The sequence below is a fragment of the Halichoeres trimaculatus genome, unplaced genomic scaffold (assembly GCF_033239565.1).
Source record: "Halichoeres trimaculatus isolate MK-OKI-2021-1 unplaced genomic scaffold, fHalTri1.1 fHalTri1_scaffold_14, whole genome shotgun sequence".
In the NCBI taxonomy this organism is placed as follows: Eukaryota; Metazoa; Chordata; class Actinopteri; order Labriformes; family Labridae; genus Halichoeres; species Halichoeres trimaculatus.
This window is the reverse complement of record NW_027437192.1, coordinates 30,852,882-31,111,199: the sequence shown is the minus strand read 5'-3', so window position 1 is coordinate 31,111,199 and position 258,318 is coordinate 30,852,882. Positions and strand designations below refer to the sequence as shown.

The window sequence follows — 258,318 nt, the reverse complement described above, 5'->3', positions numbered from 1 at the left end:
GCTGGCCCCACATTGGAGGAGCTTCACCTGCTGTGAGCAGACAGGATCCAGGAGACAAAGACTGAACAGACTGCTGGGGAGGCTCAGTCCTGGACCCTGTGGAGGTGGAGACTGGCTGGGCTGGAGAGTGGTGGACGGGATGTCGTCATCTATTTTCTTGTGGACCTTTTTGCACTTTCTATACTCTTTCTTACTTTTGTTTTATTGATTGCTGCTGTGGCTCCTGAATTTCCCCTTGGGGATAAATCAAGTATTTTATATTCTGTTCTATTCCGTTCTATTCTATTCTATTCTATTCTATTCTATTTTACTGCTCTGAAAATCACGTTGGTGTTATGGACAACCTGTCTGTATGAACTCATGCTAACTTTAAAAGACATGGGGGAGCCTTATACAGTTAACAAACTGCCAGAGGAGCTCAGAGGAAAGACACCTGTGATGTAAAGTGCTGTCATAACTGTATCACCATGTCTTTCTAAAAATAGAACATGATAATTGTTCAATATGACCGAGCTTCTTTGAGCCTGTCAGTCAAAATATCAGACACACCAAGTGTAACACAACCTCTGGAGCCGGATGAAGCAGTTTACACTTTATGCCCTGTGAGGAGAATCTGGCTGGGTGTGAATCAGAAGCAAAGTTATGCTGATGTCTCTACGACTTACAAAAGCAGACAAGTCAATCAGACCGGAGCTCTCTGAAGGTATTATAAGAGAAGAACAGAAGAGCACTGCGACCTTTGGGGTATCTAATTAAGGACTAACCTGACTGGTGTGGTTACATTTCCATGCTGAAGATTCACAGACTAGATTACAGGAAAACGGTCTGTTAATAAACCCTTACCTCCATCTGTGTCACAGAGTGAGTTACAGCATGCTGAGGACAAAGTGTTTGTCTGGGTAAGGAGTGCAGAGAGTGATTCGTTTAAAGGTTGAAAGCCTGCAGAATGAACTTGTTCATCACTCAGCAGGATTTGATGTGGTCGGTTTGTTCGTGCAAAACCAAACAATAACAGACCATTATGAACATTCACGTATCAATCAGTTTAACATTGAGAAATCATAGATATGAAACTAAGTCTGGACCTCTTCTTTGGTTGGCCTCCTTTCTCTCTGGAAAACACGTTGCGTTGACAGCTCTTTCTATAACTGTGCAGCTCGTTGTATCTGCTCATCTTTCTGCTGCTTTGCACACTGCTCCACATGTGGCGTTGAGTAGTGCTGCGTGAGGTTACATTCCTTAAAAACAGCAGAAACAATCATTCTCTCATTTCTTCTGAGACTGTGCCTGACATCAACCTTTCTTTAGACGTTGAAAGAGACATCTTGCTTAACATTTTGAGGCAGATGTCAGGGTCAACCTCGGACCAGGCCATGAATGCAGTGTGCCTGATTTCACTACAAATTGAAAACAAGTGGCAGGCTGTATGAGAGGGTGTCAGAATGGGGGGACAAAATTGGACACAAGGTTATAATAGTTAACTAAAACGAAAAACGAAAAACTAAAATTTAAAATACATTGCAGTTAACTCAAACTGATAAAAACTAAAAAAGAAAACACAAAACAATAAGTAAACTAAAACTGTATCTTGTGTTCACAAAACTAACGGAAACTAAAATTATAGAGAAAATGTCCTTAGTTTTAGTTTCTGACAATATTAACAGCCTTTAGGATTTAAATTAATCTGACACATTTTCCCAACCAATTATACGACAGTTTTCGGCAGTTGTCAGTGCCGTACAGCACCATCATAGCGACATAAGGGGACCTGCTTGTTTACTGCACTGACTGGCTGTGCTCTGTGCTGCAACGAAACGTGGTGGAGTAATGAATTAGAGCATCTGTAATAGTTAAATTGCATGTGAGTCTGACTTTAATTGTATTTAAGTCTGTCTTTCTTGTTAGAGTCCAAGTTTCTAAATATTTAAGCACATATATTGTTTTATATAGTTTTAGTTTATATTAATTTTATTTAATTTGGGTTAACATTATTTTTATACAATTTATGTAGATATTTTTCATATCAAGTTTATATTATTTTTTTGTGTTTAAGGCAGCAGCCAACAGTTCAGTATCAGCACTGACTGAGCAGGGAGCACTATGTTGGACTTGAAAATAAACAGTATTAAAAAATATTTACTCTGATCTCTTTGAATCGCACCTGGCAAATAAGGTATGAAAAATCTAAAACTAAACTGAAACTAAACCAAAACTAAGCCTTGTTGCAAAAATCAAAACTAAATAAAAACTAGAATGCCTGCTCCAAAACTAATTAAAACTAAACTGTAATGGAAAAAGCTGATTTAGCATGCTAAGATAACAAAAACACAGGTCAGAAAGATGAGGAACGAAACCATCAGTGCTCAGCAGCTGAACTGAAACTAAGCAAGAGATCCTCCAGATAAAAAGGAAACACTAAGGATGGCAAGGTATGCCTAACGGAAAGAGCTTGGATTAAAAAAAAAAAACAAAAAACAAAAACCTAGAGTTTATAATTTAAAGAACTGCTCAAAAAGTCACTAGGAAACACAAGAAAACACAGGAACTCTGGAGCAACCTCCCACTATCTCTGAGGGTGAGACAATGAGTCACCCATTTAAGATCCTCGTGGCTGCTCAAAATCACACACTCGCTCTCTCTCTCTCTCTCTCTCTCACACACACACACACACACACACACACACACACACACACACACACACACACACACACACACACATCTGACCCTACTCTAAGATGATAGTCAAGTCAACCAAGCTCAGAGAGGGTTTGAAGGGCCAAGAGATTGAGCCCCCTGTCCTAAGTGGTACATGGGTACATGGCATGTTGAAGGGGTGGGCCTCAAAAACCAAGGTCTGCCCAAACAGGACTGAAGGGGGCTAGCCAATCAACTCATCAATCAGTCAATAATTCTTCACCAAATCATTGCAAACCTTATCTCAACATCAGGACAAGATAAGGAGTGTTAGACATCTGAGACGACTGGGATGGGGTTAGAGAGAGATAGAGGAAGGACAGACAGATAGACAGACAGAGTGTCCGTAGTTTGGCTTTGCAGTGATGATTATGGTAAAACTGTATAAAACTATAGCAGCTAGAGTTTGATGGGTCAGACAGAAGAATTTACAAGACAAACCCAGACTCCCAGAGAGTTCTGTGCCGAATGAATTTGAGAGGACATATAAAAACATAAGGGGGGGGGGGGTGAAGCCTTAAAGAGACAGCAGCTAGAAAGACAACGGTGAAAAAAAGAAAGGGTTTTTTTTTTTCTTAAACTCTGAATCATGTACAGTCACTTCAGAGCTACCAAAGGGATGGAATACATACAAAAAATCCCACTCTTTAAGTCAAGGATTATTACATTAGAAACAAAAATAAATAAATAAATAAATAAATAAATAAATAAATTTATTTATTTATTTGATTAATTTGATTAAATAAAGTTAGAATGCTGTAAATGTTACTAAAACATTGTGTAAACCATCAAAATAACATAAATATATATATGTTTTTGTTGGACTTGACGTCAAGTGTCAACTAATGACTTATTATCAACCATTAATTAGTACAGTTTGTAATTACAGAAGGAGTAAGTCAACATTATTTACTTGACAAAATCAGACAAGAGGTCCACAAGGGGCAGTGAATTACACACAAACTAAAAGTTCTGGCCATATTTGGATTAGGATTTGAGTAAGCATCATTAGGTGGAAACTTTTGTTTGTGTTTACACTCAGTAGGCAGACACAGTAAACTGTCATAAATTATTAACTAATGAAGAATAATAGCCTGAGCACTCGATTCTTGATCCAGATGTAAGAACCTCTGAGTGGAAGTGATAAATCCAGCAGGGACATGAAACATGAGGGACTGCTGTAGCTCTTCACTTCAGCTCTTAGTGATCTCTCAGAGGGGGAAAAAGACGTCTACAGAAAATGAGTTGCATGTGATAGTTGTTAAGAGAAACAAAAACAATTGGTGCCGTATCCCCATTATAGATGGATTATTTCACAGCTGGGGAGCAGCAGGACATTGGCAAATGATCGAGCAGGAGATGATTGCTCAGAGTTCCCACATGCTAGAGGAATTTTGAAAAATGACATGTATTAGATTACATTTGGAATATTAATTACTTCCTGTTATCTTAAATCAGACCTTTTTTAAGTCTGTGGTTCACAGGAGTTCCTCCATTGTTTTCCTGGGCCAAAGTGGCATCACACAGCTCAGAGTTTCATTGGTCTTCCCTGAGGGATGCTGTAGTCAGATAGATGTCTCATCAGGGTGGAGTCCGTGGACAGTGGTAGATGTTATGTTAGCCTGCATAGCAACAGTCTGCCCAACAGATGCCCACCCTGCATCAGTCAAACATCCACTTCAGCTTCACCACATTAACAAAACACTCTGCTATCAGCTGTGCTCAGAGACCAGCTGGAGACAGCTGAAACTTTAAAAACTTTATCGGTGCACCGTGAGCTCCATTTCTCCAAAGAACATGAAGAAACTCACAAAGCTCTGGATATTTCACTCAAGTCAGCCGCAACTTTCTTTTTTTAGGTTTTTGAAGTGAAAGAAAGAAAAAGTGTCACATATAGACTCCTCAACTGGATTAGGTGCCCATCAGACATGTCTGTGAGTGCAACCTGAAGGGAATGAAAAGAGAATCAGGGGTCAAATCACTACACTGCATGCTCTAATAGGAAACAATGTCCTAAGATAGATTGTATCACTGACACTTATACTGCATACAGTTTGTACACGGTGTCAGATCTCTAAACCATTTCCACTGGGTTACTGATTGCACACAAACAAGTCAAGACTTCAACAAGCAAACATTGTAACTTTGTACTGTATGTCAGTAGCCGGCTATGTGTAGTGCTATCTGCAGCTCAGTGCCAAGACGTATCTGTAGGCTAAAGGAACAACAAGCAAACTGTCAGTTCGTACAGTAGTTTAGTTGCCATCCATATGTAGCTCTGACAACCTGGTGCACTGAGACATGTCTGTAATGTGTAACGTTAGTGAATCCTGGTTCTGTCCTGCCAGTCATCTACCAATCAGAGCTAACGTAACCTCACTCTTCATTTTATTGATAGACTCTCAAGTTTGAACAGACCACTGCAGAATAACTGCTGACTGTGGGTTGGAATCAACATTAGCACAAACAGAGTAGCTCCTGTGTTAGCCTTTAGCTCGTGCTCTATCTCTCTCCTGTTTATCTTTCTTCCGCTCTTCTGTCCTTTTTCTGTCTGACAGTTAGGCTCCAGTGTCCACCATCACTACAAAATGAATCACAGAAATCGTTTTCAGCAGAGAAAAACACAGATCTCTCTTCTCTCTACTAAACTTCATCAGCTGGTGTGGTGTTGTTATAGAAACTTAGACATGATGTAAATCAACCCAGCTTGATCGACCCAATCAGGAAGCTAAGAAGTAGCATTTGGCAAAAGAAACCTACATTGACTGACTACCTACAGACTCCTCACATCCCATTTAAAGTGATCCTCCGGGATGGAACAAGTTGGGTCCTATCACAAGGTTTAGGGCAGAAATGACCCCTACAGCAGTGTTTTTGTGCAGCAGAAGCCCAGAGCGCTCGCACCAAACACCCCTTCCCTGCTCCTCTGCTGGTTTCCTCTGCACTCAGACGGGGCCATATTTTACTTGACCAAAAACAAAAAAATCTGATATCGGTCTGCATTCACAATTTATTTAGAGAATTTTCAGCGCGTTATTTTCACACAAAAACACCGCTAAATAAGGCTCTAGTTCTCATCTTGTCTCTTTGTCCTGGCAGACTACCTGCGTTTGTTTATATCTGGCATGCCGCGCGCGCGCAGGCTGATACACTAAGCAGCGTAGCCAGCTGTGGCTCTGCAGCGGAGGTAGCGCCGTTTTACACCACGATGAGAACTAGAGCCTAATTTAGCTGTGTTTTTGTGTGCAAGTAACGAGCTGAAAATTCTCTAAATAAAGCATGGATGCAGACCGATATCAGATTTTTTCGGTGGGAGTCCGTTTATTTGTGTTTTTGGTCAAGTAAAAAATGGCCCCGTCTGAGTGCAGAGGAAACCGGCAGAGGAGCAGGGAGGGGGTGTTTGGTGTGTGCACTCTGGGCTTCTGCTGCACAAAAACACTGCTGTAGGGGTAATTTCTGCCCTAAACCTTGTGATAGGACCCAACTTGTTCCATCCTGGAGTATCACTTTAAGGCACCTCAATCCACAAACCTCGTTCTCTCTGATTGGCCAGCTTTTTGAAGGCATGTGGGGATGGAGATAGGTGCAGACCCTGGTATTTAAAGCCTGACCCTCCAAAGTGTCGTGAACCAGTTAGGAGATCCTTTTAGCAAGTCTTGTGAACGGACCATTTTGATCAGTGTACAGGTGGGTTCAGGGATTTCTACAACACATTAGCATGACGAGGTTTGAAAATCTGCACATGCTCAGTCTGAGCATCCAGCTTTGTTACTCTACATACATGTTTGGTATATTGGAGAGCAGAACACCCCCTCTTTAAGAAAGGTCTAGGGTAGTTTAACTTGACAGAGCTGTGCAGATGTTCCTGACTCTGCTTGTGATCTTGACTTTGACACCGGCCGTCTCTGAAGGTCTGGACTTCTTAATAAGTGCTGGTCATGGCGCCTGATGAGATGTTACAGTGCCAAGAAGTGAATGTATAGTAAAGGGTGATGAAAAGTTTTAACCTGAAGCCTGAGGCACAGACAAAGACCTCACTCATTAAAGAGCAGGGGAATCTCCTCGGCAACAGCCCCGTGTTTTCATGACAGCCAAACAGCAGACGAGGACTGGGGGATCAGGAACGTTGAGCAGCGGCTCTCCATAAACATTTATTTGTTCTTCAGAGGAACTCATTAAACGTGGCAGACTCTTTATGCCGTCAGCGATCTAATTTATCCTGACATTCCTCAGCGCGTGTGGAGAGAGGGGAACACCGCTTTCCTCGTAAGCTGCACACATGGAGGACAGACCGGTGAAGTGGACAGCTGGGTGAGGTTTTGTTGAGATATTTTACTACTGAGGTGACTTTTCAAATGAGCCAGAGTTTTTTGTTACTTTGTGATTCCATCTGTTCAGGCTACAGTATGTTTAAATAAACTACAATAACTAATAAAAACGATGTTATAGTGCACACTGTTTGTAAATCTACACATTACATAACTTCAAAAACACCTTGTTCTTCTTACAAGTGTGTTTGCCCACGAGTATGTGTTTGACATCACTCTGTATCCAGGTGTGTCCTGATGTTTGAACGCTGATATTGGCACATACACACCCCTTCAAAAATTTTAAGACCAGTTAAATTAGTACTTTTTTTATTATTTGCAATTAATTTCATTCTTCCTCTGGGCTAAGCTCCTACAAGCTTGTGTGTTTGTTTACCTGCATGTCTGTTGTCATGTCATCTTGTTTAGCAACAGTGTGTAGAAAGATATCAAAGGAGGTGCCGTGGGTGATGTGTTTTATTTTATGGCTAACATTGCTAAATGCAGAGCAACATGTTCGCTATGAGGAAAAACATTCAGAAGACAAAGACAATATCTAACTTTAACAGACATCTATCCAGGATTCACCCAGAGAAGTGAGTACATGGTGATGCTGTTGTTGCTCTGGCTGTTGATAACATTGTCATAAGCTAGCATAAGCCTCGCTCAAACAGTTCCATGATGTGATTCCAGGTGTGATATGTTTCTAACTTCACAAACGTTCATCCTCACGCAGATCAGTTCAGTGACATGAATAAATTCTGACTGCAGGTGTGTTCTGCACATAGAGAATATTCTGGTAAGTTTGATGAAGTTTGGCCTAATAAACAGCGTTGCTAGGCACTGCCCAAGTGTTGCAGTGGCTCTCTCTTCTTTGTCCATTTCTTCTAATTTTTTTTGTCTCTTTTTCGTCATCTTTGTATTTGGAGTGGATCATTACTTTGTATGGTTCATTGTTGGTCATGGACACCAAACTTTTTGTGTCTTCAGTGATATTTTTACTACTTTTCTCCTGAGTATGTCTGGAGATCCTTCATGTAACCATGGCTGCATTGTTTACATGTGACATTAGCTGTTAGCAGCCTGTAGCATGTCAATGCTAACTAGTGTAGGGCTTGATGATTTCCCTTAAGGTGAGGAGGAGGAGGTGAGGACAACGTGCTGGTTCTCAGGTGTGTGTAAAACTCAGATCAACACACACGTGTGTTTACTGAATGTTTTCTCCAGATCAAAACTGTCCAACACAGTCAGTCCAAGTTCATGCAGACAATAATATCAAGTCAAACAGCAGCTTTCCTCATCCTTAACTCAGTCTATGCTTCATGCATCAAATTGTTTTAGTTACTTAAAGATAAGCTGCGTTTCCACCAAGCAGTCCGGGTCGGTTCAGTACGGTTTGGGACGTTTTGGTACAAGTAAGCCTGATCCCGTTTGCGTTTCCACAGCAAACTGTGCCCTCTCGTGGTGGGCGGCGTGTAAGCCGGATGCCGGAAGCTGCAGCTGTTAAACAACAGCGTGACGCCGTAGCAGCTTACCCCGCTATTAAATCAAATAAAGAAGAAAACGCGACACAGTAAACAAAGAGCAAGGATGGAAGACATGCAGCATTTCGTCCTCTCTGTGTTTTTCATGTAACTCTCTGTTAGAAAGTGCAATCAAGCTTGTTTCAGAGAAGTCTGTGTGCTGCCAGGAGAAATGCAGCCGCTGTCGGGGTCAGTGATGATTCTTTTGACCAATCAACCGTCTGCAGTGTGGTTCAGTCTGGCACCCAGACGAAAGGGTCCTCAAACTCAACTTTATGTGGACTCAACCCAATTCGAGATTGACTGATTTAAAGATGCTATTAGGAGCATCTGTTTTAATTGGACTGCCTCACCACCTTGTGGCCCAGAGCCTCACACACACTGTTGTTAATTACTTGAAGTGAGGTGTGTGTTTGTTTTGGAATTAAATGGAGATCAGATTGAAACAAATTTTCTTTGTTCAAGACAACATTTTACTGGATACAGCACGCCAAGGTAAGGTACTTATCAGTAGGGCTGTGTATTGATAAGGTTTTAATGATTCCAATGCCTTATCAATCCCTGCTTATCGATCCAATTCCTTATCAATTCTCTTATCAATTCTCACTACTGAAAAATAAGAACTATGTGATTACAGATATAGTAAAAAAGGTCCCTTTATTTTTTTTTCTTTTGTTTCAATGATAGTTATTATTATTATTATTATTATTATTATCATTATCATTATTAATATTATAATCATTTATTTATTTATTTATGTTAATTAGTTAAAGCTGTATCCTTTCAATCCTGTATTTTTAATACATACATAGCGAGTGCCCTGGTCGGGGCACCCCATTCTAAAATATCTGGACACACCCCTGCATGTCAGAGCAAATCTCTCTGCAGGTACGTTATGTTGCTTCGCTCATCAAAAGATAGATTTATGCTGAACAGAGGGTTCAACTCGTGGATTAGAGGGAGTTACAACAAAAAATGGGACTTTACTTTCCCCAGGTAAGAGTCAAACAACTCCCCAAGCATGCAACGCGTCTCTCTCTCTCTCTCTCCAGTTAAATTGATGTGGATCGCCCATCTGCGTCCCGTCTGCTTCTCCGCAGTCACAAACATGATGAGCGCAGACGTTTGTCACAAAATACTCACCGGGCGCGTGAAAATAATAAAAGCCATTCTAGAAAGTTGTGCTCTACAAAGCCAGCAGTGTGCCTGGACATATCGTTGGCTTCTAATCCCTCCAAGACCGACATGTCAGTCCGAGACCCATCGAGAACAGGAGACCCCGAGACCAAGACAAGACCGAGACCAAAGACTGTCGAGGCCGTGACAAGACCGAGACCATGAAAAAGTGGTCTCGAGACCAAGACTGGTTTCGAGAGCTACAAGCCTAATTCCCACATCGTCTTTTTTTGGTGAAATATAGCCACACCTTGGACTGTTTAGCGCGAGCCGGTGACATCTCTGCAACTGAGAGGTCTAGCAGCAACAACAAAACGCTCATGGAACGACGTCACCGTGCATTGCTCGTGGGGTGCGTTTGTTTGCTGTGTTATCACACCCCGGGAGGAATTGATAGGGGAACCGAAATGGAGTTTTACCAGCAATTCCAAGGAATTGGTTAACTACTGACCCGGTTCCAAATTAAAACCGGTTATCGTTGCGCAGCCCTACTTATCAGTGCAGTTACATAGCACTGAGTTTTGAAATGTGACATCAAGCAAATGTTGTAGCAGCCAGCTATATGTTAGCAACATCAGCAGCCCGGTGCTCCAACATATCTGCAGGCTAATGTGTATATACGCTAACGTATATTTAGCACAGCTGGCAGCCCCGTGTTCTAAGATTCTATTATATTCTAAGAAATTGTCTGCAGGGCTTGACATTCACTTTTTTGCTCACAAGCCACTGTTGCTAGTGGTTTCCCAGAGTTACTAGCCACTCAGCATTTTCACTTGCCTCAAGCATCTCAAACCGACATGACTCAGGCTCAACTCAGTATGAACTCAACTGAGACTCGACTCGGACTCTGACATTGAGATGTTGTTTTTAAGGCGTGTCGAATAATCAGGGATTTCAGAAAGGAGACGATGTGAAGAAAAGAAAAAGGAGTTTGAGGTGATGCTTCACCCTGAGAGCTGATGTTCAGTCTGAACAGCTGAATCTATGAGAAACAGTGAGGCCCACGGGCTTCCTGTTTCTAAGAACAGCCGGGCCACTTTCAGCCGCTGATAGTGGCACTGATAACATCAGTCAGTAAAAATCTGTTCCCCTGAAGCAGGAATATTTGCCCTGATCAGCTCTGTGCTGTAAACAACATATCTTTCAGAAGCTAATCTGTCAGGTTAACCAGAGCGTTGTTTTTTATCCTTTGTCATTTTTGATTTGTGCTGAATGTGGAGCATGACAACAAGAGCACAACATGATCTTTAAAGCAAAGTCACAGTGTGTGACATACACTCTGTGTACCATATTCAGAGTAATTACAGGGTGTGTGTGATACACTCAACCCCCTCTGTGCTTTCAGGCTATTGTGGGGTGATACTGACACAGATTTCCCTGACATTTGAGCTCATATGACACATAACATAGGCAGGAAATTGTCAGCACAGATAGAGAACGATTAACTCTGTTAACCTGAGGTATCATCTTTCCTGCTCGAGGGCTCATAATGTGTTTACAGAAGCTACTTCATATATGCTGCATTTGTTCACATTAAAATAAAGACATGATTCAGATTAACAACTTTTGATTTGGAAAAAAAAGCAGGGAAAAAAAGAATAATCGAATCTATACGATTAGTTGCATTGCACTATAAGTCGTATTTATTAGGAAATTTGTTTCACAAAACTTAAGACCAAGAACAGACATTTACAGCTCGGATAGCAGCTCCTAAACTTTGCACTGGAATGTTGGTCCTAAACAGAACCTTAAACACTGTAAATGTAAAAACTGTGGTCCGATCCTGGGATAATAAGCCAGGTCATTCAATGTGTTTCTTTAAAATTTTAAAAGCATGATGTTTATCAGAAGACCAGTCAAGAGTGTGTGGATCAGGCCAGTTCACATAACACACATTAAACACCGTCATTAAAACCAGGGTCTTGAAAGCCTTTTTGGCTTCTCCCCTTTGAGAGAAATGTACACTAAATGGACTCAGTCTCTGAAAGTAATCCATGAAGGTGAAAGATCATGTTTCATGTCTGCCTTTCAGCCTTAGTCTGTTAAACTCATATAAAGCCCACAAAAAAACTGTTTTGTCCATTGACTCTGGATTGATTGGCAAACTCTGTGGTCAGGACCCTTTCAAATCTTGTTTGTGTGGAGTTAATCTCATGGTCAAACAATCAATATTCTAACATCCAGAGAGTATCAGGATTTTAATTACTAACTGTGATGAATCACATTTTGTAGCATCTACAGATTTCCAGTTCCAAACTGGGCCAGTGATCTACCGTATAGGCGGGAATCAAGCGGCAACCTCCAGTTTAAGAATATGAGACAATGCTGAAGTGCTAAAATCTGCTGTTTCTCCAGTGTTCGCTTGAGGCTGGCTCCAGAAGTACCTGAAGTCTCATACACACCAAGCCAAAAAAAAAGCCATTTTTAAAGCAGCCTGGTTCAAAAAACGTCTCCTGTCTGAGTCGCTAATTTTACCACTGGCACCCACTGTAGGGGGGTAGACGTAGTCTTCCCAAGTCACTCGTCTGTTTCTGCAACAGAAAATGAAGCACATCTGCTATAGCGGCCATATTGGTAGTGGCAAGGGCTTCACCTACAGCCAGAGGGCGCCTGTCAGTCACATGACCCTGAGCTGTGCTTCTGATAGGTTGAGCTCGCTATCTTATTATATGACTGGTTGCCAGTTTTAGCTTCTATACCTTTTATCACATTCTACTATTTTAGTCCCTCGGTTTTCCAGTGTTTCCTCCTGGGGGCCGGGCACACCGGGAGCTGATTCTGGCCCACTGATTGGGGCGCTGTCCCATGGATGGCTCCAGCCCTGGTGGCTAGAGAGCTCTACACCTTGGACTGGAGCCTCCTGTCTGCCTGGGCTGGGGTGGTCCCTGAGGTGGCGCTACCCTCAGCCATGGGCCATAGCTCCTCCTGGTCTGCGCAGCCCCCAAAGGCAGCTTTTTCCTCACCTCAGATCTTGGTGCCCAGCCATGTCTCCTCAGTGACAGCCTGTGTATGTGTGAGGGTGTGTGTATGTTTGTGTGTGAGGGTATATTTGTGGGGGTGGGAGGTTTAAGGTTTTTATGGTGTTCCTTTGTTTCTTTTTTCTTGTTTCTCATTTCTGTTTGGCTTTGTTTTGTTTTTGTTTTGTTTTTATCCTCTGTGAGGCACTTTGTGTTGCTGAACTTGCATGAAAAGTGCCATATAATTGAAATAAAGTTGAAAGTTGAAAGTTAATATCCTCTGAGCAACTCAGACAGGAGACGTTTTTTGATCCAGGCTGTAAATAGGTTAATTTCTGCTTTGAAAACAGCTTGTTTTGGCTTGATGTGTATGTGACCTCCTCTAGTGTTGTTTTTGGCGACCTCTTTTAATTTTAGTTTTAGTCTAGTCTTTGTGTCAAACTATTATTTTAGTTTTTGTTAGTTTTAGTCACATTTATACTCCTTTTAGTCAAGTCAAGTTTCAGTTGACTAAAAGTCTGAGCATTTTACTCTTATTGTAGTCAGAATTATCCATGATTGTTTTTGTATAGTTTTAGTCAATGAAGATTGTACTTAAACTCATCTCTTTTGAGCAATGCAATTCTACTTAACCCACTTAATTTAGTACAAGTACTCAGTATGGAGTAGATGTAACCAAAATTTTCTCTAAGTCATTCATTTCACAAGTCAAACATGGATATCTTATAATTATATCTTAATCTTTGTATTTGGAGTGGATCATTACTTTGTATGGTTCATTGTTGGTCACTGACACCAAACTTTTTGTGGCTTCGGCGATGTTTTTTGCTACTTTTCTCCTGTGTTTGTCTGGAGATCCTACATGTAACCATGGCTGCATTGTTTACATACGAAATTAGCTGTTAGCAGCCTGTAGCATGCCAATGCTAACTAGTGTAGGGCTTGATGATTTCCCTCAAGGTGAGGAGGAGGAGGTGAGGTGCTGGTTCTCGGATATGAGCTGGGAGGTGACGACGTGGACCTGTCCTTCCATCCATCGTTGTTGGGAACGTGGGATCTCGCTCCGGGGGATGGACGAGCTAGCCGTGCTAGCCCAGCGGCATCGTGCTGTTCACGGATGTGGCTGACGGCGCTGACATCGGACGCCGGCGCCACATTGGAGGAGCTTCGCCTTCTGTGAGCAGACAGGATCCAGGAGACAGAGACTGAACAGACTGCTGGGGAGGCTCAGTCCTGGACCCTGTGGAGGTGGAGACTGGCTGGGCTGGAGAGTGGTGGACAAGTGGTGGACGGGATGTCGTCATCTAATTTCTTATGGACCTTTTTGCACTTTCTATACACTTTCTTACTTTTGTTTTCTTAAATGCTGCGGTGACTCCTGAATTTCCCCTCGGGGATAAATTAAGTATTTTCTATTTCTTTTTCTATTCTATTTCTATATTATTGTTACCTTATAGACTCAAGAATACATTCAACTCCAGACATGGAAGAAGCTCTGATTTGAATTTCAAACACATTTATTATACCTCTCAAACATGTAAGAAGTGCACACACTTAAAAAATTGACATTACATCAAAGTTTAACTTGAAGACAAAGTGCTTGAATGCTTGAGCTACAATAACATAATGAAACTCTTAAGATTTGTGGTGTTTTTTCCGGCGATTTTATGGTCACATTTCTCCCCATCTTTTACCACAAGACACTTGGTTTTCTTTCCCACTTCTTCGTAATGAAAGTGTGTCCAAATGTTGTTTCTTCTTTTTCTCCCAAAAACGAAACCCGCCTGGCTGGCCATCAATCCCTTTAGTTGTGTCAGACTTAGCTTTGTTTCTTCAGTTGTCGATGTACTTTACTATCTGTGGCTCCGTCTTCCACATAACGCCGCGCGAGTGGGGGGATAGAGGAAGTGACGTCGCCTGCGTCTGCGCAGTACGACCTGATGCAGCTGCTGAACTGCGACCCAGAAAATGGAAATAATACAAGATAAAAGTGATACTAAATAATCACATTACGTCCCATCTTGTTTTGGTTAACGAAAATGAAGACGTACATTAGCAGAGTTTTCATCTTGTAAACCACATTTAGTCCCGTTTTTATTTGTCAACAATATTACATATATATATATATATATATATATATATATATATATATATATATATATATATATATATATATATATATATACATATATATACATATATATATATTTAATTATAGTTTTAGTCACATGACCACCATTCACGTCCCGTCTTCTCCCGTTTCCGTCACATGATAAAGGTTCATTGACGTTGATGTTTAGTCATAATTTTCGTTGACTAAAGCAACACTAACTTCCTCTACTTTTGGAGCCAGCCTCAAGCGGACACTTGAGAAACAGCAGATTTTAGCACTTCAGCATTGTCTCATATTCTTAGACAGGAGCTTGCCACTTGCCGCTGACGTCTTTAAATTAATGAGGTTATCATGATGTGAAAATTGGGGGTTCCAAATACACATCAGAGGACACAAGACAAGATTAAAGTTATGAAATGGAGCAGAAAAGGTGGAAATTGGTGCATGAATATAGTTAAGGGTGCAGGATCAGAAATATTTGGGTCTAAAAATGTTGTTTGCAGGTGAGAACAGTCTGAATATGAAAAACAATCCTGATCAAATCCAGATCCTCATCCCGTCATAAAACCATCCTGACATATTTTCTCCATATCACCCTCTAATGTAGAACATGTTCCTTGGTCAAAAGCAGAGTTTGCTGATGTTTACACAGCAGGTAACACTGTAGAAAACTGAACACTGATCAGAGTTTCATAAAAACAATGTGGCTCTCTTTACAAAAAAAAAAAAAAGAAGAAGAAGAAGTTTGGACTCCTCTGATCTGCAGTTTCACACACAGCCATTGAATCTAGACCACAAACCATCTGTCACGTGTCTACATTTCTAACCTCATGTCCACCACTGCGCTACATTTAAACACACCTGTCTGCTCCCTGAACACAGCTTTGCTTTGAGCCATTGTTTCACTGTATGTCACAACATGGTGTCTGAATAAACCCAGAGAGACAGAAAGTTAAAAAAGATCTTTGTTTTCATTTTATTCTCAGTCACACAATCCTGGGAAAGAGACTGCAATGAGTTCTTTTATTTAATACATGTAATTACAAAGGAGGAAGACAAAGAAGAAGAAAATAGAGGTTGAATTAAAGATGCAGAGAGCTTAAAAAGGCCTGCTGCTAAATATTCACAGAGTGTTTAGTGTTCATGGTTTGACTGTGAACAGATCATCAGGCTGTAGCTCCATGTTTATGTGTCATTACTGCCATCTAGTGGTGTGTTGCAGAAATTTAGTGAAACAAATCGAGCCTCTTGGTTTCTCTTGTTCCCTTTTATTTTGAAAGGAGCATTGGTTTAAACAACCTTACACTGCAATACAGTACAATATTTTCCCTTTGGAAATGCATTGCCTGCATTCTCTCTTGCATTAGAGGGTGTCGGGATGGCTCTTCACACAGAGAATATTGCACAAGAAGTGACTTGGCAGCACTAATGGTCAGACTCTTGAGGTGAACTAATTACAGACGCTGTGTATGTGTGCGAAGGGTGTGACGATGGTCGGTTGGATGATTGCATTTTTGTGCAGCTATTGCCAACAGGTTACATCGTGGTTTGAGCGTGATACACCTCACAGAACTTGCATACCAAGGTACCTGGATACTGAATACTCACATAATTCCACCTGAGACGACACCGACACGGGCTTCTTTACATCAGAGCAAACAGTCAGTGAACAGTTTGTGAAGGAGGGAGCAGCTGCTGATACAAACTGAGGAGAAGTGCAGTGCAGGAGCCATCTCTCAGTTTGATGAGGAAAAAAGTATGATTCAGGTGTTTGTGATATTTGAATGGATGTAAATAAATAAAGAATACTGTAAAATATATCTGTATCATGCAGATGCATTCCCTGCCACCTATACAGAACACAAATCTGAACACCACAACAGATTATATCACTGCACTGTGTGTCAAAGTAAAAGGAAGTCCACCCAAACCAGAACTCACATGTGTGATTTCAGCATGACGTCAGATTAACATGTAGAGGGTCAACACATGATGGAGAGAGGAGGTGATTTTTGTTTTGTCCTTTGACCGACACAGGATATGTAGAATAGTTTGTCCTGCATGTGCAAAAGTGGTATTTTCTGACTCACGTTTCCTTCTTGCTCTCCTTTAAAGAGGGGGTATTCTGCTTTCTTATATTTAAACAAAGATCTAAAGTAACAATGCTGGATGTTCAAACTAACCATGTGCAGATGTTGTAGAAATCCCTGAATCTGTCTGTAAACTGATCAAAACACCCTGTTCTGAGAATATGACGAGGGGTGGGCCTCCAACACCAAGGTCTGTTCATAGCTCCGCCCCTGACAGGTCTTCAGAGGGCTGGCCAATCAGAAGAAGGGGGTTTGTAGACCATGTAGCCCTCAAGAGACAGCAGCTAGGGGAACCAGGGGTACAGAATAAAGATTTTTTTTTTTAAATAAAAGAAGAAGAAGAAGGCCCCAAAAAGCACAATACCCCCTCTTTATTGTATCTCATCATCTGCAGCATGAAACAAAACAAAAATAGAAGCCCTCAGTGTTGGCGCTGATGGGTTTGAGTCCTCTTGTGGTGAGACATCAGTGCTCATTTAGATTTGTTTCACAGGAGTTTAAAGTACGGAGGACCAAAGCTGCCAAAATTAAAAATAAATTAAAGTGAAAATAAAAACAAACAAAAAACTAAATTAGTTAATTAATAAATGTGGAAATAGAATTAAATATCAATAAATAAATAAATAAATAAATAAATAATTGAATAAATAAAAGCACTCAACTCTCCAACTTACACATTTATTTTTGTATTTATGTATTTATTTTAGTTGTTTTGTTTTTTTATTGTTATTTATTTTAAATTTTGGTAGTTTTGGCCCTCCATGCAAAGGAGCTTCACACAAGGGTCAATCTGCAGTGGAGGGACAGTTTGAGTGGAAGGATTATAATCTAGAGTCATTCACTGATATTTACAAATGAAATAGAGAGATTTTTTCATTCAGACCGGTACCACCAGGTAAAAAAATGATGCCTCACAGATTTAAGCAAATTATTGAGGCATCACATTTGTCTTTCAACAGCTTGAAATGAGATATTTTCCCAGACTTGTCAGGTGAATGTGGCTCATATTCAGACTAATGAATCAAGTTTGACGAGAAATCAAATGTAAACGTTTGCTGAAATTACAGTTTTTGCAGTGTGGTGTGCAGAGGACACTGGGAGGCAAAAAGAAACAGGATCATCAAATTAGACCAGAGACACTTGAGCACAAGAACCTTGTCACACCACAACTTGTGTTTGCCAAGCTGGCCCAACCAAAACCTCCACAAACCTGATGAGTAGGGATTGGAATCGAGAATATTATTATATTATCTTAGTGGAAAAAAACATGGCGGATAAGCAGGGGTGTCAAACTCATTTTGACTAAGGGCCACATAAGCATAATAGTTTCTCTCAAAGAGCCAGATGTAACTGTCAGACAGTATAAAAGGAAGTTAAATGTAAATGAAAGTAATGTAAAGTAAATGCAACTATGCCTCAAAAGTGCTTCCTTTTGAAAAGACTTGACGGCACGGGCGATTTCTTCAGCCACATAAAGCAAGCTTTCTCTGCCGCGTTGTTTTTGGTTGTGGCTTTCTTGAACACATCCTGCCGTGATTACAGTTTGTATTTTTAATCTTAAACCTTTTTTTTTTTTCTTAAAGGCTCACTTTGGCGTGCTTAGCTCCATGTTTGGTGTCAAAATGCCAAGGTAGATTGATAGATACCGGTTTTTCTCCTTGACACACAAACATTGGCCTTCCCATCTTTCCTGATCCAGCCTTCATCAACTTTCCTTTTCCCTGGACATTTTTGAGATTATTGTTTTATTTCTCAATTCCACTAGTTCAGAAAATGGCGCTGATGTGAAAACACTGTGATCTAGTGGCGAGATGCCGTCACTTAGTGGGTAACATAATCTGTAGGTATTATGGGAAATGTAGTTTATGGTCAATGCACCCTTTGACTTATCTATGACTGGACAATCAGACCTTTTAAGCTCTCATAGGCGATTTTTCGAGGAAAGACGGCAACAGCGCAACGTTTGTTGGATGGTGATGCTTCAACATTTATCAATGGGACATGGCAGCAAATATAAGGAGTCGCATGTTTTGGATGCTCTCCGCCAGGTCAGCCACGTCTGTGCCATCTCAGCACGGTGTGTAAGGTACAAATGTCCTGTGTTAACATAAACACAATGCATGCCAGACTTCATATATCATGTATTTGCATTGATAAAAACTGAAGTAAACGCTGTACGAATTGTTTGTCTGGTTATTTTAAGATGATAGTGACGGTGTACCTCTGCTGCTCCTTCTACTTTTTTTTAAAATCAAATAAAGGCATTGATAATGAAATGGTTAAAGACTTCAATCGATAAACAAAATCGATAATGGCATTAATAATAATAATAATATAATGATAATGGCAGTTGCTAGGCCCCGCCCTGTTGGCTATGGCTGCCTGTTGCAGCAGCTCTCTCTTCTTTGTCTGTTTCTTGTAATTTTTTTCTTCTCTTTTTCGTCATCTTTGTATTTGGAGTGGATCATCACTTTGTATGGCTCATTGTTGGTCATGGACACCAAACTTTTGTGGCTTCAGAGATATTTTTACTACTTTTCTCCTGTGTTTGTCTGGAGATCCTACATGTAACCATGGCTGCATTGTTTACATGTGAAATTAGCTGTTAGCAGCCTGTAGCATGTCAACGCTAACTGGTGCAAGGCCTGATGTCTTTCCACAAGGTGAGGAGAAGGAGGTGAGGACGACGTGCTGGTTCTCAGGTGTGAGCTAAGAAGTGACGACATGGACCTGTCCTTCCATCCATGGTTATTGGGAACGTAAGATCTGTCTCCAATAAGATGCCACATTGGAAGAACTTCGCCTGCTGTGAGCAGACAGGATCCAGGAGACAGAGACTGAACAGACTGCTGAAGAAGCTCAGTCCTGGACCCTGTGGAGGTGGAGACTGGCTGACTGGACAATGATGGACAAGCTGTCAGCATCTTTTTTCTTATGGACCTTTTTGCACTTTCTATACACTTTCTTACTTTTGTTTTCTTGATTGCTGCTGTGACTTAAATTTCGTTGTACTTGTTACAATGGCAATAAAGTTCTATTCTACTAATGTCGATGAAATCTTATAAATTCCCATCCCTACTGATGAGACAGTATCACCTGAGCATCACTTCTCTATTTCTCTTCAGGACTCTGATATGTATGACAGGCTTTCAGCGTCAGATGGAAAACAGCTGTAATATCCTGGAAAGAGCGTTGTCAGACGCTGTCAGAGTCCTGTAACTTCTTCCATTATTCCATTATTCACCGCCTATCTGCTTCAACATGACATCACTGGTACGAACTGTGCCTCTGCTCTTCAGCTTAAAGAAAAACTGCCCCATTCTAGAAATAACACATGTGAGTTCTCGGGATGTGGGTTAGATTTGACCTTGGACAGCATCTTTCACGCTCACAGTCTATCTCTAGACTTTAGCATTTTAACAAGGCTTTCAGAATCCTGTACTTCACACTGAATACATCAAACCAATGTTTCACAGTCTCTGATGTATCTGGCTTGCTGGTAGACCTCATGTTCACAGGGACACCATCAGAAAGATGATGATCACTGTTCCCACACTGCAAAAAGTGAAATCTCAGAAAGTGTTCATGATGTTTTGGTTAAATTGTTATCATTTGACACAATATGAGCCATATTCACCAGAAAAACGTCTCATTCAAAAAAAAAAAATAGGAGACAAAAATGATGCCAAGTCTACTTGATGAAATGTCACTTTTTGCAGGGTAAATCCACAATTCACTCTGCTCCTGTGTTCAGACTAATCCCACAGTGACAGCTTAGTGATTGTCGTGTCCAAACACAGGAAGACCCAGCAGGTTCAGAACCAATAAATAAACAAAAAAAGAACATTTTGACTTTATAAAACTTGAACCATGACTGTTTCACAGCATGCAAGCTTCAAGCAAAGAGTTTTTCCACGTGAGGAAGACGTCATTCCTGTCAGTCAGTGCAAAGGAGCAAAGCTGGAACCCTTGTGGCCCCTGGATTTGGAGTCAGGGCCAGCGTCTGGAGAGGTAGGGGACATGGGGACGTCAAAGGCCGGGTTGGGGATATGCAAAGCCTCTCTTTTACTCCTCTTCGAGCGAGTCTTGCTGCGACGTGTCGGAGAGATGTCACTGTGGGAGATGACGAGATGGCGCGCCCCGCAACTGGTGGAGACCTCGGGTGAAGGGTCAGGGTTCACGGCGGGGCCGATGTCTGGGCAGGGATGAGCTGTGGGAGGTTTCCCCTGAGGACACGAGGTGGAGATGAGGGGGGAGCGAGTGGCTGATTCCAGCAGACCTTTGGTTCCCTGTGTGCACTGAGGAGGTGAAGACAGAGAGGAGACAGAGAGACGTTTCAGCAGGAGGTGAAATCACTGCAGTCAGTCAGCGTCCAGCTGTGCAGGATGAGTCAGTGTCAGCAGGAATGCTAAGTGTCATGCCACAGATCTGCACGTGGAGTGCACATCTGACAGATGCTGTGATCTCAGACCATCTGCGCACTCTCTGGTTAGACAGGCTTTAGCACAAAACTGCTTCTGAGACCAGTCCAGCAGTTTGGCACTGAAGCTAATCTGCTAATAATCTTTAATCATCTTTCTCACAGCAAGGGTTTAAAGTTAGCTAGTCCAGTCGAAGAGCTCAAACCACAATCAACATTTCCAGTTCTTTGAGACGTAAGGGGTTTTTGGGTCCCAGTGTTTGTGTGAGACCTTAAAGGTAGGGTCTGCAGGAATTTTCATTACTTGTTAGTTAACACAAATTCAGACTGGGCTCCTCCTCCTGGATCAGTGCCAGCAGCAGCACACACCCACAGCCTCTGACCCTGACTACATGAACACATCCACTAGCCCTGCACCCACCTGTAGCATCGCGTTTCTATGTGAAAGAAACTCAAGAGCCATGCACCTGACTCGGCATGTTAGCACAAGCTAATCACAGGTATTTGACACATACCTGGTTAGCAGAAAGCTAACTCCTGTCACTCTTCTGCTCTCCAAGTGCCTGAAATCGACTGGAAGTCCCTAGCCATGCCTTTTCTCCGCTCGATACAACCAAAACATCAACATCCAGGCAGAGGAGGGAGTTGAGGCAGACACAGACACAGACACACATGTATAGTCGTCCAAAGCAGACGATTATGCAGGATTAGTGTTGTAAAAGTTGACATTTCATTTTTTAGGAAAATCCTGCAGACCCTAACTTCAAAGGAGACATCACCAAAAAAAAGTTAGTGGACCTGCATGTCGAGAAATAACAGAAGGACCAAAAGAAAAGCACAAAATAACTCTTTATCTTCATATTTTCTTCTGCTTCTCCCCTCTCTTGTTAAAATGTGGGAGTAGAGGAAGGTAGATCATATCGTCTTGTGAGGGCCGGGTGTTCAGGAGGTTTTTTATTTATTTAATTGTAGATACTCATGGCTCACACCCTCCACCCCAGGTTTAACCCTGGCAGAGACACACAGAAACAACATGGCTGCTGTTAATGAAGTGTTTGATCACCAAAAAAAAAAACAAGGTGTTGACAGATGTCAGTCAGATAGAAGTCTCAGACCTTGAACAAACTACAATCAGCTGTAAAGTTTGTCCGAAGGCTGTCACAATCAGCATGAGGCAGGAGTACCACCAAGTTATTTACATTTCTTTCACCGAATGAGGAATGTGTCTCATTACGTTCTGCACAAGTACAGTGTCCAAAAAAAAATTATAATATTAATTTTTGCAAACTTAAAAGATGAGGCCATGTCCACACGTAGCCAGGTATCTGGGAAACTGCTTGTAATGTATACATTCAGGCCTGTTATCTACACCAAAACAGTTTTACATCACGGAGCCGAGCTGAGGATTTTGGAAAACTCTGGTTTCAAGGTTTCATGTATACGCTGGGGAAAAGAGTTTTTGGTTCACAAACGTCACAGCTGAATGACGGAGGTTCATTCTGATTGACTGGCATGGGTTTCACATCTGAAAAACACAAACCAATGTGGATTTAGTGTGCTCCAAGCCGCACTTATTGGTGAATTTGCACAGTTACATGTGAATAAAAGTATATTTAAAAATGAATGATATGGGTTTGGGAAACAACCCAGCCACACATGCAAGGCCTAAAACATCACATATACATTAGTATTCACAGCCTTTGCCATGAAGCTCTAAACTGAGCTCAGGTTAGTTCGGTTTTCTCTGATCCTCCCTGAGATATTCCTACAGCTTAACCGGAGTCCTCCTGTGGTAAATTCAATTGATTGGATGCACACCTGTCTATATCAGGTCCCACAGGTGACAGAGCATGTTAGAGCACAAACCAAGCATGAAGTCAGAGGAACTGTCTTTAGACCTCAGAGACAGGATGGTCTCCAGGAACAAATCTGGGGAAGGATCCAGAAACATTTCTGCTGCTTTGAAGGTCCCAATAAGCCCAGTGGACTCCATCATCTGTAAATGGAAGAGGTTCAGAACTGTACTGATCCATACCAGACCGCTTGGTGGAAACAGGGCTTTAGTAAAAGGCTCACGGCAGCCCACCAAAAGGTTTGCCAAAAAGCCCCTGAAGGACTCTCAGACCAGGATAAAGAAAACTCTCTTCTCTGATGAGACAAATATTGAACTCTTTGGTGTCATGTTTGGAGGAAACCAGGCCCCACTCATCACCTGGAACATACCATCCACAGTGAAGCATGGTGGTGTCAGCATCATGCTGTGGGGATGTTTTTCAGCAGCAGGAACTGGGAGACCAGTCAGGATTGAGGGACAGAGACATCCTGGATGAAAACGTGCTCTAGAGCACTTTGGGCCTCAGATTTGGACAAGGGTTCATCTTTCAGCAGGACATCGACCCTTAAACCACAGCCAAAATACCAAAGGAGAGGCTTAGGGATGACTCTGTAGAGGGTCCTTGAGGGGTCCAGCCAGAGCCCAGACTTGAACCTGAATCAAACAGAGAGATCTGAAAATGACTGAGCAGCGGCACTCCTTTTCCAACCTGATGGAGCTGAGAGGAGCTGCAGAGAGTAATGGACCAAACTACCTAAAGAGAAGTGAACCAAGCTTTAGGCTTCATATTCAAAAAGACTTGAGGCTGTAAATACTTCTAAAGGCGCATTAACAAAGTACTGAGCAAAGGCTGTGAATACTTATGGACACGTGATGTGAAGCGCTGTGAATACTTTGTGGATCCTCTGTCTTCATCAATCCTTTGTGGATTGGTTTTATGTTCAACACATGTATGGAGATAAGCCGAGAGGACATGTAGACACAACAAGGGGTCAAGACTCTCTGTCCCTCTCTGAACATGCTTACCAAGCTCTAGCTGCATTTCTCCTGCTCTACCTGAAGCTAATCAGCCGGCGAAGGTCACAGCAAAGTCCAGACACTTCCCTTCCTGGTGATGGTGGCAGGACATAGACATAGACACACCAGACAGGACAGTACGTTTAGACTGGGTGAGATGTCTGGCAATTACAAACTAGGTTATTGGAAAGTGAAGTCTCACTCCCAACATATAACTTAATAGGACCCCTAATGTCTCATAAAGTTCGTTTTTATCATTTTAAGAGGAGGTATTCGGTTTCTTGTAATCTTAATACTGTCCTTCATATACCCTCATAATAGCTTAAGAAATCTCTTTTTTTCCTAGTTTTAGGAAACCTTTATTTCAGCCTTTGTCTGAAACACCTTGTTTTAGCTGCTGTCTCTTTAAGACAACCCCCCTTCCCTCTGATTGGCCAGCCTTCTGGAGGCTAAATAGCCATTGGCTGTATTTGAATTTGCCTACTACTTTGCTTATGAAAGTAGTATGTAGTAGGCACTGCCTACTACATACTACTTTCATAAGCAGTATGTAGTATGACTGTTCAGTTGGGTTAATTTTTGTAGTATGCTACGCTGGTCTTCAGTTCGAAGAAAACAGAAGTTGGTTACGGCTGACTTTTTTTCCCCAAAAAACTTTATTGAAAATGTAGAAAATAAACGAACCACGAGTAACTTATCTGCAAATATATTGCCAGAGAGAGCATTTTATATTGACTTTCAGTGGTGGAGATGATGAGGATTTAAAGATAAAAAAAAGAAATGGCTCTTATATTTATATTCCTCTGCTACTCTGGTTGTTGTTGCTCCGCCCTCTGCCATTTTCACTTCTGATATGGGACCAGGCGCGTTGCATTGTGGGTAACAGTATGCAAAGCAGACTGGTCCGATGCATACTGTGGATTTTTCCCAATGCAGTACGTCATCCGGGTGTTTTTCTCATACTACAACTCTGACATTTGTTCGCATACTGCATACTGCATACTGCATACTGCATACTGCATACTGCATACTTCATACTGCATACTGCATACTGCATACTTCATACTGCATACTGCATACTGCATTTTGGTCGAATCAGTAGGCACTGCTAGAATAGTATGCGAATTCGAAAACGGCCATCGTGACTGTGCCCTCAGAGTCCCTCATAGTTTTCTTCTTCGAAGACTACAGCTGCACAATGGTGACGCCTGTAACGGTAGTATTTTTGCATTTTACAATGGTAAAAGGCAGAGCCAACATTCTATTTTCAGTCTATAGTCATGAACCAATTTGAAAATCCTTATGTGATGACCTCATCATTTCAGCAAGTCTCATAAAGATCTTATGAAGATATTTTACTATTTTTAAAACGGAGCATTTTGATCAGTTTACAGACAGATTCAGGGATTTCTACAACATATGGATATGTTGAGGTTAAAAAATCTGCACCTTTAGTCTTAACATCCAGCATTGTTACTTTACATCAATGTTAAGAATACAGAAAAACAAAACACCCCCTCTTTAAACAGTTTTTATCCTGTGCTGACAACAATCAGACTCAGCAATGTCCTCTGTTTGGCTTCCTAATGGGGGGGACCTCCTCACAGTGTTATTTTACCTGCATCAAATGAAGGAGTGATGAGATAATGGCTTTAAGCCTCAGCTGGAGTCTGCTGGGGATGCTAGCAGTTTCCCGCTAAGGTGTGTAAAATGAGACTACCTGTGTGCACATTGTTGTGCAGAAGCACTGCACAGTATAATGGTTTGTCCACTGACGTGGAGGAGTTAACTACCAAAAAACATGTCTTTAAACTAAATATCATCACGTTTACAGATGGTAAACAGCTGTCAGGTTTATGAAATAGCAGTGAGTGGACAGACATTAGGTGGACAGACGTTTTTAGCGGAGAAATCTGGCAATGTACCCAGAGAGCAATTTAAACACACAACTATCACTTGATGCTCGTGGCTGCATTATCCCATTACACCTTCCAGACTGTGACAGACCAGAACATAAATGTGTGTCAATAAATCAGAAATCCTCCCAGACCAAAAAAGAGCACACAGACAGCTGAGTCTGAGACCAGATTCATAATAAAAGAACCAGAAAACTACGCCCAGAGTTAATTATTCACCCGCAGACGTCGCTGGTGTTTTAGTGTAAAGTGTGACCCTGTTAACTGGCGACTCTCGGCCATTAATCACTAATACAGTACATAGATACTGTTGGCTGAGAGTCACCAGTTAGCATGGTCGCTATTAACTCCAAAACACCGGTTGCTCAGTGACGGTTAAAACTTGATAGACGTTGCCTCTGTTGTATAGTATCGTTTCTAAAAACTGACCACAGAATGACCGTACATTTTTATGCTGATAACAGGTTGAATTAAGTGTTTGGAAAAGGCTAACTTGTCTGAATGAATGGAGCTAAACGCTGCTTCTGCAGTCAAGATGCGTGCACATCTTTATGATGACGTAACCTAAGGCTGTATTCAGACCAGAAAAGTCCTTTGGTCCACTTGTTTGGTCCGGACCAAAAGTGGACTTTATTTTTTTCGTTTGGTGCGGTTCGTATTCAGATTGTACTTTTTGCAAGTGGACTATATTCTGTAAACACATCCATGTGTGTGACGATCAGTGCTCTCATTGGACAGCACTGACAAAGGGCAGCACACAGAGTACAGACCTGGAAATAGAGGTAAACATGTGAGTTTGTGCTCTTATTAGAGCTGCAAAATCATTTTCAGTTTCAAGAGCAGCTCCTTCAAAGAAGGCTTAACAACACCGTTAACAATTTTGGAACAGCGAAGACGAATGCGCGCAGCAAGGAGATGCTATGCTCTGCGTGTCCTGACCCACAACATGCCAGCAACAGCGTGGCTAAACAGAAGACGGAGGATCAGGTATGAACTAAAGACGGTTAGGTTACGGTGGCTTTATAGGCCCAAAAGGCACATGTATCCTGTAGTTAGTTTGGATGGACCTTAGTTTGTATTCAAACCTGCACCGGAGAACCACGAACCGCACCAGAGTTCGTTTGGAAGCAGACCGAGACCACCTCAAAAAGTGGGTCTCGGTCCAGTTGTTTGGTCCACACCAGGGTTCGTTTGTGTCTATTCACACCTGCATGAAAAGTCTGCACCAGCGTGGGAAACGAACCCTGGTCCGTTTAAAGTGGACCAAACAGTCCAGGTCTGAATACGCCCTAAGTATCCCTCTATAGAGTTGTTGTCCTTGTTTAGTCCCCTCGGGGGGTCTTCAACAAAGAAATGTTGAAAACCTATCAAATTCAGCCTTGATCTTTGTTTATATTTTCTAAAGTGGAAAAAATATTTAAGTGTACATAGTTTCTGAAGGCTTGCCAACTGTTTTTTACCACCTCCACTTGGGGAACCGTTGGTCTGAGGGGCTCTGTTGGAAGTGGTGACTTCAGGAGATGAAACATGAAAAATGAGGTCACACCTACAGGGGATAAATTATATCACAAAAAAATAAACCTTTATTCACATTCAACTCAGATGGTGACAAAATTAAAAAAAAAAATCAGTATAAAACGATAAAAAAATATTTGAAATAAAATAAAGATATGACATGGAAACATGCTGGATGGCTCATGTATAATAAAAAAATAAACAATGATAAAAATGATAATTTGGCACTTTGAACTGTTAAATGTAAACAAACATGGGACAGCAGGATGGAAACAACACAAATGAAAACAAGGAGCTGAAAATCTTTTCTTCCTGCTCTACCAACTGAGTTCAGTCTCTGCACATTATCATTATTATTTTTTAAGTAGTCTTTGTTAACTTGAAGCAGCTGTTTCCAAAATATAAACAGCAGCTTCTCCTCTGCTTTGTGAGAGCAGAGAGGCTCAGATGGCAAACTTCTGTAAACTACAGCTCCTCCTCAGCCCCCCTGGGATCTCTTAATGTCCCTGATGGAAACAAAGAGCTGAACACCATCCTGTGAGGGGGAAACATCTTCATTCTTTACCTCCCTCTCTTTCTGCTTCCCCATAAAATCCCCTGAGTTCACGAACGGCAAAGAACTGAGGTATAGACTGATTCAGCAACACAGCCACACTGAGTCGTATGTGGTGGAAAGAAAACACGCTGAGTTTTGCATTTCAGGTAAACATTTCAATAAGAGAATAACTCAGAAAGAAATTTACTTCACTGCATGAACTGATATCTAACCAATGTTTCTGTCTTATTTCTGGGGTTGTAACGGTTTACAGAAGTCATGGTTCGCTACGAATTTGGTACAACAGGAAAAAGCAACAAAAAGTCCATCTTCCTGTGGATTGAGGTGGGAGGTAGAGGTACTTTATTGAACAGCCTGGGTCCTCAGTTACTGCATATGGGCTCAAAGCTGTTGAAGTGTCTTTCTTCCTATCTGCTCTCAGATCCAACAAACACTACAGAGAACTACAGCTGCATCCATCTCAGCCATCATTGTTAGACTTTTGTTTCCTCTTTGGATGAACCCAGACTCCCTCCGCAAAGGAGGACACAGCGCCTCCTAACGAAGTTGAGTGAGACGATCTGATTCTCTTTTCTGCATGTACACACATTCAAGACTAGATCCCCTGCTGTGGCCTAACGACTGAGATATGACCTTAGTAGCACCACTGCCTGAATGTAAACGTACTGACTGTCCTCGTCCCATCCACCTCTTACACGCCATCCCTGTTGTACTCCACAGGGAACCCAACACATTCCCACACAGCTGATCTGAATGGAGCCGGTGGGTCTTCTGGCTCCTGTCTGTCATCTGCCCTCGCTGTGCCAATCTCTTTTCTTTTGGTGTTTTGTTGTTCAACGTGGTTTGCAAACGGTTTAAAGTGATACTCCGGGATGGAACAAGTTGGGTCCTATCACTATCAGACTGGCAGACTGACTGAGCATGCGCCGTGAGAGGACGTAAGGGCTGAGAGCTCCTCGCGGCGTGAGAAACTTTGGCTTAAAAAGTGCAGTTTTAAGCCCCCCCCATAACCGATTTCTTTGCGTCGGATTATAAAAGATTGTCACGGGAAAATATAAAAAACGCTACGTAGGAGAAAAGTGACTCTACGTCAGCGAAAAGGCCTGCAACAATGAGGTAATGAAAGAGAATGGAAGACCCAGCAGCTGCAGCCGCCTGTCTCGATTACAGCGCCAGGTTTGATGCGCTCGAATCGAAGCTCAAGTAAACAGTTCTACCAGTAGGAAAACTAAAACCTGTAAAATGTTTGAGTGGACAAATAAGGTTAAAATATGAAAAAGTAAAAGAGAAAAAGAAATTTGATTTAAGTGGTGACATTTAAGATTACTTGGCAGGAGATTTTTTATACTTATTTTTAGGGCCCAAGCCCCCGAGAATCGGGGGGCGAAGCCCTCTTGTAACCGTTAGGATTCTTCTTCTTCTTCTTCTTCTTCTTCTTCTTCTTCTTCTTCTTCTTCTTCTTCTTCTTCTTCTTCTTTGTTTCTGCCAATATAATGCCATTCTGCGTGCCTTTGGCTTGAAAAAAAGGCAAAATGACCTAGCCACAAAATTCAAACTCGGCGGAAAATTTATGATTCCACTGTCTCTGCAAAAATCCATCCCCCCTCGCGCCCCCTAGGGGCTTAAAACTGCAGCCCCTTGGTCTGCTTTAAGCTACAGCCTTGAAATTTGGTGGGTATAACAAGCATGCCCACATGAACAAAAAAGTCTCTTATGACTATCGTCAATTCTGAACACGAACTTCGGTATTAGCACATAAACATGGGATTTTCACGATTTGTAGCCTACGCATTTGAACGAACTAGTCTTAGGGCTTTTGTCACACCAACTCCAAACTTGGCATGTGTATACTACACACATTGAACATTAATAATCATAATACAATTTACAGAATATTTTTCCGTTTGGCTAGGACACGGGCTCAAAGTTCGGCATTTTTCAACTTTGTCCAATCTTCACCAAAATCAAGACACATGTTCAGTGTTAAGCCCTGGACGCAGCCATATCATTATTCCCCCCTGAAAGCACAATGCCTCCTGATGGCAATGGACTGAAATTGCCAAAATTACGTTTATAGGCTATGTATTTCGATGAACTACTCCCAGGTTTTGACTAACATTAACTCCAAACTTGGCTTGTGGAAACTACACACATTGAAGATGAAAACTTACAATACAATTGTCATTATCTTGTATGGCGTGGCCACAAATGGCCGCCAAAGTTCACCATTTTGCTACTTCATGAAAATCTTAATAGCTCTCTTGTACAATGTTGGATCAGGCACAAAATGCACACACGTGTTACCTTTCCCATCCCCAACACATCTATATACTTATTTTCATCTAACACTACAGCGCCCCTTACTGTTAACAGGAGGTCATGTTTTTTCCTCTCTCATTTGTAGCCTCTTCATTTTTGCCCATTTCCTTTTTCATGTAACTTGCAAATGTCTGTCACGCCTTCATAAAGCATTACAAATCAGCTCATCACCTGAAGGTCAAGGGTCTGTCTATGCCACTAGCTTTACCTTGCTAATGTCAAAAGACAGCCGAAGCAGTACTAACTCAGTCATTTAAGGCCTTATTTCCTTCAAACTTCACAGACACCATGAAAGTCCATCCCCCAACTCTTCTATAACCTCAAATCTCTGCTACTGCAACAGCGCCACCCACTGGAAATGCATGTTAATATTATTACTTTCATTTTAACGTTTACTCCAAATTTTACACACATGAAGTCACTCCCACTCCTGACAGCTGTTGACATGAATTACAGTGATAATGCAGCTCCCCCTATGGTACACTAATCATATCAACTATGATTTCAATGTAACATTTATGCTTGAGGGGCAACAACCTCATCCATACACAGAGCTCTTGCTTGAGGCACATTTTGCTGCACTTAGGCTGCTTAGATATTGCCCCAAGACGGACCATTTCCCGCGGGGCGAGGGCCCGTCATTGCTGCATGCAGCTATATTTTATACTTATTTTTTCAGAGCTGGAAATGATTATGAGATGGAAGTTTTGTTTAAATTCCTTTTTTTTTTTTTATGTTCCCGTTTTTATGATTACCTTATTTATTCTAGTTCTCATCGTGTCTCCTCGTCCTGGCAGACTACCTGTGTTTGTTTATATCTGGCACGCCGCGCACGCGGACTTATACACCAGCTGTGGCTCTGCAGCGGAGGTAGTGCCATTTTACGCCACGATGAGAACTACAGCCTTATTTAGCTGTGTTTTTTTGTGAACGTAACGCGTTAAAAATTCTCTAAATAAAGCGTGAATGCAGACCAATATCAAATTTTTGGGTGGGAGTCCATTTATTTGTGTTTTTGGTCAAGTAAAATATGGCCCCGTCTGAGTGCAGAGGAAACCTGCAGAGGAGCAGGGAGGGGGTGTTTGGTGCGAGCGCTCTGGGCTTCTGCTGCACAAAAACACTGCTGTAGGGGTCATTTCTGCCCTAAACCTTGTGATAGGACCCAACTTGTTCCATCCCGGAGTATCACTTTAATGAGTTTGCAAACCACGTTGAACAACAAAACACCAAAAGAAAAGAGATAGGAGTATCACTTTGAGGTGCATTACCCCCACCTTGGTTGGAATGCTGATATTATAAAATTTATTTAAAAAAAAAAAGGATGATGTCTTTAAACAAGAAACTAAAACATTTTTCTCATCCCATTGGCAGATATGGTTTTTTTATTCCTTACTTATACTTCAGGTGTCATTTTTGTCTAAAATATTCTAAAATAAAATGTCTTTCTGGACTTAGCAGCTGAATGAGGCTCATATAGAGTCTTAGCAGACACTTTTCTCACTGAATTAGACATGAATGCTTGATGTTTAATTAAACTTGGAAAGTAAAGAGAAAATGCTGAGACTGAAGTTTTGAAGTTTAAGGGGAAAAAAGCCAAACTGCATTTTTTTAAGAATGAAATGAAATTCGGGCAAAAGAAATCTACATCTCAACAAACAGAACATCATACTTTTTCATGATTCATTGGGAGATAATTATGGCTTATAGCTCCCGAAGAAGTAGAAACAGTGTGCAAAGGTTATCAGAATATCTCCTGAGAGCATCAAAAGAGGATTTAAGATACAGAAATTTTAAACCTCAGAAACATTTGTTCAGAAAAACTCTTCATGCTCCTCCACAAATCACTCCCCCAGGAACTTTTTGAGGATGTTAGAACTTGTCCAGATGCACCTGATCCTGGCAGGTAACACCACAAGCTGGCTCACATTAAATAATTCTCCACTTCACAGTTTTCTCCTGGTACAAAGCCCTAAAACTCGTCCCTCCATCTGTTTTTAGACCTAGAACAGAAGCACAAGAACCTCCCTGACTGGACAGGATGGGATATTTGAGGGTCAATGTTCTCAGCAGACAGACTCTGTGTCTGTGTCTCAAATCAAACACTGCTGCTATACACTTCCTGGAAATGAGGATCTGATTTCACACCTGTTCACAGGTGTCTCTCCGTTATTCATTTACTGAGACCATCATCCATCGTTTGATCTGTGCCCGCCCTTCTACTTGAGTGCACCAGCTAAGAAACAGAAGCGCACTATGTTTTTCTGTGCTGTCAGTGTGAACACACCTCTGCTCTCAGAACAGGAAGTGTAAGTACAGAGGTATGCGATTAGAGACACAGCCTGTGAGTCAGGGCTGCAGCGGGCTCACAGCTTCAGTCAGGCAGAGGAACAGGGTGGAGGGGAGTTGGGGGGAGCAGCCATAAGGGAGGGAGACTCCTGCAAGCCAAAAGCCAGCTGGGAAGATCCTCCTACCACGTTTATCTCGCTTTTAGTGGGCGCAGCAGGCAGCTCGATGTCCACACTTGCCGTCTGGGCTGATTCATCGGAGGGAAGGAAACCTCGTCTGTCGATCAGGCTAAAAAACACAGAAACAGAGACGTCACCCAAAGTTCCTGCTCTACAGAGGGTTTTAAAGGAGGCCTCAGACTGACCTGGGTGGCATGGGTCCACATAGCACAGTACAGCAGTTGATGAAGATGTTTCTGTGGCTGTATGGGTTGGTGACATCTTCTCCACCTTTCCCCGACCACGAGCCTTTAATCTGAGACACAACATGAAAAACTGGCCTTACATTTCTCATGTGGGTGTTCTGGATCATACATCTAGGGATGGGTTCCATTCACATCCGAAACGATACGGTACCGAAACCAGGAATCTGTCAATCGGTACCAGTAGTTTTATAATAAAGTATATATTTGTTTAGAATTTAACATATTTATTTTTCAATATATAAACTTGCAATACTGTCTTCATGTCCAGTATGGATAACTCTTTTGCTTCCTCACTGTCACAAAGATGCATTCAGGTATCTAAACATGGTACCTTTTAATTGTACGTGAATCGGTACCTGGAACTTTTGACAGAAGTACCATAAAAGTACAGAATTTGGTACCTATTCCTACATACCTCTCTCCCTCCCTTCTTTCTTTCTCATAAGCTCCATTTCCACTCAGCCAGTTTAGTCCAGTTCAATTTGGTCTCGTTTCACCAAGTGGTTCTGTCTAGACTCATACCTTTTGGTACTGGTTGGCTTGGTTAAGCCGGGTCCTGTTTGCATTTCCACAGCCAACCGTGCCCCCTTGTGGTAGGCGGCGTATAAGCCTGATCAGTTATATTATAGCGTGACGCCATAGCAGCGCTTCACAGTGTATCCCGCTAATGAATAGGGGTGTAAATCACCAGTTTCATGACGATACGATACAATATCGATTCTTAAGACGATATGATATTTGCCGATATCACAAAGTCTGTCACGATACGATTTGAGTTCTTGTAGGCGGAGAAAATAGCCTTTGAATTTGGTACCGTCTCTCCCTGTTAGCGCCTATTTCCTCGTCACCATCAATTACAGTCTGTGTCTTACTGAGGGAGAGGAGACAACTTTCTACTGTATCTAATGTCCTTAGTGGTCACATAGAGCTCATACAACCCCACTTCAAAAAAACTGAACTATCCCTTTAACCAATCGATGTATCGATCTATATCAATGGATCATTACACCCCTACTAATGAATCCAATGTAGAAGAAAAAGGTGACACTGTAAACAAAGAGCAACGATGGAACACAACCAGCCAACCAAGGAGAAATACGGCAGCCGCTGTCACACAGGAAGTGACCATTCTTTAAACCAATCAATGGACTGCAGTGTTGTAGCTTCACCTTCCAGAGAGATCAGATCAGTTTAGTCTGGCACCCCTACAAAAGGGTATCAAAAAGTGGGACGGCTCATCTCAGTTAGTTGGGGATCTGTCGCAGGATTAGTGCCGTAAAATGTGTGCTGTACCGAGACAAACTGAACTGAACCGGTTGGTGGAAACAGGGATTGATCTGTACTCTGTGACTCTCTGTCTTTGAATTACTTGATGATTCTTCTCACTCCACTTCCTGACTCTTGGAAACAATGCAGTGGTACCTTTGTCTATCCTTCTTCTGCTTTGTGAGCATCAACAGTTCTTTGTAAAGTCCAGGGGGGATTCTGACCCTGCTAGTTTTTTGTGATATCATTTTATTTCTGTGTGCAAAGTCAAACAATGTAAGGACCCAAATGAAACTTGGATGGTAGGAAAAGCTGGGAACTCACTGACATGGTTAAATCCCAGACTCTGAGGTCCTTTAAGTGTGAAATTCACACTACCTTCCCTTCAGATGAGTCAGGTAGGTGGAAATTAAAACTTCTACGTAAATTTAGAGCAAATGACTCATTCAGAATATCGCTCACACGGCTCCTCTGTGAAGAAGAATCACAGTGCACACAGATTAGTACTTACATCTTCATTAGTGGTGAGATTGGAAGCAACAAGATATGTATGGAAGCCTGAGAGGCCCAAAATAGACCAGACTGAGAAGAAGCAGATCACCAGCTCGACCGCAGTGGAACATTGGGTTAAGGAAATGAACAGTTCATTAATTAATTAAAGGAGAAGAACAGTGCTTTGGAAATCTTTAACACACGTGTGATTAAAGGATATCTGCCAGGACTCTCCTGCAGAGCAAACACCAGACCTTTTCCTCCCTGAGCCCCTGGAAGAAACAAGGAAACATGACAAACCTGTAGATCATACTTGGCACAAGTATTTTAAAGGAAAAGACTGAACAACGAGAGCAAAGAGACTCACTCAGAGCGAGGTGTGTGGTCACGCAGCCGAAGATAAACGCCGTCAGGAAGGAGAGCGACACGATGAAGGTGTAAAAGAAACGGTAGTTACGTTTCCCCACACAGTTCCCCACCCAGGGGCAGTGATGGTCAAACCGCTCTGGAACAAACACATCTGTTAAAGCATCACTCTGTCTCAGTTTCATTAAAGAGGCTGAAACAGCTTCTATGGTAAAAATGATGACATCACTCTCCCTGTCCCCCTGAGTGCGCTCTATTCATAATTCATCCTGGAGAAATGTCAGGGTGTCGGCGTGTGGAGCAGCTCACCCACACAGTTGTCACACAGGCTGCAGTGGGAGGTGCGCGGAGGTCGGAACATCTTGCAGGTGAAGCAGTACTTGAGCTTCACCACCTGCTGGTTGATGAGGACCTCCTTGGTGCGCGGTGGAGGCCGATAGCTGCTGTTTCCAGGGTTGTCTGCAGAGGAGGACACGGGATGGAGAAAGAAAAGAAAATCTCAGAAGTTCTCAGAAACAGAGGTTCAAAATAACTAAAGGGTTGTTCAGTTACCCGCAGGAAAGCAAAATCGTCAAGCGTTGTTCAGTTCATAGAGTAGATGCTTGTGTTCGTAAAGAAATAACACATTAAACTGCCCAAAATTACTTTCCTTGGCTCTCTGTAAAGTGTTAACAAAGATGTTAAAAGGATTTTGAGCTTGACTGTCTCCTTTAAAAACACTACTATTATTTTGAACAATGACTCACATAGGGCTTGTTAGAGCCATGTAACCCAATGTAACAATGACCCACACTAAAATAATAATGTCATAAACTCTCTCCTAATGAAAATAATGGGACTCAGGAATTTATGACAATGTTCATATTCATTGTGAGAGGAATCCAAATTTTAGTGTAGGTATGTAAGTAAGGAATGTGTATCTATCTGTGTACATGTATGTATATATGGATATGTGTGTATATGTGTATATTTTTGTGTCAGTTTTAATTAATTAATTAATTAATTTATTCATTATTATACTTTTTAAAATATATTTTTTTTATCATTTTATTTATATATTTATTCATTTATATATATATATGTGTGTGTGTGTGTGTGTGTGTGTGTAAATACATGAAGATATATTCTAATATGTATATACCTCTACAACTGAGCCCTCTAGATCCCACTCTATACTATTATCCCACTCTTTTTTTTTCTATTATTTTTGTAATTGTACAACTGTTCGGTGTTCCTCATTTGAAGTGAATTATTTGTTAAGATATAATAGTACAACTGTATCAACGCTAAAAAGAGACATTATATATATATATATATATATATGGATTTATATTGAAAAAATAGTCACCACTTTTGTCCATTACAGCTTTAACATAAACATGCTCCATTTTTTAAAATCTAAATATTGAAGAATTTTTATTTATCAGAGCTCAAGCTTGCCAATGAATGATTTTAGCACATTCCAGATGTATACTTTGCAATCAAATAGAAAATGAAATAAAAACGTGCAAACTTTTTCACTTTTTTGTACACCTGAAACTTGTCTCTTTAAGATAATTTGTGCTGGTCTCAAGCCTGGCCAAAGGAGAGGCGTTAATATTATGACATAAAAAAAAAAAAAAAAAAAAAAGGAAATCAAGAAACAACCCATCAAACCAAGTCTCGTTGCAGATTAAGCTGGTTATGGAGTTTGTCTGTACTGTGTCACATACATGTTGTACATGCTACATGAAAAGTGGTCTGTGCTGTGAATAATTTATCCCACATCCCAGAGGTACGACGACGACAGACAGAGACACTTTATGTTGGTATTTTGTGTGTGTGTTAAGGGGAGAGGGAGAGACAAAGAGATCAGAGCTGAGCGTGTCATCTTTTAATGGCCCATCACTAGTGTACAGTCCCAACAACAGAACAAGCCCTAAAACTCTGAGTGCTGATAAAGTCAGGCCCCCTCTGTCTTCTGATTTAGGTTAGTGAATGTGCGTGTGAGGGCCTGTGAAAGTGATCATGGATTCATATCAGGGCTCAGCTGGCACGCAATGCACGTCGTGCTGGTTATGGTGGAGCTGTTTTCAAAGGAGAGGGAGCGTACTGAACACTAAGGGAGAATCCACAGCACCCACTGTCTTATAAGGTTTTAACTAGGGCTGCACGGATCACAATTTTCTGGCCGATCACTGATCTTTAAAAAGCCTGACCTGCAGATACCGATTTTTATTTTTTATTCTTGTAAACAACAGCATATACCTTCAATATTCCAATCTTATTTTATTGAACATCATTGAACGATACCTGTGAATCAATAAAATCTTAATGTTTTAACTTGCATATGTATGCAAGTCATCTGCAAAGCAATGCAATGAACATACTCACTTACACTTGTTTCAAAAATAAATGAAACACCAGTGTTAAAGTTGGATTCTACAAACTCTTACATCACTGAGGCCTAAACTTTGGTCATGTGTGGGAGTGAAGGTCCACATGAAGCCAACTTTAGACACTGAGGTCATTATGGTGAAGCATGGCAGATAAAAAGAAGAGATGCTGTTGGCAAGACTCAAACTGACAGTGAAGAGAACTGATGGACCGCTCTGGAGCAAAAACCAGGGACAGGTTGGAGGATAACAAATCTCCCTGTCCAAGCCTCAGAAGTCAGCCGACACTTTCTCTCCTGGAACCTGCTCTGATGGATGCCAACAGACGTTCATCACACTGAGGCAGGAAAATGGGACGTATCACAGATTCTATTTCAGGCTTTAAATGTGTCAAAGGTTTTCTCTTCATTACACTGAGCTGGCAAAACAATCACTGGCTCCTTGCAGTTAGCCATATGCTGCAAGTTTAGAGAGTTTGGTGCCAGTATGTCCTAATTCAGCACCACAGAGAGATCCATCAGCAATATCTGCCTCCAGACTTTCTCTCACACAGCCCTGACCACGGGAAATGGTCAAAGCGAGTAAACAGGTTCAAACATACAGCTGATACCACAGCTTCAAAGCTCAAAAACAGAAAAACCCAATTATATCAGGCTAGGAATGGGTACCTTTCACTTTTAAAACAACACGGCACCGATGCTCCGTACCTGGCAACCAGTATCAGTACTCAACAGTACCAAATTTCAGTACTTTTTGTGTTTATCTGGTGAAAACTAACAATTTTTTTAACAATAAATTATAAAAATAATTCAATATAACATATTTATTCTTCAGTATAAAACCTTGTGATGCTGTGTTCATGTCCAGCATGGAAAATCAGCTACTCTTCCACTCCCTCACAGTCAGAAGGATGCATTTAGGTACTTAATCATGGTACCTTTTGGTTTTTACGTGAATCAGTACACGGTACTTTTGACAGAATTCGGTCGATACCTATAAAAGTACCTAATTCCGTACCCATCCCTATGTAAGGTACATGACTTTGTGAGGGTAAATTCAGACTGTGTGCTGTTGATAAAAGTGTAACATCACTCAGACTATCAGGGCTGTCCCTTTATTTAGAGTTGTGACCAATAACCTGGAAAATATGTTACATCAAGGTTTCTTAAGGCTTTGTGTCAAAGGGGTGTCATCTAAAGGACTGGCAAACAAAACTGATGCTTAACGAGGGGCTATTCTGCTCATTTTAAACATGGATTAAAAGAAACAATGCTGGACATTGAAACTGACACCAAGGTCTACCCCTTTAACCCTGAGGTCACCAAGCTCTACTCATAGCTTTACCCCACAGGCCACCAAATCAGAGAAAAGGGGGTAAGTAGAGCAGGAAGCCTTAAAGAGACAGCAGTCAAAGCAAAGCATTTCCAAAGGAGGCTTAAAGTGATCCTCCGGGATGGAACAAGTTGGGTCCTATCACAAGGTTTAGGGCAGAAATTACCCCTACAGCAGTGTTTTTGTGCAGCAGAAGCCCAGAGCCCTCGCACCAATCACCCCCTCCCTGCTCCTCTGACGGTTTCCTCTGCACTCAGACGGGGCCATATTTTACTTGACCAAAAACACAAATAAACAGACTCCCACCAAAAAAATCTGATATGGGTCTGCATTCACGCTTTATTTAGAGAATTTTCAGCATGTTACTTTCAAACAAAAACACCACTAAATAAGGCTCTAGTTCTCATCGTGTCCTAAAATGGCGCTACCACCGCTGCAGAGCCACAGCTAGCTATGAGGCGCTCGCCGCTTAGTGTATCAGTCCGCGCGCGCGGCGTGACAGATATAAACAAACGCAGGTAGTCTGCCAGGACGAAGAGACACGATGAGAACTAGAGCCTTATTTAGCGGTGTTTTTGTGGGAAAGTAACGCACTGAAAATTGTCTAAATAAAGCATGAATGCAGACCCATATCAGATTTTTTCATTGGGAGTCTGTTTATTTGTGTTTTTGGTCAAGTAAAATATGGCCCCGTCTGAGTGCAGAGGAAACCTGCAGAGGAGCAGGGAGGGGGTGTTTGGTGCGTGCGCTCTGGGCTTCTGCTGCAGAAAATCACTGCTGTAGGGGTAATTTCTGCCCTAAACCTTGTGATAGGAGCCAACTTGTTCCATCCCGGAGTATTACTTTAAAAAGGGTCTTCTAAACCACAGTGCAAAAAATAGGGATTTCTTTGGAGCTGTAAATCATGTAAAGATACTACAGGGGAACCAATGGAGTAAAAATGACGTAAATTCTACCCTCCGTTCCTTTTCAAGAAAATTATCTGTGATCCTGTCGTACCAACCAGGTGTTTTTTCCAGGGATTCTACCAGTGTTCTCTCAATGGCCGGCAGAGCTAGACTGCTTTAACGGCCTTGGCCCATCGTGTTGTGGACTGCAGACTTGAGCCACTTTAAGATCCTCTCTACACCTGCAGGCTGTAAATGCAAGTGACAGGGGGAGGCTCCGCAGCTGTAGCTGTAGCTGCTTATTGGTGAAAAGAGAGAGAATCTTTAAACACAAGTATCATCGTTTTTAAGGAAGGTAAACTCACTGGAGATCAATAAAGCCTCTAGATTAAACCAGAACAACTGAGAAGATGCTCCGGTGGAGGGTTAAACTTCAAGATCGCTGACTGGCTCACTTCACTGTCAATCAAAAAGGGATTCGGTGTCAGAGAGATTATCCAATCATCAAACAGAAGCCCAGCGTCCAGGCCAGCCCACTGTCTCATAGACCCCCAGAGACGCTCAGCGTCCGATGGGCGGGACAAAGCCCAGCGTTTATCCAATGACCGTCCAGTTTCTACAATGGAACAACCCACTCTACGTTTCCCCGCTGAAGTCAGAAGACGCTCAGCGTCCGACTGTGTTAAAGCTCTGAGACGCTGCGGGGATGCATGAGGAGGTGGAGCCAGTTACCTGTGATAGGTAGCTGATTCTGAACAAAAGATGAAGGAATTCTAGTGCAGATTTTATCAATGAAATGTACACACTGCAGAACATATCACCACTTTATTAAGGGAAATTTTAGGGGAAGCTGAGCTTCCCTTGCAGTCTCAGAGCAATCACCACTGGGGGAACACAGTATACCCCTTCTGTTTATGTTAGAAAAGCTTCATCTTTAACAAGATCATCAGCAGCAAGATTACTAATATCATCAAATAATTTTAATCCTCATAACCACTAGTTGGGAAAAGTCACAGAATGTTAAAGAAACTGCATTTAGTTACCGCGGCGACAACAAAAACTGGGACTGCTTGAGCAAACGTCTCATCTTGAACTTACCAATTTGCTTTTCGATGTCTGCAGCCTCGTCAGGTGTGGCTCTGGGCAGGATGCCGGGGTCAGTGAAGCTGGTCTGGAGCAAAGTGATGACCACGAACACAAACAGACCTCCTCCAATGAAGGGGATGCAGCTTGTCAGGTGTTTGACCAGGAAGGGGCAGCTGTGAGAAGCAGACAGAGAAGAGACGAGTTATCACTGCGTGGATTATTTCAGAGCTCGGCTCAGTCTCATGTGACAGGGCTGTCCTTAAGGATCCACTTTGAAACCTGTTTTAATTAACATTCAGTTCTTGTAATCACTGCCTGAGCCCCTGGAGATGAAGCACACTGTTTACACTGGGACAGAGAGAAGGCGGTCACCATATCTCACATTTACTTTCACTTCAAATCAACTAATACCCAACCAGTGTTAGTCCAAATAAAGAGCTCAGACATTATGAACTCTGCCTTATAAACTACACTGGGCTCAGGTTCAGAAATCTCATTTAATTACCCACAGGGCCTGATTTAGAGTTTGGCATGAATCAAACACATTCATGAAAATGTCTGCTTATAAATCTACTTTCCTCTGCATAGCAGTGCAGGCTGCAGAGACAGTTTGGTCTATAGTTCAACTTCCCTTTACTGTGAAGTTAACCAGAAACTAACAAACTTTACAGTCACTGTGCTTTGTCTGCAGGAATCTTTAAAATGAACACAAACGGCAGGTTCCTCACAGAGACTTGAGGTTTAACTCTGCATTCCTAAAAAAGACATGTCTGTACACACATCTGAGTTACACAAGTGTCAGTTACACAAAAGCATGACGTCATAGCAGCACGACAGCGTACCCTGCTAGTAAATCCAACAAAAAAGAAAAACGTGACATGGTCAACAAAGAGCAAAGATGGAAGCCATCCAGCTTCTTCTTTGTGATTGGCATGTAGCTCCTTGTTGCAAAGAACAATCAAGCTTTGTTTCTGAGAAGACTGTGTGCCGCCAGGAGAAATACAGCAGCCGCTGTCACACAGGAAGTGACGACTCGACCAATCAATAGACAGCAGTGTTGTAGCTACCTACCTTCTGGGATCAGATCAGTTAAAGGCTGGTACACATTACAGGATTCCCCAAAACTTCACACATTTAGAGAGCACAAACTTGATGATAACAAAAGACAGATCGCACAAGATTTCTCTCTCCTGATCTTACGGTGTGTGGTCTGCACTCCGAGGACACTATCTGTAGTCTGTACCTGCCTTTAGTCTGGCACCCCTATGGAAGGGTCCCAAAGAGGGGGACGGCTCGTCTCAGTTATTTGGGGCTCTTTCCCAGGATCAAACAGTGCCACAAAATGTGTAACTTACCGAGACAAACTGAACTAGACCACTTGGTGGAAACGCGGCTTTAGACTTAACATGAGAAACATTTAGCTGACAAGTCCAGAAAAATGTCTTATTTCAAGATGTTATAGGGAAAGGTGACACCTGAATTTCTCGTGAAGAGATTTAAAATGCATATTCAGACATTTTCTTTATCACAGAAAATTAACAAGAACACTTTCATACCCTAGGACCTTACTTTACTCTGCATCAGGGCTGGGAAGATAGGATTTTTTTCTTCTGATTCAATTCTCTTAGAATTTTTGGGGTGCCAAATTGATTTAAATTGTGATACTTTTTACAATTCTCTCTTTTTTAACATCAGACCATGTGAAAAAGTTAAATGATAATGTCCATACTATATCAGGAGCCATATTTTTCTCAAAAAATGTACTTCACACACACGTTTTTAGGATTTATTCAGGGATGCGAGATAACGTTACCAGACAGCCAAAGAAAAACGTGTCGCCCTCTGCTGGAGAAAAGCAGGAACTTTTTCTAACTCACGTTAAAAAACAATAATTGAAATGCACAAATGAACAAAAATTTGCTATTTAAAAAAAAAACGTAAAACAAAAAAAATCCTGTTACTTAAGTGAATCCATATTTTCCCCCCACCTTTACTCTGTACCATCAATTTAGGCATTATCTTTCTTTAATATGAAACAAGACTTTTTTCTGGACCTGTCAGGTGAATGTGGCTAATACTTTGTCTTTTTTTCCCCTAAAAATCAGACAAAAACACAGATTATTCTCCTGGTGTCCTTTTGACTTAACATTTCACTGCAGCTCAGTCTCCACAAACTGGACATTTCTTGGATAGATCTGTCCAACAGGGTCATAAAAAGTCCTTGTGTGTGTTCAGACACGTCTTTTTTCGGGAATGCACAGTTAAACCTGCAGTCTCTGTGAGGAACCTTCTGTTTGTGTCCATTTGGACACCTCTGTAGTCAAAAGCACAGCACGTGGGTGACTTATGGGGTTTATTAAGGTTGAGATGTAGTACATTTGATATAAACTTTCATTGCAGTCAGCACAGCAGTGCAGAGAAAAGTTGGTTTATAAATGGACTTCTGTTTGGAGTGTTTTGTCTTTGCCAATCCTTAAAGTCCGGTCCTGAAGTTTCTTTCTCAAACCTTGGAGCTCAGATTTTTTCAGAGCACACTTTAAAAAGCTTTGCTCTGATCTTTACAAGGTGTTTTTCCAAACAGCTGTGGAAATGTAGCTCTGTGATAATATAGAATAAACTTTCTTTTTAAAATCTGCTTGTTACAGGAAGTGTTTCTCTGCAAAGAGTGACTGCTAAAGCCTTTACCTGCTTGTGTACATTTGATCCATGAGTGTACTCTGCATACTATAATGTAAGACACACCAACTGCCTGCTGGTTATGTTGTTTGTGTTTGATTTTCTACAAGAGGAGAAGTAGCTCATTATACTGTTAAACCGGGGTATCCTTGATTATGTAATCAATTGCAGTAAAGCTGGGGTGGAATACTGGATGTTTAATTCATGAGGATTATACTGCTCTGAACAGATTTTCCCCTTTCAGTGTGACTCACTCTTTTACCATACAATAACTCTTAGAGGCACCGTGTATGACTTCATCCTTCTCTACCTTTAAATGTCCATCAGTATTCTTCAGCTAATCAAACATCATGATGCATTTGTTGTTATTTGATCATTAAGTTTTTTTTTTTCCTGGCACACAGGAACCATGACACCAACATTATGAGGGCTGTGTATCAGGTATCATACCCTGTAAATGTGCAGTTTCTTTACGTAATTTTACATTTAAAGAGTAGAACAGAGAGGTTTGAGTCTGGACTTACTCGAACACAAAGAATAATCCACATGTGACAAGAATCAGGCCCAGGGTGAGGGGCAGGACCCCACTCTGCCGGGCCAACATGATCCGTCCATCGCAGTAGAAGCGGTTCTTTCCGGGAAACACTTCCCACTTTCTCCTCGGTCTCTTCGGCTCCTCTTGCGGTTTGTTCTCCTCTCCGTGGAGCTGGGCTGGAGGGGTCGGGGTTGGTGTCGGGAGCGCCTGTGGGTCGATTTGCTGGTACTCGCAGTTTTTCATGATTTATGATGAAGTTTGAGCGCTTTCTCCCAATTCTGAGGACCGGGGCATCCCCAGCATCACCGCAGCCCAGGACGGAGGCAGCCCAGCGGGGCGAACGACGACATTTCATGGGCTAATCCTTCGCTGCTGAATTTTAGGCGTAAACATCCCAAAGACCGCGGTCTTGGACTCCAGTTCCTCCCCATGCCTGTTCATGTGTTCCTCAGTGTGTCACCACGAAGACTTCACCGACCCACTGAGCATCGTTAGCTTCTTAGCTTAGCCACAGAGAGCAGCTAACTCAGACAGACCATCAATCGTTACCTGTTAGCCTGTTAGCTTCACCTTTCGGCACAGAACACCAGACCTCTCCGCAGATCTCCGGTGGATTTATGTGTAGAATTTAAATGAAGCACTTTAATTTAATCATTTCTGATTTATAATATTCTCCTTTGAAGAGTCCTGACATATTCGTGACCAGTGTACTCCCTCCTCTTCTTCATCTAGTAAATATCAGCAGCCTGATCACGAGAAAGAGCAATGCTGCCCTCCAAAGACCTGAACCACTGCTTTCCTAAAATCAGTGCAGGTACCTTTGAGTTTACACTTTAAGGTGCAACAAGGCCAACAGAAAACTGGAGTAGGATGAAAACTTAAAATATGACGGTTCTGTGGTGAAAAATATGTGACTAACAGGACTGAGTCCAGAAGGAATAAGTCCTCACAGGAACATGTTATCATTGTGTTTCATCACCTCCTCTTTTGTCAACACCCTTCAACCAAAGAAAACAGCTGCTGGATTTCTAAAAGTGAAACTTTGAAACTTTAAAAACTGAGCATTTGGGGCTGTGATGGACCAATACAGTGATTTATACTCACCGTCATGTCTGGATTGTGTTTGCGGATGTTGTGATTAACTGTGCTCACCAAAAGTAGTTTTATGAAGTGATTTTGAACCCATGCAGTGATTTCCACAACAGAGTCATGTGTGTTTCAAACGTAGTGCTGCCTTGGGGCCTGAAACACGACTGTCATTCATTATGGGTTATTTGCTTTTGTCCAGGGATTTCTTCACCTTTTCTGAATCTTTTAAGAATATAATGTAGATAAGATAAATTCTTGAGTTATTTGCTCACACAGTCTCTCACAGAGTGGGAAAAAAAGCTCAGCCTCAGTCTCTCTGAGGTGTCCTTACAGATACAAACAGGGTTATTGGGTTAACTTATGGTGCGTTCGAGGCAACCAGTAACTCGTATATTTCCCACCTGTAACTCGTGAAAATGCCCTGGAACGGCAGTCGAACTCGTAACTTACGACCTGTGAACTCGTACCAGATCGATGTACTCTGAGTTACGACTTGTGACGTCACATCTGTGCCAAAACAATATGGCAGCCTCTATGAATGCAGTGGTGCTGCGCGTGACACACGGTGAGAAATAGACTTTACAACAATGTAAAGTAAATTTGAACGTTGCAATCACAATTTAAACACACAATTATGTTCTATAATCTGTTTTGTGTCCGGGACGGTGGACAAACGTGTCGCTAACACGAAATAGCTAAGAGAGAGAGAGAGAGAGAGAGAGCGCTATCATCACTGGGCTACATGTGTAAACATCTAGTCTGATGTTCACACATTGGCAGCAACTCTGGTGTTCAGTGCATTAATCAACAAAACATACACTTTAAAATGATGACATATACCGTGAAATTTAAAGTAAATAACTCAAGCGTCATTTCCCCTCCTCTGTTTCACTTAAATAAAGAACTTGCAGGCTCCTTTGGTAATTGAAATGACCAAGCATAAATCTTAGAATTTCTGCCATGCTGGTTTGTTTACATCCCAGAATTCAAACTGAAGTCGTAAATTGCCTGGAACGCTTTCAGGTCGGACATAACAACTAAAAGTTACGGGTTGCCTGGAACGCACCATTATACAGAGATCATCAGACTACGTCATCTTAAAAATGTGCACGCATCTTGACAGCAGAAGCAGCGTTTAGCTCCATTTATTCAAACTAGTTAGTGGTTTTTAAACGCCAAATTCAACCTGGTAGCAGCGTCAAAATGGCTGTTCTGTGGTCAGTTTTTAGAAACAATACATGTCAATAAGTCAGAAACCCTCCCAGACCAAAAAAGCACACAGGCTGCTGAGTCCCAGACCCAGTTCATAAAATAGGAACAAGAAACTTAATTATCAATTAATAATTATTTATTGATCTGCAGATGTTGCTGAACCCATCTCTTTGTGTATGAAACAGTCTTTTTTTTTAGCGACGGAAGAAACGCCTCTGCTGAAGACAGTGTTGATGGGGGGGTCAAAGGTGCCTCCTTCTTCCTCATTCTCCCACTCAATACTAAAAAGAAAACATACATTTTTGTAAGTATTCCGTATTGATTGCAGATAATTGGGAAAATAAAATATTGTGAAAAAAAATTCTGATTCACATGTACAGTCAACACAACAACAGTGCTGCAATAAATTCTTCATTGACAGTGATAGCCAAATTTGATGTGCATGTGCACAAGTCACACTATAAATAAAACAAATACAGCATTCAAAGGTAACTGTACATCATCAGCAGTACTTACACACTGTTCCTGAGGTTGTTGGCTTCATCCTCATCAATAATCTGAGTGTCGTCCATACTCAGGGAGTGCATGCTGCATATAAAAGGTGATATCAATGTATGAGTAACTCAGCCATTATTTCTCATGAATAGACCAAAATAAATGATGCCTCTTTTACCTTATACCTTTTATCTGATATTATGGATTGATTTACCTTTCCTGTAAGACATCTACCACATCCTCCTGATCAGTAAGAGCACCAACCCCGGGCATGTTGAAGATACAAAAATAACTCTACAACAGTTTACACAAATTTTTGATACGAATTCAAATCTGTTGTAAGCCTATTCTTACACTCCATGTACAAGTACTATCATCAGTGGAGAACTTCACCTCATTTCATGATTTTTTTGTTCCTACGTCCCTAGCTGGACACTTGCTGAAGTGGTACAATTTTAGATTTCATACAGTATAATACAATTCCTAATATAACAGCAACACAAACTATAAATACAGTATCAGTGCAGTAATAACAATAAAAATAATACTGCTTAGAAATATTACTCGTTGGACACCGTTTTCCCGAAATAAAGTCTGAATTCACTTTCAGCCACATATTTTTACTCAGGAAATGTAGTGCTCATCAGCTTATCCAAAGGTAAAACACAGTTGTGGCTATGTTTAGCATTCTAAAAAAGAGAGATAGAGAGAGTTCATGTGCGTGTATGTCCTGGTGATTTCTTCAATAGCTTGTGTGTGTGTGTGTGTGTGTGTGTGTGTGTGTGTGTGTGTGTGTGTGTGTGTGTGTGTGTGTGTGTGTGTGTGTGTTTACCAGTCCTGCCGTTGAAAAAAATTTACACTTTTTTTCTACACTGCAAGCATTGACACACTTTCTATAATAAGTGGGACTGGCATGGTTTTTTTCGTACTTTGTGTGTAACACTTTGTTTTTCATCAATAAGCAGCTACTGGAGACCAACGGACAACAAATGGCCTCTGCTGACGACCACTGGGTCTTTTCATCCACTAACCTGTCAGTTACAAATTAGCAGGCACCTTGTCTCCCATTTGTAATAAGCTATTTGCATTTCTGTGGTAAAAATAAATAAATAAAAAAATAAATAATAATAATAATAATTATAATAATAATAATAATAACAATAATTACATCTTCAGAAGAGTCCATTTATTGCCGATTCTTACACTGCGTCACTGCAGCTAACGTTCAATTAGCAGAGCAGTTTTTACATTTCAGCACTTCTGCACGGTATATCTGATGTTACAATCAGTCAATACTCGATAACTTTTGAAGATTAAAGCATTTTCATTAAATTTTATGCTAAATTACAGTTCAACTGAGTTAAGGGAAACTTTATCAAGACTTTACATGACAAACAGCTTATGTGTGATATCCTAGACATACTTAGCCAATGTGTGCTAACTAAGGGCGCACAGGCCTTGACGTTAGGTGGCGCCAATGACAACGGGCTAGTGTATTCATAATGATAAGAATTATTTCTTATTAATTTTCGTAAAAATACAGGTGGAAATTTAGTTACCTTATGTACAGCGAAACGTCGAGAGATTCAATATCCAGCCGAGTGATCAGGAAACCCCGTAGAATGATTTCGACGGTATCAAACCATAGACTGTAAGAAAAATACACTCAGGCCTTTGATGTTAGGAGGCACTAATGACAACGGACTGGTGTAATCACGACTACTGTAATTATATCTTATTAATTCACGGAAAAATACTTAATATGGGGTAGATATTTTAGTTACCTTATTTTCAGCGCAACATCGAGAGATTTAATATCCAGCCGCTCCGTGGAGTGATTAGGAAACCCCGTTGAATGATTTCGACAGTATCAAACCGTAAGGACCTTGCAGCACAGACACACAAGTGTAAAACTTATTTTATGGGCTCCCTCTTCGTCCTTTACTCAGATCAATGCTGCTCTGACGAGGGGACACGCTGTTGTTTACCTTTCTCACCACAAGAGGGCGCTTCAACATCACTGTACGGTCTCACCTGCAGAGGCAGTAGGGATTATTCATGACAGATTATATTTCTCTTAAATTATAGAGAAATATGTGTAGGCCTACATGTCAGTAAGTGATAATTAACACTGATGTGAAGAAGAAGTCTTGTGTAGTTGGAAGAAAAGAAAAACACAGGAGCACAGAAAACCAGCAGTCTGAGTTAAACCCTTCCACATATCCTCTGTCATCGATCCTGACGGTGAGCTGGAACCAAACTCATACGAGAGGATGGAGAATGAAGGGATCAGACAGATTTGTCAGGCGCTTTGTGGATGTAATTACGACGGATTAAGATTCTCTTTACACACTGTATGTGTAAAACCTTTGGCAGAGTGAGTAAACTACTGGCTGATGTACATGTTTGTCATGGCTCTTTCAGATATCCCAGACAGATGTCTTCAGGCTTCAGCCAGCTTCAGGTGCTGCTTCCAATGATGTGTGAGGCACAGAACCCAGAGCTCAACCAAAGAGAGAAATAAGAGGAGTTTCTCCAACAAGAGAAATAAGAGGAGCATGGAGCTCACGCTTTCCTCTAGACACTAAGGGTAACTTTACACAAGTCATCTGTCAAGGGAAAGCTCCAGTCTTTTTTAGATTAATTCAATCAATGTAACAAATTGATAAAATATAAGAAATTCTTTTGAATCAATACAAAAGGAAAACAAAAGGTTAAAAACATTCTCAAAGCAGGGTACTTGTGTAGATAAATAATGGGGCGTGGTTTAGTAAAAGCACACTCAGGATGGGGTGGGTCAAGACAGAGCCCAGAGGAAATGCTACTTTCAGATTCATGCTAGTTTTTGGGGTATCAACCTGGCCTTTAACACAGACTGATTTTCAATAATCATAAAAATCAAAAATTACTGTCAACAAAAACAGAGACTTTGTCATGTTTTCATCAAACTTTACTTGGTGTGTATCATAGTCAAATTTCAGATGTGTGCACCGGAGTCTGTTATTTAAGGGCTCTATAGTTGTGTTTATTAAAAAAAATCACTTGTGTGTGTGAAAGAGGTTGTCTCAGATGAATTTGTAAATGATTTGAGTTTTACATGAGTATGTTAGCGGTTATTTCTGATTAATATCCCCTCATTTTTGCAAGTCTGTTTTGACCTGCATGCAACATTTCAAGCCCCAAATAATTCTTATCCTCCATTCTGAGCTACTTTAACCCACCATTTTCTGGAACAGCAATCAGAGAAAGTTGGAGCCAATTGATAAAGAGTATTGTTTGTCACTCATGAAATTAGTGCCTCAGAGACTGTGGGCTGTTAGGAAAGCCAGAGATGATGAAACAAAGTGATAGAGGTGTTTTATAGTGTTTTTTGTATTGTTTGTTTTTCATGATTCTATTTTTTTTCCTTTTCTTGATCTGAAACAAAATGTCACTGACCACCACATTTTTTTCTTTTTGCTTTATTTTAGAGTTTTTTAAAGCCAAATTGGTTTGCATTTTAAAAGACTTTAGTTTTGTTGCATGTCTGTGATGCTTTTTTTAATTTAAAAAAATTAAACAACTGAATGAACATCCTCCAAGACTGCTGATTCCATCATTTTTGCTAACGGTTGTGGTGACGTCTCACTGAACTCCATCTGGGCTGTGCATTGGCCACTTTAATAAAGCTGAAGCTCTGTACATTCTGCAGATACTAAACAACTCTTACAGCTGACGTCTTTAGACGAATGGACTTATCACGAGTTCATAAGGCACATTAGACAAGATAAGAGTTGTTAAATGGTGCATAAAAATAGCTCAGAATGCCAGATAAGAAAAAAAGGGGCTAAAAATATTGTTTGATACGGTGATCGATAGGTGTTAAATGATTTGTAAAAGCAACAACATTAAGCGATGATTGATATAGCTCTAATACTAATGTTATGTCATGACTGATTCATACAGCTAAATATAAGATCACACATTACTGGTTATTACAGAAATATAAGTACTATGATACTTAGTATGAAGTGAGACCTGTACGAAGATGCATTATTTATAGCTGAAGCTAAAAAAGAAAACAACCATTTATTTACTTATAAACAGCTTTTTCTGTGTCTGTTGGGATAACTGTGTTGTAGGGCTGAACAATTAATCAAATTTAAACTGACATCGTCATCGCAATCCATACGTTAACGTATTTCAATGGCTGAGCAAAAAAAATTGTTTATATTTATGTTTCTTCTTCGTTTGTGTTTTTTTACGGATGAAAGATCAATTAGATTTGTATAAATTTGATAAATCTTTTTCATTTTACAAAAAAGTGCACTTCACATGTTTACGTATTCAAGTGGTTGAGCTAGAGATTTGGTCTTATTTACATTTCTGCATTTTATTTTGTGTGAGATTCATAGACAAGATAATTCACAATTATTTTTTATATATATTTTATATATTATTTTTATGTTCATATCAGGCCTGTTGTTCTGTAGTGCTCTGTTCATTTCTCTGATTTTATTTAAGGTAATTAATGATAATTTTATTATGTGTCTACAAGGCTTGAAGTTAAATCAATCAGTCAATATTCTGCTGTGGTTTTAATAGTTGAATAAAAATATGTAACTCGGATCAGTTATTGCATCAGTTTATCTCATTCCATCTTAAAATGTGGGCCTGGCCTACAGGAAAGAATTTTTTATTTGTTGACAGGATCTTTTGTCGTGTTGGTCATACTAAAGAATGGGTTATTGTTGTGTTTAGTGAATAATCTAGAAGATAATTATGCCCCCCAAAAATTGTATGCTAAATCGCAATTAAGCAATTAGATTATATTTCCAGAATTGTTCAGCCCTACTGTGTTGTGGCTTTTGCAAATCGTCTGACACCTACTGGCCTGTGTAGTTTGAGGTCAAAGTGACCCGAATCTGAAAACAATCCTGATCAAATCCAGATCCTGATCCCGCCATAAAAACATTCTGACATATTTTCTCCATATTGCCCCCTAATGGAGAACATGTTGCTTGGTCAAAAGCAGAGTTTGCTGAGAGACAGGTGAGACAGGTGAGCTTTGCTTTCAGTCTGTGATTATGGAATGAGAGTTTATGGACTCATAAAAATAAAGTGTTTCACCTGCAAGAGAGCTCGGAGTATGATGCTACAGGAACGTCCATTTCATACCTTGATATTTGAGTTCACAATGTCTTAGAATCTGGGTTCATTTGAGGAGATCCACACGCCTTCATGTATCAAAACAAACTTCTGTGATGTAAAAAAGAGCCTTTGGATTTCTTTGTTTTTATGTCTCTAAAAATAAACCCTGATCTTGGAGAGACTTCCTGAACAAATAGATGAAAGAGCAAAACACCAAATAAAGACTCAAAAGAAGTCTTTAAACATTTACTGAAGGCCACTTCTGGCTCATGCTGGAAGTGTTTTGTTTTGATTAAGGAGGCTTTTTTGGTTTCACCATCAAGATACAACTGGAATACAGAAAAGGGTTGTTTCTGAGACTTTAGCCTCAGTGTTTTAGTCGCTTGATGTGAAAACAGGATATTCAGAGATAATGTGTCTGTTTTCCTGCAGTCGGTGATGTAAATATAAATGTTAATATCAGCTGACAGGGTGAGATGTCAGAGGATGCAGGGATTGAAAACATGGCTGTGCATTTGTTAAAGCTGCCCTGTGTGTAAATATCAGAGCCATCAGCAGAACTCACCGGGCGCCGCTTCAGGCTGATCAAATTCAATGTGTACGCCAAAACGCACAATTCAGCACTTTACAGGCTGCTGCCTCGACCAGATCTGAGGGAATAATAAATCCACAACAAACGTCTTACGAAGATTTAATGTACATTTATTCTTAACACGTGGAACATATAGTATAAAGATTTCATACTGAATAAATGATATTCATTAAGCCAAAAAAGGAAAAAAGAGGAATTTACATCAAGTTTTAGCTACATCATCTGAAATACAAATATGCAGAATCCGCATCACTGGGAAAAAAAAACAAAATAAACAAAATAAACAAAATTAAATCGGTTTCTTCATCAAGATCTAGTTTGTCATTTATGAAGGAGCTCAAATGGAACCGCAGACATGATTTTTGTTATACTCTCTACACCCAGACCGGAGACAAACTGAAACTTGAAGTTGTGTTTGTTGGGGGTGGCGTTGGACAGCAGCTAAACCCCCCCACCTCCCTCTCTCTGAGCGCGATACGAGCAGGGTGAGGCGCCTAAAGTAACGGAGAGGGATCAAGTAATCACATGGCGTACTTGATGCGGGGACACTTGTAATTGTCAAAGATTAAAAACGGTGAGGAGCAACAGAAGTAAGAGAGAGAAGTGTAATGTACATCATATTTACACTGCAGCTTGGACTGCATCTAGAGTTGAGGACCAGTCCTAAAGAGGTGACTTTTTAATATAAGGGTCAAGTCATACAATCAAGGGACAAAGAGAAGAGGTCGGGGTGTTGTAGGTTCACCATACTTTGGGGGGAAAGCCGTTTTCTCTCTCGACGTTAACTAAAACTGTTTTAAAAACTACAGTTTGCTGCCAAGCCAGCGTATCTCAGTGTGAAACAGTATTATTACAGTATGTTTACAGTTTTTAAGGTGTACAGTACAGAAAAAAGTCCTACAATCTACTGCACAGGCCTCCCATGACAGATGTCTGTTCACAGCCAATAATGTGGTTCCTGTGGGGCTGAGTATATAGCATCCAAAGTTACAGCAATTATACCACACCACAGTCTGTGAGTCTATGTAGCCTCCAAACATGAACCATAATGTCGTTTAGTCCGTGCCCTCGTCCCCCTGCCGAACCCTCCGGGGGAGAAAGCAAGCACATGTATCCCCCAAACTCACTGTAAACGAGACAGCAACTTTGGTTACAGTTTCTTCTTTTTTTTTTCTGGAGATTTTTCTTTTCATTAAAAAACAAGTCCTTTCCGCAGGGCAGCGCACTCTGTCCTATGCCTGGGTCCCGATCTGCTCTTCTTTGTCAGTATCTCTCTATTTCAGACGCGTTAATCCACAGCTACTTCATGATATTCCTTCCTTTAGTGAGAAGCAGGGGTAGAAAGACAGTGGAATCCGAGGTGATTTTGCATAAATTAAAAAAAAAAAAAAAAAGGACAGTCAGTTTTGCTCTTTCACTCACACCCACAGACGCACACATTCAGAAAGAAAAAGGAGGGAGGGGGCGTGACCGGGAGCGGGAAGAGGCAGAGCTGAAACCTCCCCACGGCTGTCATGACTGGCCGATCAGAAAGAGTACGTCACAGATCACTTGGGACACCAGGGAGTTCATAAGAGGGGACACCGAGATGTCCAGTAGCCGCGACTCGTACAAAGTGAACTCTGAGTGGTTTTCCTCCACCTTAGCCAGGGCGTGCAGGGCCCGGGCCGCCCGCCGCATCATGTCCACGCTGGTGGGCTCAAAGTGAGGCCCGCCCTGCATTTGAAGCAGGGAGCTCTGGCTCTGCTGGTACTGTGTGGCAGCAAGGCTGTCCTCCAGGAAGCCCAGCAGGTTACCCACGCTGCCTTTCTGCACTGCGATGGCCCGTGCTGCTAAGCTGTCACCCTGCGCCAAGTTAGCCAACAGGACAACAGCCATTTCCCGGCAAACGGCCACCTTCCGTTCACCGACCAGGCGCACCAACGAGCCGTACAGCTTCTCCAAGCGGCTGAACGGTGGCGTCGCAAGAATGAGGTCGACGTTGTTGTCCTGGATGCTGAGCTTGCTGAGGGTCTCAAGGACCAGTCTCTGAGGGGAAAGTGAGCCATGAGGCCCCAGCGTGGGGAAGGGGTCCAGGGCCTCGGCTGAGGGGCAGACGGCCCAGTGGAGCAGGCCGTCCAGAAGGGGCAGGCATATACTCTCAGGGTAAATAGAAAGGTCCAGCTGGCCTGAGATGTTGGCCAGAGTCACCAGGCAGTTCTCCCGTAACACCTCGAGGCAGTCCCACCACCACTCGTCTCTTTCACAGCTCACGCCTTCGTCCTCCTCTTCCTCCTTCTCGTAAGTGACGGGCGCCTGTTTGCGTTCAGGGTGCCTGTGATGGAGCAGCACCAGGCGGCCCAGCAGCAGCAGGAGGCCCGGGTGTTTGGACATCTCCAGGTCGTTTCCGGGGACGAAGGAGAGGCTGCGTACAATGTTTGACACGCAGATACAGCGCCGAGCCAGTGAGTCCTGCCAGTCCGACAGAGTGCTGAGCGGCGTCTCGTCCTTGCTGTGAGGCTCGTCCTCCAGGATCTTGATGTTGCGTCGGCTCTGGAGATCTGGGCTGATGCTGAACAGGTACTTGCCGTTCTCCTTCTGCTCTTCCACGCCTCCACGAACAACCTCCTCAGTTACAGACCCTGGACGAGCGGACAGCACGTCATCGATGGTGGCAGTGACCGGGGCCCCGATGGGGAGAGGCGGAGGAGGAGTCTTCTCCACTGGAGACTTCTGAGGTTCAGAGGACTGGGGCTGTGGCTGCTGAGGTTTCTCCTCCCCGTTGGACTTGGATTTCTCAGAGTTCTCTGCGGGGGTCTCAGTCACCTGGGCCTTCTTGCGGCCCTCAGACGTTGTTGGCATGTGTTTCCGCTGCTTCAGGACTTCCACCCGGCTCTCAAAGTGGGTCTGGATGTGTTCAGTGGTGTCACCGCCGCCGATGCTCCAGTGTATCAGGCCGCTGTCAAAGCTCTGCCGCTGCCCGAGCTTGGACGAGTGGTTCACCAGGAAAGGGTTCTTCTTCCTCACCACCTTGATGGGGAGTTTGTCAAACTTGCTGGCTTGCCTGGGCTTCTCAGAGAGGAGGCTGGGGTCCTGTGAGAACCCTGAGGTAGAGGTGCTGGGCTCCTTGATAGAAGACTCCCTTTCCTTCTCCTCTTCCTCATCCTCTGAAGACTTGGGTTTCTGAGAGCTCTCGTCTTCCTGCTTAACCTGGACCAGTGGGAGGGTGTCAGGGTTACTCTTTGATTCCTCTGCCTCCTCTTCTTCTTCGTCGTCTTCTTCCAGATCCATGCCATCGCCCTCAGGCATGGGGATGTCATCGTCAGAGTCCTCTGCTGCGTTGGGATCTATGAGCGTGCGTTGGCCGTGGTCTCCTACTTCGTACTCCTTTAGGATGCCAAAGATCTCAATAAGGCAGCGTCTGAAGTACTCCACCACCAGCTCCAGGAACCCCGGCAGCTGAGGAAACCAAAGAAGAATGTCACCAAACAACACAATAACACGTAAGATTAGTTTTTTATTTTGTTCCTGGATCCTCTGCAGATGTTGGCTCAGTGTATCTTACCTGACACAAGTTAAAGGTAGTGATGCTGCTGTCATCGTACAGTAAGATGTTAACGGTGTCCAAGGCCCAGGTGCTCTCAGCTAGTAACCCTGACTTTAACGACATCATCACTCTCCAAGCCTCAGGAGTGCCTGAGAGAAGAGATCACAGAGTTAGGATGAGTTCTCCAAAAAGACCTCTCACCTGGACCAGTAAAATCATGAATGCTCAAAGATAAAAAGCTTTGTACCAATGTCCTTCATGGTGAGTCGTCTGCGGGGCTTGAGGAGAGGTTGGGAGGCCTCCACAGAGCCTGGAGGGAAGGCCACGTCTCGCCTTATCATGGGCTGCTGCACAGGGGCCTGGCCGATGTGGGAGGCTGGTACAGGGGGTCCAGCTTTCTGCACCTTGATGCCTGGATGCATGTAAGGGGACTTACTGGGTGATGTTCTGCTCTCCATGGGCCGAGGCATGGGTGCTGGACTCGACACCTGAGGAATGTGGTTCTGGGAAGTCTGGTAGGTGGATGGAAGGGGTCTGGTCATGGGAGGTCCAGAACCCCCGGGGCCAAACGGCGGCTGCCGCTGGTTGACGTGGCCAGGCCACTGCCCCTCATGGTTCATACGTTGATCTGACGACATCATCTCCTCTGAGCGGTTCATGCCATGGTACCCGGGGCCCTGACCTGGTCCAGGAGGCCCCTGTCTGTTTGGGTAGTTAGGAAAGCCCATCTCATTGCGGCCCTGCCACATTGGTCCCTGGGGACCATCTGGACCTGAAGGCATGGAGCTTGCCATCATCTGAGGGGGCATTGACTGAGAGTTGGGGCCTGCAGACGATGGTCCTCGGTCCCGACCAAAGGGGAAGGGGAACTGGTTCTGTGGGCCTGGTGGTCTGCGATCCCCTCCAGGGTATGCGTTATACTGGTTGTACATCTCCTGCTGGCCCTGGGGCCCTGAGGCCTGGGGTCCCGGCGGTTGCTGACCACTGTATGGGACGTTGTACATTTCTCCCTCATGGCGCTTGGCTGGAGGACCGTACCCTCCTTCTACAGGACGCTTGTAGTTCTGTCAGAAGAAGACACCCAGCGTCAAAACAACTGATTAAAAATCACCCAGATCAAACACGTGCACCTATTCCCCAAGGTGTCAGCATGGCTCAGGAGGTTTATATCTCAATAATTCAAGAATGAGAAAACACCTTTGCACAGGAAAATGTTTCAAAAATAAAAAACACAGCTGCATGAAGAGAACTGCAAATGCTGAACAAAATGTTCTCACCGGCTGCTGCTGAGGATACATTCCTGGCTGTTGATTCGAGTACGGGCCACCAGGGGGAGCCCCTTGGCCAGGGAACTGATTAGTATAGGACTCATGCCTGAGAACAATAACAAACATTCACACAATTACATTAAATTCACTACATGTTCAGGAAAATCCACGATTTCTAAAACAATGACCCTGAAGAAAAGCCTTGTCCCACTCAAACAGCTCAGAGTGGTACTGACCGTTGCTGTGGTGGAGGGCGGCTCGGTGAGTACATCCCTGTGTCGGCTCCAGAAGGCATCATGTTGGGCTGAGGGGCTCCTGGTCCCATACCGCCATCAGGGCCCATCCCAGGTTCCTGTCTGTTAACACATAGAGAAACAAACGAGTTTGAACTGGTCTGACTTTGACTGGGTCTAAGAAAGGACTATCATCTTGCTTTTATGATCCTGGTACTTTTGACAGCAGTCTATCTACATCTCTGTGATAACGTTGTGTATCTCAAGCATTGTATACATTTGTCCCCTCAAACCTCATTATTACTGAGCAGTCTGCTTACCTTCTGTCATATACATAAGGGTACTGTTGCCTCTGGCCCATCTGCATGTTGCCCATTGGACCCGGGGGTCCTCTGTTGTACTGCTCTCCCATCCCGCTGTTGGGGCCCGGTTGCATGAACTGCTCTCCAGCTTCAAAACCAAACACATGACCATTAGACTCAGCTTGAAAAAACTATCAGATTGTTCAAAGAGCTGTTTCTTTTTTATCATTTACCTTTCCTCATACCACCAAAGGGGTCTTTATTGGACTCATAGGGAGCCATCCGACCCATCATCTCTGGACCGCCCATCCCAGGCTGGTAGCCCTGTGAGTTGGGGGTCATGGCATTTCTTCTGGAGAAAGCTGGGTCTCCACCGTCAGCGAAAGGATCTTGCAGATTGACACTACTCCTGTGGAAAAGAAAAGCCTGCTTAGCCTGCCCATCATGTCTTCATTTATTCATCTCCTTGATTTCACCTTTTACCATGGATGGAAATCACAAACCAAGCCAAGGTTTTAATGAAAATACAAAATTCCATCCTAAATGGGAGCAACTAGAAATGAGGGCTGAAACGGCTGTTTTATATTGAGGGGTGCCCGTGCTGATTGCTAATACTAGCATCTGAGCACAGAGTTTCATGATGGGGTCTTATCAGGCTCAACTGCTTCCAAAGCTGATGTACATACATAATCTGTTATCCTCAAAGAGTAAAGACAGGCAGACTTCTAAGGTTCCCATCCTTTATGCAAACTCCACATCACTTAATTTCTTTGGTTTAAGGTAGACAGCGGACTATCTGGATTAACTAGTGTTTCTCTGGAATGAAGACTCCATTTCCCATGAGCACTTGTACCACTCTCAAGGATTTGGCTCTTGTCAAGGCATTGCATATTGTTTGAAAAACGGAACAATCTAATTTCAAACTCAGTTTGTAGTTTAGTGTCCAGAAGGTGAGCAGACTATCTGTTTGGTGTTTCTCACAGCCCAGTGCAATGAGGAATTCTAAATTCCGTGAATCAATCTGATCTGACCAGGAAGAACTGGCATTTAGAAATCACTTGTTTTGGCGTTGATAATCTCATTTTAAATTTTGGATTACCATCAAGCACCGAGAAGTGACTTTTTTAAGATCACCAAAGCCTGTTTCTACCAATTCAACTTGTACCAAACTGTACTACTAGATCACTTGGTGGGAACAAGGCTTTAGAAACTGGGGTGGGAGTTTACAGTAATCCCTGTACTCAATTACTCAAAATACCTGAGGAACTGATACTCAAGTACTCGCAGATGAATTATTTTTAACCTTAAAACAAAAAAGGGCACAGACATCCTGGTACATTATCACAGAATTCACATCCATCTTTTCCTCTCTAGCTGTTGTTCTCCATGGTGGTGGCTTATAACCCAGCCTGACAAACACCATCAGCCCTTTAGAGCCTTCTCCCTCCACAAAACATAATGGGAGCACATCTTCAGTTACTATTTTGGTAATTAGAAGGCTAATCTCCTCTTTTAACGGGGCTGGCAAATTATCTGTTTTTCTGTCTCTGCTGTTTTCTCGTGCTCCATTCACATGAAGTTAAGCATCATTTCTATAGTATATTTTCTTGACTTACATGTCTCAGGTGTAGCAGACGGTTCAGTATTTGTTGTGCTTTTGCTGTAGCTGGCTTACAGCTTTTTTTTTTTTTTTTTTTTGGCTGTAATCTGGCTCGGTGTGTACTAAATGTTTGTTTCCTGTTAAATATTTTCTTACCTAGCATATTCAGTTAGAAAAAAAAACAGACAAAATGGGTCAGGTTTAACGCTGTACAAGTTCAAGTTTTAGCTACTTGCCCATCCCTACGCAGAAAGTCCTCACTGTCCCTTTAAGAATGTCAATCACTAAGCTGAACTCAAAAACTGCAGTTTCCATTGCCTGATCAAGTGGGAACCTCTGGTCTGAAATATTAACTTCTATGAAGATTTGGAAGCAGTCTTGATGAGTGAATCTTTGTTTCTCTATCTCCAACTCTTTAGAAAAGTCGAAAGTTGCACAACTTTGGTTTCTGGCTCTTATTACAAAGCTAAAAAAAACCACAATTCAGATTGTTTTGATGCTTTCTTGGTTTGGTACTCCTCTTTAACACTTGTTAGCCAGCTGGTTGTTTGTATGTTTACATTAAACTGCATTCACATGGATTCAGGCAGATGGTGGACAGACAACACCTCGGGAAGAGCAAAGAGAAAACAAAAACATCGTCTGACTGAATGGCATTACTGCAAAACAAAACACACACACACACACTCACAGGACCATATGCTGCAGTGGTGGTGTTGGTATTGTTTACAAGGAGAAGAATAAATTTTATATAAAAAATATTTGGTCTTTCATTTCATGTGATAATTTGTGCGTAGGACACAACTTTTAAAAAGCAGCTTCCTCTTTGTCTTTGAGACATATGGAGTGGATTTTAATTAAGGATATGTGGAGTTTGTCTGTTGCTGTGTTGGTTATCCTGATCTCTAGTCCCTCACCTGCTGTCAGCCAATAGATGATATTCAATTTCCAGAACACATGAACACAGCACCAACATGTCCCACTCTCACATAGCCAAAGCCACACTTTTTTATTTACGTTTCCTGCCTGAGGGATTAAGTTTCAGAGACAGGGATCTCTTTAACCCTGTTTCCACAAAGCGGTCCAGTATGGATCAGTACAGTTTGGTACGGATTGGAACAGTAGAACCTGATCTTGTTTGGTTTCCACAGCCAACTGAGCCCATCTTTATTACCGCTGTCACAGGAGGATATCGCATCAAACAACGGCCTGCAGTGTTTCTAGCTCTACCTGGGGTTGGATCGGTAAGTCTGGCACCCCAACAGATGGGTACCAAAAAGTGGGGCGGTACTTGGGGACCTGTCCTGGTTTTGGTCGAAGGAAACGCCACATACGCCAAATGTGTGCCGTGACAAAGTGAAGTGAACCAATGGTGGAAACTGTTTTTTTAATTACACTGCTACAACTCCTGAGAGAAACAGCATCATGAATTCAGACTCTACCTGACGCCAGGCATTGGAGGCATTTGCGTGTGCGGCGTGGAAGCTGGCGTTGGGGGCTTCAGGTCTCCTCCCTCTGCCATGGAACTACTGGTGGACTGAGGAGTCTGAGGTCCCTGCAGAGATCCAGAACCAGCTGCAAAACAAAGACACACATGGTGAGTATATCTCCTCAGGTTTGACTCCAGGAGTAAAAGTCGATGTTTGATTGTGAAGCGGGAGAGTTTTGTGGTGAGGCTGAGCACAGCTGGGTGCCGGGGGACTTTCAGGAACACACGCTGCTCTCGGCGATCCTAAATCCCATTAAGAAATTCCTGAGCAGCACACACAGGAACACATTTTCCCGTTTTGTGTCAAGCTGACTCGATTTTTGAGTGCACAGCCAGCAAAAAAAGAAAACGGTGAATCATCCGACTCGTCACAGCACGCCAATCCCCCACCCCTTCATCTCCCGACTGTCACCCTCCTCTTCACCCGCTGCTGGTCGTCTGGAGTCACCGGGAAACAATGATCTAAACACTGACTGTGACAGATTACAGCCTGACCTGCTGAGACAAGAGCCGGCGAGATGTGTGCACGAGTGATTGTTTGTGTTGTGTGTGTGAGTGTGTGTATGTGTGTGTGAGTGTGTGCGTGTGTGTTTGTTAGAGAGCAGCAGTCGTCCTTAACTTTGGTTCAGGGCTTCTCACTATTAGCACGCCAGTCTGATGACTCACAGGTTCCCATTCATTAAACTGGCACACACACACACTTACACACACAACAGCAGGGTCACTGGCAGGTCACAGTTATTCACATTTTCTCACATCACCCTCTCGCCTCTCTCTCTCTCTCTCACACACACACACACACACACACACACATTATCTGACTCCACCTCCCCCCCTCCTCCTCCTCCTCCCTCTGGGCAGGGATTTCCCTCCACTGAAGATGAAGGGAGGAAAGGGGAGGGGGGGGGATCTCGTGAGGATGGAAAAAAAAAAAGCATGGTAGAAACAGAGTCAGACTTTTACACACACACACACACACACACACACACACACACACACACACACACACACACACTGAAGCCTCTCCCCCCCATTCATCATTTCTGGCTCAGCACTAATCTCCAGGGAGTGTTGCCTTGCCTCTGTAGCCCTGGGCCAGGCACCAGGCTGCGAGGACACACCACTGACGGGGCATCACTATCGCCAAATCACCTCCGCCCCCCACCCCCCCTCACCCTTCCTTCGCACTAACTAGAGGGCTAATGCCAGCTGACAAGCACCCTGATGTCTCCTGTAACAACAGCCCGGCGCTGACTCACTGCCCCGTGTCTGACGGCCTGGGTCTCAGCCAGACTGGAGCAACACGTGGTCCTGCTCCTGGTGTGTCTGCTCCTGGCAGCTAAAGCCAGAGTCCCTCCAAAACAAACAGCTTCCAGGCGACGCGTCGTCCTGAGATCACCCCCCCCTCCGTCTCTGAACCTCTGACTGGCTGCCAGTTCACACACTGACTTTTACCCAACATTCAGAGTCCATTGGAAGATTTGGCATGCTGTCGTTCACACAGAAACCCACCGCGGGGAGTCTGTCGTCATGCTGCGTGCAAATGCCAAAGCGTTCCCTGGAGAGATGTGTTTGTGGATCCGTCCAGAGGAGGGTCCTGTGCACATCTGTGACTTATAGCTCCATCATTTACAGCTCCTCCAATATACGCCAAAATAACACTGATTTATGAAGGGACCACAGCGCCGCACAGGAGATAACAGTTTTAAGATTGTCTTTTAACTCAGCAATTAATAGGGTTCAATAAAATATGGTGGTTTATGAGACAGGTGGGGCAGAGAGTACGGTGGCTGAGAAGTGCAAACCAAAACCAAAATTATAACGTTTGAAATTCTTTAACAAGAGCTGAGACAAATTTACAAAGTCAAAGTTTTGATGGAAGGGGAGACGCTGAATGTGACCTGGACGTGATTTTACCTGAGGGGTCAGTTCGTGTTGAGGAAAGACATTGCGGCGTAAGATTTACAGAGTTTATAAGAGTTTAAAAAAAGTTTATGGTGAGTGTGTTATGCTTTGTCCGTTCTGTGGAACCCACGTAAGCCAAAAAAAAAAAAAAAAAAAAAACGCACAATTTTGCTGCAACAGATAATTTCTTTTTTCTACTTTTTTTTTTTTTTGCCTCAAAATCAAAAATACCAAATATTCAAAAACTTTTTTCCTTCTAACTCTTTAAATGATCACTTGATTACATGATGTCACTGTTTTTATTTTGGAAAAAAAAACACAAAAGCATAAATGAGTTAGTTTTTATGTCATAAATATTGGAGGGCGAGGATTTTCTTTTACATCAGGCTTAAACATACATAAGAGTTTTTTTTAATTAATTTGATGCATTGTTTTTTCTGCAGTATCATATTCTTAACTTACAACCCTTTCAGGTAAACAGACAAAAATGTTCTCTACAAAAAAAATGCTTTAAAAACATAACATAAACATTTTGCCTCTTTTTTTTCCTTGGATCTTTTGACCAACTGCAGTCTTATTCAAAAACACCGGACATTGAATTATTTTTGTTATAAACACCAGTTATTAGTGGAGTAGCACGACCAAAATTACAGCCAAAAATTCAGCCAAAATGACCTGAAAGGACAAAAATGTCCCCGAGTATCTCTAAGGGTTGGATGATGTGTGTTAAGCAGGACCAGGTATGATGGGTTGTTTCACAAAAGGTTTGCATTTTCAGGCTGTTTCAATGTATTTGTTTCCTTCAAGTGGTTTAAAGACTACAGAGAGCGTCCACACCAAAAGCAAAACTGAGGTTTTTGACTGAAGGAGGTCACACAAAATGGACAAAACATAATTCACACACATAAACTCTCATAAACTCCATAAATCAGCATCTAATAGATTCTCTTCCCATCAAAACTCTGACTTTGTAAATTTGTTTCAGGGCTTGAAAAAGTGTTTTTGTGATTAAATTTATTAATTTATTTTTGATGGCAAAAATGTTCAGTAAGGTGTAAATTTGTTTAAAGTTTGTAAGTGTTTTCTCAGTCAAGGTGAAGATGAAGTGCATAGAAAGCATCCAAAGCAGAAAGGTAAAAAGTACAGCTCTTATTTTTCCCTTGTTAGGCTCATTTGGAGCAGCTGTAAGGAGGATTGTGAAGTGTTACCCTGTGGGCAGAAGAAGCAGTACACCTGTTTCTATCAGACTTAATGTGGCTCGTGTGAAATCGTGTTTTGAACTAAAGATTTCTTTTTGAGTCACAGTTTATTGCCTAACGCACACCCCTGAGAAACGGCAGGTGAATATAAAGTTAGAGCTCACAGCCAAACTTTAAACAAAGACTCTCTGTGCTGTAAACCAGCTTCATGAATCCTTGATGCTGTTCCATAACCAGTTCAGCTCTCCTCTTTCTTGTTTTCACTGAGGGTGAACGGCAGGATGCTCACCTGGGCTGGGGGGCTGGATCTTGGGCTGGTTCTTTTTGGTGTCGGTGTTGAAGAAGTCTGGGGGCGGGTCCTCGCCACGCTCGATCTTGCATTCGAAGGCGTACAAACACTGGATGTACTGTTTCTTGAGCGAACTGGCTGCGCTGCTCGACGTGCCCACGTTCAGGTTGGTGGCCAGCTCCCTCCACTTCTTGTTCTTGTTCACCTGGTGGGCGACAGAGGGAGGAGGAGGCTCACTGAGCTGCACACAACAAACAGCCTGATAAGAACTGACACAGATTAAGTCAGGAGGAAGTCATGACTACCTGCGTGAGGCCACCGATCTCCTTCACAGACACGTAGAGTCTGAAGAGATCCAGAGGCTTACGTCCGACCGCGGGCAGGTTGTTCATGCCCATGGCCTTCTCCTCGGCAAAGGCCAGGAATCGATCAACCCACATCTTCCTCTCTGGCTCCGGGCCCAGCTCGTACAGACGAGTTATCTTCTCGTTGGTGATGGTGGAAGAACTTGACTTCTGGAGGACACAAAGGGAGAAAATCATGAAGTGAGAAAAAGCTTTGATGAGCAGCAAATCATCACGTGATGACCAATATGTGTAAAGAACATCTGGAATGAACTACATGTGTGACAGCTTTGAATTATAGATGCTCTGTGTCTCTGTTGCGTGACATGTTTTTACTGTGTCTGTGTTTGTAACTTGTCTAAAGATCCAAATAACTTTGATTCCACCATGAGGTCTCAGTGCATAAACAGATCCTTCAGCAACCAAATAAAAGGAGCTCAGACATTTGAAACCAACATGTCAGAACTCAACATTCTTGTTTTGAGGATTGTATATGCTCTGCTTTTTTTATGCACAAACAGTGAAAAAATATGCATCCATCCATTCCTTAAAATTAGCTTCCTTTTCAACAGCTTAAGGACAGTGAGCAGGATCCTCGCCACCTTCTGGCTCGGAGTCTCACACACACTGTCGTGAAGACGTGTCTCTTGTCGAGGTGTGTGTTTGTTTTGGAAAGGAATGAAGATCAGATCTTTTTTTAACTCTTCTTTTCTTTGTCCATAACAACTTTGTACCACATACAACACCACAAGGTAAGGTTTTTATCAACAGTTAGGTAGAGCTACGTTTTAAAACGTGACAACGTTTATGCAAATGTCAGTTTGTACAGTAGTTTAGTAGCCGGCTACATGTTTTTGTCCAAAAATGCTAAACTGCAGAGAAAAAAAACTGCATTTCACAAAAATGATGAGGGACTGAAAACGCTTTAGTAAGCATGCCAGGCCTGTAGTTGGCGCTATAACTGTCTCGTTCAGAAGCAGCTTTTGATAGATCTCCACTGTAGCAGAGTTGTAGGTTGTTGAGGCTGATTAATTGTTAAGAACTTACTCAAACATACCAACAACATGAAGTCCCTTGTTATGTTCAGCCAACAGTGGATGGGGAGGTAGAGATGCTCAGCTCAGGGCTGCAAGTTTGCACTATGTCTGTCCACAAACAACATCTAGAAACTGGATCACTACCTTCATGTCTGGAGAGCAACATCAGAGCCCTCTGAGCATCTCTGGAAAATGAGTCTGAAATACTTTTCTGATCAGTTCTCTTGTTACAAAAAATCAAAATTCAGTAGCTTGAGCCTCTTCCTAGAAGATGATACAGTTGAGGTCAAATCATCAGCCCCCTTATGACCTGACCTTTTTATTGAGCAAAAGCACAAACCACAAACGTTCACAGCTTGTAATCAATTAATCAATCCAGTTCAAACTGAGGGTTGTCCTCCACTTCACACACTGGATAAAAACCTCAGCTCAGGCTTTGAGCCGTCACTGGAGCTGGGAGCATCAACATCAGAAGCAAAAGGAATCACTTCATGCCTCGTTTCCACTAAGTGGTTCAGTTCAGTTTGTCTTGGTATGGCAAGCATTTAGTGTTGTTTCCTTTGAATAAAACCTGTACAGGTCCTCAAATTACCAACATGTACCGTCCCACTTTTTGGTTCCCTTCTATTGGGGAGCAAGACATACACTACAGTCCGTTGATTAGTCTAAAGAATCATCACTTCCTGTGCGACAGCGGCTGCTGTATTTCTGCTCTTGGCACACAGTCTTCTCTGAAACAAAACTTGAAGTTATTTGTAACAAAGAGCCACACGCCAATCACAAAGTAGACGAACTGCTGTGTTTACTGTGTTACATTTTTCTTCTTCGTTGAATTTATTGATGGGATAAACTGTGTCGTGCTGCTAAGCTGTAACTTTATTACGTAACTGATGCAGCTACCAGCTACCTGGCTTACACGCTGCCTACCAAGAAGGGCTCAGTCAGCTGTGGAAACACGAACAGGTGGGACACAACTGGTCCAACCTGTACCAAACCGTACTGATCCAAACCAGACCGCTTGGTGGAAACAAAATGGTGTATGGCTGGTTTTATACATAGTGTTTCAGCAGGTTTACTTCTGTCTCATGACTTGCTTGTGTACTTGTACCACATTATTCAGTGTGGTATCTGGATGCAACTTTGTTTTCCATGTTTTTGTGTTTTTTTCTTGCAAAGCAAGTTTCCCTCTGGGGACAATCAAGTTAAAGTTTGAAGCTCCAGGGTTTCTACCTTTTTGGATTCTGGCTTAGGAGTCCCATCCACTTTGTTGTTCATCTTAGCAGCTGGGTTCATCTTTTCCATCCCAAACTCTGAACTGGGAGCCATTCCTGGATGGACAGAGGGATGAGAAGTTAGGGATCTTCAGTCTACAGCCTCTTTTAAAGGATCTGTTGGCAGCTTTTACTCACCTGGTGTGTTGTTAACCATGTTGGCTCCCATCGGGTAGGGCCCCGGTCCTCCCTGGTTCATCATACCATGCATGCTGTTCATGCCAGGGCCGTATGGAGAGCCTGCCCCCATCATGCCCTGCGACATGTTAGGGTATGTAGGTGGTCTGTGGAGGAGAAGGTTTGTTTAGTAAAACTCCATCGTAACGACAAAACGACGTCTTTGTTTGAAGAGTAATTAATTATATTTCTGTCATAAATCTCTTTGTATATCGTCGTCTTCTTTCAGCTCATTCTGTAGGAAACCAATTTACGTCATGTGGCTCCAGCATGTCTGAGCCCACGAGTGCCTCTCAGTGGGCTGAGCTGGCATCCTCACCGGGGAGAGATGTGATTCACCGATGTCAGAGAGCATCTCCTGCTCTCTCCATCTCTCCTCTTTCCCTTCTCTCTCACAGATGAGTGTTTGGGCCCCTGCCATCTACTCTGCAGCACACCCAGGCACCAAAACACAACACACCGGCTTGCACGTGGGACGAACCAATCGTTTTTCATGGTCGCACAACCAGCAGAGGCACAAACAGACACATACACACACACGCGTTCAGCTAAATGATGAAAAAAAAAAAAGCTCTGGAGTCTTCATCAAACGTGGCGTTCTGACCCTGAACAGTTGAAGGCTCCCCCGTGTCTCATTATGACTCTTAAGAGTTGATTTGATCCAAACAGCAGAACAGGAAGCCTCTGATACAGCCTCAAATCAAAGATCAGAGCAACACTGATTGGAAAAGGGTCACATGAAAAAATCTGTTTCCACGGCTGTTCACCAGAGAGAGCGCTCGCCAAGGAGCTGCTGTTTGTCTCCTCCCATTGTGAGACCAACATGAACCCAACCAGCTCAGACAACAGATGTTTATTTAATCTACAACCGTCAAAAACATGCTCATTTAGAATAAATCCTTTCAGTTCAGGGGTTTCTGAGCTGTCTCTCTGCATTTCCTCCCTGCATCGAGCTGATTGGCTGAGAGAGACTTTGGGTTGTTGTGGTTGGAGAGTTCATGAAGGGTTATTGTCTCCATGGCTCCTCCGTCTCACAGTAAGTTTGTTTTCTTATGAATGAGTTTTTGTAATTTTCAAATATATCAATCATTCATTTCTTATTTTTGAGATTTTTGCTAATATGATGCATTAAAAATAAAACTGTTTTTCAAAGTTATTTCTGTTTATAAATAGGAATAGGTTTTGGCAAGATTTTATCTATAACTTTTTCGATGCTGCTTATCGATTCCTTGTTGATTCCTTTATCAGTTCCTCCTGTGAATTTTTTATGAACAAAAAGTAGCTTTACAGGTTTTCTGGGTCAATTGAGTTAAAAAGTGAATAAATATGTAACTGGTCACTGGATCTGGATATCACGGGACATAAATGAACAATAATAAGTAAAAGTACCACATCCCATGTTTCAATGTACTATTTTGTTATGATATTGACTGAAGTAGGCCATCTAGTGTCTCAAAGTGGCTATAGCATTATTCTAAGTTGTTTGGAACCTTGCTGTAGTTATGAAGCCAGCCATGAGCCTGCACATGACTTTTCTTTCAGGTGCTTGAGAGTATTTTGACATTTGGAGTTCTCAGGATTTTTTTTTTTTACAAAGACCAACTGTGAAATGTTTCTGTGATGAAAGTTGAAATTCTATAATGTAGCTGAAGTTATACTGACGTCTGCTAACTGCTAGCATATTAATGCAATTTCCCATATACATTAGCATCAAGCTAGCGCTATTTTGTTTATAAAGTTTTTGGTAAATAAGGAGATTTATACCAAGCTGAATGTGTTGAATAGGAAAGTCCTGTGAGAGAGTCAGTTATTCGCCAGTTCAGATCTTTAGTCAAAATATCCTGAATCAGTTTTCTCGGGAAACTGTTATCTAACTGCAAAGTTAAGACAGCTGAGGCAGAATAGGCAACATAAGGTCCGGGAACTCCAGCATAGTTAAAGAATCAATAAGGGAATTGTTCAGCATAAAGGCTAATGTAATCGATGGATCGAAACATTTCTTATTAATTAACAGGAAACGGTTTTTGATACCCATCTCTATTTATAAATGCATTATAAACACTCCCCTTGTTTTATTTATTTTTAATCTAATATATTCTGTCTCCTTCTTTTCACCCTCCAAAGAACAACCACTGCCCCCTACAATAAAGCAACCAGTTACGCATTCTCCAGGACAGCACATTTTTAGCAACATTTCATTGTTTTAAAAAGACAGTAATCATCAATAACCGGTTATGGTGGCTGCCTTCCTCCAAACTAAACCAGAAATAGGAAGGAATTTAACAGATTTATTCTTGATATGTCCGTCTCTCGATTTCTCTTTGGCAAAACAGGACGAGGAAGAAATGTGCCAAAATGTCCTCCATGCAAATCTGAGCTCTATCCTTTCATTTCGTGTTTCATTCCTCAGTTTTTGTCCAGCAGTCAGTCCCAGCCATTAACAGACAGATTTTAGAGCGTTAGATTGAGATCAGCTGTTATGGAGAACTGAGCTGCTGTGATGACATATCTGAGGACCCTCAGGCGGCCACGGGCTCCGTCACCCACCTGTTATGTATGGAGTTTGTTGGTCCGTGGTGCATGGAGGGGCCACCGTCCTTCCTGTTCATGCCTGGAGGGGGACACATGCCTGACCCCACCTGAGGGGGCATGGCACCCATGTTTGAGGCCATCCCAGGTCCGTATGGCCGCGCTCCCATCTGCCCCGGGCCTATCCTGCCAGGAGGGATGCTTCCATAAGGACCACCGCTGCCCTGGCCAGGCATTGGGTTCATGGTGCCGCCCATACCGGGACCGCTGGGGTAGTTGGCGTTGGGCATCCCTGTGTAGCCTGGCTGCCGTGGGTAACCTTAAAGGGCCACAGATAGAAAATATGAGTGGCACATCCTCATCAGGGGGAATTGGAACAGTGGTGGAAAATATCCCTTTGTAATAACATGAACAAGATTACATAAATAAAAAAAGAGAAATAAAACTAAATGTCTTGATCAAAGGATTCAGTCTGAGATCTGTCCATGTCTTGCACACCAGTGTTTATGAATCACTTATTTAGCCTGATAACTATCAATCATCTGACACACATCCTGCTCTGTCTTCCACTGTGTTTTAGTCTAAAACTGAAAAATGTGTGAAAGGACTTCTACTCATCTCTCCCTGACCAGACTTCAGTGGTCCGGCTCTAAATTTACCTCAGCGCTGCCTGTTCTGACAAGCAGCCGGATGAAGCGGGGCTTTATCTGGCCCTCGCTGCTCACTGCTATGACTCATTGCAGAACTTCTTCAAAGCCTACAGAAACCATCTGAGACTTCAAAGTGAAGTGATATAATTTCATAAATATATGAAGGGAGAGGAAACTTCAAAGCCCTTTTTAAATCTGGGTTATCTATGAAACTGTGATGCTCACAGGAGGACAACTGTACACTCATTCATAACATTTTTTTAGAATTTGAAGGAAAAGAAACCCAGCTGTATGATATGACTAAGCACAGTGCACCGCTCAAACTGCGCTCTTCTCTCTAACCACAGAGCCTTATAGCATCACCAACTACACCTGAGCCTCCATGACTCACCTTGTGGACCGTACTGGCCCCCCTGAGGACCGTAGTTTCCCATGGAGTTGTTCTGGGGATATGGTCCCATCCCAGCGTGGATCTGGCCTCCTGAAGACTGGCGTGGAGATAAGGCAGAGCCAGGTTGTCCAGGGGACCCATAAGGAGGCATCTGAGGGTTACGCATGTACACTGTAAGACAAAGAGGGGAGCGTTATTAGAGGTACAATTCAGACTTAGTGTATCATCAAGAAAAGGCTCACTCACAACAAACACTCAATAATTCTGTGCGATTGAATTTCCCCTCTGGGGACCAATAAATCTAAATCTGAAATCTTGTAAACTCAAATAACCAAACATCACATAAAGGTCAATAAACATTAAAGAGGGGGTATTCTGCTTTTACATACTGTCAACATGGGTATAAAGTAACAATGCTGGATGTTCAGATTAAATATTCAGATTTTTATGAAATCCCTGAGGCTGTCTGCAAACTTTGTTGGCAAAAGGGGGAAAAATTCCCTATGAATTTTAGGAAGATTCCCTCAACCTTTCCATTGGAATTTTATCTCAGACATATTGGAATTTTTTTTTTTTTTTTTTTTTGCTGCCGTCAGCTGAAAATTAGCCTCATGGCTAACTCTGGCATGTTAACATTGATTCAGTGCTGAAATGTTCATGACTTTGTACTGTCCCTCTAAATAAAATAAATAAATAAATAATAATAATAATAATAAAAAAATCCTTGGAAAATTTTCAGTCTTTCTCAACTTGAATTAAAGTACTAAATAAGACTTGTTTACGTGTGTCTGCTAATAACAAACCAAAATGTTTTTCACTAACATACATGTATGACCAGATAAATTAAGTTCATAAATTGTTGAAAACTCCTGTTATTACCCAAAAAAAACCCATGAAAAGTTTCCAACTTTTTAAGTTTCCAACTTTAAAAATTGCCAGACTTCCAAGACTACCAAGGTTTGCCTGTAGCTCCGCCCTTAACAGGCCTCCTGAGGGTTGGCCAATCAGAGGGAAGGGGGTCTGTGGAGCGGGGGGACCTTAAAGAGACAGCAGCTAAAACAGACAGAGGCTGAAATAAGAGTTTTCTCAAACACCCAGGTGTGAGAGAAATTGAGACCTTTTGAGCTATAAATCACGTAAAGCCAAAGCAGGGAGCAGAGGGACAGAGTAAAGACTAAAAATGGACAATACCCCCTCTTTAAGTAAAGAAATCTCAACAATGAAACAGTGAATAAGAACCTTACATTGATTTATTATTATTATTTTGGTTGAAGTTCAATCTATTGCTGCCAAAAAGAACAAACTGTCTCATAAACTTGTGCCACAAATGTTTCCAAAGTCACGATAAATGTTCAGACAGGCAGATTATTGAATTAATGTTCACATCATGTGTTTTTGGCAATCACTCTGTTTCTGCTTCTAGTTTCATTGTGTGAAGACCTGAGCTCTTCACTTTCTCACAGCATTAAACTGTTTCTGATGTCCATCTGTCTGTCAGCTGGCTCCCTCCTTCGACCTGACACTAGACACACACTTATTTGAAGCTTCAGCCCGGGGCAGTGTTTACACCAGCAAAGAATGCAAACCAATGCAAACACTTTCCTAAACCTCCTCAGGACTCCTCAAACCATCCAGACAACAGGTTGTTTTTCCTTAAAGCACCTTGTCTGACCAGAGGCCTGAGTCATGACTCACCCCTGTCCTGGCCCATGGCTGACTGGTTCATGGAAGAGTGCATGATGCTGTCCGACTGGACGCTGGGCGGCCGGGGAGGCATCTGGTTACCTGCAGGATGGCAAAACCACAGATCAGGATTTGAATATCTACATTTAGACTTCTCTCTTCCTAAAATTCAGACATAGGAACACTTGAATGATGATAAAGCTGATCAAATCTGAATAAACACCAGAGCAATACAGATGAAGACAGACTACGACAGTGTCCTGTTGGCTGCTTGTCTAAACGCTCTCCATAATGAGCGCTGTAGCTTCTGTTTCTCAGGCGTCCGGATGGTTGACGAGAATCATGTCAGGAGAAAAACGTTCCCATCTGGCTCGTCATTTCATAGATTATAAATGTGAGCTGTTATATTTCTGAGAGAGAGCTAAATAAAAAATCTACATCTCTTATGATCACTGATGTTTCACAGCATCCAGCTCTTCATGTATATTGAGATTATTCCTCCTTTGTTAGGTCTTTTTAGTCTGAAAATCTATATATTTAGCATTCTTTGTTGTATAATTTTAAACTGTATGTGTTCACACTGGATATAATCTACATTTGGTCTTCTGTTTGTGACTGTGTGAGTATCTCTGCTCCTTGTCCCTCGTCAGTGTGTCCAAAGCTGTTTTTCTATATTTTTTTATTTCTAGTAAGTGTGCATTAACCCAGCATGTCCTAGGGCTTAGGTCAGGGGTCTGCAACCTTTACTTTCATAAGAGCCATTTTTCCTTAGCTCACCTGGATAAAGTTATTCAGGAGCCACAAAATCTACTTTATCTTCACAATTAAGACAAAAAGTGTATAAATTTGAAACATATAAAAAATCTAGTGAATAATTAACTGAACGAGAAGATTATATGTTTACAAAATTGTACATGTTATGTATCAGTTTTTTATTTTCAATAAATTTGCAAATATTAAAAATTAAAAAAACCATGCGGTATCATAAAGTTCATAAATGGATAATGAGATATTTAAGTAAGTTTGTGATTTTTTTCAAAAAAATTAATACAAAAAATGGTTGAAAATGCAAAATATTTCAAATTTCAAAACTGTTTTAAAATTTCATAAATATGCAAAAAAAAGAAAATCTTTTCACAAACTTGCTCCATTTTAAATTATTTCAAAAATTTGGGGGAAAAATGCAGAAATAAAAAAAAATGAAATGTACAAATTTGAAAAATCTTTACAATATTTGAATTTTTATTCCTAAATTTGCAAAATGTTTACAAAATAATAATTTTTTAAAAATTGCAAAATTAAAAAAAAATAAATTATAATAATAAGAAAAATAATTTCTCAATTATAAAATTATTAATAAAAGATCTTTTTCATATATATATATATATTTTTTCAAATCTACAGGCAGCCACAGGAAAGGAGTCAGAGAGCCGCAAGCTGCAGACCCCTGGCTTAGGTCCACTAATGCTATGTCTTTGTCAAGGCAGCACTAATTTTAAAACCTTTTATACCTCAAAGCGCAAAAATGCCCTCAGCACCAACTGATTTTGCACTTTCAGAGGGGAAAAAAATTTGAGTAAGTGCTCGTGTCTTATTTCTTTAGGAAAACATGTCTATTAGACTTAATTTGAGGCACATTCACCAAAAGAGTCCGGAAATAATGTCTTACTTTGACGCCTGATTGATTATAAAGAGTTTAAAAATATCTGCTGGGCTAGGGAAAATTATTGGGTGTTTTTGTTTCTTGAATTACGGCATATTTTTTATTCCAAGCAAAACTTTTTTTCTCCTTATCACCAATTCAGGCACCATTCTTGTCTCCGTATATCTTAAAACAAGACATTTTTCAGGAACTGACAGGCTGCCCCAGTTTTTCAAAGTCAGTACTTGATCACATCCACTCTGGATGAGTAAATCTCAAAGCGATAAACTGCAGTCTCCTCTCTCCTCCATGCCACTGGAAGTGCTTTCTAAGCCACCATATTGAGTGGTGTCCCGAAGCGTTAATTGTTCTTGGAGGGGAGGAGACTGATCGGAGGAGGGATGAGTAAAGAAACACAAGGACAGGTTTTGCAGAAGTCTTTTCACTGACAGACACGCCCTGAAATGGGATATCAGTCTCTGATTGGACGCTGCAGCGGCTCAGACTTCTCTGAAACTTCACATCATTAATAGAGAAAAAACAGAGTGGAAAAAAGTCACTGAGTTTTGTTCTGAAACAGGTCACAAAGCTGTGATTAAAAAAGTGTTTGATGTGACTTTGAAGCACAAAATACTTAAAACAACCATCATTTAATCAATATAACAGACGACCAATGCCTAGTTTTTATAACTGTTTAGGTCAAATATATCACCTCTCATTCATTTTCCTGTTGAGTCTCTTTTTAATGAAGATAATTCAAGTCTGATAGAAAAGAGGTTTTGTAAAGAGTAACATGGTTTCTATTTTCCTGAAATCTAATAATAACTAATATTCAGAGTTCCTGAGACATCAAAAACCACTTTATTATTGTTGCACTGCTACTGTTTGTGTTTAATTAGAGTTATCACAGCGCACATGTGCAGACACACAAACAGCTGTTAGAGCTGACTGACAGATGATCCAGAGGTGATCAGCTGACGCCGTCATCACTGAAACATGTTGCTTCATGTGACGCTCCAAGGAAAGGACGTCTCACTGCTCTAAAAATGAATCTCCTTGTTTCCTCTCACTTCCTCCACCTCTGGTGGGAGGGACCAAGACACATGTAAACGACACAAGTGAGGATGAAACTTTGGAGCTCAGGAATTCACCTGCTGAAGGAGGGCAGACCTTCTGATATCAGCTGCTACACACTTTCTAATGTTTGTTTTCACACATTCATTTTGAAAAATAGCCTTGAATAAAAGCAAATGCTGAGCACACAAAGCCTCGACCGTTCCAAACAAAGGAAGCCAAAGTGCCCCTGGACAACTTGTGCAACCTTGTAACAGTAAGCGCCGTGAGAAGCCTCTTAACTTTTAATAATTACACTGAATTCAGAAAGCACGGTGAAAAGCCTGATTCTTAAAGCTGAAAATCACAATGTGAAGTAGAGCTGAGTTTTGTGGCTTATAGCAGGGGTGTCAAACATTCAGCCCGCGGGCCAAAACTGGCCCTGGGGGTCTATGAAAGTTAGCGTAATGAAAATAACAACAGCTTGCAAGGACAACTAAAGGGAGAGGAGATATGAATCATGAATTTCTGTTGTTTATGAGGAAACTGCAGTTTGTTTTTATTTAGAGTAGAGAGGTCTGTGATGGTGAAAACCAGCTACCTAGTTGCTAACGTTAGCATCAAAGTTGTACTATGAGGGGAGGTTTTTATAAAAACATGCTGAAGGCTGCAGAAGTGGTGTGTCCTGAGAAGTGACAAACTTTTGCCAACTTTAGTCTGACGAGGAAAAACTGTGGCTGAGTGGGTTTCATAAGGATTTCTCACATGTGGCTGGGGACAATGTAACTTTGTTGTGTTTAAAACATTCAGGTGTGGGGAGTCTATTTGTGTTCAGAATATCTAGAGTCAAAATGATTTTTAGATGTTGGTATGTTAATTTAATCCTTAAGTACAAAATAGGGCTGGGCAATATGGACTAGGAATAAAACCATATTGTTTTTTTTTTTACAAAAAAATGTGATTTACAATTTTTGAGGATTATTTTCCCACCATTTAAAGGTAGCTCCTGCTTTACTTCATTGTTGGCTCGTTTTGTTCTGCTCATCAGCGGATGGATTTATGCTGAACGGAGGGCTCAGTTGGTGGGACAGAGGGAGTTACAGAGAAAGACAGGACTCAGCTTTTCCCCAGGTAAAAGTCAAACAACTTCTCGAACATTTATGTCATGATTCATCCATTATCACCACAAGAGTGTTTTTCTACAGTAGAGTGGGGATGTTCTGAGAAAAACTGATGTATGCTTCTACACTATCTAAATCTAACAATGATCAGGGTGTTATTTTTGAGGAGCAGAAGGTTTTACGCATGTCAGTCACATCATCAATAATCTGCAGGTGAACCCAAAAGGGTCCCGGCTTCGCGAATGTTTCAAAGATCTTAAAGTGATACTCCTGGATGAAACAAGTTGGGTCCTTTCTCAAGGTTTAGGGCAGAAATTACCCCTACAGCAGTGTTTTTGTGCAGCAGAAGCCCAGAGTGCACGCATCAAACACCCAATACACGCTTAGTGTATCCGTCCGCGCACGCAGCGTGCCAGATATAAACAAACGCAGGTAATCTTCCAGGACGAAGAGACACGATGAGAACTAGAGCCTTATTTAGCGGTGTTTTTGTGTGAAAGTAACGCGCTGAAAATTCTCTAAATAAAGCGTGAATGCAGACCCATATCAGATTTTTTCGGTGGAAGTCTGTTTATTTGTGTTTTTGGTCAAGTAAAATATGTCCCCGTCTGAGTGCAGAGGAAACCGGCAGAGGAGCAGGGAGGGGGTGTTTGGTGCGTGCGCTCTGGGCTTCTGCTGCACAAAAACACTGCTGTAGGGGTAATTTCTGCACTAAACCTTGTGATAGGACCCAACTTGTTCCATCCCGCAGTATCACTTTAAACTCCTGAAAAGTGACAGAAAACAGAGTATTTAAGGACAGGAGTTTGAACGTTTATTGATCATATCAAATGTGGCTGTGTCTGTGGATTGGCTATAATTCACGGTTTCAGGAACAGACGAGTGACGTCGCGGAGGCTATATCCGTGTTTTATACTGTCTGTGAACATGCTCCTAAAACTGAAATGAGTTTGACACCCCTGACTTATAGGATCAGACATATCTGTCAAAATCTGCTAGATCTGCGACAAAATTAAAAAACTATAATATTAGAAAATAATTTGGTGGGTAAATATGAAAACCAAAGGATTATGTTTCTGAAGTCTGAATGTTGATTCCTTTACCTGGGACAGCAGCAGGGGACAGAGGGCCAGTGCGAGAGGGTGTGACGCTGGCAGGAGAACCCACAGGTGATGGTGAGGGTCCACGGATGCCTGGCAGGTGGGGCGACGTGTGCGGAGAGAAGGGCGACTGGGCAGGATTGCTCTGCTCGCCCTGACTGCTGGACACCCCTGAGGTACTGACGCCGGGGCTCAGAGCCCCCTCCGTACCTGTGGGCAGGTCATCGATGGAGCCCGACAGATCCTGGAAGGAGAAGGAAAAACATCCATCAGTAAAGTCTCCACAGAAAAATGAAATGAAGCTCATGCTTTCCATCAATCTTGATGTGAATTCAGTGTTTTAATGTGAAGCTTAATTAATACTTCTCTCATGAAAGTGAGGAGCTGTCTGCAGCTTTGTGATTAGGAAAAAAAAAAGATGCACAACAGCAGAAACATAATAAAAAAACAAGACAATGATTTAGTGTGCGCAGAGATGTAAATGAAGCCCAGTTTGGCTCCGACTCAAACATGAAGGAGAAAATGTGAGAAAGTAAACTGCCAGCCTGTTTTTCTCTCAGCCCTTAAACATAAAGAAAGCATTTTATTTCAGAGTCACGCTGAAGTCAAGGGAAGTCAAAGAGACGAGATGAAGTGACGCCTTACGGCCCTCGCTGCCATCACCGCGGTGTCTGTTGTTCCCTTACACAAGCACGCCAGCTCTGTTATGTTACCAACACACGCTCAGGTACAGTGAACTATTTTTACGTCCTTTAACGCTGGTAATGATCCATCTTGGCAGGGAGGGCTCTGTTAGTTCAGGCTCGCGCAGAGAAAGTGGAGGGAAAAACATTTGAAGTAAGTCATCTGGGGAAGCGGTGGAAATAATTGGTGCTGGGCACCGGCTCTGATGCCATGTGGTGTTGTTAGTGAGCCACGCTGGCTGTCACACAAAGACAGGCAGGCGGGCGAGGAGGTAGGGAGGCAGCCGGCGATTATTATGTTTGTGAGAAGGTGAATGTTTACACACTGGCCACTCACGTGCAGCCCATGTGCTCGCTCAGAAATGCAAGCTCATCTGCCAGTCACATCGGAGGAGGGAAAAAAATGAGAGGGAGGGAGAGGAGGGAGGGAGGGAAAAAAGCACTCGTTGGAAGGTGGCCAACTATTCCCATAGAAATCTCACACTCGCAGGCTGGCTGCAGCCCCGAAGCCGGCGGTTTTGCACTTGAAACAGCGCCCGATGCTATTTTTGGGACGTGACCTGATGGAGGAACCCCAGAGGGAGTGACAGGAGGAGAACGCTGATTCAGAACTCCCCCCCTCACCCCTACAATCCTCCCCCATCCTGTTCCCTCTGCCCTCCCTCAGCTCTTCCTGACGGCACAAACCCTGACTCTCTGACCCACGCAGGAAACGTGGCGTCCAAGAACAGCAGAAGGGAAACACACGGTGGATGTTTGATTGGTTAATTCACGTTGTTGTTAAAGCTAAAGGAGGCGGAGCCTCCACACAGAGATCAAACAGCACCACATTCCTGCTCCAACAACCATGGCGGGATCCTTTCTCCAGCATCGTCAGCTGACCCACATTGCCCCCCCTCTCCCCAACCAGCACCGTCCCACCTCCACTCAGACATCACAAGACTGGTCATCTGACCAGAGGGCTCTGTCTGCACGCCCCGGGCCAGACGCCAAGATGACCACCTCAGCAGCCGCCACACAGAAACTCTGCAGATCAATGCACAAAGTACAAAAAGACCTCCTACAACAGCCTCCACCCTGACCCCAGCCACAGGGCAGAGAGGTCAGAGGTCAATTCCTGGAGTTACACGGAGGGGGTGGGGGTTATGTCTCAGCACGGGGTCACTGTGGATGGCTTCACAGGACACACACTCTCAGGCTCATGACAGAAAGACAGAGGGGGGCACTGATAAGGCCGGATTAGTCATGGAATTTGGGGATGTTAACCGCTCGACAATGATGGAGTTAAAACCTGAGAATGGATCACTTCCACACATCTGTATTCTTGCACACATCCTCAAAACTAGTCAGAGGTTATTGGTGATCAGCTGACACTATTCGGCCTCTGGGGGACGTGAAAGTTTGTGGTTTTTGATAATATCTCAATGAGTTTATAAAGAATACCAGGGCCAGAATTTCGGCCCTGTTCACACGGCCAGGCAGCCACTCAGCCCTGCTACAGCTCCGGACTTTGACACTGAATCCAAATTGGTGTATGGTTAGCATTCTTATGCTAAAAGAGAGCTGCCATGTCCAGACAGCTCTACAAAGCTGTCCTAAAGCCCTGTTTCCATTACAGGGTATCTGCTGAAATCCTGAGGTTAAATTCAATACCTTTTCAAGACTTTTTAAAAAACCTTTCAAAAAGTCTTAAGACCTTATTGCGACTTTAAGCTGTTGTTAGCAACCGATCTTTGACAGTTGTAGTTTAAATTTTTACATAAGTTATGTAAACTGAGAGGGAACGAAGCTTGAAAGAATAAATGAAACTAAGGGAAGGTTAATTGACATTCCCATTCCCACAACCAGTAACAGCTGTTATTTAAGGCTAACTTGCATAGAAAAAAACAAGAATTTATTTCACCATTGTCAAAATTTAGGACATGTGCCTGAGATTGTGTTATTTGCTTTCCATCAGCGTTACAAACAGAGAGCGACTAAACTACTGTACAAACTGAGTTTGTTGTCACATTAGCCTACGGATATGTTGGGCTGCTAGTGCTACACATAGCCCGTGCCTTACAAAATTACAACTTTGCTTGTTGTCACGTCTCAAACAACAGCGCTACGTAACTGTATTGATACATACTTTATCTCATAGCGTTGTATCCAGTGAAAAGGTGTAAGAACAAAGAAAATTTGTTCCAAAACAACTGAGATCAGGAGAAGCTTTCTCTAAATCGTAAGAATCCAAGATCCCAGGTCATCAAAAGTCTGAGAAATATTCTGAGGAGGCTTGAGAAACTCTTATGATCTAGAGAGAAATATTTTGAGATGCTAACGCTTTTTTCTAGATCCTCACACTGGTCTGTGATGAGTGTGACGAGCAGAATGATCGTCCAATCACCAGGTGTGGTTAGTTCTAAAGGTACAGACCCTAAAAACATTTTAGAACCAGATGGACTATTTCCGATAAATAGAACTGTCTGTCTGGTCTGGTTAGTTTGTAACAGTTGCAAGGAAGAAAAAAAATATTCATGGATACGTTTGGAGTCAAAGCTTGAATACAAATAAAATTCAATACCTCATATCATCATGATTAAGACTTTTAAATACTTTGTAAGGGCCTTAATTGTCCCACAAGTGATTTATCAACTTTTAATACTTTAAGACCCCACGGACACCCTGCATTAAGTGGTCTGGTACAGATCAGTACAGTTTGGTACGGGTCGGCTCAGTAAAGCCTGATCCTGTTTCCTGCATTTCTACAGCAAACCGTGCCCTTCTTGGTACTTAGAGTGGAAGCTAGAGGCCGATAGCCACGTCAGTTAGGTAAGACTGTGACAGCATAGCAGCGCAACACAGTGTAACCCGCTAATAAATCAAAGTAAGAAGAAAAACGCGGCACATTAAACAAAAAGCAACGATAAAGACATCAGCAATTCATCTTCTCCAAACATCTCTGACTTTTTTTTCTAACCAAAAACCTGAAACAGGGTCAGCAGCTTTTGGCGTGATGGTGTAACTGGTGTAGACAGACAACATGTAGGATCCATACAGGGAATGGTGGACCACCGACACACATGTTCTGCCAGGGGCTACCCTCTGCTGGAAGTTAATGTTTTTTATTGATGCTGTCTGGTGGCCTTGGTGAGAGTGATGATGCTGAGTGTGTCTGTGTTCAGTTTAGAAAACACACACGTCACTGTGCGGAAGTTAGACATTTTTTTGGAAAATTACCGTGAGTGGGTTGAAGGTTGCTAAAATGACGTCACTTGTACGCACGGAGCTGTGCAAACGTTGTGGATGTGTCGACATTAACCAGGCTTTAAGCAGGGGCTCATGAAATGTGTGAGCTCATAGCATATAGCATGTATCTTTTCTTATTTGCATTTATTCAAAATACTGAATTTTTGGCTACAGTTTTGACAAAAAATTAAACATTGACAAAACAAACGAGGAAAATTTTCTTTTAAAAATTACATATTTCACAACTACAAATAATCTCTGCATTTTTCCTTTAATGTTAAAAATAAAAACACAAGCCAAATGAAATAATAATCAATATTTCACCTTGAATCCCATCAATAGAGAATATATTGGTGGGATGTTTGAATGTTTTAAGTTGGATATTTGTTTTTTGAAATATTCTGATCCAAATCGTATCTTTTACTGCTACGAGTGATTGTGTCCATGACAAAGACCAGTTACTCCTGGTTGACTTCTAAAAGTTGGATAAATAAAACACTGAGGTGGTCTTTGAACAACTCTTTGAAAGAAAAAGCTCCTATTGATATTGACATCGGATATTGGTCCAATATCAGCAAAAAAACAAGAATCGGGTTGTATCGGAATGCATCTAAAATCTCCGATATAAGCAGTCCATTCCAGACTCTGCTCCTGCTGTTTTTATTTGATTTATTTAGTTTTCTGGGTCTTCTAATTTATTCTTTATTTTATTCAATTAATAGTATATTCTTATGTTTAATGTTAAAATTTCTGTTACCCATTGGTTAATAACAAATGGGTCAATTCTTCCTCAAAATTACTGTTGCTGATTACTTTTCCTTGTTTGAATAATATCACTTAATCAAGCCATTTCTAACATGACAGACGTACTACAAAACGAGTGATAAAGTATGCAGGTTTAATGCTGATATCGTATCGGATTAATATCGGTATCGGCCAATACTCAATGCTGCAGTATCAGTATTGTATTGGAAGTGAAAATGTAAAATTGGGACATCCCTATCAAAATCCGGCTCCCATCAAAGAGCCTAAATCCCATCTACAGATTCTACAGTTCCCTTTAGCAGACGCTTTTGTCCAAAGTCACGTACAACACAAGCAAGAATTTAGACAGAGGGGAAAACCTTAGCTAGTGCAACAAAGAGCTACATGTTATGTGGCTGCAGGTGCTGCCGCTAAGTGAAACGATAAGTTTTTGCACTTAAAGAATCAGGCTCTGGTATCCTGGAGTCACTCATCTAGATATGATCAAAACCACAAACTTTCACGTCCCCCGGAGGCCAAATAGTGTCAGCTGATCACCAATAACCCCTGAATAGTTTTGAGAATGTGTGCAAGAATACAGATTCTGAGGTTTTAACTCCTCACTTCTACAGGAAAAATAATTTACAATGTAAATATAAAGAAAAATGAGTGTCACGCCCATGGACTTTAAAGAAAAATGAACGTAATTTTGCTCGGCTTGAAGTGAGGTTGCCACAAAACTGCTCCCCCTGGTGGCTGCCTGCAGAACAGGTCAAACAATCCAGCTCTCCAGTCATTCCAGATGGGCTGTGGTCAAACTTTAAAAAATCAATACACTTTGTAGAAATGTTTCTCACATCTGATTGTTGTGATGATTTGAAGATATCATTTGGCTGCCTTGTATTTAAGTCCTTTTTTTTTCTCTGAAGATTTTACGCAGCCATACGAGATCCCTGCGTTCTTCTGGCCAGTTCCTCTTGGACGTTCCAAGGTCCAGATACAAAAAGTGGGGGGACTGTTCTTTTTCTATTGCTGCTCCTTCATTATGGAACAGGTTGCCCCCAGACATCCGCTGCACCACAGACTTTGGTCTTTTTAAATCTAAACTCAAAACTCACTTTTTTAGAATGGCTTTTAACCCTGACTAAGGTTTTTAGGTATCGTGCTCTTATTAGTTTTTAACTTGTTTTATCTCTTCCAAATGGCTTTTATGCAACCTTATGCACACCTTCCCTTGCATTTTTATGCATCTTTCCTTTTTTCAATGTTCGTTACTACTTTATTGTTTTATGTCACTTTTATCTATAGTGTTCTTATTTATGCTTAGACACTACTGTAAAGCACTTTGGGGCCTTCTGGGTTCTGTAAAGGGCTCTATAAATGAATATTGATTGATTGATTAATATTGGTTGTTCAAGGTTAAAAACAAGGCTTTTTGTTGCATTTAGCGATGATTGACAGCTGACGTTCTTGTGTATGTTTTATCAGGGATAGTAAAATATGTTGGGAGGTAGAGCAAAGAATAGTTAAGAGTCAAACCCAGCACCTTTAGAGGAGATTGATTGTATTCAGATGTGCTTTCAAAAGTACCAATGCAGTCATTACAGCCTGATGTTTTCCAACTTAATGAGAAACTTTAACACAAAAATGTGCAAAAAAGAAATTTTAACACACACAAAAATAAATTAAATCTTCTCTAACACCTGAAAAAGGAGGATTTAGTATTTTTTGTCAGAGTGAGTGTTTTTATTTCCATCTGAAGCAGATATTTTTCTGATTGTGATGTCTGAGACAAAATGTTCTCACAGCCGATGATGGTGAATAATTACCACAGTCAGACTGAAGCTGAAATCTTCAGACACGCCATACATGAGCGTCTGTATGCAGCTTAGAGGGCAAACTCTGTAAATATCTGACAGCTCTGATCCTTCAGCCTGGGTAAGCAGAAACACTCCACACACACACACACACACACACACACACACACACACACACACACACACACACACACACACACACACACACACACACACACACGCTTCTACCTACTCCCACTCTGCAGTCATTGATTTTTCCCGACTCAATACTGCACAGCACCAGCCTGTTCTGCTGACTGCACAAGCCGGACAGCGAGAGGAGAGAGGAAGAGGAAGGGGGGAGGGGAGGAGGGGGGAGGCTGATGATACGGATGTTGCTGTGGCTCTGCTATTCAACACGCTCATCATTAGAGGCTGAATGATGAAGGGGACATGGATCAGGCATGAGGAGGAGCTGAGGGACACTTGGAGAGTGTGTGTGTGTGTGTGTGTGTGTGGGGAGCACAGTGTGTGTGTGTGTGTGTGTGTGTGAGTGTTGAGAAGAGGGGGTTGTTTATGAGCTGTATTAACAATTAAAACAGCTGATAAGAGGAGAGTAAGCGGCGACACGGAGCGGCTGTGCGAGCCGGGGGAAGCGGAGGACATGTGAGCTGTGTGGTGGAGGGAAGCAGAGAGCTGCAGCTCTTTCTCTGGAGCTCCAAGCTCCTCTCTATGGCAGCCATTTTGTGTTTTCACAGCACTGCCTAACATGGAACTTCAGAGCTGAGAGAAGGCTGCAGAGCACAGGCTGGCGCTTTTAGAGCGTCCAACCAGCTGAAAATGCAGATTTCAAGAAAGTCTGGGTGAAAAATTCAGCAGGAAATCCTTAAAAAACACTATTACTGCTCCTGAGTGTGGAAAAAGGAGGAGGGGAGTCTTTACTATTCCCATTATTCCATCCTCTCTCCTCTGAGTGTGCCTGTGCTGTCTCTGAGTCATCTGCTCTCGTCTAATGTATTCCATTTGCAGATTACTTCACTGAATCAATCAAGCCCGACCAGAGCCATTAGTCTGCCAAGCCAGCCGATTTCTTCTTCTTCTTCTTCTTCTTCTCTTCTTTTTTCTGCCTTATGAGAAACAGAAAGAAGGGAAACGAAGCAGCTTGAGATAATGAAACGTCTCTGGATGGTGTGACCCCAGCCGCTAGTGTAACCAGATCCTCTGGTAGTGGTGGAGGAAGAGGAGAGGAGAGGAGGGGTGCAGAGTTCATCCCTCAGTCACACACTCTCCCTGACCCAGTCTTCTGTCATCCTCATACCTCAGGGTTTCACCTACCGCTGCCTGGTTGGCAGGCTTCCTCCTTCTCAGGCCTCCAGATGCTGAACACAATATACAGGAGGGGAGGGGAGAAAAAAGCTCACTCACTCCAGACACACACACACGCTCACACACACAGAGCGCTCTGTGGTGAGGTGATAGCTGAGGAGGAGGAGGAGGAGGAGGAATGGCTGCATCTCAAGGGCTGCCATGGTTACTGAGATGCACGTGTTTGACACATTGGAGTCGACACAGCCTGCCTCTCTCCGGCGGCCTCCCTCCTGTGAGCCTGGCAGGGTCACGGTGCAGTCAGCTACTACAAAAGAAAGCAGCCTGTCATTGTTACAGGAAACGCAGACGCACCAAAGCGCTCTTCAACCCCCCCCTTTCTCTACGCGCTGCTTTAATTACAGCTCAAGAAGAAGAGCCCTCTGAGACGCATGGCAAGTGGACAAACATCCAAACTTCCCTGCCGTCTTCCCTCGTGTTTATGTTTATACGCCGTCGATCTCATCAGCGAGAACACTTCTGCGCTGCGCTTTTACCACTCGGCTCGTTCAGGGCGAAGTGGGCCTTTTGATTCCTCAAACAGGGGGTCATGGGAAAAGTCATCTCTCTGCTTTTAAAGCTGGAGATCAAGTGAAATTTTCTCGGCTCGCTTTTTTAAGAGGGGTCTCTTTCTTTCCTCTGAACGAGACTTCCTCTGAAGCTGGTGATCTGCAGACGACAATCAAAGCAGCTCAAACCCCGCCTGTCCAAACCACCTGCCGGCAGCTTCCTGGAAGTGTTGAAGCAGGAAAACGCACAGGTGACCTCTTGGAGCTCGTCTGGAGCCCACAGAAGGCTTGTAGGGAGGCAGCCACGGCCCCCAGCTCCAGGTTTGCAGGGCTGAGCTCAACCATAAGGGGGCACTCCCATCCCACTGTGAGGGAAGAAGTGGAGAAAGGAGGAGAAGCAAGGCAGGCCCCTGCCTCATACAGCAGCAGCAGCAGCAGCAGCAGCCATTACAGGCTTCAGCACAAACCCTCCCCAGTTTGAGCCACCGATGGGTGCAGCTGACACCTCTGACCCCGCGTACATGGCGGCGTCCTAACTGATGAGGAAATCTGAGTTAACATGTCAGCGCAGAGTTTTAATCCTCCAACAACAAACGTCATCGTGTTGGGTGAGCAGAGCGGGGAGCTCCCTCCTGGGGTTGGATATCTCACGCCACAGACACATCGTCTGCTACCTCAGGCTCTCCAGAGATCCCCATTAGACCGCCGCTTTATCAGCTGCGGCCACGTGGGGCGGATAACAACAAAAAAAGTACAACATGAGAGCCAGAGGAGAAAACAAGTGTGGATAAAAAATACACCCGACACTGATCGATCCGGCTCTGCTTCAGCATTCCTGAGTGAAAGGGAGCGCAGGCCGACAATGAATCTTAATCAATGAGGAGGGAGTTCTTCTTTAAACGCTCCACATTTGCCTAATTGAGCTTCTCTGTGGGGGGAGCACAGAAAAGGGGGTGTGAAGACACACAAACAGTGCTGCAGTCTGTGTGGAGCAGGATGAAGGAGGAGTAGGAGGAGAAGGAGGGGGTGGGGGGTGATTGCTGTGAATAATGGGGAGATGGTGTGTGCATGGGGGGCCTTTTGTAGAGATCACAATAGTAGCAGGGAGTCCCAGGGCAGCGCACAGATGCCCGAGTGAGGCAGGCAGCTGCCCAGCCCGAGGTGAGGGCTGCTGGGATACAGAGGGCGCGGGGGGCTGGAGGGGCCTCAGGGTGAGAGGGAGGGGTGCTCCAGACCCCTACAGCCAGTCTGCCTGTTCTCCAGAGCAGCAGCGCCCCTCCCCTCCTCTGTCACACACACACATTCAGAGTGTGTCTAGAGGGCGCTACCAAAGCAGCCAGCACAGAATGAAGCAGGGAGGGGGGGGGGGGTAATATGGAGGTTATTTCATAGAGTGAGGGTTAATTTCATTGTGAGGCCGGTTTCATCCATCCAGGCTCAGCAGCTCGTTCCAGTGAGAGCGACACAGAAGAGCACAGACAGTGCTGCAGTCAGCCACAGTCTTTGTGCTGCAAAACTAGCTCAGCCCAGCAGAAATGGAGGCAGAGGGGAGGGGCGGGAGAGTGTGAGAGTGTGTGAGCAAGCGGGGAGAGCGAGAAAGGGAGAGGGAGAGTGCTCTGTGTGAGAGAGTGTGTGTGTGTGTGTGTGTGTGTGTGTGTGTGTGTGTGAGCTAACGAGGAAAAAAACAGAGCTCTGGGTTTGAGCAGAGCTGAGGAAGAATTCACCGAAGCAAATGTTAAGACAACACTTCCTGTCAGCAGGTTGAAATTTCTCAAGAACATTTATTAAAAATCACACAGAAGAAGCAGAAAACGGGTGAGAGCGGGAGGGAGCGGGGGAGAGAAACAGACGAGCTGAGAGGAGGGAGGGGAGGGGAGGGTGAGCGCGCAGAGAGGCGCCCTGGAATCTGAATAAGACATGTCCACACAGGAAGCAAGGGCCCCAGAATAGCAACAGGAAACCGGCCCCGGACTCTGAATACTGTCAGCGTCAGAGCCTCGCAAAACAAGGCTGTGCTGCACAGCGTTATGAAAGCTGATTTACTGAGAGGGAGCAGAGAGAGGGAAGGGAAGGAGGGAGGGGGAGGAGGAGGAGGAGAGAATTTAGATAGAAAGAGGAAGAGGAGAGGGTGAAATATATTTTTAAAAAATAAAGAGAAGGAGAGAAACGCAGCAAAAAAAACAGTTTTATACTGAAAGAAGCATAGAGGAGGAAGGGAAGGAGGAGGAGGGGGGCTAGGCTGGAAAGAGGAGAAGGAAAAAAAGTGGGCCGGCCTTGTCAGGCTGATTGCTCCAGAGCTATGTCGCAAAAACAAGCTTAGCTGCAGGAGCAGAGCAGAGCGGAGCGGGGCTGGGCTGAGCAGGGGAACGGGGCTGGAGGAGGGGGGCTCAGAAGAGATCAGCACCAGGGCTGGAGGATCCCTCAGATCCAGATCAGGAGGCTTGGTACATAACATTAAAGGTCATTAGAGAGGAGGGGGTCTGTTGTTGTAATGTGGGTGGTCCCTTGAGCTGAATTCACACAGAGGGTGGGGTCTGATGAGGAGGGTTGTAGATTTAAAGGTGGGAAAAGTAGGACCAAGTGAAGAAGAGGAGAAGCTCCTCTGCAGTAAATCAGACGCCTCTTACCGTCCACTGCTCCATACTCACTGAATCTAAAGCAGAAGAAGTAAAGACACTGACTGTCCTCCTCTGTTAAAAAGTGAATACACATGGAGAAAGTCGACTCTCAGCCCTCCGCTCAAGATAACAGCTCTCCAGATGAAACCTCTTATTTGGAAAAGGAGAGGAAGGGGGGCTGGAGGCTTAAAAAAAACAAACTCAACTGAGTGTGTGACCAACATGTGACCTTCCTCTTGAGTCTGGAGCACATTCAGACACATCAGAAAAGAGGAGCATCACAACCAGTGGGCGGTTCTGAGTGGGATTAGCCCCACAGTGGAGAGAGGGGTGTACAAAAGACGTGGGAGTGGGGACAAGGAGATTTAAGAAGGTGGGTCAGAAAGAGGGGGGAGAGGAGGAGCGGTGGTGGTCTCTGAGCGGTTCTCAGGAGCTGACGTGTAGAGAAAGTGTCGCTTCAAGAGACTTTGGAAGTCAGGTGATGACAGATAAGTCTGCTTGTGACGTAAGGATCTGTTACACCGTTTAAAAACCTCTTCTTTCCTGAATAAAGTCACTTTGATTCAACAAGAAATCAAACTTATGTGTCTCTGTAGTTTACACTGATTGGTCATTTGGGCAGCAGGCGTCTGATGTCAACATGTTGAATAACACCATCTTGAATGTTACCAACAATGAGTGAAATCGTCATTCCCACTTTCTCTTTGTATAAGGAACAGTGACAACTTGTAAGAGATGCACACAAAGCTGATCCAAAGTCGTCCAATGAGTTTTATGACAAGACTCCAACTTTATCGTCATTGACAGGAAAAGAGAAGAACGTTTGCAATTCTGTATTTATCAGATGTTACGTCTCCTCTCCTCGTCTGCTTCTCCTCGTCATTGGTACAAAGGTCTAAACCAGGCATGGGCAAACTACGGCCCGGGGGCCACATGCGGCCCGTTAAACGTTTTAATCCGGCCCGCCAAACTTAAATGAATAAACCTTGTTAATGTTTTATTTTCCCTGCAATACTGATGTTTTCCCACTAGATGGCACACTGTAGATACATTGGCTTTGTTGAGGTTAAGCGTAGGCCTATTACTCCACATTTGCTCTTTACTCTCTGACCCATCAGCCCTTTTGTAAAGATGAACGGACCTAAGAAAAGGAAAGTGGACAAAACAAAACTCATTGAAACACATGGAAGTGCCAAAATGCGCGCGAATAAGATTGAGTGGATCGTCAGCGATCTGTTACCTAAACGCAAACTTTTGAAAACAGCCTCCAAAGTGGGATTTTTCTGAAACGCTGCCGACACCAATGCCTTGTTAACAGTAAGTCGGCGTTTTTAGTGGAAACAATGACGTCACACTCTGCTTCGGACAAGAGCATGAAACAAGTCAACAGTACCATTGTTATGATCGTCGCCAACTACAGTGTTGTGCTTGTGCTGCTCAATCTGTGACTGTCTTTCACAAAACGAGCATCTGTTGCTCCACTTCTGCTCTTAGCATTCACCAATACACCAGATGATCGGCTCAACTCTACTTCAATGGAGATCTACCAAAAGCTGCTTCTGGACAAGACAGTTATAGCACCACCTGCAGGCCTGGCATGCTTACCACAGCATTTACAGTCCCTAGGCGTTTCTGTGTAAACGCAGATTTTTTTCACTGGGTTTCAGCGTTTTCAGATGATACGTTGTTGTGTAAACGGGGCCTGACTTTGGGTTTATCAATGAGGGGACCCACCAGCTGTTTAGCATCACGCTTGTCTTGCTTGTCTAACTAGCAAGCAGCAACCTCTGGTACAAGAACATTAGACAGTTTCTCAAATGTCCTCTTGAGGCTGGCTCTGAAAGTACAGGAGGTCACATTCACACCAAGCCAAAAAAAAGCTGTTTTCACAGCAGAAAATAACCTATTTACAGCCTGTCTGAATCACTACTTTCACTTTCAGCACACACTGTACGGGATGAATGTTTTCTAACTCTGTGGTTAAGAAGATATTAAGATCACGAGCTTGCCCAATCAGAGGCACAGTTCACAAGACTGATGGCTTTTTAACTTCATTTCAGAAACAGACGGTGATGTCAGGGAGGCTACGCCCATTCATTTTACAGTCTTACTAGTGAAAGTGACCTAGCGTACAGAAATGCCCTTATCATTCAGTTTCAGTTTCAGTCAGTGTAGCCTCACTCCATCACCATGAATCCAAAACTTTACTTTATCACAGATTTTATCACAAAGAAAGGCAGCAGTTGGCGGTTTAATCAGGGTTTATCTACATCGAGTTGAAGCTTTTATAAAAGTAAAGTTTGCAAACAGCCTCAAAGCATACGGTGAAATTCAGGAAAATCTCCACACTGACTTTTTGCCATGGAACGTAAAAATCAGAGCTTGTATTTTCTTTATCACATGAACTTGCCTTAGATCTTAAAGCGACAGACCCTCCTTTCCTCTGAATATTTACATTTGTTCAAACAGGCTTCTGTAATACATATTAAGTATAAAGGCCAAATGTAAATCCTCCTGACATCTTTAGGTTGAGCTTCTGTCTTTTTGATGGACTTATGAAATATCCATCTCTCAGAAGTCCTGAACTCCTCCTCATGTACAGTGAGATGATAAACAGATGACGTGCTCCTTTCATACTATGTTTTAGTTGTTGGGTAATTATGTGACGATCTTCTAATCAGCCTGTTTGTTTTTCTAGAGGGATCTGACATTTAGTTATCAGGTCAGAGGAATATCTGAGCCCCACAAAGACGCCGGTTGTCCTCTTGTGTTGGCGTGCGTTGCTGTATTCACAGCATGTTGCTACGCTGTGACAGTGCAGAGACATTTCCATGAAGTCTACGTCAGCTACAGAGAATCGTCGGTGTGTGATAAATACTCAACAGTTAAACGGTGCATGTGTGTCCTGGAGCCAGGAACCAGCTCAACCTGCTCAGCTTGTTCCACTACGGCTGCCTGTGTTTTCCCTCCTCCTCCTCCTCTTCTATCCACAGCCCTGTTCCTCCAACTGACTGTTGCTTTCCTACCTGCGCCTTCCAGCAGGCGCTGAGCCTCCTGTACTCCTTTATTCCCTCCTCAACAGCGGCCTAACAGACGCTGGGCTTTCAGCACCTGGCTCAAACAGACCCATCTGTGCTCTGGATGAGGTGATGTCTGGCTGGCTCTGTGTGAAAGCTACTAAAGTAGCTAAATAGTGCTTACCTCTCTGCCGCTGCTGGATCTGGATTCAAACGCGTTCCAAGCCAGATTAAGACAAAAGAGTCTGAGCAAATCTCTGCAGGTTCTTACAGAAAAAACAACTTTTTCTCCATCAAATTAAACCAAAAGGGTTGTATTCTCACCTCCTGCCAGCTGTGTTTAATCTGTAAACGTACCTCTCAGACTAACATGGCTGAAGTGAGTTCACTTCAAACTACACTTCTCCACATCAATGGAGATTCAGGACTACAAACTTTCTGCTTGAATTAATCCCAGAAAAAACATAATCTTCTTTCATAAACCACAAATAAACAGAAAAGGGTCAAATTAAAGGAAAGAAAATCAGACAAGCTTGCTCGTAGAGTGGGAAAAAGGGCAGAAAGTTTCCAGAAATTTTCCATGGGAATTTTACTACACAGGATTTGCTTCCTTCAACTTAAATGATTATTTCTTACAATTCCCTTGAAGTTTTAAAAAATTTCAAGGTTTGGATAAGTTTTCAAAAACTGGATTTGGAGTCTAGGGCCTTTTGCACACATAGCTGGGTATTTTCAAAAAAAGAATGACCCCCTCATTCATTTTTAAAAACACTTTTGTCCCCATGTAACAGAGCAAATATGCTGACAAGTGCAGCTCCAAGCAAGCCAAACTCATGAGTGGCAGTGAAACCAATATCAGCCAATCAGAATGAGCCACCATCGTTCAGTTGTTACGTTTTAAGAAACCAAAAACTCTGTTTCACTTTGGCCAGAGTTTTCAGAAAACATTGTTTAATGTTTAGTGATGTAAAACTGCTATTTCATGTGGATGACAGGCCTAAACGTATAAGAATATATGTGGTTTCCAACACATGTGTGGGCATGGCCTAAATCAATGCGTCTTGACGAAGCCAGCGGCGCACAGTGAGGTTGAAATCTTTCAGAGCTGAGGTGAAGAAATCAAAGATTACTCAAAGAACATACACGCAACAAGATCCAGAGATATGGTTAAAGAAATGAGCCAAGAGGGCGGCCCACATTCAGTCTGTTTACATGCAGCTTCAGAAGTCAGACTATGAGCTTAGTCAGACTACGCCCAGCATTCAGCTGGAAGAGGAAGTAGATGATCATGATAAATAGGGTCGCTGTGCTTATTCAGTCTATAGTCCCTTTTCCACCAAGCAGTCTGGTTTAGATCAGTGCGGTTTGGTAATGGTTGGATTGGTTAAGCCTGATCCTGACTGCGTTTCCAACCATGTCCCCTTGTGGTAAGCGACGTGTAAGCTGGATGCCGATAGCAGCATCACTTGAATAATAGCATGACGCCATAGCAGTGTTCCTGTGTGTGAGGTTCCTAAAATGTACAACTACTAAAAAAGATCATCATGGGAGAAACTTTGTTGTTGAAAGTAAATTCTTTAGTCATGACCATAAATCAGGTGTGGTGGATAAAAGGAGCTTGTAGTTCCAAACTTTGATCCAGTTCTCTACTAACAAGGCCAATAGCATCTTCAAAAGTCTCATTTAAAGAGTTCTAGATGCTAAATGCAGAAGTTTCGCATTGCAGAATAAAAGCAAGTTATCGTGGACTTCACAAGGTTGAATTCACCTTTAACAAAAATGTGTTTTTGAAGCTGCTGAAGTCTTTAGTCTCTCTGAATTCACAAAGAAGCATGAGACAGACTGAAGCCTTATGTTTGACATTCCACACATTGTTGGTCTCCCATCAAATCTTTATGCTCTTTGTCAATCACATAAAAAAAATAAATATAAATATTTTCAGGTGCAATAGTTGCCTCTGGCGCGAATCTGCTAATAACACCTGTCGGAGTCCAGTCCGCTGGTTTGAAACTGCTGTGGTTTCACTCCCATCCATCACAGTCTTATCTCATGGTGTCATGTGTGCTCCACAGGGTGCAGAAGTAGGAAGAAGAAGAAAGTTCATCTCTACCTGAGCGAGATTACAGCCAATCAGAAAGCACCGACAGGGAATCCCCGAGAAGTTGGAGGGAAATAAATAAAAATAGCCCGAGCCTGGCCCGCTCGGCCAATGGTGGAGCCCGCGGAGAGAAGTATAAATAAATAAGAGAAATAAATAAAAGAGGAGGGAAACACATCCTGAGGGCATCCCCTACTGGCAAAGACAGCGCTGCCTCTCATCCCTCCCCCCCTCTTAGCGTCTCTCACTCCAACCAATCACTCACACTATTTGAAGTTATTTGCTTGCGCTCCCTCAATCCCACAATCCCCCCCCTCCCAAACCTTCCCTCCACCGCAGACTTTGCTCCCTCACTTTCATTCTCTCTCATTAATGATCTCATTTCTCACTCTCCTTCCCTGAGGCCCAGAATGAGGTTAGCTCCGCAGTCTGACCTATAAACAGTGCCATGGAAACTGCAACGTGTTACAGAGAGACACCTCTTTAGGAGGGAGATGGGGGGTGAGGAGGGGGAAAGGGCTTCTCTCACCTTTATCTTAGCCAGAGGGTTATCAGGAGCCAGATTTGCTTCACTTTCAACAATCCTCTCCCTGGCAGAAACGCTGGCTTTTTTGCCCTCTCAGGTTTTTTTTTTCTAACACATCTGTGGAAACCTGCACAGCTTGAGCTCACTGAACTCTTCCTTGGCATCACTGTTTTGTTGTTTGCGGTGTGTCTTTTGAAGAGGTTCTTGTTATACTCTTGTTGTGTCCGTTACCTTTAAAAGCACAGCTGCACAGTATGAAGCACAAAGAGAGTTTTTATGGCTGATGAAGATGAGAGCAGGCCCTTCAAGTGGACGCAGCGTGCTTGATCCTTCAAGGTGTCTTTAGCAGCGTTTCTATTAAGGATCGCACATAACCTAAATATTGCAATGAAAAATTAAAATGGAAACAGAAATTTTAATAAAAAGTTTTACGCTCTCATGGGGTGGTTTATCATAAGTTCAGTATTGGAGTTTAAAGGTGCAATGGAAACACCTTTTCCACAAAAATACGTCACCAAACGTGAATAACAACACACCTCCTTTACCTCCTCATAGGTGTCCACGTCCACACATAGACTCTGGTGTTCATATTGTTAAGATGTTGGTGTTTCTGAGTGTCAGTGAAGGCATCAGGACAGCTGTGAGGGGTCAAAGGGCAGCAGGAAGGAGGGGTGGAGGTGTGTGTGAGAGAGTGTGAAAGCAGGTGAGATGGAGATGATGATTTTCATTCAGTGTTTTGTTGCTGTTTTGAGTTGGCGTAGTGACAAACGACAGTGACCAGTGAATAAAAAACACTAATGTTCATGAATCATCATGGTCATTGCTGCGTCCAGACGGATGTTATAATATTTATAACTATTGTAACTAACTACAGATTAATCGGTCCAATTATGCCTGTCACCAATTAATCAACATCAGCCAAAATGTAGCCGATTATAAAAATTTTTGCTCCACAGAGATTCTGTCGCTCCTTCTCCTGTGTGTTTGCCCCGCCCCTCCATCCACCATTATGTAATGTAAGACTATCGACATTTAAACGTTGCGAAAGTTGCTTTTTTGTGAGATAAACAGAGATAAATGCTACTGTTAATTCACACATCCACCATTATCTAATGTAAGACTATAGAATAACATTTTAACGTTGTGTAAGTTGCTCATTGTGTGTTTACAGTTTGATTTTTTCTTTAACTTACTATGTTTAAAGTTTGACTTATTTAAGGTGTTTACAGTTTGACTTTTTTATTTATTATTGTGTTTACAGCTTGTTCTTATTTATCATTGGTTAACACTACAGTTCTTCTGTTGACAGTTTTATAATTAAAGTTGTTGTTTTAATTTAATAGTGTTCTGTCTCTGTCTTGAATCATATGGGTATTATAATAATTTGTGTTCACATACAGTATATGTCCTGTGTATATCAATTAATCTATCATATATATCAGCCTATATATTGGATATCGGTCGATATATCAGATATCGGCTTTTTTTGCCCCCCCCCTCCCCTCAGTATCGGTATCGGCCCCAAAAATCCCATATCGGTCTGGCTCTAATTTTAACGCTCTCTGCCCGTCTGTTGACAACATCAGCGACTACAGTATCACCCATCAAGGTAACAGTTCGGCCCTTCAAATGTTTGGGATCTCCATGGCTACTGCTGGTTACAGTCCTCCTCCCTCTTCCTGCATCCCACAAACCGAATCTCACCGGACAAGATTTTACTCAAGTTGTGCGCAATTCTAGTTGCAATGGAGACACTGGCAAGATGTTAATCTACCTAATAGAAACTAGTTTGATTTTGAAATTAAAAAAGTGAAATGGAAACACAGCTAGTGATACAGCATTTAGTAAATGAACCTTGCAAAGTGCTGGTTTGATTGCAAAGATTACCCAATGATAGGTCATGACTGGGTGACAGAGGGCGTTCAAAAAGTCTTAGAGGAATTGGTCAAGGAAAGCGAGTCTGTCTGCCCCCAGGACGGCAGAAAGGGCTATACATCTGCATAGAAACCGCACATTGTTGAATGCAGTACTTTCACATTTGAAACGATACATTACAAATGCCTGGTACCAGGTAATTGGTATCCGTACTTTTTTGTGTTTATTTGGTAAAAAATATAAACTTTTTCAAAAATAAAATCTTCTTTTTTTAATTAGACAAATTTATTCTTCAATATATAATCTTGCAATGCTGTGCTGAATGCTAAATTTGCATGTAGCCTACGGTGTCTCTGAATAATTTAAAAAAAGAAAAGAAAATGATCTGGACAGATGTGAAAATTTTCCAAAAAATCTATTCCAAAAAAACATGATAGGTGAAAGCTTCGGCGTGAATGTGCCAACATGATTCCCACAGAATGAGATCAATATAAGACGAAAAAAAACCCAGACTCAGTGTGCAACGGGCTTTAGACTGTGCTCATTCATTACCAGCCTCTAACAATGATACAGATTCATCAGCACAAACATTGACTCCACCATGAAAACCTTCCTTAGGTGTCACATCATTCTTACAGTGGAATCTAATACATCTGCATCAGTCTTTGCCTTTACTGACAGATATGCACAGTCTTGCTATGCACGGACAATCATCTACCGTGTTCAATCACTCTAATACTGACAAGCTAAAATACTCAGCTGCTGATCCAGAGGAGAGGCTTTTGGCAGGAGAAGTCACTTGTTGAACACACTGACTTGTTTTCATAGCAAAATGAAAAAGAGAATGACTCTTGTGTGGGAGTGTTACTTTCAGAGAGATCAGAGATGTAAAGCTGACACAAGTGACATTTCAAAAGTGGGGGAAATTACAAATATTAAAATACATCGAATGTCACAAGTAATGCAAAAATGCACACAGGTATTACAATTATCAGTGGAGATAAACAGACATTTTTAACATCTGTATTCATATCAACCCACATGTTTTGGTATATTTCTGTCCCGTTATTCACAAAACTCTAATTTGAACAATCTGAAGTGGACATTTTAAAGAGGGGGTGAGTGGTTCTATAATTAGGGAACATTTCAAGGTGTACAAAAAGGGAAAAAAAAAGTGCTTCTTTTATTCAGTTTTTTTGGATTGCAAAGTATCTACCTGTAAGCTTAAGCTCCAATGAATTCTTAAATATTTATTTAATAAAAAAATATGATGCTTTACTTTGTCAACCATGTTATGGACAAAAGATGTCACTATTCTTTAAACATAAATCCATATTATACAGATTTCAGAGTTATTTAACATTTCTATGTCAGACTACGCTCCCTAGAAATATCCCTCATCATTTATATCACAGTTTGGCCAAAATGTTAAAGAGTTATGGACAAAAATCACAGTAACACAGTTGACAGGACAAGAAGAGAGAAACCTGTCTCTGCAACTCTACATTAAGTGATGCTAACACAGTTGATTTTGCTTCTTCATTTTTTGGTCCTTGTGCTAATTGCAGACCTTAAACATGCCACCACCTGACCTCCATCAACTCATATTTCTGCTCCTTATCTTCACAGTTTGGTCTTTATAACATCTATAGTAAGAACAGCAGAAAATGTTGCTAACACAGTTGATGAACAGGTAATGCACCCCATGTTTTTTATTTATTTTAAGTACAGACCACTTTTTATTATTTTATCTTGTCTTTTTAAAATCTCTATTTTATTCTCTAGTTTTCCTGTTTTATTCTTCATTTATTTATCATTTTATATACTTGTACATTTTAACTTAATTTCAAGTATTTTTTTTATTCTTAAAAATCATTTTCTTATTTTATATTATGATATATTTAATTTTATACTTGTTACTAACCTCCAGTGTTTTCTCATTTTCAAACCTTTAGGACGGCGTTTCCTCAGTACGTACTGGGTACAGCAGTGTGCTTTATTATGGTCTTTTATCTGTGTTGCTTTATATTAACACTGTGTATGGGTTGCTGTGTGGGTGGGTTCCAGGGCTAATTCTTTTATTTGATTCATGTGTCTGTTTGTAAAGCACTTTGTGCTATATTTTATTTGTATGAAAAGTGCTATATAAATAAATTTTGATTGATTAATTGATTGATGTACAGACAATCATTCTGATAAAATTTGGATGAGGAGGAGGTGAAACATGACACACTTTCTTCAAGGTTCCCATCAAGAAGGACAGGACCTCAGTTGATTTAAGTCATGTGACTTGGAGCGAACCATTGCTGATTTATAGTTTTTTTTCCAATAAGTAACACAGTTAGTGCTGATTTCTCAGACACTGACAAAGTGAATTATTTTTTTCATATATTTTTCCGACAGATGTTGTGGAAATCCCTGAATCTGTCTGTAGGGGCGACCTCAAACACCAAGGTCTGGCCATAGCTCTGTGGAGCGGGTAGTCTTACAGAGGCAGCAGCTGAACAAAAAGTTCCTGAAAGAGGCTGAAATAAGGGTTTTCCCTTACCAGTCTGAAAAAGAGGGGATTTTTAAAGCTAAATAATGCAAAGCTACTACAAGGGTACCAGAGGGAGAGCAGGATGCCTGGATAACACTTCACCCCCTCCCTTTAAAGTACTTAGGCAATACAGGCATTGGTTTCAATGTAAAGATGTGAATGTTCTTGAAGAGATTAGTAATTTTGGTACCATCATAAAGAAAAAACTCTCCACCACACCTTATTCTAATTCTGAAATCAGTAGTTCATACGAGGACAGACTGTTTTCTTTCTGTACACAGACTCCTGTCTGGCCTCATTATCAGTCAGTCATTTTACAGGCTTGTCAACAGAAAGCTGTAAACAAAGTAGAGAGTCTGACAGAGTCAGCAGTTCAAAGTTCTGAGTGTTGACCTGACTCGTGTAGCAAGCCGTATCCACAGAAGTTACAACTCATGAGTAAACACAAAGTCACACAGAGCTCAGGTAAAAAAAAAAAATACATATGTTAATCCATCATTTTTCCTCAGCCTGCACAACAAAAACACTGTACCACCAGGTAGATCAACTTCCTGTCAGGATGTCAAAACACCCAACTTTATCACTTTTCAATTTGTTCTAAGTTCAAACCTATAAGCTGTTTACTTCTGTAAAAATTCAAATAATGCTTTCAAACAGACTGCTGCTTAAAACCAAAACTGAAAGACCTCTTCGAGAAAACCTAATGATAGCAAAAAGCTTAAAAAAAAAAATAGCATCAGAAAGAAATGAAAAAGTGGTTGGAAATAACCGTGAGTCCCTTGAATGTTTCATAAAGGTGAACTATCGCCTGAAGAACACTGCTCATGACTCTCTCTGCATGCTCACACACACCTGGTTTGCCTCTGGTCTTAAAGAGAAACCTGTGGTTGTCACCATGTCAGTTTCGATATGTTCCCAGTGTCTCGAGGTGGTGAAATGAGTATCAAAAGCACGTGATGTTAAAGGAAAGACAAGAGGCTCACCGGTAGACTGGAGGGCCGGCCCTGCATGCTGTCCTCTTGGCTGCTCTTGTTGGAAGCCATGGGCTGGTTGGAGGGAGGAGCGCTGGACTGGGAGCTAAAGGAGTCCTGGGAGAGTTCCTGTTACAGAGACAGGAAGATGATTCAGACTTCAATCATGTCTTCAGTGATCTAGTTTTTTTTTTGTTATCAGCTTAGCCCAATGAAAAAGCACCATGTACCATTTCTGTTCAACGACTTCTACAACTTTAACATCTAAAAACCTGAGTGAGCTTTTGGTGTTGAGATGCTGGAGTCAGTGTGAGCTGACTCAGTGCTGTGTGTTGTTACCTGTGGAGGAGGTGGGAACCTCTGATATGGTGACTGTTGTTGCTGCTGCTGCTGTTGTTGCTGCTGTTGTTGCTGTTGCTGTTGTTGTTGCAGGGGAGGGGTCTGCGAATAAGGTGATGGCTGACCCTGCTGGCCGTGTCCCGGGGGTTGCTGGGCCTGTGGAGGGGGTCCTCCTGGTTGTTGCGGTTGCTGCTGTGGTTGAGGGGGCCCTTGTTGTTGCTGCTGCTGTTGTTGTGGAGTTTGCTGCTGCGGGGGTGGCTGCCCTGGCCCTGGGGGTTGTGGGTAGCCAGGCTGGCCCTGTGGGCCTTGCTGACTTTGAGGACCTGGTCCCTGCTGCTGTTGAGGTTGCTGCTGCTGCTGGGGTGGGACATAGGGCGCCTGTCCTGGCTGAGACTGTGGGGGCTGGTTGTACGGGGGCTGACCTGGAGCAGGGCCGTGGGGGCCTTGGGATTGTTGGTAGGCAGGTCCTCCTGACTGCCCGTGTTGGCCTGCAGGCTGTGAGGGGTGGCCCTGCTGGGGGTAAGGAGGTCCAGAGTTGCCCTGCTGTTGGCCGGTGTATGGAGGCTGCTGCTGCTGCTGCTGGCCGGCGTGAGGGGGAGGGCCATGCTGACCATAGTAGGCTTGGCTCTGCTGACCGTAGCCGCCAGGACCCTGTTGTCCATAGGCTGACATCTAGACCAGAGAATGAAACATTTGGTTAGAATCAACAGTTATTATCATCATTGTCAAAAAATAAACATTTCCACTGCTAAATTAAAAGTCTGCGTTAAAGCAGGAAAAATCAAGCAACACATTGAACCAACTGGCATTTAATGAATCTGCACTTTATCAAGAGTCCGCTTGAGGCTGGCTCTAGAGGTACCAAAAACCACATACACACCGAGCCAAAGAAAGACATTTACACAGCAGAAATCACCACGTTCACAGCCTGGTACAAAAAAAGGTCCCTCGTTAGAGTAGATAACTTCTACACACTCTATATGGAGTTAATTCCAATATGGCACCTGTCGACAATTTGCTTCAAAACTCAGTTTCAAGCCATGTCCACACGTAGCCTGGAATCTTTTTATACGATTAGGCCTGTCATCCACACAAACCACAGCTTTATATCACTAAAAACTATGTTTTCTGAAAATTTGGGCCACAATGAAGATTTTGGAAAACTCTGGATTCATCGTTTCATGTATACGCTGGTCAATAGAGTTTTTGGTTTTCAAACGTCACAGCTGAATGACAGGGCTGGACAATGGTTTTGGAAATTCAAATAGTCATTAAAATAAAAAAAACAAAAAGTTTGTGGGACAATGACTCTGTTCTGTCTGCAAGAGGTTGCATTTTGCTAATGCAGGATGCCAGATCTGTTATGTGTCAATTTCACAAAAGTAAAAAAGAAAAAAAAACAGGTCAAGAATAACAGGAAGTTGTGCACGCAAACCATGTAAAGAGCCCAATGATTTTCAAAATAAAACAGACTGTGTCCAAACCAGATGATATTTAACCTGGCCACAGAAACAAACTGACCAAGAACAGAGCCAGACCAGGAGGCAACAGGCTGGAGGATTTACAGCCAGAACAAGAAGAAGGAGACACTCAGATAAGGATTGGGAAGTGTGGGAACTCCTCGAAAAAATGAACAAAAGTGAGCGCAGTGCAAACTGGCCAAGGTTGGGCTAGCATATCACAAGTCGTGAACAACTCTGCACAGCCACGTGACAGCGAGGCATGCAGCAGAAAGTGCAGAGCTGTCCGCAGATCAACAGTCAGCGGTGGGCTTCGTCATCCAAGAAGAAAGTTTGATGATCGACGTGTCACGAGAAAATACAGCCACTGCGTTACATGCTTCAAGCCGCACTCATCAGTGGACTCGCTCAGTTAAGTGTGGATAAAAGTATTTTCAGAAACAAATGAGGGAGGATACTTGGTTTTGAAATTAGATGTCCAGGTGTGTACAAAGCTTTAGAAACAGACGTTGGTTACGTCCATTTATCAAAGAGTCTTTTATTTAAACTGATTGTTTCACATCCAGGACTTTAAGACCTGTTTTCTTTGAAATCATTTTACTTTATTACTTCAAAGGGGACATATCAAGCTTGTTTCTCCTTTTCACTATGCCAGACTAGGATGCCTGTAAAGCATTTCTGCCCTCAGTACAAGTCATTTAGTTCCTTCATTGCCCCACAATAGCGTTCTCAATATCCTCATTTTAGGCCATTCTGAAGATCTCGTTGAAACGCTCCGTTTCCAGAATGACCTCCAGTAACCTCGCAACGTCACAGCCCTTTGTGCTCTGATTGGTCAGTTCTATCAGAGGGGTGGAGGGGGCAGAGCCAGGGGGCGGTTTTTGCAGCATGGCAGTATTTACAAAATCACCATATTGGATGGGGCAGACCGAGCGAGTTTGCTGTTTGCCAAAACTTCACCATAAGGCATTGATAGCACTAATAAAATGGCAGAGTGTAGGATACGTCCTTTTGTATTGGACCCCGAGTCAGACCCGGACAGTTCTGCAGCTCAGGAGGAAGAAAATCCACCTCGACACAGATCATCTCAGGACGCTTCAGTGTGGTGAGTCAAACCGTTACTGTAACATGTATAGTTCATACGTGGGAATATAGGCAGACTTCACCAATAATCTATTTCTATAACAGGGCTCCATCCTGCTCCTTCACTTTTCTCTGTCTGTTTTATCCATAATGCTGAAAGTGTAGTCTAAAGATCGCCTCTACCGTCAGTTCGTCGCCATGTTATTACCACAGCATTATTGTGGTCCAGGTTCACAGTGCATGTCAGAACAAGCATGCAAATATCACAGTCTCACAAGTATTATGACGTCTGCTAAAAGTACAGTGTTTTATCTGCTAATTCACCATGTAAAGCCGAGCTGCTCAGCAGAGCAGAGTCCCTGCATCCAGCACCTGAGGGGGGATACTCAGCTCTTGGTGGGTGTATCCCTCGGTGGCGGTTGTGTGACTAACTGACATCACAGAGGAGGAGCTGCTTTATCAGATTACTCCAATAAAAAGAAAGGATCCTTGTGTCGTCACGACGGTCGAAATCTCACGGCCAACTGGCAATGACCTATTTTCAGAGGCATCAAATCTCGTTCTAGGATATCAGAAAAATACAATATCTCATTTTTTCAAAATTCAGGGGGTGTAAGGTCTTGTTTTCAAATTTATTATATTATATGTAAGTATTAAATCAGGCATCAGCATGATATGTCCACTTTAACAGGAAACACAGCCAGTTTACATCTGTAGTCCCAGGTTGCAAGAAAACCCATAAGCAGGCAGACAAGAGTCAAACAATTCAGTACGTATCGAGTCTGCCCTCAATGTTTGCGAAGTTAAACAAAGCACAAAGGTAATCGGTGAAATAAAGTGTTAATTCTGTCATCTTCCAGCTTTAAGAAAGCCCATTTCATTCATTGCGGTTGCCACATGTTCCTCTGTCTCAACAAAGGGGCTAAGCTAACTTGGATCTCTGTGGTTAACGCGCTCACTTTTACCTCGTACCTCATCCAACCTCAAGTTAAAACAAAAGAAACAGAAGTAACCCTTCAGAGGACAAACAAGCTGAGCTGCAGCTCAGCAAAAAGCCCCTGAGGAACAGTCAGAGGGTACCAAAGGGAGAAAAAGTTTCAGCGTTAAACTAATGGTTCAGTTTTTACGAACTTAAATTAACAGGTTGTTTACTCCAGACAGAGCTCTGGGGATCTTTTCTTTCTCGGTTAAAACCTCCTAAACCAAAGGACCCAGTCAGTTCCAACTATTCTGCTTTTTACTGATTTTATGTATTTATTTCTTATCTCTTTGTACTTCTGTTACTACTCTGACATTACTTTATTGTGCATAAGGGCAACTGTAATCACAGAATTTCCCTCAAGGATTAAAAAAGTATTTCTGTTGGAAGAAAACGAGTAAAACCTGGCACACAAACACTTTCAGCCTCCTCCAGTTTAAGATTTCACCAAAGGGTTGAAGTCTACTATCCTGAGCTCCTCTGAGGAATATCAATCATTACCTGAACAGCCTTTCCAATGACAGGATCCTCTCTAAAAGCCTGAAATATATAAATAATAACCAAATAAGTCACTGCTTTGAACCGCTTTTTCTCATTCATTCTCAGCGGAGTAATCACAGACTCTCTTCATCTCACTCAGATTAAAAGGGAAAGACAACTGTTGTGTTTGTGTGAGGGAGAAGAGAGTGCTCTCTGCTAGAAACTGATCAGTCAAAGCACATGAGAAAAGCATCTAAGTGCAGGAATTCAGCAGTGCATCGCTTTAAATTACAGCCGTGAAAATAAAAATTGAGTTTTGACTTCATCTCCTTGAACTTCAATACCAGGCTTTTCATATTCTACCCGATCCTGCGCGCAGAAAGCCTTTCAATACAGCGTTTGCGTTTCATTACCCTCAAGGAGCATAGAAGGAGAAAACCCTGACCTTGTGAGGAAACACAGTAATGAAAAGAGAGGAGAAAAAAAGCCACGTGTTGTTCTGGGAGGTGCTCAGCTACTCCAGAATTCAAAGAAAACAAGAGATAGTAGAGACGTTTAAAACAACGTGAAGTGGCTGCATTGTGCCCAGTATTTATGACCAAAAGGAGAGGAGCTGTTTTCTCTCTGCAGGGCATTTATCGAGTCCACAGTCAGACACCAGGCGGGCCAACATGAGATAATCGCACCACACAATGGGCACAAGACCACAGACAGTGGACGTGGAAGAAAAGACTGGACTCTGAGGGATTCCCTGCGTGCTTTTCAAGGAGCTTTCTTTCTCCTTCTGCACCAGTAGCCAGCTGTGTGTTCGGAGTTTTCAGTCGTACTCTATCAAAGTCGTACTTATTTTCTGAGCTCATAAAATTGAAAAACATTAAGATAGCAAGAGATCTTCATGAGATATGGTTCATAACATGTTAGGGGTGAGCCTCAAACACCAAGGTCTGCCCCAACAGGCCTTCAGGGGGCTGGCCAATCAGAATGAAGGGGGTTTGTGGAGCGGAAAGCCTCCAAGAGACAGCAGCTAAAACAAAAGCCCTGTTTCCACCAAGTGGTTCAGTTTGATTAATCCCAGTACAGCACTTTTAACTCAAACTGGGACAGGTCCCCAAATTATTGACCTGCACCGTCCCACTTTTTGGTACCTTTTTGTTGGGGTGCCAGACATACTGATCCAACTCCAGAAGGTGGAGCTAGAAACACTGCAGTCTGTCGATTGCAACAGCGCTATTAAAGAACAACACATAACCCAGCTGTGTTTAATGTTAGTTCTTGGTCACAAAGAGCCAGACATAGCGATCAAAAAGAAGGTGACGCTCTTTGTTTACTGTGTCACGTTTTTCTTCTTTCTGGATTAATTAGCTGGGTTTATTGTTGTGCTGTTTTAGCGTGATGCTATGAGGTAGCTGACGTGGCTAACCGCGCGGTCCGATTGGCTGTGGAAACCCAAAAAAAGATCAGGCTTTACTGATCCAGACTGGACTCCTTGGTTGAAAGCGGGCTAAAGTGTTTCAGTTAGATGCTAAAATAAGGGTTTTTTGAAACACCAGCGCAACTCTTATCTATACTGTATGCTGACATCATTCCTGAAAGATTTAGTCACAGCTAAAATAAACGCTGGGCTGCATGAACTAACAGGAAATTCAAATAAAAACATATTAACTTGCAGCCACCTGAAGCGATCACTTAATGTCCTAGCTGAGACAGGAAGTCAGGCTTTTTTGATCACTTTCTGAAGACCTAGTTTTAACTAGTCAGAGAAACAATTTGTTGCCAAGATCTGGTGTTTCTCTGCACATCTTTTCCCACCTCACCCCCCGCTGAGGTCTCCAGTTAAAACAGTGCCATCCTGTGAATATTCAACTGGAAAATAACAGCGTTTTAGAACAGTTTATTATCTACACTTCACCTGCAGCAGACAGTGACTTCATGTTTTAGGACTCATGTGGGTGATTGTTCAGGTTGGCTTTTTGAACATGACACAATCTTTTGAAACTTGGCCAACTTATCTCTGAACCCAGACTCAACCCCAGTCACATGCTGCACTTTGAACTTGCTCCATTTCTGAAGGTACAGTTTCACATGCACAAGTTTCAGTAGTTTATTGCACAACAGCTTCTGTCAATTTTCTCAAAAGTCAGCAAAACTTGGGGGTTCTCTTGAAAATGATGTTAACTTTTGAAACAAACATTATTTGAATATTCCATTTCGTACGATATATTCAGTTAAGAGCAAATAAATAACTAAAAGCCTGATTTTCAAAAAGCAGAGGCAAAGTTTCAGCAAATTTAGTAGTTTTAGCACAATTTAAAGAAACAATTAAAACAATTAAAAGAAACAATTCTGAAACTTCCTAAATACATTTGCCATGTGCTCACAATCAAGTACATCTTAAAAAACTCAAACATTAAAGAGGGGTACTCTGCTCTGCTCTGCCCCCATATCTTAAACATATAAGCAATGCTGGATGTTTGAACTAACTTGCAGATTTTTTAACCTCTCCATCTTTATATTTTGTAGAAATGCCTGAATCTGTAAACTGATCAAAAATAGCCTTTTCTAAAAATGACCAATCAGAGGGAAGGGGGTTCGTGGAATGGGGAGCCTTAGAGAGACATCAGCTGAATCAGTTGTTTCAGACAGAAGCTGAACTGGGGTCTTTCTAACACACTAGTGCGTGATAATACTGATTTATTTTAACTGTAAATCATGGAAAGCTTCAACAAGAACACCAGAGAGACTAAAAAATAGCACAATGTGCTCTCTTTAAAAAAAAAAAAAAAAGATCAGACATTTGCTCGGTTTGCATTGCTACATGTCAGTTCAAATGTGAGCTAACTGTGAACAAACTGATTGGCTCAGAAATTGAAAAACTATTTAGAAAACTTCATCAGGACATTAGTAAGGAATGCTTTAACCAATACAATATGCATCTGTTGTGTGTTTTTGTTTTGTGGAAATCTTTTCATTTCATAAACCACTGAACCCAAAGTTTCTTTATGTGTAACTTCTGTGACTGTAGCGGAGTAACTACTGACCTGCTGTCCGTACTGCATGCCGCCCATGGAGCTAGGTGTCCTGCTCTGCATCCCCATAGGATACCTCTGAGGACCTGGAGGTCCGTAGCCCTGACCTGGGTAAGAGCCTCCCTGTTGGGGTCCTGGACCTGTAGGGGGCGCCTGCTGCTGCTGGGAGTAGGGGTTGGGTCCTCCGTATGGCTGGCCACGCATTTTCCCCACCTGGTCCATCGGGCTTGGAGGCTGAGGGGGAAATGACAAAGTGTAAATGAACTGAAACAGAGAGTAAATGAGCTGATGCACGCTTTGAGTCGAGAGATAATTGTCTGTCATTCACTCAGGGTTAAAATTCAAGGCTTATGGTGGGCCTCTATCAGACTGCGCTGTAGCACACCCAAATAGGCTATAACAAGCTCTATAATGATGCAACTGATGGGACATTGTTCACTACCCAGTGATGTGACAGGAAAAGATCCTGGTTCAAATATAGCCATGGTAATTTTGGAAGCTTTTTTGTGGCTCTTCTTGAAAAAGCATTACTCAGCAACCAACACAAATAATGACTCCACTGTTTGAGTGTGTCGTGCAAGCATCATCTCAGAAAGCAGTCATAGTATAATCAAGCAAATATAGAACACAAAAGCAGAAGGGGGAGGAAAAAAAACAGTAGTGGATTTACTTTCCTACTAGAAAAGGAAAAAATTGGCCATGAATGAATGAATGAGCCCACTACATCCGCCAGGAGCGTTTCCCTGCCCAGGAGATCATTGTGCCAGTGGGTGGATACTGTTACGGCAGAGACGTCGGGGAGGGTTTCTATGAAAATAAGCTTAAGGAAGTGGAAGTGTCTGTGGGGGCTGGAGGGAGGCCCACCCCCCAGCTGGCACCGTGTCAGGATGGGGGCCAGGGTGCCGGTGTTTGAGGGGGCTGACCTCAGCTTGGCCTGGACTGTGGGAGATCCACGTGGCCCGGGCAGGCAGTGTTACTCCACCAGGCAGCCTTTCTGGACAGAGGGCCAGGCAGGGAGCAGCGAGGGGGGGGGGGGACTTGACATGAGGTAACCCTGCCTGTCAACAGCTGGAGCCAAGGTCATAAAGTGTCCAACGCTGTGTGTACATAAGAGATGAGGCTTTTGGAATCTCCCCAAAATAAACCACAGAGCAACAATAACACCACTAAAGTAAGGATCGGCAACTTGTTGTGAAGGTATTTTCTGCTGTTTGTTATAATTATTACTATCTTATGTTTTCATTATTAATGCAGAGAGGGCATTCTATTAAAAAGTAATGAGAAAAAAATCAGACAAACAGGGCACTAAGAGGCCTGGAAGAGTTGATCGTAGGGGGTTTCATTCCTCATTACCTACCTGTGGATGTGGACGACCACTTCCTGCCTGATTGAATACACAAAGGACAAGCCACAATCCTTGATTATTTGAATAGTAGCTCATTTATAAGGTATTAAACAGCTAATGACTTTTTTTCCTAACGTCAAAGTATATTTGTCATGGTGAGTGTAGCACATTCGAAACCTGTCTGTTAAGTGCTGATTAAAAACAGAAGAAGAAGAAAGCACTGATGCCAGGTAGCAGTTCAACTGGTGTATTTCTGTGATATTTACAACTAGAGAAAACCTGGGTGACTGTCAGTTGTCAAAGGGTTTTGTAGGAAACTTATTTGATATGGTGAAGTTTGTTTGGATCAACCTGGCATCAAACAATCTACCAAGACTCTGCACAAAGAGCAGGGCACCCAGCTGAATGGGTGGTGACTACTCCATCAACCGTTAAATAGTTCCTGATGACTAAACAACTAATGATTGAATAGTTCCAAATAGGGATGTCCCGATATTACATTTTCACTTCCGATACGATACCGATACTGCAGCATTGACTATTGACCAATACCGATATTAATCTGATACAATATCAGCATTAAACATGCATACTTTTATTACTTTTGTAGTATGTCTGTCATGTTAGAAAAGGCTTGATTAAGTGATATTATTCAAACAAAGAACAGTAGTCCGCAACAGTAGGTATGAGGAAAAACTGACCTATTGATTATTAACCAATGGGTAACAGAAACTGCTTATATCAGAGATTTTAGATGCATTCCGATACAATACCGATACTTGTTTTTTTGCTGATATCGGACCAATATCCAATATCCAATATCGGACTGGGACACCTCTAGTTCCAGATTACTACTTCTTTTATCATATTATGGTTCCTGAAAATTGCTAGATTAGTCATTAAATAGTTTCTGATGACTACTTGATAAATCTTGAAGCAGTTCCTGAAGATTATTCAATTAATGGTTGAATATTTCCCAATAAATAGGAATGGGTACTAAATTAGGCACTTTTATTGGTACCGAATGAATTCAGTATGTAGAACTGAACCAATTCAACGTATCAAAATCAAACGGTACCATGTTTAGGTACCTAAATGCATCCTTGTAACTGTGAGGGAGTGGAAGAGTAGCTGATTTTCCATGCTGGACATGAACACAGCATTACAAGTTTATAAACTGAGGAATAAATATGTTAAATTGAAAAACGCTCAGATTTTCTTATTCAACAAACAAATATTACATACCATATAAACAAACACAAAAGTACAGAAAATTGGTACCGTTGAGTACTGACACTGATTGCCAGGTACTGGGTTCTGGTACAGTTTGGTTTCAAATAGGAATGGTACCCATCCTTACCAATGACTGCCTAAGTGGTTGTCAAATAGTTTGTGATGACTACTCAGTCATTCCTTGAACAGTTCCTGATGACTGTCTTGATTGATTGTTGAAGAGTTCCAGATGACAACCCAATTAATTGCTAAATAGTTCCTCATGATTACTTGGTTAATCGTTGACTAGTTCCCAATGACTGCTCAATTAATTGTCAAATTTGTCAAGTTCCCAGTGTAGGGATAGGTACCTGATTAGGTACTTTTATAGGAACCGACCAAATTCTGTCAAAAGTACCGGGTACCCATTCACGTAAAATCAAAAGGTACCATGTTTAGGTACCTTAATGCATCCTTGTGACTGTGAGGGTAAGTGGAAGAATAGGAGATTTTTCATGCTGGACATAATCACTGCATTGCAAGGTTATATATCGAAGAATAAACGGTCAAATTGAAAAAAAGATATGTTTTATTTTTTTTTAAATGAAATTTTACCACATAAACACAAAAAAGTACCGGAAATTGGTACCGATGAGTACCGGTACAAATTGCCAGGTACTGGGCATCGGTACCGTATCGCTTCAAATGTGAAAGGTACCCATCCCTATCCCAGTGACTATTGGACGAATCACTGAGCAGCTCGTGGTGATTATGGAATAAACATTAACGTCTGAAAAGACCATCCCTAGCATGCACATGTACTCTACTAGCTGTGAGTGGACAGATAGCTGCACCACACTGACATCCTCATATTTTGTTGCTTTCAAAAATATTGTTTACTCAGACAGTTTCTGAGAAGTTTCTCCAAAATTTGTGGAAAAAGGAAGGCCACTGCTAAACTGAACCAGCAAAAAACAAATCAACTCCAGGCCTGTGTGGGTAGCTGGCTGGTTGGCACAATCCTTTGCCATCCACTCATCACACCACTGGCAGCCCCTTTGTGTCCCCGTCAAACTCACTGCAGCAGCGTCTGAAAGTACGAGCCACAATGGGGGCTTTGAAGTAGCAACACCTCCTGGCCTGCTGACCTCGGGCAGCAGACACAAAGCTTTCATTGCTTCCCACGGTTATTAATCTGTGTGTGTTTTTCCTCCCCCCTTAAAAAACCTCTTTCCTTGGTTAAGGGAGACAACCACCAGGGCTATTTATAGCAAGCGAGACGGAGAGGGCAGTCTGCCGAAAATGTAACAGGTCCCAGCTGCACTGCTGTTTGAACCTGGGCCAGGCCTTGCTCTTCCTGGGCTTTAATAAAGCAGCAGGCTTTGGCACTCTATGAATGACAGTGCTGCAATGGGAAAGAGGAGGTCGGGTGGGTGGGTGAGAGGGGGGCTCAGCAGGAGACTGGTGTGTGTGTAAAAATATAAGTGTGTGTGGGGGATCCTGTAGGTGTTGGAGGAGCAGGGGGAGAGGGGGTGAGAGGATCAACAGGCTGTCAAGGCGGTCAACCAACATTGTGCAAGATAACATGACTCCACTCCAGGTTTTCCCTGCAGCCTCCCCCAGGCCACACTCTCCTGAGCTCCTTCAGGTTCAGGAGCGTGTGTGTGTGTTATGCTGTGTGTAGGGGAAAGAAGGGGGAGTGTTACTACGCTCCCCAGGGTCATTACAGACCGCACCGTAGGGGAAGAGGTAACCAGCCCGTGCCGACCATCTCCGATGACCTCTAATGCACTTTTAACCCCACTGTTAAAGGAAGGACACCACATAATCTCCCCATCAGGCATCCAAACACACACCTGACACCGCAGGGACCAGAGTTCCCATACAGCACAGTTCAGCCTAAACATGATGAGTTAAAAACCAATGTCAGGCAGGTGCGTTTGTCCAATTACAGCAGAAACCTGAGTGTTTCTGCTCTCACACAAAGCTGCAGCAGCTTCTTCAACCGGACAGAAATATGCCATATCTCTTTCCTAATGAGCTGCTTAAGCAGTTAGACCGAGCCTCCTGTGTCATCCCCAAAGTGTGCCAGCGAGGCCTGAATCACCCGCCAACGTCCCACTATCCACATGAAAAATGACTAGCATGCTAACAAACTACAGCGCAGCATCACTAAAGGTAAAATCTATTTCTCATTTAGACAAAATCTCCCAACGATGACCTGGGCCATAAAACAATCAACCTTTTTTTTTTTCCCCTCGCCAATTTCAGTCGATATTTTGCTGCGGTGAGAATATTTCTACACCCGCTTTTCCATTAAGAAGTCTGACAGCTCGGGCCCTGGCTCAGCACGCAGAGAAATGTAGAGCTCGACGAGATTCAGGCTGCTTTAACTCTCTAACCATGGGAAAATTCAAGGTTGATGTTCCCAAAACAAAAGACGAATCGTTCTGGCCCTGTTGCATCTCAGGATACATGGTAGGAGACAGTGACTCAGTTATGGCTGCCCAGTTTAAAGATTTATCAATCTTCTTCCACGTGCAGTCATCAGTCATAAGACACATGAGTTTCTGTTCAGCACCAGCTGCCTGCATCTACTTCTCCTTTCAAATCCAGTCACTGTGTTCAGATGGGCTGTGGCTCCTGTTAGTGTCTACTGCCACGATGCTCTACTACCTGGATGTAAACTAGCATAGCTGACAGTTTACACCTTCTAGCGTGGCAGCATTAAGAGAATAGATAGTTCTCAGTCGGTTTAACTCATAAACCCCTCACCCAACAGGTAACAAGTGCAAATATGTGGATGCTAATCTGTAGCCTCCAGTTTCTGTTTTCAGCAATGTGTAATTTCTATGCAGACGTGTAGCTCTATCTTTTACTTTCCTGTGAGCCACCCACTAAGCATAGCTGAGGCTGGTGTATGGGAGTTTTGACACTACTTTGTGACTCAAATCTTGAAAACCTGTCTACAATGGAGGAAGAAAAAAATACAAATAAACTTTTATTTCTCTAAGCTACGTTATCAGGCACTAAACACTGTGAGCACACACAGGCCTGCAGAGACAGTTCTTCATCAATATTCTTCATGTATGAATTTAGTAATCTTTATCCACAAAAGTATCCGATAACACAGCACCTTGTGCAGTTAACTGAAGTTATAGATGGGCATTTACCACCAGGTATTTGATTTCACATAGAGATGTGCAATATGGGATTTTTTTGCAGATATCCTATTTGTGGATATTTTACAACTCATTTAGTCGATTACTTATACCGATATTTTTCCGCACAGCTAATTGTTGAGGTCATCAAGTCTTCTGTATTGGAAGTAGCGTACAGTATTATGGTGCATGCTTTTTATCACATTTGCTATATTTCTTGTGCAAAATACGAAAAATACGTTACATTTATATCTGCACATTTATTTATTTAGGAAAACTGCTGTATAAAAGAAAACTTTTATACAAAAAGATACATCCTATTTAAAACTTGGATGATGCTCTTGCTGAGACAACCATAACAATACCCACAACCAGGGCAAATTTGCCCAGTTTTAATATTGACATAGTCACTAAACATAACCTCTGTTCACCAAAATTGTTCACTCTTTGAGACAAATGTCAAATGTGACTAATGTGCCTTAAAGTGATCCTCCGGGATGGAACAAGTTGAGTCCTATCACAAGGTTTAGGGCAGAAATTACCCCTACAGCAGTGTTTTTGTGCAGCAGAAGCCCAGGGCGCACGCACCAAACACCCCCTCCCTGCTCCTCTGCAGGTTTCCTCTGCACTCAGACGGGGCCATATTTTACTTGACCAAAAACACAAATAAACGGACTCCCAACGAAAAAATCTGATATGGGTCTGCATTCATGTTTTATTTAGAGAATTTTCAGCGCGTTACTTTCACACAAAAACACAGCTAAATAAGGCTCTAGTTCTCATCGTGTCTCTTCGTCCTGGCAGACTACCTGTGTTTGTTTATATCTGGCACGCCGCGCTTGCGGACTGATACATAAAGTGGTTAGCACCTCGTAGCCAGCTGTGGCTCTGCAGCGGAGGTAGCGCCGTTTACGACACAATGAGAACTAGAGCTTTATTTAGCTGTGTTTTTGTGTGAAAGTAATGCGCTGAAAATTCTCTAAATAAAACATGAATGCAGACCGATATCAGATTTTTTCGGTGGGAGTCCGTTTATTTGTGTTTTTGGTCAAGTAAAATATGGCCCCGTCTGAGTGCAGAGGAAACAGTCTGACGAGCAGGGAGGGGGTGTTTGGTGCGAGCGCTCTGGGCTTCTGCTGCACAAAAACACTGCTGTAGGGGTAATTTCTGCCCTAAACCTTGTGATACGACCCAACTTGTTCCATCCTGGAGTATCACTTTAAGTAGTCAACTGCATGTACCTTACAGACTGCTGCTTAAGTTCAAGTTTAACTTAAACAGGAGCCACATATGTGACCGTTCAACCTGGACTGCGCAAACAAAATCATAAAATATGCCAAAATATGCAGCGCTAGTCTCTAATCAGAAAATGAACAAACAGGTGGCTACACTGCAAAATTCTGCGAGCTACAAACAAGGTGTAATGGACAGTTGGTGAGCAAACAATAAAAAACAACAGCAGCTTATTATTTTATCAGTTAAATATATCGTCATTGCAGCTTTACCTTTTTGCAGTCAGCAATGTGCAGTTTCAGTGCAGATGTGTAGCTCTTTACAATACCATATGCTTTGCTATCTGCCCATTTCAACTGGTTAAGCACAGTGTATTGGTTTTTGTGAGGTATGGACCAATTAAACAAAGTTACCCTTGTTAGCTGGCATCAGAACTACGAGTTGGTTACACAGCTTATTGCTTTTAATAGCTTTATCATATCATCCTCGTCTCCTTTGCAATATTTCTAGGAGGCTTCAGGCAGAAAAAAATGCTGTTTCCTCATTCAAGTGTCATCAAACATGATAAAATACCTCTGTGGTATGATGACAGCACTGGGGTCATGGGATAGGCCCACAGGATGCAGATGAAAAAAAAAAAAGCTGCGTCTCATACCCTGAATAGTCCATAATGGAATTCTTAATTTGGGATGAAGAAAGAAATCTTTGGTTGGTCTTATCTTAAAATTAATTAAAATGAGCTGAGAGCTGTTTGATTTGCTGGTTGACAGAAAAGTCACTGGCAGTTTTTCTGATAATCTATCATCTGGTGACGAGTTTGTTTGTGACAGATATAACATCCTATTCTTCTTATTTCCTTTCGTCTGAGATCTGGTGCTTTTCTTTTTTAATAATTCATGTTTGATTGGAGTTGTTGGTTTGTATATGAACATTTAAAGGCATCACTGTTGGATTCAGATGAAATGAAAAGAACAGCAGATTAATGGATAATGAAAAATGTTTTCCTAATCCTGTTTCCGTTGTTTTAGCCATCAGCCCATCCTGTCTGTTAAAAAACAGTCCTTCTCAAGACTTTGGTAAATACTTCTCCTAAATAAGAATGATCCTCTCAGGTGTGTTCACGGCTGCTCCTGTTTGTTTCTCAGCCTTATCACCCAATTTACTAAAATCCCTACAACATTACTGTGGACTACTTCCAGCATTCAATAAAACACCAATATGTGCAGAACAAACTGGTGCAGATGCTGCCAAAAACATGCTCAATATTATGTAATAACATTCAAAACATGTCACAAAGGCTTTGGAAGTATGTGGTCTGCTGCCAAGTGTAAATCTGGGGAATCCAGGACGTTAAACCTGCTCCAGATGTCTTCATTTTTACTCCTCTGCCTCGTCTGATGGTGTCAACACATCTGTTTGCTGCACATTGGAACAGTCTACTCCACGGCTCGGCCTCCATTGATCTGTTTACCAGCATTTTCCCTCGCATTGCTTAAGTTGTCCACATCTGACACACCATTACACATCCAGCAAGATCCCAGAGAGCTTCGGCTGAGGCCTTTGTGAGTCTGAATATGTGTGTGTGTGAGTGTGTGTGTGGAGGTCAGGAACTGCCATAGAAGGCTGTGTGCTTTTTTTTCTCGGTGATAGAAAGAGTGGTTCTTTTAAACACCAAGGCTGGAGCTCTGCTGGAGAAAGACCTTGAGCTTCAGAACTGATTTTCCCACGAGTTGAGGATTTAACACTAACCAATGAAACTAAAAAGAAAAGGAGAAGTACTTAAAAAATTACAAGTACGCAGCTGAGAGGGTCATTTCAGACAAAGCCAGAAACGTAATGTTTGGAGGTGAAGATTGTGTGTCAGGGTAAAATATAAAAGTTCAAGAGATTTGTAAAAAGCAGGAGAAAAGTAATTGAAAACAAAAAGGGTAAAGAACAAATCAGAAAATACTCAGGGTCACTGAACATGGTTTAAAAGTCTGATAAAAAAAAATGCTTAAGACCCAAACAAAGACAACCACTCTTACACAACAAAACACAAAGCAGCAGACCCAAGTTTGAAATATTTAAAGAGGAAGTTTTTTGTTTTCTCATATTTTAAACATGGATGTCGGATGTTCAAACTAAATGTGTTGTATGTAGAAGTTAAAAAATCTGCACATGGTTAGTTTAAAACAGGCGAGCCTAAAGTCCATCAAAAGCTCCACCTCAGACAGCTGACCAACCAGAGGGAAGGGGGTTTGTGGAAATGGGGTTTTAAAGAGACAGACGCCTAAAACTAAGCCTTTCAGACTGAAATAAAGGTTTCCTAAAACACAAGTGTGTTTTGAGCTGCAAGTCGTGTAAAGATACTACAGGGACACCAGAGAGACAGATTAAAGCCGTTCAAAAAGCCACGATACTCCCTCTTTAAAAGCCACCGTCAATTCACTGATGGGAGCATGTTTCTACCAAGTGGTCCAGCATGGATCAGTACAGTTTGGTTCAGACTGGATCAGTAAAGCCTGATCCTATTTGCGTTTCCACAGCCAACCGTGCCCTTCTTTGTAGGTGGCGTGTAAGCCGGATGCAGATTGCCATGTCAGCTACATAATAGCATGATGGCATAGCAGTACGACACAGTGTACCCCGCTAATAAATCCAACGAAGAGGAAAAATGTGACACAGTAAACCAGGAGAAACATCCAAAAACATTCAGCAATTTCTTCTTTGTGATTGGCATGTGGCTCTGTGGTCCCAATTGACCAATCACAGACTGCTGTGTTTCTAGCTCCACCGTTTCTAGCTCGTTATGTCTGGCACCCCAACAGAAGGGTACCAAAAAGTGGTACGGTACAGGTCAGCAATTTGGGGACCTGCCAGTTTTAGGGCGTATTCAGACCTGGACTGTTTGGTCCACTTTAATCGGACCAGGGTTCGTTTTCCCACGCTGGTGCAGACTTTTCATGCAGGTGTGAATAGACACAAATGAACCCTGGTGCGGACCAAACAACCAGACTGAGACCCGCTTTTTGAGGTGGTCTCGGTCCGCTTCCAAACAAACTCTGGTGCGGTTCGTGGTTCTCCGGTGCAGGTCTGAATACAAACCAAGGTCCATCCAAACTAACTACAGGATACATGTGCCTTTTGGGCCTATAAAGCCACCGTAACCTAACCGTCTTTGGTTTATACCTGATCCTCTGCCTTCTTTTTAGCCACGCTGTTGCTAGCATGTTGTGGGTCAGGACACGCAGAGCATAGCGTCTCCTTGCTGCGCGCATTCGTCTTTGCTGTTCCAAAATTGTAAACGGTGTTGTTAAGCCTGCTTTGATGGAGCTGTTCTTGAAACTGAAAATGATTTTGCAGCTCTAATAAGAGCACAAACTCACATGTTTACCTCTATTTCCTGGTCTGTATTCTGTGTGCTGCCCTTTGTCAGTGCTGTCCAATGAGAGCACTGATCGTCACACATGTGGATGTGTTTACAGAATATAGTCCACTTGCAAAAAGTACAATCTGAAAACGAACCGCACCAAACGAAAAAAATAAAGTCTGCTCTTGGTCCGGACCAAACAAGTGGACCAAAGGACTTTTCTGGTCTGAATACAGCCTTAGTCAAAGGAAAATCCACAGAATGTGTGCCGTATCGAGATGAACCGAACTGAACCGATTGATGGACAGGGCTTGAGTTAATCTCCTTGATTTACCTATAAGTTAGTATTCCTAATTCTACAAACCTGAACCTTTAAAGGCTGGGCACTGATAGCAGAAAGTTACAATGTAAGCACTTTTGAAATAAAAAAGATGAGAATGGGTAGCAACTATTATGATCCATGCTTGTCATCATATTCTCAGTGTTTATCTCAGAGTTGATATAACATCAAAGGAACTCTCTTTTGGTTTCATTTTTTAACATCTGAGTTTGGCGCTTGGTGTCAGGGTGACTTATAGGGAACTGTTGGTTCCTGCGTTGTAATTTCTTGTTGACACAAGCTGCTATCAGCCTGGTTTTAAAGTGAACGCTCTCACACAGCAGATGATCAGTCTCTGACGTTAAAGAGGGAAAAATTTAAACAAGGTTAGAGGTGCAGGCGGAGGGAGAGACTGGGTGGAAATATGATAAGGCATGCAGCACGTCATAGTCCTTGTGCTCATGAAAACAAAGTCTAATCACGACCTGACACAATGACCTGCAAACTCACTGGATAATGTGGATGTGGGAAAAAAATACTCAAGCTCCAAACTGTGTTAGTGATGCCTGAGGTGAGCTGGTGAAATGTTTTCTCTGTTTGTAGAAAAACTAATAAAGGATTCAGTCCACTTATCCTCAATGTGCCGCTCTAATCATGCATTACTTTAAAATGTAGAGCCAGTCCAGACAATCATGGTGAATTAGGGGAACGGGGAACTATACTGCTTAATATTTTAATAAATAATAACAGTGTTGTTATTTTACAGATGGATTAGGAGATATCTGATAAACAGAAAGAGCAAATTTCACATATTCCAATTCTTGAAACAAGCAATCAGCATCATTATTGGAGTGACAGATCAATTCACTGCGATAAAACAAAACAAGCAAACAAGAATCAGAAGTTTTAACAGCATTAAAGGGACACTACAACAACTAATCATCACATCTCGTGTTTGCCTGCTGGATACACAAGGTTTTTCTTAGGGATGCACGATATTATCGGCACAATATCAGTATCGGCTGATAAAAGCTTAAAAACATGTTTATCGGTATAGGCAGATATGAAAATTTCTGCCGATAGGCACAGACGATTAGGTGCTATTCAGTTAGGATTATTATTATTTTCCATCTGAAAAATAAACTCCTTAAATAAAATGTAGCACTTCATTTATTTATTTTTCTTTACAATGGAAAAACAAACAAACTTGTGATTATCGGTATCGGTATCGGCCAAAAGGGGTTTCAATCTATCGGCATATCGGATATCGGCAAAAATCCAATATCGTGCATCCCTAGTTTCTCTGAGAATTTAAGTTTAAAAATGGTCAAACAGTGTTCATAAGGTTCATGCAACTCTGACACAAAGTATCCTGAGAGTCTGGGTGATAGGGTGTATTTTTAACCCTTTCTTCAGAGAGAAAAGTGTCTTCTTTGGATAAAGTTGAGCAGTAGATCAACATCATCTCTGTGTGAATCAAATGAAGAAGGATGTCTCCATCTGCTCTAAGGTCAGCTGACATCGTATCTGAGGCAGCAGATTGTGACTTTGCTGTAAAGAATTATAAAGTTATCTTTAATACTAGAACCACCACTGCAGTCTGACGGACACTTTGTGATTTTCTCTAAAGCCTAGCTCACACTACAGGATTTTAAAAATCTTAAAAGATTCTGAAATCGGGCTGTATCTCACACGTAAGGAGAATCTTCACAGATCATCTTCTCTTAAATCTTCAGCACACTCTAACAACAAGATTTGAAAATACTGACCAGCACACACTACAGGATTTCACCAAGATTATTTGACCAGAGAGAGTGATGCATCACATGAGCTCAGTTGTTTGATCTGAGGTTTTTAGCGCACTGGTGGGACAGGAGGAGAGAGAAACAGAGCTGTCTGCAGCGGTGCCTTTCATCCATTACGCGCACGCAGAGGGACAGAGGTGAAACTGTTGCTGTATCAGCCAATAATGGCATGATCTCACACTGATCACTGATAAAACAACAGTTTGCTACTGTATGAAAATGGCGTGGTTATGTGTTATTTTTAAAGGCATAATTGAACTGGCTCAAGTGGGCCAGTGGGGCGCGCAGTCAGCTGACCCGGAGCCTTTCAGTTTCACTTTGAGCCTGCGTTTGTTGTCTGTTGTCCGGTCTCTGGGTCTCTTTCTAATTGTCTGTTGTCATCCTCAGTGAGAATGAATGTTGTAATCATCCAGATAGATATCAAACATGTTTGAAAATTATCGGGGCGGCTCCGACAAGTCTGTGAGACCATCGTGGGGCTAAAGATTCATCTGTCAATCGTTCCCACTAGAAGATAATCTTGGCGTCGACGTTGGAGTCGATTTTAGTCCCCGACCAGATTTCTTCCCCGATTGTCAGGAGGATCATCTAGGTTAAATCGATGCAAGAATCCTGTAGTGTGAGCCAGGCTTAAGGTTAGCTAAAGTTAGCCTAACGTTAGCTCCTCGCTGTGTTGTTCATCATGTCTCTTTGTTTGTTGGGAGTTCATTGGCCTGTTTTGGTCTAGTTTCTGTTCTTTGGTGATAGTACATCACTGTTAGCTGTTGTCCAAAAGGCTCTAGTTAAGCTAACGTTAGCTTCTGGAGCTTAGCTTCATTAGCTTATCTGTTATATTAAAAAGAAGGTTATATTTTTGTCCTGACCAATGCTGATCCTCTGTCTTGTTGTCTGAGATGCTGATGCTAACCAGATGCTGTTTATCAGGTTTGCTCTGGGAGCTGTAAATTTAGTCTGTAACTGAAGCTTTTTATCGAGCTTCTCAACAATAAAATGATTCATATCTCCCTTCAACGTGGACTTTAGTAACTTTTGGTGACTGAAAGATGATCTGTGATCTTTCTGTCTCCAAAACTCATCAACAGCATCAATTGTTTGTCCCAGTAAGTAGAAGGGAAAGAGCTTAGTTGATCAAGCTACACATAAGTATCTTACAACACACTAAGGCAGGGTCAAGCTACACAATTTGAAATTTAACACTGTTTGAGAAAAGTCTTTAAAGAAAATCAGAAAAGATGTTGCACAAGAAATACAAATGTAGGCAGTTCTGCGGTTGAATTTTGGAGGTAGACTACAAAAACTCAGCCAGGAGATGTGACTCAGTATCTAAAAGCTTTCATCAGAAACAGTTCAGGGTCATCCTGTTTCATTTCAAGACCTCTACGCTCCTGACCGGTCTTTCCCACCACAACAGGTCTAGCGTCCAACAAAAGACTCCACAGCAACAAGTCTGAAACGAGCACTTTCACAACACACGCAGCTTTTTTTTTCTGCTCAGTCATCGAATCAATTTCTGGAGGAAACTCTTGCCCTCCCCTTTTCTGTCTCTCTTCCATAAAAAAATAAATAAATAACCACAATTAGCACATGGCTAATCTGCATAGAGGAAAGCCAGAGCTCTCTTGGCAGAAGAGGTTGCACTGAGTATATTGTGTCATGACTGGCTGCTGGTGGATATTGCAACTATTCAAGAGTCTGTGTGTGTGTGTGTGTGTGTGTGTGTGTGTGTGTGTGTGTGTGTGTGTGTGACGTGGGCATGGGGATAGGGATTTGTAAGGGGTGGGATTGGGAGGGGGATCTGGAGCAGCGCCTGAGAGCAGAGCTGGAGTCTACGGGGCGAGTGGAGCAGATGGACCGGGGGGGACAGACGATAAACAACTGCTGCTAATTTAATCCGCCACACGGCCACATGGCCTCACTCGGCACACACACTATTGTTCCACGTTAAAGCCCTTCGACACGCAACACACAGCGCTCACACACGCCGGCTAAGGCCGCCCTCGTATGGCGGTGGAGTCACACTCATCACATGTGGGCCAGGGAGAGGGTAACCTTCCCTTTGTACAAGGTGAGACTGAATCTTTACACTCTCACATCCTGGTGAAAGCGGCCCAGTGTGAGCACCAAACACTTCCACTGCTGGAGGGTCAAGTACTTCACTCCAGGAAGAGCAACAGGGTTCCTCTTCCACTTTCTCCAGACTGTGACGCAGACTGAAGTCAGCGCAAAATCCCCAACTGATCTGATAAAAACAGAAACGGCTGAAGTAAAGAGGTCTACTTTTTCAATGAGCAACTTTAGGTGTTTTAATGTATGGAAAGTTAGTTTTTACACCAAATCAGATGACTTAACAAAATATTTTTTAACAGCTACCTCTGAATGTATTTACACCAAAGTATTTTGGATATTTTGTTGTATCTTAAAGCCCTGTTTTCTAAAACATATGGTTCTAAGGCTGTGTTCACACTGCAGTTTAAAGTAAGGCTGGACAATTGATTGAAATAAAACAACATCGCAACGTAATACAATGTAATTTTTATATCACAAAAGCTTGCAATTTATATTTTTTTCCTAGAAAAGTCTCATTTATACAGACCTGGAGGGAATGTAGTAACTTGTAACCATTCTTCCTTTAAACCAGCAAAAACTCTTGTGATTAATTATCTTAACAAGAAGTTTTTTTGTGTTTATAAAATTGTACGTGTGTCTTAGTTTTTCATTTAAATACATTTTCAAATATTTATACAAAATGAACATTTTTTAATGTCATAAATTTTTTAATTTTGTGAAATTTATGATTTTTTAATAAGTTGCAAAATCTTTTAAAAAAAGGAAAAAAAGGTGCAAGTTTTGCAAAAATTCCAAAAATGTTGAATTTCAAAAATTTGCCACATTACATAAATTAGCAAAAAAATGTAACTTTTTTGAATTGAATTGTCAAAAATTTGTACACATTTCAAAAATTTGCAAAATTAAAAAAAGCAAAAATTTGCAGAAATTTAAAACAATTTGAAAGCTTTATTGCAAGAGGTGAATTACATTAAGTTTAACAAAATGTTTACCCATGATTTTATTTAGTGTCAATATCTTTAATCATCAATACCCTTTTTTCGAAAAATTAAAATTCTTTATTTTCAATGTTAGCACTATTGGCCCAAAAAAATTGCAATTAGATCATTTCCAAAATTGTTCAGCTCCAGTTTAAGGTAACCTAGATCTAATCGTCCACACAGCCACATGGCCTCACAAGTCACTGAATCTGACATTTTCAAGTCTGATTCGGGACACCTTTAAATGTGATACTGCTTCGGGTACATATCAGATGTTTAAAGAAGGCCATCGCACCCATCGTACAGTACTTTCCTAGCTACCTGATGAGACTCCTCCCAGCACAAGGAACATAACTTCCCTCTCAGAGAGCTGCATAAATTGATGGGTTTTTTTTCATGTTTTTAAACTACAATTTTGGAAATGTCACACAGTGACTGGTGATGAAGGCTGCAGATTTCAGCTCAGTAGATTTACTTACTGCTGCTGAAGCATGAAGCAGGAGTCTGCTTCTGAAGTGATCTTTTGTGTCGTAGTTAAACACTTTTATTTTAACAATACCAGCCTGTCAATGGCAAAAAATAAATCACTACTAGTGGACGCACTTTGATCAGGCACATTTGCCAACAGGGATTACACAGTGTAACCTTTAAAGCCCTCACAGGGCTCTAGGCTGAAGCAATCTATGTGAGCCATTCAAAGATATTCTGGAGTTCAAAGTCAGCAACACCCAAAATCTGAGGAAAACAGAACTGAATAAAAAAGGAAGAGCTCAGGTTTTCGGACATAAAGACTTCCTTTTGGACCAGCGGCAGTGAGGCCTCTGACTGCGGCCATGCAGCATTACAACAATCCAGATTACTTGTTTAAATAAGCTTTTAAGGGAAGCTAAAGTACAGCCAGATCTGCACCTGAGAGCTAGAGTAAACAAGAAGCTAAGAGGCTAGGGGGAAAAAAACAAGCAAAAAGGACATGTTTTCCCAATTAAGCAATTAGTCTGCCTTCCTCCTGCATCAACCTGAGAAGTTCAAACTTGCAGCTGACCGCTGCATGACTTTGGATGAAAGAAGTGAGGACTGGGTTGGGTAGAGGGAGCAGCAGCCAGCGCCTGCCGGTGCTATCATCCTCAGCGAGCAGAGGAAACAGCACCCTACTCACCCAGATGTTCACCCAGCTGTTCAGAAGAATTCAAAAGATGTTTAGGGAGGAGGCGGAGGGGAACTCACACAGTCTGATGACAAAATCAGCTTTCACAGTGCTCCAGATGCTGGAAACAGGATTTCTTTCAGCGCTATTTGAGGTTATTAGGAACAGAAACAAACATAGCAGAGCTACAAAAACCTTTTCTGCACCTGCAAGATCCAGACACGCAAATCAGTGAAAGTATCTCCTGGTTATAAGCAGCTCAAGGAAGATTTGAGGGAGAAAACTAAAACTTTTCCAGGTTTACAGTCACTTCATCACTGTTAGGAGAGAAACTAACCACAGAGCAGAACTAACACAGGTTTATCAAAAGCACTGAGCTCTCTGGAGGAAAATAAATCACAGAATCAACCTTTAACATTTCTTCTGTTCACTTCAATACTTAAAAATATTTCCAGGAGAGTATCAATGAGTGAAATATGCTGTTTCAGGTGTCTGTACTGAAGGCTTTTGCTTTTTTCTACCTAAAATGTACAGCGATTTTTACATTTCTGAGCTGCTTTTTACAGAATAGTTTGTTTGCAATTAGCTCTCATATGAAGAGACTTGTAGCCAACAAAAACTGAGAAAATATCAGTTTGGGATTTATGTTTTTCTTTAAAAGGGGATATCCTGATTTTTTGGGTTGCTTTTTTGGCTTTAAATTGTCCTTTTGGTGCCCCCGAAGTTGCTTTACGTGACTTACAGCCCAATACAATCTCTTTTTTTTTTGTCCCTAAATTTAAAAAAAAAAAAAAAAAAAACGTATTTCTACCTCCATCTGACACACTTCTTAAAGCTGCTGTCTCTTTAAGGATGCAGTCACACTGGCCATCTGTACCGTGCTTACGCTCACTTCAACCCTTATAGTCTGATCAATTTGTTTGGCCAGTGTGACCAAAGATGTGCCGTGCTAGAGCATGATTCTGTTCTCTGCTGTGGCATGCTTCGCAAAGGTGGGCTTCTGCAAGGTACACTGCAAAAAAACCCTGAAATCTTATCAAGTGTTTTTTTCTTATTTTAAGAGAAAAATGTCTAATTATGCTTGATATGAGCCATTTTTAACTGGTTAGTCAAGAAAGATCTCTTGTTTCAATTTAAATCCAATCCAATCCACTTTATTTATATAGCACATTTTAAAAAAACATTTAAGTTCAACAAAGTGCTGCAACGTGCTTTAGTATGGCAGGTTTTGGATGGCCGCGCTTAAAGACCCCCTGCTCCACAAAACCCCCTTCCCTCTGATTGACCAGTCCTCCAACATGTCACGAACAAATGCAAAGATCCTCAAAAATGAGAAGATCAATCAAAAATTGGAATTTTCAGTTTAGTGAAATCAGAGCAGAGCGATCTAACGAAGAGAGATGTTCACCAAGAAATGAAAAGTATAGAAAATGATGAGCCTTTCTTTCCTTACTCAGTCTATTAACTACTTCAATTCATACAAGGTAAAACAATATTCCCGATTAGAAAGATGTGTTTTATTGATCTAAAAAGAGATGGGCTAATATACTTCTGCAAACTGGAAAGAAATCAGAGAATTAAAGAGTGATCAGACCTTTATACAGACGGCACCTGATGGGTTAGTATGAATTTAATCATCGAGCACTACTGTGACTGACAAATATGAACACAGCTGCTGAGGGTGAGCTGGTTTCAGGCCATGTACTGACAGGCCCAGAGGACTCTGGGAGCTCCATCTCCTCTTAGGTAGATCAGAGCAGCTTGCTGAGGCTGTCCAGTTATTGCCTGATAAAAAAAAGCAGAGTGCTGCCTGCTGCTGCCTGGCCTGTCAGTGTGATGTTGAGGTTGGAGGTACATGAGAGTGAACATTCACCCTGACTGCAGGCTGTCAACCTGTCAGACCAGACTTATATTTCCAGGTGACAGAGGCTGATTCCCAGCAGTGAGACGAGGCCAGCGCGGCCAGCGGGCACGCAGCACATTGTGGGTGAGAAATGGTGGAGCACGGACCAGATGTTCTTCCTGAAACAGCGTGGTCATCGCAAAGAGAAAAGGCTGCAGACGCCACAGCAAGTGCAGGGATATTTTCGTTACTGTGGTAACGTTTAGTATTTGAGAAGAAGAGCGATGAAATAATTAATCCGTATTGATGTGACGGTACTAGCACATTTAAACACAACCAAAACATGTCAAAGGCAGCGAGTACGGAACAGAATCCAACAACCAGGGTGCTGGTTCAGGCTGGTGGCTGTCGTCCTCTGGGTGTTTTTATTCACTGATTGTTTGATCAGAGCTGTTTCTTTTCAGACAACGCTGTGAACACTTTGACTTTAGTAGATGAGGTTTTAAAATGAAATAAAAAGTCACTACACATCCTTCAAGAGAAACTTAGGGCATATTCAGACCTGGACTGTTTGGTCCACTTTAAACAGACTGGGGTTCGTTTCCCACGCTGATGTGGACTTTCCATGCAGGAGTGAATAGCTTCCAAACTAACTCTGGTGGGGTTCGTGGTTCTCCGGTGCAGGTCTGAATACAAACCAAGGTCCATCCAAACTAACTACAGGATTCATGCGCCTTTTGGGCCTATAAAGCCACCGTAACCTAACCGTCTTTGGTTCATACCTGATCCTCCGTCTTCTGTTTAGCCACGCTGTTGCTAGCATGTTGTGGGTCAGGACACGCAGAGCATAGCATCTCCTTGCTGCGCGCATTCGTCTTCGCTGTTCCAAAATTGTAAACGGAGCGTTGTTAAGCCTGCTTTGAAGGAGCTGCTCTTGAAACTGAAAATGATTTAGCAGCTCTAATAAGAGCACAAACACACATTTCCAGGTCTGTACTCTGTGTGCCGCCCTTTGTCAGTGCTGTCCAATGAAAGCACTGATCGTCACACACGTGGATGTGTTTACAGAATATAGTCCACTTGCAAAAAGTAGAATCTGAATATGAACCACACCAAACGAAAAAAATAAAGTCCGCTTTTGGTCCGGACCAAATAAGTTGACCAAAGGACTTTTCTGGTCTGAATACAGCCTAAGATTATTGTTGTTATGTTTTAAATTCAGGGCAACAACAGACTCCAAACAACATGTTAGAGTCATTTCGTTTCTGTAACTTTGTAAAGTTTCCTGTTTCTTGTATCAAATCAGATAAAAAGCTTCAAACAGCGGACAAGTTTTTTTTTTTTTTTTTTTTTGAGAGGTATTAACTGACTTTTTTTTAGAAAATCAAACTTCAGGAATTGTTGTTAAAAAAGGCTGATATATTACTCGGAGAACAGAGGCTGAACATGAAGCTGTAAGTTAAAAGCTCCTCTTCATGTGGTTATACTGCCGCACTGAAGAAACTTAAAGAGGGACTGTGAGGACGATCCATTTGAAGTGGATTGCACCTTTGGTCTGGAGTTGTGCATACGCTATTTTGAAGTTGTGACTTTTAAGACAGACAGAAATCATTTTCAGCATCAGCAACATCAACATCATTTTCAAACATGGTACCTTTTAATTTTACATGAATCGATACTCAGTACTTTTTACAGAATTCAGTCAGTACCTGTAAAAGTACCTAATTCCGTACCCATCCCTATAAAGGTATCCATCTCTAAGCACGTGCCTGTCTTATTTTAAGTAAAATATTTTTAACAGACTTCAGCCACATTCTCCTGACTTGTCCAGAAAAAAAAGTTTTATTCTAAAATATTAAAAGATGTCTGAATCGAATCAATTGTTTCAATTTCTATATTAAGACATGACTGTTATTATAGGACACCTCACAGGTGCATTTTTCTTTCCCCATCAATGATCATTTTTCACTTAAAACAAGAGCGCTAAGGCACTTCTTGGGTTTCAGTTTTTGCAGTGCACTGAGCATCTGAAACCAGTGAAACTGCTTCATCTATTAGACAAAAAAATCAACCAAATAAAAAAGAGGAGTGAAGTAAAAGCAGCAGCCTCCCTCTCATGTCATGTTTCCAAACTCTGACGCTCAGTAAGGTGAGATAAAGTGAATGGTAGCTCTGTCAGAGACTTGTTCTTCATCCGGAGTCGTAAACAGATTATCTCTTCTTTGCTTTAATAAAATAAAACGACCCTGGAGCACTCAGATGATCACTGCTCACACCGATAACCTGCCTTCGCACAGAGTGGATGTTATGGTTAGCTGACATCCTTTTAAAGGCCTGAGCAGCGTGGGTTATTTCAGGAAGCTGGGTGCAGGAAAGGCCGTGTCTCTCAGGTTACATGAGCACTTCACCTGGACGCTCAGGTAAAAAGAGCGCTGTGTGCCCTGCGCTCCCGCTCTGAGATAAGCCACCTGATGTGTGAGCGGGCAGCGGCTCCTCTGTCAAGACAGTGATGGGTTACATCACGTTGCTGAGGCTCGGGCCGGGCTGCTGGGAAGGATGCTTATTCAGGCTGACCATTGGCACCCTGGACGACCCATTACGATAAGTGTGTCACTCACTACTATGCCAAAAATACCCTGGCTACTGAATGAGGCGAAGCCACTTAAGGACCTGGCTGGGTCACTGCGTGCCTCATGGTTCGAGTCACAACTCTAACACTTACGTCACACACACTGCTCTGCACACACACACACACACACACGCACGGAGCCAAAGGAAAACATGTCTGCTCATCATCTGAATCATGAACTTGTAACTGAATGGGAGTATTGAGTTTATGCTTTGTTGCAGATTTTAACTACAGAGGAGACGGACTTGGCACTTTTTCCGAGACGTTTCAGGCCTCAGTGAAAAACAAATGAGCGATGGATTGAACCGGACCGGAGAGCCCGCTGGGATTGTTAATTTGTGCGCTCTCACAGACTAAACAGGTGAACTGGAGCCTGGCCATGCAAATCATCAGGAGAACAGAGAGAGGGGAACATGCCAACAACAGTTACCGCTGTCTCCACAGCCACACTTTCAAGCCTCACAGAGCCGCTCCAAACTTTGCATCAGATACAGTTCAAATACGTCTGCCGTGAATAAATCAACGTCACCTGCCACACAGGCCAGAAACAATGACGCTGAACAGCCTCTGATGTGGCTTTTGTCAGAGAAACTTTGTCCCTGCTGACCACGGCCCTGCTCTTTTTTTAACCATGAGCCGATCCAATCAAAACAAAACAATGGCTCTGTATCAAACAGGCTGCTGCTGACAGGCCGCCTGGTACTCTGCTGTACACAGAGAGGTGGCATTTAGGCCGCTGTAAACACTGGCCTGAAAACGTCCACTGTTACTATTCAAGCCTGTTCAGAATGGAGCTGCCATGTGGATCTTTATGGTACAGTATGGAGCCAGAGTCTGAAGTTACTGCTGTGCTCACACTCACTCGTCAGGATTCCTCTCTTGAAGAATCATGCGTCACAAACACATCATCTCGTCATTTTGACCTTTAATAACCTTTTATCATGTAAAACCCACCTGCTTTTGCAACTGATTGTTTTTTATCATGGACACATCTCTCCAAAAATCCTTCCTTGTTTGTAAAATGATATCAAAAAACAAACTGCTACAGGGAAACCTATTATTTATAATTTTTTCATTTTCATCAGATTCTCTCGCTTTTCAGGATTTAATTGATGCAAAGTCACTTCGCGTGTGTTCCACCTTCTTCTCAGAGTCGATTTATCGAAGTCGAATGATATATTGTATTTTTTCTGATATCCTAGAACGAGATTTGATGCCTCTGAAAATAGGTCATTGCCAGTTGGCTGCGAGATTTCGACCTTCGTGACGACATGAGGATCCTTTCTTTTTATTGGAGTAATCTGATAAAGCAGCTCCTCCTCTGTGATGTCAGTTAGTCACACAACCGCCACAGAGGGATACACCCACCAAGAGCCGAGTATAAACGTATAAACTATACATGTTACAGTACCGCTTTGACTCACCACACTGAAGCGTCCTGAGATGATCTGTGTCCAGGTGGATTTTCTTCCTCCTGAGCTGCAGAACCGTCCGGGTCTGACTCGGGGTCCAATACAAAAGGTCGTATCCCACACTCTGCCATTTTATTAGTGCTATCAATGCCTTACGGTGAAGTTTTGGCAAACAGCAAACTCGCTCGGTCTGCCCCATCCAATATGGCGATTTTGTAAATACTGCCATGCTGCAAAAACCGCCCCCTGGCTCTACCCCCTCCGCCCCTCTGATAGAACTGACCAATCAGAGCACAAAGGGCTGTGATGTTGCGAGGTTACTGGAGGTCATTCTGGAAACGGAGCGTTTCAACGAGATCTTCAGAATGGCCTAAAATGAGGATATTGAGAACGCTACTAAATGACTTGTACTGAGGGCAGAAATGCTTTACAGGCATCCTAGTCTGGCATAGTGAAAAGGAGAAACAAGCATGATATGTCCCCTTTAAAGAATTTGGAATAAATCATGTTTCTGGACTGGTCAGGTAAATGAGGCAGATATTAAGTTTAAAAATACTTTTTTTTTCAGGAAAAAAGACAAAAACTCTTGATTAGATTCCATTTTTTTGCAGTGTTTTGAACACCCCGTGAAAAGTTTTCACTTTCAAGTTTGTTGTATTTCTACACTACTGACATTGAAGCCGCGGAGATGCTAATGCTGAGCTAACACACCGCTCAGTGTTTGTTTTCACCTTTTTGAACTGTTTGTCCCTGTAGAGTTACCGTAGGCTGCTGCGAAGCAGATATTATTGCTGTAAAGTGTCTGGTTGTGCTCATGTCTTCTGTAATAAAGCTAAGTGTGGGTGCTGTTCCACATCGTTGTGCCTTATTTTATTATTTAACATCAACTTAACCAGGTTGGGTGAACTCAGAACGCTGGGTTACACCAGCACATTCATGTTCAGCGGTAAATTGTGATGAATGACGGCTAACGTGACTGACTTGATGTGAGAATCTGTTAAAATGACAATCACAGATGAATTAGAAAACAGTAATAAAATCATATCAAGACATCTGTATTTGGCAACTTCAAGCTTTTCTAACTCTGTGAACCAAAATGAAAGAGAGTAAAGATAAGCAGACAGTATTATTTTACGGGATAATAAATGTTTAACTGTGTGGTCAGTAAATTTTCAGCACTTACAGGAATAACAGTTTAACTGTGAACCTCAGGATAAGCCGGGAATCAGATGTGCACATATTGCAAGTTGTCGTCAAAATAGGGGAAACACCTCCAAATTGCTGAGCGCTGTTTTCTTTCATCATGATGTTTTAGTTTTGCTTCACTGATGAAAGCAGGAGAGCAAAGATCTGTCGAGTAGATCTGTCCTATGGATCACCAACATCCAATCTTCCTTTCTGAGTCAGGATCAGCTCGATCAAGCTCGAGTTAATCCGTCACACTTTAGTGTAAAAACTGAATATAAATTAACAGTATTTTCACACCATAATCGTCCCAAATCTGTTTGCCAAACGTTTTGAGAATCAGGTGATACTCAATCCAGTCAGGGTTGTATATTTATCAGTCGCCCTGTGCTTCCCACCCCTCGACATTTATGTTGCACTTAACCTTTAAGGATATTCTTCAGCTGATCAGACGTCGTGATATATCATCATCATACCAGTGTCTGGGAGTGTATCAACGATCAGAGAATCACTGTAAAGTTATTGCCTTGAACTCTGGATCTGCTTCCATAGCTCCGCAAACAATAACCGCCACAGATCTAAACGTCTTTGTTTTTTTTTTTATCAACAAGACCTGACGCAAAGCTTGGGCTAAATTCACAACTCGAGTATTAACCCATGGTGGTTTAATCAGGTAATTTTCAAAAAGCAGAAATGCCGTGGCCAAACCCAAAGCCTGACTATGACTCGATTGCAGAACAAAAAAACAAACATGATTGAGTTCCACGAAAGACAGAAAGAGGGCAAACCAGCACTTCCTCCGACGCTCGTGTTTCTGACTTCCTCTTTCTGCGCCAGTCTTTCCCTCCTGCCGAGAGCAAAGGTGAGAGCCGCTGAATGAGAGCAGAGAGGAAGCATCATTCTCTACCTCCCAGCATCAACAACTGCACCAATTTAAAGGTTAACCGCTTTATTCCGCAAAACACACACACACACACACACACACACCATACGTCATGTAAATGAAGCCTGTAGTCCCACACGGGCTGGCAGAAGGATATTACTATGCTAATCTGGAGCATTTTAGAAGGCAAATGTCAGAGGAAATAAATTACCTTTACATTCCAGCGTGCCCCCATGCATGAACTCAACTTTGACATTTGTCCAGAGACGAACTCGTCTTTCACTCAGAGGTGCTTTAATGTGCAACAATGTCCATAGAGTTATCTGAAATGATACGTCCAAGACTTCCACCTAAGACGGGGAGTTAAAGATGACCTTATGATGACTTTTGTAATAGTGTACTAATAGTTTAAACACTTCTAGACTTCATTATTAACTCTTCATAAATGGCATCATCCAAAAAAAGCTTAATTTATCTGGAAACTCAGTGGAAAGGACAGTTGTATTCATTCAGTCTTTCAAATTGGAATTCCTTCAGTTTTTTCTTCCCCATTATCATTTTCCTTCCCTCCAAACAGGACAAACCCAACTTATCCAAAGTTTTAAAAAATCATCTCTTTAAACAGTGATTCTCTGACCGTTCCTCAGAGGCCGGGAGCTGAACTGCTGACATTTGGTGCTTTTTAACTGCAGGTAGTAGGGTCTGAATTTAGTTCCTGGGCCATGTCCATTAGTAGCTGGATATCTGGGAAATTTTGTATTTTTATACGTTTAGGCCTGTTATCCACATCAAATCGCAGTTTTACTTCACTTTCAAAGGATGTTTTCATAAAAACTCCAGCCAAAGTGAAGATTTTGGAAAACTCCAGTTTTGTGGTTTTGTGAAGACACAGAGTTTTTGGTTCTCAATCGTCACAGCTGAATGATGGGGATTCATTCTGATTGGCTGGCACAGGTTTCACATCTAAAAAACACTAACACATATGTGTTTGGTATGCTTTGAGTAGGGATGGGTACCTTTCACATTTGAAACGATACGGTACCAATGTCCGGTACCTGGCAATTGGTACTGGTACTCAACGGTACCAATTTTTGGTACTTTTTTGTGTTTATGTGGTAAAAATATCAATTTGTTGAATAATAGAATATAAAGACGTTCAATTTAACATATTTATTCTTCTTTACAATGCTGTGTTCATGTCCAGCATGGAGAATAGCCTAATCTCCCACTCACAAGGATGCGTTTAGGTACCTAAACAAGGTACCTCTTGGTTTTATGTGAATTGGTTCTCGGTACTTTTAACAGAATTCAGTCGGTACCTATAAAAGTACCTAATTCTGTACCCATCCCTGGCTTTGAGCCGCACTTATCGATGGATTAGCCCAGTTATGTGTGGACAAAAGTAATTTCAAAAATTATTGAGTGGAGATATTCATTTTAAAACATACCAAGCTATATGTGTACCAGGGATGTCCTGATACAGATGTTTTGACTTCAGATCCATTCTGATATTTTCGTGGTAAGTACTGATTCGATACCTTTCTCTGATAAATCCCGTACTCTGTTAGGTGATTTGACTATAAATGAGGAATCATACGCGTTGGATTAAAGTGAGCCCTGATGGTACCTCCTCAAGGAACACTCACTTTACAAATGTTACAAGACGCTGTTTTACTTTGCTTTCCAAAGAGAAGTAGTCCCACACAGCGGACATCTTTGCAACATTGCTTCATTTACAGCAGCTGTAAAGCATGACGGTGCTGAAAAAATGTGAAAACTGGATCGGTCCTAATCGCATGACGATATCCAATGCTATCCAATCCTCCAAAAATAGCCATTTCGGGCAGTGTATTGGATCAGGACACCCCTAATATGCACAAAGCCTTGGGATCTACCCCTTGAAAACGTTCCTGCTCTTAAGTAGTACTTCCCAGAGATCCAGGAACTTTTGGGGTGAAACCTGTAAGCTGCTCCTTTCTGAAAACTCATGACCAGATAAGTTTGTAATGATGATTTAAAGCTGTTGGAGAAAGATGCATGGTGCTGTAAGTCCACAACCAACAGGGTCCCAGCTCAAGCTGAAACACCGGTCCATCTCTAATTTATTCTTAAGACCCTAGAGCGGTTTCAGAAACTTTGTTGTTTGACGCTCTGAAACAGCTTTTAACAGCGCATGTCTCCTTTCAGATTTCGGTTCAACAAAACTATCTAGATCACAACACATCATGATCAAAACCTGCACAGGCTAAAGCAGGGATCTGCAACCTTTACTTTCATAAGAGCCATTTTGCCTCAGCTCACCTGGATTAAAGACATTTGGGAGCCACAAAATGTATTTTATCTTCAGAATAAAGACAAAAAAGTGCATAAAATTCGACATGTAAGGTCTTCGTTTTTTATTTCTAGTAAATTTTGAAAAAAATAAAATAAAAATGAAATATTTGTAATTTCATAAATTTGCTAAATTTATGAATGTTAATAAGTTGCAAAATGTTTCAAAAAGTTTAAAATTTCAAAAGTTTGCAAATAAAAAATGAAATATTTGCAAAATTTGACAAAATTGGACAAATCAGCAAAAAAAAAAATTAATGCTAATTTTAAATATTCGTAATTTTTTTGCAAAATTATCATTAAAAAAGAATTCAAATAATTTGCAAAAAAATGCAGAAATAAAAAAGAGCAAAAATCCTAAAAAATGTTGAAGCTTTATTGCAAGAGGTGATGCATTTTGTTCAAAAAAATGTTAACGCATTATTTTATTTGGTGTCAATGTCATTTATCATCAATACCCTCTGTAAGAAAAATAAAAATTCTTCATTTCAATATTTTTAAAGCTACAAAGGGCCACTGCAAAGGAGACAAAGAGCCGCATGAGGCTCCAGAGCCACAGGTTGAAGACCCTTGGGCTAAAGTAAAAGTTCCTGGAACTTCTGGTCTGAAACCACCCGGTGTAGCTTTGAGATGACAGAAAGGCTGCTGACATGCACATGTAACCAACAGGAAACTGTAAACTTTTTCACAGACACTGCATGGATCAGTTCTGTTTTTTAAAGGCTGCTCACATACAAAAAGGCGTAACCTCCTTTAGCCAGTGGAACCATGAGTTATAAACCAAAACTGAAAGTGCTGTGAGTCAATCAAACAGGAAGCAGGCCGTGGAGGTGGTTTACAGGCCAGCGTACGGGCTGAAAATCTTCATGCGGTTTCTTTGACACTGATGGTGAACGTTTTATCACCTGTTGTTTCCTCTGAATCTCCTCATCAGGATCAGATTTATGGTTCAAATCTAAAGTTTACACCAGAATAAACACTGCGCTTCCTGTCTGTAGCTGTGAGCGCGATGATGTTACTACATCACGGCGGATGGCGGGTGACACAAGGAGTAAGAGCAGGTCAGAGAGGCTCCTGAGGCAGTGACACACAAACACACACACAGACACACACAAATACACACTCCCAACGACTACCAAGTAACTGCTGCACTTTATACACAAATACACACAGCTGTCAGGGGCAGACGAAGATCATTCACAAAACACCCACCCCCCCTCCCCTGGGTATCACTGACACCGTTTCTCCCTCATACACACACAAACCATCCCCTCACACACACACACACACACACACACACAGAGTTGCCGGGAGGCAGCATGCTGTCCATGTGGCCTGTGGAGAATCATTACTCAGCAGTGCTCACTAAAGAGCTGAGCGTGAACTTCCTCTCTGAACGCTCGGGCTTCCTCTTCTCCACGGCGCCAACCAGCAACAAACAGAAGCTGGAAGTCCTTCTGGATGTTTTTTTAGAAGCCTGCAACGTTTTCACCAAACAATTCACTACTTTCACTGAGCGGTGTGTCACTTCCAGCGTGCTGTCTGCAGGATGGGATCTGCCTTCAAAGATTCACAGGTTTCTCCTTTTTTTGTGATAAAATCATAAAAAAATATGAAAAAGTTCTGATGTTTCACGTTTTCCATTGTTTTTACTAGCACTGGCTGTAAGCTTTTGTCCCAATTTGATCCTTTTACGATTTTTGGGGTTCCAATTCAATTTAAATTGCGATTAATTTGTTATTTTTGGTTGTTTTTTCAACACAAGACCATGTGAAAACATTCAATGATGATGATGATGATGATGACGATGACGATGATGATGATGATGATGATGATGATGTCTACAGACCTGTGAGTCAGTTTTAAAGATTTATTCAGGAGATCTGACATTAAAGCTGAAACGATTCCTCGAATTATTCGAGGTACTCGATTACAAAAAATGATCGAGGAATTTTCTCTGCCTCGAGGAATCGCTTAATTTCAAAAAAGCTCAAAGAGTGACATTTGAAATAGAGCTGAGGCCATATTTAGAGAGTTTTCAGACCCCTCAAGTTACCTCTTTTTCAAAATAGTGACTAGCAACACATCTAGCTTCTTTTCTGGAGTTTGGAGACTTGATATGAAAGCATGTATTGATCTGCATCAACTGCTTGTATCTCATATCTCATCAGATCACTGAACTTGGAATTTGTCACCCAAAGCCAGTTGATTTTACACTTGCTTGAAACAAATTTTCATTTGAAAAATAACTGCTCTTTAACTTAACAAAAATGTGTTTTATCCAATTACTGGATTAATCGATGGAATTTTCAGTAGAATACTCAAATAATAAAATATTCAATAGCTGCAGCCCTATCTGACATCTTAACCTCTTTCCAACCCAGCTTATAAACAAAGACTAAAATGAAGGATTTAAGTGTGAAGAAAGAAATCTGATTGACTGAAACAATAAAAACACAATTTAAAATTGTTTAAAAAAAATCCTGATACTACGATACATCAATTTGTATCTGTAATGTGGCATTAATACGTGACAGTCTGTAGGACATCTGGAAGCTGTCTTTTTGTCGTAAACAACAAAAAACTTCTGTAATAACAGAAAACGTAACAAATAACAAAAGAAAGCATAAGTTACCGATTCATGTAAAGACAAAAGGTGCCATGTTTAGGTACCTAAATGCATCCTTGTGACTGTGAGGGAGTGGAAGAGTAGGTGATTTTTCATGCTGAACATGAACGCAACATTGCAAGGTTATATATTGAAGAAGAAATATGTTACATTGAAAATTTTATCATCAAACAAATTGATATTTTTTACCACATAGACACAAAAAAGTACCGAAAATTGGTACCCTTGAGTACCTATTGCCAGGTACCGAGCACTGGTACCATATTGTTTCAGATGTGAAAGGTACCCATTCCTACTGTCATCTGACCTGATGAAACTCAACATTACGTGGCGTTTTAGAGAACATGTGGTTTGGGAAGCTAGGCGGCTATTTCGCGATTAATCACTCTTTAAAATGTCGTGCATTTTTCTGCGCGAAGTGTCACCCTGTGGGAAGGGGCGGGTCAATTATGTTAAAGGAAATCAGCATGAAAGGTGAACAAAGTGACACCTGAACAAGTACTCGAGTACCCACAGATTATTTTTCACCTTGAACAAAAAAAAAAAGAGTCACAAGACACAGGAAACCCCACGGACCAGAAGTGTTGAGGACTCTCTGAAGCCTTCTGCTTCTACAAAAAGTAATGGGAGCATATTTCCAGTCACTGTTTTGGTTATTTCTAAGCTGGTCTTCTCTGAGAACATCTCTGCTGTGTTCTTCTTGTGATTCAAGGGTGATTATTTAAGTATCAAACTAGTATTTTGATAAGGCTTTCCTGATCCAAGCAGTGCTTCGGGAGATATTTAGATCCAAAATCGTGCAGCCGACGTCTGTATAATGGGATCCATCGGGGCATAGACAGCACTGCTCCTAAAACTGCATTAATCGTCCAAAACCTCGTGTTTTTCATCAATATTCCATCATGGTCTGCTCCGGGTTAGTCCTCTGCTGGAGTCTGTGTCACTCCAGACAGCGCTGTGTGGCTGTGCTGACCTCTGAACTGACGAAGACTTTGTTTACGTTGCCCCTCCGTGCATGTGCAGTACTGTCTGGAGAGCTGACTCCACTTCCTCCTTTCTTTGAGCTCGTCATCTGTTGACTCTGGCTCAAAACTGTATGATACCCATCATGTTCAAAGTTCTACTCGACAACATCTTCATCAGATAGATATTCGTCCATTTTACACAAAACTGGAAGAAGAAAGTCGTCATGTAGCCTGCCGTCTTCCCCTGCAATGAGCCGCACTAATGCGCAGAGGGGCAAATGTAAACAAGTCTTCATCAGTTCAGAGGTCAGTACAGCCACACAGCGCTGTCTGGAGTGACACAGACTGCAGCAGAGGACTAACCCGGAGCGGACCATGATGGAATATTGGTGAAAAACATGAGTTTTTGGACGATTAATGCAATTTTAGGAGCGGCGCTGTCTACGCCCAGATGGATCCCATCATACAGACGTCCGCTGCACGATTTTGGATCTAAATATCTCCCGAAGCACTGCTTGGATCAGGAAAGCCTTCTGGGTGAGTATTTTGCTCTACTTCATTCTATAAACAATGTAAAAGCTGTATAAACCGAACTTATCCTTTAACAGTCATACTGTTTTACTTTGCACTACAGTTTACTTAAAAAAAAAAACACACACACTTAGACTGTGACTGTTGTTAGTTTTATTTAGCACTTTGGTTAATTTATTAAAAACAAGTTGTTAACTCACAGAGAGTTGTTTGTGTTTTGTTTCATTTTTTTTTGGACTTACTGTCAGAGTGACTGTGCTGTCTTTGTTCGAAATGATCTGTCACTGTTATCAGGAATTTCATAGTATCGGTACTCAGTAAGTAATCCCACTGGTATCGGTCTGAAAAAAAGTGATGTCAGACATCCCTAATAAAAACAATGATACTACCTGAGAGCCCAGGTACTCAATGCAACACTGAGTTAGTAAAAATAAACATGGAGGTTTGAAGCAACTCAGTGGAGAAGGACAGTAAACAAATGAAGCACAGCAGCATAAAGTCTGTGGAAGAGGAAACAGTGCTGATGAGCAACCATTTAACGCTACTGTGTAAGTTAAAATACCTCTTCAATACCAAAATGTTAAAACAACCTTTACACCTACAGCACTTCACCAAAAGATCTGATCAGCTGGAATTCAGACGTTAATAGCACAGGTAGCAAAATCCCCAAGAAGGTCCCTGGGATTTCAGAGATTATAATGTTGTGGAATAATTTCTCAGATTATTTCATCCAAATCTTGCATTCTTAGTTGTAGTGTTTTTTTATTTATTTGTTATTTTCTGTTTTGTGATCAAATATTATTAAATTATAACAAATTACAACACGGGTAGATCATTCAATCATGAAAATAATCTGTACTTTATTCAAAGCCTGCATAACAGAGAGATATGTCCCATCAGCCAAATGTCTTTGATTAAACCTTGTCACATTTCCAGAATGATCTTTAACCAGGTTTCCAGTGTTGGCAGAGAGAAGTGACACGCTTCACCCACACTGGTCTGTTTGGAGATTGAGTTAACTCTGAGAGAAGGCAGGGGACGGTTAAAGAGCAGAGTTTTGTCACAGCAGCGCTGCTCTGAAAGTGTTTATTTGTAGACGACTTTCCAATCTGCAAAGGGGCTTCCCCTCGTATATCAGCTGCCTCAGAGCCCTGCGTTTATTAGCAGCAGTCAATTTAACAGCCCTGCTTTGGTGTTTTCATTATGTCTTCAACTGAGGGACTACCTCAACAAACAAAATATTTACAAAGTGTCTTCGATTATGATTTCATTCAAACTCAATTTGGGAAGTCAGCCTTGCAGAGCTGAGAGGGCATCCCCGATGGCTCGTTCCCACGTGTGAGGCGGGGGGAAACACCTGGCGCCGGAGCATCCAAAACAAGTGCACTACGATTCATTTCACAGGGTTTGTTTGTGTGCGGGGCTGTATGAGGAGCCATAATATTAGCCTTCACACAACTGTCAATTAACGCATTAATTCATGGCCGGCAGGTGGCTAATGCAGGTGAGCGTTTCAAATTCATTCAAGGAAAACATTGGCGGCTTTATATCCAAAAATGAAAAGGCCAGTGGTGCCGTGGTTAATGACCAGAGAGGAGACGTGTTTCATAAAGTCTGCTTCAGACACAGTAAACAGAAGTCTTCACAGGCTCTGCTAGTCTCCACGTCAGGCCAAGAGCAACTAACACACAATGAACTACATGATAGAGAGGTTACAATCAGACTTATACTGCCATACTATCAGGTATTACTTATTTTACTCTGTTAAAACAATCAGAAAATAAAGAACAAACAACAAAATGCCATTATTTTACAGGCCCTCTTTGCTACTTGGTTTGAAATGTGACCTCCGAGGCACTTTCTTTGTTTTGTTTTTTTGCTGTATTACCGGTCTACATGGAATAAAAGTTTACAATTGAATACTGTACATTCTGAAGCTTTGCTTTGCTGGTAACATTTAAATGTTTTATAGTTTAAATAAGTATTAACTTCAGTAATTCCATTAACAGCTGAGTTCAGCTTTCCCAATCTGGTTCCTGTCAACAACAGGCTTCAAAACTCTGTATCATAAACAAATGGGTGACATCACAGAAAGCACTTTCACATATTATACAGACTGCACAAGAAAATTTACATGTTAACACTGAAGTACGTCCATACTTTATGTTGACTTTGAGCATGTGTCACATATACGGAGGCTTTAAGCTTGGTTTCTGCTTGGTCCACGCCGCCTCGTGCGGATGAATGACATCATTTGAGCAGATTCGCCCCCTCACATGGACCTTTTCAAGCATAAAATTTCCACGTCTCACACATCTGAAAATGTCGAACTTCTGCACAAAGACGCTTGGACAAACAGGAGCTTCCAGTTCCTGAAGTGCAAAAATGACCTGGCATTTCTATGATTCTATAAAGATCACCGTGATAACGGTGTTATGAACAACTCCTGGCATGAAATTGTGGCCAGACTCTGCAAAAAAGAGGAACTGGCAAAGAAAAGGTTGTAACTAGGGATGGGTACCTTTCACATTTGAAACTATACGGTACCGATGCCTGGTACCTGGCAATCGGTACTGGTACTCAACGGTACCAATTTTTGGTACTTTTTGTTTTGTTGTGGTAAAACATATCAATTTGTTTAATAATTTTTTTTTTTCAACTCAACATATTTATTCGTCAACATGCATCTTGCAATGTTGTGTTCATGTCCATGGAAAATCGCCTTCTCTTTTACTGCCCCACAGTTACAAGGATGCATTGAGGTGCCTAAACATGGTACCTTTTGAGTTTACGTGAATCGGTACCCGATACTTTAGACAGAATTTGGTCGGTACCTATAAAAGTATCTAACTCGGTACCCATCCCCAACCCCGGTAGATGTGTGTTTGCGATACACTGTCCCCTGCAGTTTGGAAATAGACGCTGCGCAGTGTTAAAGCGTTAAAAAGCCACACGCCACTTTTGCGCTTATTCCACGTCTCATTTCCGATCATCACGTTGGTGCAGAAAGCATAACCCAGGATTTAGACCTTTGTAGAAACCCCTCACTGCACGTCTTCTCTCCACTCCCCACAATTCTTGTCTCATCAGTGAAGAAATTAAAGGTCCAGAAAGTAACTTTTTTTTAAAGTTTTGGCAGTATTTTCCTACTTTCCATCAGCACTTGATGGATGACTAACACGACAACTGTTCAGTCTCCATAAAAAGAAGCCATCAGGTCATCTTTCTGTCCTTTCGCCCTTGCGAGAGCTCCTGTCCTCCAGGTAGCGTGTCGGGGATTATATCCATTAAGATAATGTGTTCTCTGCACCTGCACTACTGAAACAACCACTAAAATACTCAGGCAGAAGTTTCAAACTGTTCTTACTCCGACCAATTAGGTGAGACTCCCACACAGACAGTTTCTGCAAAATACTGTCAGCTTTAATTGTTCCGCACAAGCAGGAGATTTTCCTCACGTCCACTCTCAGAGCTTAAGAGTCACTATAAAAAAAACCTGCATGGGTCACCTGAAGTCATGATATTGAATTAAAAGAAGTGATAAAGTATGCACGCACACTAATCAGCAAAAGGTTAGATATTTACACACGCACATAAAGCAGGCAACAGAACTTCAAGATGCAACAGATTTCTCTGCACGCTGCTCAGTCAGATAAGACACTTATTCACAGTTTGCACCCAAAATACAAAGAAACATTTCACTTCTCTTTTTTTCCCCAAACAACAACAAACAGCGATTCAGAGCTGATGCAGTTTTTTTAAATGACACGTCTTTCTGCAGCTATTTAAAGTCCACAACTGACAGTGAAGACATGAAAACGCCACACATGCTGCTGCCGAAGCTCAGCTTAAACTTGTTTAGTACAGTCATCCAATGAAACATGATCTAAGTGACAGCTCACTTTGTATCGATAAAAGCTAAAGCTCTTGAACAGAATCTCGCAGCTGGACTGTAAAAGTGTTCCCATCTTCAAGTCCCAAACTGAGCTGAAGCTGTGAAAAGCTCCTCCTTGAGTGAGATGCTGTCGAGTCAGCTGCTTCGCCAAAAGTTGGAGCTGCCCTCAGGTTGGACACTTCTCTGCACACACAGAGTGACAGACTGAGACAAAAACAGTGCAGCAGTGATCCAAAACCAAGACGTGTCTGATCACTTCTGGATGACTAAAATGAAGACGAGCATTGACGTGTGAAATCACAGCATCCACATCAGCTGATGTGATTTGGAGAATATTTAGATGTAACATGTTTTCATGTTGAAACCTCCACCGGAAATCCAAACAGAGCTATAAATGTGCCAAGTTGCACCGTGAAGCAGTTCACCCCGCTGTGATGCACCAAAGTGGCAATCAAAATGTGTGAAGGCTTGCACCTTAAACTGTCATGCAACAGGTGGTGGAATCACTTCCCCAGATGAACAGTTTGTCCGTAGTTTGCTCGCTTTGGCTGGGAGCTAAAACACAAAGCATCCACCTTCCTCAAAGAGTCAACAAATATTTAACCATGTATTGTAATAGACATTTGATTACTGATGCTTTAAGCTATTTGGAGGGAGTCTGTGCAAAATAACAGAGCTCAACCAGTATGCTAGTCCATGAACTGTATCAGTCTGAGCTGGTTTAGTTTCTGCAAAGCACCAACATTCAAAAATCTTTAACTCCAAAAACTACAAAATATAACTTCTGGTTTATGAGAAAGTAGTGGAGCTTTGACGTGACATGATCGTCTACAAAAGTGTTTCACTTGACTTCAGAAACAAAATATGCCTGAATTAACAGATTTATTTTGAAGAAAGTTTAAAAATAACAAAACCTTGCTCTGTTTTTTGGCACGATGCAGCAGCTAAGTTTCACTTTATGGCAAGTCAACAGTCCAAGTGTCTCTATAAAGCCCTGTGCCACCAAGTGGTCCGGTATGGATCACCACAGTCTGGTACAGGTTGGATCGGTGAAGTCTGATCCTGATTGCATGCCTTTCATGGTAGGTGGTGTCTCAGCTGGATGTTAATAGCTAGGGGTGGGCACCGAATTAGGTACTTTTAAAGGTACCAACCGAATTCTGTCTAAAGTACCGGGTATCTATTCATGTAAAACCAAAAGGTACCAAGTTTAGGTACCTAAATGCATCCTTGTGACTGTGAGGGAGTGGAAGAGTAGGTGATTTTCCATGCTGGACATGAACACAGCATTGCAAGTTTATTAGGGTATATGCTAAAATCCTGAGGTTGATTTCAATACCTTTTTAAGACTTTTTCAAAAACCTTTAAAAAAGTTTTAAGACTATCGCAACTCTCAGTTGTTGTTGGCATCCACTTTTCAACAGTTGTAGTTTACATTTTTACAGAAATGCTGTAAGCTAAGGAGGAATAAAGCTTGAAAGAACAAATTAAACTAAAGGCAGGTTTATCAACACTCACAAGAAACAGCAGTTATTCAAGGCCAACTTGCTGAAGAAAATGAGAAATGGTTTAATCATTTTTTAAATTTAGGACGTGCTGGAGATTGTGTGATTTGCTTTAATGTTGTATTTAATTTCTCTTTATGAAACTAGAAACGACATTAATTTATAGCAGGTGTTTATACCGCTCACAATCCTCATTGTTGTATTTTATTGTAATGGGAGTCTTTATGTATTTTTTTATTCTATTCTTTTTTCTTTTTGTATTTTTCTACTGACTCCATCGATTTCTGCTGTTAACATTACATTTTTCCAGTTTGGGATCAATAAAGTAACTCTATTCTTTTCTATTCTATTCTATTTTAGAACTTTATCGGCTGAATGTTTAACATCCCAATCAGGGGACAGTTGCAAGGAGGAAAATAAATTTTCATGGATATTTTTGGGGTCAAAACTTGGATACCCATGAAACTTAATATTTCATAAAACCACAATTAAGACTTTAATATTATTTAAGGCCCTTATTTTTCCCAAAATTGATTTATCAACTCTTAATAATTTTTAAGACCCCGCGAACACCTTGTTTATATATATCGTAAAGAACAAATTTGTTAAATATATTTTTTTTTATATTACATTATCAAACAAATTGATATTTTTTTCCACATAAACACAAAAAAGTACCGAAACTTGGTACCGTTGAGTACCAGTACCGATTGCCAGGTACCAGGCATCAGTATCGTTTCAAATGTGAAAGGTACCCATCCGTACCCCTACCTCCCTACCTAGCTGCATAGCTACATAATAGCATGACAGCATAGCAGCCCAACACAGTGTACCCCACTATAATAAATCCAGCGATGAAGAAAAATGTGAGACACTGTTTTGTTTTGACGGCAGATTTTACGCTGTTTCGTGACGCCATTTTCCAAACAAAAAGAAAGTGATCTTCACAAAGTGGACTGGAGATTTAAACACGACGGGTGATGTGTTTGTTATTACCGCTGTCGCACAGAAAGTGACCACTCTTTCAACCAATCAATTGACTGCAGTGTTTCTAGTGCCACCTTCTGGGGTCGGATTGGTGTGTCTATCACCTCAACAGAAGGGTACCAAAAAGTGGGAGGGTATGGGTCGGTAAATTGTCCGTCTCTGCTCTTATGCTGCTCTTTGCTCAACACACTGACTTGTCCTCTCTGAATAAAAGCAGAAAACACATAATACAAAACTTTGAAAAATGACAGTTTTGAGTTGCTACATGCTCACTTTGTGGAGGCCCAGGTGATGGTTGAAACCAAGGGTCAAAATTCAGAATGTATTGGCACAATATTTATATGCTTTAAAGAAAGGAGTACTTATTGCATAATCTCTAATAATCTCTGCATGTTCCTTGATAGTGTGTTAAAATTGCAACATCAACTTTGCCACAGTCTTTTTTATCAAATTCAGCAGATCAGGGGTTTAAATCTGCAAATCTGCACAGATCAGGCATGCACATGCAAAAGCATCACACTAAAATTAAAAACTTTAACAATATCCTGACTTTCACAGACATGTACTACATCAAACTCAAAACTGATTAATAGCAGATTAAATTTTGTTTTGAGGCATTAATATCTCGTTTCAGTTAAAGGACAGAGCTCTTTTGTTTTCAAAATAGAAAACGTTTCTGGTGGTTAGGCGATAAATACCGAGTTGACTCAGGAAAAGATTTTTAAGTGAGCACAGAATGCTTTGAAAAACTGCCGCAGATCAGTGATAAATCCTCTGTGACAATATTTTCTGTTTCAATCCAGCTTAAATATTTACTAAATCTGTGACCTTATGAGTATCTAATGATCGCTTCATCCGTACAGAGTAAATACGAGACAACTTCAAAAAAGTCAACATGCCACATTTTCTACAACACTCAAACTGAAAGGTGATAAAAATGACTTTTGCTGAGATTGCAGGTATATCACCTGAAATTCATGAGTGCAGAGTGAAAACACAAACCATGTGGCTGTTATCACTGAGCGAGAAAGTGAGGTGCAGGTAAGCAGTGTTGGCATGGTTACTCTCCCTCTGCATGAGGAAGTAAATTAGGCCATTATGAACCAGCTGAAAAAAAAGAAACTGTGACACCAGGCTGACACCTTGGTTCCTTGTAAACACAACAGCAGCAGCCAGTCCAACACTCTCACGTGGCCACGAGATAATCTGGCACACAAGTCTCTTTAAGTCCTGATCTGGAAACAGTGGAAAGCTCAGCGTTACAACGAGCTTCATGACCACACCTACTCTATGTGCTGTACCAGAGTCAGCTCCTCTTGAACAAGCTGTGCAGAGTGTTCCCTGAGAGGAGAAAAATAAACTTCAGGTGCATGGGAGAGGTCAACAACTACAAATGACTGCGAGGGTGCAACTGCACGCATGTGGGGTTAAGGTTCAATATAAAAATGTAAAGGAAGTGGTGGAGCTACATGTTTACAGGCAACATGCAAATTACTGCAGCGGGGGACGTAATGTTTCCTTAGAGGGTTTCACAAATGAAAGTACGAGTTAAATATGTTTCATTGGGGATGAATATTGTTGTTTTGTTTGTATTTTATGAGCAAAAAGGAAGATTTAAAGATTAAGTCATCATTTTAAAAATCTGGAAAAAAAATATCTAAAGCTGTAATAATGCATGCAATTCTGTTAAAAATGCATAAAGAGACTAAAAAGGCGCTGAAAGTGTGTTTTCTTGACGCGATGGAGGATATGTGTGGGCTGTTTTTCTGCAGCCTTTCCATTAGATGCAATTATAAATGGCCGAGAGCGGAGGGATGGGGAGCCAATCAGATCTCGGCTCGCATGTCAACCTAAGACCAACTGTCTCCTGGCTCTGACAGCAGGATTTTACCTCCATAATTCAAATCCCAAAGCAAAGGCAATCTGCACTTTGCCAACTCCAACCAGCGGGGCCGTGTTTACAAGGCGGCACATGCAGGAGAGGACCGCGGAGGGGGGAAAAGGAGGCGAACGGAGCCGAACCGAGCCACAATGAATGAAAACCCTCCGTCAGGATGAATCACAATCACACTTTGATCCGAGTAAACACTTAGCGCATGTAATTGTTGCTATTCACTGGACTGTGAGACACATCTTCACTTCACTGTGCAGGCAGCTATTTAACCCACAGAGAGGGCTTTTCTTAATGATTATGCAAATGCTGTCTAACGGATATCGCTGTCATTTGCATCTTGTTTATAGCTCTGACAGCCTTTGACACAACTTTGATAGCAGGGCTTGTGCAGCCCGAAAGAAGCAGCGGATTCTCACAGAAACAGCTCCTGCACTTTCATCTACAATGAGACTAAAGAAGCACATCACCATATCTCCCTCTGCACAAACACACACATACACACACACACTTTCTCCTGACAAACTCTTGCTCTACTTAGTCAAACTCTTGCCCCATACCCAGCAGGGACACATGCAGTTACCAGCAGCTCAGAAAGTTGTTTGTAACGGTAAATGCAGCTTGTTTCTGTGTCTAAACACTCTTGCAGGGGGTGGTATTGGGAGAAAGAGAGAGGCAGCCATTTTAGAGCTCTTGCTACATAGACAATGGCTGGTCCAATGCAATATGCAACTCTACAGAGCTGTTTCTGGACTACTCTGTGACTTTGCTCCATCAAAGTGTGTCAGTGCAGTGAGGGAACTTTACCTGGTTTCTGTTTGGAGGCTGTCCAGTGTTTCCCGGGCTCATGGGAGGCGGATGGTGGCTCCTTTGTTGCCAACCCGGATGGACCCCACCATACTGACTGCTACCCATATCTCCTGGTCCCTTATTGGCCCCTTCCTGATTGTTATAGTCTCCTTGGGGGTAATTCGGGTAGCTCCTGGCAGAGCTCGGGGATGTCAAAAGCTGATTTAAAGTAGGCGTAGACGTAGGTTGTTGGTTTCCCATGTTATACCTCTGATTATTGTAAGAGGCAGCCATAGCTGTGGTTCCTCCTGCTGGCTGCTGCTTGCCTGGCTGCCCCCCAGCCGCCGGAGGCTGGTTGTTACGCGGGGAATTCATGGCCCCGTACCCTTGGCCCTGATAAGGAGTCCTGCTCTGGAAAGGGCTGTAGTTGTTATAATGGTTTGGGTAGCCGTGTTCGTGAGAATTAGGGGGGTAAGGGTCCATCATGCCCGGCCCCGATGCAGCTGCCATGCCAGGGCTTTGTTGTCCGCCATGTTGATGAAAAGGGGCCCGGCTGTAGTGCTGGTTGTAACCGTAAGGAGGAGGAGGAAAGGGGCCCTGGTGGTGGTGTCCCATTCCGGGATGGTTATTCCCTTCGGGCCCGCCTGTATCATTCTGATTACTGCTATTATTATTTACCCTGGGCAAATTCCCGTTGCCGTTCTTCATATCAGGCTCCCCTCCTCCCCCAGCATTTCCAGCATCAGTCCCGTCCTGCAGCTCCTTCTGTCCAGGAGATCCGCCGTCAGGTCCCGGTTCCTTATTTTCATGCTGTTTCTCTCCCGGTACCGACTCCTCCTGTGGGTCCCGATCCGGCTTTTTGAGTTCGGATGGCGGGCTAGTGTTGAGAGTGGCGACGCTGGCAACCTGAGCGGCCATGATATCCCTCTCTCTCTCTCCTCCACTCTTTCTCTGCCTCTCTCTCTCAGCACGGCGACTCACTCACAGTCAAACTCTGAAAAACCATTGAATATAAATACACATAGATTTAAAACAACGTACCCGCTGTCCCGGTTCATTCCCCCCCTTTGCCCTCCGCCCGGACCGGTATCCGGTAATCCACAGCGACTCCGTTTAAAGTTAAAACAGAGAGGGGAAAGTTGGCAGAAGCAAAAATTTATAAATACAGAGCCGGGGAAATGAATTTCACCGACAAAAGTGAGTGTGTGTATGTTTGTGTGTGTGTGTGTGTATGTTGGAGGGGGGGCTTCTGTTACAGAACGAGAGCGCGAGCAAGAAATCAACCAAACCAGCACGAGGCTCCGCGAGACACAGCCATCTTACCGACCTGTCGCGAGAAAATGAAAACCCGGAATGGAATTCTCAGTGAAAACTGGATCCGGACCGGAGCTGACTGTCTAATAATAACATTGTTTATGCTCAAGGAGAGCCATTGTTGCGGCTCTAATGAACCTGAGAGTGAACTCATACATTAAGATGTCTACCTGTGAGGAAAATCATTGCTTTGAATGAAAAGAACTTGTTATTTTGAGACTGATTAACCACTCAAAAGCAATGGCAACATTATATTTAAGAAAAAAGTACAGAAATTGGTTGGCCGGAACTTACATAGCAGTGAATGTGAGTCCCTGAATTTACCCACATTTTCTGTGCATTTTTTAAAAAGACCTTTTACACTATGCAGAAAAGAAGTCTGCTGTGAATTATTGGGTTCTTCATGTGCAATAATTGCATTTATTATTACTGTCACCCATAAACATATGCAATTCCTTCCTATAGTTTACAAAATGTGAACAGACTAATTACATACTTGTTTAAATTTTCTTCAGATATTTCTTGTAACTGAACAGGGGATTGTTTTAGCTTAAACGTGTTGTATAATTCTTTTTTGTATTGTTATTGTGAGGTTTGGGCTGCACTCTTGCTCATTTGCTGCTGATATTCTGTAAATATCCCCATTGTTAGACAAATGAAGGATTATCTTATCTTTATGACTACTTTTAAAGCTATGTGCAAAGAAATAAACTAAAAATCTGCCCTAGCTTCACTAATAGAACACAGCTTTTATCTTTGGCTTTTTAACAACCAAAGGCATAATTTCTTGAAAACACACGGTTTCACACACAAAGCTGGTAGACACCACTGCCTTTGTTTCTTCATTTTGATAGTACAATGTCCTTTCCTTGACCAAACTACTCTGCCTTTAAGTCATCCGTAACGATTCAGCCATCCTGGTAACAAAAAATTGCTTCATGCTTGAGCTGTGTGCTCCTCATTGTAACATGAATGTGTGCACTTTATCTTATTAGGGCGTTAAAGGACTGGAACAAAATAAGCTTCTTCTATTAAAGCAGAAGTGACTGTTTGTGTGCTGCTTCCATGTGTCGAATAAAGCAAGTGAGAGGAGAGTGTACAGCAGAGGAAAGCATGAAATCACAACCTGTACATGTCTGTGCAGTGAGTGTGTATGTATGTGTAAGAGTGTATGTGAGTGTGTGAGAGAGAGGACAGAAAAGGAAGAAGGATGGGGGATGGACTGAGCCAGTTACAGAGCAGGAAGTAAAAGATAGCCTCCAAAAAGAGAAACAATGATTGTGGAAAAGTGACACTGTGGAAGCCTCATGATACTATCTGTTAAAAGTCAAATCTCACGCAAACACACGAGAACGAGAAGAGATTTGGATGAGGCATAAAGTCAGAGTATAGGACTAACAGAATCAGACTCCCTCCCTCCCCACCCCCTTTCTTCGTGCTCTCTGCCTGCCTGCCTGCCTCGCGCTCTCCTAGCAGCAGCAGCCTTCGTGTTGCCTTCAGGGCCCGTCTGAATTTCCAGAATCACGATTAGAAGTAGGAACGAACGATTTGTTCAGAGCTGAAGTGAACTTTCCACCTCGATGGTGAGACTCTAGTTTCTTAACAGGGCCTGAAAAGGTCGCCAGTTTGACAAAATATCTTCCCTATAGGATTTCAACAAAGTATAACGAATGAAATTTAAAAGGGAAAGCAACACTATTTGACCACAGCTCAAGTAGAATCACCTTTTCTACCAAAGAAGCCCACAGCAGTGGATTGAAAATATTCAGAGTGCTCTGATTAAAGTATTTACACTTGGATCAATAGGATTTTTTATTGAATAATGCTTTCAGAATCACACATATTTAACAAAATCGTGTGAAAAATGTAGAAAGTGCAAATGCATTCAATGTTACACCGTTATCGTCGTCTTCATGTGTTTCTTGACGAGAATGGGAGACATTGCAGTATGTATATTAGATATTATTTACTTTATTCTAGGACATCCTGTGCTAACTTCACTCCTTGTTTAACTTGTCCACATAAATTAACTTTAAGACCCATGAAGAAATATCTCATACCTCGAAGTAACCTATTTCAACAAAGAATTAGGATTAAAGTGTTTCGTTTAAGAACTGAAAGGACTGGAGTGCTGCGACACTGTGCGTTCACGAGCCTCGGCTGGAGCACCTGAACGCAGCATCACCGCTTGCAAAAGCAGCAGAACTTTGCTATGTGAATGTGGGGGATGGGAAGCAGCAGCTCTCTGCTCTACTCAGCCCTTTCTCTCTACAATGCGGGGCTTTCTGCTCACATTGCTCACCCTGTGCGTGGTAAAAGAGGTCCTCTTCTACTCAAAGTTTAACTTTGATGATGAAAAAAATATAAACGCACATTTTGAAGATGCGTAAATACCCGTTTGAGTGTTAAATAAAGGAGAGTATGCAGGGTGGAGGGGGTCAGCTCAGCTGCTGTCTGCTTATATAGGCTAAGGGAGGAGAGTGTGTGCGTGTGTGTGGTGTGTGTGTGTGTAAGCAGCGCAAAGACTAGGCAGTAAGAGAGGCGGGGGTAGGGAGCTTCTTTTTCTTTCAGCATAAACTTGCTTTTTATTATCAAGGGGTGCAGTCTCTTTTTCCACTCTTTCATATTTTTCAAAACAGGCCCATATAATCTGCTTTCTACGTGCTGTTTATTTCCTGATCTTATTTTAGCTTCAAAATGAGCTGGATTTTTTTCAGCTCTCACCTTGAAAAATGTCTATGTGTTGTTGAGCTGCCTGCAAAGTGACTTTAAAGCACTAAGATCATATGGTATGTTAAATCTCCACAGGGGAACGAACAACATGATGCTAAAGACCTCCTGTGCAGCTAAGAGTGTCATGCATTTATTTATGTGACTCTTGTTTTACAAGGATGTGGGGCTCTCTGAAACGCCATGCTGCTAGCACAGACAAGCTCACGAGGACCATCCTCAACACAGAATTAATAAGGAAACACACAACGCTGAGTGCAATGAGAGACTTGTATTGGATAATGCTGAGTGAGTTGTGGTTAAAGTTCCATGTTACATTTGTCTATGTAGTCAGTGTGCTGTAATTAGAACAAAGAATGACTTGAGGAAAAGGTGTTTCCATGAAACCAGTCAGAAAGACTCTGTCGTAATCCAGTCTGGCTCTTATAGAATAAAATTCACACCTCCCACATGGCTTCATGCAACAATGTGCCATGTCTGTCCAGTCACTTAGACTGTAGACGAAAACTTATTTCCTGATATTTGCACGGATCGTCTGGACCTGTCTTTGCAGTGACAGTTGAGCTAGAGGCACGAGAGATGCTGGGGTTGCAGGGTCATGTGACCCCCCTCCCCATCTGTCCCAGGATGATGATTTAAGAGTGTTTACTCATGCCCCATCCCTGCCTCTCTGCGAGGCTGAGCGTGATGCATCACCTTCGGCCCCGGCGTTGTGGCTTCCCTGGACGTCACCGAGGCAGCAGCTTGGACTTCATCCAGCCACTCTTTACTATTGTGATCATAATTACACTGATGATGGAGGTTGATGAGAAGAAAAAGAGTTAGGGCGATGGTGAGAAGCTGCATTTGAAGATGCAAAGAGTGACTTTATTATTCATGTAATCAATCCTAATCATAAATGCAAAACACAAATTTCAGTGGACAGGCTGGAGTCATAAATATTTTACTGATCTAACTGAGCCAAAATATTCTATTTCTGTTAATTTATGTAAGCCTTTGATATCTTTAAATATGCATTTTTAATGTTGTAACTTTCTTCAATTAATCTGGGCTTTGAGCAGTCAAAGTGTCACTCTCACTGAGCGCGTTAACTGATGACTGATCATTCAGGAGTTTTTGCTTTTATTTTAATCCCTTGGGATCCAGTCTGGGAATGGAGCCACACAATCTCCAAGACAACCCAATAATGTGGCGTGGAATTTCCTAACAAGAGTGGTGTTGAATACAGACACACACATTCACTCCCCTCTCTCTCACACTCACACATACACACATGTGGAACAGCCAAGCATGGCTCACACCTGACTGTACTGTCAGGTTTTAAAAGCCATACCTGCACCAAACCTGCGCGGTGATCCCACAGTGACACTGTCCGAGGCCACACACACTCTCGCTAAAACAACACAAACAGTTGGGTCTTGTCCAGACGGTTGCCAGGCAGCAGTTCAATGCATAGTCTGGAGTGCGTAGAGGAAGGAAGTGCCACTTTGTGAAGTGCAATAGGCATCCGGCTTATTCCCAGACGCTGAGTGTGTGTGTGTGGAACCTGCCGCTCAAACTTACACCTGACAAACACACACCCACTACTTTGTAAACAGTGCAGGGGTGAGGCATGGACTATAAAAAGACCTACATGGTCTCCCAAAGAACTACTTAAAGAGGGGCTATTCTGCATTCCTGTATGTAAAACATGGATATTAAGTCACAGCTCAGGGTTTTTTAACTGAACGTGCAGACTTTCAAACCTCTACATGTTGTAGAAATCCCTGAATCTCTCTGTAAACTGATCAAATGTTCTAAAAACAGCACAAGGTCTTCGTCAAGAGATCTTCACTGAGACTCGCTGAAATAATGAGGTCATCACTCAAGGATCTCCTTACTGGTTCATTACACATTGAAGGGGTGGACCTCAATCACCAAGGTCTCTACATAGCTCTGCCACCATTAGGCCTCCAGAGGGCTGACCAATTGGAGGGAGGGGGGTTTGAGGAGCAGGGAGCTTTAAAGAGAAAGCAGCCAAAATGGACAGCGGACGGCGGCAGAAATATAACTAAAACAGTAGTCTCTTAAGTGGCGGTCTGGGCCCTCTAGACCAGGGGTCAACATTACACCCTTGTTTCATCCTTTTGCTGCGGCTCCCTGTAGCTATGGAAAATACATAATGAGTTTTCAATTTAAATTTCTTATATTATTATTTTTCAATTATTTATGTTTGATTTTCTTTTTAATTTTTAATCTAAATTTGAAAAAAAAAATTGGCCTGGTGGCATTAAAATACAACTTGTTCAAATATGCGTCACCATCACCAAAAGATGGTGCGTCCCCACCAGTGAGTCTCTGCAGGTCTAACCTTGCATTTATCAAGCTTTTCTACCCCAGGTAGGCCAAGTACAGAGAAATATATCTTCTCCACCATGAACTAATGAACTATGTTAAAAGCAAACATTGCTCATGCCTCACAGACAACACCTTACAATCCTGTGTGAAGATGAAGGCGACATCTTGTACTTCTGATGATCAGGGGTCCAGCAGCAGAAGTCACAATAATACATTTTTTGAGCAGATATTTTAAAAATGTGTACTTTACATTGTTGAGTGAACTAGTACGCTTATGTTTCAATTTATTTTTAAGTTCAGAGTAACGCTCCACTACACACGATAAAAGGATGACTACAAACAGTATTTTTTTTATTTTTTAAGCAGATGGGAAAATTAAACTTGGCTTTTTATTTCATAAACTCCAACATTCCACTCACTCATTTTTTTAATACAAGTCCTTCAATGTAGAGTGTTTTTTTGATGTTTTGTTTTTTTTTCAGTGTTCAAAATTTTTTCATTGTATACAGAACTAAAATGTCATTTTCTCTTTACCACTTTACAGATTTCAAAAGCAACATACAATAGGATATATATATATATATATATATATATATATATATATATATATATATATATATATATATATATATATATATATATATATATATATGTTTGTAACAACGATGGATGGAAGGACAGGTCCACATGGTCACCTCCCAGCTCACACCTGAGAACCAGCACGTCGTCCTCACCTCCTCCTCCTCAGCTCGAGGGAAATCAACAGGCCTTACACCAGTTAGCATTGACATGCTACAGGCTGCTAACAACTAATTTCACATGTAAACAATGCAGCCATGGTTACATGTAGGATCTCCAGATAAACACAGGAGAAAAGTAGTAAAAATATGGCTGAAGCCACAAAAAGTTTGGTGTCCATGACCAACAATGGACCATACAAAGTAATGATCCACTCCAAATACAAAGATGATGAAAAAGAGACGAAAAAATTACAAGAAACGGACAAAGAAGAGAGAGCTGCTGCAACAGGCAGCTACTTGGGTAGCGCCTAGCTGATATATATATATATATATATATATATATATATATATATATATATATATATATATATATATATATATATATATATATATATATATATATATATATATATATATATATATATGTATATATATACTGCCCACTCCTGTTTTGGAGTGTGACAAAACACTGGTAGAGTTGTTTTGAAAAACCTTGAAAAAAAAAAAACAAAAAAAAAAACCTTCATATTCCATTAAAAATACTAACATTATAAACCAAAATTGGGTTTAAATTTGATGTGACACCATATAAACAGAAAATGTGTGATCTGTTTTCCACATTTCGTGTTAAAGACCCCTGAGGTAACCAAACCAGGATAATGAAGATGTCAGTGGAGACTGATTCATTTAGGAAACAGATCAATATGTGAACATACGTAGTCTGAAGTTCTACCAGCCAGCTGAATGAAATATCTTAGGGGTTTTTCTTCTTGGTCCATTTTTGCATAAGTCTATCAGTGTTTTCGCTAGGCAGGGGGTTGCTGTTTTCTGTCTATGGTATTTTGGTGCTGAAAGCCAAAAAATGTGGAAACCCCTATTCCATGAACACCTCTTCTTTAATAAATGTGGACAATCAGTTTTATATCAGCCTGGCAGTCAGGGCCTCAGTGAGCAGTTAATCCAAACGCACTGTCTTGATTAAAAAAGGTAATAATTAAAGAGCACCTGTGGAACTGTCTGCTGTCTTATGAGGTTACAGTTCAGTTTGTCTTCTGTCATTGTTCTTCTCTGCTTTGATCAAAAGGGATCAAACTTTCCAGGAGCCACAGTTCAACACAACGGCACAGCAGACATTCAATCAGCTGCTCCTCTCTCCTCGTATTATTCTCTCCCAGGAAGTGAAATTCTCTGTTCCTCAGGTGAAAATAGACTGGGGGACCTCAATACCCCGTGACAGGCCTTTGAATCAAAGCTGGCAGGACATATTCAGGTTACGCCGGGGCACTTTTATCTACCTTTCTTGTGTACGGGGACTGATAATTTGCTAGGGGGCAGTTTTTTTGAAAATCTCAGAATTCATGAAGTCGACACAGTCGCTGCCACTGAATTCTTAACACTCCTTTTTTCTCTCAGTGTGTTAAAGTGGAGTGAAGGAAAGACCCCCGATCTCAACAAAGCCAGGCAAGGTTAAGAGCACTCAGAATTATGGTGTCCACCCTGCAAGGACGGAGAAGTGTTCGCGCTCTTTTCATCGGGGATAAAAAGAAACCGTGCAGGGAATCAGCTCTGTAGTAAAGGAACTCATCACTCCAAGCATACTGGGAATCGCTCCACTATGGGTCACAGAGCCCAGTATGTGAGCTTCTACTCCACTGACAAACAGTCCCATCCCTATAAATCACACAGAGAGACTTGTCAGCATTTCAGCTGCGAGATGGGGCCAAAATAAGAGGAGAAAAAAAGACTGTTCAGTGGACTTACAGGAAAAAAATCATCACAGGCTTCTTGGAAAAACAAATTTTGTCTTCTGTTTTATATCAGGAAATCTGAAATACAAATATTAAAAACATAAACACACCCTTGTTTACTGAGAGGAAACTAAAATGACAGCCAGACAAAGACAAAGCCGTCTTTCAGTTGGTGGAAGCTGACAATCTTTCAGCTCATGAGTAGTAAGTTTTGTTCGCAGGTTTTTACATTACTCTTTATTTTATTTTATTTTATTTAAAAAGCTACTTTATGTCATTTCAAAAACATTTGTGCCAAACAACTTGTGCCAAGCAACTTGCTTCATTTCTGTTGAAAGATAAACTTATTTTTTTAAGCTTGGGCTGTGCTGGCATCAGAGGTAGAAACAGAGGCGTTGTAAAGGGGGAAACAGAATCGCTGTGATTGTGGCGTTGTGGGCAGGATGTTACAGAACCACATACGTGTGTTTGTGCATGTCACCTCTTGTGCTTCTACAGTGGCTTTGGTTATGTGACATTAAACATCTGTATTTCATTGTTGCAGATCAGTGTGAGAGTTCTGATGGTGTGATAAGGGTCGGTATCAAAAATCAGCTTCAGACTTGTTCAGACAACATGATGGATGTTTGTTTAGATGTGTAGTTCGCATTTCTGTTGATGTCATAGTATTTTATGACATTTCTACCATTTTTAACCAATCAAAGAATTAGTCCCATTAATCTGTCAACCACACAAGCATGACACAAATAAAATAATTCACCTTCCTAGAAGTTCTGCAAGTGTACTGATAAATTAAGTTATTTGTTATATGTTGTTTGTATATGAAATATTGAGTTTACGACTCTTGCTCGAGTCACACTTAAGTCTCACCCACAGAGACTTCAGACTTGACTCTGACTCGTGTTTTGGGACTCATGAACAGTCATCATGTTTTCTTTTTTGGTGTACTGAGATTGAGGAAACTATGATGGGCTTAATGCGATTCTTTCCTTTTTTTTTCGTGGTAACCATGGTAACTACTTTACACATCAGGTGTGTGCCACCTAATCTTATCAGGCATCTAAGAAGTCACCTGGATAGTTCAGTCACATTAGCTCTTATTGACGGTTAGCTTAGCATTAGCTACGTAACGTTCACTTTCTGCTAGCTTTGTAACTGAATATTTGAATAGATGAGTAAAAGTTTGCTTGTGGCACTTGTTCACATTGAGGTGTGTAGACATGATGGATATGCTAACAGATAGGAGTGATGATAATACAGTCAATGCTTTGAATGCTTTCCCTAGCTATAGCTGTGCAGAATTCTTAGTAGACCAGACAGCAGCAGATGACAAAAGCTTTTTTTTTTTTTAGAGACTTGAGACTTGACCAAGTCTCACCCCACAAAGACTTGGAATTTGACTTGGACTTGCAAAAAAGATTTGTGAACATCTTTGTCTGAATCTTATTATATGGGTTTTGTTGTACTGAGTAGCATTGGGTCATTTGATTTAAAATCATTGAAAATTTTACTTTTACAGTGTAGAAATCTGATAAAACCAATTGCATTGTAACTTTTTGTGCAATATCAGATTAATTTATGAGAAACATTGGTTACGCCAATTAACATTTACCGGTTGCACCAACTGAGCATGTCTTTCACCCAGCTACAGTGTGTGTTGCGGCACATCATTAACATTTTGCATTTGCATGATACCACAGTGAATCAGGTAAGTTTAGCTTAGATTTCCAAATAACATGTTACCAGGCTATTTTACATGTACAGCTGGTATCATCAAACACATGCTTATGTCATTCAGGCGATGGCCTTGCTGCATTCATTCAGCTGAGTTAGCAAGCTTTAAATAGAGGTAAGGTAGCCATTACAATAAATAAGACAAAAATACTCGTATACTGGCTTATTTGGCATTTTCACATTTACATTTCACATTTTTTCTTTTCTTGTTGATAGTGTCTGATTTTATTAAAGTTTAAGCACTTGAGATCTCCATAATGCAAAGAAGTTTAGATCCAAACATTGTTTTTAAACAATGTGGAGTACTAAGAGTGAGTCGCACAGTTTGGCAGTGGAAGTACAGTAGATTGCGTTAATTGTTGAACCACTAGTTAACACACTGTGAGGAGAGGAGAGGAATATAACCACCAAAGATTATGACGGTGACCTTGACTGACTGATTTTAATACACATTAAACTACTTTCAGATCCAGATGATTTTATCATACAGACAATTAGGCTTGACTCAGCAATGAACGCTGTCTTTTGTAACCCCAAAAGTTTTTTTTTTTCTTTTTTACCGTTTTGGTCTTTATCTATTTGGTTACACAGCCCACAGTCAGACTCATCACTTTAGCCCTGTTTCGGTATGGCATGCACTTTTTGCCGTTTCCTTTGACTTAAACTGGGACATGTCTCCAAATCACAAATCCGTACCGTCCCACTTTTTGGAAACCTTCTGTTGGGGTGCCGGACTTACCGATCCAACTCCAGCGGGTGGAGCGTGTTACTATGTCACATCCTTCTTCTTCATTGGACTTATAAGTGGGGTACAATGTCTCATGCTGCTATGCCGTCACACTGTTTCATAGCATACAGCTAACACACTGCCTACCAAGAAGGACATGGTTGGCTGTGGAAACGCAAACAGGATCAGGCTTTATGGATCCAACCTGTCCCAAAACTGTACTGATCCAGACTGGACCACTTGGTGGAAACAGGGCTTCAGTCAGACTATGGTGTGCGCGTGGCTGAGCAGTTTGGACATCAGATTGTCTTTTTATTTTTTCATGTATTAGATAATCTAAAAAAGGAGAATGGTGAAGCTTGTGACCCACACATCACTGTTGTCATGTGATTGAAAGGACAGAGGACAAGAGGAAGTGGACAAATATTATGTCACCAAACATTTCTCATTAGAGAAACCGTGAAGAAATACCACAGGGAGAAATGAAGAACACAAGTCGCTCTATGCTTATTGCTACATTTACTGTGGGTGTACGCTGTCCATCAGATATCATGGCATAGACCAGGTGTCATCAAATCATTCTGGGCCAGAGATAAGCTTAAAACCACTTTCTCCTCTATGTATGAAACCTGAGTGAGAATAAACAAGCCAGAAAACCGGCAGCAAAACACTGATTCACCAGCTGGTCTAGTTGTTTAGTTTTTGGTAATTCCCATTTTTACTGAAGACTTCCCACATTAACCTCCTAAGACCCAAGCTTTTGTCTGGTGTGCAAGTTTTAATTCAGCTTGCTGGGATACGTAAGACCTAATAAGTATAATAACTAGACTTGGTCTTTGTTCAGGAAGTTTGATTATTTGTGTTCTGAGTTCTCTATTAGTTGTTTGTTAGTAGTGTTATTGTACTTGAACACATTGTTCTTTTTTTTACTAAATTGGGTATAAAGTTGTGATTTCACCAAAAAGATGATGTGGGCAGTGTCCCTAAATGTGGCTGATTGGTAAAAGATTTAAAAAATGAAGTATCATGGGTCTGAGAGGCAGAAATGTAATGTCCACATATGTGGACGCTGGGTCTTAACAGGTTAAGTCTTAATTGTCCTGTCCTTGTAACTTGGTCTTAACCAGGGTCTGTATACTCGATCAAACATCAGCGAAGAAAGCAGACTGTTTGTGCTCATGGTTGGAAAAGGATCAGCAGCATGCATAAGCTGGGTTATCGCCCCATCAGAGCTTTAAATGTAACAGAGGGAGACCCCACCATCACAGATGCGAACAGCAGGATTACAACACCTGTTTGGCTGTTTCAAAGATAGCGGACGTCATGTTCATGTTTTACCGTTTAAGATGAAACTTGCGAAGAGAACAGATATTAAGGACTCAAATGATCCTTGGGCAAAGTATGACAATGTCAAGACGTACAGAAAAATTAGAGTTAAAGGTGACAGAGAGCACATGTTAACACTTCAAACTTGTAGGATTGGGGTTTCATAGGATAGGGTTTTTTTCATTCAGGAAGTTCCCTTGACATACACCTTGACGTTCTTGAGCTGCTTTTTTCAGAGTGCAATTAGTTAACTGGCCAATGTTTAGCAGTCATGCAGGCTACTAATACTACAGCCAAATGGGCCGTTCTGTAACCGTATGGTATGACCAGTGGTTCTGTTTGTGTAATGACTGGACATGCATACAGGCTCTGGACTTAAAGGAGCTGTGAGGAGTTTTTAAGTGACCTTGCAAAAGTCTCCTTGCTAGATATAAACCTGATCCTAATCCACACTTTAAAATGAGATTATCATCACCAATATTACAGGTTATTTTAAAATGCTACTTCTTAGCTTCCAGATTGGGTCGAACAGGACCAGATTGATTTATGGTACGTCTAGGTCTCTATGACGACACCACGCCACAATAAGAGAGATCTGTGTTTTTCTCTGCTAAAACCGATTTCTGTGATTGATTTTGTAGTGATGGTGGACACTGGAGCCTAACTGTCAGACAGAAAAAGGACAGAAGAGCAGAAGAAAGATAAACAGGAGAGAGATAGAGCACAAGCTAAAGGCTAACACAGGAGCTAAACTGTTTGTGCTAATGTTGACTCCAACCCACAGTCAGCAGTTATTCTGCAGTGGTCTGTTCAAACTTGAGAGTCTGTCAATATAATGTGGAGTGAGGTTACGTGAGCTCTGATTGGTAAATGACTGGCAGGACATAACCAGGATTCACTAACGTTACATGTTACAGACATGTCTTAGAGCACCAGGCTGTCAGCTGAGCTAAAAATAGAAAGCTACAAACAAACTGACAGTGCTTGCTTGTTATCATGACTGCCTACAGATACATTGGAGCAACAGGCTGACGATAGCACTACATCAAGCAAGCTACTACAATGTTTGCTTTTTGTCACCTTTGAAACCATAGTGCTACGTAACTGTACTGATAAATACCTTACCTCTGCGCGTTGTATCCAGTAAAAAGTTGACTTGAACAAAGAAAACTTGTTTCAAAACAAACACACACCTCTCTAAAAGTCATAACGACAGCGTGCGTGAGACTCCGGGCCAGAAGGTGGCGAGGCAGTCCAGTTAAAACAGATCCTCCTTACAGCCTCCTTAAATTAACTTTTTCTTAGACTGCACATTTGGGTCCAGGATTCAAGCAGTTATTTTTTATTTGCCATCAAAACCTGATTGAGACAAGGTCGCATACTGTAAGCATGTGAATGCCCCCCAGCTATAGATGAGGACAGTGTTTTGGTTTAGAGGGTTACATTGTTCAGTGATAACTCTGTCTACGTTTTAACGGTGATCGTTATGATAACCATGGACACATCCTTCCTGGGAGTCATCAGCTAATACTTTCTCTTCTTTCATTGAAACACTAGTTGCTATTGTGGTTAGATTTCTGTGGAACTTAGTTCCACGGCTTTTTTATGGATTATTACAGTGTTTACCTTCATGAAGAAACTATCTTTATTAAGCTTATCTTTCTTTTTTAATATTTTGGTTAAAAATATTTCAGCTAGATATGATGACAGCTCCTTCTTTTCAGCTGAAGACAGATCAGACTTTCAGATTCTGCTCCTGCAGCACAATCCAGATAGAAAGATAGACCGGTCTATGAATATTTAAAACCATAATTGAACCAAATATGCATTTTGAATCAGTGGGCTCAATCAATGGTGGCAGTGAGGGGGGCAGCGTTTGTTTTGAGGCTAAAATAGCGAACTGTAAGCAGCCATGATGAACAGCACAGAGAGCTGCTGGAGAGATGGACGAAATTGACACGTTGAAGACGGAGTGATTAAGTTACCTGTTACAGAACAGCCCCTGAGCATATATCAATATGAGCTGTGGCAGGCCGAGAAGATAGATTGGACGCGAATGAATGGAGGTGAAAAAAGGATTGCAGGCAGCCGTACTTATCCAGCTCGGAAAACAGACTCTACGCAGAAACCAAAAGAGCATTTTATGGAGAAACCATTCTCCGCGTGCGTGTGTGTGTGTAATATCAGTATGTTGATACAGGGCATTATTTTGAAAAACAGCCAGTGTAATTCACTCCCTGGGCCCCTGAAACGCTCAAGAGACCAATCTTCTCATGTATTGAAATTGGATGTGTTTCATCTCTTACCAGCTGAATCATTTTCTTGTCCCGCTCTTTTAGCCTATTGTTTACAGACGCGCTCTCTGTTGTGCCTGAACTCTCTCCTCTTATGGGGGCTCGTGTTTGTGCTGTTTCAAGCATGAGTGCCTTAACTTACAAAGGGTAAGGAGAGGAGCAAAACAAGGAAACAACTGAAGAAGAAAACATTAGCATAGTGGTTTGATATAAAAAAAAACAAAAAAAAAACAGGGAAGCTGATGTGGAAGGAGTTTTAAAGAAGATAAAGGAGACAAACTTTGTCCTACATGACGCATGTTTGACAGGATATAACACCAGGACAGGAAGTCTTCAGCGGCCTCTGTGAGGGCTCCTCGCCACTTGCCTCCATGTGTGGCGGCACACTTCAGGAATGACCTTTTGAATCCGTGCTAGGACAACAGGAGGGGGTGAAGGGAGTCCAGCACCACCCATCAGTCAACTGTGAAAACAAAACTTTATCTTGACTCCGTGGGGAGGCCTGGATTGGGGACTACAGGGCTGGGACCATTCTTTGTGGCTGATTGTTGGCCTGAGGGCCGCGGGGCAGGGCTGCAGATAGGGGTGGCACCGGCTGGGGGGTTGGATCTCAAATCTCTGCATTGAAATGCTGATGAAAGCGAGGACATTCAGCTGTAATTGCTCTTTTGCTGTAATTCTGGGTGACACACCTCCGAGCTGAATGCAGAGAAAACAAACCGTCAGCGCTGATGTGCTGCAGCTGCCACCTTTTTTTCTCCATGCGTGGAGAGGGCGGAGGATGCCGAGATTAACCAACAAAATCTACTATAATGTATGACAATAAAGAAATTAAGGCCGTGCATATGACTTTCCAGTTTTTCTCCATCTGTTGCCAGTCGAGTTGATAAAACATAATCCACGGTTTCCTCTGAATACGATATGAGAGCTTACAATTTGGAGCGCATCATTTGGATCATTTAGGATTTGGAACAGGTTCACATTTGAAGAGGGTATTTGAACCAGAACCTTAAGAGACACTGCTGGGCACAGCTCTTGCCAAATAGGGCATTTATAAAAGGTTGGCACAGGACCCACAGAGTGAAGGCTGGCAAAGGCATGATGCCCACATCATAGTCCCAACCAAGGGTTTTGTTTGGCATGTGTCTCTGTAGTATGGCTTGTCTCCTCCAGACAACTGGCCCAAACACAACTTAGCATTAGGTTACAGAAGCATTACAAACTGAAAATGATTCATTAAAAAGCGCTCAGTCTCTGCTGGAGCTGAGAGCTGCAGAAATGGCTGTGGGAAGAGTACAGCACAGGTGCAGAACATTGTGTGGTTACCTCAGCTTTCCAGGGGGAAATAAAAACTCTCTCATGATTTTACACACACAATACACTGCTGATCAAAAATTTAAGGCCACAAATTTACATTTTGCATTGTGGGATCTTAAAAGGTTCTAAGAAGGGCTTCAAAATGCTAAAAGAAGAAATGAGGACGAGACAAGATGAAAAATGAGTAAGCAGTTTATTAAATATGATCAAAGTGAAACAGGCTGTTCATCAGCTGATCAAAGGTTTAAGACCACAGCCTTTAAAAGACAAAATCTGCTCTAAAATGTAGATTCAGTATGATTTCCTGTCAGGTGTTCTCTCTGTCATGACCTCCTGATGACAGATTCTTGAGCTCTCACAACCCGCCATTGCTGCTGAGGTTGGACGCAGAAAGACAAACATTTTGAATTTCCTCTAAGATCCTGAGGGTTATGGAACAAAAAGTCCAGCGGTAGACCCGGAAATAATTCACTGGCGCTGAGGGAGAGGATCCTATTGGCTGTTGGCGGAGTCACCCAATTTAAGGCCATTACTGGTGCCGACTGCAACCCAATAACCATCAGACACCATCTGAGGCCCTGTTTACACGAAGTTTCACCTTAAAATCCAAACACACGCAGAAAAAAAAATGCGTTTACATGAAATGATGAGGGACTGAAAAGGCTATAGTAAGCATGCCAGACCTGTAGGTGGTGCTACAACTATCTTGTCCAGAAGCAGCTTTTGGTAGATCTCCACTGAAGTAGAGTTGGGCTGATCATCAGGTGTATTGGTGACTGCTAAGAGCAGAAGTGGAGCAACAGATGCTCATTTTGATAAAGACAGTCAGCAGATACAGCAGATTGAGCAGATTGAGCAGCACAAGAACAACATGGTAGACCACGACAATTGTAACGACGGTACAGTTGTATGCATGAAATGGAACATGACGCCAGCGTTTCCACTGAAAACTCCAGCTTGCTGTTTGCATGGCAATGGTGTCGGCAGCGTTTCACAAAAAATCCACTCTGGAGGCCGTTTTCAAAAATTTGCGTTCCTGTTGGCTAAAACGCAGTTTCTGTGTAAACAGGAGGATGAAACACAACAAAACTTTCGCGCTTAATCCTAAAACAGTTGTCGTGTAAATGGTCCTGGAGACTGACCTGACACGGCGGACAGACAGTTTCGTATATCCACGGCGGATATTTCACTAGTCCATCTGGGTAGCAGCTCTTCAGATTTGTTTTCAGAGGCGGGACTTAAAAAAAAAAATCTGCAGCTGGTGATTGGAGGACCGTTCTGATTAACACACTCACCACGGACCAATCCACATCAAGCCATGATATGAATTAGCTTATGTGAACCACAGCTGAGAAACAATAGACAAACAACTACAGGAACAGGAGAAACAGTTGTGATAACGGCGTTAGACGACTGCTGCCGTTTTTGTGAAGTCAACTTAAGAATCAAAGGAATGCTGATAAGTACGACAGTCTGCTGACGTCACGTCTGTTCATTACTTCTGTTGCTCCCGCAGCTCTTCCTTGATTGGGCCGGTAAGAATTTAGCCGAGTTAAATCGTTGGTCAATGGAGCCTGGCAAAATAGATCTGCAGGATTTCAGAACTGAATCAGGCAGGTCCATCGCTCTGTAAGGTTACCTTGATACAGAAGAGCTTTAAGAACAAACACATCTTCAAAGGCCTCGTCTCCTTCAACGCCACAAACTCGCCGTTTGGACTTTTTCAGAGAGCAGCAAACATGGGACACAGAAAGGTGAAGAAAGTTTAATTCTCTGAGGAGAAAAAACTGAACCTTAACGTCCTGATGGCTTCAACGTCACTGACATGACCAGGAGATCCCACTGGAGATGTTTTCACGGCGGCACAGTGGAGGGGGCGCCATCATGATCTGGGGCTTCTTCCTTCAATGGACCAATGGAGCTTCAGGTTGGTCAGGGGCGTCTAAAGCTGCGTTTCCACCAAGCAGTACGGGTCGGTTCAGTACGGATTGGGACGGTTTGGGACAGTAAAGTCTCATCCCGTTTGCGTTACCACAGCAAACTGTGCCCTCTCGTGGTGGGCGGCGTGTAAGCCGCATGCCGGAAGCCGCAGCTGTTAAACAATAGCGCGACGCCGTAGCAGCTTACTCCGCTATTAAATCCAACAAAGAAGAAAACGCGACACAGTAAACAAAGAGCACGGATGGAAGACATGCAGCATTTCGTCCTCTCTGTGATTTTCATGTAACTCTCTGTTACAAAGAACAATCAAGCTTTGTGTCAGAGAAGTCTGTGAGCCGCCAGGAGAAATGCAGCCGCTGTCGGGGTAAGTGACGATTCTTTTGACCAATCAATCGTCTGCAGTGTGTTGCTCCACCTCCCGAGAGCGGATCGGTTCAGTCTGGCACCCATACGAAAGGGTCCCAAAAAAGTGGGACGGCTCGTCTCGGTTTTTAGGGATCCGTCCCGGGATGAGTCTGTGGAAACGCCGCTAAAAGCGCACCGTACCGAGACGAACCGACCCGGACTGCTTGGTGGAAACGCGGCTAAACTGTGGCTGGCTCTGTGGAGATGTTGCAGGGGGCCTCCTTTATGACTGAGGGCCCTGGTCTGTGTGGGAATGACTGGGTTTTTCAACAGGACAGGTCACAATGGGCGCCTTCCATACTTCTTCCAGAGGAATCAGCTCACTCTCTGGACCATCCTGATGTTCCTCTTTAAGCTAGTGTCTTAAACTTTAGATCAGCTGACGATCAGCTTGTCTTACTCGCATTTCTTCTTCTTGCATTTTACTATCTGTCTCTTGCCCTCAACCTCATACTGAAGGACCAGCCTCTCAGAGAGATTTGGATATCCCTTGTTTGATAGCAGCAGGCGCCACATACGCAATCCTCACTAAGGCTGTTCCAATAAAAAGGGGCTCCAGAAACATGGTCAGGGACGACAGCTATGTAGAATTTGAGGCACCAAAGAGAGCTATTTCTGTCCTGTAACTGTACAAATGAACACATTAGGGAAAGAAGGGCAAAATATAACTAAAGTAATTTATTCAGACTCATTTTAAGCTGCCAGAGAGGCCCTATTTTCAGAGAAAATAAAAAAGAAGGGAGGAGGAGCAGAAGACAATGCATTTTAAAAGAGCCTCTTCCCCCAGTGAGCCTTTATCTGTCACTCAAAGCCTGCAACGTAAACACGTATTAAGGGGCAAGACAGAGGGGTTTCCATAGCCACAGTTTAAATGTGCTGTACACAGAGCCCCCCACCCCCTACAGCAACAATATTTGTTTGCTGCAAAGAATTCAGGCTGTGCACAACATGCTGATAGTGAGCCACTGGCTTGCGCTATTTCCACTGCAAAGGGAAGAGGAGAGAGGCAGAAGAGGGCCCAGCAGACTGAGGGAAAAAAAACATACAAGGCCTGTTATGCAGAAACACAGATTTAATGTAAGGCTTGGCTCTCTTATAAGCGGGGGAGAGAAGAAAAAGCTGGTCTGGATTGACAGGAAGAGGGAGACAGGGGGAGGAAGTCTCACCAGGTTAGCGCCAGAGGAGCACACCAGGAGGAACGGTCCAACCTGGGTTAAACGGAGCTGGTCGTCACTCATGGGGGAGACTCCTGTGAAGGACAGCACCCCTTTTACAGCAGCTCCCGCCCCCTCTTTGGATAAACAGTGCTATAATACACTGAATTAACAACAGGAGCCCTGGGGAAATCAGGTCTCTCTACAATAAATTGGTAACCCCCCCCCTCAGCTCCCCACCCACCAGTACCCATAATTTTTATGGTTTCAAGCTCAATAAGACATTTATTATTAAATCATGCGTAGTGGAATCACAGCCGTGTCCTTGCTCTTTAGCCATCGGTTGAGATTTTAAATGTACTCTTTCCCTTTAGGGTGATTTCATCACATTACATGATACTTCATAAGCACTTATTGATCATAGCTGAGGGCAAAAGAAACCCAGCACAGCTCTGGTTTCTGATTTTGTGCGGAGGAATCATCTCACAGGGTTCAAAAACAGGATGAGGTTTGTGACTTGAGTACATCTCAGTTCACCGGCCACCCATGCAGCCCAGCTTTTCACTTGCAGATCTTTGTCAAACATCAAGCATGTAAGCAAGAAGCGCTGTTCATCAACACAATGCAGCGAGTGAAAAAGGGATACGATTCTTGCTGAGCCACATTAAAGCTCCCTCCTAAACCTCCGACTCTGTTTGTTCTGTCGTCTCAGCTGGAGACCAGGTAGGAACCCCTTAGCTGTGGCTTCTCACCCGCCGCTTAATCTTACCCACAATCACATTCAGTGACAGGCGCACAAAGCCGTCCGGCGAGCCCAACAAGGCTGTCCTATTATGTAACCACTGACAGCTGGGCTTTCAAGGGATGGGTGAACCCCCATCCGTGTGGCAGCACTTTGTGTCAACCAGACGTGACAGTCGGGAAAGGGCCTGAGTGGAGAAAGGGTATTATCAGGGCCTGCAGAGGGATCCGGCCCCAATAACAGACGCTCTGACTGATGGAGTCCAAATCAAAACAGCGGCGCAGGAAAGACACCAACATTTCCGCCAGAGCCTTCATGATATGTCACGTCGCATAACGCATCTGTGTGACGTGATAAGTGCTGTACCATTCAAAGCCGCTAATATTAATCGCAAAAATAAACAAAAATACACAATTTTTCCTGGCGAAGGCGTCACACACCGTCCCAGGGGGTGACAGGAATTATGCTGAAATGGATGAAAGGGTTTCTGTATCTTTCAAGCGTGCCAGTAAATGTTCTTGGTTTCATATCAACCAAAAGCATCTGAATGCAGATTTCTCTGTTTGGAGCGATGGGAACGGGCACATGTGCACAGACTCCTCACTCCAAAGGGGGTGATTTCTCTCCATTGTTTTTCTTAATATGTTCTGTCTTTGAAAGCGGTGGCACATGACACTAAACACAGAGGCGCCCAAATGTTTGATTAAACTGTGCATCGCCTCCCTTTAGACCGACGTCTCCGACAGGTCTTTGAAGCTCTGAACACACAACCGAGCCAAAGGACCCAAAATAGCAGGGGGATAATCGACAGACGGTGTGTTGATTTTGCCACCCTTTCCAAATAATTCCCTGTTGTTCCAGGGAAGAGACGCTGTCAGTGGCGGCATTCCAGGGCAGGCAGGCAGACAGACAGACAGACAGACAGGAGAGACTGAACTGGTTAACGGCCATCGTCTAGATACGTTAGATATAAACATGTCTGTGGTCACACAGACCTGGCCTTCAGCGTGCTCCTTCGCCAAAGTGGCTCTGTTTTTCTCTTGTGCGTGCCTAAACAGTCTGGCATGTAGATAAACATGTTTGTAGTGGACCAAATCAACACACAGCTCCCATATCTGTGCAGAAGTCTTGACTTTGTATGGACCAGAAGTGCTGCTGCTGCCCAATAAAAGAAAAATAACATGTTAGAGGAATACACTGAAATGCTCAAACACAAAAAAACAGCAACAAGAGCACAAGCTGGTGCACCCATATGGCATACCTCGCTGTCCAAATACAACTTAAAGTACAAAAAGAAGAATATAGTGGTGTGAAAAAGTTATACTTGAAAAACTCAGATTATAAATTCAGGGTTTTTTCAACTTTTGTTAGTTTACTGATGTTAATTTACTGCTCAGTGTGCCTTTGAATTGCCTCCTTGGGACAAATAAAGTTTTTTCAATTGAATAATGACAAGGAATATCTTTTTATCATATTTAAAGGATGCTTTTGAAATATTTAATAACTGTAGAATTGGGAGCAATTCAAAATATTCATTCCTTAAACACAGTTTAGCTATATTTAATTAAAAACTCGAATCAATTTTGAGAGATAAAGACACTATTAATGTTCTTGTATCATGTAGAAATGTATGCTAGCAAACTCTAAACTCTGATCTAGAATATTCCAGCATGTCTTCCCTGTGACACAGCCTAAAAGAAGTGTTGGAAAAGCTTGATTCAGGAAATAAAAAACCTCCACCTCCTTTGGCAAATTTGGTGAACTGCTCAATGAGCCTCAGGCCGTACTTTCCAAAGGATGTCCCAGTTTACTGCCCACCAGTACAACAAGTCTCCGTCCCTGTGTAGCTGCTGGTGTCTGGCGCTCTCACAGTTGAGCCAGAGATTGTCAAGTCTAGATAGAGGTCATAGTACAGCAACGGCTTCCTGTGATACACAGAAACAAAATGGCTAAAAATGACACATTTTGAGGATATATAGCCGATTTTACCCTCACATGTTGGTGGAGAATACTTCGACGACACCGTGTAACACTAAAACTCTCCTTTTTTTCTTCGTTTTCCACTTTTAAACCTGTTTTTTTCTTCAGATTAAAATCAAACTCCACTCCGGGTTTTCCGCGCAGCCGGAGCCTCAATTTACTGTGTGTGCTTTCAGCGCCGCACCACTCACTGGCAACCTTAAATGTCCTTCCGCGGCTCACTTGTGTGTGCGTGTATGTGACTCTTGTTTTAGAGCAGAAACGACACATACTGTGAGCTGTAGCGCTCGGTGAAATGAAAGAAATAATTCTTTACGCTTGTCTTTTTACCGGGGAGTTAACACAACTCGTTTTAGGCTGTACAGGCCACGCTGAGGTAACTTGGTGCACTATTTTGACCCAGCTGCCCTGTCTTTCTAACGCATACAATACATTCCTGTGTTGCTCCGCGGTGTGACAAGGCTCTGCCTGCCTGCTGTTCCTGTAAACTCCCGCCTTGACTAAATGAGCGAGAGAGGCAGAGACACACACACAGGGAGCGGAGAGAGCGAGTGGAAAAGCCCTATAAAACATCCAAGTCCCACAGCAACCAACCACACCGACTTCATATTCCATTATAGAGCAAGTTTGCTGGCTGTAATGAACACAGTAATCACATAATAAAATAATGACTCACATATCAGGGTGGAGAAATATCAATTTACTCTGCAAAATTGCAAACAAAACAAATTATTCAGCACTCATTGTCCACTATATTGAGTGCTAGCAAACAACAAATGAGTAGCTACTTCATACTGGAGTGTGCTAAAATGTTCCCCTCTATATTAGCAGGAAAATGTGACCTTTAAACCAAGAAAGTGAAAAAAAATTATCACAATTTTAGGTTTTATATCCTCAAATTCCTTTAATGGAACAATTTAACAAAAATGCAGCTAGCATCGTCTCACTTCTGGGTCAAACTGATTTGTTTGGTTGAGCAAAACACTGAAAAACAACACAAAACTGAAGAAATATGTTGCAAAGATAAACTAAGACTCAAAGTAAAGTCCGTTCTAACCAGCTCCTTGGTGTGATGTGTTGAAATGTTGACCAGGACTTTAAGGTCAGTTTGCCAGCAGAAGCAGATACCGCTGCCCCCCTTTGAGTGACAGTTTATAGTCTTTGATGTGTTTTGGTGGAGATTGCCAAGCAACAAAAAACTGCCTCGAAATGAAACAGCCATCTGTTCAATCGTCCCGGTAAAACTGAATAAATGCAACACACAGTTTAATCCTGGAATTCAACTGTAAATGTGTCATTGAACCAGGAAATCAAAGTGTGGACTGACCAAAGTGAGACTCAATGTGAAGGCGTCTTCACTGGACTCGGATGTTGCTGGAAACTCACTTTTGGAAAGGTGGCTGAGAAACAAAGGAGAGGCTATTGTTTGTGGCGTCTGTAAAGCAGGTCAGAGCATACTAATCCTCTTGTCTGGACTGTTGCACAGTGGATTCTGGCCGTTCCTTCCCATCCATATAGAGAACAATACGATTTGGTACCAGAAGATTGAGGGAATTAAATAAATTAGGAAATCATTGTGCAAATATAATAACTGGGCTTCAGTTGTGTCTGTCTGCCAGTCGCTGACCTCCTCCCCGGCAGATTACCCTGCTGCCCTTGACCCATGGCGCACTGAGGGCAAGGCCTTTGGGCTCCAACGCCAACCTCTCCTCCAGCTTTATCCGTCCTGCTTCATGCCTGTTAAACCTATATGGATTGTTTTACCCTCCAATCCAAGGGGGCCACACAATGCCCATTGAGAGGGAGAGGTCAGAGGCTCAGCACTGCGACCCGAGCGCGGGGCTTTTGTATGGAGCCGAGCTTGTATCCCATTCTCCACCCCGGCTCAAATCATGTAGCCGAGCACAAGACACACTTCTGGGCTCACACTAAATCAGCTCCATAAAGGGCGCAGCAACAATGGCCACACGGCTGATCATCCGGCGGCTGCTGTTTCCCTGCACACAGTCCCGTGGTTAACCTGGAGGGACCTTTTTTTTTTGTCTTGGTGATAAAAAAAGTGAGGCTGAAGGAGCAGTGACAAATCTACACTGTGTCACACACACTTCCAGGCTATCTCTGTCACAGCAGGTGAGAGGGCCTGATAACCTGCCTGCTACAGTTGTCTCAGGTGTTGCAGCTGCTGTGATAACCTTGGTTTACCTGTGAGCTAAAAAGTGCCCACCTTTGCTGTACGGCTAATTGAGAGCTTTTAAACCGCAACAGGGAAACCGGCAAAGATATGTCTGATTGTTTTCTTTCATTCTCAGAGTGAAACCACGTCGGAGGGAAGATAATTGGCACGGAGGGTCAGGCAGAAAGGGGCAGCTGCTATTTTCAGCGTTGATTTGCTGCAAATAAGCTTCATTTATTAAATTATTCAGCCGGGCTATTCTTGATTTCGCAAACTGCTTTGACAGAAATACAAGAGTGTCTATCTCGGTCTGCGGAGTGATGATGGTGTGTGAGGAGCGAACAGAACAAACAGCTCTCTCTTTTATGCCAGTAATTTAAGCAGCAGTGGGTGGAAGAGTGTGGGAAAGAAGAAGAGGGGAGTAGGAGGGCTGGTTCAGGAGTGCCACCCAGTGGTGAGAGGGCAGTAGTGCAAGGTGAGATGTGCATTGTTTTATTCTGTAGTTACAGTACGCATTAAGGAGGATTGTGCCTTTTTTTTCCCCACACAGTGTAGTCAGAAATCCCAATCACCTCCCCTGAACTCTAGACTCTCTTCTCACCCGAGTGTGAAGGCAGAATCTCCAGGATCCATCATCTCCTCAGACTATGAATGGCAAAAGTAATTGAATAGGGTGACCCACACTTGGCAGCTGAAGTGGAGGATGGATTCTGATCCCTGTAATAAGTAGGGCTCAATAAGCGCTGCAGGAAGCCCCCAGCTCGGCTCCTGCAGGAGAGAGACTGGGTCAGATTAAGGTTGAGGAGTTTAATTATGAACAAGGAAATGAAGTTCTCCAAATCTCTGGCTCATGGGATAATTTTAGCCCAGAGACAGCGGCGGGTGTCTCAGTCCGTCTCTTCTCTCTGTCTGCACGCTGTAGCTGAAGCATCTTCTGCCACTTCACAATCAGAAGCCTCTGAAGGGACAGGAGAGTGAGAGGAGGGAGGAGAAAAGGAGAGGAGAGGAGAGGAGGGGGTTTAGAAGAAGGAGACAGGGATGAAGTGCCACTTAGGATATTGCTTCAAGGACCGCTCTCCTTGTTAAACTCATTGCTGTGGGCATAAATATAGCCAGGCGTCAGATGATTTATTGACATGCGCTCCTTCTCCTCCTTCTTCCTGACTAACAAGCCTGTGGACAAATGAATTGTTGAACTGGAGGAATTTTGCCTTGATTTACACCCGGCTCCCGCTGCCTGTGGGAAATCACAGGGGAAGGAGCTGAAAGTGTGGGAGAAAGAGAAACTTACGAGATGAGAAAGTCGAGGTTGGGGGTGAGAGATTCTTTTCTCTTGAAATGAAAAGAAGAAAAATAATAATTAATAATGAGCTATTCCTTTTAATAAAACTTTCATTTAAAAATCCTTCAAAAAGAGCTGCACCAGATTCGCAGTCAAAGCAGCATCTACATTTTGTGTTGAGTCTTTTGGCCTGAAAAATATCACCTCTGTATCTTCATCAGGAGAAACTTCACTTGGATTTTGAAATCATGAACTTCTTCATCATCATTTATTTCATTAACACCTGCTCCACTAGGTAACTTCACATTTCTATTGCTCTCCAGGAGAAGTTTCTCCATTTTTTTCTTTTCTGCAGTGAGACTCTTCTTCCTCTCTCAACTCTGTTCCCCCTCAGACTACAAAAATGTTCAAACCGGACCAGATTAAAACCGGATCTGTCATGCAACTAAACTATTTGAAAAGTCAAAAGCAAGATAATAAAGTGTTCCAGAAAAACCTGAGTCCTGTTATCACTTTTGTTGACTTGACTCTTCTTTCAAATGAAAGCCATACATACAGTGGCTAATATGTGTCAGATGATTTGCAAATCAAAGATGCTTTGCAAAAGGAAAACAAAAAACACAAATGCAAATGTAACATCACAACAGAAGTTGATAGAGTTCAACTTTTATGGTTTTCTGATTTACAGTTATCTCAAGATACAGAAATGTTGTGAAGTTTAGTCAAGCATTGTTTTCTTTTTTAATTCCAGCTATGACAAAAATAGCTTCGATGCTAATCAATTCACAAAGCTATGTTTAAGATGACACTTTACACACTAAAAACCTAATTTAGGCTGTTTTATAGCCCAACCTCTGGGTAATTATAGCACCAGTCTCATCGTAGTTAATTTGACCCAGCAGGATGGGTTTGTCAGTTTTAACCCAACAGATGAGTTAAAAATCCTACCCAAATTCTGGGTCGAATTAATTACAATTCTGGGTTAAATTAAAGACAATTCTGTGTCGTTTTAACTAGATGTATTTGTTCAATAATGTACCCAACACACACATAAAAGAAAGTTGATCCAATTTAACTTCATGTTAAACATGTTTCATGAAGCGGCAGAGCATTGGCAGCCAGTCCATGCTGCGGAACACAGACAACCTGTTCATGCCATGGAGTACAGACAGCTACTCTCTGCTGTAGAACACAGAGCTATATTTTTAGTTGAGCAATATATACACATAGCTATATTCATAATAGCTTAAGTTAAAAAAAAAAAAAAAAGATCTATTCATGTTCACAAATTTTCTGTGTTGTTGGGATAACTGTTAGAAAACTGCTAAAGTTGACCTCTTTTAGCTTCGGTTGTGGCTGTGCTTCCAGTGTGTTGTAGCATTCGACTTCTAATTTACCATTGTTTTTTTTTCCCCCTTTGGCAAAGGGTTTTTTGAATTTGCAAATTGTCTGACACCTACCGGCCACAGTACATACATGTCTTGCTGTTGGCTAATTAGCTGTAACAGTTGTATGTTGTTGTTTTTTTAACCAAGAAACTGCATGATGTCTTAACATTAATAAAATAGAAGTAGATAACTCAGAAGAAAAAATTAAAAACTAAACCTTTTTAACAAGAGACACCATCTTTAGATCAAAAGAAAACATAAATAAATACAGCTAAAGGGCCAACATGCTTACTGGAATTAATTCACAAATACATTTAAAAAATGATCGAAGAAAATAGGACTAGTTGTCACATTTTTTCCTCAAGTGTGAATTGCTCCAACATCTTTTAGAAGTCATTCCTGCATAAAATTGAAGCTTAATGTGTTGGCTTGAAATATGTATCCTCTCACTTTCCAACTCATTGTAACAAGGAGGTAATTAACTCTCAAAGACACTATGACACATTGTGACAAACAACCCCATCGCAGGGATGGTTGTCACACATTGTGTGGTTGTTTTTAATGCAAAGAAATCTATTTAAGTATTTAATTGTGTTGACAAGTAGACAAAAACATAACTTAATGCATTTTAACACAGAATGGGTAAGGAACATGAGCAGGAAACACATCTTCAGGCCAGTCTACTGTATATAACATAAACATAACCCCACTGAAATTTCTTTCTAGCATCAAGGCTAACAGCTGTGTAATGACTAGTTAGCTAGCTAACTAATAACAATAATAATAATGTAATCTTTAGCTTTCCCTCACTTTTAAGGATGAAAGTTGATTTGTTATGAACCCATTGTATCTTAAAGAAAAATACTGAGGAGCTGAATATTCACAATTTGACATGAAAAACACAAAAAGACCTCTCACCACAAGTTCAGCTGTCTGACTCCAGAGAAAACTAAGTGGGTGAGCTCTGATCCCAAACCTGTCAATTTCCATACCACAGTTTGAAAGACAGCGCCCTCTAGTGGTTATAATGTGTGCGACAACCAACCTGTGTGACAACCAACTCCGTCCTCCCCTACACAGTTAAACAGCATTATTTCAAGACACTTATACAGCAGTTGTTCTTGGAAACAAACTGTTATTCTCAGCCAACAAAAATTGAGGTTAGCTAGGAATGAGCTACAAATTGGGAAGAAAACAGAAACTTTGGACACTCGTTTATTTGTTTGTTTTTTTGTTTGTTTATAAGTTAGCTGGCCTAAGGTGACCAAACATACTGGTTTAGCATTACCAGTCACATGTTTGGTGGTCTTCCTTTAGCGAACGCTTCTCAGCTACAGCTGCTTTAAAATTCAACTGACAAAGACCAGAAAAAGCCCAAGCTTTAAAGTCTCTGCATTGGCCATGAGTACCTTTTAGAGTTGATTTAAAGACTCTTTTGTTGGTCTTTAAGTCTCTGGACGGTCTTTCTCAGATTTGCTCTTACAGTATGAGCCTGAGAGCCCCCAAATCTTCAGTTATGCTCTGTAAAAAAAGAAATCAGAGCAAACATTTTTTGTATTATTATAGTAAAGCTGTCTTTTTGGGCTACAGACAGGCCTTGTTTTCCTGAAATATCCAGAGAATTGTCTTATAACAAAATATGTAAAGACAAAAATGAAAGCACTTTTTTAGTTTCCTGAAACGTTTTAGCTCTAATTCCTGATGATGCAGCACAGCCCTTGTATTGAGAGGGTTGTTGAAGTCTCCTCAGTGGGGTGATTTTGGTGTTAACTTTTAAGTGATGTTTCAGACCGATTCGACACATTCTCAGGTGTGTGTCCCGGCAGACCCACCACAGGCTGACCAGACCTGGGTGTGTTGCAGACTGACTAAGTGCTCCTTTGGCAGCCCTTACTGTCTCCTTCTGCTTCAGACAGAGACAGTGACACTTCTTTTAAGTCTTTCTTTTGAGTTAAAGTGACAAGATCTCTGGTGTCTTTGGTGTAGGTCAACGCTCATTCTCGACCAAGGGCTGAGACGTATTTCCGCTTCTGGTTAAAGGATGTTGTCACCTGTGATCTTCTGTTATTATGTAGGTCATGTAAGAGAGAGACAGTTGGTTAAAAATCCCCTCACGGTACCTGTCACCTCAGAACATAGCTGTGTGAAACTAGACAACTTCATTAACAGGCCACCATTTAAGTTATTGATATGTTTTAAACCATCCATCCATCTTCCACCGTTTATCCAGGTCCAGGCTGGGGCAGCAATGCCATCAGCCAAGACCAACGACCTCAGTCCCTGGCCATGTCCACCAGCTCCTCTGGGGGATGCTGAGGCATTCCAAGGCCAGCTGAGAGATATAATCTCTGGGTGCACCCTGGGGTCTCCTCCCAGATGGACAGAAAACCCAGATGCCCGAAACACCTCCCCAGGAAGGTGTCCAGGAGGCGTTCTCAGGATCCAACTCATCTGGCTCCTCTCGATGTGGAGGAGCAGCAGTTATACTCCAAGTCTCTCCCAGATGTCTTGAGCTCTGAACCTTGTCTCTAAGAGTGCGGTCACACTGGCCATCCAAACCGTGCCGTGCCAAAGCACGATTGCCCCCCGCTTCGCCATTCCACAGCTGGAGAGTACAGCCAGCGGTCACACTACCCCTATATGAACCAGACTTTGGCGGGTATCACATACATCATTGTGAAGCGTCTGTTTACATGAAGCGCGATCTCATCAGAGTCAGCACAATGAGTCACAGAGAGCACTGCTTCAACTTTAGAGACTTTTAGACTGATGGTAAGTCGTTTTCACCCGACACACCCCTCTAACACCCCTGCTTCGTTTCGATTGATTGTCGAGGGATGTGCTTGCAGGGATCATATGTCATGGATCGCACGCACTGTCTGCGTGCTTGAGCTTGTGCATGAAGTAAACCCAGCCGAAGCCCACCTCTCTGAAGCGTGCCAAAGCATGGAAGCGACTTGTGCTTGATTGCGTGATCGCATGGTTGTGGTCACACTGGCCATTCCAAACATGCTTTGGGGCTGAAGCGTGCTAAGGCAGGCAGGTTGGCCAGTGTGACCGCATTCTAAGGGGCCATTGACATGACAACAGTTTTAGGGTGTAGCGCAAAAGTTTTGTTGTGTTTCAGCCTTGCTTTTACATGGAAACGGCGTTTCAGCCGACCTGACACACCTTTTGAAAACTGCCTCCAGAGTGGGATTTTTCTGAAACTCTGCCACCACCGTTGCGGTGTAAACAGTAAGCCGGCGTTTTCAGTGGAAACGCAGATGTCACGCTCCGTTTCGTTTGAGTATGTTCAACAGGACAACAGTACCGTTGTTACGATTGTCGCAAACTACCATGTTGTGCTTGTGCTGCTCAATCTGCTGACTGTCTTTAACAAAATGAGCATTTGTTGCTCCACTAGGCTTAGCCCAGACACCCTGTGGAGAAAGCTCATTTCAGCAGCTTGTATTCAGGATCTTGTCCTTACGGTCACTACCCAAGCTCAGGACCATAGGAGAGAGTTGGGAAATAGATTGACTGGTATAACATCACAGCTTTCGTGGCCCGATCTGTCTGTCCTCACTCTTGAACTAGACCCCAAGATACTTGAACTCCTCCACTTGGGACAAAGACTCTCTCGCAACTCAGAGTGGGCATCCACCTTTCCTGGCTGAGATCCATGGCCTCAGATTTAATTAAAGGTGTTTCAAGTGTAATCACCTTGACAAGTTTCAACTGCTAATGCTGTCTACCTTGTCTTGTGATGTTGTTGATAATGGGGAGATTGTCCAGTACATAAAAACAAGAATACCAGAAAGAGTGTGAAAAGGGCTCACACAAGCCGTCAAAGACAAAGCTAAAAAGGAGCATTTAAAGTCAACCGTATCAAACCACTGTCAAAAAGAAAACCATATTATGGACTGGCATAAAGCCAGGGTCATCTGGACGAAGAAGAACAAGTACCACCGTTGGATCAGGGAGGCCACTGAGATCAGGTCGCAAGCCCGTGGGACTGTGAACCAGGACAAGGGGGCAACAAACTACCTCACACTTTGGATGAAGTCCTGGGGACGCTGACAGACAGTAGGGGGCGCGGTCATCCTGTCAAAGCAGACAAGATGACTAAACCTGCATAAGATCAGCTGAAGACACTCACAGCAACATGACACTTCTGAGGAAGACTGCAGCAGGTCAGCAGTCGAAACATGTTAAGGAAACGACAATTAAAACACCTGTTTGACCCTAAGTAAACAAGGAAATGTACTTGTGTGAAGACAGCAGGGATATTTTGAGAATGAGAATTGGTGAAAAAAAGCCCTAATTCCGCCAAGAGGTTCAGTTCGGACTCGGTTCAGACTAATCCCGAGTCAGATCCCCAAATAACCAACCTGTACCTTCCCATTTCTTGAGACCCTCCTGTTGGGGTACCAGACGTACCAATCTGACCCCAGAAGGTGGAGCTTTAACACTGCAGTCTGTTGATTGGTGGAAAGAATCGTCACTTCCCGTGTGACAGCAGCTGCTGTATTTCTCCTGGCGGCACACAGTCTTCTCTAAAACAAAGCTTGATTGATTTTTGTATCAAAGACCCACATGCAAATCACAAAGAAGATGAATTGCTGCTCGAATAGTTGCTCTTTGTTTACTGTCTTGTGTTTTTCTTCTTTGTTGGATTTATTATCAGGGTACACTGTCACACTGGTGACACGCTATTACGTAGCTGACGCAGCTATCGGTTTCTGGCTTGCACGCCACCTACTAAGAAGAGCCTGGTTGGCTGTGGAAACACAAACAGGATCAGGGTTTCCCTCTCTGACCTGGACCGCTTGGTGGAAACAGGGCTAAAGGGAAGCCCTGGTGGGGTCCAACCCTGACTGGGAACAAGTCTGACTTATTGTTGGCAGTACGAATCAAACTCTCACTCTGAAAATACAGAGATTGTGCAGCCTGTAACAATGGACCATTGACTCCATATTCCAAGAGCAACCCTCAAAAGATACTTTGGGGGAACACGGTCAAATGTCTTTTCCAGATCCACATAACACAAGTGGAGTGGTTGGGTAGACTCCCCTGCACCCCCTGGCACCCTCTGGCACTGTTGTAAGGGTATAGAGCTTATTTAAAATCAACTCTTGAAAATACAACCACATGGTAAATCCTGGCTTTCATAGTTCCATGCATTAAAGCTGTTTTGGATGCACTCAGAGGAAAGTCCCTCTTTCACTCTCGTTGACTGTAACTGTGTGAGCTTGTGTTGAGGAAAGCTCCGCAGTGAGAGCTCTTAAAGAGAAGAGACTAATCTACAGTAAATATTGTTGGAGTTCACCTTAAAGCCTCTCCAGAGCTTCCTTTAATGTCCGCCTCTCCTGTGATGCTGCTTTGAAAGCTTCAGCTGCAGCAGCTGGCAGCCGACAGCGCGCTCTAAGTGAACACACGAGCAGATGAAGAGGAATTATTGTGGACTGCTCCACGCCACAGCGCTGTGCTTCTCCAGTTGAAGATTATAATTGTACATCTCATAAGCTGTCAGCACCATGTGCTCACATGTAATTTCTTTGTCCCTCTTCCTCCTCCCTCTCTCTGTGCTCCCCTCTTCTTCATCCCTTCTTCTTCTCCATGGTGTCAGTCACCACCGTGGGTAGAAGAGAGCCACGTTAGGTCTGATTCTCCCTGACAATGAGCCATTCGCACTAATTTACTCATTTATTCTAATATGATTGACATTTCATTTTCAGCGCTCTCCCCTCCCCTGCCGCTGATCAGGCCGGTCGAGGCAGCCAGTAATCACTGACAGGCCCATTAAAGGGAGATTGCATGCAATTATCTCGCTAATTCAGAGGGTTCTTTTAATTTGGCAGCATAAAATTGTCAATCTTGGATGTATAACCGACCTCATTCCCATTTGAGGCCAGAGATGAAAATAAATAAGAGTGGGATATGTTTCCGTTTTCTGCGCTGTAAAGACAAAAGAGATGCAGATGCAGCAAATGAAAAGGAGAAACATGCATATGTTTCCCCTCCATGCAGGCAGGCATCAGGACGACCACAGGCAGGATGTGGTTTCACTTCTTCACAACTTTGATCGCTGTGATGCTGCCTGCATCAAAGATTGCCTCATGTTTCATTTTCACATCCTTAAGCAGTAAAGTAGCATCAGCAGGAACCATACGGAAACCCAGAACTTAATGGTTCATGTTGTCTTTTGTTTTTCTGTTTCCACTACTGGCTGAAGACCTGGGTGGATCATCAGCTCTGAGAGGTTCGGAGGACAAGGTTAGAGTAGTTGCAAAACAACACCCGACCAGGAGAGGGCAGTGAAGACCAGAAAGAAGGTAATTCAAAAAAGAGATAGGCCAGGACCACAGTTAGCCTGTTAGCATAGAGGATATTCAGCCTGTTTTGGTTTTGACTGAGCTTTAATTCACTGCAGATGGATTTACTGACACTTGAAAGGAGACGTGCTCTAGCGACAAAGCTGTCACCAGCAGCTATTGCAGAGTGTAAGAGACTCTTAGAAAACTGTACTTTCAACAGAGTGTTTCATTACTCCAGTGTTGTTGTACTTGAGCCCAGGATATGTAAAAGCTGCGAATTATGTGCTGATGACGACTTAGCCTTGGCCGCACTGGGACTCAGAGGAGGACTCAAAGATCTCAGAGGACTCTGGCTTCTTTACCAATTAATGTTTTTTAATTTTAATGTATTATTTCTTCTGGTATAAGGTCTTAATAACAGATCAGTTTTCAAGCCACGGCTAGCTCCTGTTTGTTTACCTGCATGTGCGAGCCGCCTCATTCAGCAACAGTAGCCGCGTATACATGGACCCAAATATTCTGCTTGCATTCGCTTTATTTGCTCAAACGGAAAGAATTTAACCTGTGTATACACCTCATTCTGAAAGAAAAGTGCCAATCTGAATGGACATTTAATCTGTTTCTCAGGGGTGGAATATTCCTTTCCCCAAACTGATTGAGGAATCATGTATCCACTCAAACGGAAAGTTGTCAGGGTGCGTTCTTTCAGCGCATGCTCAGATATGACGTAAGACGCAACTAGAGACGTTCCTCAACTTTAAAAATGGCGGCGAGCCGTCAGCACTGAACTGCTGCGGAAAGTTTGTTTTTGATCCAAACTTTGAAAGAAATGAACATAATTTCAAGACTGGACGGACGACAAACCTGCAATATGGAGTATTGCAACACCGTGATAAACAAACTGTCGTCCTCCAGCTTTGATAAATCTGGTGATGTTTATGTTTTTCTGCACATGCCCCATTGACTATTCTGTTTCATTACAGCGGCGCATGTAGACCAGAGACTGGAATATTCCTTTCCATGTATACTATTAGTTTTAGGAAAAGTCATTCGGAAAGATTCCATTCGGAAAGACGAAAAACTCCTCATGTAACCGTGGCTAGTGTGTGGAAAGATGTCGAAGGAAGCGCTGCAGGTTGTACGGTTTGCTTTTAAAGATTTTACGACTAATGCTAGCAAACGCAGAGCATTATGTTCCCTATGCAACACAAAACATCCATGAGAGGATGGGTATATCTAATTTTGACAGACATCTGTCCAGGATTCACCCTGGGAAGGGAGTGGATGGTGATGCTAATGTTACTCTGACAGTTGATAACGTTAGAAGCTAGCTGCTAAAAAACGAGTGTTAGCCAGCGTTAGCCTCTGAAGCCTCGCTCAAACAACAGTTCCATGATGTGATTCCAGGTGTGATCTGTTTCTAACTTCACAAACGTTCATCCTCACACAGATCAGTTCAGTAACATGAATAAATTCTGACTGCAGGTGTGTTCTGCACATAGAGAATAATCTGGTAAGTTTGATGAAATTTGGCAAAATAAAACATTTATTGTAGCATTTATACTAACAGTCTGTGTGATTCAGCCAAGGTTTCTGGTAGAGACTCTTTACCAAACTGTCAAACTGTAAAACTCAGATCAGCACACACTAACGTTTGTTCACTGAATGCGTTTTCTGCACATCAAAACTGTCCAACACAGTTAGTCCAGGTTTACACAGACAATAATCTGTTGTCAAACAGCAGCTTTCTCATCCTGAAGTCAGTCTTGTCTTCATTCAACAGATTATTTTAGATACTCAAAGTTAGAGGCTTCAACACCCACTGGGGGCATGGTGTAAGGAAGCTGTCAGAAAGACCGTATGTGTAATTAATGATTCGTCAAAAAAGACGTATGCGTAATAAATGGTTCGTATTTTTAACTTTAAAAAAAATCTGTGTCAAAGTTATTTCACACAAAAATCTGCTGTCATATACGTAAGTCTGTGAAACTGGGTTCAGGTTACGGTTGTTTTTATACGAGTGCAAAGTCTTATGAATACAACTCAACTTTCTACGACTACGAATTCGTCCCTACGAATACGAATCCAAGATTACGAGTACGAACCGAAAAGTGCTGAAATGATGTCACTGAGGTCACAGGTTGCAGGAAAAGCAATTGATCTCCTCCAACCACGCATGCCCAAGCCACAGAGGTAAACATGGAGCGGAATACGGACGGAGACAGCCTCCCGGGTGCCTCCAGCTCCAGAGAAACACAACAAGTAACGTTTATCCTAACGTTTAGATTGTGTATAATATGTCACATAAAATATAGGTATTTTAGAGTCACAAACTTACTGTTTTAACGAGCAAGCTAAAGACTCGTCTTGTCTGCAAGAGATTGCGGGGGAGATCGATTGCTTTTCCTGCGACCTGTGACCTCAGTGACGTCATTTCAGCACTTTTCGGTTCGTACTCGTAATCTTGGATTCGTACTCGTAAGCTTGGATTGGTATTCGTAGAGAAGAATTTGTAGTCGTAGAAAGTTGAGTTGTATTCATAAGACTTTGCACTCGTATAAAAACAACTGTAACCTGAACCCAGTTTCACAGACTTACGTATATGACAGCAGATTTTTGTGTGAAATAACTTTATTGACACAGAATTTTTTGAAATTAAAAATACAAATCATTAATTACGCATAAATCTTTTTTGACGAATCATTAATTACGCCTATGTCCTTTTTGACAGCTTCCGTACACCATACTGGGGGAGTTTCCTGTGGCTCAGGGCTGAGGTACTGGGAACTCAACCTGGACTCAACTCAGAACAACTTGTCAGAGAAGGTGGTCAGGTAGCTTTGCATCGTTTAGTGTGTTTTGTTTTAGATGACACTAGATGGCACAAAAAGTGCCCACAAGTATGGAAAGACCAAGAAAAGGCCCTGTTGAAATAGTCTCACTTTTATATAGTATTTGTCTATTCACAATCCACTGTTATTAGTGCTAGAATCTGTGTATTTTTATGTATTTATTTTTTTCATTTAACCTTTATTTTACCAGGAATAATCCCATTGAGATGCAAGATCTCTTTTACAAGGGAGTTTCACACAGATGACAAGACAGAGACAGTAGACAGAAATAAATCAACACACAACACGCTCATAAATCAGCAGCGTTCAGCAGTAAAACAAGTGCACAGGCTCATCAGATTATCCTTGATCCTGGATTTAAAATAGTCCAAGCAAACAAGATCGTCCAGATTCAGATGGACTTGTAGCTCAGACCAAGATGAAGGAACAAAAGCACTTAAAGCTCTTTGACCAACCACAGAGGGAGTTTGAGGAACCACAAACAGAATCTGACCGTTTGACCAAAGGTTACAACCAGCGACAGCATTAGGGTTTATTAAAGAGCAGAAATAAGATGGTAGATCATTCAGCACAGCCTTGTAAAGACAGATACACCAATGCTCCATTCTTCTATTATGTAGGGAAGACAGACCAACTCTGTCATAAGACACAGTGATGTGTGCAAAATCCTGATCCCGAAACTAAGGGCAATGCAGCATGGGAAACTGAGTCAGCATTTTAGAGAGGAAGATGCCATACTCAAGAACAGATAAAAAAAGTTGCTTGTATCAGTTTTTTTTTCCGGGCAACAAATAAAAAACACCCTGTTTCTGAAAAAGAAGCCCAGCTTCACCCTCAGTTTTTTGATAAATGCTATTCCTCAGAATCTGTGGTCCGGTTGCATTTTCCCAGGAGAACATGAATCCACTTACAGCATGACATAAGTGATGATGATACCACACTGAGTTGATAAAGTGAGACATACTATCTGTCTTTTTTCTTAAAGGAACGGGATATTTTGGATTTATTTTGCAGTAATATGTTACCTTGTTTGCTCCAGTCCCCTTTGAGGTCACAGGGGGCTGGAGTCTGATCCAGGCTGTCACTGGGTGAGAGGGGGACTACACCCTGAACAGGTCTGCTGTCAATCACAGAACTAACATGTAGGCAGTGGTGTATACCTGGAAGCCATGCTTGAGGAAAAGAAACAATATCTCACCTGAAATCTTCTCCTGTTTAAGTGAAAGTCGCCCACTTAAAAAATCACTGGAGTAAAAGTCTTAAAGTACCTTAGATTTAAAGTATGTAAGTACTACGAGCAGATATGGTGACAGGCGTCCGTCTTCTTCTGAAGCTGAACTTGCAGGTGGTGGTGTCTCTACTAACACCAGTGGATGAGGTTACTTCCATCATGCTGTAGACATTGAGGAATATCCCCAGGCTGAGTGTGGTCTCGCTTAGATGAGTCTCTGTATGATATGAGAGCACCAGTTATTCACCAAAAAAGCACAGTCCTGATAACTAATTACACAAGTGAGACAAAAATTCACATTTTATCTTGTAGCAAGTAATGACCGTGACGGTGTTAAAGTAGTGGAGTAAAAGTGAATTGCAATAAATATAGAAACTCAGCTAAATGATGGACCCTCCCAAAACCTGCTGTAATAAAGTACTTTTACTTTGTTCCTTTACAGCAGTGTTCCTCGAAGTGGAGTCCCCCAGGGGTCCGCAAACCATAGCCAGGGAAATGTTTTCAGAAGCGTAAAATTGCGCTATATCATTAAAAAGCATATCAACAAACTGGGATCTATTGCATCAATAAAATCAGCTTTTCTTCTGATACTTCTGTCCAGGTCAGTTTTGTGCCATGAGATCAAGTCTCATATGAAAATAAACAAACAAAAAAACACCTTGGTGCAGTGGCATGCTTAGATTTTTCTAGGGGCAGGGGCAAAAAAAAATAAAAGAAAATGGCACACATGGTGTACGTTTTTTGCCACCCAGGAGGGCATTTAAATGTATTTTGCCAACCAGGAGGGTGCTTGCGCACACACTTTGGTTCCTGAGAGGTCACTTCAGAGGGTGCTTTACAACAACTGGGCCACAAGGGGGTGACTGCCCCCTCTGTCCTCCCTCTGTGCACAGCCCTGCCTTGGAGTCAATATTTTCTCAAAGTTTCCAGGATTAATTGCTTGGAAAGTATAAATGTAGCTCAATTATTTTGTTGCAAACAACTAGAAAGTACGTTATTCTAAAGGATGAATATTAAGCTAATCATTGTTAGATAACGAGGGGTCCTTGGGAAAATGTCCAACCTGAAAGGGGTCCATGGTTTAAAAAGTTTGAGAACCCCTACTTTACAGCACTGCATGCATGACAGACAACCACACACACAAACACACACACACACACACACACACACACACACACACACACACACACACACGCACGCACACACACACACACACACACACACACACACACACACACACGCACACGCCTATGGGCAATCCAGTTGTTACTCTGTAAATGACCACTTCTTACTATCCCACTTTTTGGTACCTGTCTGTTTGTGTGCCAGGCATACCAATCCAACCCCAGAAGGTGGAGCAACACATAACCCTGTCATGTTTAAGGCCAAGTCCACATGTAGTCGCGTATCTGGGAAAACTTCATATACAGCGTTTACACCTGTCATACACATAAAAATGCACATCACTGAAATTGTGTTTTCTGAAAAAATCAGCCAAAATGAAAGTTTTGAAAAATCTGGTTTCACATAGAGGCCAGTTAACAGAATTTGGTTCTCAAACGTCACAGCTGAATGACGGGGGGCTCATTCTGATCGGAGGGCACGGGTTTCACGCCTGATAAACACTGACATGTATGGGTTTGGCATGCTTCAAGCAGCACTTATTGCCAGGTTTCCCGGTGCGTGTGGATGAAAGTATTTTTAGAAATGAATGAAGGGGATATTTGTGATCGAAATTGCCCAGCTATGTGAAGCTGACTTATGAAGATATCTATTTTTGTTTGGGAAATGGCATCATGAAATAGCGTAAAACTGCTGCTGAAATGAAACTGTCGCACTTTTCTTCTTCATTAGATTTATTAGCGGGGTACACTGTGTTGCGCTGCTATGCTGTGATTAGGGATGGGTACCAAATTAGGTACTTTTATAGGTACCGGGTGAAATCTGTCAAAAGTACCCAGTACTGATTCACGTAAAACCAATACCATGTTTCGGTACCTAAATGCATCCTTGTGACTCTGAGGGAGAGGAAGAGTTGGAGATTTTCCATGCTGGACATGAACACAGCATTGCAAGTATATATATTGAAGAGTAAATATGTTGAATTGAAATTTTTTATGTTCTATTATTAAACAAATTGATATTTTTTACCGCACAAGCACAAAAAAGTACCTAAACTGGGTACCATTGAGTACCGGTACCGATTGCTAGGAACAGGGCGTCGGTACCATATAGTTTCAAACGTGAAAAGTACCCATCCCTAGCTGTGACACAGCTATCAGCATTCAGCTTCCACACCGTAGACCAAGAAAGACACGATCAGGCTTTGCCAGTCCAACCCGTACTAAACTGTACTGATCCACACTGGACCGCTTGATGGAAACGGGGCTTTTTAAGGCTTATGGGAAAACCGGAAAGATGCACGGGAGAGCATGCAAACTCCACACAGAAAGGCTCCTGCCTGGCTGGGTTATTGAACCATCGGCCAGAGTACAACATGTGCAAATTAAAAAAACAGAAAAATGAAATGTGACAACCAAAACTAAATGGAAATGTGCTGCAGTGCATCAAATGTTAATAAATAACATTAAGAAAGGATTGAGCTGCACATGAGGACTCCTGTGTGGCACATTCATGTAACAGGAATTCAGATGTGCTGAGTGTCGGTGTGTGTACGTGTGTGTGTGTCTTCACCTCATCAGTACACTCAATTTGCACATGCAGATAACATATGACATTTACATCTCTCTGCTGTCCCAGTGCATTTCTCAGCTCCGCTTTGGAGGATTGAGTGCCGCAATAGTTCATCTTTTTCCTCACTCATTGGATCACACACACCTCTCCCGTGACTGTTCTCAGGATTTCCAGATGAAGGAGTGATTGGTCATCTCCCCGTAAGTGCAAGGGCCCCTGAACGCAGCCCCATTCAGCAGCCATCAGCGGGGCCGGAGAAGCCCTGAGTGGATGGGAACGGCTGCGAGAAGTGGACTCCACATGAATGAGAGCGCAAACCCTTGGCATTCAGCGCTCGGAAAATGGCTTTTCATGCCACAGTCAGGGAGAAGCCAATTGGGCCGTGATGCGTGGCACGTCCCCTCACTCCCCCTCACTGCAGGCGATTCAATTACCTCCCATGCAAATTGGCAGGGGGCTTTCATTTCTAGGAGGCAACCCTGGTAACTCATAAGGCATCTCATTGGTAATCTCAGCAATTAGGGAGCTAATGCATCTGTTTGTCATGGTTTGGAGGGAGTGAAAGACCCTTGTGCAAATGAAAGTGTCCAATTCTGAGAGCGGGAGAAGAGAGAAAAAAGAGGTCCGACATGAATGCAAACACATTTATTTAAATTCCAGAAAAGCTGATGAGGTGTGTTCAGAAAAATCTCACTCTGGAGCCAAACCTTCAAAGATTTCCCTGCAGTTGAATTTATACATTCTGAAGCGATGACAGTAAAAATGAGCGATTACACAACGCTGTAATGTGCATGCTGTTCTCATGAATCTATTGTTCTGTGGGTGTTCACGTTTCAGCCAAGATTTTATTGTTTATCTAACCCCTCATGAATAAAACATCCCCCAGTCATTTTAACTGCACGCTGTTGCATTATATCAATCATTCACAGAGCCCTGCGCCTGTAATTTGATTCCCCGCGTAATATTCTCAGTAACAAAAGCAGGCCTGAAAAGTAGGAACTGTGGACACACGCGTTTCTGTCGCCTCTCTGTACGATTTGAGGCTCATTCATCATCAATCTTATGCACGCTGGTAGAAAAATAAACATTGTACATTGTTTGGGATGCAGATTCAGAGAAGATTAAATTTTTGTACTCCACATAATGTACAGTAACACAGGAAGCCAGAGCAGGAAGCATATCTACTATCAGGCAGAGCAGAGTGGTTTCTGTTGTGGCCAGCAGAGGGGGACCCTGCGTTGTGGAGGCTGTGAGCAGATCAGCACACAGGGACAGATCAGCACACAGGGACAGCATTTAGAAATGTGCACTGTTTCACAACAGGCAATAAAGTGAGAAAAAAAGCAGCAGAAAGGATCCAAGGCGTCCATCAGCAGTGTGCCTGCTGCTGATTGGCTGATATCTCTGGTCCAGTGATCAGGTGAACTGACGTAGAGTTAGTCCTTCAGGTCAGTAACTGCCCAGGAAAACAGAGATTTGATTAAGCTGACTCTTCTTTCCAACCACAGTCAGCTCAAATGAGAACCTAAACCTGATTCTGATTGGAACAAACCGTCCTGCAATCCGGACACTTCACAGCAGTGATGTCTACAAGGGCAACAGGGGGCAGCTGCCCCCCTTGTCGACCCAAATGTAAAAAAACACGTGCAAAAGTGTCCTTCTGGAGCCTAAATGCACATTAACCATCCAGAGAGGACAACATGCACAGGCAAGATGATGCAGCCTCTGCTCTCAAGAGCTGGGAGGGAACATAGAGAGAGCGGATCGGTTCAGTCTGGCACCCATACGAAAGGGTCCCAGAAAGTGGGACAGCTCGTCTCGGTCATTTGGGGGACCTGTCCTGAGAAAAGTCAGTGGGAACGCCATAAAACGTGTGCCGTACCGAGACGAACCCAACCGGACTGCTTGGTGGAAATGCAGCTATACTGTACCAAATGAGTAAAAACAGCAGGGCCAAAACACATGCTAAAGTATCCTCTTGGGACCCTAAACACCAACTTAAGTTTTCCCCTGGAGTCCAAAACCTCATCTAAGGTGCCATCTTGGGAGCTTACATGCAAACTTGAGAACAGGCTAAAGTGCCCTCTTGCTAACCAAAAACATGCTACGATGCTCTCTTAGGAGTAAAAAAAAAAAAAAAAAAAAGGCATGCTTAATTGTCCTCTTGGGCGCCCAAAGCATGCTAAAGTGCCTTCTTGAGACCAAAAAACACACATTGGAAGTTCATTTTGGGTGCCATAAATGTGTCAAAATGCCCTCTTGGAAGCCAAAATGCATGCTAAAGTGCCGTGTTTGAAGCCAAAAATGTGCTATAGTGTCCTTTGGTACCCAAATGCATGCTAAAGTGCCCTCTTGGGAATAAAAACATACATCGGAGATCCCTTTTTGGTTGCCAAAAAATATGCTAAATTGCCCTCTTTGGAGCCAAAATACACGCTGAAGTGCTGTCTTGGAAGCCAATTTTTTTCAAAAGTGCCCAAATGAAACTTAAAAATTCTGCCCAAGTGCCCTCAAAGGAGAAAATATTTAATGGTGCCCTCTCCAGAGCCAAAAAATGTGCAAAAGTGCCGTCCTGATAACCGCTAAATTGCCTTTTCTGGAACCACTTAAGAGCTCTATTGGGAGCAAAAGGCACGCTAAAGTGCACTCTTTGGAACCATAACGCACACTGGAGGTCCATTTTGTTTTCCAAAATGTGTCAAAATGCCCTCTTTAGAGCAAAAATGCATGCTAGAGTGCCCTGCCAGAAAGTGTGCCCAAATGCTCTTAAAGGAGCCAAAACACTAACTGTTGCCATCTTGGGAGCCAAAAAATGTGCAAAATTGCCCTCTTAGTAACCACCAAATTCCCTGTTAGGAAACCACTAAGAGCCTTCTTGGGAATCAAAAGCATGTTTAAGTGATCTCCTTGTTGGCAAAACACACTAAACTGCCCCCTTGGCTGGTTAGAATATGATAAACTTCCCTCTTGGGAGGCAAAAATGCATCCTTGAAAAAAACCCATGGAACATAGTGCCTTCTTTAGTGGTGACAATGAACTACATGTTCCTTTTTCTGCCCCTTTTTTGTCTGTGGACACCCCTGCTTCATGGTGAACTCTGCACAGCAGGCTGTGAGTTGATGTAGGAAGCATCTACAAATTACAAAATAAAAAGAAGCAGAAGCTCAAATATTCAGGAACTTCAACCTAACTATATGTTGTTCTAAAATTGAAGTTCTCCTGTTGGTTAAACTTTGACTGCTAGCACAGGAAGAGATGAGCTAACTTTTGTTTGAGGTGTCTGAAAGTTTTTTGTTAGTTGTGATTGATGTTATTCTAAAAATGATGATTATGGTTGTTGTTTTTAATGATGCCGTGACGGCGTTGTAAATGAGTGAAACCTAAATGTCAGTTGGTTTGATTGATGACACAGCCTGTAAATGCTATCATTGGCTTGCTGGATGAATGATAACACAGTAAATAAGAGTAAAGCGCCTTATTTTTGCCGTTAACTGTCATCTTTCTGTCACAGAACCATCTGTAGGTGAACAGTGAAGGTGTTTACCAGCTGTGCTTTGTGGCATTTGAGGTATTTGTGTGTTTCCCTCCACTCTGGCTCTGTTGACATCTCTTACATTCCAACTGGTAAAATGATTACAGTGCAGTATATCACTCCGGGAACGCGCTACCTTTACTGTCACCTGGGATAAAACAATCTCCAAAGCAAATAAAGCGGAGGCCTGCTGTGGTAACGGGAGCAAAGACTGAGTCAGCAGCCCACTCCCAGCCTCCGTGGCTCCCCCTGCAACAAAAGAGCAGACGGTGATTCCAACCTGGCTCTTTTGTCAGGGTCCACATGGGGCCCTGATTAAAACAGTTCAAGTCACCGAGGGGGTCCCGGGGCCCTCCCCTTCCTCTGACAGCAGCTCTACCTGCAGCCTTCCCATGGAGGGCCGTCCCATGCAGGGCTGCAGGAAACCGAGGAGACAGGAGAGCTACGTTCTCAGGAGAGCATCCCAGAGTATCTTCATCCTCCAACGTGTGTCCTCCTCTGTGGAGGCGTCAGTGGGAGGCAGATTTCCTACCAGGCGTGTGTGTGAAACAACATGTTTGCATGCATCCAAACACGCTGCTCTTGATAGGATTAGTGACACACACACCGAAGCTGTCGATCGTTCTCTCCGCATAGATTCACTCTGCATTAACCTCTCGCCACCTCAGAAGTTCAAAGTGAGGCAGAGAGGAGCTGTGATGGGCCGAGTGTGAGGGTGTGAGAGTGTGTGGGTGTGTGTGTGTGTCCTCCCTGACCCTGTTTCCAACGTGTTGATTCCACGCTCCTCTGACGTGCCTCTGTGTATCTAAACATGAGTGGGAATTTAAGTCATTTTGTTGTTTCCCATGTTTCATTTTTCATTTACAGGAGCCCTGAAGTATTATGCTCCATTTATCACAGCACAGTTTAACCCTTTTATGGCCTAAATAATTTAATAATTACTCTCAAAAAATTGTTTTGGTGTGTTTTTGCAGATGCATTTTAAACTCCCTAATCCACATTTAAAAATAAGATTATCAGCGCTAATATAAACTATTCTAAAAGCTAATTCTTAGCTACCTGATCAGGTCAAGCAGGACAGGATTTTTCCTTTTTCTCCGCTGAAAACAATTTCTGTGATTAATTTTGTAGTGATGGTGGACATTGGAGCCTAACTGTCAGACAGAAAAAGGACAGAAGAGAAGAAGAAAGATAAACAGGAGAGAGATAGAGCACGAGCTAAAGGCTAACACAGGAGCTAAACTGTTTGTGCTAATGTTGCCTCCAACCCACAGTCAGCAGTTATTCTGCAGTGGTCTGTTCAAACTTGAGAGTCTATCAATAAAACGAAGAGTGAGGTTACGTTAGCTCTGATTGGTAGATGACTGGCAGGATATAACCAGGATTCACTAACATTACACATTACAGACATGTTTTAGAGCATCAGGCTGTCAGCTGAGCTAAACAGCTACTAAACTACATACAGACTGACAGTGTTTACTTGTTGACATGTTTCAAACAGTAGTGCTCGTAACTGTACTGATAAATACATTACCTTGCAGGCTGCAGCCTAGGGGCCCCACATGTGCAGGGGCCCAAGGCTCCAGGGCTTGATCTGTATCCTGTATGATCCATGCTTGATTCTCTCTCAGCTCTTCAAAACAACGAGAAACATGTATCATTATTGATTCAATTTAATTATTTCAATTATTTCTATTTCATCAATTATTTTAATCAAAGAAGAAATATGTCATTTGATTTTTTCATATTGACTGTTCATTGTCAATTTTCTGTTATTTATGCATAATACGTATGCATTTCCTTTCGATCAAGGCTTGAAAAATAAGTTGCCCAAGGTTTGATGTTGACTGTGTTTACAGCCAATTTACTGCAAAAAAAAAAAAAAAAAAAAAAAAATATATATATATATATATATATATATATATATATATATATATATATATATATATATATATTCATACTGTCAACAAGAGGTCTGTAGTTTACAGAACGTGGCAAATCACCTGTTGGGCTTGTTTTGGGCTTGTTTCCTTAGAGCTAATTGCTTGTTTCTATCGTGAGATCTGGCAGCTTTGCCTGGAGCGTGTGCCTGCAGGACAGCATGAACTATAACAAGGGGGCCCCACAAAAAGAAAAGCCTAGGGGCCCATGACTCCCTTATTCCTTCTCTGTGCGTTGAATCCGGTAAAAATTTGTCTTGAACATAAAAACAAATGTTCCAAAACAAACTCGCACCTTGCTCAAAGTCATTACGCCAGTGTGTGTGAAACTTTGCGCCAGAAGGTGGCCAGGGAGTGAATTAAAACAGATCCTGGAATTGGCATTTTTAATTTAACACAGCAGTTATAATACATGATATGAAGGTCATCTCAGCTGCATCAAGGCCTGATGGGGTATGTCGACAACAAGCATCAAGAGGTTAAACACATGTACTCTTCATTTCCCCACAGGAGCCATGGATGTTTCCTCATATTTCTCCAGTAAACAACAGAAATAAGTCAAGTGGTGCAGGGTGTGTACAGCTGTGCAGAAATGACTCAGATATTTACCTGAAGCCTGAAACTGAATGAATCCAACTTTTCTCTTATTTATCATGCACGGAAAAACACCACGCTTCTCTTAGTCTTTCAACAAAAATTATTTTTGAAAAAGTGTTAAAAGGCCTTTGATGGGCACCTCAGAAAACTAAAAATCTGTGTTTGTCTCAGTTTTTTCAGACTCATTGTGAGACTCATTCACCTGGCCCATCTAGAAAATGCTTAATTTAAAAAAAATGACTGAAAAAGTACAAGTACAAATACTTTTTCCCCCTCACTTCAAGGAATTTGGCTTTTTTTTTGTCCTTTAATGTCTTGAAACAAGACATTTTCTGGACTTTCTGGACTCACATTACGTCAACACTGGAGTTTAACTGTGGGTTCAACTTATCTCTATTCTTTAATTTCTATTTCTATATTTTGTGTGATTTTATGGCAACAATGGAATGAAATTGTTGAGTCAGACCTTTTCTCTCTCTGGGGTCAGGTCAAAGGTCAGATGAGTCTCAGGGCCTCCAGCACAAATGCCTCGAAAACTCAAAACTTCACATTTTATCCATTCTTGTTGAAATATTAACAAAAACAATCGTTAAATTTGATGTGAACCAAATAAACAAAAATATTTTCCAGATTTCTTTGTTGAAGACATCTGATGTGACTCACCCAGGAAAACGATCAGTGGTGGCAGATCAATTTCAGAAATACAGAGATATGTGCACAGGTAGTTCACGGCTCATTTAAATATCATAGGATGTTTTTTTTCTGTTTCTGTATCAGCCTGTTTGTTTATTCCCACAGCAGGGGGTCACCACTCATCACTGCTGTTTGGGGGTCCTGGGCTGAAGAGTTTGAGACCCCCTGCTTCAGGACAGGTACAATATGATGCCTGTAGCTTTCAACAGCTTTGAAAAGTTTAAAACATGAATTAAAAAAGAACGCAGATCACACTTAAAAGGAAAAGTCTCTTTAGAGCCCAACAGTAAGGTTGGAGCTTGTTTGTTGGAGAGTTGCTCAGACAAACTGAGAGAAGGATCGAGGGAGAGAAGAAGGAAGGGGGTAAAAAAAAGAGGAGACACTCCAAGATGAAGGGGCAGCAGAAGAAAAGGGGCAATTACTGTTCCTTTCTTATGGAAATGGTAATGAAGTGGGACATGGGGCTCAGGACAATAGAGGGCCACAGGCAGGTTGAGCGTCACCGTGTAAACTGCTTCCTGTTAGGGAGCCATTTAGCCCTCACTTTTACTGACTAACAAGCCATCTCCAGGCCAACTACAAAGAGGCTTCCCCATCAAAGCTGGAGCTGCTGCTGTCTGCGGAGTCCAGATCGGCTTTTCCCAGGCCGCCACACAGCCCTCCACGCAGCACGGGCCTTTGGGGGCCTGCTTTAAAACCTGTGTGTGTTTTCATCTGTTGGGGGGATGAGTCATGTCTCCTGAGCGATGCAAGAACTCAACTCCGTGACTTCTGAGACTTATTACTAACACAGTTTACGTCAGAGAGGTTGTTGCTGAGCGAGATGCTAATGTGAAGATGGAGAAGATGTTTTTCTTACCGAAGTTAGCGAGTATGAAAAGAATCATAACTTCAAACGGTATTTTAATCATCTGTTTGTCTGTCAGGTGTGTGAGATGTAATGACTCCCACACAAAGAACGATCATGTTTATGAGAGGCATTTATTCAAAACTTGTTATTTTCAAAGTCATTTAACTTGCAAGTTTTGCCCATATAAGGGCATGTCTGACTCAGCTGACAGGTGGGCATCCTGTGGCTGTAAAGAAGGTAAAAGCTTGTCTCTTGAACACATAACGGGAAATTAGACTGTGGATATTTTTTTCAATATGGCTTCCATCAATGATGTGATTCAAAACTCTGTGTCAGAAACAGATGGATGATGTCACAGACATCATGGCTAAATTTCATAGACAGTTGTGATTATACAGTGATCATTTTGAATGTTGTAATAGAAAGAAATATGACTCAAAAAAACATGTTTTTCTTACAAAAAGAATGTTCTTTGCTTTTCATAGCAGCTATTTTTTTGTAATTTTAAGTCCAGTTTTAAAAAATCTTTTAAATCTAATAACAGTTTTAATTGTCAACAGAAGGGGAACAAACAAGGTGGAGGAAGTAGTTGTTGAAATTATTACAGTATATCAGGAAGAGCTGTTATTGAATACGTAAATCTATATACAAAGCATTATGTTAAGACACAGCATCTGGTATGCACTGTTTTGTTCCATTTCTAAACACTGTCTGTCACATAGATACATTAAATTAGAGCTGAAAGAATTCCTCGAATGATACTCGATTACAAAAAATACTCGAGTAATTTTCTCCACCTTGAGGAATCGTTTAATTTTAAAAAAGATAAAAGAGTGGTATTTCAAATAGAGCTGAGGCCATATTAAGAGAGTTTTCAGACCCCTCAAGCTACCTCTTATAGCAACTAGCAACAAATCTAGCTTCTTTTCTGGAGTTTGGAGACTAATGGGTCATTCTACGAAACGGGTGCCATTTGGTTCCACATTTGATGAGATGTCCAAGGCACAAAAAATGTGTCAAAGTGTGTTAACAAATTGTGGAGCTAACAATGGAAGTGCTCTTATTGACATGCTGTATCAGAAAATTCATTTTTCTTAAAGAGAAATTCTTTCATTTGAAAAATAACTGCTCTTTAACTAAACAAAAATGTATTTTATCCGATTACTCGATTAATCGATGGATTTTCAGTAGAATACTTGAATACTCAACCACTTCTTCATCCAAATAGGTTTAGTCTTTTTTTGTCCTCTTCTCGCTGAGGATAATGTCTACAGCCAGCAGCACCGCACTGGTCTTCATTTTTGTGTTTTTGTTTCCATCCACTTCTATCTGAGATGATGCAGGTTCACAGGGTGTGTGTCACTCTCTCTGGTCCAGTAGGTTTGATGAAATCCTGTAGTGTGTGCTGGTCATTGATCTCAGATCTTGTGGTGTGTGAGTGTTAAAGATTTGAGGGAAGATAACCTGTGCAGATTCTACTGATGAGTGCTATAAAACCATATTTCAGAATTGTTTTCGATTTTTAAAATCATGTAGTGAGAGCCTGGCTTTATTTTTTCTTTTTTTTTTTCCCAACTCACCTCCTTGTGCACTGCGTCTTTTACGCTTGTATCTTATTTTTTAATTGTTTTCATTTAATATGTTTTGCTGATTTGTATCTCTGTAAAGTACTTTGACTTGTTTCGCTGTATAATGAGCTGTATAAATCAACTTTCCTTGCTTTATAATGCCTGTGAAAAGAACTCGTGGTACCATCATCATGCCTATGTCAGCAGTGTGACTTAGACTGTTTTATTTTGTCCAAAGACGATATGTCAGGTCCAAGTTTGTCAAGATGGCATCTGCTTCAAGGGTGAGAAAAATCTACCCAGACGCTGAAGTTATTTCCAAGATTTAAGGTTTACCCCTTTACTGGTTGGTGTCACGACCTGACTCAAAAGTCATAACAAAAGGGAGACCACAGCAAGGCAAACAGTTAACAGAAAGGAGATTAATTGATAAGAAGGATTAAAACAAATCAAAGCCAAACTGATTCCTGAAAATAGGATGGATTAAGTAAACATAAAGTCTGGATGTCAGCGTAATCAATACTGTGTGTAAAGCCTGAGTGATGGGTGTAAGCAGAGCTGAAGGTGTTAAACTGCTGAAGTCACTGAGACATGTTCTAAAGTTTGTCTATGCTATTTTTTTTCTCATGTTACATAACTGGAAGACATTGTTATAAGTATATCTGTAGGAATCAGTTGTCATTAACTCATCTGGTAAAACGATTTAAAAACATCATATATTCAACAAATGGCTCAAATTTGAGGATTTCCTGAAAAACTTGAAAAAATAACCCAGGAGATCATTTTAAGAAGGCGGTGATATTCAGTGTGCCTGATCAGAGACAAACAAACAAAAACTCTCAATGATTCAGCATTTTTTTTTTAATTTCCTTTTCAGTGGAGTCGACATACAGGACATTTTTATTGTTTGTTTAGGATTCCCAGAGCAACTTGTGTCTACCTGATCACCTTTGGTAACATAAATTAGATGCTCAAGATTAACAGTTTGAAAAAGGCTTTTATCAGCATCCACATTCATCCAACCTGGTGCAGCAGCACCTGGATTCTGTGTTGGTGTTTTAGTAAAACCCCTTTAGCGTGCTGCACCTGATGAATCCCTCACTGAGGCATCAGATGTTCCCCTCTCTGGACAGTAGGGGGCAGTGGACCTGGGGGTGAAGTGTGTTGGGGTTAGAGCCCTGACAGGACTGATTTGGGGGGAGTGCAGAGGAGATGAGGAGGAGGGCAGCTTCTATTGTCTTTTAATGAGAGCCTTTGAAGTGGCCCCTGTGTTTGCTGTTTGTACACCTGGGCCCCTGCTCCTGCTTTCAGGTTGGCTGTCTGCTGGTGGAGGGGGCCGCTCGGTGTAGTTCAGGTGACACTTTCCAGTCAGCTGCTGCTGCTGCCTGGCGTGGGAAGGCTGTAAAAGCAGGCCGGCCTCTTTGTTTACCCCCCTTCAGTTTACGGTGGAGCGTCCCCCCCCCACCCCTCCTTCCGTTAAGTCCTGCCTGGGCCCTGGACTCTGCAGGCTGGCTATCTGGGGGCCCTGAACACCCGCCTGCCATGGTAGCACTTCCTCTTAGTGGATCAGGAGACAAGATGAGCAGAGGGGATGAAGAAGTTTGCAGCAGCACAGATTATTCATCTTTAATGTGTTTCCATGAGATGTGGCTGGAGCTGCATCTTTGTTCAAGACCTTTCTAAAAATAAAGGAAGCTGCATTCACTTATATGCATTTTGAATTTTGATCACAAGGGAGAAGTTACCGCAAGTATTCAATCAAAATGTCAGACAGATTTCAAACACAGCAGGTGTGAGTTTTTTCTTCCTCACAGCTCGTCAAGCCATCGATATGTGATTTTGTTTTTCTGATGAACAGGGACACTTTCTCAGTCCTCTGCTTTTAATCTGAGATCTTCGGTTTTTTTCACTTTAACACTTCTAGAGTCTTTTTTTGGTTACTATTATATTTTTGGTATCAGATTCTCAAAAAAGTTTTACTGACCTTTCATCTTCACTTTCTGGAAATAAAACAAGAAGGACATAGGAGTCATGACTTTTGGGTTCATCAGTCTTTTACTCAAAGGTTGTTTTTAAAATATTTTAATTCATAGAGACAGAAGCAGCTGATCTTCATAGATTTTAACCCTAAAAGTTTTTTTTAACCCTTTTAGCACCATAATAATAGCTATCTTTATTAAAGCGCCTGGTCTTTTTGTCTATTTTTTTCAATAATTTTGTCAAAAAAATGCCCTTTGTGTAAATAATTTACATCATTTTTTTCCAGGAGAAGTAGTAGTTTCAAACTCTGTCAAGTATTTACCATTCTTATGTAATAAAATACCTAAAACTGTGTGTTATAAAAGGAAAAGGACCAAAACAGAATTGAATTTTCTTCAACTTTCTTCATATAACTTCTTGAAAAGTGCAGATTGAACATTTCTGAGATTGCAAATATTTAATTCAAACTATTTTTCAACAACTCAGACAGTTGTTCACATTTCTGGAGCTGTCTGAGTCCATGTTACAGGCTGTATAAGTTGTCAAAAAGCCAGGCATTTTTTTTATTTTAGCAGAAACACGGCAAAACACACACCAAAAAACTCGCCAAAATGCGGAAAAAACACAGTAAAGAACTCGATCAAAAAACACACAAGAATTGCAAAAACACAACGAAATCACTTCGATTGAAACTATTATTTACAAGATTCAGCTTGAGATCATTTTTCTGATTTTGGTGATTTATGATCTTAGTGTGCCAACAAGATAAACTACGAACAATAGTTTTTATTCATTTATCTATTTTTTTTTTTTAATTCATTATCTTGGATGGAACACTAAAGTATGGTGGCCAGAGGATTTGAAAAAGCCACAACACAACAGAAGTGCAGCCACAACAGAATTAAAAGAGGTTAGTTATAGACACAGAAAAGTTGCAGAAGTAGGTAAATAATTTTCTTTTTTAACTTAATCTATGATAAATAAAGCTTGCAGTATCCTTCATAGTACTCACCTTTTTTTATTCACTGGAGAAATACATCATCATGTAATAGCTTTATGAATCAATAATGTTAGCATTGAAGCTATATTTATCATAGCTGAAGGTAATAAGCAAACAATCATTTACTTACTTTTCCAACATTTCTGCGTCTGTTAGGTCACTTTGAGGTGACAGAATTGTCAGGATCATATCAGAATTTATCACAGGGCAAAAAACTAAATTTGGTGGGAATCTTGGGAAAAACTGAATTTATTGGTGCTAGAGATCCCAGTTTGTTGACATGCTTTTCCAGTGAAACAGCACACTTTTACAATGGTTAATACAATTGTGGGATCATTAAATGATTCCACAGACCCCTGAGCTATAGTTCACATACCCCACTTTGACACTTCAGTGAACACTAAACACTTAGGCACAAAATGAACTTTTACAGGATGTAAATTGGCCCAGAATGATGTACCTGCAGCAGCTGAAGCTTTCTTCGTCATTCCTGACTGAAACACTCTACAGGAACAGTCCCATAACATGCAACATAAGGTCCAGTGTGTAGTTTTACTCATACTTAAGTACATTTGAGTACAGCCTCCAGATGCTTTGGTTAGCCTGAGTGTTTTCTATTATTTTCTGAGATGTTTTGGATGTGTCTTGGATAGTTAATGATGTTGATGGGAGTATTCTTCTTCTATCTTGCTGTCAAACTTTCGACGCCATTGGAGCTTCCTGCGTATGGCCATGGAGTCACAAATTATGACTGATCACAGATTTTCTGCAACGATGGCAAATGCATAATTGAAACTTCTCTTTGTTTAACGGAGTCACAGATTACAGAATTTAGAATGTGTACTAGGTGTACTTTTTTTTTTTTTTTAACAAAAGATGTATTTACACTTGTGTCTTAATACATCAATATATCTGCAAAGTTGAACCAAACTGACCGCTCATTCATGCGAGGCTTAAACAATCAAAAAATGGGCTCAGATTGTTTCCCTTGTTGTATGAGTTTTAAAAAACACGTTTTTCTCAAGCATCCAAGAATATTAGGGGTGGGCGTATCAATCTAAATATAAATAGTATCAATACCAAGATGAGTATTGGTATCGGATGGATACTAACATGATGAGATCAATACTGCAGTTTCTCTTATGTCGTCCAGCAATTTACTTTACTCTACTTTCCTCCGTCTGTTGCTTCTCTGTGCAAATGGGAAGTAACTTTTTGTTATTTTGCACTTGTGATTTTTTTTCCTAAACAATTTTGGTGGTAGAATAATTATTTTGTTACTTTACAGTTAAAATGTTGTTCTATTGTTGTAGTTAAAATAAAAAGTATTGCCTAAAATATTTTTGCTGTGTTTTACCATAATCATAATCATAATCTCACAACTCAAGGCAAAATCACAAAATTATTCAATGACCACTACATTTCATGTAAAAAGTATCGGTATCAGTGTCGGTATCAGTGTCGGTATCAGTGTCGGTATCGGTGATACTAGCCCTGTATTTACTTGGTATTGGATCAATACCAAAATTCCCAGTTTCGCCCATCCCTAAAGAATATGAGACAATGCTGAAGTGTTAAAATCTGCTGTTTCCCGAGTGTTCGCTTGAGGCTGGCTCCAGAAGTTCCAGAAGTACCAGAAGTAGCGGAAGTCTCATACACACCAAGCCAAAAAAAAACATTTTCAAAGCAGAAATTAACCTATTTACAGCCTGGTTCAGAAATCGTCTCCTCTCTGAGTCGCTATTTTCACTATCAGCACACACTGTACAGGAGTGAATTTTTTTTCCAACTTAGCAGTTCAGAGGATTTTAAGATCACGAGCTCACCCAATCAGAGGCACAGCTCAGGTCATGTGATTGATAACTGTAAATTAAGCCCTTGTCACTACTAATATGGCCGCTATAGTCGATTGCTGATGTTTACACAGCACGTCACACTGCAGAAAACTGACCACTAATCATGTGGGGTCAACAGACACCTGAGGGACAGGTGAGCTTTGATCCCATCAGTCAGTGATGATGGAATGAGGATGTTGGATGCCACTTAGGGACTGATTGTTGCAGAAATTGCTAAAAGAAATATGAACAAATAGGGTATTCATGTGTTACTTTCAGGGTTACTAAATATGTCAGTTAGATATTGATTGTCTCTGATCAATCTTTGGATGTGTTATTCCTATATAAAAACAGTAGTTAATGCGTTTTCTGATGTGCTTCATTTTCTGTTTCAGAATCAGACGGGTGACGTCAGCGAGACTACGTCCATGTTTCATACAGTCAATCTTTCCTTCAGTGCTAATGTCAGTGATGTGATGAAGTGATGTTTTAACACGTTGTGTGATAGTTTACTGACCTCTGCAGTGGAAGCATCATCACAGATTGATCAGCACCATGACATCACTCTAATAACATCTCGTCAGACCAATCTGAATACCTGCTGCTGACAAAACAATGAAACATCCCTTGTTCTAAAAGTAACTAATACTCTGAGCAGATTTAAAATTGTTTTACTTTTACTGAAATATTACTTTAAAACCAGTACTTTTCCTTTGATTGAGTACAATTTAAGCAATATAACTGTAATTGTACTTGACTACAAATTTTTCGTACTCTTTCCCCCTCACCTCTACCTGTATTCATGACAGTAAGACTTAGGAGAAATTCCAGAAATCTTCACTTATGATGTCATTTAAAAATATAGCAATAGACATTTCTGTTATGAACCAGACGAAGCTTCCACAGACGGCCGGACTTCCCTCTCTGGCAGCTTTGTTTGGGCCTGTTGTGTCTCTTCCACTGTGATCTGTGCTGTCTGATGTAAATATGAGCAGCTGAGGTCAGCACACACCAGTGTGTGAGAAAACACAGTTAAATCTCCCTGCAGCAGCCCCCAGCTGTGTGCACATGAACACACACACACACACACACACACACACACACACACACACACACACACACACACACACACACACACACACACACACACACACACACACACACACACACACACACACAGGTATTAACAGTAAGCATGTGGAGTGAGCTAACACTCCTTCCTATCTCCTCCTGACGTGGAGCGATGAGCTGGAGCCGGGAAGCGCTGACGGAGGGGAGCAAACATCAGCAGGTATTCATCATGAGTTTGGGCCGGGCGATCAGAACCGGGCCCCGCTGTCTGCTGCACAGACACTCTCTAACCCACTCTGCTCTGAGCTGTGGGTGAGGTTTTTAGTGGAGGCCTGAATGAGCGTGGGGGCAGATCAAAAGGAGTGAGGCCAGTTTCCACTGACAAACAGAAAGTGTTAAAGACAGAGGATTAATGATAGGTGCAGCAGGAACATTATTTACCCACAGTCAGAGGACGTGTGACCTCATCACCCGCTTCCTCTAACACCACTTCCTCTCTCTATAAATGCACAATTAAAATGAGATGTTCACACACCAGCAGCAGCAGCAGTGTGTCGGCGTCCTGACAGCGACCAATCAGAGATCAGCCTCACAGCCAGCACGTTAACCAGCCGTGACCCTCTACGTGCTGCTCGGGGTGTTTACATCTCTCTACAGGTGCAGCTACGAGGTTCTTAGACGGCCTTTTTTAAAGTTACAGTGCATAAGCTACAGCTGTGTGTGTCAACCTGAGGGTGGAGGCCCACAGGACGGTCACAGGACAGAGCTACAGGGTCATGAAGTGATAAACAGGGAGTTTTTTTTTAAAACACAATTTTTCTTTGTTTATGTCAAAGTTATGATTGTTTGTCCTCACTTTATCCTTTTTAATTGAGAAATAATCGTCACATGACATTTTATCCCCTGCTGCTTTTAATTTAACATATAAGATATCTACTTTTATATTTAATTAAGGGAAATAACTGTTTTAAAAAAATTAAGAAGATGTATAATGCTCTCATCTTTGACAGGTAAATACAATGACAAGATGTGTTATGAATGAGGTTTTTTTTTTTTTTTTGCAAAATAATCAATTTTTGCCCTTATGTTCTCTGCCTCTCATTTGTATGAGAGTGATGAAGGGAAACATGTTTAGATGCACACTTAAGATAAGAGAAGACAAAAACAACATCATAAATATACACAGTTGTTTAACAAAACAAGTTTTTAACTGGAAAAAAAAAAGAAAAAAAGGACATTTTTTTTCTAGCAAAAATAAAAACACGACAACTTTTGCAGTGTAAACAGTTCACGAGCCTCCCCAGGATATGCACCTCAAAGTTCAAAGTTCAACCTGTGCTCCTTTGCTACATGTCCATAAATACATTCAAAAAAGGTCTTCTACAAATAATAATAAAAAAATATATAAAAGAATTAAATATATGTGAAGTTTATTCACATTTAAACAGAAGAAAACCAAAGGGTTCAAACCTGCTCTTCCTTGGTGAAATAAAGAACTTGAAAGCAGACAGCCTTTAGAGATTTAAAGTAATCTGCAGATTTTCACAAGTGAATGTTTGGATTAAATCTGTGTTAGAATAAAGGGATGTCTCAAAAAGTTTTAATCTTAATGTCAACAGTAAAGGGTTTTGATTGTTGATTTTCTAAATGTTACACATTTTTATAGGAGAACAAACAGGAAAATTAAAAATCTTTTCCTCTCTTTCAACATTATAAATTCAAAATGTAAGTATAAAAATGTGAGAATAAAAAAAAATATAGAGATATTTTAATATGAAAATAAAAGGGAATAAAATAGAAATAAACAAGAAAAGCACCCTGTACACACAGTGCAGTTAGTGCAGCATGAGATTTAAGATGTTCATGGACAGTGGAGCAAATTATTTTTAGGGTGCAACAGATCAATTTATGAACTACTTAATTAATTTTGTCAATTTCTGTTTAATTCCAATAGATGCAAAACCACAGACAAAAAAGAAGATCAGGGCAACAGGAAAAAATAGATTAAGGTCCAATATTCATATAATTTTATTATCATTATTACTTTAAAATTTAAGTCAGCATTCTGTTTTTTTTTTTGTTTTTTTTGTCAGAAATCTGACTTTAATCTCATTATAAGAATAATAATAATTTTTCAAATTGGACCGTTATTCATTATTTTTCCCAGTGGCCCTAATCCTCTTGAGTTTCTACAGGCGATGTCTGAACACGCTTCAGAGTTTTTATTATCCAGGTCATATGTGTGCTGAAGTAGTAGTACTGTGTGGAGTTTAAGCTTTTGGAACTGATGAAGCTTCAGCTCTACACAGTCCAGCTGTCCTGTTTTTCAAGTCTTCAGAATAAACCTGTGGAAGTGTTTTGAATTAAGACCCATTTTTATTACGTTGATAATCATATAATCTTATGTTAAGGGAAAAAAATTGATTGCGTCTCTTTTTTTCTGTTTTATGTGAGATTAGAAAATATTATATCGACGATTTCTTTAAGACAAAGGTGTTGAATAGTTATTTATTTATTAACCCATGGGATGTGAACCTCTTCCACTCCTCAGTATGAAGCCTTGACTTCAACCCAGGAGCCACTGCTTTCCCATCGAACTGTTTCAGTCTGTGCTTTAATACGTCCAGCCATATTGAACATAGACACAGTGAACACATTAATTTAAAGCTGGATTTGTAATCTCATCGTTGGGTCAGGGTGTTATTTTCTTGGACGCTGGCTCACGTCTTGACTCCTGCTGAAGCTGCTGACTGGCTCTCTGGAGCGTCAAAGCTGAGCCTCCTGTCATTAGCATGCCAAAGGTCCCAAGGTCTACTGTAGGGCCCCCCAGATGAAGGCAGGCGGGGGGGCCGAGGGGGGGCAATTACTGTCCTCACTAATTCTTTTTATCCCTTTCAAAGGGCCGGGTGATTAGAAGAGGAAAGTTTAGATTTCCTGAACTTGAAGTGGAAACGTTAAAGTGACAGACGAAGCTCAGAGCCCAATCCACATCAGGGAGGGCTGGGTGTGTGTGTGTGTGTGTGTGTGTGTGTGTGTGTGTGTGTGTGTGTGTGTGTGTGTGTGTGTGTGTGTGTTTGCTGAGGACTCCTCTCTCTTCAGTTTTACAGGCGGTGAGAAAGAAGCTGCTGTTGTTTTGCTGTGGCTCAGTCTTTACTTATCACAGAAATAACTCAGAGAAACCACACGAAATGAATTCATTTTATTAATTTAGATTTTATCGTGCTCCTTTCAAACCTTTTTATTCTTTACTTAATCCTTCAGCCTAATGTAAGATGTGTTTTCTGGTTTAATTGACAGCTTTAAAATGTTATGTGCTAAAACATGTGAATGTCAGACAGAAAAACCAAACTTGTAGAGAAAATACCAGCAGTAAAATGTCTTAGTGTCAGTGACAACATCCAAGACTTTGAAATAAGGACTTTTACTTGAGTTGATGTCTTTATTTTAGTTGTCTTTATAGGAGGTTCACTTTTAAAAGAAAATTTTAAATCTTTTTTTTTTCTTAGTGAAAGTTAAATCCCCAACATTAGCTGTGAAATTCAATTCTGCTTATTTATTTATTTATCTAGGTTTCAAGAAGCTTTTTTTTGCCATGGTTGCACACATTTACACATTACAAAATTATATATATATATATATATATATATATATATATATATATATAAATATAAATGAAAACCATGAATAATATAAAAATATAAGTACAGAGTTTATTTCTTTATTTAAAAATGTATGAAATATGGCTAGAAATAAAAAAGATTAGTGCAGCAGGAGGGTTAAAAAAAGAGCAAACAGCTTTCCTGGGAAACACAGTTACAGGAAAAAACAAAAACAACAACAACAACAAAAAAGCAGAACAACAATAAAGGCATTAAATCTAAACGGATCAATTAACTGAACTGAAATTTAATCAACAACAGATCAAAACAGAAATACATTATACTAAACATTAATAAAAAAAAAACAAAAATGTAATGAATTACATGTGATGTGAGTTTTTTATTTTTATTTTTCAAATATCACATCTATCATTCAGTATCAGGACAACACACAATTAAATTGGGGCTGTTATGATTATACCCTGTTCTTTTTGTTATATTTCTTATACTTTTTGAATTTTATTTATCATTAATATTGTTCAAATTTATCATTTGTACTCATTATGTGGTTATATGTTACTTGGAATAACTTTTGAAGCCAATTTCTGTTTTTTTTTTTTTTTTTTTTTTAATTAATTAATTAATCTTTTTTTATTTTTTTATTTTATTTTATTTTTTTAAGTTTTTGTTTATTTCTGGTGACGGTTGTTGACTGTTGTGTCATTACCTCTACCTGAGTGCTGCTCCTGAACACAGCCCACACGTCGTCCTCTCGCTGACAGAGACACTTCACTCAGCGTTTACAGCGAGTTAAAGCCAGGACTGACGGGAGTGTGGTTGGTGCCCTGAAAATTTTCAGTTTTAGTTGAATAATAGATAAAGACGTTTGGTTTGTTTACTGTCTCAGCAGAAACATCTTCAGGGAGTTTATAGATATAAAGATAAAAAAAAAATCAAAAGCAGACAATCAGGAGTTTATATAAGGGTAGCCTGTTCATACAACAGACACAAAAAGGGAGTTTTTGATAAAAACAATGAAAACAGAAGACAGAAATATTTTGTAGAAGGAATGAGGAAAAGATGATAAAGTCGTAAAGTGTGTGACGGGTGAATTCAGACTCATTGTGAACTGTTTGGGTGTATTTTTGTCTTCATCAGTAGAAAAAAAGCTGTGGATCTATGAGCTGTTAGAGCAGAAAGAAACTGATTTCATAATTCCTGATATTAAAAAAAAACGTGTGTGTGTGTGTGTGTGAGTGCTTGTACCTGTGCTGCTCTTATTCTCTGAGTGTGTTTTTTCTTCCCAGGCCTGACTCACCCGCCTCGCTGTGTTTACTCATTTAGGGCAGCAGAGTCCTCTGGAAAATATGCATCGTTATAACTGTCCCTTTGTGAAGCACCAGGCCTCTGCAATATTTCTCACCTAGGTGAGTGTGTGCCCATGCCAGAGAGCGGCCCACAGCGCTTAACCCTCAGCTCACCGGCAGCAGCCTGTGTGTGTGTGTGTGTGTGTGTGTGTGTGTGTGTGTGAGAGAGAGAGGAGAAAATCTGTGGGAAACCTGCGCTGGCTTTTCATGTAAACTTCATATTTTCAGAGCAGACGTTCGCTCACAGCGTGGGATGAAGATGCTCCTATGTTTGGACTCTGCCTGTCAATCACAGTGTGTATGTGTGTGTGTGTGCGTGTGTGTGTGTGCGTGTGTGTGTGTGTGTGTGTATCTTCTCCAGGCAACACCTGACTCCACAACACACACTGAGCTGGAGTTCAGCCAACACAGTGTTTTGTTCCTGCAGCTAAGCACGACTCATTCCTCACTTATCACACTAAATCTTATTTTGGAGGGATGAGGCAGCTTCCTGTCAGGGCTTGAGCAGAAGATCTGGTCTGGTCTGGGGTCTGTGGGGGGTTTGGGTTCTGTATGCAGACACCTTTTAACACTCTCTGTCTCCAGAACTGAAAAAGTACAGAGAGGAGGAAAAGGAAGAGGCTGAATGATACGGGATGGAAAGGTGTGAGAGGACCTCTTTACATTTACGGCCTCTGTGGAGCTGGAGGAAGTGGTGCAGTAAAGCGGAGTCACGCTCCAAAGCCCTCACTCAATTCCAAGTACATCACAGACAGAGGAGGCCGAGGCAGTGGGAACAAAACAACAAAACAAGGCGGCTCAGATATGTGTTAGAGCAGGCCGAGGGTGAGGATGAATACTGTAAGACAGGCCGCTCAGAGAGGGGCCTTCAGCTAGTCCACAGCTCCATGACAGACTTTAAACTTCACTACATTAAAACTTAACAAAACTACAAACAAGCAGGAAAATTTGCCAGATCAAACCAAAAACCAAGCAGAGAAATGTTTTCTCCCTTTAAAGCTAAAAAAATTCCTCAGATGAACCAACGAGTGCTGCTGACTGAGCTGAAAACAAAGCAGATTTATTCAGATCAGATCACATGATCTATTTCATTAAGTGTTATTCAAAGTTGATAGTATGAAGAAAAATTTGTGGGACAGACCTGATTTAAAAACTTTACTCTTTAGTGGTCTCTGCAGTGGACAGATATGAATCATAAAAGTCATTTTCTCCTAAAGGTAACTGTTTCTACAGTGGAGCTGCAGATCAGCCTGTGCTAAGTTTTTTTTTTTCCCCTCAAGTGTTTTATTCTTCATAGGATCTGAAAAAAAGCTGTCATTTTTATTTTTTTTCTGCCATTTGACTTTTGAAAATGTCACAGACTCTCAAGTATAAAACGGACAAAGTTAACCCCTTACTGCCTAAATTTATTAACAAATATAAAACAGATGTTAAATTGAGTAGAGATCGTAAATCTGAGTTGTAACATACTATAGTTATAACTAAGTTATATTATATATCTAGAGACATGAGAAGTTCATTCCTTGACCAATATATTGTGACATAGTGGATCTGATACCATTTTTGGTTTGTGTAGAATATGAATCAATTGGTAATAATTAGAAACAAAGGTCATTTCAGCTGCATCAAGACCTGACAGGGTATGTCGCAAATTTGCAACAACAGGCATCAATAAGGTTAAAATGTGTGAAAATATGTTGAAATGTTTTGAAAGGGGAAAAAAGAAATCAATTTAATGGAATCACCAAAAAATGAAGAAAAATGAAAAAAAAAAAAAAAAACGACACAGTTTTTCTCATTTTTCCATGAAATTCAAATTGTTTGGTGTTGAATGCTCAGGAGTGGATGTGTCTTTAACTATATGAAAAAATAAAATAATATGAATTAAAATTGAATACATTTTTTTTTCTTTTTACCCTCAGGAGAATAAAAACACTTTAGGGGAAAAAAAAACTCCACAAGCTTTTATTTTTCATGTGTCAGAGGGTTAAACACAGCTCCAAAATTCTGGTGACGGTTTTCAGCAAACAGTCAAAAATAAAGAAGCTGATCCATCAGGATATAAAGTCTAAGTAAAGTCAGATTATGATGTTTTTACACTTTTAACAGTTAGTTTTGTCCTAATGTGATTTCATCAGCTTCATGGAGCTGGATGTGAAGCTGCTGTCAGAAAGCTTCTTCCTTTTTTTCCCTTTACATTTTTAAAGTTTATAAACATATGAGTTAAGTTTACATGTACAGACCTATATTAATAAAGGTTATTTATGTTGGCAAAATAAATTCCCACATCACAAATCAGACAGAAAACTATTAAAGCAACCAGAAGAATATTTGAGGATGTTTAGATACAGAGCACAAATTCACTGAAACCTCACCCTGGTTCATCACAAGAAACCGGAAAAGGTGTCACCTGAAGCAAAATCCGTCCTGAGCATCTTGTGGGATAAAATATGCAGCATGAGTCACCCTGCAAAATAAAACAGTCACCAAATGCTTCACTTAGACACTAACAAAACCTCATCCTTCAACTCATTGTTTCCTTAATACACAAAAACTGTTTCACATTTTTAATTCCTTATTAAAACTGCTCCAAAGGTCTATCCCTTTGAAAGTGAAATAATAACCTAAAATAAATTGAAGCTTAAATGGAAGAAATTAATGGAAAGTTTTCAGACTTGAGGACACATCAGCTAAAAAACAGTGTGTAGAAATATCTGACATATTAAACATAAAGTAAACTTACCATGCAGCCTGATGAGTCTTTAAATTTATAAAGACTTTAAATTTGTAACTCTTAATGCACATAGACAGAGACAAACCTCATTCTTTTTTTTATTTTAAACACACATTTTTACTCTGTGGGGAATTTTTCTGGCTTTTTGATACATTTATAAACTACACTGTGTTTATTTTGTGTCTAAAATATTGTTGTAAACCATTATCATCAAACCATTAATGCCAACTTCTGTTGTTTTCTGATGCTCAGTTTCCTCCAGATTCACAGGTTAATGTCCTCTGGATAAAAATGGAACAAGGACTCAAGAAAAGACAGAGCTTGATGGGTGACTTCTTTCCTTCACTTTGGGAGCAGAGCATCAGAGAAAAGGAGCAGGAGTTAAATTAGAAACCAGGGGTGGATTTTTTTAAGCTCAGCAGTAAGGAAGCAGATTCTGAAGTTTTGTTGGTTAGTGATTAAATAAAGTTGGAGAAACTGTTTCCTAATTTTCTGCTTCAGTAAATAAATGATTCTGTACAAAGAGTGGGAGCATTCTCTGTGGGCTGACTTATTAAATATCAGAGGGCCTCAGAGGGAGTCCCAAAGGCCCATTATGTAAATCCAGGCATCACTTGTGGGCCGTCCACACTTTGGCACAACAGGAACACAGAGTCTGGCCTAATGGCCCATCCTCAGTAAACACAGGCCCTCTCTCCCATGTGGATTTGAGACAACAAAAGATTAACACTATTTGCAAATATACAGCTGAGTTCAAAGGCGCAGCTCTGCGCCTGGCTTCCCTTCTTTTGTTTGAACACACAGCTCTGAGTGTGTACACGCTCACACTGCAGCGGGTTTAAAGACTTCAGGGGATCAAACCATGAATCACACTCTTCACTCTGCAGCCGCTAAATCAGTCTGTGATCTCCCATCAAGAAGATTATTTATTTATTCATTCATTCATTCATTTATTTGTCCATTCCTTCATTCGTGGATTTATTGATTTATTTCTTTGAGTGGAGAACTTATTTCCCACAGCAGCTCAGAGTTTACTGTAAAGTGTTGTGTATTATACAGAAGGGGTCATCCTGCAGTGGGGGAGGCGTTTGCAGACGCTGAATTCTCCAAGAGGAGAGACGTACGCCCCCCAAACCACGCCCCACATCCCCATGAGGTCCCGGAGGGCCCTTAAATGAGGAGGCCTCAGGGTCCAGAAACCACAATCACCCGGGCCTTCAAGAGTCAAAGAGCCCTCCCGCACTGCACGTCTTAGGATTTTAAGATCTGACCACACACCTGGGAAATATGACTTCTTCCAACGCAGACCAGCGCCTGGAGCATCTCCTGAGCGCTGTGGAGAGCGAGTTCCAGAAGGGCAGCGAGAAGGGGGACGCGTCCGAGCGGGATATTAAACTGACGCTGGACGACGCGGATTTGTGGAACAAGTTCAAAGAGTTGACCAACGAGATGATTGTCACCAAAACTGGAAGGTAGGCACAGCGGGAAGGCAGCCAAGCAGCTTTACGCATAGGCCGGGCGCATTTTACGCGCTTTTACGCACGGAAGAATCTGGGATAGCAGGTTGATTCGTCAACTTAAAAGCTAAAAAAACGTTTTCATTTAATATAGAAGGGTTCTCAAACAGATAAACGCTCCTTAGAAAGTGCTCCTCTTGAGGCCTTTAGGCCCAGGAAGTGAAGTCGGAAGAGAAACCTGTCCTCTATCTCCTGTTTTACTGTTTTGAAACATGTTCCTGTCCCTGCCACGCTTGAAACAAACCTGTAAAATCACCATCCTTGTTGTTTTCCAGGAGGATGTTCCCGGTGCTCAGAGCCAGCGTCTCAGGCCTGGACCCCAACGCCATGTACTCTGTGCTGCTGGATTTCGTGGCCGCGGATAACAACCGGTGGAAATACGTGAACGGAGAGTGGGTCCCCGGCGGCAAACCGGAGCCGCAGAGCCCCAGCTGCGTTTACATCCACCCGGACTCCCCCAACTTCGGTGCGCACTGGATGAAAGCGCCTGTGTCCTTCAGCAAAGTCAAACTGTCCAATAAACTCAACGGAGGCGGACAGGTGAGGAAACGGGAGCAGAGAATTAAAAAGGGAAATGTTTTCAAAGATGTTTTCCTGTCACATGCTTTAATTTAAACTATGTGAGGGGTAGAAACTTAAATTCAACATGCATCTAAAATACTTCAGGAGTTCTTTAACGATTATTTGCAAAAAAAAAAAAAAAAATTAAAAAAAAAAAAAGCTGTTTGTTTGTGAAACTTTACAGTTTGTTTTTTGTCTCTGTAGATCATGCTGAACTCTCTTCACAAATACGAGCCCAGGATACATATCGTGAAAGTTGGAGGCATCCAGAAGATGATCAGCAGCCAGTCATTCCCTGAAACTCAGTTCATCGCTGTCACTGCTTATCAGAATGAAGAGGTCAGTGCTGGATGAATCACTCTGTGTCGGAATTAAACCTTATTTTAAGTTCCTTTTGATGATTATTGCTGGAAATTCTAACCTGTCACATCATCTTCACAGATAACTGCTCTGAAGATAAAGCACAACCCCTTTGCTAAAGCTTTCCTGGATGCTAAAGAAAGGTATCATCATCGTCTTACTCCTCTCAGTTATCAGAGCCAGAGCTTTGAAAGAACAGCTTCTCATGTTTTTTTCATGTTTGGTTGCAGGAGTGATCACAAAGACGTCCCTGATCACAGCGCAGACAGTCAACAGTCCGGCTACTCTCAGCGTGAGTCTCATCTCTGATTTCCATCAAAGCCTTGGTATCTGTAAAGAGACGTTTTAAAGCTGCTGATACTGCAGGGAACTAATGTTTTGATGATTTGGCTCCACAGTTGGTGGATGGTTCCTCCCGGGTCAGACGCCGATCTGCCCCAGCAGCAGCCCTCCTCAGTTCAGCAGCACAGCCGGCCACTCCTCCAGCTCCTACTGCGAGCGCTACTCCAGCCTGAGGAACCACAGAGCGGCCCCGTACCCAAGCCACTACCCCCACCGAGCCTCCAGCACAAGTACGTCTTCAGTCACAGCTCTGATGTGTGAGTGAGAACAAACTGCAGGGTGGATGCTGACCTGTGCTCGTCTTTTTCAGATAACTACATGGACAACACATCAGGGGCTCTTCCCACTCATGACAGCTGGTCTGCTCTGCAGATCCCCAACTCCACCGGCATGGGAACCCTGTCCCACTCCACCAACTCCTCCACCAACTCCAGGTGAGCCTCGTCACCTCACACACCTTCATCTTTAATCATTTCATGGATGAAAAGCTAACCCTCTCCTCTTTTTCTGCTCCACAGTCAGTACCCCAGCCTCTGGTCTGTCGCTGGCACCACCCTCACCCCCTCAGGCTCAGCCTCAGGCTCCATACCAGGTGGTCTGACATCCCAGTTCCTGAGGGGCTCCTCCTACACCAGCTTGACCTCCTCTCTGCCCGTCTCCTCACCCTCCTCCATGTATGACCCCAGCCTGAGTGAAGTCGGGGTGGGAGACGCTCAGTTTGAGAGCTCCATCGCCAGGCTGACCGCCTCCTGGGCTCCTGTGGCACAGAGCTACTGAGCAGGAACTAGAGACATGAACCATATGTCCCCGAGAAGATTCAGTCAGTCATTCCAGAGCCTCTGGGTTTAAAAACTACACCCAGGCTCACAGTGAAGCAGAGTCCTGTTCCCATGAGGGGCTACGTCACATCCTCAAAGACTTCACGGTTCAATCATCCCTCTGTGCTCTTAGTCAACGTGTAAACTCTTTTAGCTCCTGACACTGAACAATCCTTGAATCCATTTTTTAATTTCTACATTTATGAGCTGGTTCTGCTAACATTACCATGTATATGTGTGTAAATAGAATAAATTAACGTCCAGTGTTCCCCGTTTAAATGTGCCTCTCTGCTGGATGCAACGAAATATTCCATGAAACACAAAGTGCCTTCTGAATCACACACCTGTACATAACTATGTATTTGTATCTGAACTCTGTGGGAGTTTTATTTATGTCATTTAATAATAAATTAAAATGTTTGTTTTCTGAAGAATGGTTTCTGTTTGTCTGTGTTTTTTAAGCTTTAAGAGCAACTTTTCTACAAACAGCTTCAGACACTGAAAATAAAGCCAACATACATACTCAACTTTAAATTAGAAAGGTCAAAGGTTAAACAGCTGACGGTGATATGTAGCACTTCTTCAGCTCTGATTTTAAAACTTTGATCTCAGTGTCACGCCGTCCACGTTTGATTCACACACTTTATTTCCCTCCTTAATGAACGTTTCTATAAATAACATCATGGGCACAGCTCTGCGACGCTCCTCTGACACCTGTCTGAAACAACACAGCGATGGAGATGTGTCCGAGTTTAAGATGTGTATCAGGGACAGCTCCTCCATCACTGGCACCCCTTTGTTACAATCTGCGTTGTGGTGCGACGTACGGCTAACACATTCAGATCTGCATGTGAGGAGAGCCAAAGGTAGCCAATACCTGCCCCAAAACACTCACACCTTTTTTTTTTATTTTAATTTGCAGTCAAACGTTTTTGAAAGATTTATATCAACACGTGACAAGTTTTCAGAAGAGAGGATGAAGGACTGGAGACACTTTGGGCTCATATGGACTTTAATCATCTTTAAACAAAAATTGGATTGAATTGAAAACTTTTTTTTTCACACATGAAATATGAAGAGAAAAGAAAAGAAAAGAAAAGAAAAGAAAAGAAAAGAAAAGAAAAGAAAAGAAAAGAAAAGAAATAAAGCAAACACAAATAGCCATGAAAGTTGAAACATGCCTCCACGAAAAACATAAAGAAAGTAAACTGCCGACCACATCCTGCATGTGCTGTAGGTCTACAAGCTCTGAAAGGAGAAAGAAGTAAACATATATAAATTCCTTCTCATCTTCTCATCTTACATCTTTAAGTATAAATAAAAGCTGCTCTAAACAAATATAATATAATAAAAATATATTAAGTAAAAATCAGCTATACAAAAGTAAACACTTCTGAAATACTTAATTTATTTAAAAAATACATTTTTATATCCATAGGTACAACTTTAAATATTTGTTTTATATAGTTGCTTACAGACAATATGCAAATACTTTGACCTATTTTTTAAATTGATTTGTCTCTCTCTCTCTCTCTCTCTCTCTCTCTCTCTCTCTCTATATATATATATATATATATATATATATATATATATATATATATATATATATATATATATATATATATATATATATATATATATATATATATATACATATATATATATATATATATATATATATATATATATATATATATATATATATATATATATATATATATATATATATATATATATATATATATATATATATATATATATATATACATGGATATTTCTATAATCATTTGGTTTTTCTCCTTTATTCCAGGGTTGCTTGCGAGCATTTAATCTGAAATGTTACAAAAGAAGCCAAAATTGTAGGGGAAGTAAAATAAATAATTAAAAGAAAGAAAGAAAAAAAGAAAAAAAACTTTTTTCTATTGTTCATACACACCATCTGAAGATAATATTTCACATATATGTCTCAATGTTATCAAAATTGTACATTCACCTCAGTGTACAAAAGTATTCATGCTAATGCATCAGCTCAAATTCAAGAAGCTCGAGGATTAAAATTATTTTCAACAAATCAACAAATATTTTGGGAATATTGGAAAAAAAAAAAATCAAAAACTGTGAGACTGAACTTGGGCATTGCACAGTAAGTACTTTTTAGGTTGGTTTAGCTCGATCTCCTTTCCTCCTGTCTCTGCCACGCACTCATGACATCAGCGGTGTGATGTGTGTGTGTGCTTGTGTGTGTGTGATTGTGTGTATGGCCCCGTACAGTGATGGAGTGGTCCTCACTGAGGTGCAAATGAAGGCTGGAGGGTCAGGGGGCCACAGGCAAACAGTAATGAAGCAGCAATGTGACCTGCAGCTGGCAGGGCCAGCAGAGCAGAGCAAAGGTCCCTCATGAAGAGCTGACGTCTCTGAAAACTTTCACTTTACTGCTTTCACTCATTCAGGAATGTTTCTCAGCAGCCTGGAACAAAACACACCAGCTGAAGACTTCTCTGATCAGCAAGAGTTTTAATTCTGGAGGAGGTGATTTTATTATACCTGGGTTAGTAGTCCTAAATGTCATATCTCTTCATCTAACTCTGTGAAGATGTATCATAACGTTATTAAAAAACCCCAAACTTGGTGTTCAAACACCTGGATATAGAAGTTGTTCTGTTTTTGCTGACTCATATAAGCATTTTATACCTCTCCGATGGAGGCTGACATCTTGTAGCGCCGTTTTTCTAATGAAGCTGGAACAGGCAAAATATCTTTATTTCATTCAATAAATGTCTGTGTCAGATACATGGAAAATAATTTGTGGTGAAAGACAATCCTGATGGTGAGAGCTTGTCAACTTATCACATGTCAAAGAAGCTTTTTGTCCTCAAAGGACACCATCACCTCTCCAATGAGGGTGAGCAGTGGAATCTAGATATGATGAACTACTCCTGTGCCTGTGATTATGCTGCAGAAACTAAAATTAAAGCAAGTGCTCATGTCTTGTTTTTGGTAAAAGTGTCTTTTTAGACCTAATATGAGTCAAACTCACCAGATAAGTGAATAAGAATAATGTCTTAATAAAAGAAACTGAAAATACATGCAGGACTGGCCAATCAGAGCGAGAGGGGAGACCTTAAAGAGACAGCAACTAAAATTAAGGCCCCATTAACACACATTTTCACCCCAAAAGGCAAAAATGCAGAGAAAAAAAATTGTGTATTTGTATGCTGTAGTGAGCATGCCAGGCCTGCAGTTGGTGCTATAACTGTCTAGTCCAGAAGCCGCTTATGAAGTAGAGTTGGGCTGATCATCTGGTGTATTGGTAAATGCTAAGAGCAGAAGTGGAGCAACAGATGAACATTTTGTTAAAGTTTCATCCTAAAACCGTTGTCGTGTAAAGGGCCCCCAAGTGGTTCAGACAGGTACTGGAATTAAGGTTTTCTAAAACACCAGAGAGAGAAAAACTGATTTTTTGAGCTGTATGATGTAAAGGTGCTACAGGGGCACCAGAGGGACAGACTAAAGGCCATAAAATAAAGAAGAGTACCCCTCTTAAAAGACTACAAAGCTGTGGGTCAAAACTGTAACAATGTTCTTAAAGCAGCAGTAAATAACCTCATACAGCTGATGCAGCGTCTCCAAGTTTTGATCAAAGGATCCTTTGAACACAGTCTCTATGTGAGTTTGATTTGAGTAGCTGAGTAGCAGATACAAGGTGTACGATGATCATCAAGAAGAGGGAAGTCAGATTAATGTGTTAGTGTTGTAATGAAACAGGCTAACATGGATGTGCAAAAAAATGCAGTTCCTGGAGTGGCCACTAGAGGCTAGCCCCAAAGACAGCTTCTTTTCCAGAAAGCCCCATACTAAAATGTTGAAGTGAGACATGTTCACAGCCTTGTCAGAATGATTTTAGGCAGTGTAGATGGGCTCTCTGTTATTTCTGTTAGCTTTGATGTGTGTGTAGACAGTTTAACCTTACTCACTCGTCTGAGTTCTCAAAGTCAGAGTCACATTAAATAAGAGACCGTGGTCCCTTCAAGTGACAGACAGGAGCTGTCTGCTAAATGTCTCCTCAGCAAAGGGAAAGTTTTCAGTTTCAAAGTGATCTCAAAAAAGTCTCCCTTCTAGATATATGCCTGATCATAATGAGATCTTTAAAATGAGATCAACAGAGCCAATATTACAGACTGGTCAAAATGCTACTTTGTAGCTTCTTTATAGCTTCCCGATGGGGTAGAGCAAGACTGGATTGATTTACGGCATGTCTAACACCACATTGGCTGATGAAGTTCAGTAGAGGAAAGAGAGATCTGTGTTTTTCTCTGCCAAAAAAAAATTCTGTGATTAATTTTGTAGTGATGGTAGACACTGGTGCCTTACTGTCAGACAGAAAAAGGACAGAAGAGCAGAAGAAAGATAAACAGGAGAGAGATAGAGCACGAGCTAAAGGCTAACACAGGAGCTAATCTGTTTGTGATAATGTCCATACCAACCCACAGTCAGCAGTTATTCTGCAGTGGTCTGTTCAAACTTTTTATAAAATGAAGAGTGAGGTTACGTTAGCTCTGATTGGTAGATGTCTGGCAGGACATAACCACAGACATGTCTCAGAGCACCAGACTGTCAGCGCTACATATGGACAGCAACTAAATTACATACAAAATGACAGTTTGCTTGTTGTCTTGTTTTCTACAGATATGTCTGAGCACCAGGCTGCCATTAGCGCTACATTTAGCTAGCTACGACATAACTGTACTGATAAAAACCTTACCTCGTCACGTTGTATCCAATAAAAAGTTGACATAAACAAAGAAAAACGAACACTCGCCTAGTTAATAGTCTCATCTTTACAACAGTGTGTGTGAGAGACTCCAGGCTAGAAGGTGGCAAGGCAGTCCAATCAGATCCTCCTCAGAGCATCTTTAATTTTTAATAAACAACACAACTTTTGGTGTAAGATCAAGAAATCCAATATGATGAATTCTGTTGAAAAATAATTAAGTATTCATCTTTTTATTTATGAAACATGACGCTGTTAAAATTATAAAAATGGTGACAGCCAACGTACTTCTGGGGTAGTCACAGAGGTAGAAAGAGGAGAAGACAGTGGTGATATTAAACATGTGAATCTGGCAGGGCAGAGTGTGTGTGGAGTGTAAGTGGAGCTGCTGCTCTGCGTTAACATCCATATCTTTTGTTCTCCTGTAACTCTGTTCTCAGATGTGAAATCCAACACCAGAACACCAGTATCAGTCAGTTGCAGGTTTAGTGACTGAGTAAAAAGGTGTGATAATAATATGTTGCTGATGTGAAACTGCAATGCCAAAAACAGTGCTGAGGAAGGTGACACTGGGTCATGTGACCACTGCCTCAAACCAGTCTACCAGTCTATTGTAATAGTAAAATGGACGTTATCTTGCTTGGCTCTAAGTGAAGTCGCTATAAAAACTGCTCCCCCTGCTGGCTGGCTGCGGTATTGGTAAAAAAAAATCTGGCTTTCCAGTCACTCCAGATAGGCTATGGTCAGACTATAAAAAATTAATACACCTTGTAGAAATGTTTCTTATGTCCTATTGTTGAGGGTGATTTGAAGATATAATTCACCTTGTACTCAAGTCCTTTTTTTCTGAAGAGTTTCGTTTTCATTAGTTATATGAGGTTAAAAACAAGGCTGTACGTCACGTTTAATGATGATTGACAGCTGACGTTCTTTTATATTTTTTTCAGGTATTGTAAAATATGGCAGGGGGTAGAGTCAAGAAGAGATTAGACTCTCGAAAGAAAAAAAATAAAAATCATTTTGTTACCTGGCTCCAAGCAGATTCTCCCAGAATCCCTCACAGTCTCTACTGCGCAGACTCTGGCTGCAAACTGCTACAATGGCTGCGCCTGTGACAGAGGAACTTAGGCTTCAAAACTGTACAATGGTAAATGGCGGAGCCACACTGTCCACTCTATTTACAGTCAATGATTTTAGCAATAAAACAGTTCACTTATCGTCAGTGACAGGACAAGAAATGACTAACAACATGGGTGTTCATAATTCACCAAGAAGTAGAAGTTAGAGGTTGTGTACAGAGGCAGACTCTAACTCTAAGAGCATCAACAGAGCCATATTCAGGGAGGCGAAGAGTAATGGTTCCTAAGAAATAATGCAAGGAAACCTTGTCCTCATGAAGTCTAATCCTATTTTATCACGGACCCAGAGTCTGGTGGAAGAGCAGAGAGGATCAAAATCTAGAGCTCTAAATGCTTTCTTCTTCTGACGAGCTTTATGGAGAGGCTGATTTCACCTTCCAGCAGGACTTGGCACCTGCCGACAGCGCCAAAAGAGCCAAAAGCTGATTAAATGATATTACTTTGATTTTAAGTGCCTAAAGTGGAACAAGAAGGTGAAGGCTGTCACAAATGCTGAAGAAAAAAAAAACCCTGGCGATAAAAGAGTCATTGGGCTCTTGTATTGTGAAAGTGTGTGTGTGTGTGTGTGTGTGTGTGTGTGTGTGTGTGTGTGTGTGTGTGTGTGTGTGTGTGGATAAGTGTGTGAGTTGTTGTTTATGAGGACTTTTCCAGACTTGATGGGGAGGATGTTTGCTGATGGTCTTTGCTCAGTCTGCAGTGATAAACAGGTCCTGCTGAGCCCAGAGCCATCTCTGCCCTCTCACTTGTGTTTATATGTGTGTGTGTGTGTGTGTGTGTGTGTGTGTGTGTGTGTGTGTGTGTGTGTGTGTGTGTGTGTGTGTGTGTGTGTGTGTGTGTGTGTGTGTGTGTCATCCTGAGCTGACTGAAGTCTTTGTCCTCTGATGGTTGGTTGATCTGCTCGGTACACCTCCGCCTGCAGCCTGTGTTGGCCTTCACTAATTGACAATTGGAGTTTGGCTTTGCACAGACCAGCCTGCTCTCCTCCTCTGGAAGTGTGTGTAACAAATACGCTCTGCAGAGTGTGTCCAGCACCCAGGTGTGGAGGACGGACACTATAAACAACAGATGCAGATACAGTTGGATGGGACGCTGTGACCTCACTGTGACTCTAGTTTGTATTTTTAGGAGGCACAAAGTTTAATACCACTTCAAAAAACACTTAAACTCTCAATCTATTCAAAGTGTCTCAAGGAGTGATGTGAGACTTGTTTACTAATTCAGAAAAAGTTTTGTCATTTGGCAGATGTGGATGTCATCCCCCTGTTCCATCTTTGTCTCGGTGTCTCCTCACGTATCTCTCCTCTGTTTCCAGGAATTAGCCACCGAGCCATCTTATGGAAAGCGAAGCGGCCTCCGCAAACACCTCGATTATGACGATGAGTCACATTGTGCAGGGTCTTGCGGCTGATTTACGAGGGGCCGCTGCCAAAAAACAAGTTGTCAAGTCTGGAACAGCGAGTCAGGGAGGTGTGTTTGCAGACCGCCCCCTCGTCCGCCCGAATCCCCCACCCTGTCCTCTGATGTCTGTGTGTCTTCGTTAATGAAGAAATTCTGGTACCTTGGTGAGACATTGCTCTCAGCTGAGCAGACTCTGCCTTCTGTGTGCCCTCAAACCCTGCACAGTCATACAGCTGCCCCACCCAGACCCAGTCCCAGCAGGCCTGTGGATTCACCCTCCTCATACTGGAGGATGAGCTGGCAGAAAAGCTTTGGATCTTTGGCCAACAAATTTGAGAAAGTGGATATAAACTATGAGAAAGACCCTTGTTAAATCAATTTAGATTAAAAGATGGACGCCACAAATTAGCATTTTACAAATAAAATCAGAGGAGACTCCCATGGAGAAAGAAAACTGCAGTTCAGCCTGGGGATGGGTACCAACTAGGTACTCTTACAGGCACCGGCCAAATTCTGTCTGTAGTACCAAGTACAGATTCACGTAAATTAAAAGGTACCATGTTTAGGTACCTAAACCCATGCTGGACATGAACACAGCACTGCAAGGTTACATATCAAAAATTAATATGTTAAATTTATGTTAAACTTTGTGAATTTATCATTAAACAAATTGACATTTATCACCACATAAACACATAAAAGTACTGAAAATTGGTACTGTTGAGTACCGGTACCAATTGCCAGATACCGTATCTTTTCAAATGTGAAAGGTACGCATTCCCAGTCCTGCCTTACTTAAAACAACTATTATACTCAACTTAAGACCAACCCTCATCCATTATTCCATTATTAGCATTTAGCTCACCAGGCTAACGATAAGCATTAGCTCCTTTCTAACACTTCCTGTTTCATCACATTTTATGTTAAAATACATTTTACTTTTACGCTGTTTACTCACTTTAACATTTGTTCATGTACTGCTACAATTTTTCAAAATTTAAAGTATTTATTTTATACATTAACGCTGCAAGTTATTCGCTGCTAACCAGAAATTAGAGGTTCTTAGCTCATGTACAGAAAATTTCACTAATTGTTGTGTTTCAGGACATTTCAGGAATTTCACTTCGGGGATGAATAAAGTATTTTTATCTTGTCTTATCTTATTTGTTTTTACATACTTTATTCTAAAATGAGCATTTTCTTTGTTTCAGCACTTGGGAATACCCAATGGTTTCTAGATTTAAATTTCTTATTAAGGATTTCTTGCTGCATGGATAGTTAAATTGACTAGTTTAAGAAATTTTCTTATCAAATTGATTGTTTTTGTCTTGTATTTAGGCTCCTTTATTTATTTTTTTATGTTTGCAGGGTATGAGACATAAGGGAAAACATTTACTTAGTTTGTTGGTGTGGTGCATCAGGTGATCAGGATTATAACACAGATGTGGAAATGAATGTAAATTTAAAATAAGTTGATGATCCTTACAACGCACATGTGTAAATGATGGAAAAAAAATTGTTAAGAGATTTCAAGTTGTTCAAAATATTTTTTTGAAAATATTTTTTATTTAACATAAACACTTCCGTAATGTTCTTTTTGCTCTCCAACAAAGGGAACTGTGAAGTTGCTGTGTTGTATGCTCTGGTTTTACTGGTCTGGTTTTACTGAGATCAAACTGAGCTACATGTGCCTGCTCATCTACAATGAGTTTGATGTCCCTGGTGAACTAAGAGAAGCACCAAAGGTTTAACTAGACGTGCACACACTGTGATGTGTCCTTTGTATTTTTACACTGTGGATGCAATGTGAAAAATGCTTCAGTCTTTTCTTTTTTAACTCTTTCTTTGATGCTTTTAGAATTTCATTTCAGCCAAATTCACCAAAGAGTAAAAAGAAAAAAAGTTTCTTTGAGTTTATCCTGATTTCAAAGAAATGAAAAACAATTTTACTACATTAATTTATTCTTGAGCAGGTTTTCATCCAGGATGTCTCTGTACATTGCTGCATTCATCTTTCCCTCAGTCCTGACTGGTCTCCCAGTTCCTGCTGCTGGAAAACATCCCCACAGCATGATGCTGACACCACCATGCTTCACTGTAGGGATGGTATGGTCCAGGTGATGAGCGGGGCCTGGTTTCCTCCACACATGACGCCAAAGAGTTCAATCCTTGTCTCCTGGTCTGAGAGTCCTTCAAGGGCCTTTTGGTGAACTCCAGGTGAGCTGCCATGAGCCTTTTACTAAGGAGTGGCTTCCTCTGGCCTCTTTACCATACAGGCCTGACTGGTGGATTGCTGCAGAGATGGTTGTGGAAGGTTCTCCTCTCTCCACAGTCGACCTCTGGAGCTCAGGTTCTTGGTCTCCTCCCTGACTAAGGCCCTCCTTCATTTGCTCAGTTAGGATGGGGTCAGTATAAAACAGCTTGAGGAGTTGTCATGCTAAGACGTTGTTGTCCCAGTGGTTTAAATATGCATCCCAATGTACAGAGGCTAAAATCCTCAACAGGTATTGCTCCACCATCCAAACTGAAATCTTATCCAGGGTGTATCTTGTAAAACTTCTGATAAAAAAAGTTTTATTTCAAGATATTAAAAGACAAAATGATACCATAAAGACATCTTCCATAATGTCCATAAAGTCTAAGTCATTAACTTGCTTTGTATCAGTCTAATCATCCATCCATTTCCCAGCCTCCTCTGGGTCTACAACACCCAGTCCATGTTAAACCTCATTGTCCTGATCCGACAGATGTCCCTGCTGTGTTTTTGAACTACATGAGCAATTTCACACATTGGGAAGACTTGCTGGCCAGCATAAGCTAATGTATGTTTCCTGCAGTCCCCACAGTGACGGCGACAGCCTCTCACCATCCTGACAGGCCAGTCCAGTTAGCTGTGGACAGTCACACCAGCTCAGAAGACTTGTAAGCAAACTGGTGCTCACTGAAGGAACATTTAGCAGCACTGCATGATATCCAGTGTGGTCTGAGTGAGAAAGAGGCTTTGGTAGCAGCCAGTCGATTATCCCGGCACTTCAGACATGTTGATAACTGCATTTACTCAAGTCAAATGTTTGAAAAGAGAGAAACAGACACACCTTATGGAAACGCTTCATTGATCCTGAAAGGGGAGATGTTACTGGGCTTATATTCAAACCAAGAGGACTGTTTGATCTGAGCGAGCCGAGTGCTCTTCCCACCTGTGGTGAGAAGTTTATGAAGCTTCCCTTTCACTGTACCCTGAAAAAACACTCATCCATCACATTCACTTTTATATTCCTTTATTTAAAAAATCCAGACACTCTCAACATTTAAATATGGAGACAACATGCACAGAGAGGATGTGAGACTCACGCTCATCCACCTGGTTATCACGTAAAAAAAAGAAAAACAGTTTGAACTTAGAACACAACCGTCGTCTGAACCTCGTCCAGATGAAGGAGAGATAGTGGATGATTGGGGCCTGTTGTTTGCTCTGACAGGATCTACATGAAGCCTGATGTGAGGTCTCAGCTGAATTTGGCTTTAGAGAAATCCATCTCTGGGTGCTGGGCCATAAACCTGCAGGAAGAGACCAGAGAACAGGTCAAAAAAACAAGGACCTGGTCTTTCCCTTTCCCTCTTCAGCCTGCGTAAACCCTGCAGGACATGTCTCTGTGCTCAGCTCCTTTTCTTTATGCTGTGTTTCTACTTCACTCAGGACATTTTCCAGCAAACTCTTGTTAACCCTGTGCTACAGCCCCACCGTGTGGACAGTCAGTGAACTCTAAAACAGGCTCCCTTCACATTTCCCATCTCAATATTTTGTACATGTTAAGACTCAGCCACTGTCTTTGGGGTTTGTTGATTCATTTTTCAGTTAGATTAGATTAGTTTATTCCCCAGCTCTGCTGGCATTGCCTTCAATTTAAATCATTTTAAACATTTTACTTAGTGTCTCAATTGTCATTGTTCCATGTTTTGAATGAGTAGAAAGTAAGTAATGCATCATATTAATGTGTTACAGCAGAAAGTATTACATTACTGTAACTGTGTTACTTTTTTAACACATTACTCCCAGTGCTGGTCATAGAGGCTAACTCTAACCCATTAATCAACCTAGTATTTGGTCCACTTGTTTGGTCCGGACCAAAAGCGGACTTTATTTTTTTTCATTTGGTGCGGTTTGTATTCAGATTCTACTTTTTGCAAGTGGACTATATTCTGTAAACACATCCACGTGTGTGACGATCAGTGCTCTCATTGGACAGCACTGACAAAGGTTGGCACACAGAATACAGACCTAGAAATGGAGGTAAACATGGAAGTCCTACATGCCGCTCTCCTGGTCTGTGTGTTTTGCTCTTATTAGAGCTGCAAAATCATTTTCAGTTTCAAGAGCAGCTCCTTCAAAGAAGGCTTAACAACACCGTTTACAATTTTGGAACAGAGAAGACCAATGCGCGCAGCAAGGAGACGCTATGCCCTGTGTGTCCTGACCCACAACATGCTGGCAACAGCGTGGCTAAACAGAAGACGGAGGATCAGGTATGAACCAAAGACAGTTAGGTTACGGTGGCTTTATTGGCCCAAAAAGCGCATGTATCCTGTAGTTAGTTTGGATGGACCTTGGTTTGTATTCAGACCTGCACCGGAGAACCACAAACCGCACCAGAATTTGTTTGGAAGCAGACCGAGACCACCTCAAAAAGTGGGTCTTGGTCCGGTTGTTTGGTCTGCACCAGGGTTCGTTTGTGTCTATTCACACCTGCATGAAAAGCCCGCACCAGCGTGGGAAACGAACCCTGGTCCGTTTAAAGTGGACCAAACAGTCCAGGTCTGAATACGCCCTCAGAAACTCCTCACAGGGACTTCAAAAAGATCTGCTTTCCAATTTATCATAGGAAACAGTCTTTAGTGATGGTCCACACACAGTGCCTATAAATCATCTCATTAAACTCCTCACTTTTGGATGCAGCGTAGTAAATCTGTTAAAAGAAAACCAATGATCTCTTAAAATGCCGCTATCAGGACATGATTTCACAGACACAACAAGAACTTGGTGTCAAAGAGCAGCAGCTCACTAAAGCTACACAGCGCTCCTGTGTTGCTCAACCCTTGTAAAAACCTTAAAGGCAGCATTTAAATATAAAGAGCAAGCAGGGTTTAGCGTTCCAGCAGGCTCCTCTATCTCAAAGTGAACTGAGAGGATGAAGAGGAGGAAGAGGATAGGTCGTTTACTACCAGCACTGATGTCTGAGCAGCATTCACAGCTCTGACGTCAGCACACGGTCTGTGTGATATTAAATGTGATATGTCACAGACTCGTCAGTGACTCAGTGGAGTTAAAATTAAACACGGGCCGAGTAAAGTCACATGTTCACGAGTTCATCCATTACTCTGTTACAGCTCCTTACAGCAGGTATGAAGACTACAGCAGTTATTTAGAAACAACAAACTGTGAGCCCATGTTTCCATCAAGTGTTTCATGAGAGCAAGGTACCTATTCATACTGGTGTTGTCAGATATGAACAAAATTTTATATTTCAATATCCGCAATTCCATATCCTGATAACAATATACACTAACTGGACACTCTATTGGGCACACCTGTCAGCAGCTTGTTAACGCAAATTTCTAATCAGCCAATCACATAGCAGCATTTCAATGCATTTAGGCATGTAGACATGGTCAAGATGATCCGCTGCAGTTCAAACCGAGCAACGGAATAGGGAAGAAAGCTGATTTAAGGGACTTTGAACGTGGCATGGTTGTTGGTCTGAGTATTTCAGAAACTGCTGACCTACTGGGATTTTAACCAACAACCATCTCTAGGGTTTACAGAGAATGGTCCCAAAAAGAGAAAATATCCAGTGAGCAGCAGTTCTGTGGATCAAACACAAAACAGAGCGGAGCCTGACAAAAGGTCTGGTGTATCCGAACTGTCAGTGTAGCAACAGAGCTAGACCAATACCCTATATATAAAAATAATGATATATCTTTAAAATAATGGGTTATATTGTATTGTATCGAAGGGTAGACATTTTTATATCCCACTAGGCCTGTCACGATAATCAATAAATCGATTATCCGAACAATAAATAAAAACGTCCTCGCTAAGTTTGCCAGCCTTGATAAACTGACACGTGCATGCATGTTTGTTTTCCTCCTCTCTTTCAACCAAAGAGGCTGAATGAGAAGACGGCTCACTACGTCTATCTTTCCTAACATCGGGGTGCATAGGTTCTATAGCGGATTTAGTTGATTTATAGCAGAGTGAGCATCTGTCAAAAATGCGATCTTTGGGGTGAAGACGGGGCTGCTGGCGCGTACACATGGAGAGAGCTGAAGCGAGCATCCTGAGGGGTAAGGAGGAAACACACGCTAATATGAGTGATGGGACCAAAGATACGGTTCTTAAGCCGCCTGCCACAGTCCCAGTGTGGGAATATTTTGTTTTTTATCAGAATGAACAAAGTGTGAGCTCATGAACACCAACGAGCTGATATGTCGCATTTGTTTGAAAATAGTGGCGACAAAGAAGTAAAAGGGGAGGTGCAGCGGAGCCTTGTTCTTTGACAATCCGCTGTTACTGAGGCTTTTGGTCGGCAAAGTAAATAGAAATAAAGCGCCAAATGATGGGCGCTCAAAGTCAGCTACATTGCCAAAGAAATGCAGCCCTCAATACAGTTGAAAGCCAGAAATGTTAAAAACGTTTGACAGACAGTACGGATTGACTGGGAAAAAGTACATGTTACACACAATTCAGGAACTGTATAAACTCTCTTTTATTTATTGTTTTTTTTTTTTTTGAGTTTCGTTTTTTCTTTAGAGACAGGGTCTATGTTTTATTGTTTTTGATTAGTATCAATTATTTTCATTAACATGTATTTTTTCTAAAAGAGAGTCCATTTCATTTTCATTGTATTTTTTTTCTCTTTCTTGTTTGTTAAATTTATTATATTTTTTGTTTAATTTATTTTATTTCAAAGATCCTGACCTTTTAATTACAGTTAAATTCTCTTAAGAAATTAAAGTTTCTTGCTTTTGATATGGTATACTCACTTTATTATCCCATTTATCATAATTACATCAATGAAAAAATGAAAAAAAAAAATCAAAATAATATTGACAGTAATATCGTTTATCGGCAATAATATTTTGGAAAATTATCTAGCAAAATTTGTTATCGTGACAGGCCTATATCCCACTATTAAATTTATCGTAATGTCACACAGCGCTAAACCATACCCATCAACATTTGAGATCATGTTTTCTGTCAGCGTTCTTTACTTTGGAAAACTGAACTACATTACCCACAATGCTTTTCCAGAACAAACGGCTTGATTAAATATTTTGAAAGGTTTGCAGGTTTTCGCTGATGTAGCCTGAAAAAGGCGACAAAGTTCTGCTAAGCTCAATTTTCTTTTCTCTAACCTCCTCTCCACCATTCTCTCCCCTTTCTCTTGATGTACAGTACTCTTGATTTTAACCTCAGCACATTTCACTCTGACAAACTCTTTAAGCTGTGTTCTTCTAGGATGTGGTGACTGTTTTTCCTGCCTGAACCTCAAACATTAACCACTGCTGCTGTTCTTGTTGATGCTATGTTTGCACCTGTACTCAGCTGGGAGCTCTAAATCCAGGCGACTCATTGTCCAAATCTCTGGAGTTTCCTGGAACTCTGGATATTTCAGACGCACGGTGAAGCAGAGGAGACAAAGAGGACTAGAGACGAGAGCTGGTGTAAGACAACGCTTTTGGAGATGAGATATAAGACATTTCTCTCCTCTCTCTCATCATGAACAATGCAGGATCTCTACAAAAAAGACTGAGGAGCTAACAGGACAAACCAGGAGTCAGACACAGTTTGCTGTATGCTGTATGGTGCGCCTTAGGAGTTGTGGATGCATCAGGACATTCCCGACCACACCATCACCATCACCAGCTTCCAAACTGTCTGGGTCGACCAAAACTGCACTGAGATCAACTGACAAGTGACCTAAACTCCTTCACACATAGAAACTGAGAAGTCAGCAGACAAAGTGAGGGGATCTGTGGTGTTTCATGGGTGAACAGGTGGATGTGTGACGGACTTACTTTTTCAGAATGTCTTGTTTCTTTTGCTCTTCAGACGTGGGCAGGCCCATTGATTTCTGCCTCTGGTCGTACATCATTTTCTCCACCATACCACGCGTCTCGCCGTCCAGGTCTGACAGCTGCTCAGCAGGGAAAACACACACAGGGTGAGACAGAGACAGGAAGCTGACAGAGCAGATGAAGGTGAGGAAGGGGAGGAGAGCTCCAATGAGACCAAAACTTTTGTTCCTTTACCTTTGAGTTCTCTGGACAGACTTTCTTTGTGTTGATTTCTGGATCTGTGGTAATGATCCTGCTCCACCACTCCATCTTGTTAATCTGAAGGTAAATGACAGAACATGAACGAACAGACTGATCAATTTCAAATAGGGCTGGACGACATATTGATATATTAGTAATATCAATGTATTTCTTCTACGCAAAATAAAAATAGCTCTAAGCATTTGTATCGATATAATTGATTTTGCGTATCATTTAGCAGGACATTTTTTCCCATGGTCCGTGAGTTTGCTCCTATTTCTCCTCTCCCTTTCTTTGTGTCTGTATTTCTCACTCACAGCTTTTCTGCTCCGCCTCCCGAGCTCTGTGACGTGACCAACACCCCCCCCCTCACTCCGCGACAACACAAGACGGATTCAGTCACTGAGAGAAAAGTTAGTCAAAGAGAAATGATGGCTCAATAATTTGGAGATGGTTTGGATTCAGTGTGTCAGACTACCAGCATCAAAACGTTTCCTGTTAAAGGATGTGGAAAACCTGTTTCCTAAATGCCGTCAGGCGTTTGGTGCAGGATAAAACTGTAAAAGTGGGTGCTTCTGATAGAAATAGGACTAGAAAAACAACACAGAGACACAGAGACAATCCTCTCCTATTGGTCTAAAGTGCATCACCTCAGCCAATCAGAAAAATCATACAGTTGCTAGGAGAGAGACAACGTTTTGGGAGTTACAACATGCGCAAAAATGAGTTTTAATCTATTTGTGACTTTTAACAAGTTTGGATTATATTGTTTGTGTGTAGTGAGGGCCAAGTGCATAGTGTAGTTTTTGTGTGTCAGAGCAATGAGGCGATTCATGGCAATTATTCTGTATAATCTTATTGGCATCTGATGGTTTTGTAAATAGTTGTACAAAAATTCCTGACAATTTCCTGTTTCATTGTAAACATAACTGTATTGTTTGCTAAATTTTTACATTAGTGTTTGAAATTCACTATTCATATTTGCATTCTGTTATAGAATGAATCGCTGCACGTTTGTGGTTTCCATATTGAAAAAATACTTTTTCCTACTTTGATTTTTTTCAAACAAATTTAGATCTAATGTGTTCATACATCAACATGGATACATAATTAATATGAATAATCATAATAAATATCAATACACATATCGAGTGTTGCCATTCTGTTTGATTGTGTGTATAAAAGCAACATCCCAAGGCCAAGTTAAACATTCACTTTACACATCTTTCGTTCATATCGTAATCAATCCATGACATCTGACCATTAGAAGCCACAATATTATTAACTGTTTCTGTTCAGGTCAGGAATCGTGGGAAGTCGGCTTTTAAAAATGTGTTCAAGCTCTGATGAGGTGTACCCCCACTGACATGAAACTTGAATACGCAAACTTAGACCTGGTGTGGGATTTGAGCGTACCCTGCGCCCACGTTCAGATTGCGTGGAAATGAGCGCACACCCATTTTTCGGGCGTATTTTTTGCACGTTTGATGAATGAGGTCTGTTGTGACCTGTGTGAGGAAGTTTCGTCAACCATTTCTCAGATATCAACTTTGAGGAGAAAGAAGAGTCTTGGTGTGTTTCTTTTCTCTGTTTGCACAAAGCATGACATATGGATCCTTTTCTCTTTATTTCCAGTACACAGCATTTTTTGACAATGGACCCAAATCTCTTGGTCCCCCTGTCCTCTGGTGTGACTAGACAGCTCAGCAGTTCTTTTCTTTTTTTTTTTTTGTTGCAGTGATATAAACTAGTTGTTGTGATCAGTTTAAAGTATTTTCCTCAAAAATATAGTTCTTACCTTTTCCAGGTGCACTGTGACAACTTTGCCATCGTCAATTAGCCAGGAGCTTTCCTCCACCTTCACCTCGTTGTAAAGCTGGCCTTCGATAACAGGAGGATGACCCTTCAAGCCGACCTTGATGGTGCGTCTCTGGATGTCCACGACCACATCTCTGCCCTTAATGCGGAACTTTACATCAAAAGGCACGACCAGCTGTTTGAGGGGGTGAAATAAATACAGCACATTAGAGTCTGTTATTCAACAAAACAAAAACAAACTCTGAGGGTGAATAATGAATGCTGTCTAGAGACCTGTTTTGCCACATGAATGAACCATCAAACCACCATCCAGAAGTCAAAAGTCACTCACATCAACTTCAGACAGAGACTGCGTCCACTTGTAGTTTGGCAGATCAGCTCCGTTTCCAGCGTTTGGCTTCAGCTTATCTTTGTCCTTTTCGTCTTCCTCTCCCTCTGACTCAGACTGAGGAGAGATGAGATTTAGTCACAGCACATTACCACCAAACTCTTAAACCAACGCTTCACTCACCCCTTTGTCTTTTTCTGCTTTGCTGGATGAATTCTTTGCATCATTTGTTGTTGCATTCATTACTTTCTCCTCTTCTTTCTTTTTCTAAAAACAGGAGAAAAGGAATAAAAGTAATACTTTAAACGGTTTGAAAGCAGCAGCTGAAGGTTTGACAGAGCTTTGTCACGCTCAGGTTTCACCTTGTCAAGTTCAGACTGAAGTTTCTCTGCTTCTTCATCGGTCAGTTCCTGGATTCTTGGACCATCTTTGTTTTTCTTTTTCCTTTCCTCTTCTGCAAGTTTGGCTGCTCTTTCAGCTTTCTCTTTCTTCTCCTTCTCTTGCTTCATCTGTTTCTCTTTGTGGGCCTTCAGTGCGAGTTTATTGTGATGGGCAAGGGCATCTTTGACAAGCTGGAAGAGAGAGAGAAGGGGAAAAATGTGAGAAAGTGTCACTGGTTATCAATGGGATCATATGTTGTGTTAAACTTCAAGGAAGCTTTTGACTTTTGGGGCTTTTCTCAACCACCCTTTAAATACATCCACCCTGTGCGTACAAACAGACAGTACACCAGCTTGATTATTTGTTTAAAATTTCTATTTGCAAATGAATGTGTACTTTTAACTGTAAATTTTCAGTGTTAAAGTTCTGTAAATCTAATTTACAGACTTTCTGACAATTTAATAGTTTTAGGCTTTGTAAACATGGTCGCTTTAAGAAGGTGCTTCAATAAGCTGAAGGTGTGACCCCAGACTTGCTCCATGTGATTGCAGTGTGAGTGAACATCGTTTTGCGGCATACCTTCTCTGGAGCACCTGGCTCACCACCGGTGAAGAAATCAGTTTTCCGGCGGAGAAAGCTGAAAAATGTGTTGACCAACTGCGGAGATAAAAAAACAACAACGTGTGAATAGAGTCATAATTATAACTTGCTTCATTTTCCCTCTCTTTAACAATAACCCCACTACACTTAGGTACAGAAAAGGAGTCTGGATGAAAATTGTTTTTCTCTCACGTCTTCCACCAGCTGTCATTCAAAGTTTCAGTTCCGAGCATCTCATAAACATTGTTTTTGCATAACAAATCACTTTTCACTATTAACTTAATCAACTTTACTATTCTTCTCTTTTTTAATCAAATACATGTTAGCAGAATAATTATTTGAGACGTTCTAATTTTAGCAAGACAAAACTCAAGCAATTCTAAGTAAGATAAAGCTGTCAATTGATTAAAAACTCGGTGAATTTGTTCTCTGTAAAAGAAAAACATTGACACTTTTAACTCTCTCCAAGGGATAATGATTGATTATGTAGCTTTTTCAAGCACGTTTGTTGGATTTAAAAGCAACCCCTGAGCCATACAGCACACAGAATATGGATAACCTGAGTCACTCCATTTATTAACCTGATAACATGTGCCGGAGAGCGAAAAATACTCTGAAAGATCCACATTTTTCTATGATAGCAGTCAAGAGATGCCTACAATTCTAACGGCTACCTTCATTAGCTTTAACACTAGCATGGTAGCTGTAGCATGTTAGCATCACACTTAGTTACCTCTTGTATTCCTCCTTCATGCTGTTGAGCCATGACAAGCAGCATGCCGTCGTACTTTTCTTCATCGTCGCCCATTGTTGGTGTTAGGAAAGGTTTAACTTAAAATGTTTGTTGAGAAGGGGAATGCTCAGTTAGCGGCAATGTGTTAGGCCCACAGTCACGCTACTCACTTCCTGATCACAAACCCCGCCCCTACTTGCTATTGCACCAATCGATACGCCAATATTAAATATGACGTCTGTATTGGCCAATCGTATGAGAGAATTCCTTCTAGGCGGGACTAAAGCGGGACGAAAGAAAAAGAATATTCTAGATAGGAAAAATGAAATAACTGTTGTTGTTCATTTTTGGGCCTCAAACAATTTTATGTTTGTTGTTTTACATTGTGAGAAAAATGAGTAATAATTTTGGTTTTAAAATAAAAAAAATAACGATAACTTTGTTTATTCTTTTTTTTAATTGTTCACCTTTCATTAAAAAAATCCGTTCGTACATTGTCTTACAAAAAAAAAACTTTTATGGATTTCTTTCTTTCCGTTGGGTTCAATGGCATGTTCATCTTCATTTTTAGGCATTGTAATACAGTATTAGTGCTCTTGAAATAAAAGGGAAACTCTACCCTCCCCTTTTAAGTACGCAGGAAGGTATAGAAATAACCGTGTACTTAATCTCATAATGGTTTTTAATTTATCTTAAGGCAGCCTGTTAACCCTTCTTCCATTGATCCAGCTATTTTAAGCTTTCAATACCAAAGGCTACATGCAAAAGAGGAGCTAAAGTCCAGTAGTCCAGTCAGTCAGTTTAGTATCAGTTAGTGCAACATCAATAGACTGGAAGTTAGTCCAAGTGCTGCTGCCAGGGTTTGAATATTTAGCAGAATGCAACGAGCGTCAGAATGAATAAGAAAGGTGATTTAAGAGACTTAGGAAACATGGCACAACACGTCTAACCTTGTAGCAGAAGACCAAATGACCCTACTGTCAGCTAAGAACAGGAAACTGAGGCTACAATCCACACAGGCTCACCAGACCTGGACCATAGAAGACTGAAAAACGTCTCCTGAGTCTAGCTTATATCTACAGAAACATATTAGGTGAGCTGACTCTCTGTTTAACGCTTAAATTAATTTAAAGGTACCATGAAATATTCTCACAAAATCTATATCCATTAGAGTAACCTTTGACAGTAGGATTTTTGCTGCTGTGAATCAAAGTGCGACCTAGACATCAAGCCAATATTCCAGTACAGCTTTAGTCATCAAGATATTAAAAAACAGTCATACAGGTCCAAGGGTCAGAGGTCAGTGGGCCAGTCTGTGCATTGACCCCAAAGCTTGATAGACTGGTACAGCCTGAGGGAATGAAGACAAACACGACAAATGTCATTCACCCTGACAGTTTATGGTGTGCTTTGTCCCTGTGCAGCTTCTGAGATTAACAGCCTCATTGCCAGCAGGTGGAAAGAGAAGAGACCTGGGTGATTAGAGGTGTTCTACCAAAAAGGAGGAAGTTAAAGATGGAGCGTTGTGAAGAGTTATGTGAAGGGGTCCAGCACTAATAAGCATCAACATCCTCACACTATCTATTACAACAACTTGAGCTGGCGGGACTTACTGAAGAGGAGCCAACTCCTGGTTGTGTCAACAAACTAAGAACTTGTTGAAATCAGTTGTGGAAGCTGACTTGGACCCCTGCTAAAGGCTTTAAATAGCTTCTTTGGGGTCATCCTTTCACACATCCAGTCCTAGAAAAATATGGACTGTACATATTTATATTTATATATACATACATACATGTACAGGTATATCTGTGATACACTTGTATAAGTGATAATACGTGTGATTAAACTAAACTCAACTAAACTAAAACTAAAAAAGCTGACTCTCAGCTCATATGAGTAGCTCTGCTTACCTGAAAGGAGTGCTGCTCTTAAACCAAAGAAATCAGATAGGTCTGATTATTTCCAGTGCTCAGTTATGAGCTCTGACAGAACCCTCTTTTCCTGACAGCTGCTCAAAGTCTTAGTGCCTCATCTTTCTCTGAGTGCCACTAGAGACCTCTTCCAACCAAAGGACACAAACAACTAAAGCTGCATCCTTGAAGCAGCTTCCAGCATTCAGGCAGTGAACCCCCACCTGGAGCTGTTCTTCAAGCCAAGCATTGGCCACACGAGTATGACACATGTACTGACAAAGATTATATCAGCGCAATATAATCCAAGCGAAAAACTCTTTGAGTGATCTTTCGTAATGACAAACCTTTGAACCCTTTCTATAGCCCGGCGCTGTAAAAAGTAATTTAGCTCTGCATTAAAATCAACCAGCTGTGCAGATATGAAGACAAATAGAGTGGACTTACCTACAAATATCCTTTAACTCCCTCATGTGGTCATAGGTTTGTTTGATTGATTGCAATAGTTCATTTAGAACATGTAAGAGAAAGGAAAAGATAAAAAGAGTGCAAAAATCCTCTCTCCATTATTAGTAAAAAATAATGATCTCATCAGCTCCCCTTTTATAACCACCAACATGTGCAATAATCATCTCTTTTTAAAAGTTGTCCAAGTTTTTAACACACTTAGTGCAACATTAAAAAAGTTGTACTAGCTAGATGGATATAACATTGTTGTATAAATATAAATCAGTCATTATAGATATTTAGATTCATAATTTATAAATCTTAACATAAATAAATTAATACATTTGTTTGTCAATATACTGATACACACATATATAAGCACACACCTAAGCAAAATGTAAGAACCAGTTGAAAAATTGAACACATTTACATTTTACACCTATGGCTCTTAAGAAGGTTTTATGTAGAGTAGAGAAGAGTTTTAAAATGAAAAAAAAATGCAAAAAAGAAAGTAAGAAATTGGAGTAAGACAAAAATATTTGAGCCAGCATTATATTGCAAACAATGCTGATACTTGCTTTGAGTATTTCCAGGAGTCTGTGTGAACGTTGCTCCAAGTGGTGAAGATGTCTTCATGGAGGATCATCTACTGTCTGGACCTGATGTCCATTTCTGTAAACGTCCCTCTCCATCCATCCCCAAATGTTGTCAGAGTGATTTAGATCAGGGGAACATCAGGATGGTCCAAAGAGTGAGCTGATTCCTCTGGAAGAAGTTCCTCTGGCTGTTACAGAGTGACAGCAGAGGCTGTCACAGGGGTGAGGAGTGATTCAAGATGAAATTTTGGTCTGTGCATGTTTAATGTGACAAGGCTTGAAAAAAACCAAGAGGAAACACTTTTTACTTTGTGTTTAACTTCATTAACTTTATTATGGTGACAAATCACTTTTTCAGAGTGTGTGCTTTCCAAATAAAAGCCTTGGCAACACTTCTCGCTATTTAAGGTAAGAAAGATACAGTTTTACATCTATATGAAACTATCAAAGCTAATCTACGGTGCAAATCAGACCAAAATGCTACTCAAGCAAGAGTTAAAGCAGTTTATCTGAAGAGAGGAGGCTACAGTTAGCTATTAATGACACATTTATCATCACTTATTTCAAAGTCCAGGTGCCTTTTTGGGTTTTGAGTGAAAACCAGAGCAACCAGTTTGACATCATTTCATCATAACCGCTCTGTGATTACAGCCAAATTCCAGACGCACTTAAAACAAAGAGGGGTGTTCAGTTATTTGAACTATCTCAGTCCATGTTAGCTTAAAGCACAAAGGTCTTAATACGCTGACTTTAATTATGGCACACAGGGGAGCAACAAGAGGCACTTGTTTTAGACTTAAGGAAACACAATAGGGTCAATAAACTAAGGCTGATAAGAAAAACACAGAGCTGAGACAGCTGGACAATTTCCCATCAGCACCCAGGAGCAAACACAGCGCGCAGACATCTACTTCATGAATCAGCTCAGAATTTCACAAATAATTTACAACACAAAACACAAAGTGGTACGGACCAGCAGCTACCAGCTCTCAAAGCAATGTACATTACCAGAGGATATACAGAAATTACCCATGATGCATCACACATCCAGTTCACTACAGACAATATAGGCTTCATGTAGCGAGGATAAAAAACAATCATTTTAAGGGAAAATTGCACTCATCAGATTTCTTTAAAGGACAAAACAAAGATTTATGAGATTAGGAGAAAAAACTCGGTGTCCAGCCACAAGCTTTTTCTGAAGAAGAGGAGATCTGTCTGCGGGGAAAACCCCATCATTCATTAACTTTGCTGCCAAGTGAAAGCTGCTACTGTTTCTGTATGACACTAAGGCTTCCTCAGGTCAGCCTAGTTAACTCAAAGAAATAAACAGAGCATAAAAGAGAAATACAAAAACAGTCTTTCTGGATTAAAAAAAAACACGGAAATATCTGAAGAAAAATTATGACAACTGATCCAAAATGTGATACACTGCAAAAAACTCTGAACTGTTAGTAACAAGTTAAAAAAATATACCGAAGGAACAAGAGAAAAGTCACATTATTCCAGTTCCAAGCAAATCTTTCTTATTCCATTGGCAGTTTTTTTTTACTGGTTACAAGAAATTCAGACCTCATTTTTGTCTTTAATTAACTCGAAACAAGACATTTTTCTGGACTGGTCAGGTGAATGCGGCTCCTATCGAGTATAACAAGACATGTTTTACTTAAAAGAAGACAAAACACTTGATAAGATTTCAGTTTTTTGCAGTGTAAAAACTCTAAATCCTAAGGACTTAAAATTTAAATCAGAAAAATTATCTTAGACGGTGCAGATATGATTACAAAATGTGCCATTGTTACTGGTTTTTATGTCTATTTTGCAGACTGAATCCAAGCGTCCTTTGCAGAACAGCAGCAGCAGAATAATCTGAACCGATCAGGTTTCATGAACACACCTATGCTCTCCTTCAAGGACAAGGGACGGTTAATTATGTTCAACAATCTGCCTTCAATAAAGCCATCCTTCAAACACACAAATATTTACTCATAAATATCTACACACAGAGCCCTGAGTTCACTCCAGTCCTTCAGACAATGTGAACATTCACATTTTTAAAGCTAAAGTTTGTCCACAGAGAGCTCGGCTCAGCTGGACACTCCTGTGCATGGCGTGTCATCTTTCACCTCCTCATACGTGACCATGTGGACGCAGCAGGACAAATCATTCAAGCAGTGGACGCCAGCATGGTGCAGGAATCATGTTCTCACTGAAGTCCGGATAAGAGGGACACCTGAGGAGTTGGACGCTGTGTGAGAGGGTGAGCAGGCTGTCGGAGAACTGGAAGTGTGGCCTGTGGGAACAAAAGGATGACAAGAAAGGAGAAAGAGCTGGACATTAACTCCACTTAGAGGGGTAGTTTATTTTCTATAAGTGGGGTTCTGTGAGGTACCTGCCAGTGATGAGTGGAATTACCCACTGAGGAGCCCTGTCAGATCTACCCTTTGATCTGAAAACCATCTGGAGAGCTGGAAGCTCGGCTACCAACCAATGCAGACTGGGTCAGTGAAATACATGTCATACAGTGCCACCATATACAGCGCATCAGGGAAATCTTCACAGTGTTTCACTTCTTCCACATTTTGTTGTATTATGGCCTCATTCTGGAGTGTTCTACACACAACACCTCTTAATGACAACTTGGAAAAAAAAAATCAAAATTTTGCAAACTTATAAAACTTTTTTTAAACAGAAACTGAGACATCACATGTATTTAATTATTTACAACTTTTACCACAAAGCTCAAAATGGAGCTCAGTGGCATTCTGTTCTTAAAAAGCTTTAGATAGGGAGGTGACCAAGAACCTGGTGGTCACTCTGTCAGAGCTCCATGCAGCAGTCCACCAATCAGGCCCAGCTGGAGTCCACCTAAAGGCCCAAAGGCCCCTGAAGGACTCAGACCATGAGAAAGAAAATTCTCTGCTCTGGTGAGACAAAGATTGAAGTCTTTGGTAGGGGTGCACCAATCACAATTTTCTGGCCAATCACCGATCCTAATAAAGCCAGACCTGCCAATACCAATTTTTATTCTTTTTGTAACTGACAGCGTATACCTTCAATGTTCCAATCTAATTTTATTGAAAATCACAGAACAATACCTGTGAAACAATAAAATCTTTATGCTTTAACTTAAAATCTGTTTTATTTTTTTTCTTTTAATCTCATTTTTGTTTACAGTATCTTATTAATTTTAATCTGCCTTTTAATTGAATTGTAATTGTTTTCTTCCAATTTGTTCTGCCTGTAAAGCACTTTGAATTGCCTTGCTGAAATGTGCTATATAAATAAACTTGCTTTGCCTAAACAACCAATAAAGTTTCCTGAGTTTTAGGTCTCAGAGCAAAAAGCAACAATGGCTGGCTGTCAGACCTTCCTGGAGGATCAGTTCCATATGGAAGAATGGGCCGATCACTGATCCCTGATCATCGATCCCCCAAAATTAAAGAAATTGGCACCCATCGATTGGTGCATGTCTACTCTTTGGCGTCATGTTTGGAGGAAACCAGTCCCCACTCATCACCTGGACCATACCATCCCTACAGTGAAGCATGGTGGTGTCAGCATCATGCTGTGGGGATGTTTTTCAGCAGCAGGAACTGGGAGACCAGTCAGGATTGAGGGAAAGATGAATGCAGCAATGTATAGAGACATCCTGGATGAAAACCTGATCCAGAGCGCTTTAGACCTTGGACTGGGGTCACCATTTATCTTTTAGCAGCACAACAACCCTAAGACCACAGACAAGATATCAAAGGAGGGGCTTCAGGATGACTCTGTGAAGGTCCTTAAGGGGTCCAGCCAGAGCCCAGACTTGAACCTGATCAAACATCTCTGGAGATCTGAAAATGGCTGTGCACCATCCAACCTGATGGAGCTGAGAGGAGCTGCAGAGAGGATTGATCCAAACTGACCAAAGGGCGGTGTGCTAAGCTTGTGGCATCATATTCAAAAGGACCTGAGGTGTAACTGCTGCCAAAGGTGCATCAACAAAGGATTGAGCTAAGACTCTGAATATTTCTGGACACGCGGTGCTTAAGTTTTTAACTTAAATGAAAAAAAACTTCTATCACAACTTAGACATCTGGCAAAATAAGGAGGCTTGGTATTTGCTGCAACCTAATACAGCCAGAGCCCAATGGAGCTGATCCAGTGCAAGTTAACACGATGACCTGAATAGAAATCTATCTGATCCAGCACCGTGACTAGGGATGGGTACCAAATTAGGTACTGTCTGTAGTACTAAGTATCGATTAACGTAAATTCAAAAGGTAACATGTTGAGGTACCTAAACGCATCCTTGTGGGAAGTGAAGAGCAGGCGATTTTCCATACTGGACATAAACACAGCATTGCAAGTTTATTAAATAATAAAAATGTAAAATTGAAAAACTTTGAGATTTTATTGTTACACAAACTAATATTTTTCACCACATAAACATAAAAGTACCAAAAACTGAGCACTGATACCAATTGCCAAGTGCTGTGAAAGGTACCCATCCCTAGCTGTGAAAGAGTGAAGCAAAACCAGAGACACGAATGGTGTATTTAGTCTGCAAGAGTATTTCAGGACCTTTCTGAATTAGAGGATACCTGTGGCCTACATATGACTACAGTTTGCATCACAGACCATCCACAGTTTACTGCTGCTGTTTACATCTTTTCTTTAAGAGTCCAAAAACAATGGCCTCAGAACAGCAACTTAAAGAACATAGAGCATACACTTTCACCAGTACTAGTGTTTACCCTTTCTGTAGCAGTTGATCTTTGCTTCCAGTAAAAAAGACTCTCCATGAACAGTAAACTTACATCCTAACTAAAGCAGCATCATTACAGAAAAGTCATATGAGGTGCTGCAGGTGGTTTTCATATGGTTGGTCAGACAGTACCTCAACAAACAGACCAAACTAACTAACCAATGATACACACATACTGTCAACAAATACCTCAGAGAGCCCCACTATTAAAAAACACCAACATTTTTTTGATACAATGCTGTAACTCAGAAGACAGATCCAGGCTACAGTACAGCCCTGCCCTGTTTGTGTAACCAGAAAGAAAACTGGATGTTAACAGACATTATCAGGAAGTGAAACCAGTATGAAAGCTGTGTGTAATGAAAACAATCCCTTCTCCATTAGTACTCTGAGGCTAGACAGTGTTGTCACCAGCATTCATGATGGATTCCCCCAATTATAACAGCCAAATAAATCTACAGGCTACCAGAAACAGACTGAGGGAATGACACACCATTTAACATTAACTTCATGGAGTTCACCTGGGACCTGATAGTTGTTTTCCAATTAAACATCATCATATATGTGGCAAACACCACTCCATATTGTGGTTCTGAAACTACTGAAGAGGGGCAACTGTGTTTTTTAAGCGTTTATCCTGTCCCTCTGGTGACCCCATAGAGGTCGTACATGACTTACCCCAACAACAAAAAAATCCAGATTTTTCTGTAACTGGAGTTTCTGTAAACCCTTATTTCACCCTGTGGCTCCAGGGGCAGCACAAACAGACCTTGGTGTTTAAGGCCCACCCCTCCAACATGTCACAAACCAGGAGACCCGTTCATGATTACCTTGTTATTTGAAAAATTATATTGACAGTATTGGTCATGGGAAGGGAAACAAGTCACAGATGGGCAGTCCACATTAACTGTCAATTGGAGGGAGAGCAGCGCACTGCATTTCCATAATTGCTTGAGAAGTTGTTGGACTTTTAGTTGTAGAGTAGTTTGGGAACCCCCACTATGATTAACCACACTCTGTCATCACCTGGACCATACCATCCCTACAGTGAAGCATGGTGGTGTCAGCATCAAGCTGTGGGGATGTAGTTTGGGAACCCCCACTCTGATTAATAGCATTAATTGTTCTAGTTGTGTACTTCAAATAAGGATGCATGGGCTACAGCATTTAAGAAAAAGAGAACAGACAACTAAATGAAAAAGCATTTAAACTAAAATTAAACCAAACAGTATACTGTAGTGTACTGAAAACACTACAGTCCAAGCTTCTTTTAGTTGCTTTATACATTTTCAAAATATCTAAAATAGAAATTTGTGTGTTCTTAATTACAAATTAAATATTCACAAGTACCAACAATCCCTGCTTGTTCCTTTATATCAAATCATGTAAACTTACATCACCAATCATTATAAATGCAGATCGCACAATGTTGCCAAATTGGGCAACACACACTGTTGCCTTTGTTGATACTATGTTAACACTGTGCTCAGCTGGTAGCGCTGAAATCATTCAAATCTCTGGAGATTCCTGCAGAGCTCCGAATGTTAAAGGCCCCATTTACACGACAACGTTTCATCTGAAAGCTCTAAAAAGCAGTGAAAAAAATCTGCATATACACGGAAACGCAGAGGGACTGAAAATGCTGTAGTAAGCATGCCAGGCCTGTAGTTGGTGCTATAACTGTACTGTTCAGAAGCCCTTCTTGGGAGATCTCCACTGAAGTAGAGTTGAGGTGATCAGCTGGTGAGGGAGGAGGAGGGGGGAATTCACCAAAGAAAGAAAGCATTTCTAACTCTGATTCTGAATCTGACTGGGATAGATGCTTATCGATGCAGGGGTCTGACTGGCTGAAAAGCATCTCATGGGCTGATTATCAACACAAATATTTGGTCTCAGACTTCCTGAGCTGTGTGGATGATGAGGCACAGTCTGAAAAAGTGTGAATGTTGACTTGTTGTTTTACCTCCATTGTTCCTCCACATCTCTCTGGCACACTGGTCAGAAGAGGTCAGCTCAGATATTTGGATGTTTGGATTTGATTTGTAGTCATCTTGAGAAGACAAAACAGGACATGATCAGGTGATATGAGGAAATCTGCTCCGTTTACCGTAAAGAATGAAGAAGTAAAGACAAGGAAAAGCTAAACCTACTGTTGTTGCTGAATGTAGAGAAGTCACTGTCTCTCATTGTCTCGTTCCCGCTGTCTGAAAGCGTCTTTTCTCTCCTGGATACAGCCGGCTTCCTCTGGCTTTTCCGAGTGCTGATGCGAATGATCCCCCGCACCAGCCGGCACTCGGCCTCCTGCTCGTCCATTTTGTGCTCCTCTGCCAGCGAGTTGATGAGCTGGTTAATGGCTTTGCTCTTCCTCAGGAACACCGAGTCGGAGGTGCACCTGGCCAACTCTTCGATCTGATACTCAGAGTAGAGCTCCAGCAGCTTCTTAGTGATCAGTGAGTCTACGTTCTCCTCACCATCCTCCCAGTCATCAAACCTCATGGACTCCTGCAGAGACGCATGGTTGGACCACGTGTGACTGCTGGCTGGGCGGGCATATGACATAGGTTTTACATCAGCATCTAAATAATCTCTCGGACTGTCGACTTGAACTCCACCAATGCGGACAACCCCGAGCCAGTCTGCTGTGTCCTCTTCTTTCTTCACCTCCTGGTTCACGGCACGCAGGCTGATTTTCTCCGCTTCATCTGTTGAGCTCTCCTTGGGCGCCAAGCACGGAGCAAGGATGGAGCGCTGGCAGACCCGATAAAGGCCACAGGTGAGCACGCTGCACACAAAGGTCCTACAGCTCCTCTGAGAGGCGCAGGGGTTGCAGGTTTGAGTCGCAGAGGGAGGATCAGCAGAGCCGGGGATGAAGCCGATCGTCTCAGACTCCTTTCCGTTTGCATCTTTCAGGTGAGCTTTGTGGATTGTTTTTGGCTCCGGGGTCGGGAGCCTGTCTTCCACCGGGTCCACACATCGCTCCTCATATGAGGACCTCTGGCTGCTGCTCTGACTGGGTCCGTGTTTGTAGCTTCCTGGTCCTGCGCTGTGTCTCAGACTGCCAGAGCTGCTGGCAGACATGACGTCCTGGCTCAGAAACCTGGACAAGGTCAAAAAAATTTGGTCAGCTGAGGTGTTAGGAATTCACTACACAGAGTGAGATAGCATCATGAAATGAAAAGTCCATCTTTCTTGAATCTGCAGAGCAAGCCCCACTTGTAGCCACCTGAGGGCATCTCTCTTCAGACCACACATGAAACTACTATCCTCAGGTGGCAGGTGAAGTTACCCAACTGGTTTTGTTAGGATGTGGAGCAGAGGAGCAGTGACACATATAAATGATAGAAAGCTCTTGGTTAGGCCGTAATAACCTTTCTAATCAAAGTAAATAAATAAATAAATAAAATCCTTAAGTTTGACTGTCCATGTTATACAACAGAAAACAAACAGTCGGCCTTAATGAAGATGGTAAACAGCTTGTTTTAATAATTTTGAATTAACTCAGAGAACTATTGTCCTGTTTGGATAATAAAACTGAAACAAGGCAAACCATACTCTTTTGAATAGCTTAAATGTGCACAGTTATGAATTAATGTAAGATGGCACACCTATTTGTTTTGTGTTTGTTGCACCTGCCTGCGAGGCTGCAGTGAGTAAAGGATTAAATTGGTCAGAAATCTCATATTTTGGTTAGAATATTACAAAATAAAACATTTTTCTGCTCAAATCTCACATTTCTGTGTGGTACATCTCTATTTGTGACTGAATCGTGTGTTACGTGCTTTGTTGCATCAGTTGAGGGCGACTCTGCTCAGCACTTAAAAAAAAAAAAACTAATAAACACAATGAAATTATTAGACTGAATGGGTCTATCGTTATATTTACTATAGTAAGGGTAAATGTTGTAGTTTGACAAACATGACGCCACAAGTGGCTTCGTGTATCCAAAGTATTTTCACTTTCATGGCGACCTGTCACTGCGTCTCTTTCCTCCATTAGAGGACTTTCACGGACTCCAGTCGAACATTACTCACAGATCACTCGGTGCGTCCTCCAGCTGGCTCCAGAATCGCAGACCTCCTCCTCAGTTTTCATTGAACATGTCTGTTTTAATCCACTCTGGACTCTGTTATATCAGAAACATCGCTGTAATGAGCCGGATTCAGTCAAAGTTTTCCACCGAATCCGTGTACCTGCGCGTCAAGGTGGAGGAAACGCACCTGGTAGCCACAAAAACAATTGGACTTCCGGTCATGACTGCGAAAATAAAACGCAGGTAAGGTTCCGGTTTTGAATTCTGCTTATCGTAAGGAAGCGTTCACTGCAACTCCGGAAAATAACATCAGTTACACGCTGTGGACTGTAAATAAATGGGGCCACTGTATAATAAAAGGACCATAGAAATGGACACAGCCTCCGTGACGTCACCTGTCCGTTTCTGAAATGAAGGCTGTTTCAAACCAGCTGCAGTATTTACTACTTTTAAATGTAGTATGCTGTGTAAAGTGACCATATTCTGAAAAGCCAAAAAGAGGACCCCCCCTACCCGGCCTTTTGGAGATAATGAAAGAATACCCACAGACACTCAAAGAGGACAAAATAGCTTTAACCATACTTTTGTATAAAATATTCCTTAATACTTAAAATAACTTAAAGAAACACTTAAAGAAAAAGAAAAAATATTGTGCAAAAACTTATATTGTGCCTCAAACTCATAGTTAACAGATTTATCTTATTTTATTTTTTTAAAGAAAAGGCATCTTTTCTTGTTTTATTCAGACTCATATAAAATATATAAATTATGCCTTAAAATCTTATTTACATATAAAGGTAATTTTTTTGTAATAAAAAAAATAAAAAAATAAAAAAAAAAAGATTTTTTTTTCAATAAGTGAGCACAGAACACAACAGAAATGTCCATCCTGATACTATATCAGTGATAGGATGACTCAATCAATACAAACAAAACGGAAATTAAATAAAAATGAATTATTTTGGCTTGTTAAAATATAAATAATGGCTTAATATTAAAGAAAACAAGAGCAAGCATATTCAATGCTCAGGTACGCATGATCAACATTTTGACAGGGAAGTAAATCAGAATTGTTAGAGCTTTATTATAAATATTAAAATAGACTGGACACAAACGCTGAAAACAGAAGTACTTAAATAATGAAATTGTTCATAGTCCAGTTGGATGAAAATAATTCAGGCAAAAAATTCTTTGGACTCATGGGCTAGTTTTATCACACCAACACAGGCTGAACTGGTCTGAATCTTTATCACAACGTCATGTTCATCCACTATATCAAAAAACCTAACCTAGGAGAATAATTTGCCTTTGTGCTTAGTATACTATGCATTTTATGTGCCTCGTCTCAAGTTTTTAAAGTCTTTTTGGAAAGGAACGCCAACAGTTTGTTCAATGCTCTGGTGTACTGCAACCTTCACCCACTAGATGGCACCATGACCGTTTCAATAAAGAACAGTTCAGGGTTCACCAAAGACCACACAGGAGAAAAGATTTAAATAAACACATTTATTTTCAAAACACTTAATCATCTTGTGAAGCCCCCTACTGCATCTGTTCAAGACAAAAAGCACATTAAAATTTAGATGTGTTAAAAAAAAGCAGAAACTGAGGTTAGACACTCACCTGCTGGAGTATCAGCTGTTGTTTCGGTTTGAACCTCTTCCAGCTGGACGGCTCATGAACTCTCTGGACCTGAGGTTTGGCAGAAACAGTCTGTGCTGAAGGAACTGAGAAAGTCTGCTGGGGTTTATAAGAGTCTCTGCTCTCTGAAGACGATGTCTGGGCCTCCTGTTTCCTTTCATTGTAGACCTGTGGCCCTGAAGGAGCCACTTGTGTCCGTTGTGGTTTCCTGACAGTCTGTACCTGAGGTTTCTGTGGAACACTGTAAGCTGATGAAGCTGTGTGGGTCTGCGCTGGCTCTCTGACGCTCTGGACCTGAGGTTTGTAAGACACGGTCTGTGATGATGATGGAGCGATGTCTGTCAGCTGCGGCTTCATGATGCTCTGAGCTTGTGGCTTGAATAAAACACTCTGTGCTGAGAGACCCTGAGGTTTATAAGACACAATCTGCACTGAGGGAGCTGCTTGGACCTGCTGTGGCCTCCTCTCACTCTGAGCCTGTGGTTTGTAAGACACGGCCTGTGCTGATGGAGCGGTGTCACTCTGCTGTGGTTTGAAGGAGAGGAGATTTGAAGGCACTGTTTGTTGAAACTTCGTGACAGTCTGGAACTGAGATTTACAGGGCACAATGTATCCTGAAGAAGCTGTGTGGGTCTGTGCTGGCTCGCCACCAGTCTGGACCTGAGGTTTGTAAGACACCATCTGCCCTGGTGGAGCGGTGTCAGTCTGCTGTGGTTTGTAAGACACAATCTGCGCTGGAGGGGCCACTTGGGTTTGTTGTAGCTTCCTTTCACTCTGGACCTGTGGTTTGTAAGACACAGCCTGGGCTGATGGAGCCGTGTAGCTCTGGGCCTGAGGTCTATATCGCACAGTGTGCGCTGCAGAAGCTGTGTGGGTCTGCGCCGACTGTTGAGCACTCTGGACTTGAGCCTTGGAAGGAACAGCCTGTGCGGATGAAGCGGTGAAAGTCTGCTGAGGTTTGTGAGAGTATCTGCCCTCTGAAGGAGCCATTTGGGACGGTTTTCTTTCACTGTAGACCTGAGGCTTGTAAACCACAACCTGTGCTGATGAGTGGGTGTAGCTCTGCTGGGGTTTGTAAGAGACAATCTGTGCTGGGGGAGCCACTTGGGTTTGTTGTGACCTCCTGACAGTCTGGACCTGAGGTTTGTTAGACACAGCCTGGGCTGATGGAGCTGTGTAGCTCTGGGCCTGAGGTCTCTGTCCCACATCATTTGCAGAAAGAGCTGTGTGGGTCTGCACCAGCTCATCAACACTCTGGACCTGAGGTTGCACCAGCACAATGGGTCCTGAAGAAGTTATGTAGCTCTCCAGGGGTTTCGTGGCACTCTTCTGCTCCACGGATTCGCTCAGTCGTCTGATGCCAAAGCCTCCAAACTGTTCGGGGATGCTGTAGACTCTGGACGGGGCGTAACGAGTTCCATCACTTCCAGGAGGGGGCTGGTACAGAGCTCCTTGGGCAGGACTCCTGTTCCAGGAGGAATCCAGTGAGCCAGTTGAGGTGGAGCTGTAACTCTGGAGGTTGCGGGGCTGTAAGGCAGCAGGGTGTGTTTTTAAGAAAGTGGAGGGGATAGACAACTTAGAGGTACGACGTATGTTCACTCTCCTGGCAGGGGCAGTGGCAGAGGTCTGTGTCCGTGCCGAGTGCCTTTGTGATGAAGGGGCTCTTGGGCTGAACAGGTTGGAGGACCTCTGGCTGAAAGAAGAGTCTCCTTGTCCATCGTAGGCAGAGGAAAATGTGGAGCTTCTGCTGGAGGGAGCGTGAAGGGATGCAGAGCTGCCGGCTGGATACTTGTGAGCACTCTGCTGAACTGGCAAAGTCGTCTTCTTGCTGCCAACTGAGCTGTCAGTCGGCCTCTTTTTGTACTGACTCACAGAATTTCCACTAGCAATAGCTGTGGACAGGCCGAAGAATTTTTTGGGCTCATTCAGTTGCTTTGGTTTTTGCCATTTCAGTTCAGACACCAAGTTGCTCTGCCCAAACCTGACTGAGTGTCCCTGACTGTTAATGCTGCTTTTCTGGGTCGGGCCTGGAGAAACAGAGGCCTGTCTGAGTCCATTCTGGGGATCGCTGGCACCAAGTCTTTTTAGTTCACTGTCCTGCTGCGAGAGGCCAACATATTCATTGCTGTTCTGTCTCTGGGAACGTTGAGCTGTGGAGATGAAGGAGAATCTAGTTAGAAAGGTGCAAACTGTACTGTAGTTTTAAAATGCACTTAAAAAGTAAGGGATGTTTGAGGATCCAGTTAAATTGTTTACAGCCAACCTGTGAGAGTAGTATGGGGTACCTTGCTTTACGAGTGTCCTAGCTAACAAGTTTCGAGTTATGAGCTGTCATACAGATTTTTTTGTTTTGAGTTGAGAGCTAAAATTCTTAATAACTGGGAATTTAAAATGAGGAACTCAAATTTGGGCAATGAGCAAGCTTCAGATTCGTTGGTTGTGCTATATTTTGCAACTCTTTCAGATGTTACTCAAAAAAAAAACACCCAGAAAAAGTTGCAAATGGGATTGCAATGGCGCTATTTAATGACATTTACCTTACTCATTATACAGATAATCTGAAAGGGAGGAGGAAACAGAGCTCATTGGAACTCAGTGTGGCAAAAATCAGCCTATAAAATTCATTTAGTAACTTCAGCCATTCACCGAAAGGGCGGGGCACCATTTTATTTGTTCCGTTTCTTCATTATTCCACAAATAAATCGACACCCTAAACGTGCTCAAAAACTCACCAAAATTGGCACACACCTCACAATCACAAAAAAATTTCATATCATATCAAAATTAACCCCCAGCATCCCATAATTTGCTCTGTAGCACAACCTAGGCACACTAAAATGCCTCTAGTTTCCACTTGGAATGTCATAGAAAGCTCAAATCAACGTCAAAATGTTCATCTCATCTGAGGCGCAAAAATGATACACTGATACCCCTGATCTATTTCCAACAGGAAGCTGGCTATTTGCCTTTCAAAATATAATTTCACCTCATTTTTACCCTTTCTTCAAAAACTAACTTGTCTGAAACCATAAGAGGTACCGGCTTGAAATCCCCTCAGAGGACAGCCTGGACCCTGCCATTCAAAATTTGTGGATTTTGTTGTTCCCCGTTTTTCAAACAGAGAGCCCTCAAAGTTGGTGAACCCCACAGCAGCCTTTCCAGCTCCCTCCATTAATACATAGGATTTCTCATTCCTGCACATGCAGGCTGCCACATTAGGGCCTCTAGACAAAAAAGTGAAAGTCATACAGATTCAAAAATGACAAAGATGTCATATCTTTACAGGGATTAGGTCAACATTCTGGCCTCTATCAGGAGTTGTTTGCAAAACTTTTGTGATTTCATTCCTCCCTCTGCTGCAGCAGTTCTCTGATGTCACGCACTCATCAGGAGCCGAGTGCACCTGGTCATGTGACTCACTGAAGGAGGGAAATGCTATGTTCTCACACACACACACACACACACACACGGGATCAACCCCCTCACAGTGGGGGTAAAAGCTTCACAGACAGCAGGACATACATCACTCAAATGAACTCCACCAGATCAGTGCAGCTGGTCATGTGAGCCACTAGACTGGGAAAATAGTATGTTTTACACCTAAACATGCCCACAAACATGTGACAAAATGACATGGTTGGATTCCTGACAAAATTTCCCACAAAAATATCTTTTTTTTTTTTACTGGGATTGAGGTTAAAATTTTGGCACCTATGAGGACTTGTTTAAAAAACTTTCAGAAAATTTCACTCCCTCCACAGCAGTTGTATGATGATGTCACACACTCATTTGGAGTTTAGCGCAGCTGGTCATGTGACTCACTGAAGAAGGGAAATTGCTATGTTTTTCAAACACACACATTATAGGGATGAAATCTTAACAGAGGTAAAATTGCCACGATGGACAGGCGGAATGGGACTGCAGTAGGGCAAGAGGGCAAAGGGGGAAGAGGGCAACGTGGCAAGGACCCACCCAACACTGCTTGGGGCTTCAATTAGTATTTTTTTTAGGGATGCACGATATTGGATTTTTGCCGATATATCGAAACCCCTTTTGGCCGATACCAATACCGATAATCACAAGTTTCTTTGTTTTTTTCGTTGTAAAGAAAGCTAAGTCTATCCTGTACTGGAATTTATGTTACTCTTATTGTGACGGTCTTATTTGTTTAAGAAATACACATAAAACATTTGATTTTACCATAAATAAGAAATGTATTATTTTTTCAAACTCAAGACATTCAGTATTGAAAAACAGAAAAATAATTTCTTTAGATCACATGAACTTTAAATGTACAATGCATTTTTAATCATAACCAAGTTGCATTTGATTATTTTTTTTAAGCTTTTATCAGCCGATACCGATATTGTGCGTCCCTAATTTTTTTTTTTTTTTTTTTTTTTTAATTAGGAAAAATACAAATTTTAGTTGCATTCCAATTCATTCCATTGGGAAAATTGGCTTGATGTAAAAGGAACCACTGTGTTTGAATAAGAAGGAGTAGAATGACAGAAAAATTTAGTCTAAACCAAAGGAAAGAGAAAAAGGATTAAAAAAAATCTACTCACAGAAGTATTGAGATTTTATTTTAGGATTTTTAGATAGTATTTTGCTTTTTTTTGGTTGAAATGACCCCCCAGTTGAAGTCCTTTATTTTAGCCTTTGATTTTAAGTAGGGTTGTAAAAGTTAAAGCTTTTCTCCAGCAGGGGGGGTTGTGGTTTTTCTTAGCCTCTAGTAACTCAACATCAGATCTCCTGAATAAATTGTAAAAACTGACTCACATGTGATGTGAATTTTTGGAAAATATGGCTCCTGGTATAGTCTGTAGATATTATCCAACTTTTTCACAGATATTGGAATTTAATTTGGCTTCCTAACAATTGTAAGAATCAAATCAGGAGAAAAGCATTTCTTCTGAAGAATTTTCCAAGTTGGAAACTTTGTACAGCTATTTATTGAAGTACACTGGGAATTTACAAGGAACTTGACTTATAGTTAGAGACGATTTATTGTAGCACAAGTTGGGCTAAAAGAACCACATTTAACACATGTTCACTTGAATATCTGTTATTCCTTGACAACATAGCAGCACTTTGCTGACTGCAGGGCTGCTGACCCCTACATGCACTGAGCATGATGCAGCACAAGGTCATTAAAGGCACCATCGGAGAACTTCATGATGTCAAGAAAGTTCTGATAAAACAATTCAGAATATTTTTAAATTTTCTTTATTTCTTTGTGCTAAGTTTCTGGAAAGTTTCCACCCCTCTGCAACCCTAGTTTTAGCTTTAAATTCTGCACACTGAGACTAAAAGTTCATAAAGGTGACTGCAGTAACTTGTTTAAACCACTAGATGTTACTGTTTCACTGAGTTTTAAGCTCCAGAGTCTAGAGTCTTTGTGCACTTTATTTGTGAATCAGAGTTAAAACAGTGACATTTGTTCTCCCCTCACCTTGTGTAGCCCATGAACAGCATACATACTCTGCTTGACAAAAGACTGCCAGCAAGATCCTGCACAAAAATCACACACGGGAGAAAAAAAAATCAGGATCAGAAGAAATGGGACAGGAACTGATCTCACAAAGAAGTCTGCAGAAACTCACCCCAAATGAACTCCACAAACCATTCCTGTGTCAAAGCTTCAGTAGCCCAACTGCCTCGAAGCTACTAGCTCTGCATGTCTGTGCTGCTGGGAGGAAGCTTCTATTTCAGCCTGCTTCTCATCACTGCCTGATGAGCTGATTGTTTACAGGTGCTCAGTGGTGTGAAGTCAGGGGGACAGGGAGAAAGAGGGAGGGAGAGATCCTCTGCTTTTCCTCAGCTGCTCTGACATAGGGCTAAAGATTCACTGCGCTCAGAGATGCCAACATTTTGACCAGTTGAAAAATTGCACAAATGTACATTTTGTTGGCTCTCAAAAAAGTTTCAAGTACATTTTCAAAGTACTAAAAGAAGAAATAGGAGTAAGACAAAACAATGAGTAAGCAATTTATTACAAACAACAATTAAAGTGAAATAGCCTGTTTATCAACCAGTCAAAAGTTTAAGACCACAGCTAAAAAAAAAAGGAAAAGAAAAGAAAACCTCCTAAAACAGAAATCAAAGTTTGCAAAAAGGACTCAGTAATGAGGAGCTCCATTGTTCTTGTTGGTGCTTGATGTGAGTGTTTCCAGGAGGCTGTGGGAGCGTTGCCCCAAGTGGTAAAGATGTCTTCATGGAGGTTTATCCACTATTTGGTACAGACCTGATCAAAATCTTAAGACCAATTGAAAAATTGCTAGATAATGCATTTTGCACATGTGGACCGTAATAGGTTTTAAATTGAGCTACAATATGGAAAAGCAAGAAGGGGATGTGAGACAAAAAACATTTGGAACTTGTAATAAAAAGAAAATTAAAATTAAAAAATTAATTAGATTGTTTATCAGCTGATCAAAAGTTTAAGACCACAGACTATTAAAGGCAAAATCTGCTCAAAATGTTCATTTTCTGTCAGACATTCACACAGTCATGCCCTCCTGATGGTTAGAGCTAAGAAGCTGTCTCTTCTTGAACGTGGCCGGATCGTCGAGCTGCATAAGCAAGGCCTCTCGCAGCGTGCCATTGCTGCTGAGGTTGGACACAGTAAGACAGTCATTCTACATTTCTAGAAAGATCCTGAGCATTATGGAACAAAAAAGTTTAGTGATGGACCCAAAAAAATGACACCTGCACTGAGCTGGAGGATCTGATTCGCTGTCTGTTAAGCTACAGGGCAGTCCTCCACCCAAATTAAGACCCCTACTGCTGCCGACTGCAGCGCAATAACCATCAGACAGCATCTGTGGAAAAGGGTTTCAAAAACAAAAAAACAAATTCTAAGACCTTGTCTCCTTCAACGCCACAAAACTGCCCGTTTTAGACTTTGCCAGGGAGCATCAAACATGGGACACTGAAAGGTGGAAAAAAGTTTTATTCTCTGATGAGAAAAAATGTAACCTTGACAGTCCAGATGGCTTTAATGTTACTGCCATGTCAAGGAGATCCCACCTTAGATGTTTTCTACCCGGCACAGTGGAGGGGGGTCCATCATGATCTGGAGCTTTTTCATTCAGTGAACACTGGAGCTTCAGGTGGTGCAGGGTGGTCAAACAGCGGCTGGTTACATGCAGATGTTGCAGCGGGCATCCTTCATGACTGAGGGCCCTGGTCTGTGTGGTAACAGCTGGTTTTACAACAGGACAACGCTGCAGGTCACAATGCTGGCTTGATGAAGGACTTCTTCAGGGAGAATAACATCACTCTTTGGACCATCCCACATGTTCCCCTGATTTAAATCCAACAGAGAACATTTGGGGATGGATGGCGAGGGAAGTTTATAAAAATGTCCGTCAGTTCCAGACAGTTGATGTCCTTCATGAATCCATCTTCACCACTTGGAGCAATGTTCCCAAAAGCTTCCTGGAAACACTCTCATCAAGCATGCCCAAACCAATTTTTCAAGTGATTAACAAGAACGGTGGAGCTACTCATTACTGAGTCCTACTGAGAAATACTTTTCTTCTGGTTTGGAGAGTTTTTTTTTATAATTATTTGAGTGATGGTCTTAAACTTTTGATCAGCTGATAAACAGCCTGTTTCAGTTTACTTGTTGTTTTCAATAAATTACTTTTTCTAAGTGTTTTTTGTCACATTCCCTCTTCCTGCTTTTGCATATTGTAGCTCCACTTAAAACCTCATTAAGATCCAAATTTAAAAAAGGTAAATTCTAGCAATTTTTCAACTGGTCTTAAGATTTTGATCAGGTCTGTATTTGCTTGTCAATACACTCATACATATGTGTGTTGTGAGAAGCTGATGCAGCTTAAGAATCCAACCACATTCAAAGAGAGAAAGATTTTTAGCCTTTACCATCAGGAGGTCACCACAGAGAGAAAACCTGACAGGAAATCACATGAATCTACATTTTGTTTCAGATTTAATCTCTCAAAGGCTGTGGTCTTAAACTTTTGATCAGCTGATGAACAGCAGAAACCACCCCCATATCTTATTTTTTTCATTTTAAAATTCTACTTATAACATTTTTAAGATCCGACAGTGCAAAATGTAAATTTGTGCATTTTTTAGGTGCGTATGTGATGCAGAGATTTCTCCTTTTTTCATCAAAGCTGCCCTTGAAAGTGATCACGTTGGTCTTGATGGTCTTGTTAGGATTATTAATGACGGCTCATGCGCCCCCTGATGCTGAAGAGACCCGGGCGTCTCTCTGCAGTAATGAGGCAGTCGACCCTAACCGAGACAAACGGCACTTCCAAGATCAGCCAGATTCTGCCTTCTGTTCACAGAGAATAAATCACACACACACACACACACACACACACACACACACACACACACACACACACACACACACACACACACACACACACTGAGCTGCTATCTCCACTGCACACACTCCACTTCCACCGAGGTATTTGCTCTTCTGATGTATCTGTGAAAAATGGAAACGTATGACATCATACATGAGCTTCCTGTGAGCATGTGGGACGCTCCACATGAAGGTGACACACTCTCACACACACAGTAAAAACACACTCCCTAGCAGTCTGGCAGGTGTGAATCTTCCTCCTGGACCGTGTTTGGGCAGTCGGCTCATTAATGACACTCCCTGCTGCCAGAATAAGCAGGACGACAAATGAATCTGTCACCCTGTCCTACTTCCAGAGTACAGTATGCTCCTCTTTTTATGATGCCGCTCTTAAACCCAGATTTATTAAAACCCACAATCTTATTTTTCATCTTTTAAGCACTTAAGTGTTTGAGTCAGAGCGGCTGATAGCAAATTTCCTCCCCTCCTCTGTGAAAGAGGAGTGACACCTCGCATGCGATGACCAGATGAGTGTGGTGGCTTAGATCAAAGACACAATTTCCTGTCAAAGGAAATAGCGCGGAGGAATTTTCTCCAGGAACAGTTTCCCCTTTTCTGAATTCTTTCCATTACGCTTATCAACTGTAGAACTGTAAAGCAGGTCCTGAATTATCAGAGTGTCAGCACAGCTGGTGGCACAGGATCAGGAGGCAGCTCCAATGACGTAAGATGAAATGAGATCAATTCATCACAGGCTTCCTCTCATGTGGAGCTCTGATTTGATCTCAAATGTGTCTTATCACACTGGTAAGGACACGGTCTTCCTCTGACAAGGAACAAGACACATTTCCTGTACTCACCTCAGAGCATGAGCAGAAGACATGCTCATTGGAGGAGCCAGTAAAACTCCCAGCATCCTGCTTGAGCGTCCTGCACGCTGTGATGGATCTGCATCTGGATGTGCAGGCCCGTTAAGGGCATGTGATGGAGGAGGCTGCAAACACACAACAAATTAATGTGCAGGACTCTGAAGGATGAGGATCAGTACCTGAACCAGACCAAATGAAAGGAGCCAGACCATAGCAGGTGTTTTGTGATATACTGATGTTATACACCAATTTCCCGTTTGTCAACAGTTAGAGCTGCACACGCATGTTAGCAGCTGAAGTGCTGCAGAGAACAATGGTTTGTGAAGCGACATGAGGGTGGGTTTTTTTGTAAATAACACCAGTTTGATGGAAATGAAACAACTCCCCGGCTCACGAGGAATCAGTGAGTGGATGAAAAACATCAACAAGTGGACAGACGTTCAGTGGACAGATGTTTTCAGTGGAGAAATCCAGCGTGTACACAGAGAGGATTTTTAACACACAAGTCACCCGATCCTTATGACTGTATTATCCATGGAGAGTTACCAAACTGTGAAATATAAAGACATGAACTGGTGTCAGTGAACCAGAACCCCTCCCAAACCAAATTAACACACAGACAGCTGAGTCTGAGACCTGGGTCACAATAAAGTAGCCAGTAAATGACGTCCAGACAGAGAACTGCTCCATATCTATTAGAATATTAATGGTTTTGTATTTAAAGATTACTAATCAGACTGGTGTAAAGTTAGCAATATACCATTGTTTCACTTTTTAAACGTAAAATCATTTTCTTTTTATATTTACATATACGTACCCTCCATATTGAGACCTTCATTTGTAACCAACAAACCAACATTTTCATTAACAAAGTAAAATCTGAATTTAGAATATCAACACCTAAAATTATTTCTTTGCAGTCAAATCTGGTTACCTGAGGTCTGATAAAGACGGCACATTTAATTACACAGGTGCAGGCTTTGCTGGTGTTTCAGTGTAAAGTGTGACCATGTTAACTGGTGACTCTCAGCTGTTTATCACTGATACGTTTCGTTGAGAGTCACCAGTTAGCATGGTCACTCTTTGCTCCAAAACACCTGTAGCTCTGCAATGGTAAGAACTTGATAGAAGTTGACTCCATGGTGTAGGCATTTTTAGTCTTTAAAGGTGTTGTGAGGACAAAAGCTAATATTTTGCCAGGATAGAGACTCTGTTTCCCATGAGCACTTGCACCCAGTGTCTTGACTCTCGTCAGGGAGTGTATTTGTTTTGGAGAGCACATCTTCTTTTTTTTGACACTACTTTTCTTTGTTCTTTGTTCTTAATAATTTTGCCCATGATGCAAAGCAATAAGGTAATGTAGTTATTTGTTGTTATGTAACGTAAAACTAATCAAATTCAGTTTGTAGTTTAGTGTCCAGAGGGTGAGAAGACTATCTGTTTAGTGTTTCTCCAAGGTGTGTCTGTAATGTGTAACGTCAGTGAATCCTGGTTCTGTCCTACCAGTCATCTACAATCAGAGCTAACGTAACCTCACTCTTCATTTTATTGATAGACTCTCAAGTTTGAACAGACCACTGCAGAATAACTGCTGACTGTGGGTTGGAGTCAACATTAGCACAAACAGTTTAGCTCCTGTGTTAGCCTTTATCTCGTGCTCTATCTCTCTCCTGTTTATCTTTCTTCTGCTCTTCTGTCCTTTTTCTGTCTGACAGTTAGGCTCCAGTGTCCACCATCACTACAAAATTAATCACAGACATTGTTTTCAGCAGAGAAAACACAGATCTTAGATGTTCTCATTGTGGATTACGATCAGGCATACATGTAGAAGTGAGACTTTTTAAGAGCACTTAGAAACTCTTCGCAGGGTCTTTATTCTGTCTTTTGGTTCCACATGATTTACAGCTGAAAAAAATCTCTATTCTTGTCACTCTGGTGTTTTAACCTAATAAAACCTTATTTCAGCCTCTGTTTGAAACACTTCACTTGAGCTACTGTCTCTTTAAGGCTCCCCACTCCACAAACCTCCTGTCTTCGGGAGACTGGTCCTGGGTGGAGCAATGGGCAGACCTTGGGATTTGAGGTTGCCTCTTTAAAGTCTGGAGCTTTCTGAGGATGACTGGAGTCATATTTGTAAATGTCAGACGAGGGCCAACTATTTAAGATCCCTCCACAAATTCTGCTTGAAGAATATAACAAGATTTTTTTTTAGACTCCAAAGCCATGGAGGAGGTGTAAATTTTTTTGTTGTCCATACCCCTCAAAAGGTACATCCATTAACTCATCTTTGAGTATGGGGGCGACAGATATGTATAATCTCAGGGCACTTCAGGTCTGTAGCTCCAGCGTCCTTGGCAGTATAAGTGATGATGTGTTTTGAGGCCTGCAGTGAGAATGTGGTGTCGCTGTGGTTTGCTGTGGTGAACCAGTGTCAGTTAATGTTTCACAGCCTGCTGAGGGAACATCCCAGCCTCAGCCACCACACTTCAAGTAAACAAGATGTTTATTGTTTTTCAGCAGAGGCAGGATGTAAACATGTTTCAAAAGA

The 258,318-nt window shown here is 41.7% G+C and overlaps 6 protein-coding genes and 1 long non-coding RNA gene across 7 annotated transcripts; 1 reads left to right on the top strand and 6 right to left on the bottom strand.

Moving 5' to 3' along the window:
• Window positions 1-15,778: 15,778 nt before the first annotated feature.
• Window positions 15,779-44,888, bottom strand: LOC141803010 (palmitoyltransferase ZDHHC18-B-like). Its single transcript, XM_074686871.1, has 9 exons — window positions 44,152-44,888; window positions 40,964-41,124; window positions 35,581-35,730; window positions 35,273-35,410; window positions 35,126-35,177; window positions 34,925-35,027; window positions 33,088-33,197; window positions 32,909-33,011; window positions 15,779-21,158 (listed from the first exon to the last, which is right to left on the bottom strand). Exons 1-9 carry the CDS (start codon window positions 44,403-44,405, stop codon window positions 20,802-20,804), a joined length of 1,428 nt encoding a protein of 475 aa, XP_074542972.1. The 5' UTR covers window positions 44,406-44,888; the 3' UTR covers window positions 15,779-20,801.
• Window positions 44,889-46,605: 1,717 nt separating this feature from the next.
• LOC141803011 (uncharacterized) lies at window positions 46,606-48,892 on the bottom strand. Its single transcript, XR_012599544.1, has 3 exons — window positions 48,743-48,892; window positions 46,980-47,051; window positions 46,606-46,744 (listed from the first exon to the last, which is right to left on the bottom strand). It is a non-coding gene; the product is annotated as an uncharacterized LOC141803011 (long non-coding RNA).
• A 3,914-nt stretch (window positions 48,893-52,806) lies between these two features.
• Window positions 52,807-148,241, bottom strand: arid1ab (AT-rich interactive domain 1Ab). Its single transcript, XM_074686186.1, has 20 exons — window positions 146,937-148,241; window positions 106,838-107,059; window positions 99,798-100,469; window positions 99,471-99,587; window positions 77,493-77,733; window positions 72,586-72,675; window positions 70,891-71,061; window positions 69,868-70,168; window positions 67,282-67,427; window positions 67,103-67,200; window positions 64,797-65,006; window positions 64,492-64,696; window positions 61,052-61,184; window positions 58,243-58,418; window positions 58,028-58,157; window positions 57,711-57,830; window positions 57,484-57,580; window positions 56,454-57,270; window positions 56,225-56,355; window positions 52,807-56,118 (listed from the first exon to the last, which is right to left on the bottom strand). The coding sequence occupies exons 1-20, from the start codon at window positions 147,834-147,836 to the stop codon at window positions 54,193-54,195; spliced, it is 6,903 nt and encodes a 2,300-aa protein (XP_074542287.1). The 5' UTR covers window positions 147,837-148,241; the 3' UTR covers window positions 52,807-54,192.
• A 63,138-nt stretch (window positions 148,242-211,379) lies between these two features.
• On the top strand, window positions 211,380-213,649 carry tbxta (T-box transcription factor Ta). The gene is made up of 8 exons (XM_074687269.1): window positions 211,380-211,564; window positions 211,885-212,149; window positions 212,375-212,509; window positions 212,612-212,673; window positions 212,761-212,822; window positions 212,929-213,102; window positions 213,183-213,306; window positions 213,391-213,649. Exons 1-8 carry the CDS (start codon window positions 211,380-211,382, stop codon window positions 213,647-213,649), a joined length of 1,266 nt encoding a protein of 421 aa, XP_074543370.1.
• A 10,610-nt stretch (window positions 213,650-224,259) lies between these two features.
• On the bottom strand, window positions 224,260-233,378 carry nudc (nudC nuclear distribution protein). Its single transcript, XM_074686096.1, has 9 exons — window positions 233,175-233,378; window positions 232,421-232,498; window positions 231,823-232,032; window positions 231,644-231,727; window positions 231,464-231,577; window positions 231,113-231,307; window positions 229,309-229,392; window positions 229,075-229,193; window positions 224,260-224,556 (listed from the first exon to the last, which is right to left on the bottom strand). The coding sequence occupies exons 1-9, from the start codon at window positions 233,247-233,249 to the stop codon at window positions 224,505-224,507; spliced, it is 1,011 nt and encodes a 336-aa protein (XP_074542197.1). The 5' UTR covers window positions 233,250-233,378; the 3' UTR covers window positions 224,260-224,504.
• A 3,093-nt stretch (window positions 233,379-236,471) lies between these two features.
• kdf1b (keratinocyte differentiation factor 1b) lies at window positions 236,472-245,096 on the bottom strand. Its single transcript, XM_074686981.1, has 4 exons — window positions 244,912-245,096; window positions 243,031-243,977; window positions 242,844-242,930; window positions 236,472-238,420 (listed from the first exon to the last, which is right to left on the bottom strand). Exons 2-4 carry the CDS (start codon window positions 243,956-243,958, stop codon window positions 238,326-238,328), a joined length of 1,110 nt encoding a protein of 369 aa, XP_074543082.1. The 5' UTR covers window positions 243,959-243,977; window positions 244,912-245,096; the 3' UTR covers window positions 236,472-238,325.
• A 1,305-nt stretch (window positions 245,097-246,401) lies between these two features.
• LOC141802514 (uncharacterized) lies at window positions 246,402-252,262 on the bottom strand. Its single transcript, XM_074686042.1, has 4 exons — window positions 252,158-252,262; window positions 252,007-252,065; window positions 246,534-248,701; window positions 246,402-246,461 (listed from the first exon to the last, which is right to left on the bottom strand). Exons 1-4 carry the CDS (start codon window positions 252,178-252,180, stop codon window positions 246,453-246,455), a joined length of 2,259 nt encoding a protein of 752 aa, XP_074542143.1. The 5' UTR covers window positions 252,181-252,262; the 3' UTR covers window positions 246,402-246,452.
• Window positions 252,263-258,318: the final 6,056 nt, after the last annotated feature.

Excerpts from the sequence above, each read along its gene's own strand:
- kdf1b (XM_074686981.1), bottom strand. The coding sequence starts at position 243,958 with ATGTCTGCCAGCAGCTCTGGCAGTCTGAGACACAGCGCAGGACCAGGA. Across the intron at positions 242,931-243,030 it reads CTCTACATTCAGCAACAACA|ATGACTACAAATCAAATCCA; the intron begins GTAGGTTTAGCT and ends TGTCTTCTCAAG. Across the intron at positions 238,421-242,843 it reads GATGTGGAGGAACAATGGAG|GCCACACTTCCAGTTCTCCG; the intron begins GTAAAACAACAA and ends TTGTTCCCACAG.
- nudc (XM_074686096.1), bottom strand. The coding sequence starts at position 233,249 with ATGGGCGACGATGAAGAAAAGTACGACGGCATGCTGCTTGTCATGGCT. Across the intron at positions 231,578-231,643 it reads AAGCAGAAAAAGACAAAGGG|TCTGAGTCAGAGGGAGAGGA; the intron begins GTGAGTGAAGCG and ends ATCTCTCCTCAG. Across the intron at positions 224,557-229,074 it reads AAACAAGACATTCTGAAAAA|GTTTATGGCCCAGCACCCAG; the intron begins GTAAGTCCGTCA and ends CTCTTCCTGCAG.
- LOC141802514 (XM_074686042.1), bottom strand. The coding sequence starts at position 252,180 with ATGGTTTGTGGAGTTCATTTGGG. Across the intron at positions 252,066-252,157 it reads GTTTGTGGAGTTCATTTGGG|GATCTTGCTGGCAGTCTTTT; the intron begins GTGAGTTTCTGC and ends ATTTTTGTGCAG. Across the intron at positions 248,702-252,006 it reads CTGTTCATGGGCTACACAAG|CTCAACGTTCCCAGAGACAG; the intron begins GTGAGGGGAGAA and ends TCATCTCCACAG.
- arid1ab (XM_074686186.1), bottom strand. The coding sequence starts at position 147,836 with ATGGCCGCTCAGGTTGCCAGCGTCGCCACTCTCAACACTAGCCCGCCA. Across the intron at positions 77,734-99,470 it reads GCCGGCCCTCCAGTCTACCG|GATCTGTCGGGCTCCATCGA; the intron begins GTGAGCCTCTTG and ends TTCTCCTTCCAG. Across the intron at positions 58,158-58,242 it reads CTTTGGTGGTATGAGGAAAG|CTGGAGAGCAGTTCATGCAA; the intron begins GTAAATGATAAA and ends TTGGTTTTGAAG.
- tbxta (XM_074687269.1), top strand. The coding sequence starts at position 211,380 with ATGACTTCTTCCAACGCAGACCAGCGCCTGGAGCATCTCCTGAGCGCT. Across the intron at positions 213,103-213,182 it reads CCACCGAGCCTCCAGCACAA|ATAACTACATGGACAACACA; the intron begins GTACGTCTTCAG and ends CGTCTTTTTCAG. Across the intron at positions 213,307-213,390 it reads AACTCCTCCACCAACTCCAG|TCAGTACCCCAGCCTCTGGT; the intron begins GTGAGCCTCGTC and ends TCTGCTCCACAG.
- LOC141803010 (XM_074686871.1), bottom strand. The coding sequence starts at position 44,405 with ATGAAAAACTGCGAGTACCAGCAAATCGACCCACAGGCGCTCCCGACA. Across the intron at positions 41,125-44,151 it reads GGATTATTCTTTGTGTTCGA|CTGCCCCTTCCTGGTCAAAC; the intron begins GTAAGTCCAGAC and ends TGCTTCTCACAG. Across the intron at positions 21,159-32,908 it reads CTAAAAGCGAGATAAACGTG|TGCACACAGGGAACCAAAGG; the intron begins GTAGGAGGATCT and ends TCACCTCCTCAG.